The 288,358-nt window shown below is 41.6% G+C and overlaps 2 protein-coding genes across 4 annotated transcripts; one reads left to right on the forward strand and one right to left on the reverse strand.

Moving 5' to 3' along the window:
- The first annotated feature begins 46,741 nt into the window (after positions 1 to 46,741).
- Positions 46,742 to 228,341, forward strand: LOC148028458 (K(+) efflux antiporter 2, chloroplastic-like). 3 transcript variants are annotated; one of them, XM_087690262.1, is made up of 20 exons: positions 46,742 to 47,015; positions 47,099 to 49,111; positions 49,555 to 49,723; positions 63,152 to 63,242; positions 64,941 to 65,077; positions 65,395 to 65,454; positions 75,869 to 75,988; positions 96,655 to 96,723; positions 96,969 to 97,034; positions 97,709 to 97,975; positions 136,838 to 136,966; positions 138,493 to 138,702; positions 206,275 to 206,424; positions 206,500 to 206,553; positions 206,729 to 206,787; positions 206,894 to 206,960; positions 207,056 to 207,232; positions 227,266 to 227,322; positions 227,433 to 227,507; positions 227,673 to 228,341. In XM_087690262.1, the coding sequence occupies exons 2-20, from the start codon at positions 47,232 to 47,234 to the stop codon at positions 227,817 to 227,819; spliced, it is 3,984 nt and encodes a 1,327-aa protein (XP_087546388.1). In that variant the 5' UTR covers positions 46,742 to 47,015; positions 47,099 to 47,231; the 3' UTR covers positions 227,820 to 228,341. The 3 variants fall into 3 exon arrangements, with proteins under 3 accessions (XP_087546388.1, XP_087546387.1, XP_087546389.1); XM_087690263.1 differs by having other exon boundaries at positions 46,743 to 49,111; positions 97,709 to 97,798; positions 97,871 to 97,975; XM_087690261.1 differs by having other exon boundaries at positions 46,742 to 49,111.
- Positions 228,342 to 280,085: 51,744 nt separating this feature from the next.
- LPPGAMMA (Phosphatidic acid phosphatase (PAP2) family protein) lies at positions 280,086 to 281,548 on the reverse strand. Its single transcript, XM_087689057.1, has one exon. It carries the CDS (start codon positions 280,918 to 280,920, stop codon positions 280,243 to 280,245), a length of 678 nt encoding a protein of 225 aa, XP_087545183.1. The 5' UTR covers positions 280,921 to 281,548; the 3' UTR covers positions 280,086 to 280,242.
- Positions 281,549 to 288,358: the final 6,810 nt, after the last annotated feature.

Raw genomic sequence — 288,358 nt, forward strand, 5'->3', positions numbered from 1 at the left:
CACACATAAATAAAAACTATTGGCAATATTCACGCACAATTGATGATTTATTAACCCATTTGAAAAAGTTAATAGTGATAAGTATACTTACGCATTTGATGTATCCAATGCTAACAATAGTTCTCCTTCTTTCTTCTTCTCCACTTGAATGAATTGACATAGAACTCTAACATGTCGCGAAATATCTTCATTATAAACTACATACATCAAATAATAAAATAAATAATTAGTCAAAGAAGGAAGTATCATCACAATAAACAAGAGAAAGTGAGACAATGCATAGTTACCTTCCTTTATCCTCTTCATCCATGTCTTCAACCTATGATTACCGTCCCATACCAAAAACTTGCGCCCTCTTAAATCAGCCCACTCATTAGTCAATTCATCTTCAAACCTTTGGTTAACTTCTCTCCAAAGAGGGCCCCATTCTTCCAAATTTTGGGGAGATACATCCATTAGCTCACCAGTGGGCCTTCTCAAAGAAACCAAAAATTTCCCCATTGTTTCCATATACGAAGCATTATCGAAAGATGAAATCAACCATGTAGCAGAACTAGATGCAAGCCTTATAGCCTCATAGGGCACAAGTCTACACAAAGGGATAGGAGGAGGAGAAGTAGACCTCGTTACAAAAAATGAGGCCAACACATCTGACATAAGCCCAAACTTGACATTCTCTCCAATGTGTCTATCATGCTCACTGACCTCTTTCTTTTCTTCATTAGCAACATCCTCATTCACCTCTTCATTTTCCTCATGTACAGTTTGCAAATCTAAAGACTCCCCTGTGTTGTTTCACCACACTCCATGGTGGTAGTGTGGGTGCTCATAGGATCAGCATGAATGTCATTGCTTGCTTCATCCATGCTATCCTCAAGCGCTTCATCATCAATGAAATGACATTTTTTCCTTGGTTTTCCACCCTTGTTATTTGGAGATTCAGAGAATGCACGGGAGGATGGTTCTTGATCGATACTTACTAGTCTATTGCATAGACCGGATCTTAACCTTGTAATTGGAGTATCTACAAAAATAATTTGAAAATAAAATATGACATTTATATGGAACTTTATATGAGTTGCTTAACCATTTAGAATAGAATATGTAAATTTAAAAGAGTGATTGAATGACTTACTTGGACGGCCCCTTTTGCTTTGACCTCTCCTACCACCAAGCACTAAAACAAACCACAAATCATTTTAAAAATGAAGACAATTCAACTAAATCACATGTTCTATTAATTAATCTCCACCAAAATATGACCATTTGACGCAGACAACACACTTTAATATCATTTGTTATTTGGTTTTAATAAATGTATTAAATTTTCTTAATCATTTGAACCTCTTGACCACATTTTCACCCCGGCACGCCCAAAGGGGGGAATACTCCCAACCCCTTGTTCCTATCTGCGTGTTGACGCATACAATGCTGAGTGTTTGACAATTTCCAATCCAAAAAAATCAAATCATGTCACACTTATTTCTTTATGATGATTTGCGTACGATTTAAAAATGGTTTAATTTTTCATGCCTTGGACTCACACGGTTTACACCCACTCTATATGGAGGGGGTGTAGGGGGGGCATCAGCCCCCTTACTACTATCGCCGGGGGGTTTCAAGGGGGGCTGGCGACAGCCATGAGGCCCCCCTTGGCGGGGGTTCGGGGGTAGCGCCCCCAAAGCCAAAAGTTGTAGGTAACTTGGCTATAGAAGAGGTTTAAGGGGCGGTTTAGAGAGGAGCAGTGTTTTAAGGATGGGGGGCTGAGAGGGGAGTGGTTTAGGGAGCAGGGACTGAGAGGGAAGTGGTTTAAGGAGGAGGGGCTGAGAGGGGGGCGGCTGTGCACTACCCGCCCCATTTCATAAGGTACCCCGCCCCCCCACTAGGTCATCTACATTGACGTAGACAGCGGGCATGTATTGAGGGTTCCCCCTCCTCGCCTTCTCCCTCTCCTCTTCCTCCCTCCAAAGGGGGCTGCGCCCAACCCCCAAGAGTTGTCTGCGTTGACGTAGACAGCCCCGGGTGTCCCAAAGGTCTCCTCCTCTCCCATTTTTTCAGTTTACCGTCTCCTTCTCTACCTCCTCTTTCCTTTTCTCCCCTCCCATTGTTGTTCTCTCATTGTCTACCTCCTCTTCCATTTCTTTCAGCCATGGAGGAAAAATGAAACTTGAAATATAGATTTTCAGCCATAAGGATGGAGTGTGGAGCTTACCCAGTGAGTTTGATGGAGAATGTTGATCTTGTTTGAGCTTGTTGCATGGGCTGCTCTCCTTCTTGCTTCTTCTTTATGCCTTCCAACTTGCAATGGGAGAGAAGAAGAGGGAAACAAAAGAGAAAAGGAAGAAGAAGAAGAAGAAGAAGAAGAAGAAGAAGGACAAATAAGAAGATATGTTTAAACCGTTACACACAACTTTCAATGGCAAGCGGTACGTGCATATTGAATATCCATCATGAGAGAATGTTTCTCTCGAACACCAAAAAATTATTTACTGAAAAATGTAAATGCTGACGGCGCCTGACATCTGACAAAATAAAACGTGCTTATAAAAATATGTGTTACAACACGACATGATTTTCGAAAAGACATGATTTATTTCGAAAAGACATGTTTTTTTTAAAAAAAATTTATTTAACTAAATCTTGTGATTTTTCAATATGTAGACTTTTTTTAATGATTTGGTTCATTAATGGACTGATTCGCAACTTCAACCGTCACTAAGAACTTGCCCATGGAGTAAGAGCTTATTTAATCCATATTTGGTGGGGGTAACGGACTATTATTTCTACGTTCAAAGAAATTGATAAACAATAGGCATGCTATTAGATATAATATTTCGCCTTTATAGCTCCATTGTTTGCTGAGTTTCAAACCGGCTTTTGTGAGAGACGATGGCAGAAGTTACTCTTCAATGGTCAATCGGATCCGAATCACTGGAACGTGTTGTGCCCCTGAGGGATGGAAAGATTCTTGTGAGCTCTTATTTTCTTCAATCACTTCTACCCCTTGATTGGAAGCTGGTAGGTTTGTATGCTATTTTCCAACTTGATGCTTACAGTGAAGAGATCGCGGTTCATGGCCAACCAGATATCAATGGTGCGGAGCAATTTTTGCTCGATTCTTCTTTTTCATGTCAGTATGAAATAGTACATTGTGATACCACTTTCACCATGGACCAAGATGAAGGACTATACACTGTAGAAAATAGCAAACAAGCTCATTCACTTTCAGGACCTGTTGTAGACATTACATCTGATTCCTTCGCAGAGATGTCATCTCAAACTTCTTCGCCACTTATAACAAATGCTTTTTGTGCACCCGTCTCAACTCCGACTATTGACTTAGAGTCGGATGATGGACTTGATAGTCCTCATTTATTTCCACAAATAAAGAAAGAGATTTTACCTTAGATTGCTAATAGCCCCAGGGAAAGAAGTTGAAGGCTTTATTGCAGATGAGTGAAGGCCCTTTTTTTGTTAGTGAGATTCCAAGAGAGTATAATGGTTCTGTTGCTTTCGTTCTTCTACCGACATATGGCACATATTCAAACATGGATGGGATGCAGCAACAATATGATGGTCATGTCTGGACAAGACCCCATCCAACTAATATCTTCCCTGATACTACTTCGAGAATTAGCCATTGCCTTGGAGACTTACAATGTCATCGAGTCAATTGTCCTTACTATGAGAGCAACAATCAACATAATAAAATGTATTTTCATGGTTACCTCAATAGCACAGTGAGCAAGGGGCTACTTGCAAGTGAAGAAAAACATTCAATCACGTGTCACTATTGTAGTAAAGTTGTCACTTGTTATGCAACTTGTGATTGCAAAGTTTATTACATTTTGCCAAAGGACACAAGCATGGAGAGATTGATGCTTCATGTAGGCACTCACACACACAATGTGCAACCAGGGACTTCAATGGCTGCAATTAAAAAAATTAGATCTCTAGTTCACTCAGTTTTGCAAGTGAATCGACACTGTGGTGCTAGGAAGATTCAAATGATTGTAGCAAAACAAATTATCACTGAATCTTTGACAACTAATGGTTCAATGGTGGAGGGAGAACAAGAGCTTACAAACTTTTTGGAGGAGTTAATGCCATTGGTTCAAAATCAGAGGTTAGTTTCGGTTATTCAAGTCTGCAAACTATGGTTTGTAGCATTGTTATTAGTTTAACAAACTTTTGTTTGTTGAGGTTGCAGGTTCAATAGTATCGTGACATGCCAAAAAAAAAAAGAAACATGTGTTGTTGGAGATGGCTTTGATAACATTTTGGAGTTGAAAAAAAGATGCATGTTTCCTTTTTTTCATGGTAGTAGATTTCTAGGGCAAGGAGGGGTGGGTGAAAAAAGTTACATTTTCAAGATGTCTACTAAGGATCCGGCTCTGGAGTGGAATTGGTTAATCAAATGCGACGCTTAGGAAATGGAGACCTTTGCAAGTCTTGGGTTCACTTTGACTTTACACACAGAATAGATGACTGGGCAACAATGTCTTGTTCTGTGTACGATCCATGGTTTGTTCAGGAACCTTACTTGTTATCAATTTTTGTTGACATATTCTAGTTGCTAATCATTGCCTTTCTTATTGCAGCTTGAAGGGGATCATGGTGATTGCTATTTGTGATACAAAGGAAGAGGATACAGAAACACAAATTATTTTTTGGAGATGCCTTAATAATGTGATGCTTGAGTGTGGACACCCTCCTGCAGACTTTGCAAGTTTTATGGCAGATGAAGCCGGTGCAAATTGGATGGCGATCCGCACTATTTTCAATGTGGGACCTGACAATGTTTTGGAAGGAAGAGAGCGATCGTGTTTGTTTCATTGGGAACAAAGCTTACAAAAGCACACAACAAAATACGTGCCTTCAAACCTTCGGAAGCATCACTTGAATTTATGTGAGAGGTGGTGCCTTTAAAATCCATTGAAGAGGGCAAGAGGAATGCCACAGCTATACAAAATTGGTGGCAGCAACAAGTAGGACTACCTCGAGATAGTACTGTAGCATTGAAGAGATGGATCAAATGGTGGGAGAATAGGATAGACCATTGGGGTAGTACTACACATGTAAATGTTTTTTTTTGTTTCTATTTGTTACATACACATGTACTAATATCATTGGGGTGGGAATACCCAAGTATGAGAACAAAATAGACATGTAAGAGAAATTGCTGAGTTTTTTATTGGGTTGCAGGCTTCCTTGAGTCCTTGGGAGAGGGCTTGTATTCCCAACACAAATCTTTCTGAGAGCGTGCATGCAAGTTGGTTGGCAGGGGAGGATGGAAAGAAGAAAATTGGTTTGTATGATGCATGCGTCACTAACTTGATCAACTCATATATTCAATGTTCAAGGCAACTGGCCTTCACAACTGGAAGATACTCTGGAAGTGGTCCCGACATGGATGCTCTTATTAATAGGGTGGTTGCAAGAAATACCCCTTCACTTGCATTCATAGCTCGAACAGTTCAAGGAGCAGTTCTTGGCACCCCCATGTACAGAGAGCCTTTCATTTCTGGAAACAAAGAAACAGTTCAAAGGAAAAGAAGAATTCTAGATGGTTGTAGCTCTCATAAACCTGGCTACGTAATGGAGTCAAGGGATAGAAAACAAAAAGGACGACCACACAAGATAAATTTTCAAAATAGAAATGACCAACCTACAGAAATGGGCTTGGACCATGAGGTGCATGCAGTGCTGATTGAAATGGATCCCCCAATTAATATTGTCTCAGAGGAGGAAATGCATAGAAGTTTGTGGGCCATCCGGAGAATGCCTGTTCATTGCAAATGAAAATGTTTTGGAACTATAAATAGAAAGAAGTGCTGCAACGCGATAGAAAGTAGATCACCTGGGTTACTATGCCCTTCATTTTGGTTAGAGAGGGAATTTCAAGGTAAGCCTATTGCACAATGGTTCTAGTTTTGCAGTCATGATGTGGAGCATACATGGGATGTTGATAAAAAGTTAAGCATGTGCCCTTGCGACCAAGGATTTGGTCTATTGACAAGGGCACCAATGCTTCTGTAGAGGAGATTTCAATTCTTATAAAAGGAGGTTTGTATTCAAGCATGATGGCATTGCACCTACCCCCAAAAATACTACGACCTATGGGACAGAACCACTTACCTCTTCAAGTGGCAAGCGAAGAAAAAAATGGGGACATGGTATTTCTAAGGATGCAGAAAGAAAAATTGCATTGGCTGAGGCATTGGATGTAGTTTTCATGGAAGAGAAAGTAGTGGTGGCAAATGAGAAAGTCATATTTTATGTTATGTCAGAGCATTTGTATGAGGTGCATGTCAATCCCGAGCCCTTCTGCACGTGTCCTGACTTTCAAAAGAGAGAGTTGGAAAGTAAACCCTTCCTGGCCTGCAAGCACATGTATTATGTCTACATTCGTGTGCTTGGGATGGACAAAAATCAACATATGATGATGCATCAACCTTCCCTTAAGCAAACTGATTTAAATTTTATGCTTGCCCTTCCGCGACGCATAAAATGCAAATCAAAGACTTGAGAGTTTTATGTTGGCTATTTTTCAATGAGATGGGGACCATGCAGTACTGAATGAAAAATTTAAAGGGCATATGAAGAAGTGGAGGTGGACGTTCATTTTGGATACATGATGTGAAGGGACCACATATTTGGTATTTTTCTTTTTGAGCATAATGAAAACTCTAGTAAAAGTAGACATTATTAATCATGGACCAATTATCCATTTGTGGACATGATTGGACGAGGATCTAAAAGTGGAATTATTGATCATTCTTTTTTGATTCATTGAGGGGGCCATCTATTTATAGGTTAGAGATCTCTTTATAAACTATGCTTATTTAGTATGCAAAGTAATTTCATTTTTCCTGATTTGATGCTCCAACTTCATTTTTGTTGAGCCAATTTTTTTTCAAGGTAATCTAGATCTTGCTCCTGTTCTCCTATTATGAAAAGTATGCAAGTTTATTGTTTGCCTTTTGCTATGATGAATACATCCATAAAGCTTGGTATTCACTGGGGGATACCTATTTGTAGGTGATGGATCTCATGATAAATCATGCTTATTTTGTGTGCAAAGAAATTTCATTTTTCTTGATTTTAATGCTCCAAGTTCATTTTTGCTAGTTGTGACAATTTTTTTCTCAAGATAATCTCAATTTTGTTTCATAAAGCTTGTTGATCACTTCGTTTTAATTCCCCTCAGAGGATTGTCTATTTATATGTGAAATATCTCTTTATAAATCATTCTTGTTTTGTGTGCAAAGCATTTTCATTTTTCCTGGTATTGATGTTCCAAGTTCGTTTTTGTTGATTGTGATACTTTTTTCTTAAGGTAATCTTGATCTTTGTCCTTTACTCCTATTATGGAAAGCATGGTTACATAGAATCTAATCATGTATCATCTACTCTAGTCACATTTCTAATATATATTATGGTTGCTTCTCCTTCCCATGTTACACCTTCTCAATTGTTTGCTTCCCCTTATCACGTTATCAAGGTGTTTTTAATCTAAACCATGTTCTAATTTCTAATTTTCATTTGTTAATTGGGTATTTTTGATCTAAACCATGTTTTATCTAACCTTTGATTGGCAAGTCTGCTATTGATATAAACCATGGCCAAGTTTGATGTTGGACCAAACCATGATATGGTTGCTTCCTGTCCTTATGTAGCAACTCTACTCTTTGCTTCTCTTTTGCATATTTCTCTTCCTTCCACTTTCCATAGTCAATTCTACTAATTTTTATTTTTAGCACAAGGTTTTCTTTAAATTCTACATGAGTCAAATCATGCCTAAACCTACACAGGAGGAGCTAGACATGAGAAAGACCTTTAGAACCGCAAATGGTAAACTAGATTCGTTGTCAAAAGCTACAAACTATGATGAGAAGTGGTCAATAAATGATGCAGCCTTTGCCATTGGAAAGGTTGAACAAATACTTGGCCAAATTTTTCAACAAGAGGATGAAAATGATATATCCCTTGTAGATATATTAGAGTTAAAGCTCCCTACAACCATTGCATATATGAGAAGCTTTGGAGTGATTAGTAAAAAAGATGAGGAAGATATTGACATTTGTTGCTATCAAGTCCACATATCTATACTATATAATAGTTATATATAAGTGGCTTTCATAATTTGCCTAAATAGTTGCAAGAGAAATAATTATATTTTCTTATATTGAGTTCTTTTTGTGTTTTGTTTAGATTGACTCATAATTTTAGAGATTAGTCTGATTGATAAGGGTACTTTTTGAGATGTGTGGTAGAAACCCAATTTTGTTCATTTTTCTCTCTTCAGTATATTTTGAGAGTTTGAAAAAAATGGTCCCTTGAATAGCTTGTTTAATACAAATTTTCAATATGGGTAACAAGATTATCCCTCATAAAGTTACAAATTTTGTGAAAAAACTCCAAGTTTTGGCAAATACATTGAAAAACTCCAAGTTTTGGAAAATTTTGTGAAAAAACTTCAAAATTGGGGGCTTGCTTTTTTAAATCCCCCATACCCGAACAAACAGAGACCGTAGAACCTCAATGGGCCAATCTAGCCAACAAGGGCAAAAAGACCATACCACAAGGACATGTATAGGTGGCGTTCGGATTGCATCTAGTCAAAGCAGAATGCAACAACATCAAGCTACAACTACAATGATGACTAGACATGACAATCCTGATGATAGATGCACCTTGAATGGCACTGCACAAATGACCCAAGACATTAGTGGAGAATCCACATCTGGTTGTGTAGTTGGGGACTCAAAGGCATGTATCAGAAGGCTTGAATTTATAAGTCAAGACCCGAAAGATGAAGACATAATACGACATGCTTATCTTAGGGTCAAGCTCATTGCAAAAAGAGAGCATAGCATCAATGATCTCATTGATGAAGGAGCTAATTTTAATATCTTGACCTATAAAGCATGGACCCTACTAGGCCAACCAGAGGTCACACCGACTAATGCAACTCTTAGTCCTTACGAGGGACACTCCCAAGCACTTATGGGAAAGTGCAAAATCCTTGTAACCATTGAAATAGAAAGCTTGCCTATCCTATTCCATGTTCCTCCAAATAGTACAAATTGTGGAAAGGAAACCCTCCTTGGACGACCTTTCAAAAGGGCGACGAAGTGTGAGGCTAATTATGTAGCACAGAGGATACACTTGACACTACTGGGTGTGAGGATAATCACAATCTTTAGTAAGGGTGACCTCATCAAACCTTGAGGGAAAGACAAGGAACATTCTGATGTGTGAGGCAAGCCTAGTGATGAGAGCAAGGACTTGTTGAAAGAGTTGCTACAAGCGCATGTTGAATAGAGAGAAGGTGAACATGCTTTGGACTTACAAATATTGTAGAAGACCACAAAAGAAGCCCAAGCCTTATAGACGAAGGTATCAAAAGAGAGCCAGTACAATGGCGCGATGGATATCCAAAGCATTGCTACATGCTCAAGGGTATTATGCAGGTAATCGATGGATTTGGTCACCAAAACCCCCTGTTAAACCACCTCTATTAGCTAAAGGCTAGATTGCATCAAAAGCAAAGAAGCATAGGAGGAAATCTAAGAGAAACTCTAGGTCTCAGGGTAAGAAACCAAACATGAGTATTTGAAAGGAAGAGCCTCAGCCTAGCATGCTTAATAAGCAGATGTCAGATGTAGCCATTGAGCATGCACAAAGACCAGTAGTGCTCAAGGAGCTTTTGACTTCCCAAGAGGATAATGAGCACCACAGGCACAATGCTACTCATAAGAAGGTTGATTGCTCAACAAAGCAAATGGCACAATCGTCTAGCAGCCACGAGCAAATCTTTCAGCCACAGTGCCAAGTCCACCTAGGAGTCCTAGATCCCCTATATCCTCTTTTCATATAAACGGACACAGGAAGCACAACAACAATCGTCAAGTGTGGCTACTCAATACCAATCTCTACCTCCATCTAAGCTTCCAAATGTCCAAGAGGTGGAACATGACACCACCCATAGCTCTCGACCTAAGGATATGCCTGTGCAATCCACCGTGGCTAGCTCAACTGATGCTTGATCTACACAAGTGAATGCTCAAAGGGCAACAAAAGACATGACCACTTTCGATCGTGAATGCTCAAAGGGCAACAAAAGAAACGACCACTTACGATCGGCCTAAGGACTTGACATTGCAATCCACCAATAGTAGCCAGTCTACTGAACTAGCTGCTACTAATTCCAATCCGGGATCATAGTAGTCAAAGCCCGGGCCGCAGCCATGTCCCACAAGGACACACTAGAGAAAGAGAATTCTAAGGCCCAACCAAACACATCAACAATTGACCTAGTTCAAGGTCCTGAGTCCTTAAAGGAGACACTGCAATTGCCCAAGAAAAAAATGACAAAACAATGGAAGCAACGGTAGTTGCAAGTGGTGGTAGATGCTGGGAAGATCGAGACCAAGAGCACTGAAGAAGTGAGGAATAAAACATCAAGCCTATCCATCAATGAACCCATTTCCATCTCTTCTAACAATGGTGAAACCTCAGACACATCCGTGTGTTCTAAAAAATCAAAGCAACCATTACCATCAACGGTTGTGTGCAACACTCAATCCACCGACAACAAAACTTGCTTTGACCAACCAAGAGTGGATACAACACTGTCACAATAGGTTGACAAAACTATACCAATCACATCCAAGGAGAACCATGACACAATAATAGCAAATCCTCATGAGAAACACGAAAACCTCAAGGGCATAAGCAATCCTAGCATTGATCAATCTTGCTCATCTAGGCCCGACCCCCCAGCTAAGCCTAGAAAAACTTCCAGAACCTTGCAGGAGATAGCAACCGAGCAAGCTTTCATAGAACGTAGAAGTGTCACATAGTGTTTGACTGAGATGGACACTAAACTCAAGGTATTCGCATGTGTCTACGTCCTTGCAGACATGGGCGCATTCCCTAGGGAGCAGCTTGAAGAATACTTGCCATTTCCACTATCCTGGGAAGAGCAAGAATTTCTTGACGAGCACTATCACAAACTCCTACATGAATGCATGTGACTCATCTCTGATGAGGAAGCCAACGAACTACGCTTAACTGTGACATTCAATGACGTGCTCTGCCAACCAAATCTCTTAGAGATAGAGCAACTAAAGTGACAATCAAAGGGTCAAAGTCAATTTGAAAAACGTTGGTTTGAAAACCACGTTACAATGGCTGAATTGGGAGCCTAGATTATGATAGTCTCAGAGGAGTGATTGGCCAAATAGCAGTCTCAAAGAGACCCAACCTGTGAGGTGCCAACTTCCTTTCAAGTACTGACGACCATTCAGGGTATGGATTTAGTTGGAACTAGCCAAGAGATCTCTCTGACTGATAAGGTTCTCACTGAGGTGGAGCTACATGCTGCAAGTAGACTCGGAAAATGTATCATGCTACTCGATGTTGCAAAATATCTATTGTTATAGAGTAAGCTGCCACGAGTATTGGATGTGTGTGCCACACTCCAGTACAATCTTCAGTTCTACAATTGGTTTTTATCCTCACAAAGTACATGGATCCATAAATGTGTACATAAATAAACAATGAGTTTTGTGGCTCTGTATAGATAATACAAAAAAAAAGCCAGCATACACACAAGCAATGATAATCAAGAGCAGGTGATATGCATGGAAGTCAACACCATGGGATTCGGATAAGTGATGTCTCTTTGAGTTGCACCTGTTCATTATGGGGGTTGAAGCGTATGACTTGCACGTACTCTCACGAGTTGCCAAGTGAGTGTAGGACGACATAGGTCTTTATACGAAAGCGTTCAATATCCAAGTCATCACAAGACCACCAACCCCACAAAGAACCATTATGGAGAAAGCGACATAAATACTAAGAACAAAAGGGCCATGATGGAAGCCCTACTGCTGGAAGAGAAAATCACCCTTGTAGAAAGCACACCTTGCATTTGAGCATGGCCCAAAGCATTGTCATTGGCTACTCTCTCTTTCTTGGCCAGACTCTACATCCGGGGCAAGATTAAGGTGGCAAGCTCCTGTTCATGGTGAAGGAGCAAGCAAAGTACGGATTACTGGTGGAAACAAGGGGTTTCAGCTAGGTTGCATTCATGTTTACCCTAAACCTAAAAGACTCCATGATGGAGCAGCTAGTCATAAAACAACTCTTGGACCAATGCAGTCTACAAAAGTATGTAGAGAAGGTTGAGCAAGCTATCAATTACAGCAAGCGCATAGAATTTTCAAGGAGCTTCGATGCCAAATGAAACTGTTGCATGGTGATGGTAAGAATAGGATAATAAGCTCATCAAGTAGAGGTAGTGTTGAGCCCTACAATGGTGGAGAAGGCCCTGGGTTTATTAGCCAGCAGTAGGACTGAGAAACACCCAAGGAGGGATGTGTATAATATATTGAGGGTGAGCCGTCATCAATCGGAAAACAAGATGGAGACAAAGTTCACAAGGAACAACAAGACAACATGGAGAGAGCTACTAATAAAAAGGAGAATGACCAACCATCTCAATATCAAGAGAGCAAGAGGACAATCCATGAGCAGCAATGATAAAAAATTCTCAAGTTAAGCAGAAAGGAAAGATCATGCTCTCAAAATCCCCTTACGAAGAACTCGATCCACCTCCAAAGAAAATAGAGAGCTGCAAAGGGTGGAGGAGGAATTGAAGAGATTAAAAGAAGAGTGTAGGCAAACACCAGAAGATGAGGAATAACGACTAAGGCAAAAAGGAAGAGGAGATTACTCTAATGAAGATGGAATCAAAGATTTAACCTATAAGCTAGCACATCACTAAAATATGGACTCCATACCATGACACCTAAGCCTAACATTGGCTTAGGAGTAGAGGAGCAATGTGCTTCCCTAATCTCAACTAGCTAAACCTCACAGTAACTTTCCTTGCCAGGGGGTTTGGGGGAGCCAAAACAGCAAATGCAGCTGCCTCAATAGGAGCCGCTAGAGTTGATCCACGAAGAAGGATGTAACTCTGAATTGAATCGATGAAAGAAACAACAAGTGTAGAAACCAAGCCCCCTCTGTGGCCACAACAAGTACAGTCAAAAGAGAAAAGGGCTCGATGCCAAGCCATGCATTCCTTGGTAACTCTCTTAGGCCTCCTCGAAATGTAACCATTGTAGAGCATCGGGATGATGTCTAACATGCCTCCTCCCAATGCATCCCCAAAACATTTTAAAAAAAAGAAAAAGAAAAAAAAAAGAAAAAAAGAAGAAGAAGAAAAAGAAGAGAGAAAACAAACAAAGACCCACGCAAAGGAAAAAAAAACGAACAATGAGCTTTTCCATGTATATTAGAGTGCCATAGACATTGCACCTAGGGGTCCTCAGGTTAGGCATGTACGATGGCCTTGGTCGGTTGGCTCCGTGCCTAACCCCCTAGCCCTTCCTGTCCCTCCACTTCACACTTAGGGCACATCAAGGGCAAGACACATCTGGGGATTTTGTGCTCACCTACGGTTAGATATGTCTCCCTAAAGTGACACCCATAGCACCTTCCCTGTACACAAATTGGATCCTCAAGTATGGGACAATACCACAGGCTCCCCTGAGGTTCGATTCAACTCCCAGTTCCACTAGCATGGAAACCATGCAACACTACACAGTGAGGTAGACACCCCCAGGTAGTGCACTTCCTTTTTCTTTTTTTAGTAGACTCAACAATGGCGATCCACCACCGATATTGAAGGCCCCCACTACCCGATCAAATCTGATCTTGGCATCAATGAGCTCAATTATCCTACACCCTGTTGACAAAAGCACAAATAATGTCTCAAGAATCCTTTAAGTGTACTTCTCCTCAACATCGACAATCTTTTCCACTCCATTAAACCCTCACTTCATCCACACAATTCTACGAGGAACCTGACCAGCAATCTCCTAACTACGTACTATCTAAGTATGCACGTGCACTCACATAATATATGCACCACAATCTATACACAGTTTGGGTCCTCATGTGTAGGACAATACTCTTGACTTGCTTAGAGTTTGACCTGCCTTCCAAACTAATCAAACTACGTATTGTGCACAATGAGAAGACTAGCACTACCCCCAGGGAGAGACCACATATGAGAGGTTTTCAATTGCATGTATTGAAGACTCCAATGAAAGCACCGTCAGCTCTTCATCGACACTCAACTCTGAATTCTTATCCTTTATCATCTTGCAAGCCCACCAAAGAATCATCGCCTGTCAAATCCCTAGAACATCAACACCTGTGCCAGCCATGAGTGTAACTCCTAACAAAAACCAGTCTATCACCAACTTCAATAACCCTATCACTTGCCAATTAGGCCAACAATGTGTCCCCAACGACCTTCATCCACACCACCACCAAAAATCCTCCACAGCAAACCACAGCAGTCCCCTTCAACCACGTCTTTGGTACGTGCCAAAGCCTGCTACCTACGATGGAGAGTGCCATGGAATTGGCACTCGTCTAAGAGAGGGGTAATGCTAACCCTCAGACGAACAAGGTGGAAATTTCGAAAAATCTAAAGCAGAAGACAAGGCCAAGGCAAAAGTGAAACAGAAAACGAAGGCGTGCCAAGAAGAATTTGGAAACATAAGAAGTGTAGAAAAGTCCTAAATCAAGGAGAAAGGCACACGAGAAAAAGTACAAGTTAATACTTTTGTTAAAAAGGCATAGGGTGCACCATGATTTATTTTAAGAGTGCTGGGTGCAATTTGTAAAGGTAGATGGGCGGTAGGAAGGAAGCTAGGAAGATAGGAGGACAATGGAAAAAGGGGCCTAGGCCACGGCGGCCATGTAAAAAAGGGGATAAGGGGATGACCGCCCAAAAGGGATTTAGGATTTTGAATATAAAGTTGAAAAGTGAATCAGAATGTCATTCTTGTGTGTGGCCAAAAGTGGCTCTCCTCCTCTTCTTCTTCTTGCTTGCTTGAGCTTGTGCTTGAGAGAGGGAGTGTGAGAGTGTGAGGGAGTGAGTGTGTGAGGGTGAGGGACTGGGGTGGAGAAGCTCTCTATCTTCTCCTCTCTTATTCTCTTCTCTTGCTCGCAGCAATGGAGCTTGGAGTGTAGAGCTTGACGATGGAGCTCGCTTGAAGCTTGCACTTGCTCTGAGTCATTCTAGCTATCCTTAAGCTCTTCGGCCTATCATCTATGTAGATCACAATCTAAGCTTCGTAGTGAAAGGGCACGGGTGGAAGGAGCCATCTTTGTATTGGTTTATTTGAAATTAAAGAAATTTATATTCTTCTCATATTTTTTGTATGTTCTCTACTTCTTGCTCAAATTCTATTTATCGTGCTGTGTGAAATGACTTGTGAAGAATGCTTTACAAGCACAAAGCCCGATGTATCACACTTAAAAGTGTTTGGTTGTATCGAATATGTTCTTGTGTCATATGAGTTATGAAAGAAGCTCGATCCAAATGCTAAAAAATGTATTTTCATTGGATACTCTTTAGAGCAAAAAGGGTATCACTGTTGTGACCCTATCACAAGTAAGTTCAAAGTGAGGAGGGATGTTATTTTTTATGAGATGAGCAATTGGTATGCATCTAGTGGTAATACATTGGATGATGTTCATCATCATGGTAGTTATGTGCAAAAAGAAAAGGAAGAATCACAGAACCTTAGTGGACTAGAAACATCATTTAGTACTATATCTATAATTATCCCTTGGTCTAGGAGACTAGGGAGTAATCCCATATCTTGGGGTGCATTTGTTAGCCATTTAGGATTTGATGGAGATTCCAATGGTTTAGAGGGTTTGAATGATGAGCTTGGTATTCCTTCGGTCACAGGACACCAAGTATATAGAGAGCACATTGTAATGTAAAGGCTCCACTAAGTAATCTAGCAATTTTGGTGGATTGAGATACCCTATTAAAAGATTTGGTTTTGAAGGTTATGCAACTTACCATTATGTTTATATGATAAAGGTGGTTAAGGATGTTGAGCCCACATTTTTAGGATATTGTTGGTCATGCTCATTGGGATGTGACAATGGATGAGGAGATGGTTGCGTTAGAGGCCAATAAGACTTGGGATCTAGTACCATTGCCTAAGGCCACAAAAGCTATTGGCTATAAGTTGATGTACAAAATTAATTATAATGTAGACAATTTTGTTAGCATATATAAGGCAAGGCTGGTTGAGGTTAGAGTTTGCAATAATTTGATATAAAGAATACATTCTTACATAGTCAATTGCAAGAAGAGGTGTGTATAAAGCAGGCAATAGGTTATGAGGGTTTAGAGCATCTCACATATGTGTGCAAGTTAAAGAAGGTGCTCTTTAGGTTGAAGCAAGTACTAAGGGTAGGGTCTGATAAAATCAGAGAGTATCTTGCCAACATTGGCTTTTATGTTTTTGATGTTGATTACTCACTTTATGTGAGAAAGGGGGATGCAGTTTTGGTCCTCATAGTCAACTATGTGGATGACTTGATAATTATAGGTGACAATGACAATGGGATGCTAAAGTCAAGGATCTTTTGAGGAAGAAGTTTGAGATGAAGGATTTGGGGGAGTTGAGGTGCTTTCTTGGTATCAAGGTAAATAGATGTGATGATGCTATATGGTTGTCACAAAGGTAGTATGCCTTGGATATATTGTCCAAGTATATTATGACAATATGTAAGCCTCTTTCAGTGCCAATAGAGCAAAATGTGAAGCTAAGTGCTAATGTTTGGGATGATATAAAAGACCCTACTATATTTGGGAGGATAGTAGGGAGTTTGATTTACATGACTATCACAAGGCTAGACTTGAGCTATGTTGTTGGCCTTGTCAGTCAATTTTATGCAAATGCCTAAAAGCCTCATTTGGATGCAATTAAATGCATATTGAGATATGTGAAGTCTACTTTGCATTATGTACTTTTTCATAAGGCAAGTAAGGATATACATGTGTTTGGATACACAGATACAGATTGGGCTAGTAGCATGTCTAACGAAAGATCTACCAACAAATTTGTGTTTTCCCTTTATAGTGTAACAATTACGTGGAGTATCAAAAAAGCAGCCCATAGTTGTTTTATCGAGTATACAGGCTAAGTACATAGATATTTCTATGATAATATGTGAGGTGGTATGGATGTAAATGTTAATGGATGATTTGAATGTGTAGGGAGATGGTCCATCTATCATTCACTATGACAACATGAGCAACATATACTTAGTTAGGAACCCAGGGTTCCGTACTCAGACAAAATACATTGAGGTGCATTACCTTTTTGTGAGAGAGGAGATGCTTGTAAAAGAGCTTAATTTTGTATATATCAACACACAAGGTCAAATAGTTGCACAAAAGCTTCGAAAAATTTGAAGCCTAGTTGGAGTTGCAGAGATATAGCTAAGCTTAAGGAGAGTGTTGAGATGGCAAGCTCAACATGTGTGCAAATGTTGATGATGCATCGCCTACTTAGATGGATCCACATGTCTACACTTAGTACATCAGTGGTCATTATGATCCTCATATAGCTAGTGAATTATCACTTATGATATTTTATTTGTTACACTTGCCTACAACTGGCATAGTTATAGTGCTAGTTGATTAGTATAGTCAGTTATGCACTATTTGACTTAGTTAGCCACTTTTCTTTATGTTGTATCTTATATATTGTTTGTATACATTGTATTGTATGTGAAAAAAAAAAGAAGAAACCAGTAAGAAAACGTTTTGGGCTCCATCTCTCTTCTTTATTCTTGAGTGAGCTTTCTCTTATGTGTATAATATGTGTTTGGCACAATAGCTTAAGCGAGTCCCCTCACCACATGATTTGTGACATGCAAGCCTAGGGCAATCGATCTACGGAGACAACATATTTTAACATCACATTGGTCAATAGAACTAATGTAAAACCATATGGGGTATTGAAGGATTTGCCAATAAAAATTACAAGAGTCCAATTCTCCTTAAACTTCATTATCATAAAGGGCATGGACTACAATACCTTACTAAGCCATCCCTAGATGAGAAACACTTATATAATTGAGGAATGGGGCAACAATTTGATGTTCTTTGGCAATTGCTTCGAGGTGATGAAGATCAAGATGGACACCTAGATGACCTCACCCAATCAACTTGGATGCCATCTCGGCCTTGCTAAGAGGTGACACAAAAACCATGCCTAGTGATAGCCCTCTCACTAAATGCATCCTTTGTCCTATAATGATGAGTGAAATTTGGATGCATATCCTTGCTACCATCAACTTGCCCTTCTTGAATGATGATGATGATTATAAGTGAGCTGCCAATGTAGCCAATAACATGGAGAAACAAGGACAAATGAAGAATGACTTAGACAAAAACCCACCTTCAATTTTGATTTTCATGATGGCACAACATAGTAAGATAGCCCTTGTCATGTCCTACCAATTTCTGGACTTCTTAAAAGAGAAGTTGTATGATAACCCTCACATAAACCTAAAACCACTTAAAGAGATTTTGAAAGCTTATGACATTGGAAGTGGACCAATGTCCATTACTTGAATTCTCTATATAACTAGGATCTCCTTGAGAGAGACAAGGGCTGGGAGAAGAAGTTGTTATGGAGGATGATGAGTATTCTGATGCACAAGACACAAAAAGTACATACATAAATTGTGAATGAGAAAAAGAGGCCTCAACCATTGACCTTAAAACCATAGACTACGACACTGATGAGCATGCAATTGAGCAAATAATTGCCAATTCCAAACCTAGGGAAATGCACGTGTTGCTTGTTGATGGAGTAGTTAAGATGGATTGTGATTACACTTGGCTAGAATATACGGAATTATTAGATTATGCACAAGTGGGCCTTAGCCAAAGCCAATTCAATAACATTGTATGAAGTTAGAATTGCTTCTGCGTTGCGACCACGAAGAGAAACATCCTCGTCCAATAAAGGCTATGATTTTAACTTTCAATTAGAGATTAGCTCAAATAGCAACTCAAAATTTCCTTATTTTCCTAAAACTTGATGTACCAAGGGGGATCTTCCAGACCACTTACAATGCAAAAGGTTAAATAAGGAGAGGAGAAAGAAGGGAATAGACACTAATGCTAAAAAACAAAAAAAGCCACAAGATCTTCCTAAGCAATTTACTAAATTTATAAAAGGGGATCGAATAGCAGTATTGCTAGGAGTCAAATATCAAGGACAAGCTGGTGAACCAATCAAGGGATCAACCAAAGTTTAGAAAATTGATTTAGCTACTGAGGGTAATAAACCTAAACCAATTTACATTGATGTTGATGACCTCACCAAGGATGAGGAAACTAATCTCATGAATCTCCTAAAAGCATTCATGATGTGTTTACTTTGTCACTAGAGGAACTGAAAGGAATAGACCCCAACATTTCCACTCACAACATCCCCATGGTATCAATTACAGAAATTTCAATGCAGCAATGAAGAGAGACAATTACCCACTACCTCACCAAGCACATGCTAGAAAGGGTTATGAAAAAAGAGGCTTATAGTTCTCTTGGTGGATTCTCGAGTTATAATCACATACAAGTCCATCCAAATGATAGACACAAGACAACTATCATCAAAGAATGGGGTGCATTTGCATATATAGTGATGACATTTAGATTGACCAATGCTCCTACTACCTTTCAATGCCTAATGTGCATTATATTCAAAAGCATGCTCCACAAATGGTTGGAAGTGTTCATAGACAATCTCTGCATCCACATTGATTGGAATGAACATCTTGAAAGACTTAGAGCAGTCTTCAGACATTGTAAGTAGCAAGGTTTGTCTTTGAACCCCTTGAAATGCCAATTTTGGGTTAAACATGAACGCATCCTAGGACACATATGTGGCTTCTACTACTTCTCAAATTTGATTTCTAAGTACTACTACAAAAAGGGAAGCAACATTATTGAATGGATAAGCACAATATTCATAGCTCCAAAGAAAACAGGAGGTTGGTGAGTTTGTGCTGGCAATAAATACACATTTTGGACCATGCTTCCTCTCACATTTGGGTTAGTCATAGCTATCCCTTTACTTCCATTGCCATTGGTCAATGCCAAATTATTTCTCGAAACTAGATCCATATTAAGATTGGTCCCAAAGGCATAGGCCGCTTGTATTAGGGATTCTACTTATTGTGCTCGTCTAATGGTAGTGTCTATATCCGACAAAGTGACACTACTCAACTGCACCTGAATGTTGAAATCCAGACCATGCAAAAAATATTGCAATTGGGTAGCTTCTGGGATAGGGATATAGGCTTGCAATTTGGAAAAGACCTCTTTCAACTTCTTGGCATATGCTCGGATATCCTCCATTGTTCCTGACGTGTCACATTTAGTACACGTAGCTAATATTGATCACCCCTTCAGTTCCAAACTTCCTTTGAAAGGCTTTGAAAAATAAATCAATAGTGGTAATAGTTCTGGTCTTTAGGCCGTGATACCATATGGCTGATCTTCCTTTGAGAGTCATGTTAAAGAACATCATTAAATGTCCTTCATCTTGGATACGATAGTTGAACATCAACTTTTGAAACTCCTTATTTGGAGCTCTGCATCTTCCTCCACTAATCCATTAAAGATGGATAGGGGGAAGCTTTAAGCTGGCAAATCCATCATTCCAGCAGGTATAGCAATAGGTTGTGCAGCCATGGTAACAATCGAATTTGCTATAGGGGTTCAAACAACCAAAACTATAGCTCCACTCAAAGTGGAGGGACTAATTGGAAGGGGGAAAGTACTAGAGCTTCCTCCCCCTAATGGAATGTGCATCGAACTAGGGTTACCAAGAACCTGCACTTGTAAGGATATCAAGCCACTCCTTTGCGGAGAATATCTTCTATTTATCTCAGCTCGCCGTGTAGCTCGTTCAGCCCTTTCTTGCTTTTGGAGCTCTGCATGATGGTCTTGTGAGTCTAGCTCACTAATTTTTGGCATATATTTGTGAGCGTGAAATGTATGAAGTTTTAGTTCAAGGACACATAGGAATTGTAGAGGCCCATTTTGATGGAAACTCCATGGCTCACAAGGTTTTGTAGTCTCAGTTATGGCACCCTATTCCACAATGACATGAAATTTGTAAAGCACTGTGATGACAACCAACATATGAAAATTCTAATAAAAAAGGACAAAATGGAGCTCACTCCAATGATTACAAGACAACCATTTAAAACACATGGAATAAGTCTTGTCAGGCCTATAAGCCATGTGACACAATATTCGCAAACTAGATATATAATCGTTGCAATAGATTACTTGACTAAGTGGGTAGAGGCTAGGGCTACATGTAAAAACAATGCAAAAACAATGGACAAAATTTTATGCGAGTAAGTGATCTCTCAATTTGGCTATCTAATTGAGATTCTAAGCGACTAGGGCACATCCTTCATTAATGAGGTGATTGTGTATCTATTGACCACATTCATGATCATACATTAAAAAGCCTCACCCTACTATCCACAAGCCAACCGCTTGTGGAGCTAAAGCCACCATTGAAATCCTAACAATGTCATGACTAAGTTTGGGCTTCATGAAGCAATTGGGACAATAAGCTCATGGGAAATCTATGAGCATATTGAATAGCCTACAAGATTGCAACTAGTCAAACCCCACTCAAAATGACATATGGCACCAACAAAATTATGCTTGTTGAGTTTTCCATTCCAAGCTTGTGAGTAGCATGTAAGAAAGATGGGAAGGTCAAGAGGCTTGGACCAACCGCTTGATGGAATTGGAAAGATTGTCAGAGCTCGATTGCTAGCAACACATGCTTCATTTATGAAAAAGAACAATAGAAGGCTTGGTTTGATAAACATATTAAACAGTGAGATTTCAAAAATGGTGACCTTGTGCTATTATACTCCACTAAGGGGCACAAGCAAAAAAGTAGATTCAAAGGTCTAGGTCCATTTTACATGTATGCCATTAGCATAACCAGCAATGAATAACAAAGGCTTAGGCTTTTTTAATGGCAGTTGAATAAAAAAATATTATTTTCTAGTGCAGTCACTACATGAACCCTTGATGGTGCTACCACCAATTGCTATTTGTGCTGTCACTGACTAATGAGCGAGGGGGCTCTACCCCTCCGCACCTCCCCCACGTTGGCTAGAAAGAAAATGCGCACCGCGAGATAGGTTCTCCAAATTAGATCCTAGTGTAATAATGGCTCTGCACAATCATAGACTCTCACTTGCAAAACAATAACCAAAAGCCCATACCTGAACAAAGACAAACAGAGACCTTAGAACCTTCACCCTTGCAGATCGCCCACATTGCATGGCCCAAAGCATAGTCATTGGCTATGCTCTCTTTTTGGGTGTCGCAAAGAGGATTGCAAAATCTCTAGTGTATCTCCCCATCTCAACAACTATTTCTCTAGCAACGAGGCTAGGGCACAATCATTGTTGTAATATCCATTTCCTGAGCCTTCAAATCTTGACATTTCCCAACCCATTGAAAGATTGATAGCCTCAACATATTTCAATGGTTGTACTCAGGCAAGCAAAAAAAAAAAAAGAAAAAGAAAAAGAAAAAGAAAAGAAAAGAGAAAAAAAGAAAAAAAAAGCACCCACGATCACAGCACATCACCTAGGGGTTCTCAAATTAGGTACGTCAAGTGACCTTGGTTGGTTGGCTCCGTCCCTAGTCCCATAGCCCTTTAACATCACCCACAATTGTTCAGGGCACATCAAGGGTAGGGCATACCTAGGGAGCTTGCCTCGCCTATGGTTAGACCTATCACCCTGACACATTTGCACGATTCTCTCTTGCACTCTGCCTTAATACCATTGCAATCGATCATGGTAAGTACCACATGAATGGCCATGAAAAATACACCGTACTCATCGAGCAAGTCCAATATTGTAGTTTACCAAAAGTGCGGTGTCCCTGTGTTCAATTATACTGCATTGTGCTGTCACAACGCAAAGGATGTCTCATGCACCTTTCTATTTACTTCCCCTCAACATGGACAACTGTGCTTCATCACATGTTGTTACGAGGAACCAGACCCGAGGTCTTCTAACTACGTAATATCTAGGTATGCACGAGCACTCACATAATATCTGCACCAAAATATATACACATTTTGGGTCCTCAAGTGCAAGACATTACTCTCAGCATGCTTAGAGTTTGACCTGTCTCCCAAACTAATCAAACTATGTCTTGTACACGATAAGAAGATTAGCACTACCCCAGGGAGAGACCACATATGAGAGGTTTTCAATTGCAGGTATTGCAAACTACAAAAAAAGTACCGTCAGCTCTTCATCAACACTCAACTCTGAATTCTTATCCTTCATCATCGTGCGATCCCACCAACGAATCATCGCCCATCCGAGAATCCCCCAAACATCAACACCTGTGCTAACCCATGAGTGCAACTCCCAACAAAAGCTAGCCCTATCCCCCACTTCAACAACCCTATCACCAGCCACCCAGGCCAACAACGTGCCCCCAATGACCTTCCTCTGCAGCACCACCAAAACTCCTCCAAGGCCAACCACAGCCGTCTTTGCCACCCACGTCTTTGGTGCATGCTAAAGCTTGCTACCTACAATTGTGAGTGCCATGCGACTGGCACTTGTCTAGGAGGGGGGTAATGTTAACCCTTAGATGAACAAGGTGGAAAATCCAACAAATCTAAAGCAGAAGACAAAGGCCAAGGCAAAAGTGAAATGGAAGACGAAGGCGCACGAAGGAAAATATGGAAACATAAGAAGTGTAGAAAAGTCCTAAATAAAGGAAAAAGACACACAAGAAAAAGTGCAAGTCAATACATTTGTAAAAGAGCGCAAGCGCATCATGATTTAATTTAAAGAGCACCGGCCATGCAATTTGTAAAGGTAGATGGGCAGTAGGAAGGAAGCTAGGAAGATAGGAGGACAATGGGAAAAAGGGCCTAGGCCATGGCCAGCCATGTAAAGAAGGGGATAATGGGATGACCGCCCGAAAGGGATTTAGGGTTTTGTATATAAAGTTGAAAAGTGAATGAGAAGTTCTTGCGTGTTGCCAAAAGTGGCTCTTTTCTTCTTCTTCTTCTTCTTCTTGTTCTTGCTTCCTTGAGCTTGTGCTTGAGAGAGGGAGTGTGAGAGTGTGAGGGAGTGAGTGTGTGAGGGTGAGGGACCGTGGTGGAGAAGCTCTCCTTCTCCTCCTCTCTTCTTCTCTTCTCTTCTCTTGTCTTGCTTGCAGCAATGGAGCTTGGAGCGTGGAGCTTGAGGATTGAGCTTGCTTGAAGCTTGCACTTGGATCGTGGATCTACTGGAGTGCACGGGAGAGGAGGTAACTTGATCGGCATGGAGGTAAGCTCACTACACGCGTAGATATGGATGGTGCATTGGCTATGTGAGAGGTAGCCATTAGTGCTCGACTTGGAACACTTGAAGCAATAAGCGGTCCATGGGTCTTGGCGGTTGAGCGAGAGCTCCCAGACATGCTCATCCTTAGGGTAAGGAATATACTTAGTTAAGGGTCCATATTCACACTTTCCTTGTGAGTCACCCTTTAGTATTGTAGAGATAACATCAAGGTCAACTGGTGAGGTTTCCAAGTGTCCATCTCTACTCAAATAGCTTCTATTATGTTACCAAGAATATCAGGTAATTATCCCAGATCTCTATCACTCAAGTATTTCTCATCCATGGTCTACCTAACAAAATATTATAGTCCACTCCCTTCATGACTATGAAGTTGTGATCGAGAATTGGATTCCTACTTTCTTTAGAGGCTGATCTTTTAGCACTCTGGATGGTCTAACTTTCATTCTATTCACTATTGTAACATTAAATAGTACAGTTTCCACTCGTGGGTTTCCCCAAGCTTGTAGAACTATGTGGCTAAGCACACTAACTTTTGATCCTGTGTCCACAATTCCTTTTCGTGTTGCATTACCTAATGCAACATGTAAGACTGTGTGTATTTCTATGCCCTCCCAAAAGGCATTCACTTGTAGAGATTTGGACAATGAGTTCATGGTTAATCTTGGTATATGCATCTCTGCATTATGGCATGACAAATCAGTCACTCAATGTCTGTCAAGTCTTTCTACCCACTGCTTCAACACTTGCCATAGCATGGGGTTTTGCCTAAGCAATTCTCCTAATGGTAAGGTTACAAGAGTTTATATCAATGTCATGAGAAAACTGCCAACCTTTTCTTTTTCCTCTAACTCAAGGCATTTTTACCAACGTTCTTGGGGGCAATTTGTATGTCCGTGGCATCCACATTCTAATCTTGTGGTGCTACATGGGGTGTTGATGTGCCTCTTGATCTCAAATGCATTGGGCATACTAGTAGACTCATTCTAGAGAGCTCATTACTTTCATCCTCCATGGGCTTTGTGTCCTATAGGTGCGCTTGAGCTTCTTTCACCCACTCTTTGACTTTGTCCACAACTTCTAATTGGTGTTTTGGGTTAGGGTATTCTCCAAACTTGGCACTTCCCCTTTCCACTATCTTAGGAGCAGATGTTTCTACCTCCATTTTCGAAACCTTTTTTCCTTTGGTCAATGTGGTGGCACTATCAATTTTGAGTATTATCTTGGCATCTACCCTCTTCCTTCTCCTCCTTTGGCTCTTCTTTCCATTAGATATTGCATCTAACTTGCTAGGTCCAAGTAATGAGATACCAACCTGCTTTATTCGAGCTCACATCAAAATGTTTAGTGGGATTGGGGTGGCTTCATCATCAAGTGTTTTGACATTAAAAAGTCCAAGTGATACTAATGGCATAGTTGCCATACTAGTGGAGGGCTTTCGTCTAGGGCAATTGGCATAAAAATGTGTAACTCCACACTCTAGACATCTCAAGTTGGCCTTGTCCCTGTTTGCTTGCTTTTCTCAAGGCAATGAGACAAAATGTTCGTTGGATGTCCACAAGTCTAATATGCTAGTGGCTCTTGGTTCGGGGCCCCTTTTAGACCTCTACCTCTTCCCTTGCCTAAAGCCATAACCGACAATGGTCTAAAGTCCATCAATATAGGATTACCCTCCTCGTCATAGGAGACATAGGGGCTCACATAAATTTCATCCTCCTAGTGGCTCCTCTACAAAGTGTATCAAAGCATCGCTTAGTGGATGGGTCACTATGGGTCCAAGCGGCCTAAGGATTCCTGTGGGATTGATGTCAATCCTAGGGACAACTGGCTTTGAGTCATTGGGTGCTAGTAGAGCTAATGGAGATCCTCTTCCAAAGTTGGGCTGCCTATTCCCTGGATAGTAGGGATGAGTATAGGGTTGTGGGTATAGGAGCCTTCTTGGCAATTGGCAATGCATCGCATCATGTCCAAATCTACCGTAGTTAGCAAGTTCGTGATCTAGGGCCAGAACATTCAATTGGAAGATGGTTCCCACCATAATGCACATATTGCACATCGGGTCACACATGCCTTCTCGACATCTCTTGTAGCTTGGCCAACTCTAACTTCAAGTCAACTATCTCTTGGTTTTAGTTGATATTTTCTCCCTTATCTTGTGTGCTATGGCTTGATCACTCACTAAGGGTTGTGGTTATCTTAGTGTTCCTAGAGGTGGTGTTCTCTTGCGGTGTGGCTCTTGAGCTTTTCTCTCTCAGCAAGTCATCTAGTGTATTGCCTCTTCAAAGACCCTGGCTAATACGTCCCTTTGTAGGTTTGAGTTATTAGCTAAGGCCTTACATATTTCTTTGTTTCAAAATCCATTGATAAACACGATGGAGACTGCTCTCTTATTGGGTCACTCCATCACACTAGAATCCTCTTGTAGAGGCTTCTCACATGAGTGACATAGTCTTAGATTTCTTCCTTGTCTTTTTTTTTTCAAACATTCATCAACTTGAGGGAATGAGGTTGCCTAAGTATCCAGCTTTGAGAAATCTCTTAATGAAAAGATCCTTTAGGCTATTGAAGTTGTTGTGCTTAGCATTGTCTAGGATAGTAAATCAAGTTCGTACCTTGTCTCCTAGGTAGAGTTCAAAAGCTTGTGCACGCTGAAGGGGGTCCATGAGGTTGTTTGTCTCACAAACCTAATCAAACTACTTAATGAAGTTGTAAGGATAATTACATGCTTGATACTTCTCAGGTTGCTTTGCAACTATATGTATCTTGGTCTAGCTTCTAGCATTTAGGATGATTCCTAGTCCAACTCAGCAATGAAGTTGCTAGGGCTACCCTCCTTTTTTCTATGGCAGTATTATCTAACAATCATGTCGTGAGAAGCTCACTAGATGTAAGATCAACTTCTAACGCTCTCTTCCTATTGAAATTTTCTCCTGCTTTGTTTTTGCGTACGATGGCTAGGACTCATTGGACCTCGTTGAGCTCTCTCTTGGAGTAGCTCTGAGCACATTGCTCCTAGTTGTAGCTAGCTATGCATTGCTTCTTTCCTGTAACGTCATAGAGCCTTTCAAGTTCATCCCACTTCTCCTTCGCAGTGGAGAGTTGGTCAATATGATGAATTAAAGATTCATCTAAATGAAGCATGATGATGGCCTGAGCTCTTTCATCATCTTCTACATCAAGGGGATTGGATGGGTCAATCACTTTGGTCCATTTTATGAAGGGCCAATAGCCTCGTTCCATCATTTTATATTTTACTAGAACTTGCCAGGGATGGGAATCTTTTCCATTGAACTTGCAAATTTGAGGCCTTACATCTGCATAGGCCATGGCCATTATAGGAAGGTCTTACCTATTGCCTTAAGCAATGGCAGTGTCTAGTCCTTTACAGGTGGCCAAGTACAATCGAATAGCAGAATTGATAGCCTTACAAATTATAACCAACTTTTAAAGTTGTAGAGTTGAAAAAGGTTGGAAATCATACATATGCAATATCTCAAGATAGGATTTAGGAGGTCAGGTTCTTCGAACAACCCTTGATTTAAGCTTTATTGTTTTCCTAGGTTTCAATGAGGTGAGCTTTGATTGGACTTTCGGCTCCTCCTAATAATGTGGCCTATTAGAGGAATTCTTGGTGGAGCATGGCTTATCAATCAACTCTATGCTATGGGATGAATTAGAGGAGAGTACAATAATACTCATATCTCTGATTTACTAGCAGCAAGTAGTATGGAGCATCAGTTGAATGCATCAATAGTGCTAAGAAAAACTCTTACCAACATCCATTCTAGTACTCATAATGTAGGTTGATTAGACTCAACCTATTCTTGAGATCACCCATTTGAGTCCACCCATGCATAGCCAATGCTCATCACATTGAGTTGAATCAATCACTTGAAATTGAGTGCATTAGGGCATGTCTTGCAATGCTTAAATCATGCATTAGGGCTAGTGCAAGAGTGACTCAAGATTTGGTATATTAGACGAACCTCCAAGTTGGGTTGATCATCAAATCCTCAAGCACCCCAACTTCTAGAACTCTTGACTTGACTCGTGACCTAGATTTCCTTAAAAGCTAGAAAACAAGATCACCATAGCCAAGCTTCACAAGCCTATTTGCTTTAAATTAATTTCTTATCTAGACAATCAAACTACTTTTAGGCCTATGAAACCAAAACTAGATTTGGGCCAACAAGAAGCAACTTGCATGGTCAAATAGATTGAAAGTCTAATTCATAAAAAACCTGTCGTTGCAAATCATAGAAAGGAATTGGTTGAGCAATTGAACACTTCATTGTCAAAAAGCAAAAGTATTGATTGTGCATAAGGACACTAGTACACATACTCATAGTGCATTGAACATAAAAGAAAGAAGGATTAGTTGTGCCTGCATGTTGAATCATAATTGAGATTTTAAGTGAATCATGAAACCTAACTTATAAACTTGTGGGAAAAGACCAAGTAGACAAAGAACATACAAGTTTCATAAAACTAAAACAAAATCTCAAAAACATATTGAATAACAAAAGGGGAAAAACTACATCTAGAACAAAAAACAAAAAAATCCAGTTAATGGAACTAATAAGCCAATCAACATAAGCATTAAAAAACAAAAAAAATATCAAGAACAAAACCCATGTGTGAGGAATACATGAAAAAAGAACCTAGAGAAAACAAGGAATCAAAGCTTGCAAAGGATCGAGTTATCAAGCTAGTTAGGAGCCAGAAACATGGTTACATGCACTTGCACAATAGTTTAGAGATCTTAACTTTGATAAGAGGTAGGACTCCTAGCCTTGAGTGCACCTTAGAAGAGCCACCCTAGTTCCTTTAGTAATTGGTAGAATTATCCACGTCATAGGTCAAGAGGTATTTAGATACAAAGCTAGCACCATGGAGAAAGAAACATACATGGGAGATGTTCCACAAGACCTAACGGAGTCCTTGGACAACTTATATGCTACTCTAGACTTTGATCTTACTAAAATGTCCCAAGAAACCATAGAGAGTAGAAACTCTTGACCTTAAAGAATCAAAGCAAGAGCACTCTCAGCAAGTTGGTAGACGTCACAATAGTTGCATAACAAAGGAAACATTAGATGTAATGTGAAATTGAAGACATTAGGAGGTTGGGTCTTGAACACAATTCTAGTTGGATCCTCCAATGATTTCATGTTAGGCCTTGTTTAGAGAGAAGGTTACTTGATAACTCAAATGTGCTTTAAGAAAGCTCTTTACAATATTAATATTGTCCATGGATTGAGAAGCACTTTGCATTTAAGCTCCACGATAGGAACAAATCTTGACAAGTGATTTTCACTGATTAAAATCACTGTTGATAATGCCCAGGTTGAGAAAAGTTGAAAATGCCCAGGTTGAGAAAGATTGAAAATGAGTGCTTGAAGCTCCCTGGCTATGGCTGCCAGAAACCCACAGTTAGGGTTTGGCTCATAGTCACCATCATAGGAGGAATTTCTTCAAACCCTCTTAGAGGGAGATGACCCACTGGGGGGGCTTTGAAAGCCCTATGGTAGCCCCCATGATTGCGCCTTCTACAGGCCGTGCTTTAGCTCGTATCAGGCCACTTGCAAATTTGCACCAGATTTCACGATTTGTGCAATGTTGCCCTCCACGATGCCTTATGTCGGCCTCTAATGTGCCACGCCAAGTCGCCTTGAACTGAGGAGAATATCTCTAGAAGAAGTCAAGAGCTGAAATGCTCTCCTCTGCTCTCCCCAGGTCCTCCAATAGAGGTGGGTCAAGCTAGCTATGGTGGAAATGAAGACAAATGAGAAGACAAGATTTCTTCTTGTGCACTTAGGAGTGTAGAAAGGATGAGGGAAGCTGAGGGATCAGAGATGGCTTTGATACCATGTTGAAGATTAGAGTTGGAAGCATGAGAGAGTGCACACAAGAGGGAGCTCAAGTACAAGAATAAGATCTTACTTGGTTAGTTGTTCAAGGTACAACTAGTACACTCTCCTCATCATTGAGTGTGTACTTTAGGCTGTTTATATAGCCTTTGGAGGAGTTAGGGTTAGGGTTTCCCTTTGTTCCCTGTCCACCAGTCCATTTACACCTAGCTACTGTTATCCTCTCTAGTATAAGGAGAGTTCCCATGCTTACTTCTCAACAATAACAACATGCCATTTTGATACCACCACCAAAGCTCAAAAAGTGCTATGCTTGCAAACAACAAAGGTTACAATTAATCTTATTGAAGCACTTTATGAAACACACCAACAAGTGTCAACATACCAAGGTGCCAATCCAAAAAGATGTGATGGAACTCATTGAAGTGATAGCCCATCAACCCTTTGAAAAATGGAGCATTGATTTCCTAGGACCTATTAGCTTGGCTACTCATCAGTACTCTCAAGCACAATACACTAGCCTTTTATCAAGGACAAGAGCACTAGATCACCTTTATCAACGTATCCCTATTGCACATGTTTATCAAAGTAGCCTTGATGTTTGGCCTTTTTAGTGATTAAGACATGTGTTTGTAATAAGAGGCATGTCTTTGTCAAATGCTCAAGTTTAGTGAAGCAATTGGTCCAAGTTGCTTCGGTGCCCTCCCATCGCTCTTGTACCACTCTAAACAAACTAGGGATAAGGAAATCTACATGCATGATCTCATGGGTGCCATATATGTAAGCTTGAATGGGGTCCACCAAGTCATTGTCTTATATACTATTTGATAAGGCCATAAAGAAGCCATGAACTTGTTATCCTCATTTGTTTAAAAGAAAGACAAATTTGATAAGGAAATCTATCAATATTGTGTTCGTTGATTTCACTTGGCCATTCACTTGAGGATAAATGTAGATAGGAGATGTTCATTAACTTCATTCACAAAGTGAATCCCTTGGTCATTGATTATCTCAATGGTGCACCGAATCAAGAAATGTCTTACTTGCGCATAAGAAAGAGAGAGAGAAAAAAGAAATTTTTAGGTCTTGGACCTATTGTGTCCATGTCATTATTAGCAAAACTAGTATTGTGGAGCTACAAACCCTGGAAGGGGAGAGTATATGACATTAAGAAATACTATCCACTAGGAACTTACATGCATGAAGTCCCCCATGATTGAGCCCAATGTTTGTGTTATGATGGCTTGTTCATGTTGGATCCATCATCATAATAGAGAAAACTTGGGGGTATGAACACCCAAGTGACACATCCAATTCAACCATCTATCTCAACCGTCACTTGATTCATGAGCCTTGGACAAAAAACTTGTGATGTCATGTTAGGGCCATCACCATCACCAATTTTTGGACTCCAAGGAGCAACCTATCATCCCTTCCACATACCTCCATGTTTGATTGAGAGTAACTCAAGAAGTCAATATTGACACCCTTATCACAATGAAGGCTTTGACTTCCATATCTTACCTTATCAAATTTGGGACAAGTCCAATCAATCATAATTCAATTAAATTTGGGACAAGTCCAATCAATCATAATTCATTCCCACTAATAGAAAATTCAATCCCTATGGGGCCAAACCTACTCCTTGCCAGGGAAATGCAAGCTAATGGTTGCAATGGAAATTGAAATCATCCCTTCACTCTATTATGTTCTTCTAAACTAGGAAAATGTGGGGAGAGATATACTCCTAGGAGGCAACTTCAACTATCATGTCAAATGCAATGTTGACTATTTTGATAGATGCATCCATTTGATATTTCTTGGGACCAGACTAATCTCTACTTTTAGCTTAGGGAAACTAGTTAAAGGGCACAAAAGAACTAATAATTCGACCCCACCGTTTATGTCTTCAACTAATTGCTGAAGGGGGGGGGGGGGGGGTGATCTTGTTGCAAAAGCTACTAGGTGTGCAAACAAAAATATGCAACCACTTAGTAAATATAAACCAATTACACAAAGTAAGAAAATTTTATGTTATCATTTGAGACCAAAGATTGAATCCAAGGTGGTGCCACGTGGTTACCCACATATGGCTATCGAATGTTGCATAGAAGGCAAATTAGGTGAAACAAGAACATAGATGGTCAAGTGTCTCATTAAGATGGGTGCCCAAATCCATGCTCAAGGTTCAATGTTACTACCAAGGAAAATACAACCTCTAGGTTCCCAAGTGCACCCTTTTTACCCACCCACTTCAAGTACCAATGGTCAAACTTGTGTTTAAGAGCAACAAAATGAGCCATAATCATGCTTTCTAGTAATTTGTAGCTTCTTAGAAACCTAAACCTATGAAACCTATTATGGTGTAGGAATGTAAGGACTTGTCTTCTATCATTGCTCACCACTTGCCTCTAGAATCACACACCAATATTAGTGAGTGGCAGATCTCTCAAAAAAATTGTGACAACCCTTGCTTTTGGCTTCCTTCCCAAAAGTGGTGCTTGCCCACCATTGAAAGGAGAGTAATGAGCCAAAAACTATAGACTGCAAAAGGGCTTATACCATTCCTATTGCCTAAGACCCCCATCAAACAAAAGAGGACCACATGACAAAGCTCAACAAGTATCTCAAAATGTATTTAGATGTCAAGAACAAGAGCCAACACCATAGAAGTGCTAGAAAACCACTACCCTTAGCAAGTCTAGAACTATTACCACATGCATGCTAGAAAACCACTAGCCCTTACAAGCCTAAAGCGAAACTATATCTATTGATCAATCTGTAAGATGGTAGAAGAACTAGCAAAGAAAAAAAGTCTCACAATCAAGGAATGCTTTGCTCTTTTTGACACTACATTTGGAACCCTTACTAAGCATATGAAATGATTGATATGAGCATTACTAACAATGAGACTTTTGAAGTCATCTCTCATTGATACATCACATGAGAGAATCACGAGCACATTTTCCTAAAGGGCATTCCAATCCAAGAAGAGTTTTCAAAGACTTTTAATGGAAAAATATGCATAAACAATATGCCTCATTCTAGCTTACATGCCAATTACTAAATCAAGAATCATTTTGTGATCATCGAGCTCAAGTAGAAAAGTGACTAACATAGTCCCTTCTTGAGAAAGTGGTATCCACATTGGATTGAGATCATTTATGCTGGCAATTGTCTAATGTTGAATGCCAAACGGTGAGGTGCAATAATGACACTTCAATTCAACTACACATACTACAAAACTACTTCCTTTGACCAATCTTTCTCTTAAGAAACTTAGACTCTCCACTTGGACTTCAATATCACCCTCTCTTGGACAAAATTTTGCATGAAGAGGAATTACATATAGCTAGCCAATTAGAAGGACTCTCATTGCTTTGGGACATCATCACATATCTCTATGTTGTAAAGTGTAGATGCTTTGATGTGGATGCTTTAGCAAGCCTATAACATAATCATAACTTTATGATTGGTGGCTGTCCAAGGCATAAAATTATCAACCCTATACATAAATAACTATAACTATTTTCATGTACATAGAAGATTTCATTACTTCCAAACCATTATTGGTGTTTTATGTTTCAAAACTATTGAGTTTGTTTTTATCATTGTTTTAATACATCCAACTCTCTTTCTCTTCCTTCTTATCATTTTCACAACTTTATTGCCTAGTTGCACATGTTTCAAAACATGTAAGATGCAAACAAGATCATACAATTCCCTCGACCAATCCAAACCACACTTGACACCAAGCCTCCTAGCAATTTCAATGTCCTTAGTCTCGATTAATGGAGCCAAAGTGTTAAGCTAAACACACAATAGTCGAGACACTGGATGGACTTCTATACTTTCAAAAGTTGCAACTCACTTTGATGACAATCTCTCACTATGTCTTCTCAATACTACACTCTAGCTAATCATGCACTCTTCTCTCCAACCTAAGAAATCAAGAACACAAGTCTAGCTTCAAGGTGTAGTGAGCTCACCTATCATACACTTCCCATGTTGTAGTCCAAAAGCTTGAAGGATCAAAGGTGGTTCCATGACCCAATCAAGACAATCCAATAGAGTCATTCCTTTGAAACCCACCTAAGTGTATTGACATCAAGAGAAGAAGATATAAAAAAAGAAAAAAAGAAAGAAGATGGACAAGAGCTTCATCTCACCAGATTCCTCACTCTCTAGCAATCTCACAACCTCACATGCAACCTCAAGCTCAGCCCTCTTAGCTTGAATTGGAAGAAGAAGATGTAGAGATTCTCTATCGCAAGTTCCTCACTCCACACAACCCTCACAATCTCTCTCCCTCGCTCTGAACAATTGAGACAATATGATAGAATAACATAAGTGAATGAATGCTCACTAGTTGTAGTAAGAAAAGCATGGATGCTTCGACAAGGATGATTACAACTAAGAACTCCCACCTTGTATATACCAAAATTAGGGTTACAATTATGGTTAGACCCCTATAAATTAGGATTAGAGTTTGCATCCCACATTGCATTTTAGGTTTTTCACAACTATGAATTAGGGTTTGCATCCCCACTTGGGTGTCCTACTGATTTTGTGGACTCTAAGCTGGTCCTTACTTATTGCAAGCTTCTACCTTAACCTAATCAAACATGGCCTATGCTTTTGCAATTACATTCTTAGATGTGCACCTCACACAATAGTTATGACTGCATCAAATACAACTATATGTGTGATAATACATTGTGCATGAGAGTGAGCCCGCTCTCACAAAATAATATAACAATGCATATAATGTGTCCATGAAGTAATACATGTGCCCATAACTAGTATATTGAAAATCCAAAATTAGTATCCTTCCAAAAAATTAATGTAACTCTTATGCTTTCCTTTGATTTTTCATGTTTCCAATTAGCAGAGGGTGGAGGAATAGGTAGTGGGATTTGGTGAGAAGGTATGGCTAATGAGATAATTGCAAATCATTTATCAACATTATAAGGAAGTTCTTGGAAGGAATGGATAAAAGCAACCAATGAATCAATCCTTATTTATATCCTCCAATACCTTGATGTAGTATTGGGATAAAGGGAGTGCAAATAGATCAAGCCTACACTTTGTTAGATCCCAACATTGATGTAAAAGAAGAGGTGTGATAGGTGATCCTCTTGCAGGGTAGACATGGTCTAAAGAAAGAGAATTAGAGATTCATTAGTAAAGTCCTCTATAAAACCTCAAAAGGAAGGGACAAGATCTCTAGGCTAAAACATGTATCATAGGTAGTCAAAGCTAGGGGCATATGTGTTCATAACATATGGGAAGGTTATAACACCCAATCCACCCATGCATCAAAACTAAAATTAAACCTATAAGGATATGATAATGAGCCCAATTTGTCTTAAGGGTGGATCAAGTGGCACAATAGGCCCGTTGTAGTATGTTTTGGCTTTTGAGCTCTACAAAATGGAATCAATTGGAATACTTATGCATTCGAGCATTGTTTGCACCCATAGGTAAACCCATCTCTCACTAAGTTCACTCAAAATCCAACCTTCAAGATCTTAATAGCTACTCTCACTAACTTTCTCCCAAGAACATGAGAAAGAAAGAGAAATGTGAAATCACATAAGAAGGGTCATTGTTGCCTCCATCTTCTTTCATGTAGTCCAAGGAAATAGGGGAGAGGCTCCAATCCAAGTGTGTGTTCCAATAGGTAGGTACTCCACTTAGTAAGTTATCTTCAATCCTTCCCATATGCTCTTGTGAGTAAGAAGAGAAGACAAGAGGAAGACAAAACACTAAAGAATGGAAGGGAGATTCCTCACACAGATAGAAGAACATAATGTGTCTTCATAACACACATGAAAGCTTTTCAAATGAGGCTCACATGTATAGATATAAATGCTTGTTGGAGGATAAATTCTTGTTCATTTGTGAAAAAGGGCAATTGGATATCAACATGTCAAGAAAAACGTCATACAAGCAAATATTGTTGAATAAGTGCCATTCATATAATCATACTCGCTATTAGATTTATGCCTATAGCAAGATCTCTAAAAGTGACAACACACATAGGTATATTTGAATTTCTGCAATGGAGGTAGCTAATGTAATAAAGGTATGAGTATGTTTATTTACTTGGACTCTACTTTGCAAGGGACACAATTGGTGGAGTATCCTATTTTGAGGGGTACTCCACCAACTTAGAGAAGTCTATGACACGTGGTAGTGTAATATTGATGGCTTTGCATTGAATCATCCCTCTCTCCTCAATTTGGGCTAAATATGTAATTGCATCTCCTTGTGCCACAGTTATAGGTTAATTTTGGGGTGGGGGAGGGGGGGCATGACTTTTGCTCTTTGAGTGAAAATACCCTCCATTACAAGTCAATGGATTTACATTTGGAGGGTCTGTCAATCTTCAATCTTACATGACTCAACCCTAAAACAATATTCACTAGAAATATTGTCAATGGATTTACATGTGGAGGGTTTGTCAATCTTCAAAATTACATGACTCAACCCCAAAACAATATTCACTAGAAATATTTGTTTAAGCCAATACAAAAGCCTTCAACATTGGGGGAGGGGGGGTGTACATGCACAACTATTGCTCTTCAAGTGAAAATACCCTCCATTCCAAGTCAATGGACTTACATGTGAAGGGATTGTCAATCTTCAATCTTTCACAAGTCAACCCCAAAACAATGTTCACTATAAATATTTGTTAGGATTTTCTATTATATTTAACTAAGACCATGGCTTTTAAAAATTTTAAAAATTATTTCCAAGTATTTTAAGATACATTTTCAATCTAGACAATGTGGTAGACATCAAACCTCGATTATTTAGATGCAAAAAGATAGATTTAAATTATATTATATTTTAGAATTACAACATGGGTTTAGGGATATCTCAAAAATCGAGATAGTTTACATAGATCACTCCTTCTCATGTTACCTTACAAGGAATTTCCCAAAACCAGGTTGCCTCATTGGCTGTTTCAATGCTTATGACATCTTTCCTTCCTTCTTGAAAGGTCAAGATGATTCTAGCATCCTTGATTGACTGATAAGCAAAACATTTTACTTTGCTCCTAAAGTTGACAATTCTTAGGATCCAAAACATTAGTTGCTCTTGATCATTACTCATAGTACTACGGTATGTAGAGACTTAGGATCAAACATTTATTGCCACACTACCATCCCAAAAATGTGTAGCAATGTCTTCTGCAAAGATAGCCCCAATCATAATTCTCCATAAAAAACTTTATCATTCAAGGAGAAGTGCAATGACCAATTTCTCTCAAAGCATTCCTTGATCTAGTCCTCAGTCTAATTCTTTTTGTATTTAGTGTCATTACTAGCTTTTTCCAAGAATCTCCAAATATCACAAGCAATATGAATGGGCATTGTTGGGTACCATGGTGCACTTCACTAATATCAACTCCCAACTAGACTAAAGGGAGATATGCAAATTCTGAATTGTTCTCATCCTCTCAAAGCTAATAAGGTTTCCATCATTTTGCTAATTGATTTTTAAAAATTAGATTATGCCTTTCTTGGCCAAGCAAGACGCCCTATTTTTAACAATGTTAGCTAGGGTGGGTTGAAAGATCAAGGACTAGTAGACACTGTCATTTTCATGGACTTTAGAAGGCTTGGAGGTTTCTTTAGCCTTGCTTGAAAGTCTCAGCCATGAATTTAAGTGACTTATAAGAAATCTTATGGCATTTGCCCTTCAAATTTATTGAGATTGTAGTATCTCTTCTCCTTAAGTTCCATTCTATGCATAAATTCCTATTTTTCAATACAATCAAATCATTTTGCATGTGGAAACAAGTTGTATCTCCTTCCATGCACCTCTTGAGCAATTCAAGTCTTCAAGCATTTGAATAGTTGCTAAGGTTTGCCTCCGCTAGTGTAGGGGAGCTTCAACAATTTCACTATGATGGCAAAAGCACATATTTAGTTTCCTTGCTTTCCCCATAGGAAGAGTCCAACAATTTAGTTACTCTCATTTTGTGATTGTACATTCTAGCATTGAGGGGGAGATAGAAAGATATTGCCAAGATGATGAACACACTAAGGATCTCCAGTTTGTCATGGACTAGCTAGTTCATAAAGCTCCAATGTTCCATTTGTGTTCTAGTACCCATTGAGTTCTTCCCCCTCACATCTATCTCCACCAAGAGGGAACCCCAAATATTTGTAAAGGTTCCATATGGCTATGATTTTTCCATTTCCATTGCAGGAATCCTAGATCCTCTTCAATAAGACTTATTAAAGTTGACTTGCTATAAGTGATGGCAAACCCATTAGTGTCACCATACAATTCTAAAAATAGGTTTTGAGTGTGCTATTTTGGTGCATTGTTCTTGCTTTGGTAGTATAAGAGGCTTTGATATAAGATTTATTATGGTATTGGTCCAACACATACACAGTTTGTCTATTTCCTAATATTCAATCACAAGTCTGTTGCATGTGATTCACTAGAAGTACTTAAAAGGTTCAATTTCTATAAGGTCAAACCCAAGCCATTTACTTGAGCCAAGATTCCGAGTGTTTCATTTAGTTGAAAAATGGAGGAAGGCTTGATGAGCTCCTTATCTTCTTTGATATTAATTATCTTTTGAATAGGTCCAATAGTTTGTGTGTTGCCTGTTGCTTCTTGGAAGCTTGTTGCTATATATGTGGAAAATTAATATTTGACTATCCACCCCACTCTTTTTTTCTCAATGATCAAATTCCCATATCTAGCTACAAAGGAATCAAGCTTTCCTTATCCTTTTGAATGCAAATTTCTAATGAATTTGAGTGAGATACAATTAATACTAACAATCATTCTCTTGATGAACATTAAGCTAAGTTTTTCCAAGATAGATGTTATTGAAGCATTGGATGGGTCCACGACCATGTTAAAGGCTCCTTCAACAAGGCTATCCACCCAAGTAGTGTTACTAAGAGATAACTATTGACTTATTACTCAAGCTAATAGATAATGATTAAATTGTTCCTTCTATTCTCCCAACTAATCAAGACAATTTGCATGCCTGCATCAATAGACATGTGCCCACAAATTGCACTCCAAATTCTGTGGTAACCTCTCTCTCCTCTTATGGAATAGACATAGGCTCCTCTCAAATCACTTTTGCCTTGTAATCTCTCACCCCACACAGAACCCTCACCATGGTGTCTTTCTAACCTAGCCTGATTGAGGATGCTACTCTAAGATCAAGCTTCGCTATTGAAACAACAAAAAAAGAAGGTAGATGGGGCAATGAAAACTTATGTTGTTGTAGTTTAGAAGCCATTGATGAGCTTCGAAGCTCCAGCACTTTGTGGTCACTCCTCTTTGTGGCTCTACACTTCTCAAGTCCATGTTCCTTGTGTGCAAGAAGTTACTATCCTTCTCTCATTCTTCGAATCTCTCTCTCTCTCTCTCTCTCTCTCTCTCTCTCTCTCTCTCTCTCTCTCTCTCTCTCTCTCTCTCTCTCTCTCTCTCTCTCTCTCTCTCTCTCTCCCCCCCCCCAAGTACCTACCTACCTCCCTCCCTCCCTCCCTTCCCTTTCCTCTATTCTACCTCACTATTAACACCTCTCTTGCTCATGATTCATAGAAAACAATAGGTGGAAGCAAGAAAGGTGAATGAATAAACAAATGAATGGGTCAATGGCAACCATATTCTCTCTATGGTGAGCTCACAAGGAATGTAAATAGAAGGTAGGAGTAAGAGAAGGATACATTGCATTCAAGTTTGTAGCCACAACAATATTTTCATTTTCTTTTTTCCCACCTTAAATATAGTTGGGCTCTTTTCCATGTGGGTGTTCTCTTACTCTTGGGCATTGTGCCCGAGAATTCTATCAAATAGAACTTTGGGGTTTTGGCCCCTTGCATGCGTCTCTTTTAATCCATTAACTCACCCACGTGGGGTGCTTTTACATGCACACAATTTTTAAATTACAAATTGCACAGGAGGGAGCCTAGTGCTCAAGAACAATTTGATAAAAAATGGTTGGGGTTTCTATGTATCAAGTATAATTCCTCAATTTTGCATGGGACACTTGTTGACTCCTTCATGCTACATTTAGCTTTTTGCTTTTCGAGATATGCTTTCACTCTCAACTTTGATTTTTATTGCTCAGATGTGTTAGGTAGTTATGTTTTGATTTTTTACTTTTGCTTTTGTTTCTTTCCACATCCATATCTTTTGAAATTTGTTGCCCATTGCTTTTGCTTTTTACTATTTGTTGCACATGCCCTTTAAAAGTTTAACCTCCTAAAGGACTTCCAGTCCCTTGGCACTTGGCATCAAAGGTAGCTTGCTTTGGCTTATAATGTAGACATGGAATGCTACGAATGTTCATGATGGTATATGCTAGAGCAATGGTTGTTATGTTCGATGTTGCTACCTACATGGTAGATGGTGATGAGGCTAGTAGAGAATGGCATGGATGATGTTGGTACATTGTACTAATGTTCTCATCTATTGGATAGGACTTCAACGAGCATAGGCAGTGGGTTGGAGATTCTAGAAGATGGGAGATTTATCAGCATAAAAGTAATGGGGATAGTTCTTTGTGTGCTTCTCCTACAAATTAAAACTAGTATGCATTCACTTCCTACATGAGTGGTATTATTCTTTTGCATCCAAAATATATATGTTGTTGGACTGGGAGATGAGTCGAACTCCTAGCAACCCTAGAGCATTGTCCCGCACTTGATATCCAATTCGCGTATAGGTCATAGTGCTTATGTAAGTTATTACATAGTTAGAAGATAGCTATGCAGGTTGTAAGGCTGTAAATTCAATGAAGTAAGACACTTTGATAGGTGAATATGAGAAACATTGTCATTGCTAAAGAAATATGAATTTTTGGATAGGTTTATAAGGAGAACCGATTGGTAGAATTGAAATACTAGAGTTTGTCCAAGAAATCCTGGATAGATAAGGTTCTTTGATAGGTCAACAACTAGTAGAAGTTGGATAATTTGCAATTTTCTATTATATTGTATAGTTGATTGGGGTGGTTGGTGGTGATATGGAGATGTTTGGGTTGCTATTAAGGATTTCTTGATAACTCAAGAGGTGGTAGATGGACACTAGAGCTTGGGCAAAGAGATCCATTTATGTCTAGCTTGGTAGACCTAAGTATGCCATAAGACTTGGGGACCCATTGTGACTTAGTATCGGTTCCCTTATCTCAATAGCACAATGGTCTCAATTCATGGGAAGTAGATTTGTATGCTTGTTTTATAGGTGCAACAACTTCTTTGCTAGTGTTTTTTGCCTTCAGAATCCAACTCTTCGAGTTTTCCTTATGGTTGGTGGCCTTTTCATTGTTCTTTGTTTTGGCTCTTGTGCTTACTATATATATTTGAGTAGGGGTGTAGCTCCCTCATCTCAGAGGCATTGTTATCTTTTGTTGAAGACATTGGCAGTATGTTCTATCTAGGAGAGACAAGATTACCCTTAGTGAAAACTATGATAAGCTTCATATTGGGAAGGACTAAATGTATGTCCTTGCTATTGTAGTCAACATTGCACTTGGCGTGTTGTTTGAAAGTTATGCCTAATAGGGTGTGTTTCTCAACTGCCTCTTCATTTGGTAGTACATGAAAGATCATGGGAAGGCTTTTAGTCTCAATGTTTAACATTACATTACACATTCCTAGTAAAGTGTATACTCTACATTTAGATGGGTTGAATTTGGCATTAGCTAAGGTTGACCAATTTGCATGGAAGCATCATGCATTAAGTTATAGTAATTGACTCCCTTCTCGATGAAAGCATCAAGGGTGTGCTCACTTTTTGTGATAACCCTAAACCCAATATATAAAGGTCACATTGGTTCCTTGTCTTTGGGATCTACTTTTGTGATGATCACTTGATGAGTTTATGACATGCACCTTTGTCCTCTTCTACTTGTGAGCTTCCAAGAGTTGTTCTAAGGGCTTCAAGATTGTTGTTGGGTTGTGTTTCAAGGCTCCTCTGGGCATCTCAATAACTCTAATCAACTCCAACTTATTGGTTGGTACTTGGATATTCATGCTAGGGTGTCTCCCTTAACTATAGTGAGCATTCCTATGCCTTTGGCAATCACCGTTCAAGGCTTTGTTGTCTTGGTATCCTTGTCAACTACCCTATGTGCCAACTATGTTTGATTAATAGGCATCTTAACCTCTATAACTCTAGTATAAATAAGAGTCCTAGGGTACAAGCTCTTTAGTTTTGCTAACACACTTGTTGTGAGTCATGTCTCTCTAGTTCTAGTTCAAGCTAGTGTATCTCCAATTCTTGTCTTATCTTGTATCTAGAATAGTTTCGTATAAAGATATTGCCTTATCTTATTTCGTGAACCATTGTGAGGCACGCCTCTCTAGTTCTAGTTCAAGCTAGTGTATCACCAATTCTTGTCTTATCTTGTATCCAAAATAGTTTTGTATCCATATCTTGTCTTATCTTGTATCTAGAATAGTTTTGTATCAAGATCTTGACTTGTCTTGTTATCTTACAACATCCAAACTCTTAATCAAGTGGCTAGCTAACAAAACAATAGCAAAAAGAAATAGTGTCACTCTTGTAGCTTCAATCTCAATTGGATTAGGAGTAACACCAAGCTCAAGGGGCTAGTCGAAAATTCCAATCATCACAAAACAAGTTGGCAAGTGCAGAGCTAGAGATGACCTCATCAAACAAATTGAGTAGCTTTGTGAGGCTAGTAACCTCCAAGATTTTGACAATAGAGCACAAGCCATTAGGTTATGTTTAGTGGAAAAGGCCAGGACTTGGTTTACAAATCTTGACAATACCAAAAAGAACAAATTTGATTTGCTCAAACAAATTGAGTAGCTTTGTGAGGCTAGTAGCCTCCAAGATGTTGACAATAGAGCACAAGCCGTTAGGTTATGTTTAGTGGAAAAGGGCGGGACTTGGTTTACAAATCTTGACAATACCAAAAAGAACAATTTTGATTTGGTCAAAGACCTACCCACAAAGAGGTTCTCTGAAGTAGAATATGCAAACAACCTTATTATCAAACTCATGGATGTGAATCAAAAGGACTAATAGGAAATCTGAAACTAGATCACCCACATTTTTTATAGGAGAATTTCTATGATTGAATGACCCAGTCAAAAGGTTGTAGGAGAACCCCTATGATTGAAAGATCCAATCAAAAGGTTGTAGCTATGGTATTCATAAATAGGATCTGATATGAGAAACTATATACATTTTTGGTAAGCAACTCTAGCTTGAGATGTGACAAATTGGTAGACATCTATGAAGAGGACATAAGATTCGATGACTTATTGAAGGAATGAAACATTGAGGCCATTCAATAAGCAAGCATCATGACGATCCACAACAAAAGAGCCACTATCCATAGTGAGCGAACAAGCCCTAATGAAGGAGAGAAGGAAAAGGGGATATATATTTACTAGGAGGTGTCAAATCTTAAGATGGAGCTTGTTAAGCTCTAGAATGTCACGAAAGGATGGCCTATGAGGTCAACATCCATTATGTGCACTATGGAGGTAGCCATCTTTTGGAGGAATGGCTCATTCAATGACCAAGATCTTGCACCAACTATGGAAGATACAATCATGATACAACCAACTACAAACTACCATGGAAACTTTGGTACCCTCAACCTTATCAACAAAATCTCTCATTGACCTAATAGTTTCCCTACGACAAAGGAGCTCCTCAGGTTTCCCTACGACAAAGGAGCTCCTCCCCGATTCTTCTTCAGGTTTACATCCTCTTGCTAGGTCTAGGATTCATTGGATTTTTATTCTATGTCCATCTCCTTCCTAAGTGCATTGAACATCTATCTTTGCATAACCTCTAGGATTGGTTGGATTTATTCTATCTCCATCTCCTTCCGAAGTGAATCAAAACTTTGTCTTTGCATAAGCCTAGACAATTGCAGCAAGAGGTCCCTACATAGCCTTCTTTTTGTTCCCATGTCCACTAGTATTTATTTCACTCATTTCCCTATGTGCTCTATTCTCATATGCTAAGGATATAATGTGGAGGCATTTGATATCTAGTGAAAAATCTACGGAGTCAAACCCCATATTTCCAACATTTGAGCTGGTCTTAGCCATTGTGCTCGGGTCTTCTCTAGCTATCAAGGTCTTAACTAGATTTATTAGGTTAGGCAAGGGGATGGAAGTAGTGATTCACTCTCATGGAAGAAACTTGAAATTGAGTTATTGGTCAGGATGGTGAACACTCGAAGTGTTGAGATGTGTTGGCTTTTTGCCCACAATGATTTGTTAGCCATGTGTTGCTCTAGATTTTATTATGTATGAGCTTAGGGTGAGACATTTTCTCCTCCAACTCTACCATGGCATTTGCTTGTGGTGTCTTTTGTGTTGAGCTCTTGTCGCACTCAATTGCCCTTTGAAGATCCTTAGGAATGTGCAATCAAGAGAGTTGCTCAATGCTATCTCCAGGTCAAGTAGTCATGCTGGTTAAAGATAACTCACTTGACCAATTTTAGCTAAAAGAAGCAAGTGAAGCTCACTCGAGTGTAGCCCAATGAGACAAGATGTCTAATTCAATGCTTGATAAGTTGCTCAAATGCAGTTGTCAAGTCAATTCTAACACAAGCTTGCACATAATTCTAGTTCTTAGTTATGCTCTCTTGGAATTGTGGCTCAGATGTTAGTTGAAGTTTTTAGTTTTGATGTTGGCCTTTTGCTTACTCACTCAATATTGACATACACCCCTCAATGCGTCCTTTCACTGTTTTGAATTCTAGTCCAATGTTCATGGTAGAGCTCTCTCAATCATACCTCCCTCACAAATGCAATTGACCTATACCTTGTTGCTTGAGTGGTGTAGGATGTGATCCTAAGTGACCTAAGTCTAATTGTGTTGTGCTTTAAATGTATAAGAGGTTGTAAAGGTTGGATCGAAGCTATGATTCTAAGGGCTAGATGATCCTTAGTGGAGTGCACCTAATTGGAATCTATTCTAGGTGGTGTAATCAAGTGTGGCTAGGAGAATGGTTAATGTGAAAGGGTGGAAATTGAAACCTAGAAGGATATTTTGGCATTTGAGACTATGTGCAACTAAGGGTTAAGCCTTATTTTAGTGGATAGTTGTATGATCTAAGTGGTGCCACACACTTGTAGTTAAGGTTAGTAGTCCTAGACTACCCTATGTGTAATGCAAGAGGTGCTAGGTGTGCAAAGCGTGGGTGAAACTAATTTGTTAACTAACCTAACTAAGGGTGCTAGAGGCTGTGCACCACCCCAAGCTAGTGTGCATTTGCATATTAGTGTGTAATAGACCTAATCTATTTAAGGTGCTACAAGGCTATCCTAGGATTTAATGCCTATGTGCCTATGGGCAGGGTGGTATAGCTAATGGTTGGAATGAAGTGTCTATGGATGAGATGTGTGCCTAGGCAATGGTGTAGGTATGTTTAATCTACGACCACAAGATGTGTGGGTGTGGACCTTGAAATGGTTTTGAATGCATAAGGATGAGGTGTTATGGATTTCCTAAGACTTACTAGGATTGTAACTTAGGGGAAACATACCTATGTGGGAGACTAAGAAGGAACAATGCTCCTATCCTAAGGTATGGATGTGAATATTATGTCTTAGGGATGTGCAAGGTAGTACCTATGGATGGAATGCCTAGGAGGCGGGACAAGTTATGCGCCTAAAAACAAGTGTTGTAGGCATGTGGAACCAGTGTGTGTGTGGGTGGTCCTAGGCTAAGACCTGAGCTCAAAATGACTATGATGGATTATGCCTTTCCTAAGGTGAATGCGGTTGTGTGAGTACCTAATGTAAAATGCCTATCAACCATTAATTGGATGGTACCCCCATGGGGATGTGGTGCTATGGAGATGGGTATGTGCTTGAAGCGATGGATTCCTATATGCAAGGATGGAGGTGGTTGTGTATTAATCTTTATGTTCCTAAGCCATGAACACTTACTATCCCTAAACTAAGCCCTGAACACTTACTAGTGCCTTGGTGAGTCTATAGAGATATTGGAGGGTATCTAGTTGTTGTTAATCAAACTTAGGCTATGTCGGCCCAAAAAAACCAGTATTCATCTAGCCCAAGGACAGATGCATCATGATGACATAACTCCTCAATCAATATCGCTCTACCTTTTTCTTGTATATGCTCAGAATGATCTTAGCTAGACTCCTTGTGCTCATTTGCATGATGGTGATATGATGTGGTGTATGAGCATTAGTGTTGTGATAATGATGATAATAAGTGACACTTTAATTAGAGATAATGTGTGTTAGTGACTCTTATGCCTAAATTAGACTTGTTCCTCTCGTCAATTGCGAATTCAAATATTAAATGTCAAGTCCATGTGAACATTACCCTAAGCATGGCCAAGTTTGAAACGCTGTAGAAGAGAATATGGAGACGAGGGGGTTCGATAAGATAGTTGTTGGATTTGTAGATGCCTTGGGTGAAGGATTGAGAATGGAAAAACCTAGCGTTTACAATAAACAAATGATATTTGAAGACATGGGATGTTGAGAGTCTAAGGGCCTTTTTTTTTTTTGGGGGTCCATATTTATAATTGTGTTAACACAATTTCTCAACGAATAACGAAAATTGTAAGAAGAATCGGTGTGCCCTCGTCACGTGGAAGAGTATCAGGAAGGGATTATCTCTCTCGGCGCTGGAAACTACTTCTCTCTCTCTCTCTCTCTCTCTCTCTCGATAACAGCTCTGCGCTCGTCTGCCAGGCCTCGAAAATTTATTCATGGAGTATACTCTTTTAAATGATATATGCTAAATATCTCTGTAACAACAATCACAATTGTTTTACATATTCGGCCTTCCCTCCTCGCATCTGCAGCTTCCATGGTTGTTCTTCCTTTCTAGCAGAGAGTCAAAATTTACGGTAAGGTTTGGTCGTCATTATTACATATATAGACAGCCTCAGCCCTTACTACCCGCCTCATTTGGCCTTCCCTTTTTGCGAAGAGGCAAAGGCGGAGGTCTATGGCGACCTGCAATGACAGGGAAGAGGGATGATGACTCCACCACCAGCTCGGGAATATGATTACTGGAATGGCTAGCAGATCCCTCACGCTGTAGCTGGTTCACTATAGAAGACATGGCCGCCCTCCCGGATATCAGCGCCATCTACACCTCCTCTTGCCTCCGCGCACCGGTCGCCATTGCGCACGGGAAACAAGACCTGCATCGTCGAGCTTCTCCGGTATCACGATACAATGCAACAAGAGCTTTGCATTCGTACGAAGCAGGTTTGCCATTGCAGCGCACTTTTTACTGGAAGCACGCATTTCGTACAGCGGCAGGCTTGTGTACGTGCCGCTTTGGCCACTTGAAGATCTCTGCAATTGACCTCGACTTGCATAAACATCTAGCAAGACCACGATGGAGCGTTGGCACTCAGGACCAGTCAAGAAAACGTGGGATCCTTACCTTAGTTGGGTGTGAGGCTAGTGATAGCTCTGGCACAGAGGCTATCAAACCTACTGGATACATGTCAGATAATCATACCAAAAGCAATTCTAGTATGCGAGAGGTCATACATGGTTCCATGCCAGAGTCGAGCAATGGTGCTGAACTTGTTGTCAATGAAGGCAAAGACAGTAACACTAAGGAGGATGGCAAGGCTGTAGACAGGCAGGAGGACACCTCAATCGAGTATTTGAGGGGAGTGCTTCGAGCTGCCTTGGAAGAGTTAGAGACTGCACGAGTAAACAGCGCTCAAGTTGAAGAGCAAGCACAAACTGTTGCAGAAAGAGCAATTGCTCTGAGGGACGATGCTACTGGTGCTGAAGCGAAGGCTGATGATGCAAAGGCAATGGTGGAGAAGATTTTGTTGGAAGAGTCCACAGCAGAAGAGCTTCTCACGAAAGCAAAGCTTTTACTTGTCGAAGCAGAAGGGCGAGTGAAACAGGCCAAAGAAGCATTGCTGAAGGCACAAGAAAGATTAAAGGAACAAACAGAGGTTGAACTGCTTCCAACCGATGATGAGAAGGCTGAAGGGGAATCTAGGTTGGAGGGTGTCCCTAGTCTTCTCATTGGGATGGACGAAGTGCCCAGAGTTGGCCTCATTACAGAAGGTGGTGAGGACAATTTGTCAGAGGACGTTTCTGTCCTCCGTAAGGAAACTGAGGAGTTAACTGCTGCTGAGGCTGAGCTTCAGGCTCGCACTCTTGCCCTTGTCCAGTGTGAGGCTGATCTTGGACGTATTCAAAGTGCAAAGGTGGAGCTTGAGAGAGACGCGCAGCGAATGATGCTTGCGGCAAAAGAAGCTAGAGAAATTGCAATAGCAGCGGAAGATGACGTCGCAGCTGTGATGTCTTTGGCAGAGAAGGCCGTTGCCTTAGAACTTGAGGCTGCTCAGAGGGTATGTGATGCAGAGATTGAGCTTCAGAAGGCAGAAAAGGTTGCAGCCGATGCAGCTCAAGCTGCAGCGACTATCTTAGCATCACAGATGGTTGAAGCTACATTGTCTACAGAAGAAGAGCCGGAGGGGTTAACCAACACTCATTCTTCTGATATACCTGCAGAAGGTCCTCTTATTGAGAGGGTGGTCAGAAGAGATATTGATGAAAATAACACTCTGGATACTCTCAACAGGGTCACAACTCATTATGAGCAAAAGCTCGAGTCGGGCCAGAAAACTGTTCTCTCTATCCCTGGCGGAGCTGGGGAGACCAGCAGTGATGGTGACAAAAGGGGGAAGGAGGTCTCTACTGAAAATTTAAGATCTGAATTGGATGATGCAGAATTTGACAGGCTTAAGGTTGGACATCAGCAAAAGAAGTCAGAGCCCATAAAAGATACCCCTCCTGCAAAGTCTTCGACAAAAAAGTCATCTCGGTTCTTTTCTGCATCGTATTTCTCCTTTGAAGATGATGGGACAGAGTTTACTCCCGCCACTGTTTTCCAAGGTCTTGTGAGTGGGGTAAAACAGCACTTTCTAAAGCTAGCAGTTGGCCTATTGTTGTTGGGTGGGGGGTAAGTTGCCAATATGATTTGTTCTATCATAATTGCTGCGAAAAGCTGCCATTCAGATTTTCCTGAGAATGCTTAGTATAAGGACACCCTTGAAGCTGGCTGTTACTGCTATGCCTGACATTGCTTTTGCTATTGTGTAAATCCTATCATCATTCATCCTGCCCATATTTTGGAATAGTCAAGTATGCATATGAAAGCATCTTAAATATCCCTCCGTGCTCCAAAGCTATATCAGAGCCTGCTCTTTTGATGCTATCTGGATGCACCTGTTTATGGTTGCCCTTATAAAAATTTCAGTCTTTCTATTTCAATCCAAATAAGGATCCCTTTAGTGCTTTATGGTTGCCCTTATAAAGTTTTCGGTCTTTTTAATTCAATTTAAAGAAGGATCCCTTTACTGCTTTATGGTGAGCTTGCAACTGCTGTGTACCTTGTGTTTTCAGGGGTGTCTATTTGGCAAACAGAATGGAGAAGCAAGCACAAATTGGTGAACGCACAGAGCTTGTGACTAGCATTGAAGAGGCGGCAACAAGTGCCAAACCACTTATAAAGAAGGTGCGGAATTTATCCAAAAGAATGCAAACGATGCTGCAAAGGATTCCACAGCAGGAGGTGGGTTGGTTCAATTGCATGTTTATTTTTTCCCAATGTGTTCATCCACATCATAAGAGATCATTCCATAATAGAAAATGTGTGTCTCTGGTGAACAGTCTTAAATTTCTTCATTGTCAAAAGGCAATAACTGTTACTACATCATAATCCTTGAGGACCAATGTTGCTGCCCTAATCTATACAAAATGCATAATAGGACAGGCAGTGCCTCATATGGAAAATACCTAATCCTGTATCAGGTATCACATAGGAAACTCAAACATAACCAAATAGAAATATGAGAACTCATACTTCATCACTAATACTCAGAGAATAAAAAATAGAACATAAAGAATATATTGAAAATAGAGCAGAAACATAATGAATGATGGCGCCAACTGTCAGATTTGATATATCATAATAAGAATCCACTATACAGGTCGTGAACATCGGAGATGATCCGGAAAGCGAGAATGACACCAGTTGCCTCTTCATGTCACGTTTTGACAGCTGCCTATAAACTGCACTTCATGAGGCATACGACTTCATGAGGGATTTAAGGGCTGCCCCACTCATAGAACTAATATGACTAAGGTACTAACCATACGAAGGACAAACATAATGTGTGAAGTGTGAATCCATAGCTAACACTTGGCACAGCTTGGTGGATGGTTGGCACAACCATGACTCGAGCACTCGTATAATCTATGGTGTCAAATGCCTTATCGAAAAGTGACATACCAAATGAGAAAAATTATGCCTTACTCACAGCCTTGCCCCATAAAGTAAGCCACAGGGAAACGATAAGTAGAGCCTCTCTAGTAGGATACTTATAGCCCTTCACTGTAGTTGCATAATTTACTCAAAATATAGTTAAGACAAAATAAAGGCATACATAGTAAGTATGATGGAAAAAAGAAACAAAATCTGACAGTGGAACAAGAGAGTGTCTTATGAGTTGTGAGGCTCATGAGCATCATGAGAGTTAGTGATAGACTGTCCTTGTGCATGCTGCTCATGAGATACAAGAGGCAAAACATTCATGTCATGAATCTTGTCAATTGTAAGCTCCCTGAACTTTACCTGTTTATTGATATCATGTAGTACATCATTGAAACTAGCCTTGAAAACATCAATATTTGAAAATTGATTTTCAGCATGATCAATCTGCGTAACATTTTGCAACCTAGTAATCATGCCCAAAAGTTTATCATACTCAACTTGCATCCCATCAAGCTTCTCCTTGAGCATATCTTGTTCATGAATCAATGCTTCCACATTTTTTAAAACAAATGACCGTTGCAACACTACATAAGGCCAAGAAATAACGTGAGACATCCTCCCAACAATAGAAACCCATTGATTATGCATAACCCTAATTAAAGTAGTCCTCATAGTAGCTAAATCCTGGTGTGTAAACACAGAACCATCCAAATCAACTTCCACGTCATTCAATAGCTGCTTCTCAACCTTAAGCAAAGGTTCCGCTCGAGTATTTAGAAGAATCCTCTCAGCTTTGAGTTTGGCATTCTCTTGAGCCACTAAATCAAGCTCACCTTGAAATTTTGCTTGCATAGTGGCTGTCCATTCCTTGAAAGCGGCCGAGGATATCTTACACTTGGACGACATTTCATCACAATCATCAATTTGTCTCCTCAAAGCATCCACTTTACTAGCATGCAACTCCTTTATTTTATCCATCTCAATGAGCATAGTATCCCTCTCGGACTTCATACATGACAATTGTTCCTGCAGAGACAGAACAACATCCAATTTGATCGCACCACAAGCATTTATGTCAACCAGAAACCTATGCAATCCAAACACAAATGAACATATTTCCTCAAGGTTATGAGGAACATAATTTGCTGCCAATATTTTTGTGTCATGAGATATACTATTTCCTTGTTGTATATTGTTGGATTGCTTGGACATAATCTTGATTTTCACCTTAGAAAATCAAACTTTCTTTTGCGTGCCTGTTATGACCACATCATACTTAACATCATATTTCAACCATTCAGAAAAATCCAAAGGCATAGCATTGCCTACATCAGCATTAGATACATCATGTAAAGAATAACCCATATTCACTGGAGCAACAAATCCTTTGCCTTGACTATTTTCCACCATGCAATAAAGCATTAGAGTGAGTCAATTCCCTATCATAAAGATCCACAAGAATACCATATACTATCTTTTGCTTTTTGAATACATTAAGCTTATCCCCCTTTTGTGAGTCCCAAAGAGATGAATGAATAGTTGGACATACCACTTGTCAATGAGACAAAGTTGCCAACATTGATCCAATTCGATTCTTTTGTTGTTGCTTTCTAAGAGTGGGTACATGTACTTCTTGCACAAGCTTATCATGAAGAGTATGTGACCAACTAGGGATAGGTACATTTCGGGCTTACCAAAGGATTCCAAATGTATCTTTGGTAATTGTATCCGTCTTGATTAAGAGAAGAAGCCTTCCCATAAACCATTTAATGAAGAACCTTCTCTTGGAATTGGCATGCCTTAAAACATATCGATTCCTTGCATCTGTGGCATTCCCAAACTCCTATTGTATAACCTCATCTGTGCATCTCGAATGTTTAGGACAGTTATTAAGATCAAGAGAAAAAGCTTGAGACAAAAGAGAAGGGGTAATCTCCAACTTCCCCCCAATTTTACCACTTTCCCTAAGGATAGCAAGCTGCTCCTTTGCATGCAAATTATTACTCCATGGTTCCCAAGGTAATTCAGCAAAAGTTAATAAGCCAATTTGCATAAGCCAGGGTGTAGTGCTAGGCTCTGATGTATCCAAAAAAATAGTACAATCTATCATAGGTGTTGCCAACTCACCATCCTCATCACTGGATAGGGCAACCAATTCTTTCGGTGTGGTCTCCTTTGCCTTGGAAGGAGTAATTTCAAGAGAGTTGTCACTCCAATCCTCTTCTTCATCATGAACTTGTCTCGGCTGTTGTTGCCCCCTCTTGACAGGTAGTTTTTGTGCCTTCTTTTACCGAGTGTTTACCATGTTGGCTCTAGGAATGACTTGCTCACAATTAGGTTGCAAGAGAGACGGAGAATGAGAAGAAAGATGAAGATGTCGAATCGAGCTATGGCATTGTTGATTGTGTGTCTCTCCAAATGCATGGGCCAGGCATCGTGCCCTTTTTGCCATTTTCCCTTTTTCCAACTTCACATTGAGTAAAACTCCCAAAAAAGAGGAGGTATGTTACATATTGATTACAGAAAGTACTCTTGGTGACTTTGACACGTGTCTTTTGATCCCTTAGTTGGGCTTCATCCAATTGAAATTTGACGACTTCATACAGTTACAGTTGTAAAATAACTTTAGTTAAAATAAGTTGCTTCAATGTCCCATCATCCAAAAATTCATGATTAGTGGTTAAGATTTCTTTCAAAAAATACTCCACCAATGCTATGACCATATTCTCCCATGTCATGATAGTTTGTAAAAAACCATTAAATATATATCCACCATAAGCAAAGCTGCCATGACCAAGCCTTAGTTTTGGATAATACCACCGCTTCATGAAGTTCCATAATGCTTGCAATAGGACTGCATACAATTCCAAAATATCTTGCACCTCATACAACAAAGTTAAGATTAGAGTAGCTTTCTCATGAAAACAGAAATTAATTTGAAATGTAATAACATTAGCCACTATTTCAGAGTAATAGAGTGGTACTTTGTGTAATGAATGATGGCGCCAACAAACGTTAGATCTGATATATCATGATAAGAGCGTTGAGCTAAAATATGCATTACTTGCTGATTAGCCTCTTAAACAGCCCCAAAACACACTAAAAAATGCTCTTTTAGAGTAAAAAGGAAACCAACCTTCCTTCTTGGAATGGGTGGTGATAACCTGATTTAAGAGTTAATTACAACAATAAATAAATGCACATAAAATGAAATACACACTTTACCATAGCATTCTTGGACAATAGACACCTTGTTGGCCCCAAAATTGGCGCCCCTTGTGGTATTTCTTTAGCTTTCATTCAATTGGAAGGAGTACAACGTGAGATTCTTCAATCTCCTCCTACTAACCAATTGCTCTTGTTGTCATAAATGACCAACAAGCCTTTTGGGTCATTTGCCCCTTGATTCACCCAGGACTTTTTCTCCAATTTGACCCTTGGCTGGCCAAATGCTGCCCCAAATCATTTCGGGATAGGTTGGCTCCTGAAATCCCTTGATAATCTTCAATTATCAGCTGTTGATTTCAGTCCCTTGAGCCTTCAATCTCTGGCATGAATCCCAGGGTGGCTGCTAAACCCTAATTTCTGTTGTAAATTAGGGTTTACTGCAGAAATTACAGGTCAGCCCACCAAAAATTGCTGAGATCCCCTCCAAATGGCTAAGAATTGCTGAGAATGGTTGAGCATAGGCTGAAGGAGATGAGAGAATTCTGTAGAGGGAGAAAATTCTGAGATTTGTCGCGAAGAACTGATCAAAATCAGCTGCTACCGTGCTACCAGTTCCAAACGGATGCACCAATAACAGTAGGAGCATGAGAGACTGTGATCTTCAGGAGAAAGTGCATAACAGCAATTGCCAGCTTCCCAAGGTCAAGAATATGCAATCTCCATCACCAAAATGGTCTCCAATGGCTGGGAATTGGCCCCAAAAGCTGGCAGCGACAACCCAACATCTCTTTCCAACAGTTCCAAAATGAAAAAACGAGATTTCCCTCTCCCTTCAGCCCTATTTAGCCTTTCCCCCACTTGCATGGGAAAGTTTTGCCAAGTGGCAACTTTCTTAATCCATTTTCAGCAATTTCCAGCCATTTAATAAATTTTCAGAATTAATTAATTCTGAAAATTAATTCAGTCCTTAATCCATGCCCAGAAAATTGACCTTGCCCATCGAAAAATTAATTGGCTAGGCCATTTGCAACCCAAAGTGGTCCCATGCATTAATTTACCCTTGGACAAGCATTAATCCATTAATTAATGCCTAGTCCCTAGTGTCACCACTGACACTTAATGGCCAATTAATGGTCCTAGGGACAAACTAACACCAAAATTCACCTAGAATCTAACAAGTGTAACTTGTTACAACTTTTGTCTTTGACACCCATCTTTTTCACAGGGTCCTTCAGCCTTCAATTGTGAAAAAGTAGCTTGCACCCCACATGTGCAAATTTTAATTGCACATTTGATTAATCCTTTAATCAAATATCAATTAAACATAAGCAAAGCATTAAAATTTCACGTCCTCGTGACAAAAAACTCTACAACGGGGAGCGGTTCGAGAGAGTTCAGTGGAAACCCTAATTTTTGGGGCGCCCTTCCGCATCTATAAATAGATAGGCTGCGCCCATTCAGCCTTATTCCGTTTGTGCAGGTTTCTCACTCCATGTGCAGATTTCAGCCATCAGCCTCCTCTCACGTGGCTGTCCAGCCCTCCAGACTGCTGCTACTCCATCTGTGTTTGCTCTTGCTTTTGGCGCCTTTATCCATACTAACGTCAGTTGCTGACGATATCATCATCTGCTGCGATCTGATCATCCAGTCATCGCCAGCCCCATCAGACACTGTTTCAGCTTGCTGTTTACAAAAGATTGTGCGCAGTTTTCAGCCTTCGATCAGCTGTACATTGCTGCATTCACCAGTTTCCACCCTCCAGACTGCTGTGTTTTGGTGATCAGCTTGCTGCCATTCACTATTCAGTACTCCTACACTCCGACTGGTGGTCATAGACTTGGGATATGTCTCCGGTGGACGTTACACTCCGACATTGCTCTGCCCTTGAGCACACTGCACACTCTTACATTCATTTACATCATTCATTCACTTCAAAGTTGTGTTCTCTCTCTCCCTTCTTCTGTTTGTGTTTGAATTTTTGTGTTTGAGTTTTGAGTTTTGTGTTTAGGGTTTGAGTTTTACCCTCTATGTCTGTGTCTGTCTCTTTGTGTTTCTGTCGTGGTCGTACACTCAGTGTGTCCTCAGTGCAAACCCTAGCAGTTTTCTTCACAAAGAGTCCACTATACACAGAACCTGAACAACAAGGGTGATCCAAAAAACAAGAACGACACCAGCTGCCTCTTCAGGTCATGTTTTTACAACTACCTATAAATTGTACTTCATGAAGCATTTAAGGGCTGCCCCACACATAGAACTAATACGACTAAGGTATTGACCATACGAAGGACAAACATAATGTAGGAAGTGTGAATTCATAGCTAACAACTAGAGTCTCCTTTTGTACTTCTGTACTACAGAGATGTAAGGAGTTGTAAAGTGAAAGAGATCAAATTTAACACATTCGGTGAGCATTAGAAACCAAAGAGCACAAAAAATTTGTGCATATCTCCGAGGGACAGGCAGGTCAGAGGTTATTAATGCCATGAGGATATGTATTTTTGAAACCTCACTTAACATGTGGATTAATTTTTAATCACATGATTAAATAAATGAAGCACATGTGAGGTGCAACTGGGGTTAAAGTAAATTTACGAGCCCGGGACCCAAAGAAATCATGGGATGCCAAAGGCAAAGGTTGCTATAAGTTATGCCGCACAGGTACTTGGTGGTATTTGGTGCCAGTTGTTGGCCTAGGTCATTCATTTGGCCATAAGTGTCAGTTGGTGACACTAGAGAAGTGGCATTTAATGGTACCTAACGCCAATCTGATGGTCAAAGATGGTACAGAGACACTCGGGAATGGAAGTTGCTTAGCCAATTTAATTATTGGCCAGTCAGATTATTTTTCAGGGCACTGAAATAATTACTAGATTAATTTTCAGTATTTAAAGACTGAAAATTAATATTTAATTATGGAAAATATTGGAAAAAACCATTTGCGAAGGCTACCACTTGTGAAAAATGCCCATGCAAGATTGAAAAACTTCTTTAGAGGCTGGAGAGAGGCATTTCTATAAATTCAGCCTGCCAAAGAGAGGGAGGGGAGGCTGCTGGTCTAATTTGCAGCCATTGGAGGACCTTCTGAGGCAGCCAGGGGTAAAAGAAGACCAATCAACAGCAGGAGACAACATCTATAGGCTGTTGAGGCAGGGCAGCAATAGTAAGTAACTGATTTTCTTGAGTTCTTTGCATCTACATGCTATTGTGGTAGGACAATAGCTTGACTTGACTGATTTTCAGTCATTCTTCGGGACAAAACTCTGAATTTTCTCTCTCTATAGCTTTCCCTCTCATCTCCCAACCATTTCACAGTCTTGCTTCGAAGATCTTAGCTTTTGGATCCTTGGAGGTTGAGAAATTGTAAATTTCTTTGCTATAAACCCTAATTTACAACAGAAATTAGGGTTTAGCAGCAGCCTTGGGAAGGGTGCCAGAAATTGGAAGCTCCAAGACTTGGATTCAACAAGGTTGAAGGTGAATTTCAGCTAAATTCAGGTGGAGGACTAGAACAATTGAATTTGGGGCATTTCCATCGTCTATGAAGTGGACGAAGGCCAATTGAGTGCCCGAATCAAGGGACAAAAATAGATTGAAGACTTGCTTGTCACCTTGGATAGCAAGGGGAGTTGAAATACCGAAAGGGATTGGGAGAATCCCATTGTAAGTCAACTTTTTCTTCAGTAAAGCTAAAGAAATACTGAAAGGGGCGCCAATTTTGGGGCCAATTGGGTGTGCATTGTCCAAGATCAGTAGGTAAATTTGTATTTTCAGATTTGCATTTATTGTTTGCTGCTGTAATTAAGTTGTAATCAAGGATTTACCACCCTATCTGAGGAGAAAGGCTAGTTTCAATTAGTTGTTAATATACTTGGCTGAGATCAGGTGATCTGCCTCAAAAATGTCATTTGCTTTGTCTCTAATTTGTGCCACAGATCCAGTGGACAGTTGAGTCCTTAGAGTAGGACGTGTCTAGGATCCAAGGGCTGTTGGTGGGCGGGGAGTTGATTATGGCTTGTAAGCTGCCTAAGTTGATGAATTTTTTCAAGAGCAGCCCCCAACGGCAGGTGTCACTTGTTGAATGGTACGTCTGTCATGGTTGGAGTATCGACTCTTTGGTGCGTTTTGTAAATTGTTTGTTAACTTTTGATAGTCTTGGAGAAAAGTCACATTTTCAATGGTATAAGAGCACCACCCGTGAAGATATGCTAGGGTTTGCTTGGAGAAAACATAGAATGTAGGAACACAATTAAAACACAATAGCTTAAACAAAAACACAAAAACGTAAAATAGAGCAGAAGATAAGGTTGAAGAAACTGAATGGACTTGTAATGAATGACTGTTTGTATAGAATGCTCTAAGGCAGAGCTGTCCAACAGCGGATGGCTCTCATTGGAGCAGGCCGAGGGAGGTGTCAAAGTGTGACGTCCACCAGAGACAGATTCTGAGTGCTGTACTAGGAGTTGGAGCTGAGCAGAGTAGGCGAAAATGCAGCCTGTAGGAGTGTCGGAGTAGAAGGGGGTCTCCAGGAGCAGTATGGCAGCAGGGCGGCTGATCAGGCTTGAAAGACAGCTGTCTGCCAAGGCTTAGTGGGCAGGGTGGCCGCTGGGAACAGCCATTCAGGAGCGGCAGCAGTTGAGGAAGCTGTCCAATGCATGGGAATACGAACAGCAGAGTGTTGCCTGGCTGCAGACAGCAGAAATGCAGGCAGAACAGGTCGTGAAGATGAGCATGACGGTGACATCATCTGACATCAGCAAAACACAGCAGATGGCCTCCTCCATAAAGCTGGGTGACAGCTGGAAACAGGGCACCAGGCTATACATGAGAGGTGGCAATAGTCTGCAAAGGAGCTGGCAGCTGCTAGCAGGTGTAGACTGAGCGGGGGTGCTGGAACTGAATGACCAAGATGCCAAGTGACTGAGCATACCATTTATTTATAGATCAGGAACCAACCAAGCTGTGGGAATTTTCTCATGGAACATAGCAACTCTTTTTAAGCATCAAAGTTTGCGTTTTGGGGCTGTTTGAATGAGCAAATCAAGGTTTAATGTCAAATGCTCCTTTTTTAGTTTAATGCCCCCTGTCAGGCCCAAAATTGGAACTAGGAGGGACTACAAGAGTGGCTCACCTTGTGTGTACTGTGAGATATCCCACCCCAAAGCAGCCAAGATATGAGTCAATGGGTGTAGGTTGGCTCCCCGAGAACTACCAAGACTATAGAGGTCATGGCTATTTTCCCTCGGGAGTCCAAAGGGTCACCCTAAAGAGGCCAAGGAATTCGACAAATGGTGTTTGTCGGTTGCCAAGTGGCCTACCAAGACGTGCCCAAGCAATGCAAAACCACTTTGAACTTCTTTTTCTTTTGTTTTTTTTTTTGAAGAGTTTGTGTGTCAGAAGTGGGGCGGCAATGGAAGTGTAAATATATGCTGTAATAAATTGCTGAAACGCAAGACAAAAGAGAAAGGGAAAGAAAGAACATTGAAGAACACAATACAAATGAGAACTCAGATGTATGCTCGGAAAATGGAATCCATATATCCAACACGAGACAGTCACATACAATAGTGAGTCGTTGGCTGCATGGGCAGCGGCGCTGGCTCCTCTCTCCATGGAGTCTCCACACGTGTGATGGCAGTTGAGTGACTGAGTGAGGAGGAGGAGCTTGAATATATAGGACAAAAATGTCCTCAATATGATCAGGTCGGCCGGCATTTAATGCCGGTCGACCAGCAATAAAGGCTAAATATGACCAAAATAAAGACCATAAAAAATACCTAAAATATCCTAAATAATGTGCCCAGCCTTTGCATGCATAGACTCACACATAAGCTGACATATCTGCTAACATCCTCTCTCAGATCATGGGTGATGTGATACAATACAACAACATAGAACCGCCAAGTAGAACCATGGATATTGAAGCAGTGGGTGATCAAGCCACCACCAAGGTGCCTCGGAGAGAACATGATGTTGAGGTCAATTGTACGAGCTCTTGGAAAATAGAGAAGATCATAGCATATCTATGTGTTTGTCCCAATGTCTCTCAATAGCATACATGACCATCTTGTCAAAAATGCCTCTAGAGCATATGTGACCATGGATTCCTTGCCTTTGGCCAGCACACCGCCAAAGTGTCCCCTCATGCGAGCTCATGACTAGGAACCAATCCTGCTCTCTATCAAATAAACAACCCATCATGAACTTGGATGTCAGTCCTAGCTCTAGGATTTGAACCTGCGAGACTTCAATCGATGTGTCAGGGAAGTCCCTCTTTGGATCCTGTGCATCTGTATAGATATATAGATGAGGTGTGGCTGTCCCATCTCACCACCCTCTCACACTCCCTCTCTAGCACTGGAGATTCGTGAGGGATGCGATCATCATCACCACTAGAAAGCAGCAAAGGAAGGGGTCATTAATCCCTTCCCGTGATCCAAAAAAGTTGATCCTTTCCATGCCTTAAGACTTCTCCTTGGTCAGAGGATTGGAGTTTGAGTCTGAGACATGATGACTTGTTGGAGGAGTCCACATCCCACTTTGTCTTCTTCTCCAATTTCTTCCCGGAAGCCGCTAACTCTTTGTAGTCCTTCCGTACATGACCTTTCTTCTGGGTCTTTGACTTCTTCTTCGAACCCCTCTATGAAGCTGTAAGAGCCTCACTAGAACTTGACGAATGTCGTCCCTACTTGGTGCCCCTTTTGGTATTTCTATTACTTTGATTGCTAATGGACAATGTACAAGTTGAGATTCCACAATCTACTTTGTCGATCCAAAATCCCCGTGCTGTACATACAATCAGTGAGCAAATTGGGCTAGTTGCCCCTTGATTTTCACCCAAGACTTGCACAAATGGAACCACCAATTGGCCAAATGCTACCCCAATTTACAATGGATGCGTTGGCATATGAAATCCTTGTTAATTCCACGAATTTCAGGTGTTGATTTCAATATGCAATGCTTTCTCTTGTTGGCAAGGGTTCCAAGGTGGCTGTCAAATCCTAATTTTTGCAGAAATTTAGGGTTTACAGCAGAAATCCTCTTGTTGTCCACTAAATCTAGTTGAGATTTGTTGAGAATGGCCAAGAAGTGTTGAGATCTTTTGAGAAATTATTGGAGAAGATGAGAGAAAGCCAAGATGGGAACATGGTTTTCTTCGTGAGAAAATCCTAAAATCTGCCTGGTGCTTGCATTAGCCTGCATTTAATGTAGTAACCTACTGCCACGCACCTCCAAAATGCTGTTACCTAATCAACAATGTTGTTGCAGTCCTTGGAAGGTGTCTCCCTGTTGTCCCTTGCTTGCTAAGGTCCCCAGATGGCTCTCTTTTGTAGCAAATTATTGTTCTCTTATTAGAGTTCCCTCTCTCTCTCTCTCTCTCTCTCTCTCTCTCTCTCTCTCTCCCCCCTCCAAGGTTGTAAACTAATTGAATGGTTGAGACTCAGCCCCCAAAAGCTTTTTCTTAGTTTGCATGGGCATTTTTACCAAGTAGTAGCCTTCTAAATCCATTTTTAAGCACTATCCAGCCATTTAACTAATTTTAAAGATTAAATAATCCTAAAAATTAGTTTCAGCCCTTCAAACCCTGCCCAAAATTAAATGTGCCCAGCCGTAATTAAATTGGCTAGGGCATTTGTAACCTAGAGTTGCCCCCAACCTTTGTTGATCCTTAGAGTGGTATTAATTAATTAATTAATGCTAGTCCCTAGTGTTACCATTGACACTTATTAGCCAAATAACTTTCTTAGTGTCAAAATTGATACCAATTGACCCCCAAAGCCTAGGTAGTATAACTTATCATTACTTTTGCCTTTGCCACCCACACTGCGTCTTGGGGGTCTTTCTCGTGTTACCATGAAATGATAACTGCCATGTGCATGACATGTGCTAAACAACCTTGTACATTTGATTAATAACTTCATCAAATGTTATCGACAAGATTAAAGCATCTCAAAATTTCATGTCTCCATGACATGAGTGCAGAGAGTTGTATAGGCATCGCTGGATTCAAAAAGAATTAGGGACTATTATAGAGAGAGAAAGCCCATAGGTAGGTGAAGAACTTGACTTGTGGTAAATGACGAGCGTATGAGGAGACATAGTATTGGGATTTGTACCATTTATTCATGAGTAGAGGTGTAGCGATAGCATGGTGCAAATTGCGAGAGCCACGCTGCCGAGCACCATGAGCAGCTCAGAGACATGACACTTCTATGCAGAGGGAGTGTATGATGTACCACACTAGCCATTGATTCCCCACCCACCAGAGCCTTGCTCGTAGGTGATTGATGGATCACACAGGCATTCAGGATGAGCACTTCATTTATGCGGTGGACATTTTGGCTCAATAGGGCTCTAGCAGAGGGGTTCTCAGAGGAGTAGACCATGCATACCATCGTGACCATCCACAAGTCTGGAGACCCCCTAGATATAGGTAACTATAAAACCATCATGGTGGGCCACACATTGGCAAAGATATACAGAGCAGTGCTAGAGGCAGAACTCAATGCATATGCAGAGTTGGTGCTGTTGTTGGTCATCAACCTGATTCTGTGGCTTCATTGATGCCTTGGGCTGTGTGTAGGAACTGATTGGTCCATCATTGTATTCGGCAGTTTCTGCTATTTAATCAGAGTGATCTTGGCTGTGGGAGTTTTTCACTGGTTTTCTGCCGTGGATTGCTTCAGCACACTCAAACTTCAGCATGAAAATTCTAAATCTTTGGTTTTAAATTTTATATTTGATGAATTTCTTTTTGGGGATGTACCAGAGCTGAATAAACTGGCCAATAATTTGAAGATCAATTTAAGTGGAATTTTCTGTAGCTTAAGAGTTGGCATAGAGGGTTTAGAGGAGGATAAGCGGCAAAGTGCAATGGCAGTGGCAGGAGGCCTGGCAACAACTCAGCTGTATTTATGCTATGCTTGGGTTGTGAAAATCTGCATGTGGTGTGTGAGATTGACTTCAACAATGTACTCCTTTTGTGCAGCAGTGTGCTGCCTATGATGGGTATCAGCACTGACCAGTAAATGGCCAGGACAATGCCAGTTCTGTTCATGATTAACTCTCAACTTTATGGTTTTTTTTGTGCGCACACGTGTGTGTGTGTGTGTGTGGGGTTGTTTTTTGGTGGGATGGAGTCTGGGACTAAGCAGACAGCATGCAAATAAGCTCAAGAGACTAGACTAGCTTGTGGAAGCACGGTCTTTTTAGTTAATGCTTGCGTAAACTGTCTGATGAGTTTAGATAAACAAGTGTAAGCGATTTTGTTGAAGATAACACTGTGCAGTTTGAGAATTCAAACCGTTTACTATTGATGAATAAGTGCCATGGTAGCTATAGTGTATCTTTTTAGTTTTCTTCTTTCCATTTACACTCGCATAATTGTTGTTTTAGCTTTGGATTTGGTGAACTGCAAAAATTATGAGGTGCCATGCTCATTTGAAAGAGCCTTGAGCTACGACTTTGCATACCTTGAAGATTCTCACTATCATAATTGGAGATCAAGGCAATTTTAGGTGCTACTTTAGTTCCCTTTTACTAAGCTGGTGTTCTTGGCAGATGAACGAAGAAGAGACATCTCTTTTTGATGTATTATGGCTACTTTTGGCAAGCGTCGTTTTTGTTCCTATTTTCCAAAAACTGCCCGGCGGTGAGTTCAAGGTGCATTTTATGTCAAATTGTACTTCTGATGTAGCTTGTTACCGCCATCTTTAGAACAATCTGATCAGTGAAGTTCAAAAAGTAATGTGGCTTGAATGAACTTCCTCTGAAGCTCAATTTGTATCAAATCCTCTCTGAAAATGCCTGGGGCACCTTACATAGTTTGTCCTTTCATGTGTTGTTATCAATAGGTAGAGGTATTGGTACATGAATGATTTGCAGATTTGTAGATTTTGCCAACCACAAATTCATGGGGTCTTATAACTTGATAAAATAGTTTATTGAAGGGGAGTGACACGCACTGTTGGCTAACAAACTCTTTTTAGTAGTGACACACTTAAGGCCTCATAAACTGCTATATCATCTGCAACATCATGCAATCGACTACTGGTTCAGCAACTCATTAGAACTTGAACAAGTTAAGGATGACTGGATACTGATTCTGATGAGTTATCGCCACCAGGTTTCAAACTATCCAAACTGAAATGGATTGTCTACAGTTGGGGCTCTGACTTTAGGTCACTGTGAAAATCATTTGATAATGTTGTTGGAGGTTGATACTAAACAGTCCTATAGCATCATAAGTGATGATTTCTTCTTAGTTTGGTGTGTAGTGATAGATGAATCAGTGTCGATTGCCCTGAGTGATATGCTCTATTTGGTTTTGCTTGTATATGGGACCACGCATATATAAATTGGCTAGTCATGGCTGTGGAGATGTATTGAGGGCTGAGTTTCTGTGTAGAAACTTCTCTGACCTGCTTGCACCAAGGATTCTTTGGGCCTTGGAGTTCAAGGGAGTTTTGACATTTGTAGAGATGTCCTTGCTATCTGGGATTAGGTGGCTTCATATAAAAGTTGGTGAAGTTAACTGGTGAATATAGGCTTCTAGTCGTACTGGTCATGTTAATGGCATTAGTCTTGGATTAAAAGTGGTATCTCCAAAAATCAACTAGCTATTGGTGGGGTGGGTTTGAGCTGGCCTTAAAGGTTGTGGAGTATCTGGTTTGAACTTTGCATTCCTTTAGAATCAAGAGCTGCAAGCTATAAAACCTGCCTAGGGCTCTTAGCTTCTGCTGTGTATATTCACAAGAAATTGAGTTAAACATCATAGCTGTCTCCATATGCAGTGATGTTGAACATCACTATATGCACAACTTGAACAGCGATTGCCTCAAGATGTTGGTCCTAGTCGCTTAAAAATTGATGACTTGGACTTGATTGTGTTTGACAAGTTTAACACCACATGCACAGTTTGACTTGCTGCATGACTTCAGACTACTTAGAGATGCACAGGGCAGCATGTTGTTTTGGAGGCTGTTTCCCTTTGCAATTTGCAAGTCTTTACTGTAGACCATGGCTAGCGGCTGCATGCAGTTTAGCTGGATGGTTCTCAAATGTACATTATTATGTGTCTTTCTGGAGCAAGTTTTCAAATGTTCTATAATCAATCTGCATAGAGTTCCATTTTACAAAGTTAGGTTTAGGGTGGTATAACATACTTGAACATAATGTATGACACAGGTGCGCATAATCTAGTAGCAATACCTGAGGCCATAAACTCTTACATTACTTTTGGTTATGTCCATCGATGCAATTTTTGTACCAGTATCATTATTATGTTTCTGACACTTGACAGCACAGGCAGCTGGCTATGTAGGTTCTGATGCTTCTTATGCCTGTCCAGGTAGCCCAGTGTTAGGTTATCTTGCAGCTGGTGTATTGATTGGGCCATATTCTTTGTCAATTATACAGCATGTTCATGGCACCAAGACCATTGCTGAATTTGGAGTGGTCTTCTTACTATTTAACATTGGACTTGAGGTGAGTTTTTGATTGTAGCTGCTCCTCAACAGCTCAAAATAGATTTGTTAGAACATTTTCAGCTGAGCCTGCCCTGTTTTCTCCACAGCCTTTTGTTTGATTTTTGGCTAGTCTTGTGTTTGTGCTGGTACTAGTATGCATCTTTCATGTAGGAAGTACACATCTATGGCTGAATACAGTTAAGCTTAGCCCAAAATATTGTATTTATGTTGTTTTGAGTCAATTGGGTTTCATATTGCATGCTTTTGGACATTTTAAAGGTCGGGTGAAAGTGGAGTGTTCTATCTAATTATAGTTGTGTTGTCTATACTTTTCAGCTTTCTGTTGAGCGATTAAGCTCCATGAAGAAGTATGTGTTTGGTCTTGGGACATCGCAGGTATGGCTGAAGGTGGTAAAATTTTTGTAATTGCTATATGTACAGTTCTTTTTTCAGTTGTTAAAACTATGTAGATACCTTCTGCATGGGCACTTGGCTTTTGTGGTACCAAGAAGACAAGGGAAACCATGGCAAGACTGAATGTTTGGTGAATGAAAATCTGCAGTATACAAACCATCAGTGCTTCCCTCAAAGCAGACTCTGAAATTAAACATTCATTAACTTAAATGGTGTGGAATATAGCTCGAGCAGCAATCGATGTGCTTACAAGACCCACTATATGCAGAATGGTGATTAGAAGTTGGATAACATGGTGCACCCTGCTGCTGGCCATAATTCTATTAGAGCACAGAATTTGTATCTTTTTCTCAAAGCAGCCCTGTTTTATCTCCTCAGTTCTGGAGCCAACCAGTAGTTTAACCATCCTCTAGCTCAGTCAGGGATCAAATGTTTTCATCAAGATCTACCATGTGAAATTTTGGTTGTTGAGCCTTCGACAAACTTCTCCAAAGTCAAAAGGTTGCACATGCTGTAGGTGATTGCTAAAATCAGTAAATGCATCAGTAGATGTACTCTTGGAAGGTTGGTGTCAAATGGAAGACTGTAAACACAGACTCAAGATGTCTAGAGGGTTATAGACTGATTGCTAGGTGCTGATGAAGGCTGGTCATCACTACGAATTGAGGTATGTGCCAAGGAGGGCTTTCACTATACATTCCTTCTCTTACTTTTCTACATCTTTAGCGCACATATCTTATAGTAGTGGAACAATATCAAAACTGAACCCATTGCACTCGCAAGCACTTTTCATCAGAGTTGAGGTATGCATGTGTTATTATCTTATGTGGTTTTTTTTCCTTGTAACCTATCTTTTCGTATTGGCACTAACCCCTACAAGCTGTACTGACTAATCAAAGCAAAGACTTGAATCCTTTGGTACTCATTATCTTGGCAGCCCTTCCTTGATGGGGCTTCACACTCTGGACAAACAAGGAGTCTTTTCCTCTGAACTCCTCTTCTTTGGGTACTTCTTGTTTCCCTCATGGACATTGGCATCTTGGCAGAGGGGGTGATTTACTTTCCCTTCCATCCTCTCATGGTGAGAAGGGGAGGAGGGGGGAAGAGGGATTTTGATTACTTTATAGACATTGTTTTTGTACTTTGTATCATGAGGATGTGAAATTTTATACATGTAGCTAATGGAAGTGCAATATATAGGTGTGATAAAAGGTGTTTGAGCCAAAGATACTCAATTGTAGCTGCCGTAAAAGCTGCCATGTATTTAGCTTCACAACTCAAAGTGGCCACTGTAGGTTGCTTCTTGCTAAGCCAAGAGATACAACCATCGCTAACTGAAAAATAGTTTTCACTAGTGAACATGCTTGTGCCAAAACATCCTGCCCAATCACAATGTGTAAAAGCATGCAATGAAGTAGAGGTGTTGCAAGGTTAAAACAACCCCAAATCTTGTGTGCCTTTCAGGTATTAAAAGGCATGCTAACTACTTGCCAATGCCATGAGGCTGGGCCATGCATAAATTTACTCAACTCAGATATAGCATATTGAATGTCTGGCCATGTATTGCATAAATAAATAAAAAATTCAACTACGTAGTGATAAAGAGGAGTGTCAAAAGGATTACAAGTATCCTTAAGAGAAGAACAAAAACTTGACTCAACTAGAGTAGAGACAGGTTTGTAGTCCTCAAACTGAAAACATTGCGGTAACTATCCAATATACTTGGTCTGCCTCAAAACAAGACCCCATGGTATGTGCATTATCATGCACACGAGCTTGCCTTCTAGTACGATCAGCCATGGGAGCATCCAAATGACTATCTTTCATAGTATGTAAATACCATCTAGGCATTTGTCTTGCCTCCTGACTGTGCAAAAGCTCTTACTGAATTTCAGATTCAGCACTGTAGAGTTCCAAAGATATGAGAGATCTCTCCATTCACCACCCAGCCTTGCTTAGGAAGATGCCGGAAGGAACCAAACAATTCCAATCCAACACGTGTCTTTCCCTGCCAGCCGTCAATATCAAGTAAGTTATACTAAATTAACTCACTTTCTTCCTAAGCTCCCCTGAACACCGTATAGGCACCCAAGGCCCCCCCGGACGGTTATCTCTCGTGTTGTTTCCCTTAATGCTACATTCATTAACTTAACAAGCACTTTGCTGAATATTCAGATCAGCCATTGGCTGATTTTCTGCATTATCCAATGGAGCAGTTGACTGAACATTAAGTTCACTTGCTGAAACTCTAGCTGAATTGTAAAATATTGAGGATGCATGCTAAGGTGGGTCATTGATGAACAAATAGACAATCATAATGAGGCATAAATAATGACAAAGAAGGACAATTGATATTATCCAAGCATAATGCAAGTACAATTGAATGATAATGGCTGATAAAATGAGTGTGGGGATGAATGCCTTCTATAGGCTTGTAGTAGGTGGTATTGGTAGGTGGGAAAAGGTGGAAAGGGACCATTTTACCAAGATAGTAGTATAAGTGGCCAAGATCTTTCATAACACATGCTTATTGTAAATCAGCCTTAAACGCTGAACTTTTCTGCTCATCACTCCTAGTCAAGAGCATATCATCAACATACAAGATCACATCTCCCACAACTTTTGTCTCTTTTGAGACAGAACATGAGTGTAGGTAAGACATCGAAGAGTACATGTGTGTAACCACTAGCTTTCTTTCATTCCATGCCTCATAAGACATGACAGTCTTTAATGCTCGAGTAGGTGAACGATTCAACATATATCAAGCTATACGAATCGCATCCAACTGAAACTTACCTAGCAAAGACTTTCCTTAAAGCATACATTTGGCCATCTCCTTAGGAGATCTGTTCTTGCAATCGGCAAGACCATTGTATTGCGGTATGTAAGGCATAGTGCATTCATGAATAGTGCCCCTAGAAGAAAGAAATGCTGCAAATCCCTTTGACATGCAACCCCCTCCTCTGTTAGTGCGGAGAGCAACCAATTTGCAGCCACTAGAGTTTCTAGCCATGGCAATAAAATGCTAAAAGCATGAGAATAACTTTCACTTGGCCTTAAAAGCAACCACCCAAGTGTAACATGTATAGTTGTCTATGAAGTTAGCAAAGTAGACACATCCACTAACATGGGGAGTGCGCATAAGACCACATATATCACTATGCCCAAGCTGCAATTTTTGTGTGGCATCCCCACTCTTATCCTTGGGAAAACCGAATCTATGCATTTTGCCAAGCAAACACCCCTCACATAAGTGCTTACAAGGCACCCCTCCCATCCTTTGAAAAACGAAATCTATACATTTTGCCAAGCAAACATCCCTCACATATGTGCTTATGAGGCACACCCATTTTGGACAGATTATACACCATATCATCTCTATACAAGCGTGATAAGCCATGATTGCATATATAAAGGCATAGCTTTACACTACAATTGAGATGACCGACTTAGGTCCGTTATTCTATTTTTGGGACGTAGAGGCAGTGTGATCTAGGGATGATATATTCTATCTCAACATAAATACGCCCTTTAGTTAGTAAAACAATATTGCATTAATCAAACACAGCTAGTAGCTACACCTCTTGATTCCACAATGAAACTATCTAAGGATCCCCATAGTCAACCCTTCCGTAAGCATGCCTATCAGTCCATGGTAGGGAAGCTTCTTTGGTTGATTCACACTAGGCCAAATTTTGCTTTACTCTATTTCTTTGCTTAGTCAATATTTCAATGCACCTAAAATGTCACATTGAATTGCATATTTTCGTGTGTAAAGATTTGTTTAGTCTACTTATTCTTATGGTTCACTCTACGATCATCATTTGATTTTGCAAGGGTACATAGAGTCTCACTAGGGAGGAGATCTTGAAATCTGACATTCCCATGGTAGTTACATTTTCTCCCTAGATATAGCTTCCATTGTTTGGTCTAGCCATAAGCAAGAGACGATGACTGCCTCCATTGTTGAGGCGAGCACAAACTCTCTATGATAGCACCATAGAGACCATCTATTTGAGGAGCTTGTTGGCAGCACTTCAATTTTTATATTAATTTCCGACGGTGGTTTTCTACGACAATCAAAGAGCCATCACACAAGCTAATAATCTCATTCTTAATCCAAAGAGTGAAGTGAGCGATGCGAAGTGGTGATGCAATGTCCTGCGATGAAAATGTCAGGTAGAGAGCAAAACGTGAGCAAGAGTAGAGAGTGAAAGTCAGAGAGAGAGAGATGCACGATGTTCTTGGATACAATTTTTTTTTGTTGTGTACCTCTTTAGGTTTTAGATAGATATATACAAAAGTATAAAAGTGCTAAGGGTGTGTTCACACCCGTGCACATATAAAAGGCACGATGACCCTTTATTCCCAACAACCTCCCATATAAAGGCAATGTGCCTTAAGAGGAGAAAAGAATCAACTAAGTTTAGGTATGTGCAAAGCTGAAATACATATACCTATCCAACTCCCATCATGTGTCGGCAATGATTAAACCGCTTTGCTAGAAGACCCTTTGTGAGAAGATTTGCAAGATTATCATTTGTATACACTTTGACAAGCTCAATGCTCTTGCTGTCAGGTACATCTCTAATGAAGTGATATTACATCTGTATGTGCTTCGTCTTTACATGAAAGACGGGATTCCGTGCTAGCATGATAGCACTCTGACTATCACAATGGAGAATAGGTAACTCTATAATGCCAAGCTCTCCCACTAGACGTGAAAGCCATAAAGCCTCCTTATATGCCTCAGTGGCAGCCACATACTCTGCCTCCGTAGTAGACAATGCAACACACTTTTGTAGCGTGGAGATCCAAGAGACTGCTCCTCCTGTGAAGGTCAACACATACCCAGAAGTGGACCTTCTGTAGCTCGTATGACCAGCATAGTTTGTATTCGTAAAGCCAACGACAGATGTCTTTTCGGGATCCCACAATCTATACCCCATTTCACCCTCATCACCATATCCTAGGAAAATGCATTTACAGGACTTTGGCTCAAGTTTGGTGCGTTTTTCTTTACGAATGTGCACAAAAGCCTTGCACCCAAACACTTTTAGGTGAGTATATGAAGGTGGCTTGCCTGACTATGCTTCTTGAGGGATTCCCACCCCCTCGGGAGGAGGGGGAGGGGATCCCTCAAGAAGCGTGGTTAGGCAAGCACTTTCAGGTGAGCATATGAAGGTGGCTTGCTTGACCAAGCTTCTTGAGGGAAGAGGCAGATTCCCTCAAGAAGCGTGGTTAGGCAAGCACTTTTAGGTGAGCATATGAAGGTGGCTTGCCTAACCATGCTTCTCGAGGGGTGACATGAAAGGAAACACTCACGATGAGGGGTGACAAGAAGGCAGATTTCCTCAAGAAGCGTGGTTAGGCAAGCCACCTTCATGTGCTCACCAAAAAGTGCTTGCCTGACCACACTTCTTGAGGGAATCTGCCTATTCCTTCAAGAAGCTTGGTCAAGAAAGCCACCTTCATATGCTCACGCTTGCCTAACCGCACTTCTTGAGGGATCCCCCCCCGCGAGGGGGTGGGAATCCCTCAAGAAGCATGGTCAGGCAAGCCACCTTTATATGCTCACCTAAAAGTGTTTGAGTGCAAGGCTTTTGTGCATATTCGTAAAGAAAAACGCACCAAACTTGAGCCAAAGTCCTGTAAATGCATTTTCCTAGGATATGGTGATGAGGGTGAAATGGGGTATAGATTGTGGGATCCCGAGAAAAGGAAAGTGGTACGTAGCAATGACGTTATCTTCCAAGAAGATCGCATGCACAAACAGCCCGAAAAGACTGAGGAGGTCCGTAGGGTTGTATTCTGGGAAGAAATATCTTTTGGACAGCAAAATGTGCCCGCTGTACAGCAGCAAATACCTGCTGTAAACAAACCTGTAAATGCAGGAAACAATGCTGGAAATGATCAGCCAGCTATTGCCCTAAAAATGAGCCATTACATGTACAGGAACAATCAGGACAGCAAGCTGTTAATACTGATTTGCAGGCTGAAATGCCAAGATATCATGCTGAAAATGGAAATTTGCAGGAATAGCCAGCAAACAATGACCATTGGGTTAGGAGATCATCTAGGGCTACTAGACAACCTGACAGATTTGTTCCTGATGCAATTAATGTGGCTGATTATGTCATGTTGACAGACTGTGGTGGACCGTCTTGCTTCAAAGAAGCAATGGACAAACAGGACAGTAAGAAATGGTATAAAGCCATGCTATCAGAGACGGAATCTCTTGAAAAAAATGGCACTTGGGACTTGGTGCAGTTGCCTAAAGGGCAAAAAACCCTTCCATGCAAATGGGTTTACAAGATGAAGGTCACTTCTAGTTCCTTACCAAAGTACAAAGCAAGATTGGTTGCAAAGGGGTACAAGCAGGAGCATGGAATTGACTTTGATGAGATTTTCTCTCCTGTAGTCAAGATGACTACATTGAGAACCATTTTGGGCTTGGTTGCAGTTGAGGATATGGAGCTCATACAGATGGATGTAAAGACTGTATTCTTACATGGTGATCTGCATGAAGACATATATATGCAGAAGCTTGAAGGGTGTGTGGCAAAAGGGAAGAGAAGATGGTATGTAAACTCAAAAGGAGTTTGTATGGGTTGAAACAAGCACCAAGAGAATGGTATCATAAGTTTCATACATTTATGTAGTCTCAAGGTTTTCATAGAAGTCAAGTGGATCACTGCTTGTGCACCAAGAAGGCAGCAAATAGCAGTCTGATTATCTTGGCTCTATATGTTGATGACATGCTGATTGATGGCAGGGATACTCATGCCTTGGACTCACTAAAGCAAAGTCTTCATGGCAGCTTTGACATGAAGGATCTTGGTGATACAAATCACATTCTTGGCATGCGAATACTCAGAGATAGGTCAAAAGGACTACTCTATCTATCTCAGCAAGAGTATATCTCCAAGGTTTTGCAGCGTTTCAATATGGAGGGGGGGGGAAAACAATTGGGTTTCCATTGCCTCTATATGTGAAACTTAGTGCAGAGGACAGCCCTACATCTGATGATGAGAAGGCTAAAATGGCCAAGATGCCATATGCTTCAGCTGTTGGCAGTTTAATGTATATTATGGTTACTACACGTCCTGACATTGCCTTTGCAATGGGAGTGGTTAGCAGATACATGGCAAACCCTGGTAAAAAGCATTGGCAAGCAGTGAAAGATATTATGAGATACCTCAAAGGCACAAAGAATTTGTGCATCTGCTTTGGAATGCAAATGACATCTGTCGTTGGCTTTACGAATACAAACTATGCTGGTCATATGGACTACAGAAAGTCCACTTCTGGGTATGTGTTGACCTTCACAGGAGCAGCAGTCTCTTGGATCTCCACGCTACAAAAGTGTGTTAGAGTATGTGGCTGCCACTGAGGCATGTAAGGAGGCTTTATGGCTTTCACGTCTTGTGGGAGAGCAAGAGCATTGAGCTTGTCAAAGTGTATACAAATGATAATCTTGCAAATCTTCTCATGAAGAGTCTTCCAGCAAAGCGGTTTGATCATTGCCGACAGATGATGGGAGTTGGATAGATATATGTATTTCAGCTTTGCACATACCTAAACTTAGTTGATTCTTTTCTCCTCTTAAGGCACATTGCTTTTATGTGGGAGGTTGTTGGGAATAAAGGGTCATTGTGCCTTTTATATGTGCACGGGTGTGAACACACCCTTAGCACATTTGTACTTTTGTATATATGCCTAACCACACTTCTTGAGGGATCCCCCCCCCCCCCCCCCCCCAAAAGACCTATTCAGTCTGATTAATCAAGTGAACAGCCATCATAATAGCCTCTGCCCAAAAGGCAGGGGCTAATGCAGCATGAGAAAGCATAGTACGGATTTTATCCTGTATAGTCTGATTCACACGCTTTACAACTCCTTTTTGGGGGGGATTATGAGGGGCAGTGAGCTTTCTCTTTATCCTTTTGCTGTCACAAAATGCCTTAAAGGCCTTGGACACATATTCCTCACCATTGTCAGAGAGAAGACACTTAAGTGTCTTATCAGTCTGATTTTCAACCAATGCCAAGAATTTTTGAAACTTGTCAAGGACTTTGTCATTGTTACGAATAGGGTAAACCCATATCTTCCGTGTAGCATCATCGACAAACGTGACAAAGTATTTCTTTCCCCCTAAAGATAACCCTGGCATCTAACATACATCGGAATGTACTAACTCTAGAGGAGAAGATTTCAACGAAAGAGACTTCTTATGAGACGTGTATGCATGTTTACCATAAACACAATGATTACAATGCTTAAAATCAGCATAGCAAAGACAAGGCAAGTAACCCAAAGGAGAAAGCACTTTCATTCCAGTTTGACTCATGTGTCCCAACCGGCCATGCCACAAAGAAACACTTGGCTGCTCGGTCACGGCAACAATATGGTCACGGACACTAGATACATGGAGAGGATACAAGATATCACTTTTACAACCTCTTGCAAGTACTCTAGATCCCTTACAGATCTTCCATTTCCCATCACCAAAGGTGGTATGAAATCCATGGTCATCTAGCTACCTTGTGCTAATCAAGCTCTTCTTGAGCTAAGGTACATGCCATACATGCTGAAGTGTGAAGACAAAACCATGTTGAAATTGCAACTGCACATTGCCAATACCTGCAATGTCACGTGCATAGTTGTCCCCAAGATGGACAATAAGACCCCCCCTTATAGTCAGAAAATCACTCACGATGAGGGGTGACATGAAAGGAAACACTTGAATCTAGAATCCAAGTGTGCATGTCATCATTTGTATCTGCAAGTAAAGCATGTGTACGAAAGTGTGAAGAGACAAAGAGTATGTCATTCCCACTGTCACTGTCATGAGTGACTACATTTACCTCTTCAATTTTGACACTGCTCTTGTTAGGCTGACTCTCTTTCTTCTCTTCCTTGCTATTATTTGTCTTCTTGCCCTTTCCTTTCTCTTTCTTTCTTGTAGTAGTCACGTTTAAAGTGACCCTTCTTGCCAGAATGATGGCATTCAACATCCTTACCACATGATTTACTGTGTCCCTTGCTATCAGATTTGCCTTTTTGCTGTGATCTGCCCCTAGAATGCAAAGCACTAGAAGACTTACTGGATGCATTGTTCTGCCGATTCATTTTTTCCATGAGTAGAGCATTCTCTACATCAGCATACAAAGGCATCGCATTAGAATTGCTCATAGCAGTCCGGAGTGTATCCCAACTCTCTGGTAGAGTGCAAAGCAAGAATGTAGCCTTAAATTCTTCATCAATCATGAACTTCAAGGCAACCAGCTAGCTGAAAATGGAGTTAAACTCACTCAAGTGAGTAGACATTGCTGTACCCTCTTTCATTTGCAAATCCATAAGCTTTTTCAGGCAGTAAACTTTGCTTGCGGCACTCTTTTGGGCAAACAGTTCTTCAAGTCGAGTCCAAATAGCATAGGCAGAATCCAAATCTTTAATGTTAAACAGCAAGGCGTCAGAAATCGATAGCTCGATGGTTGAGCATGCAAGTTCATTTAATTCATCCCAGTCTTCCTTTTACAAGCTGTGTTTGCGTGACAAGCTGCTGTTGGGTGGCTGCAGCTGCAGGTTCAACTGGCAGCAGCTACAGGAAGCTAGGGTGGCAGGGTGATGGTGCTGTTCTGCTGAGTGGTTGAGTAGAAAGAGACCTTACTAGGCCAGCAGCTCAATGATGTTGCTGGACAGAGTAAGAGGAGGCCCAGCTTGAAGCTGAATGGCGTCGGTGGTGGCAGTGGCTCACAAGTGGGACGTATGCTATGATACCACTCTTGGGGCAATGCTCACTGGCACAGATAAGCACGCGTATGCACACATGCACACAGACGTGAATAGGGAACAGTAAGAGAGGAGAGGAGGTTGAAGGTCACATCCACTAATGTGAAAATGATAGAATGAAAGTATCCCTAAGATACTTAGTACCCGGTGGGCGTTCACAAGGGGAAAAACTGTTCTTTAGGTAGAAGATAAAGAGTGCCAGTGGATAAGGGAGTACTCACACCAGAACAATGGAGGAAATCGATAAGTGTAACAGGTTTGGAATTGATTTCAACCATGCACTTACTCCCATGCACAATTGTTTTAACCCATCAAAAGTCATTCAGTTCTGATTGTTGCTTAGTTCCCAAATGTTAACATTTTGATTGATTTCACCAGAAGTTATTTAGTCCATGTTCTTTTTAAGTCTCTGCACACCATATTGTCAGTTGTTTCTTTGGAAAACAGGTATGACAGGCGAGTTGTATAGCTTGAAACCTTTTGCTGACTGTTACTGATAACTGTGTAAAGAGTGTTTTGAGAACATGGTGCATTTGATATGCATAATGAACTCTAGAAGTGTGAAGCTAATCCAGTGAAAATCTTGTTGCTGCTTGTACAGGTTTTAGCTACAGCTCTGGTGGTTGGTGTAGTTTCCCACTATCTGTTTGGTTTTTCTGTACCAGCTGCACTAGTAGTCGGCAATGGGCTGGCACTTTCATCTACTGCGGTGGTCCTTCAGGTTATGCACCTTTTAGATTGTTTTTGGTTTTCTGTGAGCTTCTTCTGAGGATATTGATTTCTTTTTCAAGAATAATTTTACTTGAGGAATGAGTTTTATAGCATGTGTGTCTCCTTGGCTTATTACTGTCAAGAGGAAAAAAACTCATGAGCTGGATCTGCTCATGCCTGTAATATAACTGCATTTCTGCATGTCAAAGGTATGGGAAATAGTCACAAATTTAAAACTTTGAATAGCAATCCAGTGGAAACCATAGGTAAAAGAACACAAAATAACAATGGAACAGATACCACAAAGGATAACTAATGGATTCATGGATTCAATAAATCATGATAAACAGTCGATTTATAATTGGCTTACATGACCACGGATACCTAAGGCTGAATAAAAAATTAAGGCATTACGTGTCCTCAAGACAAGTTCAACACAAAATTTTGTGTGTGTGTGTGTGTGTTTGTGCATGCACATAATCAAGTAGTGTGTGAGCCACTTTTTTATCAACTTCCTGATCTGATCTCCCTTTTTTTAATTCCTATACTAAATGACCGTGGGGATGTAGTAATTGAACTCAAGACCATCTAGTCACCATGTGCTCAACTTAACCAACCGAGCTACATCCTTCATGTTCTTTTGGATGATGGTACATCACAGTCTAGAATTGCTATCGTACTTGTGCAGGCAAGTGACCCTTCATTGTGTCACCCATGTAGCAGCCATTGGAGACACTTGGTCACTATTTATAAGATATTTTGTATACTCCACACTTGTATACTCGACAGATCTAGCTTTGTTATAAGTAGTATTCTTTGTTATAGGGGGCATTGGAAAAACAATGTAGAGAAGAGAGGATGAGAGAAGAGGAGGCAAACCCCTAAACATGGAGAAGGAGAAGCTCATCTGAACTTGGCTCAAAGTTCAATACGATGAAGTAATGTTTGCCAAGCATCTTTATGTCCCAACTTTCCAATGTTGTGGGAGCTAATTAGTTTGTTGTGAAGGAGTTTCATTGTTAGTTATCATTCATGTTTGTGTTATAGGGGGCGTTGGAAAAACAATGTAGAGAAGAGAGGATGAGAGAAGAGGAGGCAAACCCCTAAACATGGAGAAGGAGAAGCTCATCTGAACTTGGCTCAAAGTTCAATACGATGAAGTAATGTTTGCCAAGCATCTTTATGTCCCAACTTTCCAATGTTGTGGGAGCTAATTAGTTTGTTGTGAAGGAGTTTCATTGTTAGTTATCATTCATGTTTGTGTTATCGTTTTTCTTCCACTGTAGCTTAGTGTAGCTCTTTATCCATGTGTTCCAACATGTTGCTAAAGGATCATGCAAGGAATTTTGTGTAAAGGGATTAGTTAATAAGTTACTTTATGTGTCACAACAATGTGGTAGCATAAACTGCTTAAATAACTAAAATTGGTGGAAAGTGGATAAGTATGGCCTTGATGATCGCATTGTGTGGACAGGTGGACTCCATAAGTTAGCTTTCCAATGTTCAAGCCAGCGATGATTAGATCAAAAAGTCCCGATCGTTCTAGAGCCCTAATCATTTCGTCTTAGGGGACTCATTTCGTCTTAGGGGACTGAAAAATTGGCCGGGTTTGCTTGTGAGGTAAAAAGTATTGTTCTCCTTGAACTAAGTGTAGAATTAGTTCATGCTACAGAACTCCCACTGGCTGCAAAGGATACAATGTTCATAGAGGCTAGATGATTGTAGGGTGACTTTTAAAGATTGCTATAACTCTCAAGCTTGATCCTTTTGGATTGGGGCCTTGACATTTCGCTATAAGGCGGCAGACTCAAAGATAACCTGACCAATTAAGTTTATGTATCCTATGGGGTTTGGATGATGCCGCTTGCGTAGAGGTGTCCGAATGATTACTAAAGATTACCCCCTTTGGTGTGGGTAACTTAGAAAACACAATAGCTTAGTTCATGGAATGTTTGACTCTGACTATTACTAATCTGATTGTTAGTCTCTACTACTAATTAGACATTGCCATCCAGCCTTCAATATTAATGTAGCTCACCACCTCTATTCTTACATCAAAACATCTGCTGCTTGCCACCAGGTGGAAGTGACCATGACCCTCACTAACCATTCCTTCAGCCACTCTGCAATTGCTGTAACAGAGAAAGCATAGTTCAAGGCATATCCTTACATCAAGAAGAGGAAAACAGAAACAAATGCTATATATCAAAGAAGACAAAGACATAGCTAAAGAAGGGAATCTCATTCCTACTGCTGTGTACACTGCTGCTGGATCTGCTGTTGCTAAGTGTCAAGTCCATTGACCCTTATAAGGAAAAGCATATAAGGTCAGTAGCTGTGCCCACTGCCAAGCCAAATGAGTTTGGAGCCGAGTCTCCAGTTTTTTCAGATTTGTGGTCAGCCTTCATCACACTTGCAGCATCCATCAGATTGAGAAATAAGGAGAAAAGTTAAAGGAGAAGAAGTAAAAGAGAAGAATTTGCTGGAGTGACTTCAGTAGGAATATTTTCTCTTACTGCTGCTTGTCCCTCTAAAAACTGATTTGTACTGGGTAAATCTACTACAAAATCCATACTCCATTCCCTATCAAGGATTTGTAAAGGATGCAACATCCTTGTCTTTTTGTGTCGTTCAGCTTTATTAATTGACATTGCGGGCACTCACGCACCTAAGTCTTAATATGTGGCCAATAAAAATAACGAGTAACCAAGGTCAAAGTTTGGTGTATGCTAGGGTGTCTTGTGCTCAATGCATCATGACACTTACACAAAATTTTCTTGCAGATACTTTGATCATGGGCACACACACCTTGCCTTTTTAAAAAAGTAATCCATTTCGAATGGAATACTTTTTCACAATCTTTCTCTCAGTAGCCAGTCTTCAGGCATCCAGACCACCTAAGTTTCCTAGGCTACTAGGTCTCTCTTGAATTAATTGCTAGATCTTATCAAAGTGAATATCATTTTGGCAACGCCCTTTGAGAGAAATATAGAAATTAGTTGAAATTTCAGAGAAGGACAAGATATTGACTTTAGGAAATCGACTAAGAGTATCAACAACCAAATTAGTTATGCCCTTTCTACAACGAATTTCAAAGTCAAAATCTTGTAGAAGCTTTGTCCATCTCGCCTTGTGGCCACAAAGGTCGGGCTAATCATATAGGTATTTCAATGAGTGGTGGTTCGTCCAAATAATAAAGCGGGTGCCGTACAAATAATGATGCCATACTTTAAGCGCATGGATGACTGCTAACAATTCCTTCTCTTGAGTCATATAATGTGTTTGGACATTGGCAAGCTTATGGCTCTTATATGCGATAGATTGGCCATGCTAATAAATGACAGTACGTAAAGTATAATCACTCTCATCCGTATAAATCTCAAAAGGTTTATTCAGATTGATAATCTATATTATCGGTGCAGTGGTAACAAGCAGTTTCAATGTTTGAAAGCATCGATTGAGCTCACTAGCTCAAATAATAGGCGGATCAACGTGATTTTTCTTGCTTCGAATATACTTAAGAAAATGTGTTAAGGGTTCAGGAATATGAGCATAGTTCTTAATGAATTTCCAAAAGAACCCCATAAAACCCAAAAAGATTTTACTTGTCTAATGGTGACATGAATAGGCCAATTGAGCACTTCTTCTATCTTTTTGGGATCAATTCGAATGCCATCAGTAGAGATGATATGACTAAGATATAAGGGCTCTGTGCAAAAGAATTCGCACTTGGATAGTTTAGTAAACAATTGTTATTGTCTTAAGGGATGTCAAACAATACGTAAGTATTTGATATGCTTTTCCAACGACTTACTATAAATAAGAATGTCGTCGAGGAAAACGATTATCCACTTTCCTATATACAGACGAAATAGATCATTCATTATTTGTTGGAAAGTTGCGGGAGCATTGGTCAATCCAAAAAGTAGGACTAAAAATTGTTAATGTCCATATTGCGTTTGAAATGCAGCTTGTGGGATATCCTTTGAAGCTATCCGTATCTAATGGTAGCTGGACCTTAGATCGATTTTGGTGAAATAACCTGTACCACAAAGTTGATTTATAAGATTATCCATCCTTGGCAATGGATATTTATTTGTGATGGTCACTTTACTGAGAGCTTTGCAATTGACATAGTAGTTTATTGCCTCATCCTTCTTTTTGACTAGAAGGACATATATGCTTCATGGGGATTTACTTGGCTTAATATAACCCTTAGCCAAGTAGTCCTGAAGTTGCCTAGCTATCTCGTCCTCCTCTTTGAGGCTAAATCTATAAGGTTGCAAAGACGAGATGGCTACTAAGCAAAGTTTTAAGACGATGGTCTAAGGTTTCACAAGACGACAGAAGTCTCTGAGGTAACTCATACGGAAAAACATCAGTATACTCATAGAATATCAGATCCAAGTACTCACTTACATTTAAACTTGTGTTAAGATTATTAATATAAGAAATCAAATTGCATGGATTATCAGATGATTGAACTTTTTTAACAAAACAAATGTAAGTAGTAACAGTTGGATCGAGAAAACATTGAGAAAACTTCATTGTTGAAATCCTATGTACATTATTTTTTGTGATTTAGAAGGGTAAATAGCCCATGATCACATGAAAACGACCATCAAACTATAATCAATATACAAGGAGGAATATTTTTCAAAGAACCATGGCATGCCAAGAATGAGGTCCAGATGGTCGAGTCTCATAAGTAAAAAATCTATGATTTGAGGATACTATTGGATCGAAAGATCCAAGTCCGGCACTACTTGATCCTAGCGATCTACCATAGGGCCCTCCGCATATCGGATACGATAAACTCGGTCAGCAGGTATTATATGGAGTTGTAGACTTTGCATCAAGCAAGAAGAAATAAAATTATGAGTAGAACCATTATGGAATAAAATTGTAACATCTTAGCCATTTATACGCCTTGTGACCGGTAAAAGCTCATATGGACCAAAAATAGTTTTATTAATGGAATTAGTATTGCTAGTGCTAGCATTAACAAAACATTTTTTGAGTAAAATTTTAGAAGAAATACTTGGACGCTCAAGAGTATCTATCAAAGTCTTGGAAGTATACTTCACATTTTTGGGACGCTCGTGATCACCGCGAAAATGACCCAAGATGAAACAACGGCACTTTGAGAGATTCTCGCTATGAGTAACTATACACTTGCCATCCTTTTTTTGGTACAACTCAGAAGTCGATCGACGAGTTGCTGTTGAGGTAGATAATTTTGTTGACTTGAAGATGTAGGTAGCTTGATTGGAATCCCTAGTCGACTCGCTGTCCCTACTTGTAGCCAAAGTATTATCAAAATTCTTTGCATACTTGTAGACGTCCTTGAGTGAGTGAAGACGATTGTGGAGCAACTCATTTTGGTAGTCCGACGACAATCCAAAAAGATATCGCATATAGAGGAGTGCTTGAGGATCTTGAAGTTCTTGTGAGTATGTATCCAAGCTTTTCTTACCCATATCAAGCTCAGATAAATTTCAAAAATTTTCAATCTGATCATTAGTCACTATAGTTGTTAGGTATGAAAGGTACGGTATGATAAAATACAATACTAAATGGTACCTTAAGATTTTATAAGGTAGAGTACGATATTGGTACGAAAAAAAATTTAACTTGATTATTTTGGACTAAAGATAATATAATAGATGTTTCAAGTCTAAATAGCAATGCCATTAGAGTATATAAGATGAATACTTGAGGGTAACATGCTAAAACTTGATGCTGCACGCGCTATTGCTACCGACAACTTACAACTACATAGATGGGAGTGGATACATCATACATGAATGATCATATAAATAAGAGAAGTGTGGGCTTGAGAGAGAGAAGGTTGAGAGAAATTGTTTGAATCTCAAATAACCTAATCTCATGGGAGAAACATATTAGTATAACGAGCATTTAGCTCATCCCAAAGTGTAGTGTGAATAGAAAAAGATGTGTTCATTAAGTTGCTACCTTATGGTACTAATATGTAAGGTACTGTACCTAAAGTATGGTATAGTATGAAACCTTTCGTAATTGTTACTAGTGCAACTATGTTGGTCACCAATGTTTTTGAAAAACAGATTGAAAATCAGCCCAAGTTGTCTACTTAGGATGTAAGCTTGCCCACCAAGCATATGCCTTACCCTCTAATATGTTTTGTATTTGCCCAATACGTAGAGTGTCATCGAATTGATAGAAATGAAAATACATCGTCCATTTGGCCAACCATGAGTCGATGTTCACATTTCTTCTTCTCTCTTTTAAAAGGATTGGGTTGGAATTTAAGAGGCAATGTCCTTATGGTTGTGGGTACAAATGGAAAATGGAGAGTGTGGAGCTTGGGTGATTGGCGCTTCATTTCCTTCACTTGAGCTTGGAGAATCACCACATGGACAAATCTCCTTCAAACTTGATAGAAGTAGGAGCTTTGACATGCTGCCCGTGTGTGGCTTCGGGTTTGGGAGAAGCCGGAGGGGCATCCTCCATGTGCTAAGATTCTGTAGGAATGGGCGCATCAAAGTGAGATATACCATGAGAAGACATGGTATTAGCAAAGAAAAATATTTCAAGAGAGATTGAAAGAAGAGTGGATTTGGAACTTCAATGAGTGCTAGAGAGAGGAATGGAAGAAGCAGAAATGAGCCTTGTTCAATCTCTCTTCATCTTTCGCTTTCTATAGGTTCGAACATGCAAGAGAAAGCGTGCGCTCCTCTTGCTTTCTCTCTTTTACATCGCCTACAATTTTCTTTTTCCCCATCATCTGTAGTTGATAGGTAGGGGGGAGTGTTTGCTCCTCTCACTTTTCCTCTTCCTCATCACCTGCAGTCCTTTCACCGTTGTATTTGGAGTTTCTCTCTCCCCAACATCACATGTTGGTGTTTCTCTCTCCGACACCACATGTTGGTGTTTCTCTCACCCCAACGCCACATGTTAGCGTTTCTCTCTCCTTGACACCCATAACAAAATGGATAGTAAAATTCACATTCAATTAAACAAAAAAGGTTTGCATTAAAATTAATAGCACGAACATTAAATGTTAGAATGACTCTAACATTTAATTTACACTAACATTAAAATCAATGGTAACATTAATATAAAATGTCAAATCACTATCAATAAATTTTTTTTGATGCTGATATGGGCTACAAGATTTTTTGTTTCCAACAATCGTGTGCCTTAGTCTCGGAGTGGTAGCTCCCTAGACTCTAATCATTGGAACAATTGAAAAATCTTGCGCACTTGCATCACCCCAACACAAAACGTGAGCATGGATATGAAACATGCCTTGCTCTTGCATCCACCACCCGCAACATGTGCCCCTCGTGTACACCTCTCTTGCCAGTAGTGTCCCATACCACCTTTAACGAGATAAAGGCGTAATTGTCACATGTGAACCATCATAGTTCCGTGATCAAAAGTGGTTTTATGCACGTCATCGAGTTTCGAGCCCAATTGAAGATTGATGGTTTGATACCAAAATGAAATGCCCCCCTAGAATCCAACCTGCACACGAGACACGACACAAGCCAAAGTCATCATAAAAGGGATTGGACATCACATTCACCTCCTAGCCATAGAGCCAAACGGACTCACCCCCTGAGTGTGGGAGCTAGTAGCACTCTGTGTCATGACCACATCCCAAAGGTTGGTGTTCCATACCACTAGGCCACACCATCATGGTGTATGAATGCATCGGCTATCGGGCCAAGAGTCCAAGAGTTGTGATCATAAAATGAAAGTGCACACTAGGGCCTTGAGTCCTATTTATAGGACTTAGCTGGCCTAACCCTGAATTGTCCTTACTACATTTACACAAAGTCACTTTGTAACCATCGTGACCAATGCTACTAGCACCCATTTCAATGTGTAGGGACATAACAACTAGGGAGTTTCAAATGAGTAATCCAAAAAAAGAAGAAAGAAGAAGAGGATAATATCACATACAATGAGTCGCGTGTGGATGTGATGATTGGGAGTGGTAGACGATGATGATGACAAAGGAAGATCACAAGGTGAGTGGTAGAGCTCTTAAGAAGATGATGATGCAGCTGGTAAATTTCTGATGTAGATGGGAAAGATATAGCATGACCAAAAGTAGAAAGGGTCTATATGACTGGTATGAGAGTTGAAGAAACTCTAGAGTGCCAAGAAAGCAAATCGTGTTGAGAGAGAATAGCTGCCAACTCAATCATGTTGAGCTGCCAATGAAGAAGATCTCTCAAGTGGACTATATAGCTCTGCACTCTTGAAGAAGAATAAAAAATAAATGCTTTCTGCATAGTCGATATATGCCAATAATCCAAGAAGCATAAAAAGTGAAAGAGCATTGTCATTTCGGGCTTCATAGGATGCCAAAAATGGGGATGTTAAAAGTCTCTCTCTCTCTCTCTCTCTCTCTCTCTCTCTCTCAGACGAGATTGTATACTACTCCAGAGTAGGAGAGATTCTCGTGGTAGGAGACGAGAATGCTAGGATGCAGAGCAAGTAGTGTGACACATGATTTTGAGGATCAAGGGCAGCTATAGGTGACAGAGTAGAGAAGCCAAACACAGAAAGGGTATCAGCTGATACTGGAGGCGATATACTTGTTATGGCCAATATCTACTAGTGCTAGGGTTGTGGCATCATCTCATTATCTACAACAGGTTGAAAAAGTGGCCGGGATCTAGAGGAATGAGTTGCTTCTAGCCCACTAGCTCTAGCACGGTGGATTATGTTCTAGGTTCCATTGAGAGCATGAAACCGATTAGATACTTCACCATCCCCCGTTGCTTGATCAGAGTAGATCATACCTCTATGTTCCTCACCATACCCGCCCCCTATGCCTGTAGGTTGTAGCTACCGACTGCTTCTCGTCCACCACTTTCTATTTCACACACGAGCCAACTGAAATATACAGCCATTACGTCTACGATGGGCTCACATAGTTCTATCATATCTCCTCCCTTGGCACATCACCTCCTAGCTCACCTCCATGCTACATTTAGCCGCTCTTTAGAGCTCACCACACACACACACACACACACACACACACACAAGTAGAGTCACAAGACTTGGGACCATTCCAGAACAAATTGTACGATGACAAGTGCAAAGAGATATATAGACCTCTTTGAATCTAGAGAGGATTGGAGTCTATTATAGATAGGGAGGTTTGCAAGCAAATGAGGACCTTGACTTGGTGTAAGCGACACGCATATGAAGAGGCACAATATTGGGATATGTACCATTTATTCTTGAGTAAAGATATTACCTCATCATGACGTAGATTGTAGGAGCCTCATTGTCTCACACTTATCAGTGTCCCAAAGGTATGGGACTTCTATGTAGGGGACTATATAATGTACCGCACCAGCCACGTATTCTTCACCCACCGGAACCTTGTTCCACCACTTCCACCTTTTTCACACATGATATGGTGAGAAGAGCGATAGTGCATCTACAACATGGACGGTCGATGGATCACTCAAGTTTACAAGGTGAGTACTTTATTTGTGAAATGGATATTTTGGCTACTCCCGTTGCTTTTATGTCCAACAAGGCTCTAATTGAAGGCTTTGCACACCATTGGACCATGCATATAATTGTGCCTCTCTAGAGATTCCCTAGATCGTGGCACTTAAAAGGACCATCATGTTGGACCACACATTGGCTAATATATATGGAGCAATCATGGAGGCTGAAACCAGCCTTCGGAAGCCCAAAGGACAGTAAACCACATTTTAGCAAACACTTAATTCAGCTTAACGGTAAATTCAGTAGGAAAACTTCACACACAATTGGAGCTTCAATGTTGTTGCAACACACATTGACACTTGTTGGCCCCAAAGCTTGGCGCCCCTTTCTTTATTTCTTTAGATTATTGAAATATGCTTGAAATTTGTTATAAATGGTTGTATTTCAGTGATTTCTCATGACATAATTGATCCACCGGTGCACAATGGCCTTGACACCTTCACTGTTGGCCTCCAACCAATTATAGAGTGTTCAAAACTATGAATGAACTCTTTAGTGCATCAAACCCTCAAAATGAGAGCAAGCATTTGAGCCCAATTTCGCATAGCATTTGTTAAGATAACTCTCCTGCGTAGTCCCTGTAAAGAAATACCCTAACAAAGAAACATAAACAGAAACCGTATGACAAACCACAGACTGATAAAATAACACAGTTAGGGTTAGGGTAACTCAGAGACAATGAACATAGTGAATAAATGAAGTGATATAACTATTGAATAATACGATGCTCATGGAGTAAACACACTATGTAGTGAATGAATATTGAACCTCGAACTCTTGTATCTCAAGGATCACGGCAGGGGTAATGAGCGGAAGAGTGTGTCGTACTCCGAATGGATCCCGAATTGCAGCAAGGCAACCTCCGGATGTCGAACACCAGCAAACGCAACGGTGAGAAGTTGGATCTGATGCAGACAGGAGTGAGGAGACTGTGATGATGTGGTAGGTTGTACTGCAGCAGGTCTGTACAAGAACAGCAGTCGCCTGATTGGAATCAGCTCTAAACTGCGTGAAGAGGGCTGAAAATCAGGCGCCAACTAATGGAGACAGCAATGGATAGCTTCGGCTGAGATGTCCTCCGCGAACGAGGTGTGGGCAGCAAGCTTAAACACCTGAAATCTGCAAAAACGAGATTGAACAAGAGTAGAGGGCTGGCTGCCTATTTATAGAAAATTAGGGTTCTAGATTCTCTCCCACTTAACTCTCTCGATCCGCTTCCTATTTTAGCATTTTGGCCAAAATAAGCCTAAAATAAGCATGTTTTGGGGTTGTTTAAGTGGCTAAGTACTTTTCTTAGCACAACACCCCCTCTCAGACCCAAAATAGGGCTAGGAAAGTAGGCGAGCTTAAATTTTAATTCACCCCAAGGCGTCCCACCCCAAAGGGGCCAGGGCATTGGACAAAAGGTGCACGTCGGCTGCCTAGTGGCCTACCAAGACTACAAAGGCGATGATTATCTTACCAAGGGAGCCCAAGTGATCGCCTCGGAGAGACTAGGGCATCAGACCAAGGGTGCTCGTCAGCTGCCCAAGGGCCTACCAAGTCCTACAAAGGTGGATGGAGACAACAATGAACTTGTTTGTTTTGTTTTTTTTTTGTTTGAAAAGTGTTTTGAAAATACATAAGTAATAGAGGGGCAGCGGCTGATTAAGTGACATATAGAAAAAGATAAAGAGAGTTTTAAACCCAAGTCATTCACAAAACTAGCAAGCCAATCCCTCACAGTGACTAGGATAAGTGCCTAAGGATGATAAAAGTGTGTGTGTGTGTGCCAATCATGTGGTGAATATGTGGAGAGGCAAAAAAGATGATGGTGGGCTTAGCAAGACAAGCAAAGCAAGCAAGCAAGCAAGGATAGGAAAACTGCCTTTAGGAAAACTGCCATGTATTATGCCACGAATATGGTGGATCCTAGAGTCGACCACTCCAAAAGACTGAAGAGGGATAAATGCGCACAAATGCATGTTTACATTAACAAAATGCCAATGCATGGGGTAATGCAAAAGGGAGATGCAAGATGTCATGCTCATGCAATATGCTATGCAACAGTGTTACTTGGACAGTGCTCTCGCAAGGGAATTATTCACTTGTCAAAGTGGCCTTTTATAATCATGTCATCCTGACAGTGCGGATGAAGTAACAAATGTCCATAATATAATACGAAAGAATAAATGAATGTAATGTCTAAAAACTGTAAGCATCATCACTATCACTATCAAGAGTAGAAGCGGCCTCCTCTCAAACTGGAAGGGAAAGCAAGAGAGAAGCACTCTCTCCCCGTCAAGCGGAAGAAGTAGGGGAGGGTGTATCCAAGCCGATCCTGGGTAGCAGGTATTGAAGAACCAATTGGTTGACCGCTTTGGTCAAAATACCTACAAAATTATCTGATGAAGGCACAAACTCTAGGCGAATAGTGCCTAGCTCAACCTGCTCTTTGGAAAAGTGAAAATGGACTCCCACATGCCGCGTCTGTGGTGTGATGATCGGATTGCCCGCAAGGGCAATGGCACTTTGGTTGTCGCAGTAGATAAGTGTGGGAGAGAGACAAGGAAAATGAAGTGTGGCCAGTAAACTCCTCAAATAGATGGCCTTAGTGGTGCCATCGAAGAGAGCTCGGTACTCAGCCCCGGCCGTGGAAGCTGCCACCATTTCTTGGTTATGGCTGGACTAGGAAATGCGAGCCGCACCCAAGGTAAAGAGGTAGCCGCCATGGGAATGCCGAGTGTTAGGGTCTCCTACCCAATCAAAATCACTGTACCCCTGTAAACATAAACTAGAACCATATGTCATGCCATAAGAATAAGTACACCGCAAATAACGCAACACATGAATACATGCAATCCAATGTGACATCCTAGGTGCTGTGAAATACTGATTGAGTATGCTAATTGAGTAAGCTAAATTTGGCCTAGTGTGAATTAACTAAAGAAGTTTTTCTACAATAAAGCGATAGGTATGGTCATCGAAGGGCTGTCCTAGGGTATCCTTCGACAACTGGACAGTAGGATCAAGAGGTATGGCCACTGGCCGTGTCTGATCCGTAGTGTACTCTTCCACGAGCTGAAGTGCGTACTTCTGCTGTGACACAAAAATACGGCCCCCAGAACGAACTACCTCCATCCCCAAAAAATAGGACAACAAACCAAGATTTGTCATTTAAAATGTAGCTTTAAGCTTAGCCTTAATTTCTGCTATGATAGCAGAATCGGAACTTGTGATGAGTAAGCCATCAATGTATAGCAGGATATAGCTAACCCCCTCTGCAGTAGATCGAATATATAAGTTCGGGTCATAAGGGGTAGAATGGTATCCATGAGTCTGTAAGAACTCATCCATCTTATGGAACCAAGACCACGGCACTCGCTTCAGCCCATAAAGAGCTTTATGCAAGTGGAATACCTTATGCCTCAGGTTTCCAGAAGGAAAGCCTGGTGGTTGCTCCACATAGACCTCCTCCTCGAGAAAACCATTTAGGAAGACACTCTTGATATCCATCTGATGTATCGGCCAACTATGGTGAGCGGCTAGCGCGAGTAGCAACTGAAAGGAAGTCAACCGTGTAGTAGGGGCAAAGGTCTCTTCATAATCAATGCCATGCTTCTGTCGAAACCCTTGCACTACAAGGTGAGCCTTGTACTTGTCTAAAGTCCCATCAACTTTTAGCTTAGTCCTAAAAATCCACTTTGTCCCTATGAATTTGTTGTGGGTCAGATGATCCTCCAATGTCTAAGTCTCATTTCTGTCAATACTCTTGAGCTTCTTCTCCAAGGCCGCTCGCCGTTGATGGTGCTGAAGAGGCTCTTGCCATGTATCCGGCTCAGAATGCGCTATGTAATCAGCTATAAACAACGACGCAAATGATGCCTGAGGAACAAGCCAGGCAGATCTTCTAGGTCCTCCGGAGTGGAATTTGGTGGTAGGATCCCCGAATCTTGCATGGTTTGCTAGTACCAGCGAGGTAACGGGTCTTGCGAAGGGGGCCTGGGAACTGAAGAATCTGGGGGAAGGTCAGGAGTGGAAAGTAGACAGGCTTAGTAGGCACGATCTCTGATGATGTGAAAGAAGGAACCGGATCGGAATCCGGTGCAGAAGATTGCACAATATCCCTCTCGTCAAAGATGACATCCCGCCTAACGATTACCTTCTTTGTTCGAGAATCGAACAAACGATAGGCTTTCGCCTCAAAGGAATATCCCACAAAAATAAGATTAGTTCGAGGAGTGAGCTTTTCTATCTTTTCATCAGGCGTGTGTGTGTACACACGACACTTGAAGACTTTGAAGTGAAAAATAACAAGCCGAGAGCCAAAGAATGCCTCATACGGGGTCTTCTGAGGAAGAGCCGCAGTTGGGGACTGGTTAAGGATGTACACCGAAGTGTTAACAAGCTCAACCCAAAGGTGCTCGGGAAGTTCTGTTGCAAACAGCATAGAGCATGCCATTTTTATGACTGTTCGGTTCCTACGCTCTACGACTCCATTCTGAGAAGCGGAGTTGGTAGAGGTGAGGCGGCGAGAAATGCCATGCTGTTGTAGAAACTTGGAGAACTCTTGGGAGAGAAACTCACCATCGGACTTATGCTTGAGAAAGTACGCCCACATGTATCTAGAATGATCATCCACTATAAAAAAGAAGTACAATGCACCATTCAAGGCAGCAGTGGATGTCGGCCCATAAAGATCAACATGAATCAATCTAAGAGACGACTCAGCTCTATGTGAGGTCTGCTGAGGAAATTGTGTATGGTGCTGCTTTCCGAACAGACAAGCTTTACAGACATCTCGAGTGAGCTTCAGGTGTGAAAAGCCCTCAACTAGCTCATGGTGTGACAACTGATAAAGCGAGTCATAACCAAGATGCCCTAAGTGAAAATGCCAAAGACGCTCATTGTTCGTAGGCTCGCGAGATATGGCTAAAGCCTGGAAGCTATGGAACACGGAGCCCTCGGCTGTCGGCTCGGTTAGAAAGTGTGTCATGTGGTATAGGCCATTAGGTTGTGCCTCACTATGAGCAATCACTAAACCAGTCAGAGGGTTAAGCATCTTGACTGTGGTCGCTGTAAAGAAAATCGGTCGCCCCAACCGGCAAAGCTGCTGAACAGATAACAAGTTCACCCTAAGCTGAGGGACATGATATACATTGTCCAGCATAGCCAGATCCGGACCCTTGTCAGTGGCAAAACTGATGTGCTTGAATCTTGACCAAGGAGTTGTTTTCTATGCGGACCCGCCTGGCTGTAGGGGCGCAGGTACGGAAGACGTCCTCTATAGGAGTCATGTGATGTGGAGCTCCACTTTCTACAATCCAAATAGGAGCTGAAGTGCTTGACTGTGTCGAGTGGGCCTCTGCGGTAACCTCGTCGGGAGGCAACTCACAGATATGGACGAGACTCGTATCTGATGTCTCTATGGAGACAATGTGGGCCTTTGCAAACCGGTCAGACAAGCCCTATGGAGTTGAGAACGTTGTCGACTGAGATGGTTGTGCGGTGGCAGTGCGAGTCTGACCTTTAAACTGCCCCTTGCCATCACCTTGCCTCACCTGTTGAAGGTTGCTCGATTGAGGGGCAGGGGTCTAAGACTTAGGTTTTGGTGTTGTGTCTCTAGTCTTTGATCGATACTCGTCGTCAAAATGGCTAGCCTTTTGACAATGCTGACAATCCCTATTCTTTGTAGATACATTCTGCTACCCAGGTTTGAGGAATTGGGATGTTTGTTGTGAATCCTTGGATTGATATTGCTTTTGAGTTTGATTTTGATTTTGAGTTGAGGTTTGGTTTTGTTTGCCCTTCCCTTGTTGCCCTTTCTAAGAATGATCAACAAGAGCCCCCTCTAAAGAGGAATTCAAATGAAACTGATTGAACAACCGTGCGTAAGGCAACAATTGACAGTCAAATTCATAGAATGTAGGCATGGTAGGTTTTAAAACTATGCCTTTCACAAAATTGAAGTAGTTCTTGAGGAGTTTGGTTGGGAATAATGTGATCTGATCATCAGAGGACTTATGAGTCCGCGTAGTGGAGAATTCAGTGAGGAGACGCGGATACTCAGCCAACTTGACTTTCAAGTCATCCCGGTCAGTGATTTTAAAAAGCTGAAGCTCATGGTCAAGATTAATACGATGGGTCCTATCCCGAGCCGCATAGCGGTCTGTCAAGTGTGCCCATCGCTCTGACGCTAAGTCAAAATGCTGAAGCTGAGAATGAAACTCAGGTATTAAGGGCTGTATTAACTCAACAATAGTAGAGGCATTCCTAGCCTTCCATGAGCGGACAACCTCGTATGTAACAAGTGCGGGATCGGGTTGGGGTTTCAACCCCTGCACAAGATTCCATAGGTTGTGGGAGTCAAGGAGATGTCTCATCAAGTTGGACCAAGTAGTAAAGTTTGACCTGTGAAAACGAGTCTTGTCATTAAATGCATGCTTGGCAGAAGATGAGCTAGATCCATGAGGTGTCAGGTAGGTAGGGTAAGATGGATGTGGGGATAAGATTGTGGAGGGTAAATGGTGGAGGTGGATGTGTCTGATAAGAAGAAGGAGGAGGGGGAAAAGATGGGTAGGTAGAAGTAGGCTGTGAGTGTCCAATGAGTGTCAATTGAGGCAGAGACACTAGAACATGAATGTTTCCATAAGGTGCCGGTGTAGATAGAGACACTGGGAAACGAAAGCCCGTCCAAAGTGGGGCTGAGGTACAACAGTATGACTAGAAGGTCCACTAGGTAAAGCCATGGAGGCAAATTGTGGAGTCAACTGATCCACACTCGGGAGAGATTGGGGGGGATACCCAGGTTGCAATGATCCCGAAAGTGTGTGTGAAGTAGGTGAAATACCACCCGACAGAGGGAAGGATGAGGTCCTAAAGTCTGTGCCTATGTTTCCATAACCCCTCGGTGTGATGTGTGGTGCGACATGAGGTGTTTGAAATGGAAATGTAAATGGTGTGAATGGAAGCAGCGGAAGAATGTGGTGAGATGGGTGGGTTCTCAAAATGTGGTGTGTGAGGTGCAGATGCATTTTGTTCATTTTTAACACAATGATTGGAAATGAAAGTGTGAAGATGATGATGCACCATGCAATGAAGAAAAAGAAACACCAAATTTATTCTAATCTTGTGAAGTAGAGTGAAAAGAAGGAAAGTTAGAAGAAGAGGTCTCTGGCTTTTTCTTATAACCCCTATGATGTATGTTAACATACAAGAATTGGTCCTTAAGAGGACCTTTTCCGTAGTCAACAGGCTGGACTCTTTCTTCCACAAGATCTCTACCAGAATATTGCAAAGCATAAGAGGTAAAAGAAGAAGGAACAAAAGACGAATCTAAAGTACCTTGCACTGGAGTGGACGGAAGAGGATGAAAGAAAGGAACATACTTCGGGTCTTGTTCTCCAAGAGGGGGGCCCGTCCGTGATGGACGTCTCGGCGGCCTTGCAACATCATCAGATTTATTTGCGATATCTGAAGAGAGAAATTCATGCACACCTTCATTTAGAAGCTTTTCTTGAAGGGCAATCCTTCGATCGAGCTCCTCAATCTTCTTTCATCGATAAGCTATGATCAGTTTGTATTCTTCAGAGGTCAACTTGCCTAGCTTTTCTTCCATGTAATCAGAACTGTCTTCCACCATGTCGAAACTTTGTGGAGCAAGCTGATTGGCCCACTCTCGCTCGATTCTCAGCATAGTTGATTTTGGAGACTGAATCGGTGTTATTGTGTTTGAAGTCATTTGAACCTACTGTTGTTCTTGCTTCTTGCATAGAGCTTTCAGATCAAAGGCTTAGGTTTCTCAGAGAGTACTAGGCTTTGATACCATGTAAAGAAATACCCTAACATAAAAACATAAACAGAAACCGTACAACAAAGCACACACTGATAAAAGAACACTGTTAGGGTTAGGGTAACTCAGAGACAATGAACACAATGAATAAATGAAGTGATATAACTATTGAATAATACGATGCTCATGCAGTAAACACACTATGCAGTGAATGAATATTGAGCCTCAAACTCCTGTATCTCAAGGATTAGGGAAAGGGTAATGAGCTGGAGAGAGTGTCGTACTCCAAATGGATCCCGAATCACAGCAAGGCAGGCTTCGGATGTCGAATACCAGCAAACGCAGCAGTGAGACGTTGGATTTGATGCAGACAATAGTGAGGAGAGAGAAAGACTAAAAAACTCAGGTAGTAGGTGAGAGAAAGACTAAAACGCAAGCAAGACAGCCCGCAAGAGAGAGAAAGACTAAAAACATAGGCAGCAGGTGAGAGAAAGACTAAAAACGCAGGCAAGATAGCTTGCAGGAGAGAGAGAGACTTAAAACGTAGGCAGGAGGATTGTGATGACATGGCAGACTGCACGGCAGTAGGTCTGCACAGGAACAGTAGTCGGCTGACTGGAATGAGCTCCAAACTGTGTGAAGAGGGCTGGAAATCAGGCGCCAATTGATGGAGACAGCAATGGACAACTTCGGCTAAGATGTCCTCTCTGAACCGGGTGTGGGCAGCAAGTTGAAATGCTTGAAATCTGCAAAAACGAGATTGAACAAGAGTGGAGGGCTGGCTGCCTATTTATAGAAAATTAGGGTTCTAGATCCTCTCCCACTTAACTCTCTCGATCTGCTTCCCATTTTAGGGTTTTGGCTAAAATAAGCATAAAATAAGCATGTTTTGGGGTTGTTTAAGTGGCTAAGTGCATTTCTTAGCACAACAGTGCCCATGCAATCCTACGCCGTTTCTCTCATAAACAAGGGGGGTTTCTCGCAATAAAAGTGTGAGATGTCGCTTTCTTATTGATAGAATTGCCCAGAAAGTGCACTAGGCTTGAGATCTCAAAGAAGAAGAAAGGATCTAAGCCCATAGTGTTGTCATAACCTATTTTTTTGATATTTAGCTTAAGAGCAATAGCATACTTTGTTGTATATGGAGTTACAAGGTTGCCCAATGTAATTACCATGACAAGAGGAGAAAAATTGGTTGCTGTCCACACAATACGAAATTTTCTGCAGCAAGAAAGAGAAGAGTACATGTCTTCAAAGTTGGGTTGCTCCAAATAAGAGAGAAGAAGCCCCAAATAGCCAAGATAAGTTTTCCAAATGAATCACCGGCTACTCCTTAATCATATCACGTTTTTGATCAATGGCTAATTAATGAATGTCATTGATTAAGGGCTAATTAAGGTGTGTTGCATGTGAATGTCATGTGATGTCATTGATTATATAGGCATGTTTGTGCTTGGTTTATGCTTTACTACTTTGATGGTGAGAACATTGTGATTTTGTGGATAATGGAACAATAAGAAGTCTTTTCAAAAGCAGTGGCTTTGGCCAGGGTCCCGGTCTTTATCTTGTGACCGGTTAACTCAGTATCCGGAATGTAAGATGATTTGCCTTGCCTAGCTTTCCTATCACATTTTGTTTTGTTTGCTATCATACAGAATAGGCTCAATACAATATTAGTGTGAATATTTAAGTTTTTGGCCTTCATAATAGTGATGTTGTCTATGGAACCATTTACTCTTAACATGACATGGGCTTGTAACTTACTAAACCAAAACATATGGTTACAAGCACCTAATCTGATCAGATTATGGATATAACAACAATTACAGTTCAGTTTGGTGAATTATGACTTAGTCTTGTTGGCTGGAAATTTTAGCATATTTGTATAGCACGAGCATGGTTAACTACTAGTGGCTGATGTTGTTTGATTATGATGCCTTATGCTTTGTAGTTGAGTACTTTTGCTTTTGTCGCATTGCGATGCAATTGGGGAGAATTGTAAGGATTTAAGGGGGAGGTTTGTCGTGCAGACGTGTATTTTTATTGCTTTGCTTTGGCACAATTAAGTTGTGCGCATGTTAAGTGCAGGTTAAATCGGGGCATGTTGATGGTCCAAAACTCAAGTTGGGCAGTGAGGGACATTGGCAAAAGTTGTTACAAGTTATGCTGGACAAGTACTAGTGGGTGCATGGTTGCAATCTTAATCTTGGACATTACTGAAATGGGCCCTTACTAATGACTTATGGTGTCATTTGGGCTAGGAAAAATTAAACATTTAATGCCTAGATGAAGGTTAATGAAAGTTAGAATAACTTTCAAGGTCAAAGGGCTTAGTGCATAGAATGTGGATGCAGCAGCTCTAAAGGGGATTGTACATGCACTTTGCAGTTGGCCTGCATGCACTAAGTGTTGTCAGTTCAATTTGTGTCCAATGAGTGTGAGAATCAAGGGGAAAATTGAATCCTTATGCTGCTGGTCGTTTGCGGCAGCCCAAGGAGCCCAAAGTTGTAGAGAGATGAGCCCACATCTCATGTGCTTCATATTTGTGTAATAGAAGGTAAATAAATACTGCAAAGGGTGCCAATTTTTGAGCCAAGCAGGTGTTAACTGTCCAATATTAAAGTGCTAATGTATTTGTTTCAGATTTTTCTTGCTGTGATTATCGTCAAATTAGGTCATCTACCACCCTATCTGAGAAGAAAGGGTGGTTTCAATGACCATTTCAAACTTGCATGAGGAGGTGCGTGGGTTCAAATCCATTAGTGCAATCAGAAGCTCATCAGAGCTTTGGGTCACTAGATGGGTGCACATGCACAAAGTGTGAGTAGAATATTTTCATGTCTATATCTCGGATTGCTGCCTATGTGAACGACTATCCAGTTGCAAGCTCATAGATAGTGGGTGGGCACCTTTCTTGGATTCCTACCTGTGCGAATGACTATCCATTTGCAGGTTCATAGATAGTGGGTGGGCACCTCTTAAGGTAGCTGGGGCTTGATGATGGTTTGTAATGTAATACCAGGCCAGTTGGCGCTCTGTATTGTTCTGGATGGGAATAATCTTTGTGATGGAAGGGAGTGATGGTTTCATGGCAGTGTGCTGTTCTAATTCTTGGTTCTATTAGGATGATGTTTTTTCTTTCTTTTTTGAAGTAAAATTCACAATTCATAGAGAGATTATAAGGGTGATGATCTTGGGTTGGCTCGTCATATGTTGGGCTGAGTTATAGAAACAAACAAAGATCACAGTTTTTGAATCTCTATGTTTCACTGATTGGCTTTTGAGGTTTGCTGTAGAAGTGCATTAAATATCTGAATAAATTTAGGGAATAGATCTGGAGAAAAATGTGTGTTTTGAAGCTGAAAAAGCTTTTGAATGTTCAGGTTCTTCAAGAACGTGGAGAAAGTACTTCTCGACATGGACGAGCTACATTTTCTGTCTTGTTATTTCAGGTAAGGTGCAATGTGTTGCGTACTTCAAAGTTCATGATGTCTTAATAAAAATATGTTATGTGCTCCATCCTAAATCACTAAAATCTGTAATTCTTAAATCACTCAAATCTATGATTTTTCTCAGTGCAGATTGTGTCATGTGCTCTATCCTAAATCACTAAAATCTGTAATTCTTCACCACGCACTCTTGGGTTAGGCTTATTGGATACAGGTGTTGACCTCTCTGGAACTCTGTTCTTTTTCAGGACCTTGCCGTAGTTGTTTTACTGATATTAATTCCTCTGGTCTCTCCAAATTCGTCAAAAGGAGGGGTATGTGCAAAACCTTTTATGCTTTCTTCCTGTCTGATTTTGCAAGTTCTGGTATGTGGCATGCACAGCTCTCCTGTATCAAAGAAAACACTTTCAGTCCAGTATTAAAAGGTGGGATCATAGGAAAATGGTTATAGAATAATGTGTGAGATATTCAATGTGCATATACAAGATGCTACTCTGCATATTGTCTTGATGAGGGAGTTTCTTATGGCAAGCTTTTCTACAGACGACAACTGTAGGAAATATTGATGTTAGTGTGCAGCTGTGCTTGAAAAAATCAACCTATAGGTCTGAGTTGGATATGGAATGTTTCAGAAGCAGGTTTGGTATGGAAACATTGGTATGACTATGTTCTGGTAAGGAGCAAGCCTGTGCTGATGTAATTTTAGAGAAGTGTCGATAGTCCTTTAGAAATTCCACTGAAAATTGGTTGCTTTGAATTGTTGAGACCCGTATAAAGAAATGACTGTTTTAACATTGGTGTGCATTCTCTACAAATAGACCTGCCATGTCTAAGCCTATGCAACTTGTAAATTGTGATTCCTTTGTATTATATTTTTGGATAATGCATTGCCCTTTGAAAGAACTGTTGGGAGTCTAATGTATTGCAGTTGAATGGTAAGAAACCCCAGTTCTTTTTAACCCTGTGGATGTGGGAACTGATTCTGCAGGTTGGTTTTCAAGCAATTGCCGAAGCTCTAGGAGTTGCTGCTGTTAAGGGTATTGTTGCAATAGCGGGGATAATAGCGGGTGGTCGACTAGTAAGGCACTTGCTGAATTTTTTACTAGCATTGTCAGCTATGCCTGTCTCATCAATTTATGTTTTTGTTCAGCTTCTTCGGCCTATATACAAACGCATGGCAGAAAATCACAATGCAGAAATATTTGCTGCCAACACTCTCTTTGTGGTACTAGGAACTAGTGTGCTGACTGCAAGGGTAAGCTAAATAGGATCTCTCTCAGCAAGTCTTTTAACTGTATTCTGAATATCTTTCTCGTTGGACTCACTTGCAAATATGCGTGTAAAAAAATAAATAAGTTGATAAATGAATGAACACACACACACACATACACGCACGCACATGTGTGGAATGAAGTACAACCTGCATTTGTTGAAATGCTAGAACCATATCTTGATTTTTATGAGCAATTTCACCAGAAGTTCTTGAGAATTTATTAACAAACTGAGAAATAGTCTTGGGAGAGTGAATTTGTTCTAACTTGCCGGGCACAAACAAATTTGCCTTCTGCATGGTTTCTGGACTGAGGACTCCTTGCTTAGGAAGATCATGAGGATTATGGAAGATCCGTGCTTTTTTTTCTTCTTTTGTTATGTGAGGAATCCGTCTCTGAACTTGAGCTTGTTTTGCTTGTAGATTGACCTACCAGATCTTTATCTGAACTGTCCTTTTTGCTCTACCTTTGCCTCTCCTAGATGAATATTTTGAAGGAGGAGGGAATGGTATGGGCATATATTTTTTCTTTCTTTTAGAAGAGAAATGACTAGGAAGAATGAGCATTGATTGGATTAAAAGGTAAGAGATCATCTTCTTGAGGGATGTTGTGTGTGGCGAAGGAAGAAATTCCACTTCATCATCTTCAAAAAAGCTTTCCTCATCAAAAGTATTAGATTCCACTGAGCTGCATTAGAGAACATGTATTTTTAAAACTTCACTTAACATGTGGATTAATTTTTAATCACATGGTTAAGTAATGTTGCACATGTGAGGTGTAACTGGGGTTAGAGTAAATTTATGAGTCTGGGACCCGAGGAAATCATAGGATGTTAAAGAAAAAAGTTACAATATGTTATGTCGCACAGATAGTTGATGGTATCTAGTGTCCATTGTTGACCTAGGTCATTTATTTGGCCATAAGTGTCAATTGGTGACACTAGAGAAGTGGCATTTAATGGTACCTAATACCAATGTGATGGTCAAAGATGGTGCAAAGACACGTGGGAATGGAAGTTGCCTAGCCAATTTAGTCATTGGCCAGTCAGTTTATTTTTTGGGCACTTAAATAATTATTAGATTAATTTTTAGTGTTAAAAAATTAAAATTAATATTTAATTATGGATAATGTTAGAAAAACCGTTTGGAAAGTCTGCCACTTGTCAAAAATGCCCATGCAAGACTAAAAAACGTCTTTAGAGGTTGACAAGGGGCTTTTTTAGTGTATTCTACTTGCAAGAGAGAGGTAGGAGATGCTGTTAGTCTGATTTGCAGCCATTGAAGGACCTTTTGAGGCAGCCAGGGGCAGGAGAAGACCAATCAATGGCAGGTGACAGCATGTACAAGTTGTTGAGACAGGGTAGCAGCAGTAAATGATTGATTTTCTTCAGTTCTTCATGAAGAGAGTATGAAATTTCTCTCTTCTCAGCATTCTCACTTATCTCCCAGTCTTTCCACAACCTTGCTCTGAAGATTAAAGCATTGAGATCACTAGAGGTTAAGAAATTTCAGATTTCTTTGTTGTAGATCTTAATCTACAGCAAAAATCAGGGTCTAGTAGCAACCTCAGGAAGTGTGCCAAAAATTGGAAGCTCCAAGACTTGGATTCAACAGGTTGAAGTTGTTTTCAGTCAAATTCAAGTGGAGGGACTAGAAAATCAAGGAATGTGGGGCATTTGCCATCTCCATCAAAGCGGGTGAAGGTCAATTGATTGCCTGAATCAAGGGGCAATTAGATTAAAGACTTGTTGGTACTTTTGGACAGCACTAGGAGTTGAAATATGGAAAGGGATTAGGAGAATTCCATTGTACATCAATCTTTTCTTCAATTAAGTTAAGGAAATACCGAAAGGGCCGCCAATTGTGGGGTCAACAGGGTGTCCATTGTCCAAGATTGTAAGTCAATTTGCATTTCTCAATTTGTAATAAATGTTACTGTTGTGACTAAGTTGTAATTATGGAATTACCACCCATCTACGGGAGAAAGGCTTGTTTCACATGCTTTGAAGAACTATAAGAATTAGAATCATAGGAACTCTCTGTTTTGAATTCTGAGAAGTTAATGACTCACTATCATCATCATCATCAGAAAGCACACAATGAGCATTTGTTTTTGACTATTCATTTTCTTTAGTCTTCTGTTGATTGTGTTTAGTTTTTTTTTGTATTTGTTGGCTAAATGTGCACAAATACCACAAATGTAGCATTTTAGATTCTTTTCTTTGTAAGTAGATTGTTTACAATTTCTATTTGCAGCTTAAAATATGTTGGATCTGTGATTTCTCCTTCTGTTTCTGTAGTTTCTGTGATACCTCTTGCGTTCTTTAGGCTAGTATCTAGAGGAATATCTAGAAGATTTATGCTTGTTTCATCTAGAACCATTATACCAACTAGAGCAGTGATAATTTTCACAACTAAAAGATTTTTCATGTTTGTTAGTAGACTTGCAAATCTCACTAGTAAAATTTTGTTGTAAAGTTGTCAGCTTCTGTTGTTGGCATACCTCCTTGACTAATTGTTCGATCGTCTAGACGATCTGTCCTACACTATCAGTAAAGTCTCTTTGTTCTTGTTTCATTTTTTGCTTGCAGAAAAAAGGAATAGGCTTTGGGAAAGAACAAACCAAATGTTTTTTCATGCTGTTATCATGAGCATCCATACCTTCATACAAAAGGTGGCACATATCCATCAAGTATTCCTTATAGTGATGAGGATCACAAAGCTTGGATTGGAAAGAAGCTTCACGAGCTCTAACCACATCATCTAACTTATTGCCCACTAACTCAACAAGGAACAATTCAAAAAACAATTGTACTGGGTTTGGTTGTTGAGCAATAGCCAATTTGACTTGAGGATGAACAGAAGTCCACTATTGGCAAGAACCATTGACAAATCCATGTGTCATTGCATTTAACACATCTAAGAGGTTAGTTGTGGGTTTTTCAAGTAGCTTTTGACCAACATAAGCATACATCATGTATATCAAGAACTTGATTTCTTTTGGGGATTTTCCATCAATGGACCATATAGGGAAACTGCTAACCTTTTCAGGCACTCCAATTTTGCTATAGGCCTTCGAATTAGAGCTTTTCCCTTTGCTAGAATGAGCATTATGAAATTCATCACTAGACTGATGTGGAACTGTGTGGATTTATAGGAACAAAAGTATCATCCACCACACTGTCACCATCTTCATTTGAAGAAAAAATACTATAAATTAATTGCTGTTGAGCTTAGGTATCCATAATGTACCATGCAAGGATGTAATTAGTTGTGTCCTGTTCTAGGACGTCGCCCATCATGTGTGAATCATACTTATTTTGGATGTAGCGTCCAATGTCATCTTTATGAGCACGCTCGGGAGTAATACACAAACACATATTTTTTAACACAATATTTTCTTTCTTTTGTTTTTGAACCTTTTTGAATGCCAATTTATCAAGCTCATCAAAAGCACACTGGTCACCTTCCATTGTCCATTAAGGAAAGAGAAGATCAATATATTTAGTCAATTTGGGTGATAGTTTAGTACCTTATGAAGAACTAGCTTTTGTTTTCTCCTAAGTCGTATGAGATGGACCGACTTCATGGTCATGTGATGCAGCAGCATTAGCATTTGATACTATCTTTTCATCATCATTTTCAGCAATCATTTGTGGGACATAAATGTTTTGGATTTCACACAAGAGTGAATCCATTTCCTGTTTTTTTCATACCTTTACCTTTGAGGTTATTTTGGAGGACAGAATGCACATTCAAAAAACCTTGGGTTGGAGAAGAAAACATGGGTGACTATCCTTTTTTAAGTCTTTTATCAAAAAAAGCTTTCCAATCAATTGTAGGTGGAGAATACAAAGGAGGATTGGAAGAAGAAAGGGTAGAAGATGCACTAGGAGTAGGATTAGGCTTCAATAACAAAGTATCAAGCTTTTGTAACATTTGTTGAAGACCTTTACACAAATCATACAAATTTTCTATATTTTCAAGTAAACATGTAAGGGCCAAATGTGTCCAATTTACAGTTTCTAATTCAAGAGACCAACTTGCAAAATCTTGGGGACACAGATAAGGAGCAACTTTGTATGTATGACTTTCATATTCAAATTCTTGAACCTCATTAACAACCTTGGCTGAAGTGTGTTCAATTAACTTCTTACAATGAGCACAAATACCCTTGGAGATATGTGGATGTGTAGAAGCCCGAGAGAGGAATTTCATGGTGCTTGCTCATTGGGAAGGAGAAACCTTAAGTTGCGGGTAATTTGTAGGAGCAGTATGGATTGTTGTAGCAATAGAAGTAGACTCCATATGTATTGGACTAGAAGTATGATTTTGTGGAAAGACCAATGTTTTCCCCTTGATGTTTCTCATTGTTAGGACCTGTGGAGGTAAAAGTTCCTTCATCTGTAGAGATTGGATGTTGAGCTGCCATTCTTATGGAAGTTGAATGTCTAACCAGTCAATTCATTCGGGTAAATATCTTTGAGTACTTTCATCTACCTTCATGATAATAGTTTGCCCTTTGTCTTTGTCTGAATTAGTGCCTTCTAGGACTCTAGGTATAGCTAGGGACATACATCTGAAAACCATATGATATTGGATAGCTAGATGTACAGAGGTAGACTTCATATGCAAACCAAAGGTTCTAATATGCAGCAGTAGCAACTTTGAGAGATATGGATCATTTACTGAAATGACATAATTTGGATGTAACTCGAAGAAGATTGGACCTTTTGAGCGTGGATAGATAGTAGCACCGACTATCATATCCATCAACTCTAAATGATGGGTTTCTAAAACAACAGTCTTACATGAAACATTCTGACCTTTTCTAAACAAGAGAATGATTCCTATAGCAAGGTAACCTAAATGAAGATTGGGATAATTTTCTGGGATCTTTGTTTCTAAATCTTATGCATAACTAAGGATAAGAGATTAACATCTTGGGCTAAGCTATCACCAATGGTCAAGATGCCTTGATCTTCTACATATATCGTTGAAGTACGAAACTTAAAATATTATTATCACCATAGATATGAGCAGCACCAATCGGAGATAAAATCCATTTTGCACTGGGATTGGCTTCATCTACAATGATTGTCGAGTTTCCAAGCGATTTGCAATGTTCGAACATGGATTTAAGTGCAATACTATAGCTTTCTTATGATGCCATAGGTTTTTTTTGGACTTAGCGAGGAATTATATGCTCTTTCAAACAGCTCACAATGCCTCAACCCTCACACACGGGATAGGGCAACAACAGTGTCTACTAGAGCAAAGCCTCTCATCACTTATGACCTTACGTAGTTCTCGCAGGATACATACATGTGTATAGATATATACATATATATACATGTGTGTGTGTGTGTGTTGAGCTCCGAGGCGTGAGGATCGAGACACGTAGTGCTTGTTAGGAGCAGAGAGAGTGAGAGAGAGAGAGAATGCAGAGTAGTGAGGTGAGTGAACATGATTTGTGGGTAGAATGACGAGTGTGTATCTCTTTAGGTTTTTAGATATATATATATATATATATATATATATATATATATATATATATATATATATATATATATATATATATATATATATATATATATATGAAAGTACAATGTGCTAAGGGTTTGTTCACACCCGTGTACATATAAAAGACATGAGGGCCCTTTATTCCCGAAAACCTCCCACCTAAAGGCAATGTACCTTAAGAGGAGAAAAGAATCAGCTAAGTCTAGGTATATACAAAGCTGAAATACATATATCTATCCAACTCCCATCATCTGTCGGCAATGAGCAAACCACCCTGCTAGAAGACCTTCGTGAGAAGGTTTATAGGATTATCATCTGTCTGCACTTTGACAAGCTCAATGCTCTTGCTGTCAAGTATATCTCTAATGAAGTGGTACTTCACTTGTATGTGCTTCGTCTTTGCATGAAAGACAAGATTCCGTGCTAGCATGATAGCACTCTGACTATCACAATGGAGAACGGGTAACTTTGTAATGCCAAGCTCTCCCACCAGACGTGAAAGTCATAAAGCCTCCTTGCATGTCTGAGTGGCAGCCATATACTCTGCCTTTGTAGTAGACAATGCAACACACTTTTATAGCCTGGAGATCCAAGAGACTGCTCCTCTTGTGAAGGTGAACACATACCCAGAAGTGGACTTTCTACAGTCCGCATGACTAGCATAGTTTGCATTTGAAAGCCAACGACAAAGGCCTTCTGCTTTCCAAAGCAAATGCATAAATCCTTTGTTCCTTTGAGGTATCTCATAATACCTTTCACTACTTGCCAATGCTTTTTACCAGGGTTTGCCATGTATTTGCTAACCACTCCCATTGCAAAGGCAATGTTAGAACGTGTAGTAACCATAGCATACATCAAACTGCCAACAACTGAAGCATATGGTATCTTGGCCATTTCAGTCTTCTCATCATCAGGCGTAGAGCTGCCCTCTGCACCGAGTTTCACATATGGAGACAATGGAACCCCAATTGTTTTCCCCCCCTCCATATTGAAATGCTGCAAAACCTTAGAGATATACTCTTGCTAAGATAGATAGAGTAATCCTTTTGACCTATCTTTCATGTGAAAGTTGCCATGAAGACTTTGCTTCAGTGAGTCCAAGGCATGAGTATCCCTGCCAGTAATCACCATGTCATCAATATATAGAACCAAGATAATCAAGCTGCCATTTGATGTCTTCTTGGTGCCTTCTTGGTGACTTCTATGAAAATCTTGAGACTGCATAAATGTATCAAACTTATGATACCATTCTCTTGGTGCTTGTTTCAACCCATACAAACTCCTTTTGAGTTTACATACCATCTTCTCTTTCCCTTTTGCCACAAACTGTGGGAGCTTTCGCTCAATCACCAAGACCCACGGACCGCTTATTGCTTCAAGCGTTTCAAGTGAGCTCTAATGGCTATCTCTCACCTGGCCGACGCGCCGTCGATCCTACGAGTGTAATGAGCTTATCTTGATGCCAATGTGAGTAGCCTCCTCTCTTGCACAATTCGGTAGCTCCACGATTCTCGATGCTAGCTCAAGCATCCTCAAGCCTCCTCCATCTCCAAGCTCCATCCTCCATAGCCGTGCGCGCAAGAGAAGAGAAGAGAAGAAGAGAAGAGCAGATGGTAAAGAGCTTCACCCTCTTGATCCCTCACTCCCACACGCTCACTCCCTCACACTCTCACACTCCCTCTCTCAAGAGCACACACAAGCAAGAAGGAGAGAAGAAGAGAAGAAGATGAAGACTCCTTTTGCCACACACCAAAAGAATGAGCTTCCATTCATTTTTTTGAACTTTATATACAAGCCCTAAAATCCCATGGGCACGCATCCCCTTTTTACATGACCGGCCATTGTGGCAAGGTCCTTTTTCCATTTTACTCTTCTAGCATTATGCCTTTAGCCTACACCCGTCTAATATTTTACAATTGGCACAGGAGGGAGCCTGGTGCTCTTTTACAAGAGTTTTCCAAGTTTTTGAGGCGCCTTTTATTTAAAATTGCGCTTTTTGTCCCGACTTAGCTTTAGCAGTCGCCTGCGTGTCTTTGCTCTTTTTCTGTGCTTTTTCTGCTTTTTCCTTCATTTTCCGCCATCTTGACTCGGGGTTAACATTACCCCCCTCCTAGACGGGTGCCAGTCCCATGGCACTTTTGTGTTGTTTACAGAGTGGTAGGCAGTTGGACAAATGATGATGTAAAGGGGAGGGCTACCTGGAGATTCAGGTGCTCGTGGAAGCTGATGAAGGATGGTTGTCGGAGAAGTTAAATGGATAGCGAGTGGTTGACGAGGCCTCCGAAGTTGGTGGTTTATTGCTTTCTGTGATGTTTGACAGGGGAAGGTACTGTGCTCTACCTAAGGGGAGTGTCTACCATACCGTGTTAGTGTACTGTGCTCGTGCTAGTGGAATGGGGAGGTGGGTCTAACCGCAGGCAAGCCTGGATGATGTCCCACACTTGAGGACCCCGGTTGTGCCAAGGGAGGTGCGGTGCAAGTGGCTTAGGGTGACAGGTCTAACCATAGGCGAGTGTTACCTCCCTAGGTATGTCCTGCCCTTGATGTGCGTAAGGGTGAAGTGGGGGAGCAAAAGGGGCTAGGGGGTTAGGAGTGGAGCCGGCTGACCGAAGCCACCGGGCACGCCTAACTTGAGAACCCCTAGGTGCAGTGATAGTGCTTATGTGGTGATTGAGTGCTTCTACAAGTGAGTGCTTGTGTTGTCATGCTTTCTGCTTTGCCTTTCTTTCTTAGCTTTTCTCTTTTTGTACGTTCTTTTAAAAAAATAAAAATAAAAATTTAGTTGTTAATAAGGGAAGAAGTTACAGAGGGGGATATGGCTATTGTTGCTCACTCTGATCATGTTGGGAAGGAGGTTGGGATTTGCGGGATCTATTAAGAAAGGGTCGGCTTTGCAGATACCTACGTAGATCGAGGCGGGTTTGGAGTGTGGTAGTGGAGAGGAAGGGATGACTACAAGTCGAAAATCGGCTGTTGCTCATATCCTCTAAAAGGGCTAGGCAAAACAAGGGTAGGAGTGTGGCTCGCATCATGAGACGGGCCATGGCACAGCTATCAATCATGTTAGGATCGAAGAAGAAAGGGGGTAAGTTGCGCTCTTGCGGAGTGGGATCTATCCTAAGGAGAATTCTAAGTAGGCGAAGGTAATTACAAGTGGTGATAAATGCTGGGTCAGGGCAAGAGGAGAATGTGTCTAGGAAGTGTACAATAGCATTACATAGATCGCTAGAGGTGAAGGTAAGAGCATCCTTGTAATTTGTACAATTAGGGTTGTAGATGATTGGGAAATCATATCTTCCATGGGCACTTGGGTCAAAATCGACTCCAATCCTCCGAGGGTACGGCATGTGAGTGGGATCATTACGCTCGGAGGGGAGTGCGTTGCAAAAGGTCATCCAAGTGTCCATATTCATCAAACATAGCCTTCTCCTCCACAGAGGCTGGCTTTCGAATCCTGGCACAGATCTTGGCGGTCTGAATACCTTGTTCTGCCAATATTCGCTGTCTACATTGCTCCATGCAGTCGGATGCTGCTCTCTTTTCAGCAACCACCTGTCTCTAAGCCTTCCAGCGACACCTATGACTTCGTCCACCACTTTAATGGGTAAAACTCTTCTTAAGTTCGTGGGGAAGCTGAAAGCGAAGTCATAGGGTTGTCTATTCAGCTCCTGCTGCTCCCAGGCGGTGATGTTTGCTTGGAAGCGCGCAGGGCGCTCTTCTAGGGTGGGCGGAATTGGCACTGCGGCCGCTATCACTGGCCGAGCCCTCTGTCTAGCCCTGACCTCTTCAATAAGCTTCCTTTGCCTCTTTTCTTGAGCGGCTGCTCTCTTTGCGGATGGGTTAGTGGGCGGCTGGTCTTCTAGTGGTGGCGAAGGGGGTGGATGGACCAACTCCTCCTCTTGAGGCCCCATTTCGAAATTGAAGTCGGTCTCATCTCCCTCTTGTGGTTGCTCTTGCTGCACTGCCTCTGCTGTGAAGCCCAATTAGTCTATCTCGTGGGGAGATAGCCCTGCCTCTAGTAGTGAATTACATTGTTCTTCCAAGCTTGGGCTGGCTTTTGTCATTCGAGCCGGCAGTTGTAGTCTTGCTTTTAGTGCTCTGTGTGCCATGCCTAGTTTCTTGCAAGCTGTTTCCACGGTCTCGTTGTCTTCTGGCACTGCTACGTCCAGCAGGGTGGTCATGAAAGCACGTTGTTGAGCATTGAAGCTCATGAAGACGGCACCTGCCCTGTTTTCCGCCATCAGTTTACCTTTCTCCAGCCGTCCTAGGCGTTGGGCGAGAGTCTTCACCCGCCTTTCATTGTGAGCGACCCACTCCTCGGCCCTCTTCCTCATATCCTTCAGACTCTCGCCTTGCCTTTGAGCCAACACTGTCAGTCACTGCTCTTGGTCTTGCATGTCCTTCTTCAGCTGTACCTGTTTCTCTTGCTTCGCACTCAGATCCTGTTTTAACTTTTCTATCTCTTGCTCATACCTACGAGCTCTCTCTTCTCGTACCACTTCCAGGTCATTCGCAGCCTTCTGGATCTTCTCTCCCTGGGCTTGCAGATCCTCGCAAAATCCTACAAGTTCATCATTTCGCTGTCTTAAAGATGCCATGACCTCGGTGTCTTCACTGGCCTTCGTCTCATACTCGGCTTCCGCATCCTCCTTTTCCTGGAGCTGCCCTTTCAGCTCATGTAGTTCTCTCTGAGCTGTGGCTAGCTGCCTCGTTGTTTCCAGCTGGAAGGCGGCTCTAGCCTCTTTCTCAGCTTCCAGCTCAGCAGCCGCTGCTTTCTTCTCTTTCTTCGCCTTTCCAGCTGAGCTAGCAGCTGCTTCACATATTCATCATATTCTTGTGATGGCATGCCTGTTGTGGGGACGGAGGTGGTGGAAGTTTCTGTTTTTGGCCTCTTTGGGTCCCTTTGCGACTCTGCATCAGCAGCTATAGGTCTTTTAGTTCCGGGTGTAGAGGGCGTGACCTCTCCTCCTCCTTGGCCCATTTGCTTGTCAACCAAAAACTGCACCCACTCCAAGACATTGGTGAGATCGACCTTGGGAGTGGAGCCTTGGGTGGCAGTGGTAGTGGGCGTTGTCGTGATGAGAGTGGCTGGTGTGGTAGGTACAAAGAGAGGGGGAATTGGCGCCATTGGTTCTTTGCCTTTTCCTTTTGCTGGGGGCGGGGGTGTGATTTCCGGCACACTGGTACTGGGACCAGGTGCTTCTGTTCTGCGTGGGCTTTTTGCGCCCTCCTCATCTCTTTTGTGCTGCTCCCCAATGGAGCGACGGGTGGCCAACGCTATTTCTTCTTCTTCCTTTCTTCTCAACTCCTCTTCAGTCTTCTTCCTCTCCTCCTTTGCCTTCTTTGATTCCATCTTAGCTAATCTTGCCTCCTCTTGCTCCTTTTTTCTCTCCTCCTCATCCCTTAGCGACTCTCTCGGAGCCCTCTCCAGATCTTCTTTTTCTTTTTTCTTGCGCTCTTCTTCCCTCTTTCCATGCAGGGCTTTCGTTCTTTGTTCTGTGTGCCTCTGTGGGCTGCCCTGGGACTCTCCCTCTTCGTCTTTGTCAGTCTCTGTTTCATCTGAAGACCTGTGCTGTTCTTCTATGTGAGGTGGGGTTGTGACGGTGACTCGTCACTTCCTTCTTCGTCTCCCTTCTTATCTTCTTCTTCCCGTCCTTGCCCTAGTGCTTCTTGGATTATGGCAGTAAGGACGCCTCCAAACTCTATGGTTGAGGCCTTGGAGAACGATGCCTTGTGTTTTGATCTGGACGATGGGGATTCTCCTCGAGCGGCTCTTCCTCCCGTTGCTAGAGCCTTAGCTGAAGCCTCTATGGTTCTCCTCACAAACCCGTTCAGGTTTACCTCGTCAAGTGATTGTGCCGCAATGCTGTCGAGCAGAGGCACATTGATCCGGCTCATTATGCTGTTGTATCTCTGGCTCGAGAACAAAGTGTGGACCATTTTTGCTTGCAGCTGGATATCTGGGTTTGGGATGTCTGCCAAGCTAATCCCATCATTGGTATGGACCTTCACCTTGTCCATTCCCAACATGGTGTAGACGTCCCTTTTCGGCTTTCTTTCCAATTTATTTGGCAGCCCCAGTGCCTTCTCCACCAATTCCGGGGTCAGCTCAATCTGTACTTGCCGGATGGCTTCATTCTCGTGCACTGTGATGGTGCCTCTGATTCTGTTAAAGGTGCGTAAAAAGTCGGCACACTGGGTGTAGTCCACTCTCTGGCCCACTGCTTCTAGGTATTTCTGCAGATGGCACTGGTCTATAATCTGGCGCACTGCCGGCTCTTCGATGGCCACATCTTCAAGGTTGAAGATGTGACGGAACTTCAATTGGCTAAAGGCTCTAGTCTCCATCGTGAGCCTGTACTTTGCTTGCTCCTCCTCCGAGAAGGGGAGCTTGCCGGCCTTGTCCTGGCTTGCCATGATAGATGCCTGCAAGTTCAGCCATTTCCACTATTAGTGCTTTTTGACAAGTAACTTTCTGAAAGAAGAAAAGCATAGCAGATTTTATTGATATGAAATATTTTGAGTATAGCCTTAACTTTTCTTTTCAGACTTTTACGATTACATTTTACCATTGCATTTCAACTTTTATTGACATTTCATACTTGGTTCACTTTTTAAATTCCACCTTATCCCCTTCCCCTTTGGAATGACAAGAATCCGTCCCAGGATTGGAGCTTGAGAGGACAAGGGTATTCAGCATACAGAGCGTCGGTCTATTTGCGCAGGAGCCAAGCATAGAAGTTGGGGTTGTACTCTAGCTGAGGTTCACGGTCTAATTCGGATGGACGGATATCCACGTGCGTGATGTATGTCAGAACATTGGTTAGGAGATCGCCAGAATCGACGCGACTAGCAATGTGGAGTTCTTCCTCTGTTAAGAGGCGGACAAGGTAGGGATGTCCCTTGATGTGCTCTTCCATGGGTCGGCCATGAAGAGTGGTTAATACTCGATACGAGGTTGGCGCGACGTAAGTGGGATCGTACTTTGTTGTTTTGATTGCACGTCGTTGCTCAGTGTTGGTCATTAGGCGGCACCCCTCAACTTCCCATTGCAGCCTAAGAGTGTACCAATGCTTCAAAAACATGGAGTCAGTATCAGCGAGCTTGGATCACTCTGTGATTTCCTGATCAGTGATAGCAAAAGTGGTTCGCTGATCGTAGGATGTGATGAGACGTTATTTAATGGCTTGCTCTTTGGAGATCTCCTTGTTGAGCAGAGCGGGAAGCTTTTGCAAATGCGAATTCAAAGGTCTCCCAAGAGCGAGGCATATTGCGCACTTCCGTTGCAAAGGGTTCTTCTAATAGACCTAAGTCCAAGTGGTTGTAGCTGAGGGCTAGCGACACAAAGGTGGCATCGAGTCGTTTAATGCATTCCACCACGTCATCCCTGGTGTCCTCAGCGAGGTTGGCAGCTAGTGCTAAAAAGGACTTGCATTCATAGGAGGGCGTAAGGCCGACAGGTGGTTGAGGTCTGACGGAACAAGAACTTTTGACAACGAAGATGGGCGGTTGGGAGGGTTCGTGAGTTTGTGGTTGGGCCGCTTGGATGTTGAGTGGATTGGGAGCAGCCGTGACGGAGGGCCTGCTGCATTCAGGTTGGAGTTGGGGAGGCGGATTGACTTCGGCGGGTGATGACTCTTGTGACGGAGCCTGCGGTTTGGGCCGGTAGACTTGTGGGACTCCCTTGGGTCTAGGCGTGGATGAGACGGATGGTTGTGGTTCAGGAGAGCACTGCGGCTTGCGGTGTTGCGGGTTTATGGAACGCGGTTTGATCAAGCTTGAGGGCGGTGTATGAATGGTGCCTTTGGGCGTGTGGGCCTTAGGGATCCACAGCCAGGTATTTTCCTCGTAGTAGCCTTGCGCACGTAAGAGGGCTTTAGGGACCCATCTTTACTTGATCATGCGGTGCTTTCTGTTACTGCGTCTTGGCCTCCTAGGGCTAGAGTTTTTGGTCCTACGAGGATAGGAGTGTCGACTCCTAGGCGGCGGTTGCGGCTGTTTAGGCTTCCATTGAAATCTAGACTGTTGAGCCTGATGTTTTGCTACTGTGGGCTGTGATCCCTGAATTCTGGAAGGTGGCGGCCGCGCACTATCCCCCTCCGTAGATTTGGTCATGGAGAATTCTATCGGTGGCTTTGCAGACGGTGATGAAGTCACGCCGCTCTTGCTAAAAGCTGTGACAATGCGAACGTTGCCTATTGCGAGGTGGATGTGCTGCAACTCATAATCAACATTGCAGTGAGTCTGCTTTTTGAAAGTGCGTCCTAGCAGCGATTCCGTGCCTGCGTCTTTAGCATTTGGCAACACGTAAAAAACCATTGCGACAGTCTCTGACTCGATAGAAACGGCTACTTTGCACTTGCCGAGGAGTGCGTAGGAATGGGTCCCATTTGGGCTTAATTTAGCATTCGTGGGCTGAAGTGGTGGGCTGCCAAGTTTGGTCCAATGATCCTGAGTTAGGACATTGCAGTTTGCTCCGTCATCGATCAGAGCGTTGAAAGCGCAGGTTTGTTTTGCAGTGACCGTTATATGGAGGTATGCGGGCTCTACGGCTTCCTCATCCTCGTCATCAATCTTAGTGATTGTGGCCACTCGTACTTTGACAGGCGGTTTTAACATCGGGGGCTCGTGCAAAGGATGGGTGGGAGGGTAGTACTTCTTGACACGACTGCCATTGAAGAAGCCTATTCCCTCACCGTCTAAGGTTTCGAGTTCGACATTGCTTGTGCGGCTGATCGCACGAACTTTGAAGGGTCCAAGGCCTCGAAATTTCATTTTTTGTTTATGTCTCTTAACAGAGTAGAGGAGCACTAAGTCGCATTGTTCGAACTCGTGCTGCTTGACATGCTTGTCAAACCAACTCTTGCGTCGGGCTTTCTCACAGATAAGTGCGTGGGTGGCTAGAAGACGAGTCTCTAATAGGCGTTCAAGCTCGACCAGGCGTTGCGTCCTTGCCTCCTTCCCTTCCCATCGTTCTTGAAGTGCTATTCTCAGGCTAGGAACGAAGAATTCTAATGGTAGAATTGCCTCAGTTCCATAGGTCAGCCTAAAGGGGTTTTGGCCAACAGTTGTTTTATAAGCTGTGCGGTAGGCCCACAAAGCTGCCATCAGCTTGTTGTCCCAGTCACTGCGTGAGGCTGAGACTACTTTAGTCAGGACATTTACAAGAATCTTATTAGTTGATTCTGCCTGGCCATTCGCCTGAGGGTAGTATGGTGAGGATTTGCGATGGATAATGAGAAAGGTGGACAGGAGGTGCGCTATCACTTCATTGATGAAGTGCGTGCCTTGGTCACTGACCAGTTCTATGGGGCAGCCGAATCGCGAGATCACTTGCTCCCATAAGAACTTGGCAGTCGTCCTAGCGTCGTTCTTAGGTGTCGCTCTTGCCTCTACCCATTTTGTGAGGTAGTCCGTGGCCACAATGATATATTTGTCTTGTGAATATTGTGCCGCAGGACTGATGGGTCCTATGAAGTCGATGCCTCATTTTTCGAATGGTTATCAACCCGTAACTGGGGTCAACTCCATTTGATCCTTGCGAATCGGGACTTTTGTCCGTTGGCACTCGTCACAATGCTTGACGAATTGTGCTGCGTCGCGGAAAAGCATGGGCCACCACAGTTGAGACTGCAACACATTTCGTGCTGTCGTGTCCCGGCTAAAGTGTCCTCCCGTAATGCTGCTGTGTGCGTTTGAGAGCACATCGTGTATCTCGTGCTCACATATGCATCTACGCAGTAATCCATCTTGCCCCAGCCCATAGAGTTAGCCTGCAATCAGCTGATAGGGCTGGATCTTAAGGATTAATCACCTAAGTCAGGCTTTTCTATTGGTTGCTCAGGCAGTCCGTACTCAAGCACTTGGACTATGTCATCCGCCCAATATGGCGTTAGATCAGCCTTGAATAACTCTCTCTCGCTAGACAGGTTAAATAGATGGGTATCGGGTAATTCATCGACACCTTGTCCAGCGGCTTCTTACGTGGGGATGCGTGACATGTGATCAGCCATGTAATGCTGTTTTCCCTTTCGTACTACCACGGAGAAATCAAACTCTAGAAGCAGGAGCCATCGAGCTATGCGTCCTGTAGCGCAAGGTTTGTTTACGAGATAGAGCAAGGCTTGATGGTTCACGAAGAAGGTAAAGGGTGTGGCCAAAAGATAATGCCGGAATTTCTTCACAGCGAACACCATGGCTAATCCCTCTCCTTCTGTTGTCGAGTAGTTCATTTCTGTCTCAGTGAGTTCTCTGCTAGCAAAGCTCACTGGATAATCTAAGTTGTGTTCGCCAGGTTGGCATAACACTGCCTCCACGGCAAACTTAGAAGCGTCGATGTGCACGTGGAAGGTAATGGTCCAATCTGGGGCTCGTAGAATTGGTGCTGTTGTTAGAGCCTTTTTCAATTCTTCGTACGCTTGTTGGCATGCCTCGGTCCATTCGAAGACGATCAGCAGCTTGTATAATGGTCTGGTGATCAACGCATATTAGTACAAACCGCCGATAGTACCCTGTATGGCCTAAGAAGCATTGAACTCCCTTGTAGTTAATTAGGGGTGGAAGGTCAACAATAACCCTGACCTTCGAGAAGTCAGTGGCAATGCCGTTCTTCGACACCACGTGCCCTAAGATGCATCCGTGCTTAGTCCAAAACTTGCAGTTTAAGGGGTTCAAGGAGAGACGATACAAGCGACACCGTTCAAAGACTGCTCGGAGTTTATCTAAGTGTCCGATCCAGGTCGAGTGGACACAGAGATCGTCAACAAAGACTTCTAACTCCTTGCGAAGCATGTCCTTAAAGATGGTGCACATGAGAGGTTGGAAAGTGGCAGGGGCATTGGTCAACCCGAAGGGCATGACTATGTATGCAAAGACGCCCCACTCAGTGGCAAAGGCGGTCTTGTGCCTGTCCGCAGGATGCACTTGCACCTAGTTTTACTGTAGGCTTCCTTGCTTGCTACCCTCTCAAGTATGTGCTCGGTGTACGGCAATGGATAGTTGTCCCTCTTCGTAGCAGCGTTCACCTTCTTGTAATTGACGCACACTTGGATTTTTTCATTATTCTTCATCACAATGACTATGGGCGGTACCCAGTCTGTGTGCTCAATTTCGTAAATGAATCCAGCTCTCATCAGTTTGTCAATTTCCTCTTTGAGAGCATGAGCGTGTTTTGGATTCATAGGGTACGGTCGCTGCTTGACCGGTGTTGCGTTTGGCGTCATGGATATGTTGTGAGTCACGACACTCGGATCTACCCCCTTAAGCTCCTCTAAGGACCAGACAAATACGTGTATATACTCTCGCAAGAGAGCGACAAGACTCGTTTCTTCTTCATCAATCAAGTCATCGGCAATGAATACTGGTCGGGGTGTTTCCCCTTCCTGGGCTAAGTCTACCTCCTTGACTTTGGCTGGTCCCTCGATTGGTTCACTCGTCTGCCCTTGACGTTTGGCACCTAACAGAACTACTATCCTATCCCCTTTTTTGAATTTTGTGAAGCGTTTAGGGAGGTCCTGCAGCTTTCGCTGTTCTTCTGTTCGTGTATCCCTGGGTCGCTTTGCCTTTTCCTGCCTTAACCGTTTGCACCTCAGGTGGACGGGTAGGTTCCCCTTGGTACGTCTGGTCGTGGGCGGCCTAGGGATCTCTCGATCACTATCCGAACTAACTTCCGATTCAGAGTCAAACCCTCTGTCTTCGCTAGAAGAGGCAGTCTCCCCTGGTGGCCGCAATTCAGATGGTGATTCAATCCTAAGTACTAATGTCGTTCCTGGTTGGGCTAGGCTTGCTTGCTCAAGGTCTATGGCTCCTACGTGTTCCAACCAAGCGCAATCACATTCCATGTGTATGACTCCTCGCTCTACCCTAAAGGTCTGCCTTTTTTGCGGCTTGGACTCTGCTCGTATCTGCTCAATTTCTTGTCCTTCAGTGTCGTATTCTACGGTATCTACTTCACTCTCGCTCTCATCACTGAAGGATTGGCAGTCTTCGTATTCGTCGCTAGAATCTTTGTCATCCGACTGCTCGCCGTCTCCTAGGGTTTGGTATCTCTCGTGTCGTTGGTCAGGAACTAGGGCCCAGCTATACATGAGGTTTAAATCATGCACCCTGGTCCATTGCCACTTGGATTCCTCTAAGAGATCCTGGAGTGGTTTGAAGTTTGCAGCTGGATTGCCAGCTAGCTTGTCCGTTAGGTATTCTAGTATCCCCTGGAGTTCCCTTTTGTTGGATGGTACTTGGAAGGTGACAGGCTTAGGCTTTCCACGGAGGCTTCCTGCCATCATGCAGATTGGTATAGAGAGTGCTTCGTTAGACTTGCCGATCGTTTTGATGGCTTGCTCATACGCCTCATGATCTAAGAATGGCAGGTCAATTGTAGCGAGAACGTGCATCCAATCGCGCTCATCCTCTGGGCATGGGATATACTTGGTCAAGGGCCCATAAGACTTCTTGACCTGAGTGTTACCCTTGAGCATAGCAGAGATGGCGTCTAGGTCGACTGGTGAGGCCTTCCAAGTGTCCATCTCTATCCTTATGGCATCCGTTTTATTGCCAAGGAAGATCAAGCCGTTACCCCAATCTTCGATGACTCTAGCGTTGTGCATCCAGGGTCGGCCTAATAGGATGTCGTAGTCCACTCCCTTCATGACTATAAAGTCAACAGAGAACTGGACACTTGCGATCTTCACTGGCCAATTCTTAAGTACCTTGAATGGCTTCACTCTCATATTGTTTGCTAACGTGACATTAAACCTAGCAGTTTTTTTTGGCGGGTTTCCCCAAGTCTGAAGCACTGCGTGGCTAAGCATACTAACCCCAGTTGCCGTGTCTACAATTCCCTTTCTTGTTGTGTCACCTAGGGCTAAAACCGGCAAGACCGCATGCATCTCAGAACCTTCCCAGAAGGCATTGACGTGTAAGGATTTAGGCATAGAGTGCAGCGTCAAGCTCGGTATTTGCGTTTCTGCGTCATTGTCTTGAGGGTTTGCCGTGACCTGCTCTCGCGACCCTTCAACCCACTGCTTAAGATCTTGCCATAGGGTAGGATGCTGCCTAAGCAGATCTCCTAGGCTAAGATTTACACGGGTAGTCACTAGCATTGGTGATTTCCCCACCGGTTAGGATAGAAGAACCCTGTTTCAGGTTTTAGTTCCCTCTATTTATGGAAACGTGAAAAGGATTGAAAAAGAGAGGGCTTTTACACCTTGGTCAAGAGATCGTTGGATACTCGTCTTTCCCCTAACTAGATTGTCTTGGCCAATGGCTGCGACTGATCTGTGGCTCTGTAGCATTAAGGCTTGGTCTTAGCGGCACTGCTTGCGGCATGCTTGCTTCTGCCGGCTTAGATTGGGGCGGCGCTATTGGCGTGCTTACGCTGGAGAGATCATCGATCTCATTCTCTATGATGGGCTCAGCGTCCTTGAGATGCTCTTGAGCCTCCTTCACCCAATCCTTCACCTTTTCTATGGCCTCTAATTGTCGCTTCGGATGCGAGTATTCCCCTACCTTAGCGCTTCCCTTTTCGGCCGTCTTAGGGGTTGAAGTCTCTGCCTTTGCGTCTGAAACCTTCTTTCCAGTAGGTAGAGTCGTAGCACTCTCGGTTTTTAGTGCGACTTTAGCTTTCGATCTTTTCTTCTTACGCCTGCGGCTTTTCTTCTCTATCGAGGTTGCGTCAAGATTGCTAGGTCCTGGCAGAGAGATGCCGGCCTGCTTCGTTTGGACTCGGGTCATGACCCGCAATGGGATAGGTGTGGCCTCCCCATCGAGGTTTTCGACACCAAACAGCCCCAATGGGACAGATGGTACGTTGGCTGAGCTAGAAGATGGATTTTGCTTTGGGCAATCTACAAAGAGATGGGTGATTCCGCACTCTGCGCACCTTTGGTCAGCCTTGTCTCTGTTTTGCTGCTCTCTTTCAGGGCAGCGTGATGAGACATGACCGGGGTGACCACAAATCCAACAGGTGACTGGATCCTGTGTCTGCCCTCCTAGGCCTCTACCTTGTCCTCTTCCTAACACCATCACCGGCACGGGTCGATAGTCCATGAGGACAGCGTTGCCCTCGTCGTCATGCGAGACGTAAGGGTATATATAGGTTTTTTCCTCACTGGGCTCTTTCACGTAGTGGACTGGAGCATCGCTCGGTGGATGGGTCACGTAAGGACCAGGCGGTCTAGGAATGTATGTAGGGTTTATGTCTATTCTAGGGACGGCTGGTTTCATATCGTTAGGTGCGGGAAGAGCCAATGGGGCTCCTCTTCCGAAGAATGGTTGCGGCCTGTTCGCTACGTAAGGCTGGCCGTAGGGTTGCGAGTACAGAAGTCTTCTTGGTAATCTACAATGCGCGACATCATGGCCGAACCTACCGCAGTTAGCACAAGGTCTTAACCTAGGGTCTTGACACTCGGCCGGCAAGTGGTTTCCGCCACAGTACACGCATTGGATGTGCGGGCGCGTTGGTCGTCTCAACATGTCTTGCAACTTGGCTAATTCCATCTTGACATCAGGCAAGCCTTGGTCTATCTCAGTGGCTTTCTCCTTATCTTGGGATGATGGGATTGATCGCTCACTAGAGGCTGACGCTCTCTCTGAGCTTCGCGAGTTGGTCTCCTTTAGATTCGAGCTCCTGGAGTTCCGCTCCTTCAACTGATCATGGACTCTGATGGCTTCCTCAAACACTCTAGCTATCGCGTCTCGCTGCAAGCTCGAATTGCCTGCCAAAGCCTTATATAACTTCTCGTCCCGAATGCCGCTGATGAACGTAGTCGAAACTGCTCTTTCAGTCGATCGCTCGCCCATAGGGATTCTCTTGAAGAGGCTTCTCACATGCGTTACGTAGTCGCGGATGTCCTCCTTCTCTTTTTGCTTGACGTTCATCAAGCGTACTAGTAGATTATCGGAGTATCCAGGCTCGGCAAATCTCTTAATGAAGAGATCCTTGAGGCTATTGAAATTGGCACGCTCTGCAGCATCTAAGCTCGTATACCACATCCTACCCTTGTCGCCTAGGCAAAGCCCGAACGCTTGCGAGCGTTGAGTTTGGTCGTTGAGGCCATTGGCTTCGCAGACTTGCTCAAACTGCTCAACAAAGCTGTATGGGTCGTCATGAGGTTGGTACTTATCGAGTTGCTTGGTAACAAATGGTATTTTGGCCTGGCTCTTTGAGCCTTGGCTTGCCCCTAATCCTACGAGCAGCGACGTCGCTAGTGCGGTGGCACTCTGCTCTGCTACTGTATTATCGAGCAGCCGCTTCACGAGAAGCTCGCTCAACGTGAAGTCTCCCTTCAGTGCTCTCTCATGGTCCGTTCGGTTTCGGCCAGCTAAGTTCAGCACTCGCTGCACCTCATGCAGCTCCATGCTTTGCCTTTGGCTCCTAGCCTGCTGATTCCTATTGTACTCGGCTATACTCTGCAATGCTTTGCGGGCTAGCCTTCTCTCCTCTTCTAGATCTGCGATGATTGCGTCTGCTGTCTTACCGCGGTGCTCGTACCGGGCGTGTGCGTCGTAACTGCTCACCAGCTGCTGAATAGCATCTGGGAATACGTTCAAATCGAGCTCCTCATTAGACCGATGGTCTGAGCTCTCTTCCACCATGGTGGAGTTCTTGCGCTCCACTAAACTGTCGATTAGGTTGAATAGACTTGACAAATCCACGTCGTTGGCGCTCCTTGCTTGTTCCTACTCTGCGCTTTGATGGGTTGTTTATGTCTTGGTTCTCTCCTACTGGTGGGTTCCTTGAGTGGTTTTATCCGAGTGAATTCCTTGACTTATTGAATACAATCCTCAATTTATGATCACTCAGTGTGTGTCGTTTCTCGTGCACTTGTGGTCAATCAAGCTTTCAGCTTTCTTATGTGTACTTCAAGTGCGGAATTCAATGTGAGTGCGGCAAACAATCTCTATATGCCTTACGCCCTCTTGTCTCGTCTCGGGCCTGATAAGCTTCGTCGCTCAAGTCCTGGCCGTTCTAGCGGATTCTAGGGTCTGCACTGCTTCTTACTGTTCACTCGGGGGTTGATCATAGGTCCTACGATTGGATTTCTGTTCTCAACGCGTCAGGTCGCTGGGGAGTGCTCCAGCACTGTCCCCCTGTCCCTTGGTCGTGACTCCTACGTCGGGAACTGCCTACAAGGTGTTTGCTATGTTGTCCTGGAGCGGGTTGCGCTTCCAGTTGGTCGCAAGGGTCAATTTTTGATGTTTTCTTTTTTCTGTCTAAGGGTGTGTCCGATTTTGAGAATTGGACGTCCGATTTACCAGTGGTTCGATTTTGAGAATCGGACCAGGTGGGTCCGTTTTTAAGCTGTCCGATTCTTAGAATCGGACAGGGTCAAGTGTTTGATTTTCGAAAATCGGACAAGTGGTCCGATCGGACCATGTGGGTGGTCCGATTGTTGACGTATCCTAATCCGTGGGTCCGATTCTACGAATCGGACAGGGTTGGGTCCGATTGCCTCGATCGGACGAGGCGCCCGATCAGACAGGTGGTCTGATTTCCTATGGTTCGATTTCCAAAATCAGACGGGTTGGTCCAAGTGGTCCGATCGGACGGTTGTCCGAGAGTCCGATTCTCAGAATCGAACGTCCGATTCTGAGAATCGGACACTGGATCTGATGTCCGATCTCGCCGACCCGAACGCACTTTCGATCATGAAATCGTAAAAAATCTTAAGGTATTGATTATTACAAGCTACAAGATTCAACAGGAATGATGTTGGAGTGATGGGGAAGAGATCTATATACGTGGGGATCGCCGATAACAACGTAACTCCTCGCACTGATCGATCGAAACGGGTCACCGAAGCTCTTTCTCTCTCTCTCACTCTCAACTAGTTGCAAATGAGGATTTCCTTGCCCTTCAAGAACTTATACCCCTGCCGGACATTACCCGGATGTTACCGATCACTCTCCTTGCGATTCCTACACATTTAAATGAGCATTTCTCCATTTTCCACTTGTTTTCCCCGATTTTCTCCCTGTTTTACAGCAGCAAACCCTATGCCTCTCGGGTGTGATTTCCTAATGTTAGCCTACTCTAAACGCAACAAGAATCGAAAGCAAAAAACTGAAATAATTTCTCCATGTTTTCCAATCATCAAACACCCAAACTTTCTACCAATCTCAAGCTCCATTTCAGGGATGAATCCCCTACGTCGATGCTCAATATGAGGCGCGCAAGTGCTCAAGCTTGAATCCGTTGGTCCCGGCAATGGAACCAAAATGTGGGAGCTTTCGCTCAACTGCCAAGATCCACGGACTGCTTATTGCTTCAAGCGTTTCAAGCGAGCTCTAATGGCTATCTCTCACTTAGCCGACGCGCCGTCGATCCTACGAGTGTAGTGAGCTTACCTTGATGCCAATGTGAGTAGCCTTCTCTCTTGCACACCTCGGTAGATCCACGATTCTGGATGCTAGCTCAAGCATCCTCAAGCCTCCTCCATCTCCAAGCTCCATCCTCCATAGCCGTGCGCGCAAGAGAAGAGAAGAGAAGAAGAGAAGAGGAGATGGTGAAGAGCTTCACCCTCTTGATCCCTCACTCCCACACACTCACTCCCTCACACTCTCACACTCCCTCTCTCAAGAGCACACACAAGCAAGAAGGAGAGAAGAAGATGAAGACTCCTTTTGCCACACACCAAAAGAATGAGCTTCCATTCATTTTTTTGAACTTTATATACAAGCCCTAAAATCCCATGGGTACCCATCCCCTTTTTTACATGACCGGCCATTGTGGCAAGGTCATTTTTCCATTTTACTCTTCTAGCATTATGTCTTTAGCCTACACCCGTCTAATATTTTACAATTGGCACAGGAGGGAGCCTGGCGCTCTTTTACAAGAGTTTTTCAAGTTTTTGAGGCGCCTTTAATTTAAAATTGCATTTTTTGTCCCGGCTTAGCTTTAGCGGTCGCCTGCGTGTCTTTGCTCTTTTTCCGTGCTTTTTCTGCTTTTTCCTTCATTTTCCGCCATCTTGACTCGGGGTTAACATAAACCCTTTAGGCTGCTGTATATATATGTCTATATGCAGATCACCATGTAAAAATGCAGTCTTTACATCCATTTGTATGAGCTCCATATCTTCAACTGCAACCAAGCCCAAAATGGTTCTCAATTTAGTCATCTTGACTATAGGAGAGAAGATCTCATCAAAGTCAACTCCATGTTCCTGCTTGTACCCCTTTGCGACCAATCTTGCTTTGTACTTTGGTGAGGAACTAGAAGTGACCTTCATCTTGTAAACCCATTTACATTGAAGGGTTTTTCTGTCCTTTAGGCAATTGCACCAAGACCCAAGTGCCATTTTCCTCAAGAGATTCCATCTCTGACAACATGGCTTTATACCATTTATTGCTGTCCTGTCTGTCCATTGCTTCTTTGAAGCAAGGCGATTCACCACAGTCTGTCAACATGACATAATCAGCCACATTGTTTGCACGAGGAATGAATCTATGAGGTTGTCTAGTAGCCCTAGATGATCTCCTAACCGAATGATTTCCCAAAGACTTGTTTGTTGACCGATTAGTCGAGTGTACGGCTCTCATAGCAGCCTCTGCCTAAAAACCATTGGGTAATTGAGCATGAGACAACATCGTATGGTCCTTATCCTGTATGGTCCAATTCATACACTCTGTAACTCCATTTCGGGGTGGATGATGAGGGGTAGTGAGCTCCCTCTTTATCCCTTTGCTGTCACAAAATGCTTGAAAGGCCTTGGACACGTATTCCCTATTATTGTCAAAGCGAAGACACTCAAGTGTCTTATCAGTCTAATTTTCAACCAATGCTAGTAATTTTTTAAACTTATAAAGCACTTCATCCTTGCTATGAATAGGATAAACCCATATCTTCTGTGTAGCATCATTGACAAAGGTAACAAAATATTTCTTTCCCCCTAAAGATAATCTTGGCATTTGATATACATCGGAGTGTACTAACTCTAGAGGAGAAGATTTCAGCGAAAGAGACTTTTTATGAGACATCTGTGCATGTTGACCATAAATACAATGATCACAATGCTCAAAATCAGCATAACGAAGACAAGGCAAGTAATCCAAACAAGAGGGCACTTTCATTCGAGTTTGACTCATGTGTCCCAACGGGCCATGCCACAAAGAAACACTTGGCTGCTCGGTCACGGCAACAACATGGTCATGGACACTAGATACATGAAGAGGATACAAGGTATCACTTTTACAACCTCTGGCAATCACTTTAGATCCCTTACAGATCTTCCATTTCCCATCACCAAAGGTGGTATGAAATCCATGGTCATCTAGCTGCCTTGTGCTAATCAAGCTCTTCTTGAGTTGAGCTACATGCCGTACATACTGAAGTGTGAAGAGAGAACCATGCTGAAATTGCAACTGCACTCTGGCGATACCTGCAATGTCACATGCATAGTTGTCCCCAAGATGAACAACACGATGTCGACTCCCTGTATAGTCAGAGAACCACTCACGATGAGGGGTGACATGAAAGGAAGCACCTGAATCGAGAATCCAAGTGTGTATGCCCTTATCCATATCTGCAAGTAAAGCATGTGGACTAAAGTGTGAAGAGACCAAGAGTATGTCATTCCCACTGTCACTGTCATGAGTGACTACGTTTACTTCTTCAATTTTGACATTGCTCTTGTTAGGCTGACTCTCTTTATTCTCCTCCTTGCTATCATCTATCTTCTTGCCCTTTCCTTTTTCTTTCTTCCATTTGTAGTAGTCACGTTTAAAGTGACCCTTCTTGCCACAATGATGGCATTTAACATCCTTACCATGTGATTTACTGTGTCCCTTGCTATCAGATTTGCCTTTTTGCTGTGATCTGCCCCTAGAATGCAAAGCACTGGAAGACTTACTGGATGCATTGTTCTGCCGATTCATTTTTTCCATGAGTAGAGCACTCTCTACATCAGCATACAAAGGCATCACATTAGAATTGCTCATATCTGTCCGTAATGTATCCCAACTCTCTGGCAGAGTGCAAAGGAAGAACGTAGCCTTGAATTCTTCATCGATCAAGAACTTTAAGGCAACTAGCTAGCTGAAAATGGAGTTAAACTTACTTAAGTGAGTAGACATTGTAGTACTCTCTTTCATACGCAAATCCATAAGCTTTTTCAGCCAATACACTTTACTTTCGGCACTCTTCTGTGCATAGAGTTCTTTCAGTCGAGTCCGAATAGCATATGCAGAGTCCAAACCTTCAATGTTAAACAGCAAGGCATCAGAAAACGATAGCTTGATGGTTAAGCATGCAAGCTCATTTAACTCATCCTAGTCTTCTTGTTCCATGTCTGCGGGCTTTTCCCCTTTGGTCTTAATCGGCTTTGGTTGCATCTTCTGCAACAGAATGTTGTAGCACTGTTTTTGCTAGACTGCAAAGTTATGTGCTCCTTTAAGCTTCTTAATGTGCATGAGATTACTGCTGTCACCGCTGTCAGCCATGATTTTCAGCCCAAATGTGACCAAAAAATTCAGCAAATGCAAGCCCGAACTGTCACACAAGTGACCAAGGTATAAACAAGTACCAACCAGCAATAAATGACCACGTAGAAGCAGAAATTTCAGATCTGCAAGTAAACTTTCAGAAGCAGCAAATCATATGCTACAGCACTCCACAACTGATTATAGCTGTTTTGAGGGCAAATACATCACATTACATGAGAAGTCCCAAATTTTAGCTGCAATTTCTGTTGTACATGTACCCACGGGCCCAAAATTTGACACGCACGGTCAAAAGCCCCAAAATTTTTGTGCTCAAAGTATCAACCACACATTTGCACTGTCTTTGACATGCATAGAACAAGCCAATTTTGCCAAAATAGAGCAATTTCAGCAAAGCCCCCAAATTTCACTGACTGATTTGCCCTGATCGCATTAATACATGCTCCCGAAAGCATAAAACGATTAAAACTAGCAAAATTTCACAAAATTTTGCAAAAGCCCCAAATTTCTCGAGTCCAAATGTGCACCAATGTCAGCTAATCTGACTTAGCTGAACAAAATTTCACCAATACAGTAAAAGGCCCAAATTTTGTGGGTCCAATGTTGTGAAATTTCACTCAAATGAGCAAAATTTTAATAAATTGGCAAAATCCCCAATTCAAACATGCATAATGTTTGCAATTTCTAACGTAGATGCCTCAATTTTGCATGAACAACACTCAATCTGGAAAAGCCCCAAATTTTTGGGCCAGGATTGCACAAATCTGACCTTTTGTGCTTGTGCATGCGAAATGCCATCAAGTAAGAGGGCTAGAAGTTTTTTTTTTGTTTGAAAAAAGGAATTTGTGCGTGTTCGAACGTGCCGTTGACCTGTCAAGTTCGATGATCCGCTGAAGCATCCCATCTGTCACGCGCTGTGGTCCCGTCCTTAGCGCTCGTGAAGTTGCCTTACAATCGCATGGTCGTCGTGTGGTCGCCTGTAGCGACTGGTCGTCTACAGCCTGTCAAGCTTAAGTACTGTCACCGGCCTGTTTGTTGAACATCCTGCTTGGGCTACGACTTGCCGATAGCTGCCTGATCACCGCGTTGGTCCTATTTGACTGGACGTTGACCCGTCAGATCTGGTCGCATGCTAGCAGGCGCTCGTTGGTCTTTCGCTCGACTGCTCGCTGGTCTTCTGCACGACCTATGCTACACATGTTGTTTGCACGTGACTTGTTCTGCCTCACTTCTGAAGTGCTGTGACCTGACACTTCTTGGAAATGCGGATGCTGTAACTAATGCTCTGATACTAGTTTGTTAAGCTCTGAGGCGTGAGGATCGAGACATGCAGTGCTTGCTAGCAGGGGGGGAGAGAGAGAGAGAGAGAGAGAGAGAGAGAGAGAGAGAGAGAGAGAGAGAGAGAGAGAGAGAGAGAGAGAGAGAGAGAGAGAGAGAGTAGTGAGGAGAGTGAATAGGATTTGTGGGTACAATGACAAGTGTGTAATTTTTTTTGGTTTTTAGACAGATATTATATATATATGATTGTACAATGTGCCAAGGGTGTTATCACACCCGTGCACATATAAAAGGCACGTGGGCCCTTTATTTCCAAATGTGTATGTTTGTACACACACACACACACACACACACACACACACACACACACACACACACAGAGAGAGAGATTTACGAAAGAGAGAGAGAGAGAGAGAGAGAGAGAGAGAGAGAGAGAGAGAGAGAGAGAGAGAGAGAGAGAGAGAGAGAGAGAGCCAAAACAGAACCATGGCGCGTTGGAACTGACGGGATGCGGCGCGACCTGCGCTCTGTCGTTTGGCCCGTCTGTCCTGTCGTCTCCGTCGCCTGACTCGTCCCGCTATCGTTGGTGGACTCTGCGAGACCGTCCGCCCTGCTCCGCGCCCGTGCGCCCAAGTTCGCGCCCGTCTGCCCTGATTGACGCCCGTTCCGCTGTCGTCTACGGGCTCTGCGCCCGTCCGCCCTGTTTCCCGCCTGTTTGCGGCAATCTTGCATGTGCGCTGACCAGGCACAGACTTCGATCCAACGTGTTGCTTCGCTGCAGTGCCCTCAGTCTCTTGCTCCGGTCCGTCGCCTGCCCCTTGCGCCCTGTCCACGGCCGCTGAGTCCCCCGCCCTGCGTTCGGACGGCCCATCGCCTGCGCGCCTCACTTGTCTGAGCTGTGACCTTTGCGCCTGCTTCTCGCCCCCTTCGCCTTGTCAGTTAGGGTTTCGCTGCCGACGAATTCCTGCCTTGCACCCCAACCTGTCCTGCTCTGCCGTTGAGACCGCCAGGCCCTTGTTTCGCCATTCTGCCCCTGTACGGTGATAGGTAAAGCTCTGCTTTCATTAGCTGTCCTTGCAGAGTACACCCCTGGACAGCGCCTCTGTACAGAAAAGAGGGAGAGAGCGAGAGTGGGCGAGAGAGAGGGTCAGTCCTCCTTCGTGATCAGATCGTGATACACGATGGCTGGTTTGGATTTGGATTTCATAGACCAAACGGTGGCAGCACTTGGCCCGGATTCTGATACTGAGGAACCTGAGGATATGGTTCCGTGCACCGAAGAGATGCCCCCTGGTCTTGACATCCAGCCTGTGGGTAAACGTACCAAGCATACTTCAGAAGAGATAGGTGTTCATCAAGATCGTTCCTATGCTCAGGTTGCTTCGGATTCTGTGGACTCTCAGGATGTTGACTAGGAGCATTTGCTGGAATTTGCCAACACTTTGCTTGGCGATTATGTTCAACATAATCAGGAAGTCTTTTCTGACTCTGCACCTGACGATGTTCTGGAAGCCATCGTGGACCCAAAAAATGTCCTACGCTCCTTTTCGGTGTTTTATGATCGCGCTGTGATACTCTTCTTCACTGGTCAAATCCCGCTGCTTTCTCGTATTCGCTAGTGGCTGCACAGTCTGCTACAAGGGGAATGTGTTGAAGAGATTTTTGTTGGGTTCCGAGGTTTTTTTGAGGTCCTATTGAAATCGGAGACGCACCGTGCTGCTCTCCTGTCTAAACTGCCTTTGTTTTTTGATCGCAGGTTGGTTCATGTGGTTCCATGGCACCCAATGGCAGATTTTCAGCGTCTGCTGCAACGTGAATGCCCTGTGTGGGTAGAAGTGGAAAATTGTCCGGCTGTTTATTGGCCACTATTGAAGGATGCTATGGCCGCTATGGGCACTGTTCTGGTCCCTCCTAGTCTCAGGGCTGTGAATCGCAACCGCTTGTGTATGTTATGGGACACTGCAAGAAAAAGGCCTGCTTGGTTACGCCTGAATTGCTCTGGCATGCATCCGTTACACTTTCGTTTGAAATGGGGCAATTTTGCAGGACATTGCTTTTCCTGTGGACAGTTGGGGCATTTTATGGCCGAATGCCCGGAACAGCAACACACTTCAGATATTGGCCATGTTGTGCCGCCCATGGAAGATATGGTGTGTGATGCTCCGTTGCTAGATACTATCCACCAGTCCGAAGTTCTGGCCAAAGGTAAACAACAGGTTTCGGGTGTGGATTCCCGTGCCACTGATTGGGTTGAAGTACGTGCAAAAAAAGGCAACAGGGTTGTTGCTGGCATGGAGGATACTGTGCCTACTACCTCACAAGATTCCATGCGTACATATGTGCGCAGGAAGGAAATGTTGTCTCCCGAGCGCTCTGCTCCTGCTATGGTTTCCTCAGCCCCCCGTCCTCAGCCCGCCAGGAAAATGTATCTGGATCGTCCAAAGGGTCCACCTGCTAAGCTGGCTTTTGATACCAGAGGCAACGTCATTACTCCGTGGGACCGTCGTTATCCCCGTTCCAACCCCAAGCCAGCAGATATGCCGTCTACTTCCAAATCTGGTCCTCAGAACTCTTTTGCGGTGTTGGCAGATTTCTTGGACGAGGGAGTCCTGGACATTCTCGCCGACAAAGTCAAATCGAGGCAAGCTGTGCCTTGTACCTGATTTTGTTTTGAATACACATGAAAATAGCCACGTGGAATGTGCGAGGAATTTGTTCTCGACACAAGCAACATGCCATGTGGACAGTATTGTATGAGAATCAGTGGGATGTCCTGTGCGCTGTTGAGCACAAGAGTCACGGTGAAGCCGGAAAAGTTGTGGATTGCCATGGCTTTCGTTTGTTTTATGCAGGGACACATGCCATGCATTATTCGGGTGTGGTCATGATTGTACATGACAAATATCAGCCTGTTCTTATTAAGAATGATGTTCATGGCCGCTTTTTGGTGATTGAAATTTTATTCGAAGGGGAAATCTTATGATTACTTGGCCTCTATGCTCCGAATGATTCATTATCTCATCGGGAACTTTGGCAGACTTTGCAGACCTCTTTGTCACTTGGCAGACGGGGCTTCTTCATGGGGGATTTCAATATGTGTGTTGATTCTTCCCAGTCCACATCGGAGCATTCGGTAATGGATGCGCCGGAAAGTCGTATGTGGCATAAGTTGGCTCTTGCTGTTCTTAAGCAAGATCTCTAGTCCTGGCTACACCCGTCTTCTACAAGGTTTACTTTCCATTCTGCCCAGTACGCAACAACATGGTCGCGATTGGACCGTATATATATCATGCAGAATGATGATTTTCTTCCCGAGATGCTCGAAATAAAAGTGTTGCAGCAATATGCCTTGTCGGACCATTTCCCTCTGCAGCTCGAGCTACTTGCACAACCCATTGCACCTTTCAAGCAATTTCTGGAGAGACTCCCTTTGTGTTTCAACTCGTCTTACTTGAAGCATGCAATCTTTCAGGGCTATATGCAGCAATTGATTGACAGATTTTTCTTGGACTTCTCCTCTTAGGGCACTGCGTCATTTGACAGATTGCTCTCTAATGTGCAGCGGGTTGCTCGGCAGTATGGGATCTATCATGCCTCTCTTTGTCGGCGGCGTCGCCAGGCAGCGGAGGACCTGCTGGTTTTGGTTCGTTCTCTGTTGGTGGACACTCCGGATGATGCATTTCTGCTCGCACTGGCCATGCGGGTGGCTGATCTTATTAAAGAGTTCCAGTTGAAATCATATCAGCAGGCCAAACTGCAACATCTGACGGAGACTTTGCAAGATAGTGCATGTCAGACCCATAAGTTCTTTCGAGCTCTCCACGCCTCTCCTGCTCGAGAGAATATGACCAGACTCGAGGTTGCAGAAGGCCACCTTATCCTGGATCCGCAGACTATTGTGCATATGTGCAGGAATTATTTCCGTGACCTTCTCGGTTCCAATTCTCCACCTTCAGCCCAAATTACTCAGGCCCGTTCGGTTTTTTATGACTTGGTCCGCAATCAGCTTCCGCAGGACATGCAAGCTACTATGGAGTCAGATATTTGTGAGGCAGAGGTTATGGATGTCTTGTTGCACTTGCCCAAGGATAAAAGTCCGGGTTGGGATGGTCTCACCAATGAGTTCTTTGAAGCTTTTGCTACCCAACTGGCGAAACCATTGCAGGCTTTGTTTCAGCAGGTGTGGGAAACGGGGATCATGCCTTCCTCATGGAAAGAAGGACTTATTAAACTGCTTCCAAAAGTTCCTTCGCCATCTAAGTTGACACAGTGGCGCCCAATTTCTTTGATGGGTTCAATGTACAAAATCTTTTCCAAAGTAATGGCGAATCGGCTCCATAAGCATCTCCCTGCCATTGTGTACCCTCTACAGTATGGTTTCATTAAGGGCCGAAATATTCTGCACAATGTATTGAATGCTCAACTGGCAATTGATTATGCAAGGCATTCTAATCAGGAGGTAGTACTGATTCAACTGGACCTGGAAAAGGCTTTTGACTATCTGGACTGGTCTTTGGTTGCTGAACTTATGTCTGCTATGGGCTTTGGTGCTCGGATGTCTCGTCTAATCTACACCATTAGCGCTGCGGCGTCTTCGCGAGTCGTGCTGAACGGAGGTGTTACTGAGCCATTTGTCCTTGCTTGCTCTGTCAGACAAGGGTGCCGAGCCCTCTATTCTTTGCCCTTGCGACACATCTAGTTCTTTCGATGTTATCTCATATGGCAGCCTCTTCTCAGTTGGCCGGACTGTCGCTTCCTACAGGACAGCACTTCATTAGCCAATCCCTGGCGGATGATAGTTTTATGATTTTGCGTGCGGACAAGGATAACCTTCGAAAAGCATTGGATATTTGGGGTCTCTTTGGTCAGGCGTCCGGCCTTCGTATCAATGCGCTCAAATCCGCCATTCTCAGCTGCACGGAGTCAGATTTGCAGTCCTTGGACTGGCAGGGTCTGGTTGTTCCTCGTGGCTCCATTGTCAGGCACCTTGGGTACCCTTTGGGTGTTGATGTTCCCGCAAAGTAGCTTCTGCAGTGGATTTCTCAGAAAATGGTGACTAAGTTTATGTATTGGAAGTCTCAAGGGTGGCCCTTCCATGTTCGCCTCAAAGTAGCCCAGACAATTATCTTGCCAATGCTCACATATTTCTTGCCATTGTTGCCCTGGACTACTATGACTCTGAATGCTCTTACTCAGTCTATTCGTTTCATGCTATGGAAGGACTCATTGCATGCAGGTATTTCTTGGATCTCTTGGTCGCATGCGTGCACCCCCAAACACATGGGTGGCGGAGCTATTTTAGATGCCCAAACTTACATGCAGGCACTCCGTTGGTCTCTTTTCCGCGCCATGTGCTCGGATCATCATCCATGGGTCGATATAGCCCGTTATTTCCTTGAGGGCCATGGGCTTCTGCATGGCAATACCCAAATCCGGAGTTCTTGGTGGCATGTTCTTAATGCTGATTCGCGGTTCTCCAGTTCTTCTTCGTCGCTGCTTACTTATTTGGTATGTTCCTGGAAACAGGTCCTCCAGAAGGCTCAGTGGCATCCAGCGGAGGATCGCTTAGCTACTAACTCTTTTCAATTGGAATTGCTGGCAGTCTCGCGTTTACTTTCATGGGAAGGTAAACATGAGCTTAGACCACAATTCAACCGGATGGCATGTTTGGGCTTGTCTTCAGTTGCGGATGCCACCCTTGCCAATCGCAATGTGCTCATATCGTTTCGTACAGCTAGGAGGCTTTTCAGGATCCCTCGTGGATATAGGCCTTTATGGGAACAGCTTTTGAGGGTGCTCCAGAGCAGACAACCCTTTCCTGCCCTTGCTTCGGATCATCCCTAGCAGGATTGGGACCTACGAGGCCGGCTGAATTTAAGCAAAGCTTTTGCTAACCAAGTGTATCATCTTCTGATTAAAGATCATCAATGGCTAGTTACTAAAGCGAATGCTTTATGGGGATTGCGTAAATCCCGGTCATGGTGGAGGGCAACTGTGATGGAGGGCTGGTTGAACAAGACACCCTTCAAATATAAATTCTTTTTTTGGAGAGTGATGATTGGTGGTCTTCCGCTTGCTTCAGCTCTTTCCAAGCGACGAATCTCCAATGGCAACTGTTTCTTTTGCACCACTACTGTGGAATCCGCCCGCCACCGATTTATTTCTTGCCCCATCGCTAAGAAAGTCTGGTTATTTTTGTCGGCTGTTTGGCAAGGGGTGGTTGGTTTCACCCTGCGCCCCTTTGATTGGGTTTTTGGGCAGCCCAAATACCCCACTCCGGCACAGCCACATATGAAGCTCATGTATCATTTTCTTCGATATTGGGGCTGTTGGCATAACTGGACCATTCGGAATGCTTTTCTTTTTGACTCCGCCTATAATGTTCAGTGGCATATTGCGAGGCTTAAGGGCCTCTTGTATTGGCAGTTAGATCTTCTTCAGCATTCTGATTTGCTCTCTAGGGAGGACTGTGGAATCCGCCCGCCACCGATTTATTTCTTGCTTTCTTTTGCACCACTACTGTGGAATCCGCCCGCCACCGATTTATTTCTTGCCCCATCGCTAAGAAAGTCTGGTTATTTTTGTCGGCTATTTGGCAAGGGGTGGTTGGTTTCACCCTGCGCCCCTTTGATTGGGTTTTTGGGCAGCCCAAATACCCCACTCCGGCACAGCCACATATGAAGCTCATGTATCATTTTCTTCGATATTGGGGCTGTTGGCATAACTGGACCATTCGGATTGCTTTTCTTTTTGACTCCGCCTATAATATTCAGTGGCATATTGCGAGGCTTAAGGGCCTCTTGTATTGGCAGTTAGATCTTCTTCAGCATTCTGATTTGCTCTCTAGGGAGGACTTACGTCCCTGGCATATGGCAATTTCCTCTGCGTCTTTGCCATGACGTTGTAACTTGTAGTACTTAGAACCTCTTCACATGATGGCTTAGTCTGTCGTCATGTATCTTGTAATCAAGTAATCTTGTATTTTTTTCCTAATTAATACAATTACCTTTTACGAAAAAAGAAAAAAGAGAGAACCAAAACATCAATCATCATTTGAGCATTCTACTTGGGGTGCCAAAAAGGTGTAATCAACTAGAAATTAAAAGAAAAATAAAAGTAAGCTCTAAGGTCAACCTATCGTTATAAGAGAGGGGTTTAATATGTCAGAAGGTCCACCTAAACATTTTAAGATGGTCACTTTTCTTTGGCCTTGGGTGCCTGGAACTCTGTAGTAATTGCTCTATTGAGTCTTGTAGACCACCCATTTCACTTGTCTTTAGGCTTCATATAATTTAGGACATTCTTGCTTCTCTTTCTTGAGTTAGGTGGGTGTGAACTCAAGCTACCCATATCTTAGTTCCTTGCAAGGATTTAGTTTGCTGTATTATTTCTATTTTTTTCTTGCATGGTTGTGTATCTTAGAACCGGATGTTTTCTTTGACGACGACGAGTGAAGATACCCAATGTTAATGAAAGGGAGGGTTCTACATACTTTTCTTTGTATGATTTTGTGTTTTGGAATAGAAAATATCTTTCTTGACCTCTTCATCTTCCAAGACTTCGACCTTGTCCCATTCCTTATCCAAGCCTCTACCTTGATTTCCTTGGCGACCCAAGTTTCAAGTTGTTTTTCTTCAATTTGTGTTATGACTTTTCTAGAGTCTTTTTTTGTTGAGAGAGAGAGAGAGAGAGAGAGAGAGAGAGAGAGAGAGAGAGAGAGAGAGTGTGTGTGTGTGTGTGTGTGTGTGTGTGCAAGAGGGCAAATCACCCTTTGCGAAAAGAATAGGTACGTCTAAAAACTAGGGAAATTATTATGTTTTCCATATATAGTGAAGAAAACATAGATAAGCAACAGGCTCATGGAGATACACCATTAGATTGGGAAGGAGGATGAAGATGAGTAGGATCAGAGCAATGCTATATGCTAGTCAGTGTTGGATTGGATAGAGTATTTTAGAAGCTCTCTTGGCGGGCTGTAGAGGAGAGTTGATGATAGCTTTACAGCTAGAAAGATTTCACTCATTCTATGATTACTAGTGGATAGAAGGTCAGTAGTTGGTAGTCGGCTTACTCATGGTCTCTCCTTTGGATGGTTTTTCATGGCATAATAGAGACTATGATAGTGACGTGTTTGGATGTCATGGAGACGTGAGATTTTTAGATGCTTCAATCTTGCCGATAATATTTGATCGAGTTATTAATCAAATGTACAAGGTTGTTTAGTACATGTGATGCACATGGTAGTTATTTTATGATAACCAACCAAGGACCCCAAGGATGCAATGGGTGTGAAAGGTAAAAGTTGTGATAAGTTATGCCAGTTGGGCTTTGGGGGTCTGTTGGTGTTAGTTTTGACCTAGGACAATTGTTTAGCCAATAAGTGTGATTGGTAACACTAGGTACTGACATTTATTAGTTAATCAATGCCAATCTAAGGGTCAACAGAGGTTGGGGACCACTCTAGGTTGCAAATGGCCTAGCTAATTTAATTATGAATTGGTGCATTTAGTTTTGGGTAGGATCTGAAGGTCTGATATTAATTTTCAGAATTATTTAGTTTTGAAAATTAATTAAATGGTTGGATAATGCTGGAAAATGGGTTTAGAAGGTTGTCATTTAGCAAAAATTTCCATGCAAGACTGAAAAACGTTTTGGGAGGCTGAAGAGATGAATTTAGTCTATAGAGGTTGAGGGGGAGAGAGAGAATAGGCTGTTGGTTTGATTTTCCTGCAGTGGCCGACCTTTTGGAGGCTGGAAGAGCAGCAATCAACCTATTTGATGCAAGCAACAACAATTTTGGGGTCTACAGGAGCTAGCGATAGCGTCTGATGGCTGGGGATAACAATTTCTGGCAACTTTGGCAGTAGGCGACAACTGTTGGGGGAGTTTTTGGCAGGAAGCCACCAATCTGAAGGGTTTTTCTATGAAAAATGCTTGAATTTGCTCTCCCTTGGCATTCTCTCACGTTCTCCAATCTTTGCTTAGTCATTCTCAGCATTTCTCAGCCATTTGGATTAGATCTTAGGCAAATTTGGTGGACAACAGAGAGAGGTCTACTATGAACCCTAAATTTCTCCAAAAATTAGGGTTTGACAGCCACCTTGGGACACATGCCAACAAGAGAAGACATTGTACACTGAATTCAGCACCTGAAATTTGAGTAGTAGTTCGGGAATTTAGATGTCAGTCCACTCATTGTAAATTTGGGCAGCATTGGGCTAGTTGGTGGTTCCATTCGTGCAAGTCCTAGGTGAAAATCAAGGGGCAATTTGCCCGAATTGCTTGTTGATTGTTATTATAGCAAGGGGATTTTTGAACAACAAAGTAGATTGTGGAATCTCAGCTTATACTCATTCCATTAGCAATTAAAGTTAAAGAAATATTGAATGGGGCGCCAATTTTGGGGTCAAGAGGGTGTCGAATGTCTGAGATTATTAAGGTAAATTATGCATTTAAATTTATTATTTTTTTCTTTTTTCTGTAATTAAGAGCTTAATCAGGGATTTACCACGCTCTCTAGGAAGGAAGGCTGGTTTCATTGGATCATGGACAAAGGCCCAACTTGTGGTGGTGATTCTCTTTTGTTTGGAAAAAATAATAACCCAAGGCAAAATACAAAATTAGCCCTATGAGGGATTTCCAAAAAAATAACACATATAAAACAAAAAAGGTCGTCTATTACAACACACGAATGAGTGACCAATCAAGAGGCCCATAATGCCAAACCATGGGTGGCTGAAAACAAAAGGAAGTGCTGAATTTCACATCCTGAAAGAAGCACCTTTGCTGCTCTTAGTCGCTTGAGTCACCCTGTAGCCTCATGGAGAGTGTGGGCTCTACAATGGATATGTTCACTAAGTTGAACACATGTGCATATATAGTGGTCCAAACAAACCAAGCAATGATGCAAGGTATCAGCTCCAATATGTCACAAGCCCCATCCAAATCCTAGAGTGTCTTTAGAGGGGATATGTCCAATAAATCTATAGCATGACTCCATCTCATGGTCCAAAGAAACCAAGCAATGATGCTCCCTTCTATACAAGCTTGGACCCCCTCGGCCCACTCAGACTGCAAAAAATCTAATGTGGCAATCTTGATCAAGAACTAACGAGAGAAAAGGCACGAACGACTCTCCTAGACATCTAGAATTCTCTTTCAGGCTTTTAATTTGATGCCTAATGTTGGGCTTCACCAAAAAATCCATGACACTTGGGACATGCTTTAAGGGTATGAAGATAAGACCTTTCAGGTAATTCTCGGTTACAAAACTCATACATATATGTATATGCATAAAGACATACATATGGACAAACATATATGTACAATTTATGAAGGTATTTAATATTCATTAATTAGACTTTGTCTTCTTTGAAAAGAAAATAGATAGGCTGCGGTTATGGTGCGATAGGGTTGGTCTGGCCTCCAATATATGTCTCCTGGGTCATAACAAGATGTGCTCAATCCTTTTGGGGATAAGGTGCTTTGTGGGTGCCTTTGGTGAGAGGTAATAGGGTTGGTCTGGCCTCCAATATATGTCTCCTGGGTCGTAACAAGATGTGCTCAATCCTTTTGGGGATAAGGTGGTTTGTGGGTGCCTTTGGTGAGAGGTAATGATGGCTTGGATTGTCGGATGGTAGGGGTAGTGGGGTCATCTCCCAGGGGGTCTTGGGCACCTGGCTTTCCCTAGGGTCATACCTCCCTGCAAGATGCTCCTGATGATGTCTGGCCTGGCCTAAAGAAGCCGCCTCTTAGGAAGGAGTGCAGAGAGCACTGGTACAGGCGATTGTCTCGAGGAAGAAGTCAGTCAAAGCCCTCTGTCTAGGTGAATTGGAGGGTGTTGTTCCTATGTCTCCTAAGAGAGTCTGCCTGTGTTATCAGAGCTTTGAACCCTAAGCACCTTTGATCCTTGAATTTCATGATCTGCTGTAGAGGTCCAAATCCCTCTCGAAAGAGGCAGTTACACCTCCCCCTGATGTCTCATAGTACACTTTATATAATGTAGTTCTCCTTAGGCTCAGTTGTCAGGTTTAGCTTCTTATATATTAGAGAAAATATTAGCTGTTTCAACCTAGTCAACAATAAGAAGAACAACCTTTCCGGTGGATTCACAACTTTTCAGCCTGTTCACCTGTAATGGGTTTCAGGGTCACTCAGATGCATTTCACTGTTCTTTTTGTTACCCACACCATTACAGTACACACATGTAACACAAGGAGATGCTTACAAATGTGTGCATGATGTGCTTGTACATATGAAAATAGACACATATTTGTGTGGGCTTGGTCACTATTTCAACAGGTATTCATAGCCTTGAAGAATCTAGACAGAAAACTTTATAATGTGCATGTTTATCAAGCTACATAGCTGAAATGTGAAAGTTAAGGAATGGAGCAATAATAAACCGTTATAGATGGAAGTTTGTGTTCTGTTTAATATGGGTTGGTCATTGGACATTCTTAACCATGTGATGTGTTTTCTTTAAGATTTATATTTATTTACAAGAGCAGGTTGTTGCACATCCTTGAATATGTGATGCGGTTATACTGAAGCTATTTTGAAAACTGATACATAAATATTTTCATGTTGGGGTCAATTAAACTGCTTCATTAGGCCGGTCTTTCTATGGCTCTAGGAGCTTTTTTGGCTGGATTGCTGCTAGCGGAGACAGAATTTGCTTTACAGGTGGAGTCGGACATTGCACCATATCGTGGCTTGCTTTTAGGCCTATTTTTCATGACTGTAAGTGATTTACCTTTCCTGCCAGTTTTAATTGTGTATTCAGGAGACCTGAAGCCTTCTAATGGGAGGGATTCATGCTTTCAGTTCAGTTTTGCTACTACATTTTGCCAAGAATTGTACTATTTTTGAACCAAGTGAAATATACTAGGGTTTGAAATAAGGCTTTCTGTTCATTCTGACATGCTTGCTTTGTCTACAAATGCAATCATTGGATGAGCTTCTGTATTTTTTTAAATACAGAATGATTCAATAGTATTATAGTGACTTTCATCAATTCAATGTTTTCAAGTGATACTTTCTTGAAGACTTCTTATACCTACATAACTGTCATTGCCATTTGATTGTTAAATACAAAATTGTCTTGCTAATACTTGTGATATACAAGCTCACATGCATATTTCTGGATACTTTACATTCACTCAATATGCAGAACATGGAGAGATCCAATGTTTGAAATCCTCATTTATGTCATTTGCAAAACCTGTGAAAGATGGTAACTGCATGAAGATTAATAACATGAATGGTAATGATGTATATTTATACTTGTCATTGTGACTTTTCAAATGCAGTTCGTAATCATATCATATGTTAGAAGCATTGCATTCCTGTTGTAGTAAGGAGATATGCTGCTCGGATGGTCCAAAAAAAGTTACCTGAATGGACTAGGAAAAGGGTGGCCGTGTTGGTAGTGCACTTAGAAGGTCATACATTTACTTGGGGTCACTATGAGGCTACTGTATGACAACATGGTTGCTGCACAAAAAATCTATAAACTGAAAGTCTGAGGGAAAGTGATGACAGATTAAGCTCATTCAGAGAGATGATTCTAGTTCTTGTATCCTCTGAGAGAGAGGGGGAAGTGAGTTTGAGCTGAGTTGTAAGGGATGGAGAGAAGCAGCTTAGCTTATCCCTTGGTGCTGAGAAATATCATGTTTTCAGAGAGTTGATTCTAGTTCTTGTATTCTCTGAGAGAGAGGGGGAAGTGAGTTTGAGCTGAGTTGTAAGTGATGGAGAAGAGCAGCTTAGTTTATTCCTTGGTGCTGAGAAAGATCATGTTTTCATCTCTGTCAACCTCCTACAGGGTTGCCAGCCACAGAGTGAATTGATAGTACCTTTCTAGGAGCACCTAAGCACTGTTCTTGTTGTACCTGTTCTCGTTTACTCTTGCATGATGATAGCTCAACCAAGAAACTTGTTCTGCTTGAGAAAAGTAAAGCCGATCAGCTTAAGCTGTACTGCATTTGAGACTCCTGGGCAGTTGTTTTGTGATTTTAGTTGAAATTTAAACTTAGCGTCTAAACAGGACGAGCAGGATACATTTCTTGTGCTTCATAGGAACAACTAATGTATTTGTGCTTCTTAGAAAGAACTACGTCACTATAGAAGACCTTTCAATTTCCTGTTTTCAGAACGAACCATTTGATGCACTTTGTCCAGTTCCTGAGTCCTTAAAAAAAAAAATTTTCCATCTCAATAAGTTGTTTTCTGAAAGTTGGGATTTGATGGTGCTTTCCAACCTGATGCAGGTGGGCATGTCAATAGATCCCAAGCTGTTTGTTGCTAAGTTTCCAGCCATAATGGGTGCACTAAGTTTGCTCCTTATTGGGAAAACCTTCTTGGTGGCTTCAGTTGGCCGAGCTTTTGGCCTTTCCACAGTGGCTGCTGTCCGTGCTGGGCTCCTGCTTGCCCCTGGTGGTGAATTTGCATTTGTAGCTTTTGGGGAAGCTGTTAACCAGGCAGGTTTTAAGACTCTGTATTGTGCATGTACTGTGCTGTTTGTGCATTATATCTTTAGATACTGTTATTGCGTGTTGTCTATTTTGAGTCACAATGATAAGTTTGAGGAAAAATCAAGGAGCTTGCACCATCAGAGCAAAGCATATAAAGCTCGTACCATCACAAGGTCTAAAGCTTAATGAGATCTACTAGTTGACATCTTCTGAGTACTTGTGAAGTATTTTGCCTTAGCTATGTATATTTGTGGTAAACTTGTCTTTCCTAGATAAAATAAGAATCTTAATCTAGGCTTGATAACTCAAAGAAGTGATAATCAAGTCAAACCAAACTGAACAATCAAAAACCATAGCCATTAGCGTGCCTCATACAGAAAATGAGGTTTAATGTACTGGAGCCGACGCGGTGCAAAATAAGGATTTGAAAGGAGGGGAGACTAAGAATGATAGAAGAGGAAGATAAGGCTACTGGAGCCTGTGTGGGCACAGCCCAGGCTGATGGGGGAGAGATGTCAATGGAGTGGATGGTGGAAGAAATAACTGCAGGGATTATTTGGTAAGTTCCCATTAGAGCACCCACCCAAAAGGCAATACTCACCCTGTATGAGGATTTCAAAAAAGCCCTGGCACCCTTGATACTGTGCCCGACAGCTTAGTTCTAAGGCACTTCCTTTTATATTGGAAGGGATTTTTGCACACAGTTGGGTCATACAGGAGGACATGCCATAACTTCAGCAAGACAAGTAGGAAAACTCCTAATCTAGCAAATGAAGAATACTGTCACGTGATGCGAGCAAGGTCAGGGAAGGGTGGCAAGCACAAAGAAAACAGCCAAGGCTAGTAAGGCTGTGAATCATTGCATCTTGATGAGTGATAGTGAGGGCTTGAAATGAGAATGGGGATTGGTCACATGCAGCATACTTAAGGATGCCTAGGGTAGGAAAAGTTGAGATATCAGAGCACAATATCTAAGACCACCACAAGTTACACACACACACGTAGAGAAATGAAATGAAATAAATAAATAAATAAATAAATAAATAAATAAATAAATAAATAAATAAATAAATAAATAAATAAATATATATATATATAGAGAGAGAGAGAGAGAGAGAGAGAGAGAGAGAGAGAGAGAGAGAGAGAATGTTGAAGCTACCTTCTCCTTATCCTCTTCCTTCTTGGTCGCTTAGCTCGTCCACTTGTGGAAGTTGCTTGTTCAAAAGGCCGAGTAGCACTTTGTGGAGCATCATTTGGTTGCTAGCTCTTTTTAGATGGAATTGTTGACAGTGTCTAAATTGATTGTGTGGGATGGGAAGCAAGATGTTCGTCCCAAATTTAATCGAATGGCATGATTGGGCTTATCTTCAGTTTTTGATGCCACTCTGGTTAGTTGCAAGGGGGTTGATGTCTTTTTGTTCCATCGGGAGGCTTTTTCTCATCCCTTGAGGTTATAGGGATATATGGGACCATTTTTTCACGACACTGCAGTGGACATAGCCCTTTCTTGCCCATGATTATGATCGACTTTGGTAGGTTTGGGACCTTGTAGGTTGAGTGTATCTAGAAAGGCTTCCGCTAATCACATGTATCACCTTATGATTAAGAACCACCAATGGCTGGTCACTCAGACCAATATATTATGGGGCGTGTATAAATCTTGGAATTGGTGGAAAATGAATGTCATGGAGGGTTGGTTCAATAAAACTCCCCACAAAAGCAAAGTCTTTCTTTGGCGTGTTTTGGTTGGTGGGATGCCTCTTGCCGCAGCACTTGCAAAATGCTGCATTTCCAATGGCTCCTGTGTTTTTCTGCCTCGCTAGTGTGGAATCTGCTCACCACCATTTTCTTTTGTGCGCTTTGGCATGGAAAATCAGGTCTTTGTTGTTTGGTATTTGGAGGTTTGTGGTTGGCATGTCACTGGGCCCTTTCAATTGGGTCTTTGCTTGGCCCAAAAGCCCTACTCCGACACAACCACATTTAAAGATCTTGTTTCCATTCCTTTGTTTTTTGGGCTGCTAGCACAATTGGACAACTCAGAATGCTTTTTTCTTCATTCCATGTGTGGGGTGGAGACACACTTTACTAAGTTGAAAGGTCTTCTACATTGGCAGCTGAACCTTATTTAGCACATTGATCTCCTTTCCATGGTGGACTTGGTTTGGTATACGATAATCTTTGTTGCTTCTTTGCTATGACTTTTGTACTATTTTAGTCATTCGACCTTCTATAAAAGAGATTTGAGGCTATACACGATGGCCTTGAGCCATCATGCATGGCGTAATCTTGTAATTTTGTACTTTTTTCTTAATTAATACAATTGTGATACACTTAGCCTCAATGAAAACGTGGAAATAGGTAAAAGCTAACTCTCCCAGAGTTGATTTGATCTTGGACAATTAATGGCACGAGTCCCATTTCACCTCCCAGCCTTGCCTAGATAGTTGCTGGCAACTCCCTCGTAATCCGACTGCCAGCGGTCAACCTTTAGTGAGTCCTACTATTCTTAGACTCTAGTTTATTCTAGGCTCCCCTTAACCCCGTTCGGGCGCCCAAGACCCCCGGACGGTCGTCCCTCGCGCCTGTTTCCCGTAATTTACCTTATTAATATAACATTTCCTTCCCCTTAAGAATCGGTTTCATCCTCGAAAACGATACTTGGAAGGTCTAACTGTAAATTGGGAAAACTTTTTCTTAGGGTACTTACTCGCTCCCATGTTGAGCTTTCTTCTGAACAATCTTTCCACTTGACCAAACATTCTTGATAAATAGTATTTCTTGTTCATCTGTTACAAACTTTTATTTTCTTTTTGGTTCATGTGGATTAGATTGGTCATCTAATAGCTCCTCAATGTTATCATTTAAGATTAAATTATCCAAATCGCCCAGCTTCTTCCTTAACTTACTCACATGAAAAACTTGATGTATTTTACTACGAGTAGGTAGTTGGAGCTTGTAAGCCCGTTCTCCCACCTTTTTAAGTATTGTGAAAGGACCACAATACCTGGGTGAAAGCTTTGGACATTGTCCCGTTTTCATGGTTTTAGTTTATTTAGACACTTTTAGATAGACCAATTCTCCTTCTTCAAAGGAGACGTCTCTTCGGTGAGGATCTGCATAAGCTCTAGCTGGATTTTGAGCTTTCTTAATATTTTCTTGAGCAAATTTTAACATACTGTTCATATCCTCCAAAAAATACTTGGCTGCTTGAACCTTTTTCTTATGCAGTCCTATTGCATGAGGAGCTCTGGGCTGAAACCCATACATTAACATAAATGGACTATATCCAGTGGAAGAGTGCTTGGCACTATTATATGCAAACTCTGCTATTGATAGATACTCTTCCCAATTAGTTTGCCTTTTACTTACATATGCCCTGAGCATATCTTCAAGGATTTGGTTAACCCTTTCAGTTTGCCCATTAGTTTGCGGGTGGTCCGCAGTACTCATGCTAAGTTTAGTATCCAACTTTCTAAATACCGCACGCCAAAATTGACTATCAAATTTTCTATCCCAATGAGAAACAATATAAGGCCATACAATCGGTATATGTTCTCTACAAATAATCTAGCCAATTCTGGTGTTTTCACATCAGTTGAAGTTGGAATGAATCTAGCCATTTTGGTTAACCTATCCACAATCACCCACACAGAGTCGTGCCCCCTCCGTGTTAGAAAGAGAGTCTAAGAATAGTAGGACTCACCAAGGTTTGACGGCTGGCAATCGGATCACGATGGGTCTGGCCAGCAAGGCTGGGAGGTGAAACGATCGCTCGTGCTCATTAGAATTGAAGGACTTTTTCTCTGTACTAGATCGTCTTCTCAAGAGCCTCCTGTCAAGGTTGTGGCCTGCGAGGTCTTACATATATACTCAAAATTGGTTACCAATGGTTGTATTTTCATGATTTCTTGCAACACAACTCATCCACAAGTACACAATAACCTTGTCAACTTCAATACTAGCATACAACCAATTGGAGAGTGTTCAAAAATGTGAATGCATACTCCATCTTGCCAAACCCTAAAAATTAGGCTCAACATTTGAACCGAATTTCACGAGCATCCACCTAGACAACTGTCCTATATAGTTCCCATGCAATCTCATGTTGTTCCCCTCACAAATATAGGGATTCTTCATAATAAAACTATGAGAATGTCACTAGGCTTAAGATCTCAAAGGAAAAGAAAGAAAAAGAAAGGATCTTCATAATAACCTATTTTTCTAATATTTGGTTTTAAAAATAGCAACATACCTTGCTATAAACGGAGTTACAAAGTTACCCAATGGATTCCCCATGCTAAGAGAAGATCATCGATGCTGTCAGCTCTATTCCATGGCTGAAACCTACAATTTTTGCAACAAAGAGGAGAAGAATGGCTGTCTCTAAACTTCAACTACTCGAAATGAGAGAGGAGGAGGCCCAAATAGTGAAGATAAGCTTTTCAAAAAAGTAACCAGCTACTCATTAATTAGATCTCACTTTTTATTAATAACTAATTAATGACAGAGTCATTAATCATAAGTGATCTTCTCACTGGACCAAACTTAAGCTAAGGGTTTGCTTTATAATTCAAGTGTCCTAAGTAAGCTACTTACATGGTGAAACTTCCAATGTAACTCAATTTTGAGATGGAGAGTTTCAATTTCACAAAAGTTTCACATTGCACCTCATTACTTTTGCCTTGCACTTGCACCACATAGCCTATACACTTGTCCACTACATGCCCATAATAAAATCCTTTACTATGTAGGCAATGGTCCCATCCCAAGAGTTAGGGGTATCGGATTTGAAGTTGATTTTAATTCAGAATCTTCTTGAAGTTTCATTAAATCATAAAGTTCATTTCTCATTTTGGTGATAATGCCCTTTCCCCCGTCCCCCCCCCCCCCCCCCCCCCCCCCCCCCAACCAAAAAAAAAAAATAAAAAAAATCCCAAGCAATCCCAATTGCACATGGTTAAGATCCAACACGACGTACAAAATGACGAATACATATTCTCCAACAACTAGGCATACTATTGTTACTCCATGTATTGCCAATGTATAGTTGTTCATATATGTTTCAAAGTAACCAAGCACGCTATTGTTACTCCATGTATTGCCAATATACAATTATCCATACATCTTTGTGTAACCAAGCACATTGTTGTTACTCCATTTTCTAGCAATGTACCTTTTTCTGAGATGATAGTTACTGCACTGGTAGACAACCAATCATAGTTGTAAATCCAAAGCTATATCAAAATGCTGCTCAGTGCACTAGTAAATAACCAAGCATAACTGTAGAAACCCAAATGTCTAGTAGGCTACTCATAGAAGTACATGTATGGAATCTTAAAGATCTTCAAACAGTCTCTAGATATGTGAGTAAATCTGTATCAAGGAAGTAAAAGCACCACCCCTCTCTTGAGCATCGTACAATGCTCCAAAAATGTGCTTTATCGAGCTTGACTAGACTTGAGGTAAAGTTATAATAAATGAGGTTATTCTACCATATCATCCTTCCCCATGCATTTTGCATGCATAGTTATGAAACTTCACCAAATAACAATGGAAGACTTATCTTCCTTTTCTTATGTGCCAATGTTTGCTTAAGAACCAAGATTTCATCAAGTTCCTCAACCTCTGGCTGCATCTCATTATCGATATCCCTAGGCATATCACCTTAGAAACGCCTGAGAACACTCACATGAAAAGCATTATGAATCTTCCAATGATCAAGTAGCTACAACCTGTAAGCCACCTCATTGATCCTTTGCAACACTTAGAAAGGCCTATAATACCTTATGCTAAGTAGACGGAAAAGATGCTCTTTACCCTTCATCTTCTTTTACCTAGCCTTTTCAAAGCACAACAAGACCCAGTCATGCTTTCCAAATGCCAAAGCTCTACAGTGATGCTTAGCTATTTTGTTTTTCTTCTATTGAGTCTTTTATCTGCAGAGCACATGAATGTGATTGTTCATGCAAAATGTCTTTAACTATCATAGCATGCCACATCTATTGGAAGTGACAGAGATCCTTACATGGCAAGTCTCTTTTGGAGAGAGATTTTAGAGAATACGGGTACTATTTGAGATTGTGGAAGGGGGGAAGAAAGTCCCATCCATTTTGCATATAAAGGATAAGATCCTTGAGGCTAACAAATATGCCAAGAGTACGAATAATGCTTATACTAAAGTAAAGATGCTAAGTCTAATGTTTCGATGTTGAACAATCAACAGACCGAATTCTTAAATGAATATCAAGACTATATTTCCAACTCCTTACCTAGAGAATCACCACCTGAAAGCCTAGAGGTTCATATTCTATTGACCTAGTGCATGGTAGTATGCCTCAAAACAGGCCACCCTATAGAGTGAGTACTACCCAATAAGAGGAAATACTACGTCAAGTTAATGGGTTGTTGGAAAAAAGGATTAATTGAGCCCATTTTAGAACCCTTTTGCTTGTCTGTACTCCTCGCGCAGAAAAAGGATGAGTCATGATGAATGTGTATTAATTATTGCCCCTTGGACAAGAACACCATAAAAAATAGGTTTCCTATACAAGGATTGATGATATCCAAATTTTTCTATCTCATAGGTTTTTACTGTTGGCACATTCTTAGATGACATCATAGTCTATTTAAAGAATGAGGCATATCATCAAATGCATTTGATTACTTTGCTTGAGTAACTCGAAAAATATAAGCTCATTATTAATGTAAAAAAGAGTGAATACTTCATGTCTAAGATTCACTTCGTAGGGTATATTGTCTCAAAACATGGTGCTAGAATGGATCTTGCAAAGCTGGAAGCAATACATAGTTGGCCTCATTTGAAAATCTTGCATAATGCACACAACTTATTGGGGTTGTGTTTGTACTCTAGAAGATTTATAAACCAATTTGTTGAAATACCTTCACCCCTTTAAATAGAACTTTTTGGGGATGTGTTTGTACTATAGAACATTCGTATACCACTTTGCCGAAATTGTCTCACCCCTTCATGCGTTGGAGAAGAAAGGAGTTCCATTCACATGTACTAATAAGGAAATTGCAGCATTAATTAAAGTGAAAGAAAGGCTTACTTCAGATCCAACAATGATCTTGCCATATCTTCAAAAAACTTTCCTTTGTTCAACATGATGCAAACAATGTTGGTGGAGTTCTTATGCAAGAAGGCCATGTTGTGGCATATGAGAGCAGAATTTTACAAGGTGCTAAGAAAAACTTGCATGTTAATGAGAAAGAGTTGCATGCTGTAATTCATGCTGTTTCTACTTGGAAACACTATCTGCTAGGGGCTGATTTTGTTCTACAAACAGATCACTAAACTCTGTAAAATTTTCTTAGGAGACTAACCTGTCTAAGAAGCATATGCGATGGGCTAACTTTTTATCAATGTTTCACTTTCAAATAGTGCATATGGAGGATACAAAAAATGTTGTGGCTAATGCATTGTCTAGAAAACCATATAGGTTCAACAGTGCCTATAGTATATCATCATGAGTTAGATGAGATAGTATACACACCATGAAGACTTTTCTACAGTCCATGATCTATTATTAGTTGGTCAATGCCACAAGCACTATCCTCTTATAGAGGGCTTCTTATGATGCATGGTCGATTATGTGTTACAAAGCAGTTAAGGGCCAAGGTTATGGTTGCAGGTCATACACCTCGATATGTAGGGCATAATGACATTGATGCCATAGCAAAAGCAATTGAAACTTTCTTTTATTGGCCGACTTTGAGACATGATGTGGATCGCTTTGATGTAGCCCTTGCCTATCCGTGACAGACCGCAAGATAGCATAGCCATAAATTTTATATTTGATCTTCCTAGGACACCTACACGGAATGATGGCATATGGACCATTATTTGCAGGTTTAGCAATCAAGCTCATTTCATTCCAGTGCATCGATGCATAAGCTCTAATTGCATTTTCAGTCAATTGGGTGATGTTGGTCACTTTTGTCTTGGTGCAATAGTCACAGTTTTCTTTGGGTAGACCACAACAATAAGTCTCTATTTGCTCAATCATTGTGGCATCACAAAAAGAGTGATGCAACCGCTCAAATGCACACTTTACCTTCAAAATCCTAGACAGTGCACACCTATTGGTCCCAAAATTGCTACCCCTTTTCATATTTCTTTATCTCCAATTGCTAATGGATTTATTACAACCCAAGATTCCACAATCTCCTTGTCGATAAAAAAGCCCTTTGATGTTCCAACAATCATCAAATAGATTGGAAAAATTGTTCCAAAATAGAACCCCAATTGGCCAAATGTTGCCCCAAATTTTACAATGCATTACAATGCATCTAAACTCCCTAATAAATCCATTGTTTTCAAGAGCTGATTTTAGTATACGATGCCTTCTATTGATGGCACCAGCACCAAGGTGACTGCTAAACCCTAATTTTTGTAGAAATTTAGGCTTTACAAAAGAATTCACATTGCTATCCACCAAGTCTGGCTTAGATCTGCTCCAAATGGTTAACATAAGCTGAGATCTTCTAAGAATGCGTTGGAGAAGGTGAGAGAATGCCAGAGAGAGAGAGAGAGAGAGAGAGAGAGAGAGAGAGAGAGAGAGAGAGAGAGAGAGAGAGAGAGAGAGAGAGAGAGAGAGAGAGAGAGAGAGAGAGAGAGAGAGAGAGAGAGAGAGAGAGAGAGAGAGAGAGAGAGAGAGAGAGAGAGAGAGAGAGAGAGAGAGAGAGAGAGAGAGAGAGATTTGACGCGACGGACCTGTTCGCCATCGCCCGTGCCTGCAGGCCCCGCCGCCCTCGCCTGCAGGCCCCGTCGCCTGCGCCTGCAGGCCCCGCCGCCGTCGCAGGCGCCTGCAGGCCCCGCCGCCGTCGCCTGCGCCTGCAGGCCCCGCCGCCGTCGCCTTCGCCTGCAGGTCCCGCCGCCGTCGCCTGCAGGCCCCGCCGTTGCCGCCTGAAGGCTCCGCCGAAACCACCTCGCCCGTGTGCCCCCCCCTGCTCCAGCTCCGCCCGCACATCCTGCAGAGGTGCGTCTTGCCAGTTTTCCGCCCCTTTACAAGTCGCCTCTGTCCACCATCGTCGAGGGCTGCATCGACGTCTGTTGCTGACTGTCGCGCCTGCTCCCGGAGCTGTCCAGACGCCCTGTTTCCCAGCTCCTGTGAAACCCTAAACCTGACCTTCGTCAGCGAAGCAGCGTCTGAAATCGCGTGCCCTGTGCTCTGTACACAGGAAAAGAGAGAGAGCGAGAGAGTGTGTCGGTCAGTCCTTCTGTGAGATCAGTTCATCACACACGATGGCTGGTTTGGATCTGGATTTCCTAGACCAAACGGTGGCAGCACTTGGCCCGGACTCTGATGCTGAGGAACTCGAGGATATGGTTCCGTGCACTGAAGAATTGCCCCTGGGTCCTGACATCCAGCCTGCGGGCAAACGTTCCAAGCTCACCCCGGAAGAGATAGGCGTTACTCCCGATCGTTCCTATGCGCAGGTTGCTTCGGATCCGGCGGACTCTCAGGAGGTGGACTGGGAGCATCTGTTGGAATTTGCTAACACGCTGCTTGGTGAATATGTTCAACACAACCAGGAAGCCTTCTCTGCCTCTGCTCCAGACGATGTTCTGGACGCTACCGTCGAGCCAAAAACTGTCCTACGCTCCTTTTCGGAATTTTATGATCGCGCGGTGATACTTTTCTTCACCGGTCGCATCGCGCTGCTTTCCCGTATTCGCCAATGGCTGCAGAGTCTGCTACAAGGGGACTGTGTTGAAGAGATTTTTGTTGGATCCCGGGGTTTTTTTGAGGTCCTCTTAAAAACAGAGACGCACCGTGCTACTCTTCTGTCTAAACTGCCTTTGTTTTTTGATCGTTGCTTGGTTTATGTGGTTCCATGGCGCCCGATGGCAGATTTCCAGCGCCTCTTGCAACGTGAATGCCCTGTGTGGGTAGAAGTGGAAAATTGTCCGGCTGTTTATTGGCCGCTATTAAAGGATGCTATGGCCGCTGTGGGCACGGTTCTAGTCCCTCCTAGTCTCAGGGCTGTGAATCGCAACCGCTTGTGCATGTTATGGGATACTGCACGGAAACGGCCTGCATGGTTACGCCTCAATTGCTCTGGCATGCATCCGTTACACTTTCGTTTGAAATGGGGCAATTTTGCTGGCCATTGCTTTTCCTGTGGACAGTTGGGGCACTTTATGGCTGAATGCCCCGAGCAACAACACGTTTCAGATACAGCCCATGTTGCTCCGCCCATGGAAGATATGGTGTGTGATGCTCAGCATCTGGATCCTACCCACCCGCCCCAAGTTCTGGCCAAAGGTAAACAACAGGTTTCGGGTCTGGATTCCCGTGCTACTGATTGGGTTGAAGTACGCGCCAAAAAAGGCAACAGGATTGGTGCTGGCATGGAGAGTACTGGGCCTTCTACCTCACACGATTCCATGCGAACATATGTGCGCAGGAAGGAAATGATGTCGTCAGAGCGCTCTGCTCCTGCTATGGTTTCTTCAGCTCCCCGCCACCAGCCCGCCAGGAAAATGTATTCGGATCGTCTCAAGGGTCCACCAGCACAGCTGGCTTTTGATACAAGAGGCAACGTCATTACTCCGTGGGACCGTCGTTACCCACGTTCCAACCCCAAGCAAGCCGATATGCCCTCGACCTCCAAATCTGGTCCTCAGAACTCTTTTGCGGTGTTGGCAGATTTCTCGGACGAGGGAGTCCTGGACATTCTCGCCGACAAAGTCAAATCGAGGCAAGTTGTGCCTCGTACCTGATTGTGTTTTGTATACACATGAAGATAGCCACGTGGAATGTGCGAGGAATTTGTTCTCGCCACAAGCAACATGCCATGTGGACTGCATTGTATGAGAATCAGTGGGATGTCCTGTGTGCTGTTGAGCACAAGAGTCACAGTGACGCCGGTAAAGTTGTGGATTGCCATGGCTTTCGTTTGTTCTATGCAGGAACACAGGCCATGCATTATTCGGGTGTGCTCATGATTGTACATGCCAAATATCAGCCGGTTCTTATTAAAAATGATGTTCATGGCCGCTTTTTGGTGGTCGAAATCTTATTTGAAGGGGAAATCCTATGGTTACTTGGCCTCTATTCTCCGAATGATTCATTATCTCGCCGGGAGCTTTGGCAGACTTTGCAGACTTCCTTGTCACTTGGCAGACGCGGCTTCTTCATGGGGGATTTCAATATGTGTGTTAATTCTTCCCAGTTGACATTGGAGCACTCGGTCATGGATGCGCCAGAAAGTCGTATGTGGCACGACTTGACTCTTGTTGTTCTTAAGCAAGATCTTTGGTCCTGGCTACACCCGTCTTCTCCAGGCTTTACTTTCCATTCGGCCCAGTATGCCACAACATGGTCGCGGTTGGACCGCATATATATCATGCAGAATGATGATTTTCTGCCTGAGATGCTTGAAATAAAAGTGTTGCAGCAATATGTCCTGTCGGACCACTTCCCTCTGCAGTTCGAGTTGCTTGCACAACCCATTGCCCCCTTCAAGCAATTTCTGGAGAGACTCCCTTTGCGTTTCAACTCCTCCTACTTAAAGCATACAATTTTTCAGGGCTATATGCAGCAAATGCTTGACAGATTCTGCTTGGACTTTTCCTCTCAGGGCACTGCCTCCTTTGACCGATTGCTCTCTAATGTGCAGCGGGTTGCTCGGCAATATGGGATCTATCATGCCTCTCTTTGTCGGCGCCGTCGACAGGCAGCGGAGGACCTGCTGCTTTTAGTTCGCTCCCTGCTGATGGACACTCCGGATGATGCATTTCTGCTTGCACTGGCCCTGCGAGTGGCCGATCTTGTTAAAGAATTCCAGTTAAAATCGTATCAGCAGGCCAAATTGCAACATCTAACAGAGACTTTGCAAGACAGTGCATGTCAGACCCACAAGTTCTTTCGAGCCCTCCATGCCTCTCCTGCTCGAGAGAATTTGACCAGACTCGAGGATACACAAGGCCACCTTATCCTGGATCCTCAGACTATTGTGCATATGTGTAGGAATTATTTCCGTGACCTTCTCGGTTCCGCTTCTCCTCCTTCAGCCCAAATTACTCAGGCCCGTTCGGTCTTTTATGACCTGGTCCGCAATCAGTTACCCCAGGACATGCAAGCTACTCTGGAGTCAGATATTGGTGAAGCAGAGGTTATGGATGTCTTGTTACACTTGCCCAAAGATAAAAGTCCGGGTTGGGATGGTCTCACCAATGAGTTCTTTGAAGCTTTCGCTACCCAATTGGCGAAACCATTGCAGGCTCTGTTTCAGCAGGTGTGGGAAACGGGGATCATGCCTCCCTCATGGAAACAAGGCCTTATTAAAGTACTTCCAAAAGTTCCTTCGCCATCCAAGTTGACACACTGGCGCCCCATTTCTTTGATGGGTTCCATGTACAAAATCTTTTCCAAAGGAATGGCGAATCGGCTCCATCAGCATCTCCCTGCCCTTGTGCACCCTCTCCAGTACGGTTTCATTAAGGGCCGAAATATTCTACACAATGTTTTGAATGCCCAATTGGGCATTGATTATGCCCGGCATTCTAATCAGGAGGTGGTGTTGATTCAACTGGACCTGGAAAAGGCTTTTGACTATCTGGATTGGTCTTTTGTTGCTGACCTTATGTCTGCTATGGGCTTTGGTGCTCGGATGTCTCACCTGATCTACACCATTAGTGCTGCGGCGTCTTCGCGAGTCATGCTGAACGGAGGTGTTACTGAGCCATTTGTCCTTGCCCGTTCTGTCAGGCAGGGGTGCCCTTTGAGCCCTTTATTCTTTGCCCTTGCGACACATCCAGTTCTTTCCATGTTATCACATATGGCCGCCTCTTCCCAGTTGACCGGACTGTCGCTTCCTACAGGGCAACATTTCATTAGCCAATCCCTGGCAGATGATACTTTTATGATTTTGCGTGCGGACAAGGATAACCTTCGAAAAGCATTGGATGTTTGGGGTCTCTTTGGCCAGGTGTCAGGCCTTCGTATCAATCCGCTCAAATCAGCCATTCTAAGTTGCACGGAGTCGGACTTGCAGTCCTTGGACTGGCAAGGTCTGGTTGTTCCTCGAGGTTCTATTGTCAGGCATCTTGGATACCCATTGGGGGTTGATGTTCCCCCAAAGCAGCTTCTGCAGTGGATTTCTCAGAAGATGATGGCCAGGTTTATGTACTGGAAGTCTCAGGCCTGGCCTTTTCATGTCCGCCTCAAAGTAGCCCAGATAATTATGTTGCCAATGATCACATATTTCTTGCCATTGTTGCCCTGGACTCCTACGACCCTGAATGCTCTCACTCAGGCTATTCGCTTCATGCTCTGGAAAAAGGACTCATTGCAGGCAAGTATTTCCTGGATCTCGTGGTCGCATGCGTGCACTTCCAAAAGCATGGGTGGCGGAGCTATTTTAGATGCCCAAACTCACATGCAGGCACTCCGTTGGTCCCTTTTCCGCGCCATGTGCTCGGATGATCATCATCCGTGGGTCGCTATCGCCCGTTCTTTCCTTGAGGATCATGGGCTTCGGCATGGCAATACCCGACTCCGGAGTTCTTGGTGGCACGTTCTTAATGCGGATTCGCGGTTTTCCAGTTCTTCTTCATCGCTGCTTACTCATTTGGTGTGTTCCTGGAAACACGTCCTTCGAAAGGCTCAGTGGCACCCAACGGAGGATCGCCTGGCTACTAACTCTTTTCAATTGGAATTACTGGCGGTCTCGCGTCTACTTTCGTGGGAAGGTAAACATGAGCTTAGACCACAATTCAACCGGATGGCACGGTTGGGCTTGTCTTGAGTTGCGGATGCCACCCTTGCCAGTCGCAATGTGCTTATCTCCTTTCGTACTGCTAGGAGGATTTTCCGGATCCCTCGTGGATATAGGCCTTTATGGGAATAGCTCGTCACGGTGCTCCAGAACAGACAACCCTTTCCTGCTCTTGCTTTGGATCATCCCTGGCAGGATTGGGACCTACAAGGCCGGCTGCCTTTGAGCAAAGCCTCTGCTAATCAAGTGTATCATCTCCTGATTAAAGATAATCAATGGCTGGTTACTAAAGCGAATGCTTTATGGGGATTGCGTAAATCCCGCTCCTGGTGGAGGGTCACGGTGATGGAGGGCTGGGTCAACAAGACACCCTTTAAATATAAAGTCTTTCTTTGGAGAGTGATCATTGGGGGTCTTCCGCTTGCTTCGGCTCTTTCCAAGCGACGAATCTCCAATGGCACCTGTTTCTTTTGCACCACTACTATGGAAACCGCTCGCCACCGATTTATTTCCTGCCCCGTTGCTAAGAAGGTCTGGTTGTTTTTGTCGGCTGTGTGGCGGGGGGTGGTTGGTATCACACTGCGCCCCTTTGATTGGGTTTTGGGCCAGCCCAAATACCCTTCTCCCGCACAGCCACATATGAAGCTCATGTATCACTTTCTTCGATACTGGGGCTGTTGGCATAACTGGACCATTAGGAATGCTTTTCTGTTTGACTCAGCCCATAATGTTCAGCGACATATTGTGAGGCTTAAGGGCCTCTTGTATTGGCAGTTAGCTCTTCTCCATCGTTCTGATTTGCTCTCTACGGAGGACTTCCGTCCTTGGCATATGGCAATTTCCTCCGCATCCTTGCCATGAAATTGTAACTTGTAGTACTTAGCACCTCGTCGCATGACGACTTGCATTGTCGTCATGTATCTTGTAATCAAGTAATCTTGTATTTTTTTTCGTAATTAATACAATTACCTTTTACGAAAAAGAGAGAGAGAGAGAGAGAGAGAGAGAGAGAGAGAGAGAGAGAGAGAGAGAGAGAGAGAGAGAGAGAGAGATTCAAAGTTTCTTCATGAAGAGACTCTCTAGAATGGTTGTTGCCCGTCAAAATTGCCCAAAATGCAATCCCCCACTACCAAAGTTGCCTTGAATGTTGTTCGCCAACCTCTAGATACTGTCATGAGCCTGTGATGGGCCTTCTGCTACTGTCACCCACCTGTAGATGGCTCCAAATGGCCATCGCTTGCAAAAATTGGTTGTTCCATGCTCAAAAAGGACCACCAGCTTTCCCTCTCTTCTCCTCTAGCTAAAAACTAATTTGAATGGCTGAAACCAAAACCAAAAACGTTTTCTCAATTTGCACAGGTATTTTTGCCAAGTGGTAGCCTTCTAAACCCAGTTTTTGTGAGGAGGTGAGAGGATCGAGATGCAGCTGAGAGTGCAGTAGACAGTGTGAGAGTGAGAGAGACAGAGTGAAGCATGGCACCCAAAACGAATAGACTGAAAGAGTGTAGAATGAAAGTACAAAGTACAACCCTTAAACCTTAGGGTTGTAGGGGGTGTTCACACCCGAACACGGTAAGTGCCCATAAGTGTGTAACATAAGCACATACGAAAATAAGATTATAAATCTGGGGGAAAAAACCTCTCCTATCGAAAGTAAAAAGTGCCCAGTGTCCTACTGATCACCGACACTCCCATATGAGCGTAGGCGTAAGTGAGGCGTGAGTCAAATACCCAATAAACCCCCCTGGAGTGAAGAGTGATCAAGAGTACAAGGATCATCTGCCACCAAAGGATATCAAATTTAAAGCATCGCGAAATGCTACAAATTTGTCACGAGGAAGAGCTTTGGTGAAGATGTCTGCCACATTACTGGTGGTAGGACAATAGACAAGGCTGATATCACCTGCATGTAGCCTCTCTCTGACAAAGTGATAATGGATCTCAATGTGTTTCGTGTGGGCATGAAACACTGGGTTCCGTGCCACTGCAATGGCACGCTGACTGTCAGTGAACAAAGGAGTAGGCTCCGTAACAGATACATCCAGATCAGCTAGCAAGCGTCTAAGCCATACGCATTCAACTGTGGTAGTGAAAGCTGCCTTTTATTCAGCTTCACATGACAATGTGGCAACAATGGATTGTTTCTTGCTAAGCCAAGAAATGCAAGAAGAGCCAAGAAAGAAACAATTGCCACTAGTGGAGTGACGTGTATCATAATCACCAGCCCAATCAGAATAAGTGTAAGCATGTAACTGCAGTGGTCCCCCCTTGGCATAAAGCAACCCAAGAGATCGAGTACCCTGCAAGTAACGAAAAACACGCTTGACAGCCTGCCAATGTGACATACGTGGCTGATCCATAGACCTGCTCAAAGCTGAAATTGCAAACTGTATGTCCGGCTTAGTGTTGCATAGGTAGATAAGACATCCAACTGCAGGAGCATATGTAAAACTTCTCAAAAAGCTTCCCAATATACCTTGACTGTGATAGCCCAATACCTCGAGCATCATGTATGAACTGGATGCCCAAGTAGTAATGCAAAATTCCCAAGTCAGACATGTCAAAAGTTTGCTGCAAATTTTGTTTGAATGCTGAAATCTGATCAGCATGTGTTCCAGTGAGCAAAAGGTCATCAACATAAAGACATATAATCAGCATAGATCCCCCTTCTTTACATACGTAAAGGGTAGACTCAGATGAGCTGTTTAGAAACCCCTGACCAAGCAAGAAAGCATCTATTTTTGCATACCAAGCTCTAGGAGCTTGTTTCAAACCATAAAGTGCCTTTTTGAGCTTGCATACTAAATGTTTTGAGCCTTCAACTGCAAAACCAATGGGCTGCTGTACATAAACTTCCTCTTGAAGTTCCCCATGTAAAAATGCAATCTTGATATCCAGCTGATGCACTGTTCAACCATAATGTGCAGCCAAAGCAATCATAGACCCAATGGTCGTCATACGGGAAGTAGGAGCAAATGTCTCCTCATAGTCAATGCCCTTTTTCTGTGCGTAGCCTTTAGCTACAAGTTGTGCCTTGTATTTATCAATGGATCCATCTGCTTTCCTTTTCAGTTTGTAGACCCATTTCGTTCCAATGGCTTTCTTCCCAAATGGCAAAGACACCAAATCCCAAGTTTGATTCTTAGTGATAGAATCTAATTCAGTTTGCATTGCTGCCATCCAATGCACACTGTGTTGTGCATTCTCAAAACATTCAGGCTCTTCATTATCAAAAGTACTTGCTGCCATAACAAACTCCATGGTATGTGTTGAATCATGCAAATGAGTTTGCCTTCTATTACGACCAGCCATGGGTGCATCCAAAGGACTATCTTGCATAGTCTGCAAATACCATCTAGGTAACTGTCTAGCTTCCTGAGTGTGTGCAAGCTCTTGCTGAATTTCAGTTTCAGCATTATGCTGAATATTCCGATCAGCCAATGGTTGAATTTCTGCACTTTCCATAGGAGCAGCTGGTTGAACATTAGGTTCATTTTCTGAAGCTCCAGCTGAATCACCAAAAGTAATGGGCAGCAGCCCTTCAAAAACATCACGGGCAGCCTGATATGTGTCCAAACCAGCCAAGGATAATTCTGATTTTTCATCAAAAACAACATCCCTGCTGACAAAAACCTTCTTTGTAACGGGATCATAGAGTCTGTAGCCTTTGTTCTCACTGCTATATCCCATAAAAATGCACTTAACAGCCTTGTTGTCCAACTTTTTTCTAAGTATCTCTGGAATATGGGCATAGGCAAGACACCCAAAGGTACGGAAGTGGCCAACAGAAGGTTTACGACTGTTCCAAGCCTCAAAAGGTGTGATGGTCTTCAAGGCTTTGGTAGGGCATCTGTTCAAAATATGGCAAGTACACATGACTACTTCCATCCAAAAACTATGAGGCAAGCTCTTTGCCTTCCTTAGCATACATCTGACCATCTCCATGAGTAACCGATTCTTCCTCTCTGCTACCCCATTCTGTTGTGGAGTATAGGCAGTAGTGTACTGATGGACTATGCCTTTCTGCTTCAAAAAAGAATTCAGCATAGAGGACATGTATTCCCCACCTTGGTCCGAACGGAGAGTCTTAATTTTACATCCAGATTGATTTTCAACAAGTGCACTGAAAGGAAAAAATGCATCATACACTTTTGACTTTTTTTTCAAACAGTAGACCCAACAAAAACGTGTAAAGTCATCAATGAATGTCACAAAATAGTAACAACCGCCCAATGACATTGTTTGCATAGGTCCACAAACATCTGAATGCACCAACTGCAATCTGGTTGTTGCTCTGAAAGCAACATTACGGGAAAATGAGAAACGATGCATTTTCCCCAAAATGCATGCCTCGCATAAGTGCTCAGGAGGTCTCTCCAAGAGAGGTAAGCCATCCAGCATCTGAGTATGCTGCAAAAGCATCAAGCTGCCAAGGTTTACATGCCCCAAACCAGCATGCCATAACTTCGCCTGTATCATAGCAGGAGTAAGAGTGAATGTCAAGTATGCCGACTGATCTACTGAAAGAGCATCCAACTCATATAAACCATGACACAAAGATCCTGTCAAGACCAAAGTCATGTGTTCTTTATCTCTAACCATGCAACGGTCATCATCAAATGTGACCTGCAAACCACAATGTGCCAAAGAGGAAATAGATAGCAAATTCTTCTTGATCCTAGGCACAAACAAAGTATCCTACAGGCGGAGAATAGAGCCATCAATCGCTGTGAGCTAAATTTCCCCAATACCACGAACAGGGTATGATGCATTATTGGCACACTGTACAGATTTCCCAACGGGAGGTGCACTAACTAAGGCAAACAAATCTCTGCGAGATGTAATAGGCCTAGAAGCACCACTGTCAAAGAACCAAGTGTCACCATCCTCTGTAGAGCTAAGTGCTCTATCAGCCCAAGAGATGTCATAACTGCAAGTGTAAAAACAATAGTCCCTGTCTACAACAAAGGACGCGGACTCACTAGCAGTGGAAGGAGTAGTAGAAACAGACATTCTTGACTCCTTCTTCTTCTCTTTGGCAATGCGCTTCCTGCACTCAGTGATATAGTGGCCTGGCTTCTTACAATAATGACATTTTCCCTTTTTAGCTTGCGTGCCCCCTTGCGTCTGATTCTGTGATGTGCCAGAAGTACCAGAACTCTGTGGAGCATTTTTTACCTTGCTGTTTTTGCCTTTTTGTCTTGCCACAAAATCCTACTCAGAGACTATAGCATCCACACCACTATTTTTCCTTGTTTGCTCCTCCTCTAGAAGCAAACTAACCAGCTGAATAAAAGTGAGTGGATGCTCGGCAATCCTCATGGTGAGATTCAAGGCAGTATGAAAAGACAAGTACGAAGGAGGTAAGGAATTCAAGGTGGTGGATATCAATTGTGCATCCGAAAAGTACTCATCTACATTCATGAGGTGCTCCCGCAAGTCCTGAATCTTATTCAAGTGATCCTGCATAGAATCACCCTCATTCATCTTCAAAGTCTCGAACTCTTTCTTCAAGAAAGAGATTCGAGTCTCATTCTTTCCTGCAAACATATGCTCCAAAGTCAGCCATGCATCTCATGAAGAAGATGCTGAACGAATGTGAGGGATGATGGACCGCTGAACTGCCAAAGCAATCAGCGACAAAGCCTGTGCATCTCGTGTATCCCAAGCTTTTTGGGCTGCAGTTCTTGGAGGAAGTGGTTGAGGTGGAGTGGGCTGAGGTCCCCGTTGTTCACGTGCCCCTTGAGGAGGAGGAGTAACGAGAGCTACAACTCCCGGTCTAGTTTCCTCTCCACTGACATAATCCCATAAATTCTTAGCCACTAATACATTCTTCATCATGAATGACCATAGCGAATAATTGTTTCCATCCAATCTGTCTTAGTTGGATACATAGGTAAATACATCACCTCCCTGATTTGCCATGATGACAAATTTCCATAGACAAATGAGCAATGTCAAAGCAGTAAGGGCTGGAGATCTGCAAATTTCCAGAAATTGCAGCAAGCACACTTCTGCAATTAATGTGCAAGGGTGTACTCTGTCAAGAACTGTCTTTAATGCACGCTTCCCAAGGTGCAAACAATGCTCAGCAACATTGTAATGTCAAAATCCCCAAAATTTATGCCAAAATTTATGTTACCAATACCCCAGAATGTGCATTTAATGTGTCTCTGTCACAGACACAAGCACGTGTCCCAATGCAGAAAACTGATCCTGCTGTTGCACGAACTCCTGTGTTGAAATAAAAAATGCAAAATGTTACCTCTGCAGAATGATTGCAGTTGCACGGATCCCGAGGCAATGTCTGCGCACAGGAAAAGGCTGGCGAACCTGGTGGCGGGCTGCTGCAGGTTCAGGAGGCGGTGCCTGTAGGAGCAGCGTCAGCACGCGCAGGGACTGGCGGGGCCTGAGGAGGCGACAGTTGCAGCTGGCGGCGCCTGCAGGAGGCACACTGGGCAAAGGGCACGCTGGGTAGAGGAGGCGGCGCCTGCAGCTGGCGGCACTGACAGGTGGTGTGTTGGCGGCGGCTGGAGCTGACTGGTGGCGACTGCAGACTAGTCGACTGGAGCTGGCGGCTGGGGCAGAGCTGGCGGCTGGAGGGACAGAAGGTACAGTCGGGGGCTGCAGACTGCAAACAGGTGGCTGAGCTCGGAGCTGAGCTCTGATACCAAATGTGAGGAGGTGAGAGGATCAAGGTGCAGCTGAGAGTGCAGTAGACAGTGTGAGAGTGAGAGAGACAGAGTGAAGCACGACACCCAAAACGAATAGACTGAAAGAGTATAGAATGAAAGTACAAAGTACAATCGTTAAACCTTAGGGTTGTAGGGGGTGTTCACACCCGAACACGGTAAGTGCCCATAAGTGTGTAACATAAGCACATAAGCACATACGAAAATAAGACTATAAGTCTGGGGGAAAAAACCTCTCCTACCGAGAGTAAAAAGTGCCCCAGTGTCCTACTGATCACCGACACTCCCATATGAGCGTAGGCGTAAGTGAGGCGTGAGTCAAATACCCAACAGTTTTCAGTATTATCCAATCATTAGTCTAATTTTCAAAATTAAATAATTTTGAAAATTACTTTCACCCCTTTTGACCCTGTCCAAAAATAAATGTGTTCATCAATAATTAAATAGGCTAGGCCATTTGCAATCTCGAGTGATCCCTAACCTCTATTGACCCTTAGACTGACATTAATTAATTCATAAATGGTTAGTCCCTAGTGTCATCACTAACAATTAGTGGCCAAACAATTCTCTTAGGGTCCAAACTAGCACCAACTGACCATCAAAGCCCAACTGGCATAACTTATGATAAATTTTGAGTTTCACACCCACTAACAATTCTCTTAGGGTCCAAACTAGCACCAACTGACCATCAAAGCCCAACTGGCATAACTTATGATAAATTTTGAGTTTCACACCCACTACATCCTCAGGGTCCTCGACCTATTACCATGAAATAACTATCATGTGCATCACGTGCTAAACAACCTTGCACATTTGATTAGTAACTTAATCAAATGTTATCACAATCTCAAAATTTCACGTCCTCATGATAGTGAACTGAAAACAAATTTGCCCAAATTTTATTTGCTTACTCTTTCAAATCAGCACAATGAATTGCATCCTATTTAACCAAGCCATTGTCACATCCACTTCAAAAGTGTTGTGAGCCGTCGGGAAGAGAGACCTCTTCAAAATGCACCCGAGCTGCTAGTGCCTTGACTTGCATAAAAAGATTTGTCCATCATTGAAGTACATTCCCTTTTAAGCAAGTCGTTGCCTTGTGTACTTTTGAATGCTCGGAAAAATTGTACCTGAAAGTAGGTTACATTAAATTGTTAAATCAAGATCAAAGCCTTCAATCTCTTGCATTCCATTAAAGGTTTCATATTTGACTACTACACCACCTCTTTGTAGTCTTCAACAATACCCAAAGCTATCAAGTTATCATACATTGGTAGCTTCAAAAATGGTGGCTTCAATTATGCCATTGCTGCATTTGCATTTAACAAATGCCCAACAATGCCTCCCAATCGACTAAACATTCCAAATTGCATTTCTAATTACATACAAATGTTATCATACATGCAAGTGTGCATTTCGGTCTACAATGCCCCATGATAATTCCCTTGAACACCTTAACATAGGTGTCCAAAAACTAACTGCATTTTTCCCACCAACATTGGTGGGCAAAGTGGTATCCATGGCCTAAAGCATTGATCCAGCCCCAAAAGAACCTCGATGCATAGCTGGTCAAGAAATTATTTGCTATCAATGAGGAACATGCTATGCATTACTCCCTAATGGATGAACATGGTATTGAACAACACTGTGTTTGCTTCCTAAGCACCTTGGACTTGTAGAGTTGCAGCTCACCAATCACATTTGTTGCTTGTTGTCCTGAAGCAATTTTAGCATTCAACGACTCAAAACCATGTGTATGAGTGCCTTTCACAAGGGGAGTCATGTTCCTCACTTCTATTAGCACTGTTATGCGACATCTTTTATTGTTTGCCCCTTGTTGTACACTAAACCTTGTTGTAATCAAATTCCAATGCCAAAATGCATGTGTTTGCACCATCAAATGACCACAAGCTCAGCTCATTCTAAAAGATGGTGATATCCTAACAATGGACCCATGAAACCGGCCTTCAAAAGCCCACAGGGCAGTGGATCGCATTTTAGCAAACACTTAATTCAGCTTAATAGTAAATTCATGAAGAAAATTCCACACACAACACAAGCTAGAGTACTCCTACACCACACATGACACTTGTTGGCCCTAAACCTTGATGCCTGTTTCAATATTTCTTTAGATTACTTATGTGTGCTTGAACTTCGTTAAATGGCTGCATTTCAGCGACTTCTCACAACACAATTTGTCACGAGGATATGAAAATTTGATGCTTTGCTTATGTTTAATTGATATTTGATTAAAGCATTAATCAAATGTGCAATTAAAAGATGCACATGTGTTGCACATGTGAGGTGCAAGCTACTTTCTCACAGTTGAAGACCGAAGGACCCTATGAAAAAGATGGGTGTCAAAGGCAAAACTTGTAACAAGTTACACTTCTTAGAATCTAGGTGAATTTTGGTGTTAGTTTGCCCCTAGGACCATTAATTGGCCATTAAGTGTCAGTGGTGACACTAGGGACTAGGCATTAATTAATGGATTAATGCTTGTCCAAGGGTCAATTAATGCATGGCACCACTTTGGGTTGCAAATGGCCTAGTCAATTAATTTTTGGATGGGCAAGGTCAAATTTTTTGGGCATGGATTAAGGGTTGAATTAATTTGAAAATGAATTAAATGGCTGGAAATTGCTGAAAATGGATTAAGAAAGTTGCCACTTGGCAAAACTTTTCCATGCAAGAGGGGGAAAGGCTAAATAGGGCTGAAGGGAGAGGGAAATCTCGTTTTTTCATTTTGGAGCTCTTGGAAAGAGGTGTTGGACTGTGGTTACCAGCTTTTGGGGCCAATTCCCAGCCATTGGAGACCATTTTGGTGATGGAGATTGCATATTCTTGACCTTGGGAAGCTGACAATTGCTACTGATGCACTTTCTCCTGAAGATCACAGTCTCTGATGCTCCTATTGTTGTTGGTGCATCCGTTTGGGGCTGGTACAGCAGGGCAGCAACTGATTTTGATCAGTTCTTCGCGACAAATCTCAAAATTTTCTCTCTCTACAACATTCTCTCATCTCCTTCAGTCTATGCTCAGCCATTCTTAGCAATTCTCAGCCATTTGGAGGAGATCTCAGCCATTTTTGGTGGGCTGATCTGTAATTCTACAATAAACCCTAATTTACGGCAGAAATTAGGGTTTAGAACCCACCGTGGGATCCGTGCCAAAGATTGAAGGCTCAAGGGACTGAAATCAGCAGCTGATAATTGAAGATTATTAAGGGATTTCAGGAGCCAACCCATCCCGAATTGATTTGAGGCAGCATTTGGCTAGCCAAGGGCCAAATTGGAGAAAAAGTCCTAGGTGAAACAAGGGGCAAATGACCCAAAAGGCTTGCTGGACATTTATGACAGCAAGAGCAATTGGTTAGCAGGAGGAGATTGAAGAATCTCAAGTTGTACTCCTTTCAACTGAATGAAAGCTAAAGAAATACCGCAAGGGGCGTCAATTTTGGTGCCAACTGGTTGTCTACTGTCCAAGAATGTTATGGTAAAGTGTGTATTTCATTTTATATGCATTTATTTATTGCTGTAATTAACTCTTAAATCAGGTTATCACCACCCATTCCAAGAAGGAAGGCTGGTTTCACAATCAATCCATGGATGCACAATCATCTTGTATGGCCACTTTATAACTCAAGTGCCCTAAGTGAGCTATTTACTAGGTGAAGCTGTAACATAACTCAATTCTAAGGTGAAAACTTTCAATTTAATGAAAGTTTCACATTGCACCTCGTTACTTTTGCCTTACTCTTGTACCACATAGCCTATACACTTGTACATTGCATGCCCAGTGTCAAAACATTCATTGCATGTGCAATGGTCACCATGCCAAGAGCTAGAGGTAGCAAAAATGAAGTCCATAGTCTTATGACAATTAGTTAAATCATTAAGTTCATTTCTCATTTTGGTGATACAATCCATAACGATGATAACATATAAATCCTCAAGAATCACCATCATGTCCTATACCACACAACAACAATGACACCAAAAGTATCATGATTAGTGTAGTACTAGGCAAATGTTACATGCTTCTTGGTAGAAGCACCAACATTAATGCCACTCATAATTAAATCCTAATCATAGAAAGTAGGAATAGCCAAATCTCATTGTCTCTCCCACAATCTTGCATAAGCACATCATGACCATGGATTTCTTGCCTTGAATATCCGGCCAAGGGGATTCCCAACCTAAAAAGTTAGAACCAACTAAGATCAAAGCAATGGGCTAAAATATAAACAATCATGGACTTGAGACACACAAGCTTAAGGATTTGTCAGCCACTTTAAAAGTGATGCCTATACAATGCCATGCTCAAGGTCCATGTCACATAGATGTATTGTTAGGCATAAGCATGCCTAACATAGATGTATTGTTGGGCAACCTCCACTCTCTCATGGTCCTTCTGTAATTAAGAGACATGAAAAGTGCTACACCACTACTATAGAACAAAAGCATCCTTACTCCGTGTCAAAGCATCAACTAAAGGAGAAGCAAAGTCAATGCACAAGAGTCAAAGATTGATGTAGCCATCTATCCACCATCCAAATAAAACTAGCCATGCACCAAAAGACCTTGATGACTCTCTCTACGTCAATCATTATCATTGATCAATTTGCATTACCACCACCTAGAAAACATGACACAATCTCATCTATGGAGCACAAGGAGATCACCAACAATGCCATTGGAAAGCAGTCACCAAGGAACCTCAATAACTGAGGAAACCATCTTCCTCTGGGGATGCCTCTAGAAGCACCAAAGACAAGGATTATGTTTGCAAAGCCAAGAATATGGTCCAAGCATAAGGTAAAGAACAAAAGTATCCTTATTTCGTGCCAAAGGATGAACTAAACAAGAATCAAAGTCGATGTTTAAGAGTCAATGCTTGATGTAGCATCTATCCACCATCCAAATAAAAAGAGCCATGCAACTAAAGAACCTAACGACCCTCTCTACTTCGATCACCATCCTTGATTGATTTGCATCACCACTACCTAGAAAACATGACATCATCTCATCTTTGAAGCACAAGGAGATCGGCACCAATATCGTTGCAAAGCTATCACCAAGGAACCTCGATAACCAAAGAAACCATCATCCTGTGCGGATGCCTCTAGACATACCAAAGACACAGATTGTGTTTGCAAAGCTAAGAATGTGGTCCAAGCATAAGGTGAAGAGCTTGCAGCCCAAGAGAGCCATATATCAAACATAGTCTCAACTTCAAGAGTAAGCCTCCTACAAACAAGCTTTAAACATGGTGAGAGAATCAAAAGCCCATTAGATAGAGATGACAAAATAAAATAGTGGTCATCAATAGATAACACAACACCATAGAGATAGAGATACATATGGCACTTGAGGTCAAATACCCCCAAAAAGACGAGTCCTACAACACAATTTGAACACGCACAAGGAAAAATGGAAGGAAGAGATTGAAAGGATTGAAAAAAGATTGATAACAAACACCCTTCTTACAAAAGTATGGAGCTTGGGCAATGCTCCAAGTCTATTGGTAAATCCAATAGCTAGTTAGCTAGGACCTGTAACTATTGAATGACAACCACGAGAAGACTTCGCAAGAAGCCTCTATTGAGCTAAAAATGCATTAGCTTTACTTAAACAGCCCCAAAACTTGCTTAATTAAGAAGAAGCTTAGTTTATTTAAAAGAAACATGATCCTAGAGAGCTCCCGTGTTCCATAAGCACAAACCCACTTGGGAAGGCCCAAATTTTCTATAAATACGAATGCTGCTCTCCATTCAGTCTACAATCTCATTTTGGCAGATTTCACGTATTTCAGCTTGCTGCCCACACCTTGTTTACGGAGGACATCTCAGCCAAAGCTGTCCATTGCTGTCTACATCAATTGTCACCTGACTTCCAGCCCTCTTCTTGCAGTTTGGAGCTGATCCCAGCCAGGCAATTGCTGTTCCTGCAGAGACCTGCTGCCGTACTGCCTACCACGTCATCTACAGCCTGCGTTTGGCAATCTTCTCTCTCTTCCAGCTGTCACCCAACTTCTGCAGGCTGTCGCCAGGCTATCCAGCCTGCATTTGGCAGTTCTCTCTCTCTTGCAAGCTCTTCGGAAGGCTGTCGCCAAGCTGTCCAGCCTGTGTTTGGCAGTTTTCTCTTTCCTACAAGCTGTCCTACTTGTGTTTTAAATCTCTCTCCTGCAGCCTGCGTTTTTAGTCTTTCTCTCTCCTCCCTGCCGTCTCCATCAGATCCAGCTTCTCACTGTTGTTTTTGCTGGTGTTCGACATCCGAAGGCTGCCTTGCTGCGATTCAGCATCTGTTCAGAGTATGACACACTCTCCAGCTCATTACCCTTGCCCTAATCCTTGAGATACAAGAGTTTAAGGTTGAGTATTCATTCACTGCATAGTGTGTTTGCTGCATGAGCATTGTACATTCAGCACTTATATCACTTCAATTATTTTATGTGTTCATTGTCTCTAAGTTACCCTAACTGAGTTCTTTCTTAGTCTGTGCTTTGTCCTACGATTGTTATTTGTGTTTCTGTGTCAGAGTATTTCTTTACATGGTATCAAAGCCCGGTACTCGCTGAGAAACCTAGGCCTTTGATCAAAAAGCTCTCCGCAAGAAGCAATAACAACAGTAGATTGAAATGACTTCGAACACATCAACACCAATTCAATATCCAAAACAACCTATGCCGAGAACAGAGCGAGAGTGGGTAGAACAACTTGCTCCACAAAGATCCAACATGGTGGAAGACACTTTTGATAACACGGAAGAAAGGCTATACAAGCTTTCCACTAAAGAATATCATGTGATCATGGACTTTAGACGAAAGAAGATTGAGGAGCTTGATGGAAGGATTGCCCTTCTGGAGAAGCTACTCAATGAAGGTATGCATGGATTTCTCTCTTCAGATGTTGTGCATAAATCTAATGATATTGCAGGACCGTCGAGACCTCCCTCAAGGATGGGTCCCCTTGTTGGAGAAAGTGATCCGGAGTATGTTTCATTCTTTCATCCTCTTCTCTCCACTCTGGTACAAGGTACTTTAGATTCGTATTTTTTTCCTTCGTCTTTTACCTCTTCAACTTTGCAATATACTGGTAGAAATCATGAGGAATATAAGAGTACAATCAGTTGACTACAGAAAAGCTTCTCTTGAGGACCAATTCTTGTATGTTAACACACATCATGGGGATTATGAAAAAAAGCCATGTATCTCTTCTTATACCCTTCCTTCTTTTCAATTTACTTTTGAAAATCAGAATGAATTTGGTGTTCCTATTTCTACATTGCATAGTGCATTCATCATCATCATCATTTCATTTTCAATCATTAAATGGTAAAAATGAGCAAAATGCATATGCACCTTTCACACCACAAATTCAAAACCCACCCATCCCACCACATTCTTTCGCTGCTTCTCCACTTTCCTTTACACCATTTACATTTCCATATCAAACACCTCCTATTGCACATCACACCGCACGAAGGGGTTGTGGAAACATAGACACCGTCTTTAGGACCTTATCCTTTCATCCATCGGGTGGTATTCCACCTACTTCTCACACACTTTCGGAATTATTGCAGCCTGGGTATCCCCCCCAATCTCTCCCAAGTGTGGATCAGTTGATACCATAGCTTGCCTCTATAGCATTACCTAGTGGATCTTCTGGTCATGCTGTTGTGTCCCAGCCAAGCTTTGGACAGGGCTTTCATGTCCTAGTGCCTCCACCTCCATTGGCACCTTATAGAAACATATATGTTCTAGTGCCTCCACATCAATTGGCACTCACTGGACACTCCTAACCTATTTCTTGCCTACTCATCTTTTTCCCCCCATTCTTCCTATCAAACACTCGCACCACCACTATCTTACCCTCCACCTCCCTCTTATCCCTTGTGTACACTGTGCATGTTAATTCACATAGAGGTGCATGGTACTTTATCACTTTTATTGATATTTTCAGTAGAAATTCATGGATCTCTGTGTTAAAGAGAAAAAAGGAAGTGTTAAATGCCTTTAAAAGGTTTCATGTTTTTGTTACCACATAGAAAGGGCTTAAGTTAAAAGCTATAAGAACGGATAATGAGGGCAAGTATGTTTCTAATGAGTTCAAAAGGTTTTGTGAGATGCATGGCATTAAGAGGGAGTTGACAACCCCTTAGAATCCTACAACAAATGACATGACTGAAAGATCTAATCACACAATTTGTGAGACAGTTAGATGCATGCTATCCATAGCTAATCTCCTCTAGCAGTACTCGAGAGCTCTTAAAACTGCAGTTCATGTGTGCAATCGCTCTCCCAATCATGTATTGGAAATTGGAATTCCTGAAGAGGTTTGGTCTAGCAAACTTGCTTCATATGACCATTTGCATGTCTTTGGTTGTGATGCCTTCATGCATATTCCTGTAAATCAGAGGACTAAACTAGACATGAAATACATCAAGGATATCTTCATAGGATATGGAGAGGAGGGGGATATGGAGATTAGGGAGCGATGGATTATAGAGTTTGGCTTTCACAGGACAGGAACATAGTACGCAGCCGAGATGTTGTATTTCAAGAGGCAAAGTTGCTGAAAAATGCTACACGTAGTGATCTTGACGAAAAGGTCACATTTCAGCATGAATAACCAGCCATTCAGCGACCATTAGTTGAAGATTCTGTCCCTTTTAATGTTGAAAAAGAGCAACAACCTACTGTACAACTAGAAGACAATGGACAGCAAATAGATGCATATGATGGAATAGAATAGCAAGAAGAACATGCTCAGTCATCAAAGTGATGGTGTGCCTATCAATAGGCAATGTCAGAAGAACATGCCCATTGCCTATCAATACAGATCATTGGGTAAGAAAGTCTAATGTATCAAAAGGTAGCCACAGAGGTTTGAGCCATCTTTGGATTGCATTTTATTGACTAATGAAGGTGAGCCTCTGACATTTAGAGAGGCACAATCATGTGAAAACGAGAAAGTGGGAGCTTGCTATACAGTAAGAGATGAAGTCTCTGTAGGTGAATAAAACATTGGAGCTTATACCTTTGCCCAAGGATAAAAATGCTATTCTTAATAAATGGGTTTATAAGGTGAAATGTATTGATCGGAAGTCCAAATACAAGGCATGTTTGGTGCTAAGGGCTATACATAGAAGGAAGGCATAGACTTCAAGTGTTGGAAAATGGCAGCCAGCTATGGAGAGAGAGAGGAGAGACAATGACAGCAAGAGAGTGAGCTGAAGCAAAAAGAGAAGAGTGTACTTGCTAGGTTGAAAGATAAGAGTGAAAGTACAACTTATGCTTAGGTCAAGGGTTGACATAACCAGCCTTCCACCAACTAACTAGAGTTAGGTTTATTTTTCTCTAAAGCCTAGTGTCACTACTTTAAGTTTCCAAGACACTAGATGTACACACCTTACACTGGCACTTTAATAAGTGTCCACACCACACAAATTACATTGGGCGCTGCCCATAGAATCGGCAAATTTTAGCATTCTCCTGCAGTGCCAATGTGATGAAGTAGAAGGACGATCAATCACCAAAGGGTAACAAGTTTAAGGACTTTCGAAAAGCCTCAAACTTCTCGTGTGGTAGTGCCTTGGTAAAAATGTTTGCAACATTTTTCTGTGTGGATACATACATCAAGCTGATCTCTCCTGCATAGCATCTCTCTCTTATAAAATGGTAATGCACATCTATGTGTTTCGTGCGAGCATGAAACACAGGATTTTGTGCTACTGCAATAGCACTCTGACTATCCAAAGAATGGGTGTAGGACCCTCCAATGGTAGATGCAGATCAGCCAACAATCTGTGTAACCTTACACATTACATTGTTGACGTGAAGTCTGCCCTGTACTCAGCCTCACAGGACAAGATAGCCACCGTAGGATGTTTCTTGCTTAGCCATGAAATACATGAGCGGCCTAGAAAGAAACAATGCCCACTAGTAGATCGCCTAGTGTCTGCATCGCCTGCTCAATCTGAATCACTGTAAGCTTGTAAGTGCAAGTCTCTCCCCCCTAGGAAATAATAATGCATGTGACTGAGTACCTTGCAAATATCTAAAGATCCGCTTAACAGCTTGCCACTATATGGTCTGTGCACTATGCATATACCCGCTCACCTAAGATACTGCATACTGAATGTCAGGGAGTGTGTTGCAAAGATAAATAAGATAGCCAACAACCTGGCTGTAAATTGCAACATCAGACATCTCTTCACCATCATGCATAGACAGCTTTAAGCCTGGCTCCATAGGAGTATACATAGGTTTGCAATCTTGCATACTAAACCTATGTAATAGCTATCCACATATTGTGACTGTAACATGATGATACCATACTGATTTTGGGAGAATTGAATCCCCAAATAATAGTATAGGCAGCCCATATCTCACATAGCAAATGCATGTTTTAATTCAGCCTTAAAATTTGCAATTTTTTCTTCTGTACGTCCAATGAGCAGCATGTCATTTACATAAAGAATGATAATCAGCAAGTCCCCCCTCCCCTTAATGTATAAAGTGGGAGCTGTTGGACTATTTTTGAACCCTTTGCTAGCCAAATAAGCATCAATTTTAAAGTACCATGCATAAGGAGCCAGTTTGAGACCATAAAGAGCTTTATGCAACTTGCATACCATGTGCTCTTTCCCTTTAACCACAAACCTTGGAGGTTGTGACACATAAACATCCCCATGCAAATCCCCATTCAAGAATGCTGTCTTAATATCTAAATGATGTACTTTCCCGCCATAATTTGCAGCCATAGCAATCACACATCTCACCATACACATACGGGATGTAGGAGCAAAAGTTTCTTCATAATCTATGTTCTTCCTCTATGTATAGCCTTTTGCTACCAACCGTGCTTTGTACCTATTAATTGTACCATCAGCCTTACGTTTGAGTTTAAAAACCCATTTTGTGCCAATGGCCTTCTTGCCAGGTGGTAAATCCACAAGATCCCATGTAGAGTTAGTGGCAATAGAGTCTAACTCATCCTGCATGGCGTGCATCCAATGTACATCTTGTTGAGCTTCGTCCAAAGAAGTAGGCTCATCATCATAGTCTGTCCTGCCATTTACAGCAGGCACAAACTCCAAAGTAAGTGACAAAAGACCCTCAAAGACATCACCCATATCATGGGTGGCTGGTATTGAAACTGATCATGTGAAAATGCAGCCTTTTCAGCAAATAGGACATCCCTACTGACAAAGACTTTCTTCGAGCGTGGGTCATACAAGCGATAGCCCTTGCTCTCTGAACTATAGCCACTAAATATGCATTTTACAGCCTTGTCATCAAGCTTCCCATGAAGCTCTTTCGGAACATGTGCATAGGCTATGCAACCAAACACCCGAAAGTAGTTTACTTTGGGTATCTTGCCATGCCAAGCTTCGAACGGTGTGATCATCTTCAGTGCCTTAGTGGGTGCACGATTCAACACATCATTTGCACACTGAAGGCCTTCTAGCCAAAATTTAGGAGGTAGCCCCTTGCTTTTTAGCATACAACGAGTCATCTCCATAAGAGTCCGATTCTTCCTTTTAGCAACACCATTTTGCTAATGAGTCATTCTAATAGTGGCTTGATGCGTAATGCCATGATTAAGCAAATATGTCTCAAAAGCATGAGACATGTACTCCACCCTCTATCTATGCGAAGTGTCTACACTTTTAAGTCAGTTTCAGCTTTCAGCTTTGCAACAAGATGTTTGGATTTTGCCTTCAGCCCATACACCCATGTATACCGAGAGTAGCCATCAATAAATGTAACAAAGTACTGATGACCTCCAAGTGCACGTGTCCTCATGGGACCACAAACATTAGAGTTAATAAGCTGCATTTTTTGGACAGCACGCACTGCACCATCCTTTTTTAAGACAAACCTATGCATCTTGCCCAAAATACATCCCGCACATGCATGATGAGGTGGAGTCTCCACTGGAGGCAATGCATCTACCATATAACACCTCTGAAGGGTCATCAAACTCCCAAAGCTCATGTGTCCATAGCGGGCATGCCATAGCTCCGCATTTTGCATAGCGGGTGAAAGAGTAATGGCTGCTAAAGCATCACGAGACTATTTGTCATATGTATCCAACAAAAATAGACCCTTATACAAGGTGCCGAACAACCTAAGTGCATAATCCATCTCTCTATCTCTAACAATGCATTTGTCATCCTCAAAGATTACTTGAAAGCCATGCTTATTAAAAGCAGAGATAGACAATAAGTTCTTTGTAATGCCAGGTACAAACAAGACATCTAGAAGTATGAAATCACAACCATCTGCAGCAGTAATAGTGAGTGTCCCAATGCCACATACATCATAACTGTTGTTGTTCGTACATGTAACACGCTTCCCAGCAGGGGCTGAATGCAAAGAGGTAAACAAACACTTCCTGGAAGTGATGCGCTTTGACGCCCCACTATCAAAATACCATGTTTGCTGTATTTCAGCAGCATTAAATGCTGAATCAGCCATTGAAGAATCATAACTGCATGTGAGAAATGCATAGTTCTCCTCTACAAAGTTGCCAGAAGTATGATCAACAGTAGATTTGTTGGCTGATGTTTCTTCGACAGCCAAACCGGAGTTCTTTTTCTTCTCTTTGGCCAATCTCTTTCTGCATTCATCGATACAGTGACCGGGCTTCTTGCAATAATGGCATTTTGCCTTCTTTTTTGTCTTTTTTGTGTCTTGGGCAACCTTATTTGCTGGCTGTCCAGCATCACCTTTTTGCTCATTTTTTACATTTTGCTTGACTTTTCCTTTGCCTTTGAACTTGGAAAGCATACCCACACACCTGGACACAATGCCACATTCTTCTAAGTCTCTTCCTCTTGCAGCAAGAGGCCTTCCAACTCCACAAATGTAAGGGGTTGCTGGGCCGCCCCCCCCCCCCCTTCCCTCCCTCCCTCAAAGACAACATCAAAGAGGTGTGGAAACCAAGATATGACTTTGGAAGAGAGTTCAATGCGATGTTTATCAGTTCAGCATCCTGAATGACCTCATCAACATTGAGTAGCTGCTCATGCAAATCTTGTATGTGAGTAAGGTGCTTTGTCATACTATCACCTTCATCCATGGTCACATTGGCCAACTCTCTGCGGAGGTAGGATATCCCGGCCTCATTGTGTGTTGCAAACATACGCTCAAGTACATCCCATGTTGATTTTGAGGCCTTACAAGACGGAATGTGCGCAACGATTGCCCTTTTCACTGACAAGGCAATCAAAGAAAATGCATGTGCATCTTTTGAGTCCCATTTCCTCTAATCCTCGGTAGGAGGAAGAGGAGAGGCACCAGCAGTAGCAACACCAATACCACCACCAGTAGTACAAGCAACTTGTTCTCGAGTGTTACGCTGAGGTGTCTGAGGTGCAAGACCTCCTGGTCACTGCAAATCACCTGTAACATAGTCCCACAAGTCCTTCGCCACAATAAGCTTACGGACCATAAAACTCCACAGTGGGTAGTTAGAGCCATCAAGTTTGTCCTCCTAAGTGAGAACACCAAGGATGTTGCTCTGATCATTATTCTCCTTGTGTGCCATACTGTCAATGATAGACAAAAATCTGCAGTCAAATACTTCAATCTGAAGCATATACTTCTCATAGTACCAAAATCCCCCACGCGATTGAGAAACAAGTATCAAATTGTCACTCAAATGCCAAAGTGTGCACAATGCCACCCAAATCAGCACTTAGCCAGTAAATTACAGCACTATACTATTGTACCACACTCGTCTCGAAATGTGTATCTACAAAAGTACAAAATACAACAACTTAATGCTGATTCTTATCAAAATTTACTGAATTTCCCCAAAATTCTTTGCCGAATCTGACTGTAACAGCAATTAAATGCTGTTGTACCGCTTGTTGCTTGCCTTGGAGTGCGTGTTGGGAAAAAGCCCCAAATTTCTTTCTAAAATTTCAAAGAAATTGAAGAAATTTGTACCTTATAACTAGAATTTCTACAAAAATGTCAATTCGGAATGCATGTTAACAGTGAACAGCAGCTGAAATCTGCCTCATGATGCGTGCTGAATCCAAAAACCTGAAAAGCCCCGAATTTTATTGAGCTAATGTGGAAGAAATTGCGCACTGTCTATGAGTTTGGTAACAATTTGCGCAAAGGGCCTCCAATTGGGCAAAAGCCCCAAGTTTTTGGTGGAAATGTCCAAGAAATTGAGAAATTTCTTCAAATAGGTTGTCAATTCGAACTCCGGGAGCAAAAATTAGCAAAAGTCCCAAATTTTTGGGTAGCACGAGCTGAGATTCAAGAAGAGATGTCTGAAATAGACTAGAAATTCCAAGAATTTCGAGAAAACCCTAAATCTGAAGATTAGGGCTTCTGCACTTTTAAGGGTTTGCAGAAATTGCCGGGCAGGACTGAGAAAATGGCAGGCAGAGTTGAAAATAGCAGCAACTCTTCCAAAACAGCAGCTCGTCAGGCTGTATGCAGGGCTGCGCGCACGCTGAAAACAGCAGATCTGGAGAAAATGGCTAAGTTGGACAGATCTGGAGCAAATGGACAGATTTGAAGCTGATGGCTGAACTGAACAAATCTGGAGCAGATGGAAAGATCTGGAGTAAACAAGAGACGGCTCAGCTACAACTCCTCCTCCACTTCAATAGCACCTCATAGCAGCTGAAAACTCTTCCTCAAGCTAAAAACCAAGCTCGCAATAGTAGGACCTTGGGCAGGATGGCACCGGTTGACGGTGGCTGAACAAAATCCGCGCGTACGACCTGCTCTGATACCAAATGTTGGAAAATGGCAACCAACTATGGAGAGAGAGAGAGAGAGAGAGAGAAGAGACAATGACAACAAGAGAGTGAGCTGAAGCAAAAAGAGAAGAGTGTACTTGCTAGATGAAAGATAGAGTGAAAGTACAACTTATGTTTAGATCAAGGGTTGACCTAACCAGCCTTCCACCATGTCACAACTCTATAGAAACAGAATTTGTATCATTTTTCATTAATTTGTCTATATAATGATTTATTAAATTTGTTTCCTTTGCACTAATTAGTTATAAAAAAAAGTGCATTGGAGCTGGCCACTGATGAGTGGTCACATGTTATGGTGGACCGACGCGGTGGGTTAGAGAAAAGATAGTTCACACTTCCACCTATATGGACCGATTGGGCGCGTGTGACTAGAACTCACGTATATCAGGGTTAGACTCGCACATAAAAAGGATTGATGCCTTGAAGCGTGGGGTAGATCCGCCAGAACAGACAATTACAATCAACAAGATGGCATGATCATGAAATGCTTGTACAAAGTGCATGTGTGGGCTGAAAGCTTGAAATGCACATTTCTTTGCATAGGAAAGTCACATGAAGATTCTGATACCGTTTTTGCGATGTACACAGAAAAAGCTTTCATATGACACCCATATTGGGGGGGTCCCTAAATTTTAGGAGCCTCGAATTAGCCTAAAAATGCTAGTGCTAAAAAATAGGGTTGTCATTCTAAAAATAGTAAATTATGTACTCTGACTGTGCTTACTAAATTTGGTTGTTTCTATTCTTGACAGTATTCAGCCCAAAAAGGAATTTGGTTGTTTCTATTCTTGACAGTATTCAGCCCAAAAAGGAAGGCCATAGAGAAGAGACAAGTGTGAAGACACTTGTCACATAAGTTTCCAAGTGTCCCACCACTTGTCACATCTCATGACATATGGCTGGACACTTGTCTTGTGCTACTTCACTTTCCCCTTTTATACTAGCTTTTCCCTCTCCTATAAGTAAGAGCTCGTTTTTCTTCATTCAGCATCATTTTTCTCTGCTGTAAACTCATGTACAGCACCCAGAGATAGCCAGAAATTGGCCCCATCCATCCCCATCATCATCCCCCACTTCTCCATTATCAAATTCCTCCATATTCCCTCTTCTATCACTGCTGTTTTACAGGACAACAAGCCTGTAAATTCATTACAGCACCTCCTTCTCGAGCTCTTTCTTTCATTTTAGCAACAAGAAGCAAGCCCTATCCATGTACTGCTGATCAACGATGGAGAAAGACTGATTTCCCCTCTTTCTTTTCTCATACTGTAAAGAAATCAGTTATTATCATTGCATAATAGATAATGCATGTGTGTTTGTACATCTTTGCATGAAATTGTGAGAGTGAGAATTACTTATCCTCACTCTCAGGTTGATTGTAACTGAGCTCTTCCCTAAGGGACTTGGATTGAGCAGAAATACATTCCTTCCGGGGGGGGGGGGGGGGGGGAGGTTTGCCCATCTTCAACCCTCAATCTTGTCTCCATTACTTTTACATTTTCATGGCTGTAATTTTGTGAGTAATTTTCATTTTCAGCTTTAAGTGTTCATTCTCTTTTATATTAAATCTTGAAAACAAACGAATATCATAATTGTTAAGCATACTACGTTGTTTCGGGGCGTTTACACACCAACTAACTAGAGTAAGGTTTATTTTACTCTAGAGCCTAGTGTCACTACTTTAAGTTTCTAAGACACTAGGTGTACACACCTTACATTGACACTTTAATAAGTGTCCACACCACACAAATTACATTGGGCACTGCCCATAGAATCAGCAAATTCTAACAACTAGGAGTCTTTTTCACCGGTGGTGAAGATAACTATACTCTGGGTTTTGTTTGCTCTCGCTGCATGCTTGGATTTAGAGTTGGATCAAATGGATGTGAAGATTGCTTTTCTTCATGCTGACCTCGATGAAGAGTTGTACATGAAATGGCCCAAAGGTTTTGCTATTCCAAGGAAAGAGCATTTAGTTTGTAGGCTGAAACGCAACTTGTATGGGCTGAAACAAGCCCCTAGACAGTAGTATAAAAAGTTTGATACTTTATGCCCAGCCATGGATTGAAACACAATCATGTAGATCACTGCTCATACACCAAAAAGGCTGATGATAGAAGCCTTTTTGTGCTGGTCTTATATGTGGATGACATGCTGATTGCAAGAAAGCATAAGAGTACTCTACATGCTCTTAAAAGGCAGCTGAGTTCAGCCTTCACAATGAAAGATTTGGGAGCAGTTAAACACATTTTGGGCATGCACGTTAAAAGAGACAAAGGACAGCACTTGTTGTTTCTCTCACAAGACAAGTACATCAGCAAAGCACTTGACAGATTCAACATGGCTTATGCTAAGCCTCTTGGTGTATCTTTACCGCCATATACAAAGCTAAGTAAAATTGATTGCCGAAAAGATGATGCAGCTGCTACTCCTATGAAGGGCATATCTTATGCATCACCTTGTGGTTCTTTAATGTACGCCATGGTTGCAACTCGTCCTAGCATTGCTTATGCAGTGGGAGTTGTTAGTAGATTCATGTCTAACCCTGGCAAACGACATTAGGAAGCAGTGAAATGTATCTTTAGATACTTGAAAAGGTACAAAAGACAATTGTATATCCTATGGAAAGGATACACTAGAGTTGCAAGGGTTCTGTGATTCAGAGATGGCAGGAGATCTTGACACTAGAAAATCTACCAATGAGTATGTCTTCACTTTGGCTGGTGGGGCTATTTCTTGGTATTCAAGGTGGTAGAAAATTGTAGCACTGAGTACTACACAGGCTGAATATATTTCAGTCACAGAAGCTTCTAACTAAGCTATTTGGCTTGGCCGTTTGGTCAAGGATTTTGGTCTTTCTTCATGAACTCCAATGCATGGTTGTGATAGCCAAAGTGCAATATGTCTAGCTAAGAATGCCATGTTTCATGCATGTACCAAACACAGATGTTTGATATCACTCCATTCGACAAGTCTTGAATGATGGTCTTGTCACACTCACTAAGGTCAAAACCCAAGATAAACCTATAGATGTTCTCACTAAAAGTCTTGCAAAGGCTCAGCATGAGCATTGCATTCGATTAGTGGAAGTTAGCTAGTTTAAAGGTACCACTTCGGGCCTTTAAGTGGGAGATTGTTGGTGTAAAGTTCCATTAATCTATATGTATATAAACTTACGAGTGTGAACACGCCCTTATTTGTACCCTAAGATATAAATACATTTTCATTCTATGTGTACCATAACACTTACTGGTACACTCATCTTGGGATTCTCTCACTCTCACTCACTCTCAGCTCTGCTCGTGCTCCATTCATGTCTCGCACTCCATTGCACTCTGACACAACAAGAAAATGGCACATTGTGCCTAAACAGTGAATCGATGTTAGAGGAAGAGACAGATTATGATACATAGCCAAATCCTGATCAAAACCAGCAACATGATGCTGTCCTAGGGGTCATGATGCTGCCTCCGCTGATCATGATCATGTCCTCATTGTTCAATTGCTGCTCCAGCCAGCCTTGATGCTTATACTCAGCTCAACAAAGCCAGGATCGACCTTGTGCAAGATGGCGACTGAACATGCCTCGAATATTTATTAGACTCCCTTTGATTTGTGATTTGCATGTGTGATCATGTGAAGATGATGGCTTACTTTCACTCTCCTAAACGTGGGTATTGTCATATACCAGAAGATATGGAGGTTTTCTTACCTTACTGTTATATATATAGGTTAATGATTCTATATACAGCACACTTTGCCTTTCTTTTCTTAAAATTTAGTTTCAAATTGTTTAGTGACATTGAAATAATCTCTCATATCAAGATTTATCATCTCTAGGAGGTGCAAGTGAGCATCTTCACTTCTCTCACAATGAGATATTCCTTGCAAAGGGATAAGGCTGCTGCATGTGGAGTTGCTACTTCCTGGGGACCGGTTGAAACTAGCATTCCCTGTTTGCATGCGAAATTCCCCCACTGATTTCTTGATATTTTAATAAGTGTGGCTGATTCGCAGAGTAGTCATCTTCACTTCAGGAGAAAAGATCTCATAATAACCAATCCCAACTTCCTGCTTGTACCCTTTTGCAACAAGTCGTGCTTTGTACTTTGGCGAGGAACCAAAAGTGACCTTCATCTTGTAGACCCATTTGTATAGTAGGACTTTCTACCCCTTGGGTAAATGCACCAAATCCCAAGTACCATTCTTCTTTAGATATTCCATCTCTAACAAGACAGCTTTATGCCATTTATTGCTATCCTCTCTCTCCATTGCTTTCTTGAAGCATGGCGGTTCACCACAATCTATCAACATGACATAATCAACAACATAATTTGCACCAAGAACAAACCTATCTCGCTGTTTGGTAATTTTGGCCTATCTATGGACCCGATGATCTGTGTTTGTTGGTTGTTCAACTTGCAAATCTGCATTAACTGGTTCAGCATACTATCCTTCATGTTCCGGCTGTTCTCATGGCACATTTTCTTGCTGAGACTGTGGTATATTATGGGCAACTTCTTGCTTATGAATTTCAGTATCATTCCCTACATTAATAGAGTCATTTATTGAAGGTATTTGCTGATGTACTGCGGCACTCTTTGCTGTCCTACAAGTATCTCTTCTCGGAACACAATCCTTCTAACTTCCTCAATCTTTTTGGGCTGTTTATGCATGGGATCTTCCCAAAAGATAACATCATTGCTACATACAATTTTCCTTTTCTCAAGATCCCATTATCTATACCCCATTTCACCCTCATTCCATATCCTAGGAAAATGCATTTACACAACTTTGGCTCAAATTTGCTGAGTTTTTATTTTGGTATATGCACAAAAGCCTCACAATCAAACACTAGTGTGCATACAAAGGTGACTTGCCAACCACACTTCTTGAGGGACTCTCCCCCACAATACCATGTCTACCACCACTATAGTTAGAACACCACTCACGGTGTGATCTTACATGGAATAAAGTACCTGAATCAAGAATCCAAGTATGCATGTCATCATTAGAATTTGCAATCAATAACTATGCACTAAAAGAAGAGACAAAGAATACATCACTATCACTGTCACTCTCGAAACTAACTAAATTGACTTCCTCTATTTTCACACTGCTCTTTTTTGCATGTTGGCTATCATTTTTCTCATCTTTGCTATGAACGATGCCTTTGCCTTTGCCCTTGCCCTTCTCTTTCTTCCACTTAAAGCAATCTTACTTGAAATGCCCTTTCCTACCACAATAACAGCACTCTACATTTTTTCCACAAGACTTGCTACATGCTTTGTTTTCAAAATTACCCCTCTACTAGGATCTAACTCTAGTATGCAATGCATTGGAAGACTTGTTTGCTGAATTATTTTGTCTATTTAGCTCTTCCATGAGTAAAGAGCTCTCCACATCTGAAATGAACAGCATGGTATTGAAGTTACTCATTGTTGTCCTAAAAGTGTCCCAACTTTGAGATAAAGTGCATAGCAAAAATGTTGCCTTAAACTCCTCATCAATGTAGACTCCAAAGCAATCAACTGGCTGAAAATAGAGTTGAACTCATTCAAATGTACAAATATAGCTATACCTTCCATCACTACAAGGTCCATCAATTTCTTTAACCAATAAACCTTACTTGATGTACTTTTCTGACCATATAATTCCTCAAGTCTTTGCCACATATCATAGGCACATTTCGATTTCCCTATGTTGAAGACCAAAGTGTCTAACACTCATAGCTCTGACTTCTTTTCTGCGCAAATGGTATGCTCTTTGCCTCTAATGGGAACAAGAGGGTTGCCAAATTATGACTAATATAGAGTAGAGATGGGCAATCAAAACCCCTAAGTATGACCCAACATATGTAGCCCCTACCTTTTTTAGATGTTGGATATCAATCGTAATCAACCATTAGAAGACCACATCATGGCCCACCCCTATTTTAATTGAATCCTGGAGGAATTGCATATCACTAGTAGGATGAACCCCGGTGACCTCCTCATTGATGTCATGACCTACATTACAGAGTCCCTACACAATTATCGCATTTCACATCCCACTATACTCACTTGAAGGTGTTAGATCAGTATGGTACCGTTGTATCTCACATGCATATAAAAAAACATACCAATAAGCATTGAGGGTCTGCCCAATTAATGATGCCTATACTTATTCCATGTTTGGATAGGATTTTTTATTTTTCATTTCTCACTTTCATGATATTGTGATAATATTTCTTTCTACATGGATGTGCCTCATAGGCTGATTTGGTCTTTAGTGGACCTCAATATATTCTCTTCTCTCTTCTTTTTTTCCATGAAGAAATTTAAATTAATGTATGGAAATATTCACATCAGGCCTCCAAGCCAACCAAGCAACAACACACATCTCTGAAAGGTTGTCAAGCAGCGTTCCATAGGAACCAATTAAGGGCACCATCAAGAAGACACAACTAGTGTTGAGTAGGCGACATCCATGCATGGAGCGGCCCCCTCTCCAATTCTAAGGCCAGCTGAAATCATACTAGAAATCTGCCATAAAATTAAACCTTGCACTCATCCGATTGGCTGCAGATACCTAAGGCGGAATCAAAGATAAAAGCATTGCAAGTTCGCCAAATGCCCCAAAGACCAGTCCATCGCATGAACTAAAAGAGGTAAGGATGGTGAGACTATGAGCTAGCCATGGAAGGGGTCTTGCATAGGACCCAAGAACAAACCAGCATTCTTTGACCTATCATTAAGATCCATACTCTAGAGATGAAATCCCAAACCTATTTGGCAACCATGTAAGAAATGTAAACATAAATAGGTGCCTCATCAAAACTAGTACAAAACATACATTTGCCTCTCAATATCTTTATGGCCCGCAACACAGTGCCAATAGGGGCAAACCCCCAATGAGAAGCTTCCATAGAAAAACACTTGATAGGCAGCTTTACACTTGATAGAAAGCTTTGACTTCAATAAGTGAATCAGCTAATCACACCACTTAGCTGCACTATCATGAACAGACCAAACTTTGTTAGCTTTCTCAATGATCCATCTCTTATCCTCTACCATTTTGTGCTAGATGTGATTAGCCGAGTGCTTTAGAAAATCCTAGCGTTTCACAAAGGCCCAATCTAGCAGTGGCAATAAGGGCAGAGATGCACATAAGGGAGAATGCCTCGATAGTAGGTCCTCCAAGGTCGACCTGTAACCCCTTGGTATTCAGAGGTATTGTCAAATGCGGTGAAAAGAATAAACCCTTGCCCTAACCGCAATAACACAAATCTCAAATAGTCTTCAAGCCCAATCGTGCCATCCTATTAAATTTCAATCATGCCATGCTATCAAATTTTACCATTTGCAGTTTTTTCTCATGCCAGTCAAGCAACCTGGATATAGCCAATCTCTCTCTCTCTCTCTCTCTTCGTAAAAGGTAATTGTATTAATTACAAAAAAAAGATACAAGTTTACATGATTACAAGATACACGATGGCTGTAAGCCATCGTGTGTAAAGTCTCAGTACGAAACCACAAAAGAGTTACACAAGTCGTGGCAAAGACGCAGAGGAAATTGCCATATGCCAAGGAAGTAAGTCCTCCTGAGGGAGCAAGTCAGAGTGCCGAATGAGATCTATCTACCAATGCAAGAGACCTTTAAGCCTTGCAATGTGTCCCGGAACATTAGAGGCCGAATAAAAAAGAAAGGCATTCCGAGTGGTCCAATTGTGCCAGTATCCCTAGTATCTAAGAAAGTGAAACAAGATCTTCATTTGCAACTATGCTGGTGTGGGGTATTTTGGTTGTACAAAAACCCAATCGAAAGGGATTAGCGAGAAACCAACCACAGCTCGCCAAACCGTTGACAAGAGCGACCATATATTCTTAGCGAGAGGGCAAGAAATTAATTGATGATAGGCCGATTCCACAGTAGTGGTGCAGAAGAAACAATTGCCGTTAGAGATTCGATGCTTGGAAAGGGCCGAGGCAAGAGGAAGACCACCAATCATCACCCTCCAAAGAAAGACCTTGCATTTGAAAGGTGTCCTATTCAACCAGGCCTCCATCATAGTTGTCTTTCACTATGACTGGGATTTCCGTAATCCCCATACAGTATTACCTTTAGTAACCAGCCATTGATGATATTTAATCAGAAGATGGTACACCCGGTTAGCTGAGGCCTCTTCCAAATTCAACCGACCTGCAAGGTCCCAGTCGTGCCAAGGACGATCCAAAGCAAGGGCAGGAAAGGGTTGCTTGCTCTGGAGCACTAACAAAAGCTATTCCCATAAAGCACGGTATCCACGAGAGATTCTGAAACGCCTCCTGGCTGTACAAAACGATATCAAGACATTACGATTGGCAAGGGTGGCATCTGCAACTGAAGTCAAGCCCAAACGGGCCATGTGGTTAAATTTTGGTCCGAGCTCATGTTTGCCTTCCCACGAAAGTAATCTCAAGGCTGCCAACAATTCCAGTTGAAAAGAGTTAGTATGTAAGCGGTTCTCTGTTGGATGCCAACCCGCCTTCTAGAGAACCAATTTCCACGAGCCGACCAAATTAACAAGCAGGGATGAGGACCGAGAGTCTGCATTAAGAACATGCCACCAAGAGCTCCGAATTTGTGTATTACCATGCAGGAACCCGCGGTCCTCAAGAAAATAACGGACTATAACAGCCCGCGGGTGATGATCCACACACATGGCACGAAAAAGAGACCAACAAAGTGCCAGCATATGAGTTTCGACATCCAAAATAGCCCCACCACCCACGCGTTTGGACGTACATGTATGCGACCAAGAAATCCATGTAATGCCTGCCTGTAATGAATCCTTTTTCCATAACATGAAACGAATGGGCCGAGTTAGAGCATTTAAAGTAGTATTAGTCCAAGTCAGCAATGGCAAGAAATATGTGAGCATTGGTAGCATAATTGTCTGAGCCACTTTGAGGCAAACATGGAAGGGCCAAGCTTGCGACTTCCAATACAGAAACTTAGCTGCCAGTTTGTGTGAAATCCACTCTAGTAGTTGCTTCAGGCAAACATCAACACCCAAAGGGTACCCAAGATACCTGACAATGGAACCACGAGGAACAACCTGTCCTTGCCAGCCCAATGACTGTAAATTGGACTCCGTGCAACTGAAAAAGGCTGATTTGAAAGCATTGATACGAAGACCAAAAGCATGACCAAAGAGCGTCCAAACATCTAATACCTTGCGAATATTGTCCTTGTCCACATGCAAAATCATAAAGCTGTCATCAGCTAAAGATTGACTAATGAAGTGCCGTCCAAAAGAAAGAGACAATCCAGCCAACTGAGTAGAAGCTGCCATAGAAGATAACATCGAAAGAACCGGATGAGTCGCAAGGGCAAAGAAGAGAGGACTCAAAGGGCAACCCTGTCACATAGAGCGTGCAAGGAAAAATGGCTCAGTAACACCACTATTTAGCATAACTCGCGAAGAAGCTGCAGCACTAATGGTGCAGATCAAGCAGGACATCCGAGTACCAAAGCCCATAGTAGACATAAGTTCTGCAATGAAAGACCAATCTAAATAATCAAAAGCCTTTTCCAAATCCAATTGAATCAATACCACTTCCTTACTAGAGTGCCTTGCCTAGTCAATAGCCAGTTGCACATTTAAGATATTATGCAGAATGTTTCGGCCCTTAATGAAACCATATTAAAGAGGATGCACAATGGCCGGAAGATGCTTGTGGAGCCGATTCGCCAACACTTTGAAAAAGATTTTATATATCGAACCCATCAAAGAAATTGGTCTCCAATGTTGCAACATTGACGGCGAAGGAACTTTTGGAAGCAATTTGATAAGACCTTCTTTTCATGAGGAAGGCATAATCCCTGTTTCCCAAACCTACTGAAACATAGTCGTCAATGGTTTCACCAGTTGGGTAGTAGAACTCTCAAAGAATTCATTGGTGAGACCATCCCAACCGGAACTTTTATCCTTAGGCAGACGTAACAAAACATCCATAACCTCCTCCTCACAAATATCTGCCTCCAAAGTAGTTTGCATATCAAGTGAAACCTGATGGTGGACCAGATCATAGAAGACTGAGCGTGCATGCGCAACCTGGTCAGAAGGTGAATGCGAAGAACCAAGAAGATCTAGAAAATAATTCCTGCACATATTGACAATAGTCTGAGGATCAGTGACCATTCGACCTTCATAATCCTGGAGTCAAGTCATATTTTCTGGAGCAGGAGATGCATGCAGAGCGCGGAAGAATTTATGAGACTGACAAGCACTATCTTGCAAATTCTCAATCAAATTTTGCAATTTGGCATGCTGATAGGATTTCAACTGGAACTCTCTAATAAGATCAGCCAAACGCATCGCCAGTGACAGCAGAAATACATCATCTGAAGTGTCCACGAGCAGAGAACGAACCAAAGCCAGTAAGTCCTCCGCTGCTTTTTGAGGCCGCTGACAAAGAGAGGCATGATGGATCCCATACTGCTGAGCAACTGGCTGCACATTAGAGAGCAATCGTTCAAAAGAAGTAGTGCCCTTAGAGGCGAAGTCCAATAAGAATCTATCAATCAATTGCTGCATATAGCCCTGAAAGATTGAATGCTTCAAATAAGACGAGTTGAAACGCAAAGGGAGTCTATCCAGCAATTGCATAAAAGGTGCAATGGGTTGTGCAAGTATCTCAAGCTGGAGAGGGAAATGGTCTGACAAGGCATATTGCTACAACACCTGCATTTCCAATATCTCAGGAAGGAAATCATCATCCTGCATGATGTACATGCGGTCCAACCGCGACCATGTAGTTGCATACTGCGCCGAATGGAAAGTAAACCGTGTAGAAGAAGGGTGTAGCCAAGACCAGAGATCTTGCTTAAGTACAGCAAGAGCAAACGCATTCCACACCCGACTTTCCAGAGCGTCCATCACCGAATGCCTTGATGTGGACTGTGAAGAATCAACACACATATTAAAATCCCCCATCAAAAAACCCCGTCTGCCAAGTGACAAGGAGGTTTGCAAAGTATTTCAAAGATCCTGGCAGGATAAAGGGTCATTCGAAGCATAGAAGCCCAACAACCATAAGATCTCTCCTTCAAATAAAACTTCAATTACCACAAAGCGGCCATGTACATCATTTTTAATAAGAACATGCTGATATTTCTCGTGTACAATCATAAGCACACCAGAATAATGCATGGCATGTGTCCCTGCATAAAACAAGTGAAACCCATGGCAATCCACAACTTTTCCTGCTTCCTCGTGACTCTTGTGCTCAACAGTACACAAGACATCCCACTGATTCTCATGCAATACCGTCCACATGGCATGTTGCTTATGGTGAGAACAAATGCCTCGCACATTCCACGTGGCTATCTTCATATGTATTCAAAAAAGAAAATTAGGGACGAGACACCGCTTGCCTCGATTTAATCTTTTCTGCTAGAATGTCAAGGACACCCTCATCCAAAAAATCAGCTAACACGGCAAAAGAGTTCTGACGGTCAGCTTTAGAGGTAGACGGCATATCCACGGTTTTGGGGGTGGAACGGGGATAACAACGATCCCATGGTTTAATCACATTACCTCTTGTATCAAAAGCCAACTTAGCGGGTGGGCTCTTTGGACCGTTTGTATATACTTTCCTTGTAGGCTGATTACGGGGAGCAGAAGAAACCATAGTACGCGTAGTGTGCTCTGAAGACGGCCTTTCTTTCATGCGCATATACGTGCGCATGAAATCTTGTGAAGTATTAGGCCCAGTATCCGCCACGCCAGCATTAAACTTTTTACCTTTTTCTGGACGTGCCTCTACCCAGTCATTGCCACGGGAATCCAAACCCAAAACATGTTGCTTGCCTTTATCCAAAACTTTAGGTGGCTGGGTTGCATCCTGTGACGGAGCATCAAGCACCATGTCTTCCATAGGAAGCACAACATACTCATCATCTGCAAACAATTGCTTCTCTGGGCATTCAGCCATAAAATGCCCCAATTTTCCACACGAAAAGCAGTGTCCTACAAAGTTTCCGCATTACTTACACAAACGGTTACGATTCATGGCCCTTAGGCTCGGGGGAACCAGAACAGTGCCCACAACAGCCATGGCATCCTTTAGCAATGGCCAATAGACAGCTGGGCAATTTTCCACTTCAACCCACACCAGGCATTCACGTTGAAGCAAGCGTTGAAAGTCTGCCATAGGGCGCCATGGCACAACATGGACCAAACGGCGATCAAAGAAGAATGGCAGTTTAGACAGGAGATCAACACGATGCTTCTCAGATTTCAACAACACCTCATAGAAGCCTCGGGGCCCCACAAAAATCTCCTCAACACACTCCCCTTGTAGCAGATTGTGCAGCCACTGGCGAATATGGGAAAGCATCGGGATCCTGCCTGTGAAGAAGAGTATAACCCCACGGTCATAAAACACTGGAAATGAGCGCAAGACATTTTTCGGGTCCACCATGGCTTCCACAACATCTTCGGTGCCAGAGTCAAAAAAAGCTTCATGATTATGTTGGACATAATCGCCAAGTAGAGTGTTCGCAAACTCCAGCAAATGCTCCCAGTCAATATCTTGAGAATCCATAGAATCAAAGGCAACCAGAGCATAAGAACGTTCCTGATGACCCATTGTCTCTTCTAAAGTATGCTTGGAGCGTTTGCCCACAGGCTGAAAGTCAGGACCAAGAGGCATCTCCTCTGTGCAAGGAACCATATCCTCTAGTTCCTCTTTATTAGAATCCAGACCAAGGGCTGCCACCGTTTGGTTGATAAAAGCCTGATCCAGACCAGCCATGCTTCTCTCTTCTCTCTCTCTCTCTCTCTCTCTCTCTCTCGCTCTCTCGCTTTCTCAATCTCTCGCGCTCGCTGTACAGGGGCAGATCAGCTCTATGAGTTGTGCCTCTCTCTCTCTCTCTCTCTCTCTCTCATTTGAAGTAATGAATTGAGGGGTAAACACGCTTCAAATGAAATTATGGGACCACAAGCACCATCTTATGTACCAGTTACTTCTACTTCTCATGAATCTCAAGATTTAGACTAGAAGCAGCTATTAGAATTCGCTAATACATTGCTCAATGAGTATGCCCAGCATAATCAAGAAGCTTTTTTTATCAAAACAAAAATGATGTCTTGAATGCTACTATGGATACAAAGATTGTCTTGCATTCTTTTTCGGTGCTCTATGAAAGAGGAGTTATCCTCTTCTTCACAAGCAAGATCCCAATGCTTTCTTAGATTCCTCAATGGGACCTTCCTTGTTGTAAGGGGATTGTATGGATAAAATCTTTGTGGGACCGCGGGTTTTATGAGGTGCTCCTAAAATCAATAAGGCATCGTGATGATCTCCTGGCATGACTGCCCTTGTTCTTTGATTGATGTTTCATCCATGTTGTGCAATGGAGACCAATGGCAAAATTCCAACATTTGCTTCCACGGGAATGCCTTGTGTGGGTTCAAGTGGAGGTCTGTCTCACTATGTATTGGCCGGTGCTCAAAGATGCAATGGCAATTGTTGGCACTATCTTCATTCCCCCTCAGTTTGAGAGCCACAAATCACAACCATGTGTGCATGTTTCAAAGAATACATTACTTGCATTTTCCCTTGAAATGGGGCGCTTTTGGGGCCATTGCTTCTCCTATGGGAAGTTGGGGCATTTTGTGGCTAAGTGCCACAAGAGCAATGCAGCCTTGGCAAAAGGGAAATAGTCTGTGCAGCCTTTGGATCAGCATGAACAATTTGGGTTGATGTTCATCCTAGAAGAGGCAAAAAGACAGCTGTTGACATGGCAGTGGCAATGCCTACTACTTCACAACTTTGCACACCTGTGTGAGGTAGAAAGAAAAGCTGTCTTCTACATGTGATGCTCAGGACATGATTTCTTTTTCTTCTCGAAAGCTGGCCCTTAGAAAGATATATCAATTGATCACTCAATGGATCCACCTACTAGACTTGCTTTTGATACAAGAGGCAAGGTGATTATGCCCTAGGATCATCGTTATTCACAATCTCCTCCAAAGATGGGGCGTACTCCTTCCACCTCCAACTCTGAATGCCAAGATCTGAATTCATTTGCGCTACTGGGTAATTTCCTTGATGAGGAAGTCCTTGAGATTTTAGTAGAAAAAGTACCATCGCAGCAAATCAGCCTAGAACCTGATTTTGACTCTCCTAGTGCATACAAAGATCGCCACTTGAAATGTGCTTAGAGTTTGCTCTCCTAGAAAGCAACATGACATGTGGCATATTTTGCATGACAATCGATCAGATGTATTATGCGTTATTGAGCATAAAAGTTATGGTGATGCAAGGAAAATTGAGATTTTAGCTAAAAAGGGTAAATCAATAAGATGTACTATGTGCATTGAGAATTTAGCAAAAATACCGCGAACCTAATTTTTATTCTCTTAGTGCACACAGAGATCACCACTTGGAATGTGTGTGGAATTTGCTCTCGTAGTAAGTAGCTTGACATGTGGCATATTTTGCATAATAATTGATGGGATGAACTACATGCTCTTGAGCATAAGAGTCATGGTAAAGCAAGAAAATCTGTGGATCGCCATGGGTTTTGTTTGTTATATGCTCGAGGTTCTACAATGCATTACTCCAACATACCGATGATTGTTCATGTGAAATTTCAGCTGGTGCTGCTTGAGAATGATGTACATGGTTGTTTTCTGGTGATTGAAATTTTGTTTGAAGGGGAGGTTTTATGGCTGATTGGACTCTATGCACCAAATGATCCTTTGTCTCAATGCAATTTGTGGAATAGACTAAAAGCATGCTTGTCACTTGGCAAGAGATTCTAATTGATCAATTGATTTATTATGTGCAGAGTTACTGGCTGTTGTTCATTCCTAGCTGCTTAATTCTTCAAATAATGCTTGTTTGCTTTCATTTACAAAGAGGTTGGGTAATCTTATTAAGCAGTTTCAACTGAGATCTTACCACCAAGCTAAATTGCAAGCCTTGATTGAGAACTTGCAACCAAATTCTTGGCAATCTCATAAATTCTTTCAAGGCTTGCATCCATCCCCTACCTAAGAAAACATATTTAGGCTTCAACAAACCCACAAACCATTGTAGATATCTGCAGAAGCTATTTTCAAGAACTTCTTAGTTCCATACAAGCACCTTCTAAGAAAATTCCCCATGCTTTTTCTGGTTTTTTATGTCTTGCCCTAGAGGCTGATATTCGTGAGGGTGAGGTTATAGATATCTTATTACACTTTCCCATGGATAAAAGTTCCACTCAAGATGCCCGCAGTAATAAGTTCTTTCAAGCTTACATATGCTACCTATTTGCTAAAACCCCTCACGGCCATGTGCCAGCATGTTTGGGAGATGGGAATCGTGCCTATGTCTTGGAGGGAAGGGGTTATCAAATTAATCCAGAAAGTCCCTTCTCCATCAAATTAATCCAGAAAGTCCCTTCTCCATAAATATTGAAGCATAAGAAACCACTCTCGTTGATAGAGTCCATGTATAAAATCTTCTCGAAGATACTATCTAATCAACAGTATAAGCATCTCCCTCGTATTGTGCATCCCCATCAATATGGATTCATGGAAGGCAAAAAAAAATTGCATAATGTGTTGAATGTGCACAAGGGTATTGACTATGCAAAGCATTCCAATCAAGAGGAGGTCTTGGTTCAATTAGATTTGAAAAAAGCTTTTGATTACTTGGACTGGAAGCTAATTCTACACAACATGCAATGGCATCCAAGGGATGATCATTTGGCTACTCTCTTTCCAGATGGAATTGTTGGCTGTGACAAGGGTGCTTTCTTCGGATGGGAAACATAGGGACTGATCCAAATGTAATTGCATGACACATCTAGGTTTAACTTCTCTTGTCAATGCCACACAACTAGGAGGGTTTCTAGGATCCCTTGGGGATATTGTGACTTATGGGGGCATATTTTGATGTTGTTGCAACATGGGCAGTACTTCCTTGCCCTTGATTCAAATCATCCTTGGCAGGATTGGGATCTTGCGGAACAACTAAATCTTGTAAAGACTTCAGCTAATCAGATGCATCATCTCATGACCACCATTGGCTGGTCAACAAAGCTAATGTTGTTTGGGACCTCGATAAATCCAAGGCTTGGTGGAAAATGATCATGATGGAAGGCCGGCTAAATAAGACTCCATTCAAATGTAAAGCCTTTCTTTGGATAGAGATGATTGGTGGACTTCTCCTTGCCTCGACCCCTTTCAAGCACCAAATCTCAAATGGCAATTGTTTCTTTTGCACTACTGTTGTGGAATCCTCTCTTCACAAATTTGTTTCCTGCCCGGTGGGCAAAAAAATCTTGCCTTCTTGTCTGATATCTAGGGAGTTGTAGTTGGGTCATCTATGTATCCCGCTAACTATGTATTTGCTAAGGCTCAAATTCCCACTCCTGCGCAACCACATATGAAGAATTTGATGCATTTTCTCAAATTCTGGGATTGCTGCCATCACTCGGTCATCCAGAATGAAGTTATTATTTATTCAACCTCCGATGTCCAGGGACATAAGGTCTTGTACATTGCCAATTAGATCTCATTCAGCCTGCTGACATTCTCCCTAGGGAGGACTCAATTCCTTGGCATACCGCCATCTCTTTTATTTCTTTACTATGACTTTCGTATTCCACATGTGATTAGATATAGTGAAACTACCGATTATGGAAAAAATAAAGAGAGAGAGATTTTTATACTCATCAAGGTAGAATCCCACATGTCCTCGAAAGATCAAGGCATCATTTTGTACATGATGGTACCCTATACTTGTAATTTTCATCTTCATTTGCATTTTCGTTGTCGTTCTCGAGTCAAGACAACATGATCAGATGTACTCATTTCTTTATCTCATAGGCCATTTTGGCTTTTTAGAGACATAAAAACCTCTTGAGCAAGTGATAGTGCATCCACAACATGGAAAATCAATGGATCACACATGTATAGAAGGAGAGCACTTCATTTATGCAGTGAACTCAATTGAGGGATAACTCTGGATGCCACCCTGGTACTATTTCATCAAAGATGTATGACATATTATACTCGCCAACCTTCACTGGGTGGAACTAGATATTTGTATATCATTCAGCCATGCAGCTAGACAGATCCCTATAGCACTAACCATCTTTTAACACATCACACTTGGATGTCTAGTGATAATCAGCATTGCACATGGTTTTGTCTCATGGGCTGATTTCCACCTCAAAAGACATGAATATAGAGAGAGAGAGAGAGAGAGAGAGAGAGAGAGAGAGTGTGTGTGTACATATATACATGTACATAATTCTTTTTTTTTTCGTGAAGAAAATTGAATTAGATAGTGAATATTTACATCAGACCATCAAGTCAACATTCTCTCTGTAACTCTTACTTTCTATTACAACAGACCATCAGGTTAGCATACTCTATCTCTCTCACTCTCTGTGTAACTACTATGTACATGAGGCTTGCAGGCTCTCACAACAACCAAAACAACCTATTACATTATCAGTACTAATAGATTAGACAGAAGGAACAATTGGAATAGAGCGAACAATTGCCAGCCAGAGAGCAGCAATATTCGGAAGAACCAGGTCCGCTAACATCGTAGAGGAGATTTGCCATAACACTATTCCACGCACACGGGCCACATGCCCATGGATGCCCGATGGTGCATCAAAAACAAAGGCATTGCGAACAGTCCATCTAAGGAAATGAAATAGGCAAGAACAATCTGAACTCAAAGAGGGCATAGAGGACATATTTCCCATAATCCAAGAACGAACCGATAGGCGGTGCTAAGTCACCGAGAACCACACACGGGAAATGAAATTCCAGATCTATCACGTCACAGGGCAAGAGACAAAGAGGTGAAGCAATGTCTCATCACACGTAGTGCAAAAAACACAACACCCAGCAAAGATCTGCATGGAGCACTTCACCCATTGAAAGACCCCCAATGAGCAGCCACCACATGAACACTTTTCCCTGATACAGGACCTTAGGCTTCCAAAGCTGGATAAATCTTTCCCGCCACTTCATTTTATTGTCCCTGCGATGCCATAACCTGTTCACTTTCCCCATGACCCATTTCTTGGCTTCCACCATCTAATCATATATCTAATTAGCTAACCTTTTCCCAAAATCATCGGGAAGCAAAAACATCCAGTCACGCCAAGGATCCAATGGTTGTAACGCAGGCAAAGGAAAGAACCTCTGAAGACTGTCCTGGATGGACGACCAAATGTCCCTGTATCCATGAGGCACCCTAAAGTACTGACAAATACGCCTAAAGGAATAAAGACGGGGCTGCCTAGGAATAACACCATCACGGACTGTCTTCAACCCCAACCTAGCCATTCGATTGAACTTGTCTCGCTGCAAATCTTTTAGTGGCCAATCCAATAACCTCAAAGAAGCCACTATTTCTTCTTGCAGCGAATTTTCCTCTTTTCAAATATCCGGGGGATGCCAAACTGCAAAAGAAAGCATCTCCTGCCAAGAAGCTATCAAATGAGAAAGAAGAAAAGACTAGGAGACCTTTAAAGGCCTTGTAGAATTAAGCGCATGCCACCGGGAAGCATGAATAACCGTGCTACCATGAGAAATGCCAATCTTTTCTATGAAGAATTTGGCAATGTCTGACCAAGAATGACACTGAGTACATAGACTCTTCAACAGGGATAGCCTCAAAGCGGCCATATGCAAATTGACATCTAGCAAAGCTGCACCCCCCATCCTTTTCGGAGTGGTCACATGCTGCCAGGAGATCCATACCTGCCCCAAACTATACATGTACATAATTCTCTCTCTCTCTCTCTCTCTCTCTCTCTCTCTCTCTCTCTCTCTCTCTCTCTCTCTCTCTCTCTCGTGTAAAAGGTAATTGTATTAATTACGAAAAAAAGGTACAAGTTTACATGGCTCTAAGCCATCACGTGTAATCTCTCTGGCTCTCTAAAGCACTAAATTCCAACAGAATTACAAAAAATCATGGCAGCGATGCAGAGGAAATGGCCATATGCCAGGGAAGTAAGTCCTCTCGAGGAAGTAAGTCAGAGTGCCGAATGAGCTCAACCTGCCAATGCAATAGGCCTTTAAGCCTAGCAATATGTCCCTGAACATTGTAGACTGAATCAAAAAGAAAAGCATTGCAAATGATCCAATTGTGCCAACAGCCCCAGCATCTAAGAAAGTGAAACAAGATCTTCATATGTGACTGAGCCGGTGTGGGGTATTTGGGCCGCGCAAAAACCCAGTCAAGAGGGCTTAAAAACCAACCACTGCTCTCCAAACTGCCGACAAGAGTGACTAGATTTTCTTGGCAAGAGGGCAAGAAATAAATCGATGACGGGCCGATTCCAGACTCGTGGTGCAAAAGAAACAATTGCCATTGGAGATTTGACGCTTGGAAAGGGCTGAAGCAAGAGGAAGACCACCGATCATCACCCGCCAAAGAAAGACCTTGCATTTGAAAGGAGTCTTGTTCATCCAGCCCTCCATCACAGTTGCCTTCCACAATGACTGAGATTTACGCAATCGCCATACAGTATTGGCTTTAGTAACCAACCATTAATGATCGTTAATCAGAAGATGATACACCTAGTTAGCTGAGGCCTTTTCCAAATTCAGGCGACCTTTAAGGTCCCAATCCTACCAGGGATGATCTGAAGCAAGGGCACGAAAGGGTTGTTTGCTCTGGAGCACCCTCAAAAGCTGTCCCCATAAATCACGGTATCCACGAGGAATCCTGAAGCGCCTTCTGGCTGTGCGAAACGATATCAACACATTGTGACTAGCAAGAGTGGCATCTACAACTGAAGTTAAGCCCAAACGTGCCATACGATTAAATTTTGGTATGAGCTCATGTTTGCATTCCCACGAAAGTAATCGCGAGGCTGCCAACAGTTCCTGTTGAAAAGAGTTAGTAGCTAATCGATCCTCGCCTGGATGCCATTGAGCCTTCTGGAGAATCAATTTCCAGGAACATACCAAATGAGCAAGCAGGGATGATGAAGGACTAGAAAATCAAGAGTCTGCATTAAGAACATGCCACCACGAGCTCCGAATTTGAGTATTAACATGCACAAGCCCATGATTCTCAAGAAAATAATGGGCTATCAAGACCCATGGGTGATGATCCAGGCACATGGCACGAAAAAGAGACCAACGGAGTGCCAGCATATGAGTTTAGGCATTCAAAATAGCCCCACCACCCATGCTTTTGGGGGAGCATGCATACGACCAAGAGATCCATGAAATACCTGCATGTAAGAAGTCCTTCCATAACATGAAACGAATGCACTCAGTAAGAGCATTCAATTTAGTAGTAGTCCAAGGCAGCAATGGCAAGAAATATGTGAGTATTGGCAACATAATTGTCTGAGCCACTTTGAGGTGAACATGGAAAGGCCAAGCCTGTGACTTCCAATACAGAAACTTAGTTGTCAGCTTCTGTGAAATCCACTCTAGTAGTTGCTTCGGCCGAACATCTACACCCAAAGGGTACCCAAGATGCCTGACAATGGAACCACGGGGAACAACCATTCCCTGCCAGTCTAGTGACTGCAAATCTGACTCCGTGCAACTAAGAATGGCTGATTTCAAAGCATTGATATGAAGACCAGAAGCATGCCCAAAGAGAGTCTATACATCCAATGCTTTGCGAAGATTATCCTTATCCGCATGCAAGATCATAAAGCTGTCATCAGCCAAGGATTGACTAATGAAGTGCTGGCCAAAAGGAAGAGATAATCCAACCGAGTAGAAGCTGCCATATGAGATAACATCGAAAGCACCAGATGAGTTGCAAGGGCAAAAAAGAGAGGACTCAAAGGGCAACCCTGTATCACAGAGCGTGCAAGAACAAAAGGCTCGGTAACACCACCATTCAGCATAACACGCGAAGAAGCCGCAACACTTATGGTGTAAATCAAACGAGCCATCCGAGTACCAAAGCCCATAGTAGACATAAGGTCTGCAATGAAGGACCAATCCAAATAATCAAACGCCTTTTCCAGGTCCAATTGAATCAATATCACCTCCTGATTAGAGTGCCTCGCATAGTCAATAGCCAGTTGCACATTCAAGACATTATGCAAGATGTTTCGGCCCTTAATAAACCCATATTGAAGAGGATGTACAATGGTAGGAAGATGCTTATGGAGCCGATTCGCCATTACTTTGGAAAAGATTTTATACATCGAACCCATCAAGGAAATTGGTCGGCAATGTGTCAACATAGACGGCGAAGAAAGTTTTGGAAGCAATTTGATAAGTCCTTCTTTCCATGATGAAGGCATGAAACCTGTTTCCCAAACCTGCTGAAACATAGCCGTCAATGGTTTCACCAGACTGGTAGCAAAAACCTCAAAGAATTCATTGGTGAGACCATCCCAACCGGGATTTTTATCCTTGGGCAAGTGTAACAAAACATCCATAACCTCTGTCTCAGAAATATCTGTCTCCAAAGTAGTTTGTATGTCCTATGGAACCTGATTGCAGACCAAAGCATAGAAAACTGAGCGAGCATGAGTAGTTTGGTCCGAAGGTCAAGGAGTAGAACCAAGAAGGTCGAGAAAATAATTCCTACACATATTCACGATAGTCTGAGGATCAGTGACCATTTGACCTTCTGCATCCTGGAGTCTAGTCATATTCTCTCGAGCAGGAGATGCATGAAGAGCACGAAAGAACTTATGAGTTTGACAAGCACTATCTTGCAAATTCTCTGTCAAATTTTGCAGTTTGGCGTGTTAATAAGATTTCAGCTGAAACTCTTTAAGAAGATCAGCCAAATGCATAGCCAATGGCAGCAGAAATACATCATCTAGAGTCTCCACCAACAGAGAACGAACCAAAACCAGTAATTTCTCCGCGTCGTGTCCACGCCGCCGACAAAGAGAGGCATGATGGATCCCATACTGCCATGCAACCCGCTGTACATTAGCGAGCAATCGTTCAAAAAAGCATTGCCCTCAGAAGGGAAGTCCAATAAAAATCTGTCAATCAATTGCTGCATATAACCCTGAAAGATGGAATGCTTCAAATAAGATGAGTTGAAACGCAAAGGGAGTCTATCCAGAAAATGCTTAAAAGGTGCAATGGGTTGTGCAAGCATTTCAAGCTGTAGAGGAAAATGGTCCGACAGGGCATATTGCTGCAACACTTTCATTTCCAGCATCTCAGGAAGAAAAGCATCATCCTGCATGATGTACGTGCGGTCCAATCGCGACCATGTAGATGTATACTGTGCAGAATGAAAAGTAAATCCTATAGAAGAAGGGTGTAGCCATGACCAGAGATCTTGCTTTAGTACTGCAAGAGCAAACGCATTCCAGACACGGCTTTCCGGAGTATCCATCACCGAATGCTCTAATGTGGTTTGCAAAGGATCAACACACATATTAAAATCCCCCATCAAGAAACCATGTCTGCCAAGTGTGAAGGAGGTCTTCAAAGTATTCCAAAGATCCCGGCGGGATAAAGGGTCATTTGGAGCATAAAGCCCAAGTAGCCATAAGATCTCTCCTTCAAATAAAACTTCAATCACCACAAAACGACCATGTCATCATTTTTTATAAGAACTGGATGATATTTCTCATGGACAATCATAAGCACACCTGAATAATGCATGGCATAAGTCCCTGCATAAAACAAGCGAAAGCCATGGCAATCCACAACTTTTCCTGCTTCACTGTGACTCTTGTGCTCAACAGCACACAAGACATCCCACTAATTCTCATGCAAAATAAAGTCCACATGGCATGCTGCTTATTACGAGAACAAATGCCTCTCACGTTCCACGTGGCTATCTTCATGTATATTCAAAAAGAAGATCAGGAACGAGGCAACACTTGCCTTGATTTAACCTTCTCTGCAAGAACGTCAAGGACTCCCTCGTCCAAGAAATCAGCCAACACGGCAAAAGAGTTCCGACGGGCAGATTTAGAGGTAGATGGTGTATCCACTGACTTTGGGATGGAACGGGAATAACGCCGATCCCATGGGGTAATCACATTACCTCTAGCATCGAAAGCCAACTTAGCAGGTGGACCCTTTGGACCATCCGAATATACTTTCCTCGTGGGCAGATTGCGAGGAACAGAAGAAACTCTAGCATGCGAAGGGTGCTCTGACGCCAACATGTCTTTCCTGCGTGCATAAGTATGCAAGGAATCTTGTGAAGCATTAGGCATGGTATCCACCATGCCAACATCAAACCTTTTATCTTTTTTGGCACGGACATCCACCAATCATTATCACGGGAATCCAAGCCCGAAACATGTTGTTTGCCTTTATCCAAATCTTTAGGGGGCTAGGTCGCATCCTGCGACGGAGCGTCAAGCACCATGTCTTCCCTGGGAGGCAAAACATGCTCCGCCTCTAACGTCAGTTGCTTTTCTGGACATTCAGCCATAAAATGCCCCAATTTACCACATGAAAAACAATGGCCTGCAAAGTTACCCCATTTCAGTCGAAAGTGCAAAGGATGCATACCCGAGCAGTTAAGACATAACCAAGCAGGCCTTTTCCGAGCAGTGTCCCATAACATACACAAATGGTTACGATTCGTAGCCCTTAGGCTTGGGGGGACCAAAACAGTGCCCACAACAGCCATGGCATCCTTTAAAAGTGGCCAATAGACAGCCGGACAGTTTTCCACCTCAATCTACACCGGGCATTCATGTTGAAGCAAGCGCTGAAAATCTGCCATTGGGCGCCATGGCACAACATGGACCAAACGGCGATCAAAGAATAGTGGCAGTTTAGATAGCAGATCAGCACCATGCTTCTTGGATTTCAACAACACCTCATAAAAGCCTCAAGGCCCAACAAAAATCTCTTCAACACACTCTCCTTGTAGAAGATTTTGCAGCCACTGGCGAATATGAGCAAGCTTTGGAATTCTGCTAGTGAAGAAGAGTATAACAGCACGTTCATAAAACACGGAGAAGGAGTGCAGGACATTTTTTGGGTCCACAATAGCTTCCAGAACATCTTCAATTCCACAATAGCTGGAAATCAAAACCAAGGGGTATCTCCTCCGTACAAGGAACCATATTCTCTGGTTCCTCTGCATCCGAATCCGGACCAAGGGCTGCCACTGTTTGGTCGAGAAAGGCCATATCCAAACCAGCCATATTGTATCGCCACTTGTGCAGGCCAATTGGCACAAATAAGGATACACACCCTATTTCTAAACCACCGTATAAATTAAGTGAAACACAGCACCAAGAAGTTGAAAGACAAATTAAGGATTACCTTGATAAAGGGTTTATACAACCCAACAATTTACCTCGGGCTTCGCCAATTTTATTGGTAAAGAAAAAAGATGGTTCTATGCGACTTTGTGTTGATTATAGAGCACTTAATAAAATAACAGTGAAGAATAAATTTCCTATGTCCAGAATGGAAGATCTTTTTAATCAATTACAAGGGGCAAAATTCTTCACAAAAATAGATTTAAGATCAGGCTATCACCAAGTAAGAATTAAGGCACAATATGTTCCTAAGACAGCATTTCGTACTACAGACGGGCATTATGACTTTTTGGTGATGCCTTTTGGCCTCACTAATGCACCAACTACCTTTATGAAGCTGATAAATAGTGTGTTACGGCCCTATCTAGAACATTTTGTAGTATTCTTGGATGATATCTTGATCTTTAGTAAATCAAGAGAAAAACATTTGGAACACTTACAATTGGTATTCCAATTGTTAAGAACACATTCCCTTTATGCGAAGAAAACTAAGAGTGAATTCTTCGCACAAGAGGTCAAATATTTGGGGCATATTATCTCGAAAGAGGGCATCAAGATGGATCCAGAAAAAGTAAGGGCAATTATTAAATGGCCATCTCCAAGGAACATAGAAGAGCTGCAGATCTTCTTAGGTTTATCTGGATTTTATCGTAGATTCATTCGAGATTATGCCAAAATAGATGTTCCAATGATAGACCAACTTAAAGGGAAAGGAAAGAGCTTTAATTGGGGAACAGACCAAAATGAAAGTTTTCAAAAACTTAAGGTAGCTATTGCTACAACTCCAATACTATTAATTGTGGATCCCAATAAACCATTTGTGGTTGAAGCCGATGCCAGTGATAAGGTGATAGGCGCGGTCTTATTACATGAAGGTCGACTAGTTGCTTTTGAAAGCAAAAAATTAGACCGTGCAAAACAGAATTATTCTGTTTATGAGAGGGAGTTGTATGCAATAGTACATGCAATGAAGAAATGGAGGCACTATCTGTATTGTGCCAAACTTTTGATCTTGTCGGATCATGAAAGCATTAAGTGGCTTAATGACCAACCAGATCTACAAGGGTGTAAAGCCAGATGGGCCGAACTCCTTCAAGAGTTCGACTATGAGATAAGATATAGAAAAGGAAAGCATAATATAGTAGCTGATGCACTCAGCAGAATGCCCATCATAAATGAATTGAGTTTTACTCAGTTCACTTCCGACTTGCTTGAATCTTTAAAAGGGAAATGCTAGGTTGATCCAGCATATTCCAACATATGGGAAGCAATAAAAAATGGGGATCCAAATGAAAGAGCCTCCACTGAGGAAGGAATATCTGAGGATGTTCAAGAAGGAAATGGAGCATCAAGGGTTATTTAAACTGGATTCAAGTGGAAGAATTTTACCATTGATAATGGTTATTTACTCTACAAGGGTAGGGTATGTGTCCCGAAAGATAAAGAAATAAGGCGCCAGATACTCTTTGAGTGTCATGATACCCGTAGCGTGGGACATAAAAAAGCAATTCTATTGGCCTGGAATGAATAAGGACGTCCTTGACTATGTGATCAAATGTTATAAATGCCAAGTTAATAAAGCTGAAAGATTGAAAATGGGAGGACTTCTCCATCCATTAGAGATTCCTTCCGGAAAATGGGAAAGTATCTCCATGGATTTTATTGTTGCATTACCCAACTGCTTCTTTAAAGGAGACGTCCCTTTGGTGAGGATCTGCATATGCTCTAGCTCGATTTTGAGCTTTTTTAATATTTTCTTGAGCAAATTTTAACATACTATTCATATTCTCCAAAAAATCTTTAGCTGCCTAAACCTTTTCCTTATGCAGTCCTAGTGCAAAAGGAGCTCTGGGCTGAAACCCATACATTAACATAAATGGACTATATCCAGTGGAAGAGTGCTTGGCACTATTATATGCAAAATATGCAAACTCTGCTATCGGTAAATACTCTTCCCAATTAGTTTGCCTTTTATTTACATATGCCCTAAGCATATCTTCAAGGATTTGGTTAACTCTTTCAGTTTGCCCATCAGTTTGCGGGTGATCCGCCGTACTTATGCTAAGTTTAGTATCCAATTTCCTAAATACTGCACGCCAGAATTGACTATCAAATTTTCTATCCCGATTAGAAACTATATTTGCCGGAAGGCCATACAATCGGTATATGTTCTCTACGAACAATCTAGCCAATTCTGGTGTTTTAACATCAATTGAAGTTGGAATGAACCTAGCCATTTTGGTTAACCTATCCACAATCACCCACACAGAGTCGTGCCCCTTCTGTGTTCTGGGTAAAGCAACAATAAAATCCATGGAGATACTCTCCCATTTTCCCGAAGGAATCTCTAGTGGATGGAGAAGTCCTCCCATTTTCAATCTTTCAGCTTTATTAACCTGGCATTTATTACATTTGACCACATAGTCAAGGACGTCCTTATTCATTCTAGGCCAATAGAACTGCCTTTTAATAAGACTATAAGTCTTATGAACTCCTGGATGTCCCGCGCTAGGGGTATCATTACACTCAAAGAGTATCTGGCGCCTTATTTCTATATCTTTCGGGACACATACCCTACCCTTGTAGAGTAAATAACCATTATCAATGGTAAAATTCTTCCACTTGAATCCAGTTTGAGCAACCTGTGATGCTCCATTTCTTTGTTGAACATCCTCAGATATTCCTTCCTCAATAGAAGCACTTTCATTTGGATCTCCATTTTTTATTGCTTCCCATATGTTGGAATATGCCGGATCAACCTGGCATTTCCCTTTTAAAGATTCAAGCAAGTTGGAAGTGAACTGAGTAAAACTCAATTCATTAATAATGGGCATTCTGCTGAGTGCATCAGCTACTATATTATACTTTCCTTTTCTATATCTTATCTCATAGTCGAACTCTTGGAGGAGTTCGACCCATCTGGCTTTACGCCCGTGTAAATCCGGTTGATCATTAAGCCACTTAATGCTTTCATGATCCGATAAAATCAAAAGTTTGGCACCGTACAGATAGTGCCTCCATTTCTTCATTGCATGTACTATTGCACATAGCTCCCTCTCATAAAGAGAATAATTCTGTTTTGTACGGTCTAATTTCTTGCTTTCAAAAGCAACTGGTCGACCTTCTTGTAATAAGACCGTGCCTATCGCCTTATCACTGGCATCAGCTTCAACCACAAATGGTTTATTGGGATCCACAATTAATAGTACTGGAGCTATAGCAATAGCTACCTTAAGTTTTTGAAAACTTTCATTTTGGTCTGTTCCCCAATTAAAATTCTTTCCTTTCCCTTTAAGTTGGTCTGTCATTGGAACATCTATTTTGTCATAATCTCGAATGAATCTACGATAAAATCGAGATAAACCTAGGAAGATCTGCAGCTCTTCCTGGTTCCTTGGAGATGGCCATTCAATAATTGCCCTTACTTTTTCTGGATCCATGTTGATTCCCTCTTTCGAGATAATATGCCTCAAATATTTGACCTCTTGTGCGAAGAATTCACTCTTAGTTTTCTTCGCATAAAGGGAATGTGTTCTTAACAGTTGGAATACTAATTGTAAGTGTTCCAAATGTTCTTCTTTTGATTTAGTAAAGATCAAGATATCATCTAGGAAGACTACCACAAAATGTCCTAGATAGGGCCGTAAAATACTATTCATCAGCTTCATAAAGGTTGCTGGTGCATTAATGAGGCCAAAAGGCATCACCAAAAAATCATAATGCCTGTATCTAGTGCGAAATGCTGTCTTGGGAATATCTTGTGCCTTAATTCTTACTTGGTGATAGCCTGATCTTAAATCTTTGTGAAGAATTTTGCCCCTTGTAATTGATAAAAAAGATCTTCCATTCCAGGCATAGGAAATTTATTATTCACCGTTATTTTATTAAGTGCTCTATAGTCAACACAAAGTCGCATAGAACCATCTTTTTTCTTTACTAATAAAATTGGTGAAGCCCAAGGTGAATTACTGGGTTGTATAAACCCTTTATCAAGGTAATCCTTAATTTGTCTTTCAACTTCTTGGTGCTGTGTTTCACTTAACCTATACGGTGGTTTAGAAATAGGGTGTGTATCCTTATTTGTGTCAATTGGGTGATTTATATCACCCCTATCTGGTGGAAGGCCACTTGGTAAATCAGAAGGAAATACATCTTTAAAATCATCTAACAAACTACTTAATTTATTATTTACATTCAACTCACATCATAAGAAAATTATTACTTTATATTACAAAAAGTAAAAGTGTTTTGTATAGGAAGAGACCATAACATGTATACCTCACAAACTTCCTTCTTTATCAGCTTCTGAACTTCAGTAGAACACAGCAAAGGATTATCAGATACTTCATGTTCACCCTGAATGACAAAAGTCTTACCATCCCTTTCAAATTCCAGTGTATTATGGTGATAACTTCATTTTAAGGATGGTTCCAATCCCCATAGCCACTCCCTCCCTAGAGCAATATCCGCTCTTTCTATGTTCATAATTTGGAAATCAAGTTTATCTTTATATCCTTGAATCTCAATTTCCAAATTGGATACCATTGTATCCCATCTTGACCTTGCATCATACGAACAACATATTGATGCCCACTTTTTTGTTGGGAAAGTTTCAATTTTTTGACAAGTGCATAATTTATAAAATTATGTGTAGTAGAGTCATTAATCATGACTCTAACCCTTTTTCCAGCTATCAATCCATGTACTCTAACTAAATCATGTGGCCCAAAAGTAGGCTGCCACATAGAAGTTGACATACAACACTTGTGTTGTACATCCATGTGCAAGACCTCTAAAGATTTATACCTTTCTTGCCCCTTGAATTCTAAGGTCTGCACTACATGGATTTGTTTTTCTTTTCCCTTGCCCTTGTCCTTATCCTTTCCTTTGTCTTCCCCCTTTTTCTTTTGAGGGCAATTCCAAGCAGTATGGTTAGGGGACAGACAATTGAAACACAACTTTTCTTTTTTGGCCTTATCAAAGTCATCAGGACTTAACTTTGGCCTCACATATTGTTTCTTTTCAAAAGGTTGTTTTTTATCCTTTAAAAATGGCATTTTTCTTTTAAATTTGCCCACAAATTTTGAGGTTTCCAATTCCTTAGACTTGGGCTCCGTATCAGTGAGACTAGTGAGTGTACCTGGACGCATACTATCTTCATTGATTAATGCAAATTTAATTGCCTCTTCCAGCGTCTTAGGTAAACTCCTTTTTACTTCCTTTTTACAGGCTTTATCTAGTCCCCTAATGAATCCTCTTGTTTTTTGAAATTCATCTATTCCTTCCAATTTGAGGATTATCTCACGATATTCCTCCAGATATGTCAGCACGGGTCTTCCCTTTTGTCTGACATAATCCGAATCTTCCCAATTTCTTTCCATTTCATTTTCAGCAAGGAATTCTTTTAAAAAAACGGATTCAAATTGAGCCCAAGTTTCAGGTATTTTATTTGCCTCCTTTAAAGTTCACCACCATTTATATGCTTTGGGCCCCAAAGTTAAACTAGCCTCCAGTGCTTGGAGATGTGGTGGAGTATTTTTAAGTTTATGTAGATCTTCCCATTTTTGGAGGAAATTAAAGATTGTATCTTTATTTCTATCTTTTTCCTCCCCGTGAAACTGAGGGGGTTTCATATCCTTTAGAATTGGATTATCCCTCAACTTGTGGTGGGGTTCCTTAGGATCTTGCATAGTCACATCTAAATCTTTCGATGAAGATGGAACATCCGAGGTTTCTATCTTATTTTTATCTCTTTCTAACAATAAAGTTACTTGAGATTTTATTTCAGTGAGTGTTTGAGTTTAAAATTCCATTTGAACCCCCTGAGCCTGTACACGAGCAGTAAGATCATCAAATTGTTCTCGTGTAGCAAAAAATTCTTCCCACTGTTCTTCTTGTATCTCTGATTCATGGGGATCTACCATAGGGTGGTCCCCATAACTAGAACCTTCCATTACTTCCTCTTTCCCTTTTTCTGCCATTAATATACTGGAATTGGAAAGCAAAGATAAGAAATTTGCATACAAAGTAAAGTACTTCCCTGGTTTTAATGACAGGGCAGCTGTCTGCTGGATTTATTAGTAAGCCCGAAGAGTGAGGAACAATCCTTATCTTCCCAGACTAGACCAATCACGCTGAAAATGAAGTTCTTCGGCAGAAAACGGGACAATCACTTGGACCACAAATATGTCTTTTATATGTATAACAAATCTGACTGATTTCAGTCAGCTGGTGGCGATTTAAATGCTGGCTCAGTCGGGAGGAAACAATGTTACTGCAAAACTGCTCCTTGAAGACAGCTGTGTGACGTGTATGGCCTGAATGCTATCTGGTACTTTTCATCACGACTACAGCAGTCGTCTTCATGTTTCGCCTCACAGCTTCTGACGCCTTTTTCACATTTCGCCTCAGCTGACCACCGTCTAATGCTCCGCCTTACGCCTTTCCTCTGCCCGCTACGTGTCACTTACGTGACGTGGCACGTCTCACGCCTTTCACTTTTCCCTTACGACCTGTCACGCTTTCACGGCGTCTCTCTTTTCGGCCAGTACTCACATATGACGGGTGACGTATCCGTCATTTCACCTAGCCTCAGACGTATCCGTCGATTCACCTGGCCTTGGTTGAAAGGAACTTCACGAATGGCTCTAATACCAATGTAAGACCTCGCAGGCCACGACCTTGACAGGAGGCTCTTGAGAAGACGATCTAGCATAGAGAAAAAGTCCTTCGATTCTAATGAGCACGAGCGATCATTTCACCTCCCAGCCTTGCCTAGTTCATTGCTGGCCAGACCCATCATGATCCGATTGCCAGCCGTCAAACCTTGGTGAGTCCTACTATTCTTGGACTCTCTTTGGTTCTAGGCTCCCCTAAACCCCGTTCGGGCGCCCAAGACCCCGGACGGTCATCCTCGTGCATGTTTCCCTTAATTTACCTTAATGTCACATTAATGTCACAATACATCTCGATTTTAAAAGAAATATTGAAAGGAGCGCCAAGCTGTGGGGCCAGTAGGTGTCATGTGTGGTGCCGGAGCACTCTAGTTCAATTTGTGTGTCGATTTTTCTTGCTGAAATTACTATTAAGCTGAATTAAGTGTTTGCTAAAATGTGGTCTAGTGACCTTTGGGCTTCCAAATGCCAGCATCAAATTCCATGCCCATTCATGGTTCATTGTGGAGTTCTTGTGTTCTTCTTTGTCAGGGTTCATTGTGTCAATGTTGTGCCTTTTGTTTTCTTGCTTCCACTTCATTTGTACATTCTCAAGCAAAGGGCTCTTTGCCCGTACCCAAGTATAACTTTTTTGGGCATAATTGACAAAGTAAAAAATTTTCTCCCGCAACTTATTCCAATGCTGAGATTATGGAGAACATGAGTTCTAAGTTTCTACTTTCAACTACTTAAGCATTGCAAACATATATTCTTGCCTTCTTCACAAGTGGGAGCACAAAATTCAACAAACTTGAAGATGACTATTACATGCAGATTCATGGCTGTCTGTGGCAATTTTTGCTTCATTCATGGTAGCTTCAGACCATATACGAAAAACTCTGAAGTTTCAACTTTCAACTACTCAAGTTCTGCAATTGTATATCCTAAAGTTTTCTTCACAAAATAATGGGCAGCACAAAATTGACCAAACTTTGAGATTGCTAGTTGATGCAGTTTCATGGCTGTTCGTGGCAGTTTTTGTTTCACTTGTGGCTATGTTTTGCCTCATTTTCTGCGTGACAGCCTCTAGAAACAGTGCATAGATGTTTCATGAGGACAGCTACATGTAAAACGTTATTTCTTAAAACACTGGACTTCAAAAGTTATTTTTGCTATGGTGAAGTACGCTTTTTTTTTCAGACATCCTTTTTTTCAAACTGTTTGCAACTGTTTGGGTTATGAGCCATATGGGTAAGGAACAACCTATAATTTGATGCATTGTTTTCAATAATTGTATGAATATAGATATGTTATTCATAGAACTGTGGATGATAGGTTATAGCTGATAGATGGATCATGTAGACTTAGAACCCTGAAGAAGACCCTTTCATGTGTATGCAGAGAGCTATAAGCGTTTCCCAAAAAAAGTCTTATGCCATGTTATTTTGATGAATGCAGAGGATCATGACACCGCAAATGTCATCTCTACTGTTTCTAGTTGTTGGCTTATCCATGGGATTGACACCTTGGTTAGGAGCTTTGGGTCAATTTATTGCATCTCGATTTGAGCAACAGGACGTGCGAAGCTTGCTACCTGCAGAAAATGAGGTAATTGGTCTGTTTACTGGTTATTGTATCTCAAGAGCCAACGTGTCTGCCAAAGTAACTTAGTTGTAATTGCAGACTGATGACTTGCAAGATCACATTATCATTTGTGGATTTGGACGGGTGGGACAGGTAGGAATTCAGTTCTTTTCAGTAAAATGATGGATATTGGAAAGTGTTGGTGCCAGCTTTAGTTAGGAAAAATTTGGTGCCAGGTTTACTTAACATGCATCCTTACAATTGTCTGCTGTATTTGTGGTGCTTACTCTTGTTGAAAGAACTAATGCATCTCTTATTTGTTGTGCAGATTATTGCACAGCTTTTGTCTGATCGTTTGATACCATTTGTTGCTTTAGATGTGAGAAGGTGAGAGAGACTGAAAATTTACAAGCATTGTCTATGCAAGAACTTGTTTCTTTTTCTGTGATTCAGAACATTAACTTGTCATATGTTGACCTGAATCATCGTGTAGTGAACGTGTTAGTGCTGGGCGTGCTCTTGATCTCCCTGTTTACTTTGGGGATGCAGGTAGCAGAGAGGTAATAATAATATTTGGATAACTGAATGAACCAATACAGAAGCTGGTCAGTATTATTGAAACACTAGTCATGGTTGGTATTTGCTTGTAATTCAGGTGCTGCACAAGGTGGGTGCGGAGAGGGCATCTTGTGCAGTGATAACATTGGATACTCCAGGTGCTAATTACCGGACAGTATGGGCACTGAGCAAACATTTTCCAAATGTGAAGACTTTTGTGCGCGCTCACGATGTTGAACATGGAATCAACCTAGAGAAAGCTGGAGCTACAGCTGTATGCACTTCCATCTGCAACTTTTTAAGTTCAATCTCTCTCTCTCTCTCTCTCTCTCTCACACACACACACACACACACACACACACACATACACGCACACACACACGCACGCACTCACAGCCTCACCCACTCACCCACTGAGCATTGTTGAATAGCTGAGTTATGTGCCAGGTGGACTCATGACAGTCTATCCAAAAAGGTAAGAAGCAGTGGTAAAAGTATCCATATGAGAAGTGTCTAGATCCCACAACCACACATCAATACAAAACACACATCACAACACACACACACACACCTCCCCCCCCCCCCCCCCCGCCCCCCAAACAAACACAAAAGAAGAAGAAGAAGAAGAAAAGAAAAGGAACACACTCATTTTCTTTTTGTGATATAAGATCCTTACTCAAAAGAAAAAAAAAAAGAGAAAACTAAGAGAGTAGACTCCATCTAATAATTAGGAATAGTGATAAAACACATCCAAAAGAGAAGCATTTGTATCACCAAGCTGACAACTTATCATATAGAGATTGTTTTAGCAAGTGACGAGAGTAGCTGTAGGGTTGAAAAGGCTGAATTTCCAAATATGCATGGTGTCTTTGATTCCAAATTGTCTAGAGAGAAAGAAAGCATATAATTTTCACATAGTTGATCCAAAAAAGGTGTAGTGGTCCAGATTGAGATGAGGCAATGCTGTGTTATGTAGCTCATTTGTAAATACTATTATACATGTCTCAAGGTTGACATCTCTTACAATCAATGGCAATAGTAAAACAATCCGAGCTGATTTTGAGGAACATCTTTAAGATCAAATGTGTCTTGAGGAGATGGTAAGAGAGAATGTAGACAGCCCAATAAGCTTGAAACTGAGTCAACACAATTGAGAGTTTGACATCCAACTATGGAACGGTCAAATGTTTTTGGCAATGTAGAAAGTCCATCTAGTCCATGTAATCAACAATTTCAAATTCAATGATGGACGGGAATGCTACCGAGAACTTACTAATGTAAATACTCAATCAATGCCATGACAATATTCTCCCATGTCATTATAGGTTGTGAAAAAACTTTAAATATATATCCACCAACACCTAATTTTTCATGACCAAGCCTTAGTTGTAAATAATGCCAACACTTCATGAAGTCCCATAAGGCTTGCAACAGAACTGTAGACAATTCCAAAATATCCCATACCTTATACAGTAAAGTCAACGCTTGAGTAGCTTTCACCATAAGAACCAAAATAATTTGCAAGATAATAACATCAGCCACAATTTCACAGCAATAGAGTGGTACTCTATTTAGAGAATCAGTCCATGCAAACCTACAAATGACCATAAGAGTCAAAAAATCATAGATTGCCATATTAGGTAGAAAATCATAGCTTGTTATATCAAGCAAAGCTACTAAAAGCTGAACCAAATTGATTGCAACTGTCGGCTTTTCTTGTGCCCCTTAATATGAATCATCATAATCAAGTTGTACTAATCTCCACAATCTGAATCCATTAATTGCCAGTTTATCTCACCATGTAGTGTAGCCAAAACAAAAGTTCCTTGGCCCACATCCTTGACGACTTCATATGGACCTGTATACTGCAACTTCAACTTTCCTGGGTGCTTGCCTAGCTTCGAGTTATATACCATGACAAGATCTCCTTCCTTAAATATCTTCTTCTTAATGTGCCAATTGACCCATAACGCATTGACACCTTATATGCTGTGCAAAAAGACCAAGTGATCAATCTAATTTAGTGTCCCAATCCATACGGTTATCAATAACTATCTTCTTAAGAATTCGCAACAAGATCTTGTGAGAGCTCTTAGCTTGCCTTTAGAAAGGATTTCGTAATTGGACATCACCATAGCATAAATTGTCTCTTGATTGTTGGAACATCCTCCACAACAAGCTAATGCAATACTTATTTTTGCCAATAAATGTTTCACTAAGGGTACTACCATTAATCTTTATAAAAGTTCTCTTTGATTATAAAGACAATGTCTAAATTCATGACATGTCAAGAAATAGGTATTTCTTGGATGCAAAATTTGCTGAATCGTGAGCAGAAGCTTTGCTCAAAGAAAGACTCTCTGAAGATTATTATTAAAATTTGAATCTTATATCAGGCTTGTAGTTAATAGGAAGCCAAGATTATGGAAAAAATGTACACATGCTCACATGCATCGCATGCACATATGTTTAAACATCAAAACAACTTATTTCTTTACAAACTGAGAGTAGAAAAAGAGAGAAAATCAATGTGCTTCATGGGCATCTAGCAATAAATTGGCATGGCTTCCATCATGATCCCAAAGTGGAATAAAAACTTGAAAGGAGGTGCTCTACAGTAAAGCACTAGCTCTGATACCATGCCAAGATATGCTAGGGTTTGCATAGAGCAACACAGAATGCAGAAACATGAGTAAAACACAACAAACTTAGAAAGAATCACAAATCGTAGAAAGGAGGTATGAATGAGTGAAGAATGTGATACAGAGATGTAGATGCTCAAGGAGCTGCGATGTCCAACTACTGTAAACTCTGGTGGGAGCAGGTTGAGGGAGAGTGCTGAAGAGTGAGGTGCTCCGAGTATGGATTGTGAGTGCAGCAATACCACTTATGCTGAGACAGATGGAGTAGATGGAGCAGCCGACGGCTAGTTGTGAATGCTAATGACTGAAAATCTGATGTAGGGGATGCAGAGTGTGATAAGGAAGTGTAGCTCTAACTAGTAACACGGCTGTATGTGATGTTGTGGCAAATCTAGAAAAAATTTCACCTGTACTTGATGTCGTGGCAGCTCTAACTAGTAGCACAGGTGGGAGACCCCAAATGGCAGCAACAAATGAAAACAAAGAGCTGGCAACTGAAAACGCAGAAGGAATTGCCACATGGAGGCTGGTGACAGCAGGAGCAGGCTAGGAACAGAGGCTGGCAGCAGCCTCTCAAGCTGATGGTTATGAAGAAAGGGTATGACAAACATAGCAAACACAAAAATGGAGGACAACACAAAAACCTTAATCTGTAGAACGCTGGATAGTAATCAATGAATGAGAATATAGATGATACAATGATGGTGCCTCAAACTTGTGTGTTCTAGAATAGGGGCTGAGATGTCTGAAGATGATGCCAGAGTGTGCCGTAATTGTGACACATCTTGAAAAGCAGCTGCAGCAGCTCATTAGTGTTGGATGATGATGACTGCAAAATGCAGGACCAGCAGCAGTAAATGCAGTTCTGATGATGGCAATGATGATGTCAGCACTAATGGTAGTCGGATGATGTCAGATGATGATGACAGCAAAATGCATGACCAGCATCAGTAAAGGCAGTTCTGATGATGGCAATGATGATGTCAGCACTCATGGTAGTATTGGAAGGTTTGGCGGCTGTTGGGCAGCTCGTCAGAGCAGAAAACACAAATGCAAACAAAGTGAACAGCTGGCAAAGAACTCCGTAACGGCAAAGTGTAGATGTTGACAGGTTGTAGGAGGTTAGAATGTTATGCATAATGTCCGCACATGAGATGTAGCAGCAAAGAAATGCATTTCTTTGGGTTTAAATTTTCTGAAAAGTTTCTACAAGTAAGAAACATTTCTATGAGTAAAAATGTGAGGTGATTTTGACAAAAAAATAGTGAAGCTGGACTAGTAAAATGTCGCGCGATGCTATGAAACCTTAATAGAGGCCTTTTTCCCCTTCTTCCACGTGCCTTCTATCACTCTCATTTCTCTGTTGTGTGTAGATAGCAACCTATATATCTCACCTTGCCCAAGTTGATTTTGGATGAGAGACTTGCTTTTTTGACTTTTTGTTTAGTTATCGGACTCTATCTACTATAGTATCTATATTCATCTCGAGAGTTGATTATATGATTCTAGTCTCATTTAGGAGTTATATATAATATATCATGATTCATTTTGGATTTTGACATTATGCATGGATTATGTAACATGTTAATTCTGATTTTCTTTGTGTGATATATATGAATCATGTTGTTTGAGGTTTGAATCATGGTATAGCTTCTCTAAAGACTAAACTTTGACATGAGTCAATAATGGATGTGTAACTTGTTATTCTCATTGATTCTCATGTACTATCACTGATGCTCAATTGGCCTTTGTTTGTTGAACAAAAAGCTTTGTAGAGGTTTAAAACCTCTTTCCCTAGTTTTAGACTTTTAAAAATCCCTTCATTAAAAAAATTGTGGTTTTATGTTTACCTTTCTTGAAGGAAACTTGTGAAACACATTTTTGATGTTTGATTCTAAACATCTTTGACGTTTCTAGTTGCATAAGCAAGAGTGGATTAGTACAATGACCAAGATCATGTAAGCACCAATAGAATGAATGATATTGCCCCTCTCACCATGGAAGAATAGAGAGAGAAGTAAGCACCCCCTCTCATCACATCATGGCAATGCTAAGGTGGAGGAGTAGTATTAAATGGAGAGGAGTGAAGGATGCATCTAGTTGAAAATGTTTGAGATGAATGGCCTCATTGGTAGCCTCAAGGAAAGCTATTATGCAGCCTTGGGAGGAAGGGAGGCCTCCATGTTGCTCTGGAAGTATAAAGCTCAACCAAAGAGGAGCAACTAATATAGAAGAGGCAACCTATCCATGTTTTTTCTTTGATCAAAATCGCAGGCCCATGTAGTTGTTAGTTTCTAATTGAATTCTTAATTGAAGTGCAAGCAATAAGCATTAGTACCACATAAGACCATACAGTGCACATACCTCTACTTCATTAAGAGTTATGCAAGTGGGAATAAGAGTAAGGTCTCAATCACTGTCATAGACATTTGAACCGAGTGAGGCACAATCCCCCACAATCCTCTCAACTAGAGGGTCTCTTAGGAAAGGGGGCTTGACCACATCTAGCTGCACCAATAGAAGTAGAAGGCAATGGAGAAGGAGAAGTTAAAGTCACATCTTGTCTATCCTCAAGGAAGGGACGTAGAACTTGAGGATTAAAGTCCACAAGAGGGGTAGTAGGCTAGTGACACAACCCCTTGGGTGTTGTTGGGGTTGGTTGAGGGGTAGGTCTATTTGCCATGTGACCAGCGAGTCTCCACTAATTAGTCATGCACCTTGCTCGCATGGTGGATGAGACACAAATGTTGGAGCATGACTCCCCCTTAGTTGTGAAGGGGCACAATTACTCTCTCTTGATGTGCTGGGGTTCCTAGGTGGAGTGGAAGGTTTGGAGTGGGGCGGACTAACCTTGGCCTTTGAATAACATTTGTCATCAGTGCGTGGACTTTTGGCAATTCTAACAATGCCTATTTTTCTTGGGGACATTTTGGTGACCCGGCTTCAATCCTTGGGGGAGTTACTTTACTCCTCTAGCTAATTGGTCTTATTGTTGTTCTTTCCCACCCCTTACTCCCCTCTTTGAGAGTGGAAATAAGGTTCCCCTTTGAACATGGCAAAGGGGATTTTTTATGAACGTGATTGAACAACATTGGAAAACTCAAAAGTTAACATTAAATTCATAGGAGAGCAATTGTGGTTGTTAGATGATTTGGTTGATAAAGTTGAAGTATTTGAGTCTATAACTTGTTCATGATCAAAGTTAATTGTTTGGTATTTGACTTTGGTGAACCGATGGTGGTGAATTTGGCAAGTAAACATAGGTATTATTCCCTCTTGAGGATTTTGAAATCTTGGAGTTCATGGTTGAAATCATGTGGGATACGATTCGGAGATGCATAGCAGTCCACTAATGTGGTCAATGCTTAGATGCAAGGTTAAAATGTTGTAATTGTGAGTGAAACCCAAGCATGAGACCTTGCATTTACTCGACCATAGCTTTGTTTTTTAAACCTCTTCCAAGAGCAGATTGCCTCATATGCTGACTAGTGGCAGTTGGGGTTAGGCTCTCGGCCCTTGAATGAAATCCCACATGTCCTAGGACTCTAGGACATACCACATTAAGTTTAACCAAGTTGTGAATTTTGACTTGTTGAAATGGGTCTTGTCAATAAATGCATACTTGGCCATAGTGGATGCATGGAAGGTTGTGTGACGAGTCTATTAAGCAGGTGGCATGGAATAAACAAGTGGTTGACTAGGTGCTAGAGGTAGCACCGAAGTGTGTGACATGGTGACTCCAATTGTTTGCCCCAAAGAAGGTGACTAACTAGTGTGTGGTACATGTGCCAAAAAGGTATAGGATTTGCAATATTTGTGGCCACTTGAGAGATTGGAGGGATGGTAGAGGCTTGATTTGCATGGGTTGGATACCTTTGTATGTAGGTCCCCATTGGGTTTACGAGTGGTAGTCCCACCACAATCGCACCACCACCACCTCATTGAGGGATAGGATTTAGACCTAAGGGATACATGTTTGATGGAATGGTATCCCTATGTGTTGTGAATTGTGGAATAGATTGATGAGTGTATGCACCAAAAGATGGAATTTGTGAAGTGGATGCGTTAGTGGGAATTGAAATTTTGAGCATTGATTTTGATTAAGTGATGATGAAGCACTATAAAGCAAAATTATTGGAATGAGTATGTGACATAGAGGCATTACCTGACCTGCTTCTATAATCACCTTTTGTTGTTCTCGCTTACTAATATGGGTTTGGGTTTTCATGTTTACTTATACCTAACACCTTCATTTCAGGAGGATAAAGGAAAGGAGGACTTGCACAATTTATATCAGACATACATTGAACTGTATTTGTTGGGAAAGATGATATTGAATAGCTCATATTTTCCAAACTGATGTGTCCTCTTTTAATTTAGGGTTCTTGTTTTGAACCAACATGGATCTTTCATTGACATGCGTGCTTCCTATGGATTGTGGACTAGGTCTATGGAATGATATGCTGAATTTGATGTGAGATAGGGGTTCAACCCATGTCAGTATCTATCTAATCTTTGCCTAAGGACAGCTCTGTATTCTGGTTTAGGATCTTTAGCTGTTAGAGCATCATTGCTCTAATACCATGTGAAAATATGGTATGGCAAACAGAGAAAATGCAAAAATGTACGACAACTTGGAAAACACCCTCTATGGAATGCTGAATGATAATGAATGAATGAGAATGAGATGATACAATCAGGGGGCATTGAACCTCCATGTTTTTAGGATGAGGGCAGAGGTGTCTGAGGATGCTGATCCCAAAACACAGCAGCAGCAGTCCACTAGTGTCTGCTGACGATGGGGGATGATGATGGCAGCAAGATACAGGTCCAGAAGCAGTAAATGCATATCTGATGATGGCAATGATGATGTCAACACTCCTAACCCTCAAAAAAAATGTGAATCAACACTCAAAACAATGCAGGCTTGCTTGATGACGCAACATGATGGAGGAGAGGATGTTGCTGTGAAGTTGATGGTCAGTTCAAAGAGGTCGGCCCTTGTTGGCTGTTCCAACGCTTCTTCACAAGGCTTGAAAAACTAGCATGCTTGCCTATTTATGGCCATGCCCCTAGCTTTTGTTTGTTTTCATACTAAGGCAGTGTGCATTTGTTTCCATGCAATGGTTTCTCTTGCCCTTTTAGAAGGCCAAACCAAGGGACAAAGGGCATCAATAGGTAGCCAATGAGATGGCCAACAACCTAGTGCTTTCCTAATCAAAGATGATCATCAGCTTTGCACACCATATAAATAGTGCCACCATTTTCTTAAAACATGTACTATTGTATAGAACACCCCCTCAAAAACAGAATAATCCTAATGTGCATAGCCAAGTTTCACTGGTCAACCCTCTTGTAACAAAACTTCACCTATTACAAAATTACATGCATTTGTTTCAACCACAAAGGATTTGTAGGGATCCATTATATTATAAATTGGGGATGTAGCAATAACTATCATAAACTTTTTAAGCCTTTCTCTTTCTGTTCAAGTTAATATCTTGGTATAATCTTGAATGAATTATGATAAACTCCAAATAAACCAAGGAAGATCTATAACTCTTCTAGGTTCCTTGAAGATGCCCACTCCATATGGCCCTAACTTTTCTAGATTCATCTTGATCCCCTCTTTCGAGACAATATACCCTAATACTTGAGGTCCAACAAGCAATTCACGCTTGGATTCTTTGGCAAACAAGGAATGGGCTCTTAACAATTGGAACGCTTACAACAAACATTCTTCCTTGGTTTGACTTTAGATTATTGGGATATCATCGCGAAAGACTACAACAACATTGCCTCGATAGGGCCATAAGACTATTAATGAGCCCTAGTTGTCCATGTTCGATAGACGGACCAACTTGTCCAATGTGTCTTGTGCACCATGACATGTTTGATCATGTCCAGTGGTGTCCAATGGAAATTGACTGACTGTTTTGAAGTGCTTATTTACTCTCTCTCTCTCTCTCTCTCTCTCTCTCTCTCTCTCTCTTCTGGCTATATATTCTCTCTGTGTGTCTCTAACTCCAAATTCAAATTTTAATCTCAACTCTCAAACTCTCTCTCTTGAAGCTCTATACCCCCACTCTCTCAAGCTCTCCTTTGGCCTATCTTCACTTACTTGCACTCTCAAGCTCTCCATCCTCTCTATCCTCAAGCTCTTAATATGTAAACTCTTGGTATAAAATCTCTAAATGTTTGAAGTATATTATTTTAAGCTCCAACATTAAGTATAGGCATTACAATTGTATGTACAATTTTTTTTTCATCCTGCATAGTATCGGACGTAGGTCCCAAGATTTATTAGTCCAATTAGTACCATATTAGTATTGGATGGTACTAATCTAACACCATCAGACGTGACAACCATGGTTAGTGCATTGGTAAGACCAAATGACATTACTAAAAACTCATAGTATCCAGCTCTAGTCCTAAATGCCATTTGGGAACATAATTCTAACATGATTGTATCCTAATCTTAAGTAAATTTTCATCATGAATTGTGTGCTTTGCAATTGATAAAAAATATCATTAATCTTGTTATAGGACATTTACTCTCCTTTGCTATCTTATGTAATGCTATGTAATTGACACAAAGTCACATAGAGCCACCCTCCTTTTTCATTGATAGAATTTGTAAAGCCTATGGTGACTTACAGGGTTAAATAAACCCTTTATTAAAATATTCTTCAGTTTGGCCTTCCACTTCTTGATGTTGGGTTTGGCTAAATGAATCCAGCCTTCCTTCTTGGCAAGGGTGGTAGATGACCTGATGTACCACAAATTGCAGCAAGCAATAAAATATAACTGAAAGTACACTTTACTACACCAATCTTGGTTAGCTAACACCCAATTGGCCCCGACAATTGGCGGCCCTTGCAATATTTATTTATCTTGTATTGCTTTATGTTGTAGTACATTGAGATATGGTTTGATTGTCTTCAATCTTCAATACAAATGGCTGTCATAAATGACCAGCAGTTCTAGGAATCAATTTGGCCCTTGATTAGATTACAATTTGGGCACAAATTGGTGTTCAAGCTCTTGCATGTGGGCTAAATCAAATGGGAACAGGCTCATCCCTTGGATTAGCCGTAAACTCTCAATTCCCAGCCACTATTCTGAGTACAGGGTCTTCAAGTAGTGGGCATGGATCCCAAAGTGGTTGACAAACCTTAATGGCTGCTATAAAGTAGGATTTCAGCAGCAATTTCTTCAATTGGAATATGCTGAGAATTTCCGAGGTATTGTTAGAGGAAGAGAGAGAAAATCAGCTGAAAGAAATATCTTTTCAACAATAGCTTTGATGGCAATTTTGGTGATGCTAGTACCCTCGAAAGCGGGGTGAAACCTGAGTGGGATTGACCAGCTCTCCTATCACCTCTCATTAAGTTAAAGGAAACTTTTTGTCCTTGTCTTGCCGGATTGCATGATCAGTTGTGGCATATCAACGAGCTAATCCAATGGCTCCTCACTCTGCCAACCTTTGAATGGCCACCTCCACAATCAACCAGCCGAAACAGCCTTCTTTTAGCTTGCATCAGCAAGTTTGCTTAATAGCAACCTTCAAAAAGCAAATTTCAGCATTAATTAGTAGATTTTTAGAATTAAATTTCTGAAAATTAAATAATAATAAGTTTGCCTCCAACCTTATCATTATGATTGGCCTAGGACTAGCATTAATTAATTAATGCCTAGTTTCAATGTCACTACTTCACATTTCAATGGCCCAATTAATGGCTTAGACCCAAATTGGCACTAGGCACCTACAAGTACCTATCCAACACAACTTTACACAACTTGTGCCAATGTCACCCATTGCTCACTTGGATTACTTAGGGGATCACTATGGCCTAATTGATGTGTATCTCACATTTGCATAAATTAATAATGCCAAAACTAAGCACTAAAAATACAAGTCCGGGTGACAAACCTCCCCCTTGAAATCCTTTCAATTGTTCTTAATTGCATTGCAAGGTGACACAAGAATAGTTCTAAATGGGAAAAAGCATAGGCATCATGGTCGATGAACATCGGCCACTATTTTTCAACTATACTATTGGCAAGCACATACTGAAATTTCGAGCCAACATCATGGAGTCATAGCTGACCAAAAATAAATCATTGTTGCTAGAACCACATGGGATACATCCATTAACTTTAAACCAAAATCGTTTAGAGCAGGCAACCATAGTAAAGTATAAATTGATCATAAATGATAGTTAAACCGTCAGTGGCATTACATAACATTGTTTTCTGATAAAATTCTATTGAAAACTACTAATCATTGATGCATGCCTCTAGGTAAAGCTGCAACAATTTAGAGTGGTTTGCCAAGTCACCCTCTTCCATCCATTAGGCATCCATCGGTGAGTAATTTGGAAACTTCTTCAAGTACCCCTTGGGAACTGTACATCTAATCTTCCCTTCCTCTTATACCAAAATCTGCATAGGTATCAAAATCTTATCCAACTCCTCAAGCTCAAGCTACATTTCAGCAAACATATCCTTACACATATTAGCATGAAAAGATAGCAACAAGCTCACATAAAAAGCATTATGTATCTACCAATGTGGAGGTGATTTCAGCCTATACGCTACATTACTAATCTTTTTCAATACCTAGAAGGCCTCATAATAATGCACATTCAACTATTTTCTACTTCTTTTGTGACCTTTGAAGTGCTTGCTTAACCTTCTAATAGGCAACATCCATACTTTCGAAATACCTATCATTAAAAATCTCGTCTTTTGCATGCAAGATCGATGGAGCTTTCTTCCCACTGTTAATAACCTCAAAAGGAGCCTTGCAAGTGATACTATACATTGTGTTGTTCTATGCAAACTCAACCAAGGGTAAAAATTGTTCTCACTTTGCTCGATGTCTGAAAATATAACACCTCAAAAGATAAAAAATTGTAAAGTTTGCCTCTTCAAACTAACTTTGTGTCTATGGATTGAAGGATGAAGAAAATTTCAGAATAGAATTCATATTCTCAAATAGTCCCTTCTGAAACAAACAGGTCATCCGTGAGTCTCAATCACTCATGGTCAACTCATGCATGCCATGCACGACAAGTGTGTCATGGTTAGCCTTGATCTTGTTCCTTGTAGGAATGAAATGGGCTTGCTTACTTAACCTATAAGTATTAGTCCAAATGCTAGCATTTTCTGGTAGGGGTTCTTGGAAGATTAAAATGAAGTCTATAGCAATACTCTACCAAGCCCTATTAGGTATAGGCAAAGGATGCAACAAGCCCAAAACGTTTTGCCTATCATACTTGACCTTTTGACACACAATGCATGTAAGAACAAATTACTCTATATTATGTCTCAAAGCTGACTAATAGAAAATGTGCTCCAGTTTGGGACACTTGAGTTGGGCCCATGTGAGGTTCAAATCTGAGATTAAGCTAGATGTGAGTCAAAGTGGCAAGATTAAGCTAGGTGGAGTTATAGGGGACATTGGGAGAAGTTGTGGATAGGTGCTAGCAAGGTATGTAGAACATATCGTAGTTAGGGACATTGAATTCCCCTTGGAAACTACTTACGATGTCATGGGGATTAGAGTATTTAATTAATTAATCTCCTAAACTAAGGTTTGTGAAAAGTTTCAACACTTTCAAGTTCAAAGAGGTTAGGAATATGAAATTGAGGATGGGCAACATTTAATGTTATTTTAATGAGGGCAGGGCCAAAGAGCTAGGCAGTTCGTTTTTGCACATGGAGTTCCCAATGAAACTGAAAACTTGTCAAATGTTAAGTTTGGATCAGTTTTGGGCTGCATGGAAGTGCATCTTCAAATGTTTTACTCCCATTCTAGGCTGTTGGGGCAGATTGGAGGGCGTAGAACTCAGTTAAGAGTAGGAAGACAGCTGCTAAAGCTTCAATATGGTAGGGCAACCTGATCTAGAGCAGATTCAGGGGCTGTGAACAGCAGGAATTCCTAAAAACAAGGCCTTTGACTGTTGCTAGTGCAAAAATCAGGGTTTTAGAAAGCAGCTAAACCCTTAAAACCAGCATCTGACCTGAATTTTCCCTCTCTTTTAGAGAGATTTGTTGTTACAGCACTTTCTTGGAGTCAAATTGAAGGTTTCTCTCCTTTGCTGTCCCTCATCTGAACATATTCAGCACTGTTTTGCTGAATTCAGACCCAATCACTGTTGTTACTAGGGTTCTCAGCCACCTCAAAGTGCAGGCCCATTTCACAGAAGCCCATAGATGAGAGTAGCTGCTAGAATTGAGGCAATTACAACAGATTTGACCGAGATTGTACATCCACATTGAAGTTGACCTGCATGCAAGTGTTCTCAATTCAATTTGTTGCCGACATAGTTGTCAGATACGAAAGGTACGATATGGTACGGTACGATAAAATACGATACTAAATGGTACCTTATAATTTTATAAGGTGTGGTATGATATTAGTACGAAAAAAAAATTAAGATGATTTTTTTAAATAACAAAAACCATAAATCATTAAATGATAGAATACATGTTTAAAGTGGAAATAGCCTTTTCATTACAAAATAAGATGAATACATGAGGGTGACCATCATTGTCGCATGGGCTGCGCAAAACAAGCGATACAACTACAGTCTAGTGTATCATAGTTGCATCATGCATATGGATACAATGATAGTAGATATCTGATATAAAAAAGAGAGAGATCTATGAATCTATGATGAGGGATTACTATCATCATCATCATCATCATCAGAACCATTTGAGTGCTCATCAAGAGAGTTTGAAGATGACTCCTCGGCATCAAATGATGAAACACACTCATACTCATCCTCAGTGATGAGGTTACCATCATCATGAAATGATGGCTCCCTAGGTGGCGGCTATGTAGGCAAGGGGGGGATGTCGTCATGAGGCACAGGATGTGAGCTACTAGAGTCTTGCCTTACATATGTCTGCAAGCCACTTGAACCACCCCCCCCTCTCCCCCCCTCGATGTTGGAGTGCGTTAAATGACCATACCCCTACTACCACTTACTTGGACTCCTTACCCATGAGCATGCTACTTGCGATTAGGATTGTCTCCGTACGTAGTACGGACTGATTCATATGGTATAATACGTATGGTACGGTACCCTACGTATTCGTATGATTTAGTATGAAAAAATTGGCACTTTTTTGCCACTCTTCCCCAAGGCTATAACTTTCTTTCTCCTTTCTTTTTTTTTCTTTTCTCTTTCTTCTTTCTCTATTCCCCAAGCCTTTCTCAAGTCTCTCACATTCTCTCTCTCTCTCTCTCTCTCTCTCTCTCTCTCTCTCTCTCTCACACACACACACACACACAACCTTCTGTCTCTCTGTCACAAGACTGTGACAACTATTACCTTTTTGCTGATTTCTTTATTACTACTTTTTTTGGTTTTTCTTTTTGGAAGGATCCCTCTTGAAATCTAAACGCCTGAGTTGCATGGCCAGTATGTGAAACGGACAGGAATGTCTAGTAAGTCAAGACTAGACAGTTAAGGTCCAGTACAAGTCTGGAAGAGACTGATGGCACTGTAGATTGACAAGCCTGGAAGAGACTTGGGAAAGTGTATATGGTCAAGTGTGTTGAAGAACTAGCCTGGAAGAGACTAGTTCAAAGTGAAGATGGACAAATCTGCAAGAGATTAGTTTATGTGGGATCATCAGTGGAAATTCACTTTCAGTTGAGCTACATTACAAATTTGGATATAGCCATAGTCTACAAAGATGGTCAGAAGACTAGTGAGATGCAATGGAAGTAACTCCTAAAATTTAGGGAGTTACTATTTTTGGACCTCAGAATCTGTTCGCTTCATTATCTTCGTTTTTGCACGAGGATTAATCCTCTGGTTGTGCTGAGGTCAAATTTTGATCAGAGGATGGAGAATTTTAGACCGGAAGGCTAGAACGGGAAACACCTTCTAGTGCTGCCATTTGGCACAAATTTGTGCACTTACCTCTTTAAAGAGGGGCTGGCATGTAGTTTTTGGGCTGGAAGGAGCTCATTTGTGAAGGAGAAGATGAATAGCTGCAGATGGAGAGCTATGGAGAGCTGGCCTACCTTGTCTATGATGCACAGAGGGTTGAGCTTGCTCCCTACTCTCTCTCTCTTTCTCCCTGACAGTTATGATTATGCCTCAGTTGAGGGTTTTTTTGCTGATTCATGTACAATTGTGTGGGAATATGCTGTTTTTGCATGAGGCAAGAGCCTCTTTTCTCCAGGAACAGGAGCAGTTGTTTGCTGCCATCAAGCAGGAACAGATGAGGGTGGTAACCTCACCAAGCAAGTGCTCAAAACAGCACTAAACCAGTACTGATTTTGGACTGTTCAGAGGTTATTTCAGAGCCTAATTGATGTCAGAATCAAGGGGCATTTGGCATAGATGTTGGAGAACAGTGCAGGGAACAAAATGAGCTGAAAATAGGTTTCAAAACAGGTCTGAACCAGTAATTACAGCAGGCTGAAATGGTCAATTCTGCACTCCAACCAGAAGTTTCAGACTTGGGCAGAGTTTCCCCTCCTAGTCAGCTTGTTTTGGGTCAGTAATTGTACATATTTCTTTTTGGTATGAAAGAATTAGCTCTTTTTGGCCACTCTTCTCCAAGCCTACATATTTCTTTCTTTCTTTCTCCTCTCTCTCTCTCTCAAGCCTCTCTCTCTCTCTCTCTCTCTCTCTCTCTCTCTCTCTCTCAAGCCTACTCCTATTTGTATGATCCTTTATGTATGATGTATGCCCTCTCATCTATGTACTTATAATTTGTAGATAATAGTAGTACACGTTGAGTATGCGGCATGAGGTTTTGACATATTACCCTTAAATATTCATCTTATATACTCTCATAGCATTGCTATTTAGACTTAATACATCTATTCTATTATCTTTAGTCCAAATAATAAAGTTAAATTTTTTACGTACTAATATCGTAACGTACCTTATAAAATCTTAAGGAACTATTTAGTACCGTATTTTATTGTACCGGATCGTATCGTATCTTCGTACCTAACAACTATGACTGCGAGTATTACGAGTATCTATTGCTATAAGCTCTCTATAGAGCTCTGCAAAAATTGGATTCGCGGAGTCTTCGCCCTTTACAGATCAGCCACCAGCAGGGTTCTCATAGACGGAAGGCGAGGGGAGCAGTTTCGGCTAGAGAGATCGATTTGATAGGGCTGCCCCCTAGCCCCTTACTTGTTTCTACTCTTTGCAGAGGCGATGTCTCACTTCCTCAAGTCACGTGTGAGTGGATTACGTAGCCTCCGACTTCCAGTAAGCGAGGAGATTGAGTTGTTAGACTCAAAGTATGCAGATGACACAGCACTCTACATAGAGTTGATGAGTTGATGTTGGAGAGAGTGAGGCTGGCTCTTGACGTGTTCTGTTCAGTAGTAGGAGTGAAAATCGAATGGCAAAAGTCGGTTGGTTTCCTCACAGACTTGGACTCTAGCATGGAGTGGGGCGTCCACCTGGGATTTAGATGGGTGAGCAGAGGGCAGACCGTCCGATACCTAGGGTTTCAGGTGGGACTCGCATCACTCCTGCCTAGCAGTTTATTCTTGTCCTTGATTCTATTCGGTGGAAACTGACCTACTAGAGCACAGCTCACCTTTCACTAGCCGGCCGAGCCCTAGTGGTTAACCAGGTCCTCCTAGCGATGGCCTGGTACATTGCCTCGTGTTGGTGCTTCTCCTCATCATGCATAGTGCAACTTTGCCGTCTAGTCCAGAATTTCCTTTGGTCAGGATCAGATGGTTCCAGGGATTCTAGGGCCAAGGTGGTGTGGGCGACCATCATACGGCATCGGTCAGAGGGAGAGCTCAGAATCATAGACCCAAAGTATCAGAGTATGGTCCTCTTGGGCAAGCTAGTTGTCCACATCCTCACACGAGATGGACAGACCTGGAAAGTCTTATTGCAGGAGGGCCTTCAGGACTATAGACTGAGGCTTGGCGGTGAGTGGAGGCTGTCTCTGAGATGGATCTTCACATCAGCCTAGATCACCTTTCCTACACAGCTTACTCTGCGTGTGGTAGGGCCTCCGTAGGGCCCTAATTTAGAGCCTCCCAAGCTGCTAGGAGGAGGTAGACCATCTGCGAGTGATCTGGAACCCCCAGGTCGAAGATCGGAAAGGGGCACAAATCAGCGAGGAGCGCCCCCACATCCAATGGGCTGGTTGGGAGGCCGGCCCGACTCGTATCATCATGACATGGCGGGAGGTGTACAGGATGGCGGACGAGGAGATGCTGCAGCGAGTATCAAGCTGCCAGAGAGGAGTGGAGTTTAGGAGAAGAGAGATAAACGCAGCAATATCTCTGGAGTGGCTTGCTCCCCCAATATGAGAGCCGATAGAGCCCGGGGAGGTATGGGCAGCTAGGTTTTCACCAGTAGGCATCCCCCTACAGGTGGCAGGTAGAGTGGGCGGCGCCCCGCAGGGGACTTTCTTTGCCGTTCAGGAGGGGGGATGTCTGGCCATTGACAGAGGGCAGCAAGATGAGGAGATAGCCACCCTTTCGTGGAGGAGGATTCGGATGGTGGGCCTTCAGGGGAAGACATGGTGACTGGACCCCTATGCTTTCTGGAAGGAGCTCAGGGAGTGGCACCTTTGGATTTGGGAGGGCAGGCCACTTAATGAGTTGGAGTGGGATCCAAGAGAGTGGCTATGGCCGGCCACTGCGGTTGCCAAGAAGCTACCCAGGTTCCTAGAGTGCACTCCCAGGATTGTCAGACACGTACTGATGCAGGAGGATATGGATTGGGCGCCGTCACGTAGCAGGCATTGTGCGGAGCACAACATCACGGAGCCTTTCTGACGGACCTTTTGGCACTGCCTATGGGATAGCTAGAGGCTCAAGAGGGTGTTGTATTTCTTATGGGGGGCTGGTGACACATGGAGGCTTGGCGGTGGAAAGTTAGCTTGCCCAAATACAAAAGGAGGGAGGTTGTAAGCGCTGCACACAGCAGCTTGTGGAAACCCCAAAGCACTGCCTTTAGTCCTGTGAGGAGACACAGCTCGTGTGCAGAGGAGCATGCCGCATCCTTCGCCGTATAGCACCCAGCCTTGGATGTATCTCATGGGGAGCTTTCTGTTGGCAAGCAGTCAACTAGGGCCATCACCTTCTGTATGAGGTCGGGATGCAGGACACGATATTCATTATTGAGGTAGGGTTGTGCACAGTGGTCGGTTTGGAGGCTCTGCCCATCCGCCAGGTGCTGGAGCCTACAATAGACTGTTCGGAGGTATGGGAGATCATAGGGAGTCTTACTAAATGGCATATCTGGAATGCGCGGTGTTAGAAGGCTTTCGGCGGAGAGAGACTTTCAGTACAGATGACCTTAGCAGAGCTCTAGACCTCCATCATCCACTCCCTCCGCGGCCGATGAAATCAGGTGCAGGGCTCGTCAGGAGCTCTGTTGTCATTTCATGCGCACTTGGGGCGGCCAGGACTTGTTTTTCGTGATGCAAGCAGGCAGCTCCATTTGGCGATATACCCTCCCCGCACCCCCCCCCCCCTTCCCCCCCCCCCCCGCGCGCCCCCCCATGGCTTCTTGTCCCCATCTCCCCCAGACCGCCTTGAGAGGCTTGTATACATGATGTATTTGTGACTTTGTGACTCGGTTGTAATCAGTTCTTTTTTAGTAATATAATCAGCCACATTTTAGAGGAAAGAAAAAAAAAAAGAGCTCTGCAAAAATCATCTCCTTCTTGTCCACCTCTTGATGTACTATCGGAAGAGTGTCGCCCGTCAACTTGAATGTATCAACATTCACCTACACAATGTAGTGATGCATGTAAGATTGTAAATGCTAAAGTCTAAATTGTAAAGTATAAACTTCAGAGTTCAAAGTTTAAAACAACAAATTTTAAATTTTATGGTTAAGTATTTAAACTTTACCTGCTTCAGACTATCCATGGTTATCATAGTCCGCATCATGCGTAAGTTAGTGCGGCAATAGACTAGCTGCTCTAACTGTCATATGCTAAGCCGATTTCGAATCTTTGTGTGAATGAGAGAATAGACACTTCAGTTTCTCTCACATGCATCTGAAGAGCAATCCTTGGCAAGCCAGTTTTCTGGATGGCAGTGCTCAGGTGGCAGAGACAGAACCCGGGTGGAACTGGGTGGAGCTGACAGGTGGCGGGTATGCAGGCAGAGCTGATGCTGCAAGTGGTGGGCCTGCAGGCGGAGCAAGCACAGGTGACTTCTGCGTTGGCGGACTAGGAGGCAGGGTACTTGGAGCTGGCTGTTGGTGACTAGGTGACCGAGCTGCTTCAAGCTGAGGCAGTGCTGGTGACTGCTGGAAGGCACCTGGCGCTAGACTGGTGGCAACACTAGTGGCGGAAGCTGCAGGTCTAAATGGCCAGCAACTGACTGGCAGGATGATCTGGGCCTGGTGGTGAGAAGTGAAGCTGGAGCTGACCCACAGCTCTGACACCAAATGTGAGGAGGTGAGGATCAAAACTCAGCTGAGAGTACACAGTTGACAGTGGAGAGTAGAGAGTGAGAGTGAAGACACAGCACGATTCCCAATACTATTACTAAGAGTGTAATGAAAGTACAAAGTACCATCCTTAAACCTTAGGGTTGTTAATGTGCGTTCACACCCGAAAAGTGTAAAACATGATAAGAGACCGAACTGTGATATAAGCACATAAAATGGAAGATATGTAATTGGGGGAAAAAACCTCTCATAAGGAGAGTAAAAAGTGCCTGAGTGTCCTACTGCAGATCACCAACACTCTGAGTGTAGGCGTGAGTCAAACCCAACATACTTGAGATTCAAAGGCTCTGCACATCACTGCTACAAGCAGGCACTCTGCAGAAAGGGGGGCGATAGTCACAGCTCATTGATTTCTTCCAGGCAATGACTACACACATTGCACCTATTCAGAGAGAGGTGACAGTGCAGAGATCCAAGGAGATTGGAGCATAACACCAACTGCGAGTGCAAGGGTACCAGGCACAGGCCACACCAGAGAGAGATGAGGGAGATCTGCCAATGACACAAGCAATACTTGACAGAGCTGAGGGATCAATCCAGATGCTATCTGGATACCATCTTGTCAGGGATGTATGACATAGTCTACCCACTGATCCTAACTGGGTGGAGCTAGTCATCAGTGTATCATTATTCAGCCACATTGTAGCCATGTACTGCTCCATATATCCAACTCATCCTCTTCTTGTTGTATCCTACATGCCAATTGTATTGTACATCACTTTAGCTTATTTGCACAGCATATCATTTAGCACATCACACTTCAATGTCTAGTGATGATCATCATTCTACATGGTTTTGTCTCATATGCTGTTTTTCGACCTCAGCAAACCTTAATATCTCTCTCTCTCTCTCTCTCTCTCTCTCTCTCTCAAGCACACATAATAGTTGGTCTCGCGTATTCTCTTTCAGCAGTGGTCAGTCCCATTGTATTCCTGGGTGTGAATAAGTGTTCATATTGTCTTTGTCATTTGTATTTTTTGTAATTAACACTTCAATTTATGCATTAGTGTGGGGACTATTCTACACAAGTGATGTTAGATAGCTGTTACCTGCTGCACTAGAGTAATATGTGAAATATTTGTCACCTGTTGTATAAAATAATTGACATTTTAAGAGAGATGGGGCTTGATAGTTGTATTCTTGAGAACTGACTGGCTGGAATTGTCCTTGAACAGGTTGTACCAGAAACATTGGAGCCTAGCTTGCAACTGGCAGCAGCTGTCCTTGCTCAGGTAAATATCCTCTATAATTTCTGGTTGAATGCCTCTCAAATCATTGAAGCTAATAATAGACAAGGAATGATTTTCTTGCACTTAATCCTGGATAATTTGTTTCTTTTTAGGCCAAACTCCCAGCCTCTGAAATTGCTGCAACTGTTGATGAGTTCAGATCCAGGCATCTGTCAGAACTAACAGAGGTCTTTCTTTGCTCTAACCTTGTATAGTCTTTGGAACATGAAAATGTGTTTCAAATGTTTTCTGTGTCATTATACAATAGAATGGAGGCTTGGTTGATGGAAATTTAAGTCATAACTGCGTCACATAGAAAATCCTAACTTTCCTTCCTTTGTTTCTTTTGGCAGCTATCTGAGCTGAGTGGAGCCTCCCTTGGGTATGGGTTTTCAAGAATAATGGGTAAACCAAAGTTGCAGACAGATTCATCAACAAAAGCAAAGGCAGATGAGGACTTGTCAGGTGAACTGCATCAGGAGGCCCTTGTGATCCCCTGACCCAGTGAAAAACTTCTCAAATTTGTACAGCTTGGTACCAGTTGGCACACAGCACCATGCAGAGTACTAGTGATACCTTGTAAAACATGGGGTAAGTCTATGGGACACACGGCTATCTAGAGACAACTTGAGCCCTTGGCTGCCGTAATGGGTTGATTACGTCTCCAGAGAGGATGGGTGTTTTACCTGGATTCGGCTCAGGCAAAGTAGTGGAGGGAGCTCCTGTCTCTCGTTGTATAGAATGTTGTCACACATGTAATTATCATGGGTTTGGATATGGTAAAAAAAGTCCAGACCCAAAGCCTAATTTACTGCTGGGGTATCTGGTGTAGCCCCAGGCCAATCTTTATTTACTTCAGTGTTGGGATATCTTGTTAACCCCAGCTATTTCATGTAATCAGCTCAAATCTTGTAAATGCTCTGTGAGAGGCATATTATCAAAAAATAACAGTTGGATCCCAGAAAATAAGTGTTCAGCAATTTGATTGGCATAATGCAAGAATCATAAATCACTTTCCTGGATGTTGCACCCCTTTAATTTTGTGTACTACGAATGCATTCTTTGCTGTTTTATCATATTTATTTATCGGTGTAATGGGCTCAGTTTTCCTTATCCTCCTCAGTCTATCTTTACCAAACCATCTCGTACCCTTGTCCATTTTATCCCCTTGCGTGCCACCCCAAATGAACACATTCTTTTGGGTGGACCTCATTGAACACAGAATTGAGGGTTTGCATCCCCAAGAGAACTGTGAATAAATCCTTCTTTGTTTTGTCATGTTTAGTAATCAGGGTATTGTGCTGCCAATCAGTAGCCTTCAGTTTTCCTTAATTCTCTGCTTAGCAGTCCACCCCATGTGTGAGAGCCAGTAGGTACAATTTCTGTAGAGGTTGCAGTTGTTGGGAGTGATGACCCAGTCAGCTATTCTATTTCATCAATTGTGGGACCCAGTCATACTAGCTGTAGTAGGTTTGTAACTTTGAATCTCTGATGCATTTGCAACTGCAACGTCCTACATGTCTGTGGAAAGATGACATTCCTCCAAATTACAAGCCATAAGCGTATCAATCTAAATCAAGGTGTACCTAGATACCCTAACCCACTGAACTTCTTTTTAGATGGCATGGAATTAGCTTATGATACTTAAAGAATAGAATGCAAGAACCTCCTAGTCTTATACAAATTGTCTAGTGCACAATCAGCAATGGCTAATACATTGCCATAATTTGCCATCCAATTACCATGTGCACATGTTATGAGCACTTGGCTCAACCAATAATTCCTGCTGCACGATTTTATTTGTCTCTATTTGATCATGGTTCTGAGAATACCATCAATGCCGAGTGGATGTCATCTGCAGCCACAAACAGTCAAGCTTTATCGTCCTTACAATTTGCTAGGGGTTAACCCATCCACTTTTGGCATGCTGCATGGAATTGGGGACGAGATGCCCTTGCACAGTTATTCAAACTTGGCCCACCATCTAGGCTGATCTCACCTCAGAAATATGCCAAGTAGCTACGAGGCAATGGCATTCCTCGAGCCATAGTAATGGTAGTTCCTCAAGATGTCACTTACCAAGCTTTAACATCTCATGCTTTTAAATACTATGTGTATTCTAAGAAACCCAAAGCCCACCATTAAAGAAGCAAAGGTTTAGAAGTAAAAGGGAAATGCAAGACGTCTTTACTAAAGCAAGAGATAGAGAAGGGCGATAACGATTCTACAACCATAGTTTATGCTCACATTGGGTGGATTCGTCAAACAAGCTTTGTGAGAGAGAATCGATCGAGTTCATTGCAGCTTTCACTTTTGCTAACTTCTCTACTTGAGAGGGTGTTCGACGACATGGCCTCACAGTTACACACCATGTTGCTACTTGAACATTCTCCTTGTAGTTGAATTGTAGGGGCAACTTGCAGTTTGATGCTTTGTTGAGGATTTGTGGAAATTATTGAGACATGAAAGGGGCTAGACATATCTACACTTTAGCATCATCCATTACTACCTTGCCTTTCCTATCAACAATTATGCATTCCTTTCTATGAGGTTTCATGGGTTGGGTGGAGGCAAATCAAAGTGAACACTAGAGTAGAGGTGATTGTTCAAGCCACGTGTATATCTTTTTGAACCTTCATGATAAAACTCAAACTCATGAACATTGTTTAGAAGATAACCCAATTGGTGTGCATTTAGAAATGATGTGAAGTGTAATTGTAGGTAATTGATTAGCAATATTCCACATTATTCCTTGTCTTGTATAGCAAGACTTTGACATTTCCATTCATTGAGCTACAACAATTTCTAGATCGTCAATGGCATTGGAGGAATGATTGTTGTAGTGACTAATCCAAGAACACAAGGGAAGATGGGGGAGGGTTAGATCAGACATGAAACATTGCATGTCTTTGCTTGTGTGCATCTATAGATCCTCCATGCCCTAAAGCCCTAACCCCACACACAAAGGTCTTTTATACTCTTAAGGGCTAGTTAACTATTTCTTTAGCCAATAAGAAAGTTTTCCTTACCTTCTTTCAAATGTAGACCTTTATGGTAGGGATCTTTTGTCTTCCTCTATAACATGAGCTCTCCATGGTCTACCACCCGTGGAAAAAAAACCATAAATTAATCCAAAGATCCCATTGTCAGTTTTCCTATGGAAAACAGTATAATTTCCTTTGAGCCAAAAATTCCAAAGATAGAGGCTTCTAATGTTGTTCCACAGTGTGGGTGGGGTATTGATAACTTTTTCTAATATAACTTCTTTTTAGATAAATTTATAGCAATGGAGAGGAAACATGATTTCATAAAGAATGGCAAGCATTTTCTTATTAGCAAGGCAACTTATAAACAAATGATAAGTACTTTCAATTTCTTAAGAGCAGTTAGTGAGAGGAAAGCAATGGTCAGATGTGTGGTACAAGTTATGGAGTGCAATAGGGTTAATAGAGAGAAGCACACAAGAGTTTAGTTGGTACAATGAATGGTACCCTTATTTCTGTGACTACAATGTGACCTTATACAAGGGTTGCCTACTTAGCTATTGGCCATTGGCCCTTACCCCAACAACCTCATGCTAACGCTAATGCTAGAAAATGAATATACTAGAAAAATGCTCATCAGCACTCTACAGTATGCAAAGCTCTTAGAATAAGATCTAGAGGGTTATATTTGTATGGAGCTTAACAAGCTCAATGCACTTTCCTCAAGCATCTCTCTAATGAAATGGTACTTTACCTCAAATGTGCTTCATCTTTGCATGAAAGACGACGTTTTGTGCCAACTAAATGGCACTCTAACTATCACAATGCAATGTAGGTACCTCTCCAGTAATGGCCAAGTCTCCCACTAGATGAGTAATCCACATAGCTTTCTTGCTAGCCTTAATGGCTACAACATACTCAACCAAAGTGGTAGATAAGGATGTACATTGTTCCAATTGATAGGCCTAAGAGATTGCACTACTTATAAAAGTAAAGGTAGACCTTCTAGAGTCTACACTCCTTGCAAAAGCAACATCTACATATCCAAGAACATGTGCATCTTTCCTTTCGAAGCATATGCATGTAGATTTAGTGCCATTCAAGTATCCCACAAGATTCTTTACTACCTCCAATGCTTCTTCCTAGGGTTTGCCATATACCTACTAACCACTCCAACGGCATAGGCAATGTCACCTATAGCAACCATGGCGTACATCAAGCTATCAACTTTGCATCCATAAAGAACCTTGGCCATTTCGACCTTTTACTCATCTAACTTGGGGCCTTCCTCTTTGATAATTTCTAGATATTGAGGCAGTGGAATACCAATTGCTCTCATCCTCTCCATATACAAACACTCTAAAACTTTTCTAATGTATTCCTTGTAAGATAAATAGAGCATCTTTTTCTCTTTCTAGTTTGTATGATGATGATGAGCCTATGTCTTTTGAAAGACAAAATCCAAAAGATTAGATGGCTATTGTGCATTCAAGTATGATACTATTATCAAAAATGGTACTTGGTTCTTAAATTTGCCTCTTGGCATGAAGGCCATTGTACCAAGTGGGTTTTCAAGTTAAAGCACAAGCTAGATAAATGTGTTGATCACTATACAAAGCTAGACTTGTGGCAAAGGGTTATGCTCGACAAAAGGGCATTTATTTTGATGAGACCTTTACCTCCACTTATCATATGATAACTATTCATAGCAATTATGCATTAATAGATCATAATGGTTGGAATGCACATTAGTTGGATATCAAAATTGCATTTCTAAATGGTGATTTAAATGAGGAAGTATATGTTTTTCAACCTCATGGTTTTGTGCAAAAAAGGAAAGAAAACTGTGTATAGGTTGAAAAAGGCTTTGTATGGTCTAAAGCAAGCACCTTAGGCTTGGTATCAGAAGATACATGCATAGTTGACTACAAGTGGTTTTCAAAATAGCTCCACTAAGAGCACATTATATGTCAAACATGAGGGTGATGTGCCTCTAATCATTGTGATTTACCTTAATGACATGGAGGTATTGTTTTGTGTCAAACAAAGTATGTTGAGACATTATTACAAAGATTTGGTTTTAAAGACTACATGCCTATTGCTACTCCTATGGAGACATGTTTGAGCTTGAGCCTTCATGATACAGGAGATTGCTTTGATAACTTCTGCTATCAACAAGCTATTGGATGCTTGTTTTATGTATACATTATGAGGCTCGATGCTCAATTTATAGTCTCAGAGATAAGTAGGTTTATGCATAGCCCAAGTACTCAATATTGACAGGCAGTGAAGTGGATCTTTCGCTACTTGAGGGGTACTTGATACCTTGGGTTGTTTTATCCCAACATGAGATCATTACTACCAAATTTATGTGCTTTTTTGGATTCTATCTTATCTTGTTGGTTATGATATTGTATTCACAAGTGGTTTTTGCTTCATGCTTGGTAGCTCATGTATATCATGGTTGAGCAAGAAGCAACCCCATGTAGCCACTTCTGGTAATAAAAAGATGAGTATAGGGCATCTTTCACAGCTACATTTGAGTGTGTTTGACTTAAACGCCTCTTAGCTAATTTGAATGTTGGACTGTCATCTACCACCACCTTTTTTCTAACAATCAAAGTGCATTGGCAGTTGCATAAAACACATTGTTCCATGCACATACTAAGCACATTGAGATGTATTGTCATTATGTCAAGGAGAGACTCTCTCCAAATCAGATTGCTCTATACGCCTACACATGATAAACTTCGAGGTTTTCACAAAGGCTTTTTGTCATGTGAAGTTTGACTCTTTCCACAAAGCTTTGGGCTTACTCCCCTTTGTGGATCAATCTAGCAAATATGTCATTCTAATAGCTGACATCTGCGCTGATGGCGATGCCATAAAGAAACTTATGGTTTCTTGGTGGTGGTGACAACTACAACATCGTCTTTAATCCCAAAAGCATGTGAAGGATACAAAGTACAAAATTTATGCCCTTTGGTAGCGATGAGAGCTCTCAACTTTGCTAAATTTTCCATACATGATCTCCAAAGGGTAAAATATCTATAAATTTATTACTGCTGGAAGAACAAAAATAAGGACCAAAGGCTACAACCTGTCCAAGTTTGGAGTCATTTTCTACCTATACACCCCAATAATCATAGTCATCAAGCTATAGAGTGTGCTAACCTAGCCCTTTCTCAAGTCAAAACATATCATATATTCCACAAGATAAAATATGTTCCGTTAGGTAATGAGAAAGGTATGTTCCCTATACCAACAATGCCACATGCATAGTTATTATCGAGGCAAGACGTCCTCGTTTTCCAACATTATGAGTGGTGAATCACACTCTATATGTGGAGTGACATGGAAAAATGGTCCTGAGTCCAAAAGCCGATTCTATGACATGTTGTTATCAATGGTAACTAGGAATGCATCACCAAAAGAGAAAACATACAAGACATCTCCATCATCACTACTACATGCATTCATCTTTTCTAGATTTCCCTTGCCCTGCTCTTCCTTTTTGCCATCATCCTCATTATGTTTTTTTCCCTTTTGCTTTTTCTTCCATTTGTAGCAATCCTTCTTTATATGTCCCTTCTTATTATAAAATAGCATTCGACATTCTTCTTACTACGAGACTTACTCCTTGACTTGTCTCTCTCATGAGGGTAACCTTGGCATTTGACATTCCTCTCACGCTGATTGCACTAGATATCTTTGATGAGTGATCTTGCATTGTTCTTTCTATTCACGTCCTCAATGAGCAAACTACTCTCAACATTAGAACTCGTAAGACCACTTGTTGCAAATTTAGAGTTGTTAATGGCCAACATGAAAGTATCCCAACTCTTGAGCAATGTTGGATTTAGGATTGCAAGATTAAGAGTACATGACTTGGAGAAGAAGAAGCTCCACAAAACATAGCTCAAAAGGTATTAAGAAGTATCAATACAGAAGACTTACAAGACTAAATATGCCCTAAAAGTGAATAGGCATATATAAAAGGCTTGGGGGGGGGGGGGGGGGAGACCTCCTTAAGAAGAAAACAAGTGTCTCGATGGTCCTAAGTGTATTTACACACACAACTACCAAAATATGGTAACAAATACCCCTTGGGAGTGATATAGTGAACAAGAGCTAGTACTCATGTATAGAAAAGTGTTTGAGAATTATCTTTCGTATTCAAACTTTTTAACTTGGTCCTTGTGAGCATGGTTTTTTTTGTTAAACAAACTAAATTGTTTTATCTTGGTCTTTATGAGCATGGTCTTTTTGGTTAAACAAACTAAACTATAGTATAAAAAAAGCGATGATACTAGAGATTAGAGTGTTTAGATTTGGTTCATAGCAACTTTTGAATACCAATGTCCATGGTCTCATTGGATGGAGCTTTATATTTTGTCACTTCCATAGATGATACCACTAGTAAGGTTTGGACTTATTCTCTTTAAAAGAAAAGTGATGTGCTAGATGCATTTCAAAAGTTCTTGGAGTTTGTAGAGAATCAATCAAGCAAAAAGCTTAAGTGCTTAAGAGCTAACAATGGTGGTAAATATACTTCTTATGCTTTTGCAAGCTTTTGTGCAAGTCATTTTAATGGTTCTTGAAAATCCTGCTCGAATTGGTGTGGCTAAGAATATGAATAAGACTATTAAGGAAAGGTTTGGTAGTATGCTCCCTAATATTGGTCTCATTAATGGACTTTAGATTGAAGCTATAAAGACAATAGTACATTTACTCAACATGTCTCCCAGTAAGCCATTAGATAGTAGAATTTTAGAGAAGTTGCGGTTTGGAAAGTGGCGTAGTTATGATCACTTACATATCATTGCTATGAAGCATCTATGCATGTACCTAAGGATAAGTAGACGAAGCTTCAAGAAGTGTATCTTTCTTGGATATGGAGATTCATGAGAGACATGCTATCACTTATGGGATCTTAATTCTAAGAAGGTAGCGCACAGCCATAATGTCATTTTGAAGAAGATCAGATGCATAGGCAACCTATTAAAAACTTGAAGTTTGCATTGTAGTGCTCTAGGAGGATGCATCACATGAGGCAACATGTACAGCTTGTTCCACATGATCGAGGGCTTGAACAACTAGCTACTACTAAGGTGGGAGTCCATAGGCAAGTGGATAGCCTCATCCTTTTACAAGATAGATAGGTGGGATAGCAAAAGACGCCTATTGCGCTAGTTTTACATTGGTCTACGAGGGTCTCTAGACTACTAGATAGATACACTCTGCCTCTAGACTATGTCATAGTTATGGATTGTGGTGAGCCTTCTTCTTATGCTAATGCTATGATTAGGAATGACAATTATAAGTGGAAGAATGTTATGCAACCAAAAATGGAGACTTTGGTAAAAATGCTGTAAGAGTAAGTTCCTTTACACGTAAGGGTAAGTATGCACTGCCATGCAAAAGGTTCTACAAGTTAAAGGTATCCCCATCTTATGTATTGCCTAGGTACAAGGAAAGACTGATGGCCAATGGATTCAAGCAAGAGAAGAGAATTGAATTTGATGAGGTATTCTCACTAGTAGTCAAGATTACCACTCTTCATATAATACTTGCATTGGTTGCAAAGGAAGACATGGGGCTTCTAAATGAATGTAAAAATTACTTTCTTACGTGGATATTTTCATGAGGGCATTTATATGAAATATCCATAAGGATTTGTTATGGAAGGCAAGAAACAATTGGTCTTTTAGCTACATAAGAGCTTATAGGTCTTAAAATAGTCTCCCATGGAATGTTATCATAAGATCAATGCCGTTATCAAGTCCTAGGATTAATGTAGAAGTGCAACTAATTACTACATATGCATTAGAAAGGCCATGGATGACACCTAATGATGTAGATTCTCTATGTGGATGCTGGAAATTCAATTATGGATGTGTATGCACTAAAGAAAAGAATGCATGACATCTTTGACATGAAGGACTTGGAAAATATGGCTACATTCTTCCTATGCACATTATGCGGGATTCTAATGCATAAGAGGCACTATGAGATCCCAAATAAGTATGACTAGCTAAGGATATATCCAACTTACTATCACACAATGTTTACACCATCCATTTTTGCATAGTTGTCAACTCCTCAATCTCTACCCTCTCATATTCAAGAAGTGCATCATTCACATTTGTATCACAAATAGGTCAATTTAAGTTATCATGAGGAACTTATATAGGCTAAAAAATGCCTCATTTTGCATTGCATGTGACTACATATACCACTGAAAAGAGGCAAAAAGTGTCACACATGTCGTGAGAATAAACCTATCTCTTTCATATATGAAACTCAATGTTGAACACCCATCTTCCACAAAGACCATCACAATTGACCAATATACTCTTAGTTTATGGATGGTATAGCTTATAACCTTTGTTTTCATTGTACCCAATAAAAATGCATTTTATAGCCTTGTTATCCAACTTCTTGCATTATTGCATGGAGAGCATCCACTTTATATCCTAACAAAATTTTAGCCATGCTAACAAACCACTTGAAGAAAAAAGACACTTTGAACTTAACTTTAAGCCATATACCCATACATTCCTACAGTAGTCATCAATGAATATCACAAAAAGATCAAGTATTTGCCAAAAAGTGTTTACATTGCACCATAAACATATGTATACAAGTTGTAGTTTGTGAAGAGCCCTCACTAAACCGTCTTTTGGAAATGAAGCGTGCTACATTTTACTCAATATATAGCCTTCGCAAATGTGTTTTATAGGTACCTCAAGAGTAGACAATGAAGATACCATATGAGATTTCTACAAATGTAACAAACTAGCAAAATTTAAATGATCAAAATATACATGCCAAAGTTTTGCATCTAAAACTACATGTGAATCTACAATTACACATACCATGTCTTCCAAACATTTCTCATGGTTATTGAGCTTATGGCATAGTGAATCGAATGCAATAATTGTATGATTGCAAGAGAGATCATGAACTACACATTTGTCATCAATGAATTTTACAATCAAGCCAAAATTGGCAAGTGCAAAATTTAAAAGTATTTTTTTACAATCTTTAGTAAAGCATCCATAAGTGTGAAAGTAGTACTATTAACAAAATTTAACACAAAATTTCCAACTCTTTTGACAAGATAAGAGGAGGTATTAGCACATGTCACAATGTTGTCCTTAGCAGTAGGCTCAAAAGAAGTAAACACACTACATAGAGAAGCATATGCTTCATGGCACCACTATCAAAGTATCATATGTTTGAATCCACAATAGCCATGTCAAAATCATGTAAAGAAGTGTCTAAGAAGAATGTAAGGGCTCTTATCTATAGAATTAATTGATGTAAAAAATTATGCATAAAAGGACGAAATAACCTACATAGCAGTAGCAATAGTACAAATAGAGACCGAAATTAATCTAAATAAAAATATGATGATGCCTAGCTCTTACTAGGCTTTTGTAGTATTTCTCAACCTATGAATGCTCATCAAATCTCATGTATTGACAACTCTATCCAAGAGATGGAAGCTTGCTCTGATGCCAATTGTTGGATTTAGGTTTGTAGAAATGCAAGCACACAACTTGAAGAAGAAGATTAAGAGAGCACAACTCAAAAAGTATTGTGAAGTATCAATAGAGAATATTTACAAGAGTAGGGATGCCCTAAAACTGAATAGGCATATATACAAAGTGGGGAAAAATATGACTTTCTAAAGAGGATAAAAAGTGCATCAATGGTCCTCACACACATCACTACCAAAATGTGGTAATGGGCAAGGTGACCAACATGACCAAAGTCTTAATTGAATTATGAAAAGTGTTCTATGATGTCAACTATCTAAAAATGGTATTGAACTCATTGAGATGGTATGACATAGAAGTCTTCTCCTCCATCTAGAGGTCAACTAGTTTCTTCAACCAATATACATGTGAAGCAACACTTTCTTTCTCATACAAATCACATAGCTTCTTTCATGTAGCATATGCACCACATTCCATGTCCTTTACATTAAAGTAAATGGACTTTGAGAGCATCAACATGATAGGGGAACATGCCAGCTTATCCATTTCTTCCCATACATCTACATCCATATCATCTAGCTTAAGACCATTGCATTTGATTGTCTTTATCTACTTTTTTAAAACCATACATTAAAGATTTGCTATTTTCAATACGAAAATTTGGCACCATCTAAGTTTTCAATATTAAATAATGCATTTTTAGAAGTAGATAAAGAAGCCATAATAGTTGTAATATGTCACGCACACCAAAATACTAAGATGATATGTCCAACTACAAGTCCAACAGAGACAAAAAAATTATTCCAATCTGAGTGTCTCACAATGCCAAATAATGGCTAAAATACAATCAACATCCCAAAACTAAGACAAATGCACACAAGAAGATTGTAATACCAAAAACTATAAAACTAAGTGCTCACCACAATGGCAAAAACAAGATCAAAATAGCCTGAGCAATGCTCACCAATACAATATTTTTGCAATTCTTTTTTGGGATTTCTCAGCTATTAATCTCAAGCAAAACAACGTCCAAGATACATGTATCTCATTTTTACAGTGTGAAATGAGTTCTACCTCAATTAACCTTAATCCAATGGTTGCAAAAATGGATTTTTGTGATAAAATAGATGCCTATAGCTTCCAAAAGACCAAAAAACATGACAAGAATGGAAGAATAGTCTGATGTCTCAAAATTGATCAATGTAGGTTATTTTCATCATAAAGAACCTCTTGAGCATCCGAATAAGTAGCACAGCCTATAGATAGCACTATGTCAGCAAAACATTACACACACACACGCAAAACATTACACACACACACACACACACACACACACACACACACACACACACACACACACACACACACACACACACACACACACACACACACACACACACACACACACACACACACACACACACACACACACACACACACACACACACACACACACACACACACACACACACACACACACACATCTTTGTTATATAGATTCTAACAACCCCCTGCTTAAAGGCACTACTTCAACCCCCCCTGCTTAAGCAATGCGTTTTTGGAAAGCTGGACCCTACATCTAAATGACAAGTTATCCCTTGCTTAAGCAAGCCCTCTACATGCATACATCAAAAGCATGTACAAAACCTATGTTCAAGAATCCAAAACCAATATATTCTGCTTCAATTCTAACTACTAATGGTTACCCAAATGCAACCAAATCAAGCTATTACAACCCCCAAATTAAGCCTCAATGGCTCCTCAATCCCAAGTACTTGTTTTCCTTAGTTGTGTGAAGCTCTCTAATGAGAATTATACATCTATCAAGATGTGGAAAGCAAGCTCCAATCCTCAATCTTCATGATGAAGCTTCACTCCTCCCACTCTATGCTCCAATAATGAGCTCCCAAAAATGCCTCTCTAACACTAATTGAGACAAAAGTAATGGTGAGATATGCAGTAGAAGCTACAAAGTGTAAGAGGGTTGAGAGAGAGAGAGAGAGAGAGAGAGAAGCACATAAGAGAGTTTGGTGGGTAAAATAAATGGTATTCTTATTATTTGTTATCTTCATTTATACATGAATGTACAATGTGTACTTATACAAGGTGCCCCCTTAGCTATTGGCCATTGGCCTTTACCCCAACATTTAGGGCACATACCACAACCTATTGCAATTTGCATGGTTCATCATTTTTCCTAAGACTTTTGTGGACAATTAACCCTAAGAACCATGAAAATTTTGGGGGGATACAAGCAAACCATGTTTGCTACAACGTGTAGGATCATTATTGCTTATTGTTGCAATGGAGCTTCCTTCTTTTGTTGAGTTTACTAATGAGATCATGGTTGTCCCTTGCAAGTCAATAGCATACAAAATTTCCATTTGGTTCTCCCAAAAGTCAATCTAAATAAATAGAGTGTTAGAATCATGCCATACATTTTTTCTCATTGTGATGAAAGAGAGAATTCTAAAGTTGAGTCTACAGTCTAGCACGAGTCATTCTTCTTACTTCCAGTTGTAATTGTTGAAGTTCCATAGGTCTTTCCAAATTTTAGTGACCTCCCTTCTCAAACTAGCTCCTACTTTTTAATATTATTTCCCAATATCTTGAATAATGATGGTCAACTAGTGGACCACTTCATCCTACTATTAAGATTTCTTTTCTTCCTTACGAATGGCTTGGACTTTTTCCACACCTCCTAAATCGCTTAATAAGGGGAAAGGCTTTCTTACCTTGTGATTGCAAGTCTTCCTCACATATGGCACTAAAAAGCAAGCTATCCTAGTTAATGCTTGACTTTTCCCTCTACTTTCTTAAGATGGCTAGGGCCTTCTTATTTTTGTCACACTTTTCTTATTTCTACATTATTCCCAAGCTATGATCTAGTAGCTATGGTGTGAGGGCGACACAACATGCTTTTTTTTTATTATGAACATTGAGCCAAAATTTTCTAGTCTTAAGAGTCTAGAGTGTAGGTTTTGACAGAATATGTGCAAGCTCTATTCTAAATTAGTCCACATATTGCTTTATTGAATGTATTGAGGCCATACTGGCCTATCAAGCTTCTTGTCATGTCCTTACTTTTGATTGCCTTACCTAGGGTGCTCAACAATTATCTATGGTGAAGACAAATGGTGAAGACAAACAATCCTATTCTCATTCCTTGTGTACCTAATGGAAGCTTCTCTTTGTCTATAGCTTTTTTCTTCAAAGACCTCTCTTTGGGAGTTGATCATTATTTGGCAACAAGGTCCTCAACTTGAGAGGTACCTTATCACATATTACTATATACTTTTCCAAGGATGTCTATGGATATCCATACTTCTTCTCTATTAAAATAGTGATTTTAGGCAATCAAAACTCAATGTTGATGCCAATATTTTTAATATAAGGTGACAATAATGATTTTGGGGGCTCCAAAATGGCCCTACTTTTTGCTTGATTTATCCGAGGGCCCATTTTTTAAGCCTAAAAAGTGAAAAAAACACTTACAAGAAAAACATTGCCCTTTGTTCTCCCACTATCTACACATGAAAATAGCATTCCCCCCCCTACATGAGAATGTTGTGTCATTCATTTCTCCCCCTATAGGAGAAGGAATGCAATACTTCCTAGCATTGCAGGGTTTGGCAAGATGGTTTGTCCTAGTGTGTGTGTGTTACACACAAAAAACTCATAAGACTAGAGAATACATAAGAACATGAAATCTTCTCTCCATGGATAGGTTTGAAAAGGGTAAGGTGGGAGGATAAGAAGGTGAAAAGAAGAAGGGGTAGAAGACCAAAAGGTTATTGCAAAGGGATAGTCCTTCAAGCTTGGTGAAGAGGAAGGAGGAAAGACATTAGGCAAGAGAGGAAGTTAGAAGTGCAAAGGGAAAATTGGAGGAGACTAATTTGAGATGGAGAGAGTGAAGGGGTAGAGAAAAAATTATTAAGAAGGAGGGGGGCTGAAATAAAGTAACATAAATATTGCCTATTATATGTGCCTTGTTGACTTTGGGGCTCAATTTTGCTTATTATAATGAGGAGCATTGTCTTGCTGAGTAGAAGCACGACCAATATGCACAAGTTGTTCTCAACATTGGTCTCATCAATGAATCTATTGATCATCAAGGTAAGCGTCTTCTTTATCCATTGAGGCATCACTATCTTTTTTATGCACCTTTATGTGTCATTGAATTGTCTTACTTTGTGCAAAAATAAAAGAAAAATAATAACTTAGAATGTGCACTCTTTGATTGGATGTGCATGGTTAAGCATTCCACTATTATTTTGGAACCAAGAAACATTGAATTGTGCTTTTTAGTGAGTTGCATAATCTTGAGTGGCTCGATTCCTCATTTTGTGTGATGTGACTTGGTTGGCATTGATTCTAGTGCTTGCTTGAATGATGTGCTTGACATTTTATGTGCCAAAAGTTGGCTGGTAGATCGCTTGCATTATCAAGTTGTTGTGTTGTTCTCGAGTCTGCATCCTTTAACTATCCATCAAGTGGTCCTCATCATGTTGAATTCCATCTCACTGGCCATTGTTGAGTCTATCTCCTTGCCTACTATCAAGTGAACCACATTACTCTTGTCAAGGCATCACTTCTATTGGAAGTCATTCAGGCTATTGCCATGTGATACATACTTGTCGACGAGTAGGTCAACCTCACACATGCCCTTTGGGTAATTGGGCAAGAGGCACTCTTGCACTAGAGACTTGATGACGAGAAGCACAAACGAGGATGAGCATTACTCACCTAAACACATACAATAGGGCATGTGACATGAGTCATTAGGCATCTAGTACTTAAGGTCCAAGGTCCCTTTTATGCATCAAGGCATCTTAGTTATTTGGCCTTACACTTTAGAAAACCATTGGGTTGATAATTTTAGGCATTTGTATCATAGGAGTTTAATTAGGAAAATTTTCTTCACAAATGCCATTAGGCACACATTATTCCTAGGATTCCTCATTGAGAGTTTGCCTACTTCTCTCTAGGATTCAAAATGAGCTCATGCACTTGTTGTCCTTTCACACCATCAAGAATTCACCATTTTATCCTAGCAACTTGTGCTCGTTGCTACCTTTTGCACTTGGTCCTTTTGACCCAAGTGAGTGTGTCAATTGCTCCTTCCTTTGTGTTGGAAAAACCCCATTTATGAAAACATTTGCACTTACATTCTAATTGCATCTAGGTATATAGTCCTCACATTGCATTGGGCATGACTTGACATAGTGACTTCTGGTGAGTGTGGTACATTGAGGAACTACTTGCACACATGTGCATTCATTTGAAAAGGAAGAAAGCATAATTTTGCACATCTTACACTTGCATATCTTGGATTCAGCAAGTATTGAAAGTACCACTACAATGCTTAGAGAACTCAACAAGAAGATGGCACATAACAAGTAAACATTCAATCACATCACAAAGAGTTGAAACATAGATGAATCTTAAACTTCCAAGGCCTAGGCTGAAGCTCAGGGTAGTTCTTGTTGTATATGTTTGCAAAATAGGAAGGTGATCCTTACTCCCAATAGGGAGTGGAGCCCTAGCCCCAAACTAACCAGAACGATATCACCCTCCTAGTCCACTTTAGCCATGGACTTAATCCTTGAGACCACACCACTTAAGGTTCTCATTGACCAAATAATTAATTTATTCAATCAAGAAACATCCGACCACAAGTTTAGCACAACAAGTGAGACAACATTTCTAGACTCTCTCCTAAGATATGCTTAAAAGCCCTTGGAAAGCTATGAGAGGACCACACACTTTGACTGTGTGTAAGGCTCTCAAATGAGAAACTAGAAATGAAGCTCTTGCTCTTTAAGGACTAGGGTATTAGGATCAAGAACATATTGTTGGATGCAAACATTATGACTGCCCACAAACACGTTAGTAAACCTCATCCAACATAGGCTCTTTAGTCACACTAATTTGCTCATTATAGGAGCTCATATGGGCCAAACTCTATGGATTGGAATGGGAAATACACCACCCCAACGAGACCAACCCAAAGTGGCTCTATTAGCTAAAAAACTTGACAAGTGTCATACTAGAGATGATTCGTACAACTTCATAGAGCATTTTGATTGGAATGGGAAATACACCACCCCAACGAGACCAACCCAAAGTGGCTCTATTAGCTAAAAAACTTGACAAGTGTCATACAAGAGATGATTCGTACAACTTCATAGAGAATTTTGACCAAGTTTGTCAGGTCAACAACCTCAACACAAAGATGCCAAGTAGCTTTAAGCTTTTGGGTTGTGAATGAGCAAGAAAGATCACCCTTGATTTACAAGTCTCAATGTGGTAGAAATTTTTCTTTATAGTCCTTAAAACTCCCTTCATCAAGAGATTCACAAAATTAGATTATGGGGACAAACTCATTGTCTAGGTAATGAGCATTGAGTTATAGGAGGAAGAGAGCATGCAACATTACATGTCCAAACTGATAAGGTTGTAGAAGAAAACACTGCTTGTAGAATAACCAATCATCATCAAAGGAGTCATGAAGGCTTTCATTAAGGGAATTCATGATGAAAATATCTATTACATGTTGGTTGGTAGCTTAGTCCTTGATTGCACAAAATTTAATGGAGACTTGGATGAAGTGATTAGAATTGAGGATTTAAATTGGAGAGAACTCGAGACAAGAAAGAAAAAGGCACATAGTTTGAATCCCAATCTAGTAGAGGCAAGCTTGAGTAAGGAAGCATTCAAACCTAAAACCTTATGACAGACGTGATGAAACAACAACAAGAGCTATTGGAAATGATTTGATCATCCAGTAAAACTAGTAGTATTGAGAAAATGTGTAGTACATTACATTGTGGTGGAGATCAATTACACTTTGAATGCTCTCTCTGATATTGAGAAAATGTGTAGTACATTACATTGTGGTGGAGATCAGTTACACTTTGAATGCTCTCTCTGATAGAGTAGGACCTGCACAAATTGTGGGTGGTTTGGGCATGAAAGATCTACATGTAGAGCCCCTAGGAAACTCCTAACTTTGCACCCATGCAAATAGAGGACTCACATATTCGTCAGGACCATAGCAAGTGGTTTTATTTGCTCCCCCAAATCATAAACTATCAACTACTAGAGTTGACATCAACCCATCAAACCCATAGCCATTGGATCCATAATTCACCTGTGAAATGATGCTCCATTTTGTTATGTTGAAGAACCCATCAAATAAGAGGATTACAACAATCCCATCTATTGTCCCATATGATTAGGAAGGAAATGATGTGCTCATGGATTCTCGACCAATATTGATTAGGATGTTAGAAAAAGGTAGAGGGGGAGGCATGACTAGACTCAAGAGACTATTTCCTATTGGTCTTGTGGCCAATCTTAGACCATCTCCACTAGATGTCCTCAAAAATATGATCAGTTAAGGAGAATGATGCTGACCAAGGGTGCCTTGGATGTGCAATTAGTCACATGTATCTAGAGTGCCCATAGGGAAAAGCTAGCACTAATAAATATATAGTACCCATAGTATCCTTGAGTCTCTTCATGGTAGAAATATTGAAGGATGAAGATGTGATTTCAATTCCCATTAGCGCCACCATGAGAGTATAAGCTAAGCTAGGTGGAGTGATTATCCTTGGATCATTTTTAGCAACTGGCCTCATCATTATAACTTTAGTCCCCAAAGTTGCTTCTTAGGTTAAAAAGTGAAGGAGTAACTTCAATCCTTGAAGTCACTTTTAGTGCCAAATAAGTGACCTCTACTCCACACACTGAGTGTTGCCTCAACCAAAGTAGGTGAGTAAAAGGCAAGGTCAAAGACTAGATTGTAGAAACATAAGCTAAAATCAGCATTGAGGAGGCCAAGGAAAAACTAAAAAAGCATGGTGGGGCTAGTACAACTCCCTTGTCTTCCTCGATTGGCCCTCACACCTTTGGAAGACTTCCTACAAAACTGGAAGCACATCTATCACTATTGTATGCTTACAAATATCCAAGAAAGTTTTATTGCTAGAAAGTAAAATTGAAACTTTTACATGCATTGGCCTCCACTAATGTCTCAATACCATTGGGTATGTTAGTTCAATGGAAACCCGGCCATTTGGAAAACATTTAAGACCTCGATTGATGGAAGTGATGAGACCTTGACAACCAAGGATATCTAACAATATCCTATGCATAACTCCCCACCTACCTTGGTACTTGATGTTCTAGGAGTTGCCATGTTCTAGGAAGGTACCAAATAACACATAAATTTGCATATGGATCCCCTTGTTGACTCCATGAGAAGAGGCATTATAAATACACGAGTTGGTGTCATTGTTGTGAACTAAGAGGTGCTTAAGAAATGGGGAAACCTTTTGATTAAGATTGTACGTTTTGATCTCACCATTGTTAATGGTTCCAAAGTATGCCTTTTGGGAGTGTTGAAGGACTCACCAATGGAAATCACTAGCATCAAGTTCTCCATCAATTTGATGGTCATGAAGGGAGTTGACTACACTATTGCTTGGCCAACCATTGATGCATAATACTTGAGTCAGAGAAGATAGGGGCAATGGTCTAGTATTTTTGGGAAATTGTACAAAGGTTGTACAAATTGAGATGAATAGCTAGAAGACTACATTAGTCAATCTAGATGCTATTTCTAGCTTATTGCAAGGAGAGACTACCTATCCTCCTACATAGAAACCATTGAGCATATACATTCCATGGCTCAAGGATGAGCAATATTGGATGCATATCCTTGCCACCTTAGAGATCGCATTCACAAAGAAAGGAGAGTACAAAGGATCCAATCAACAATTGAGTCAATAAGGCATAAAGGAAGCCCATGTCAACATGCTAGACATCCCAAAAGAACTTCCTTCTATACCACTATTGATGATGAATCCTAGTCCATTAAGAACATCCAATCCAAAAGGCTTTTTGCACCCATAGATAGACTTGAGCTTTTAAAACTCCTTTCTTTTGGAAGTAATCTTTTCAAGCTCTTCAAATCTGAGCTGAAGAGAATGCCAGGCAAGCTCCAATGCCTTTGCTCTGATACCAGTTAAAAGGGAACTGGAACCCAGGAGGAAGAAGCTTGGCAGTGAGAGCTATGGCGGATGTAGAGTAAGAGCAAGAGAGAGAGTGAAAAACAAAGTGGGAACTCCAACAACCACAATGTGTGGCCGGGCCTTCCTTTATTCAAACTGTCACTAAAAGAATAAAGAATAAGTGACTGTGACAGGCGCCCACCACCTACAGTGTACAGTGGCTAGGCGGAGGTGCCTTTACCCCAACAGAGTCTATCCTAAATACTATATAAGCTACCTTCCCAAATTCCACTTTCAAATATGGATCAAGATTTAGCCATGTCGTCAAATATTTATCACTTATTTGAAATTGGGACTTGGGAAATTCCCAAATGCTCTAATATGGTGTTCCAAGAAGTGCGTGAAAATTTTTAAAATCAGGAACATGACACACAAGAGATAAAGCACATTTTAATTCTTTGTAAAAGAGTGCAAAGCTCCCTCCTATGCAAGTTGTAAATAAAAAGGTGCATGTAAAGGAGCCATGAGAATAGGAAAGAATAGGAAAATAGTGGAAAAGAGGACCAAGATCACGACTGGTCATGGAAATGGGTTGGGTAGCCAAGGGGAGAAGGACATGCATAAAATCCAAAAAGTTAATGGATAAGCTCATTTTTAATATATGTGCAAACTAGCTCTCTTCTTGTTCTTGTTCTTGCTTCCTTCTTGTGCATGAGAGAGGGAGTGTGAGAGAGGAAGAGTGCGAGTATGTGAGAGTGAGGGACTGTGGAGAAGCTCTTCTTCTCCTCTTCTCATCTTCTACTTATTCTCTTCTCTTTTCTTGCATTTGCAGCTATGGAGGTTGGAGCTTGAAGCATGGAGATGGAGCTTGCTTGAGCACCTTGAATCTTGGAGCCATCAAAGGATTCGAGGAAGAGGACTACAACAATTGAATTCAATGGTAAGCTCACTACATCCTTCTGTGAGAGTGTGAATGGCTATGTGAGAGGTAGCCATTGCCACTTGATTGAAATGCTTGACTTGATAAGCGGTCCATAGGGTCTTAGCACTTGCTAGTGATAGTGATGACATCAATCTAGTGTGTCTACACTTTGGTGTTCCAGTCTTCTTCTTTTGTCTGGACACTTATGACAATTTTTGAGAGAAATTGAAAGACCCATTGAGAAGAAGCTCTTCTCTTTCCTCTTTTTTACTTTTTTCTCACTTACCTTCCTCTCTTGTAGTGGAGTTTCTTGAGTGGACACAAAGGGGAAAGAGTGACAACTTGAGGAGTGTGCAACTTGAATCACGAGATTACCTATGGCTTCCATTTGTTAGAATACAATGTGGAAAGGTGTAAGTAAGTCTAGTGCAACTTGAATCCTCCATGCACTATTGCTTTCATGGAATAGGGAGAGAGAAGCTTAGTTGATTTGGAGCTAGGGTACAAGCCAACTAGGTGAGAGGTAGTTAAGCTCAACTCTTGAAAGAATAAGAGTGGCATCCAATGTCCCAACATTGAGTACTCATTGAGATCGACATTCTAGTTTTGTTGATAAGACCTTGGCTGAATCAACTTGCTAAGGATCTTATAATCTCACCATGTAGCAAAACACGACACAAGGCTTGTGCACTTTAATGGGATGGAATGGCGAGGAACTGATCTCTTGCTTTTGTCCCTTCCTCACTTTGAAACACAGATGGTTAGGATTAGGTAATTATAATGGTTGCTTGGATGATTTGAGGTTTGAACAAAGATGCATATGATATGTTAATAACATAGAATTGGAATCATTGAACAAAAGAAAAAAAGTTTATTTTGAACTCATCAATATATTGTGGCATAGTTGTGCTTGAAGATTCCTTTGTTGTCACGCTTGATTAGTTGTGCTTCATAAATCAATTAATTATGTAGGTTTGCAAAGAGGGTGTTAACAAAAAGATTAAGTCTTTATACAGGAGTGTTGAGTCTATATGTACTGAGTTAAGTTTATTTCTGTGAGCTTAAGTGCGAGTCTCCATATATTCAATGTAGCCTACAAAAGCTTGATTTTGAATCCACTTGTGGACAAACTAGTTTACTTATCAAAAAGCTCAATGCAATTGAGTTTGTCCACTCTCAAGTAGGTCCATGATCAAAAGGCCTCAAGCTCACCCATTCAATTGGTTAAATGATTGAATAGGCTTATTGGAATATATGGTCTACGAGCCCATCCACCTTGACATGGCCTATGAGCCATTTATGAGTGGTAGACCATTAGTGCCTTGACCCTAGCCATGATTTTGCACCCAACCCTATCCTACAACTAACCAAAAGTGATTGTGATGATTGATGGCCACTTAGCATGACACATGGCTTATGACCATGAGAGCACCCACTACTGACTAGCCACAAATGGAGCTCTAATTACACCCCACCATGAGAGGTCTTCTTGCCATGGAGCCACAACCTCCTTGCCATGAGGCTACAAGTGCCTTTACCCTTACAAGTTGGTAGACCACAAGTGCCAATGACAAGTATTTGGCCATGTCCTTAATCACAATCAACTATGCTTTTTAAAAAGTAGCTCATGCATGCAAGCCATATCACTAGCCTCTAAAAAAAGATAAGAAACACCACCCAAAAAAGCACACTTATACCCTATATTGTGCCCTAGCCATATCATCCTCCCTTTCGTTGTGGTACTCTTTGCTATGATTGAGCAATCACTTGACCTTGCAACCACCGCCTCATCATGTCCTACATCCATATCACAATCAACTATAGACTTTTGGACAAGTGTCTCATGCATGTGAGCCATATCACTAGCCTCTAAAAAAAGATAAGAAACACCACCCAAAAAATCACACTTATACCCTGTATTGTGCACTAGCCATATCATCCTCCCTTGCCTTGTGGTACTCTTTGCTATGATTGAGCAATCACTTGACCTTGCAACCACCACCTCATCATGGCCTACAACCATTGCATGGCCTTAATCAATGTTCCCACTACTACTTGCATGCTACCATCTAATAGCCACTATTATACCCTCGGCCCAATAGCTTTGTAACTTGCACCACCTTCATAATTGACATAGCCCTTTGGTAACCCTACCATCATAATTAAGCATCCTATATGGCCATCGTCAAGCACACGTATCAACCTCAACCACCTAAGATATGTATGATGGGTGAAGGAACAAAGGAGAAGAAGACACACATACCTGTGGGAGTAGTCATGGGGCTAGAAAGAAGTAAGAGGGAGATCGAGGCACACAAAATGTAGATAAAGAAAGGGAGATTAGATTCAAGACCAAGAAAGCCAACATCAAAATCACTGAGCACCCTCATTATTAGGGTCTAGAGTACAAATTGTTATTCTCCTTCCTTGTGACCAAGTGCTTGATTGGTTGTGAGTATTACAAGATAGGGACATTGAATTGCCTTCACCACAATTGCATTAAGTGACACCTACCACAAGGAATCCATTTAAGGCTCACCTAATCTATTCACTTGTGTGATCATCACCATTTACACCACTTGTGGGCTCATCACACACTTACCACTCTTGTACCCACTTGTGTGCTAGCCCCATCACCCACTTGTTCGAAGCTTAGAAAAGTACAAAGCTAGAAAAGTTTCATAGGGATTTTCACAGGTTTATGGATTTTATTTTCAAGAATCATGTGCTCCAAATTCCAAAAATGACCCCTATCTACACAATACTTGTAATGGTCACTCACGAGAAGTGGCTAGCTCCTTGTATGCAAGACACGGTCACCCACTTGTAAGCTCAAGATGTAGTACACCACTTGTATGCTCACACCCTCATATGCCAACTTGGGCTAGGCTCACTTAAATCACTCACGTGCTAGTACACTTAACTACTCATGCACCCAATCCAACCTACTCACTCATGAGATTAATCTCTAGTGCTACACTTGTGTGCTCAATCCACTTAGTCTCCTCTGCACCCACTTGTGTAGAAGACACATCCACCCACTCATGTGCTAGTACACTCAACTACTCATGCACCCAGTCCAACCTACTCACTCATGAGATTAATCTCTAGTGCTACACTTGTGTGCTCAATCCACTCAATCTCCTCTGCACCCACTTGTGTAGAAGATACGTCCACCCACTCATGTACAACATACTAGTCATGTGCTCATTATCTTCATACCATGCTCATGTCCTAGGCTCAAACCACTCACTCATGAGGTCAAACCAGCATCCACCTTAGATTTAATCATTATCTATTCTTGTACACATCACCCACTCACACATTCATCCACCTGACCACACCTCATATAGACTCAACACACTCATTCAGACTTGACACCCTTGACCACTGAGTCATTACACTTGGACAACACTTAAGTTCACTCATAGACTTACGTCTCTTGGATACCTCTTGAAGATTTAAACTGATTGTCTCCACTTAGACTCAATGACAAAAAACTAACCACCTTGACTCAATCAATTCCACTCACCCATTAGGGAGTAATCACACACACACACACACACACACACACACATACACAGAGGTGCGAAGCGGAACACGTGGCAAATCTAGCAAATCAAATCTCAATCATAAACAACTTTATATCACACATAATAGAACTTAGTGGAAAAATCTAACAAATCAAATATCTCAACTATTAAATACAAACAACATTATAATGCATAAGAGAATTTGAATAACTCAATAGATTGAGAAAGACAAGAGAAAGACATACGATTGGGCTCAACCTTCCTCATGGAAAAAGCCATGGTTTGCCATTCTTAATTATATATCATAGTTTTACATGGATATTTGTATCTATATCTTATATATAATTACAAAGAAAGTATGAATATCAATTGAAATATAGAGTTTTAAGAGTCAAAAATTTTGTGCTCTGAATCTTGACATTTTGATATCACCATCGCATTCGGAGCATGCCAAAACCCCCAAAACGACTCTTGAAGCTTTGAATTCCGATTCTGAACGAGGGAGAAACAAAAAAAACTCAAATTTCACCCTCTTCTCCCGTTTTGTGTGCAATTCTGTTGCTTTTATAAAGAAAGCTAGAAAAATCTTCTAAACTTAACCACATTAAGAAAATAGCAATGTATTCCATAAAGAAAGCTTATTTCAATAAAAGCATATCTTAAATCCCATATTTTAAAATAATCTATATTAAAAATAAATAAATTAATAGTACTAGGGATAATGATCTACCTTTCCCCCTCAAGGGATCGAGATGTCCTCATCTCGAACGGAATTGGGGGTATTTTTGGTTGAGAGTACTCTCATCAATCCATGTGGCATATTCTTCTAGATAGTCCAATAACTCATGATAATTCCAATAACTCGCAAATGTCCATGATTCTATCATGCCAAAGCTCAAGGACTCCTTGGCTTGGCATTACAACTTGTTGATCATTGAGTACATGGCTAGGATTGGATACATATTTCTTTAGGAGGCTAATATGATATTTCTTTAGGAGGGTAATATGAAATACATTGTGAACCTTTACATTCTCGGGGAGTTGGAGTTTGTAGGCATTGGGCCCTAGGCACTTAAGGATCTTATAGGACCCTCAATACCTTGGACTTAGCTTTTTAAACTCTCCCAATGATAAGAAGCTCTTCTTAGGTCGTACACGAATAAAAACCATATCTCCTTCTTTGAAGAGACGCTCTTGCATGTTCATATCTGTGTAGGCTTTCTGCCTATCCTTGGCGGCTCTAATGTCTTGTCTGATGGTATTAACCTACTCATCCATTTCCTCTAGAAATTTCTTGGAAGCCTCTACCCTTAAGTTAGGATCTAAAAAATTCAATGGAGTATGGCAATCATGCCCATACAATGCTTGAAAATGTGTCATTTGAATGCTTTGCTAGTAAGAAGCATTATAGGTGAACTCTACCAATGGTAGATATTGGATCCATTTCTTGGGTTTGCGAGAGTAATGTGCTCTAAGAATATATTCAATGACTTGGTTGACTATTGTACTGGAGTATGCCAATGTAAATGATCTTTGAATCATTTTACACATCTCCACTTCTTGGAGCTTGAAGGTATTTCCTTCCCCACCATTGTAAGGGGTGAGTTCCTTGCAACAACCTTCATCAATTGATTCTCAAGCTTCCATGGTTTCAACATTTCTTGTAGTTCTTGGTTGTGAGACATCTTGAATTAAGAAATGGCAAGCTATGGTTTTCAGCATTTCTTGTTAATTCAGCATTTCCTATTAGTTTTGTGTTAATTTCCATTTAAGTGGCATCCTTCATTTCATTGGTATCAGAGCATGGACTTTGATCCATGGGAAGGGTCATTTTCATGGTGGATCTATCACGGGATTGATACATGGTAACTGGGAGGATAAATTTTGGTCACAAGACTAGTTACAATTCAAATCGTGACTAGCCATGGCTATCTGTATCAAGTCGTCACTATTTTGGAGGTTCTTGGAGGTTCTATGGTGAAAATAGTAGCTCGTGACCAATTCATAGGTCATTTTGGAGGGAGATTGGACTAACTGGAGTTAAATAGGGATTATGGAAGACTAAATAGGGTTACTTTTTGTTAAGCAAGGGTTTCTTCTTCTTCTTTTTTCTCTTTCTCTCAAGCTTTCCTACAAACTTCCGTGGAGATCTTTGCTCATATCTTCCTCCCATGGACTCGATCCATCAAATGGCCTGGTAGGCATCTTCTATGGTTCATAAGCTTTGTGTAGAGTACCTATATGGTACACTTCACAACCATTTTGATCACGTGGTATAAGAGTATGTCCTTCAGCAGTTTGCACCAATTTCTTGCACACTCATTCATCATATCGTGAAGATTTTGAGGCTGTAGCTCTTCTAGATCTTATGTGATGCTTATCCTACCTTTAAAGCACTCTACATAAGGCCCATACAAGCTTTCTTTCATCTTCTTTTGAGTTCTTGAAGCATACATGAAACCCTAGCTATGGAGGATCTTGGACATCATGAAGATTCTTTCAATTTCTTGAAGAATTGGTTTCTTGATGATGCCTTTTAGCTTCCAAAGTCAAAGGCAAGCATCTACAACTGACATTGAAGCATTTTGAAGAGATTTGAACCATTCTTCTTCTCTTTATGAAGGGGAAAACAGGGCAGCCATGTAGTTCATGAAATTTTTGGTCAAATGAAACTTGATTCATGGGGCTTTTGATATTTCTTGCTTCTTGAAGCTTTCTTACACATCAAGGACCCGACATTGAAGGCTTTTGTCAAGATTGGAGCAACTCTTCTTCTCAAATTTGGGGGAAAATAGGGTAGCCACTCAATTCTTCAAAAATTTTGGTCTTACAGGGGTCAAATCATGGGGCTTTGTATTCTTCAGCTTCAAGAAGGTCTCATTGAAGCTACTACATCAAAGGAAGGCCAACATTGGAGCAACCGGTCAAGAATTGAAGGCTTGTTCTCTTCATGAAGGCAAGAAGGTCCCAAATTCTCATAAATTCTTGATTCTAATCAAGAATTGAGGCTTCTTCAAGATTCTTGGATTATCTACAGCCCTTTCTTGAAGACATTCAATCAATGATGGTATTCCCATAATCAATTGGAGCTCCTTGATTTCTTGGACTTGGAGCAAGCATTATGGGGATTGAAGCTGAGCTTATACCCTTTAACTTGGATCAATTTGATGGTGGATTTTATAGAGTATTGGTTGATTGTGATTCATCTACCATTCTTCAACACTAATCAAGAGGTAATTCTTGTTTCCTACTCTTAATTTCCCTATTAACCCACTTGTTCAAGCTCTCCAATTGCTGAAAGGGAAGAAATTAAGAGTAAATCATTGATGTCATGATCATGTAGTACCTTACCTAGGGATTGATTGATGTTGTTTACTGATTTCCAGCTTAGCCTATTCATAAATTGATGCCCAAATGATTGCATAGGTTGATTCATTACTCCTTGCTTTGTTGTCTAATCATCCCATATTACAAACTCATGCAATTTCCTTTCATTGATGCTTAAGAATTGCTTAACCTCTAACTTTGGGGTTTTTGTGATTCAATCCATTGAGAATATCCAATAAATTGTAAAAGGCGAGCATAGTAAATTAGTGAGTCACTGATTACATTTGGTAAGCCTTTCTCATCCTCAGTTTTCATACATTTTACACTTCAATTCTTGCATACCATGAAATGAAAAAATCGTGATTTAGCCATGCATTGCATTCCTTGATTGTTAGAACACTAGCTTTGCCATGCATATTCTGACCGAGGAAAAAGTTCGAAGTTGGACGAGATAGCAAGACAAAAGAGAGGTGACCCTCCCTTGCTATTTAAGACTCAGTAGGGGTGCACAAAAACCTGGCCCGAAAGGAACTTTACACACCTTCCGGAGTTTCAAAGCCCATGTAGGTGCCCATCCTATCGTTTTATCCCTCACCACAGGTGGTGGACCACGAAAAGGGTAATATTTCCAGATATAATGCTGATCCAAAAGGAGATTTCAAAAGGGCTAAAGGTGCAAATAGGCAATATCCTAATAATAACAGTAACAAGCTACTTCCTAATGATAAATCCAAGGGTTTATGTTACAAATGTGGGGAGAAATGGTCTCTTGAGCACAAGCAGAAATGCAAGGGCATATAGCAAAGTCTAATATGTTGAATATTGAAGACTTTGATGAAGAGGAGACACATGAAGGACATATTTTGCAAGTAGAGGCAGTTCCTACTTGTGATGAGATACATAAGGACATACAGGAGGAATTAGAGCCGCTTAGTAATTTTCCTTATGATCCAGGTGGTCCATTTGATCTTGGTGGATCAAAGATTGATGATCCTTCTATGGTTACTTGTCTGCCCATGTTATGTTCTATATCTCAGGATGCATGGTTGGGTTGTAAAGGTGAAAGTACACTTTGGCTTAAGGGCACTATAAATTCAAAGGTTGGTTGCCCATATTCTCATTGATACGGGCAGCACACATAGTTTTATCAATGCCAAATCATTATATGAGCTGAAGTTATTACCTCAAGAGATTGAAGTTCCACTGAAGGTACAAGTAGCTAATGGTGCCCAAGACTTGAGTAAAGAGATATGCCGGCAGACTCCTATTGAATTATCACAGACTTGCACTATTATGATGGACTTGATTGTTCTAGAAATGGGTCCCATTGACATCATCATTGGCTGTGATTTGCTTAAACAGCTTGGAAAATTTTCTTTGGATCTAAATTAGATGTTCATAGAGTTTACTTGGAATGGGCAGCAAAAAAACTAAATGGCATGGAGAAAAAGCAAGTGGAAATAATAAGTAAGAAGAAGATGAAGAAGGAAATTACTGCTATGTCTTGCATTTTTACACTTCTTCTATCAAAGGCAGATGAAAATAAGCAATCTACTTCATCTAAGGAGCAAGATCTATGTCTATGTAAACTCTTGGAAGAGTTTAAGGATATATTTCAGCCACCTACATCATTATCTCCTCAACGTGAAGTGGATCACCCTATTGATTTAATGCTTGACACTAAACCCATCAACAAACCTCCTTACCGATTATCCAAGTTTGAGAGATAAGAAGTAGAGAAACATGTTAAAGACTTACTAGAAATGGGGTTTATTCAGCCTAGTCAGTCCCCTTTTGCTTCTCCCATACTACTTGTCAAAAAGAAAGATGGGTCATTCAAGATGCGTATTGACTATAGAGACTTAAACAATAGCACTATAAAGAACAGGTACCCAATTCCCCGCATTGATGATTTGTTGGATGAACTCAAAGATGCAAGAATTTTCACAAAGATTGACTTAAGGTCATGATATCACCAAATCAGGATGAAAGCAGGGGATGAGTACAAGACAGCTTTTAGAATAGAAAGAGGTCTCTACCACTTTTTAGTTTTGCCATTTGGACTTTCAAATGCACCTGCAACTTTCTAGGCTCTTATGAACAAGATTTTGCAGCCATTCTTGTATAAATCAGTCTTAGTATTCTTTGATGACCTTCTCATCTATAGCAAGAGTAGAGATGAACATCTGAAGCATGTTAGAGAAGTCCTTGTTACCTTGAGAAGACACAAGCTTTTTGCAAAGGAAAGCAAGTGTACTTTTATGACTAATGAAGTAGAATACTTGGGTCATATAGTTGGTGAGAAAGGAATTATGGTTGATCCAAAGAAGGTTCAGTGCATCAAGGATTGGCCCATACCACAGAATTCTACTTCACACCTAGGATTTCTTGGACTATCTTCTTTGTATAGAAGATTCATCAAGAATTATGTCCATGTATCAGCTCCTCTTACTGATAGATTAAAAAAAGAAGCTTTCTTTTGGGATGCTAGAGCCACTAATAGTTTCAATGAGCTGAAAATCTACTCATTTCAGCACCTATTTTAGTGTGTCTAGACTTTTCCAAGGAGTTCTCTATATTTGCTGATGCTAGTGGCAGAGGTATTGGGGCTGTTTTATGCCAAGACCATGGTGTTATTACTTATGAAAGTAGGAAGTTGGACGATAAAGAAAGAGAGCTCCATGTCTATAAGCAGGAAATGTTAGCCATTCTTCATGCGATCAAGAAGTGGCATCACTACATTTATGGCAGCCATTTTAAGGTGAAGAGCGACCATCGTGTGCTGAAATATTTCCTCTCTTAGTCAAATCTTTCTCCCAAACAAAGACGATGGTTAGCTACACTTCAGGGATATGATTTCAAGATTTCTTATATGGAAGGCAAGGATAATGTAGTGGCTGATGCTTTATCCAGGATGTGGGCATGTTCTGTTTTTAGCATTTCTACCCTACATAAGGATTGGATCCAGGAGATTCAAGAAGAATATCTTTTAGATGAGCACACTACCAATATTATGAAGAAATTACAGCAAGATGATGGATCTAAATTTCCCAATTTCAAATGGCAAAATGGACTTCTTTGGTTTAAAGGGAGAGTATATTTGACCCCTCAGTCATCATTTAGATTCCGAATCTTACGGGAGATGCATTCTTCTCCTTTGGCAGGCTATATTGGATTATTTAAAATCTTTGACAAGATCCATAAATGTTTCTATTGGAAGGGACTTTGGAAAGATGTCAAGGAATATGTGATGCAGTGCTTACCATGCCAATAGAATAAAGATACAAGTCGATTGCCTAGTGGTTTACTTCAGTTTTGCCTATCCCACATGGTAAATGGACTGATATCAGCATGGATTTTATTACATGACTTCCTACCACTAAGCAGGGCTGGAATAGCATTTTTGTTGTGGTTGATCGTCTTAAGAAATCAACCCACTTCACACCTACCAAAGTCCAATATTCAGCCAAACAAGTGGTAGATCAATTCATGGAAGAGATTTTCAGACTTCATGGATTACCTATGAAGATTTTTTTTGATAGGGATTCCAAGTTCATGGAAAATTTTTGGAAAACTCTTTTTATTTCCATGGGTACAAAACTAACTCCAAGTGCTACCTATCTTCCACAAACAGATGGCCAAACTGAAAGGGTCAATAAATGGTTAGAAATCTACCTCAGACACTTTTCTCATGATACACAGAATGCATGGGATCATTGGATTCATCTGGTGGAGTTCTGTAATAATAATACTCATCACATAAGTATTGGTATGTCACCATTTGAGGCATTATATGGATATAAAGTACAAGTACCTTCAGCATTGTTTCATGATGAAGTGAATCCTCTTGTGCTTCTTGCATTTATGCTTTCGTCAAATATGGATGCCACTTGGTTTGGCCATGCTTGATAGTTACTTGGAGCTTTGTCTTCAAATGTATTTGAGCATTTTGGACCTACTAGCATTACATTTGGTTGACAGTTACATGCTCTTTGAATGCTTTGAGGCTTATGCTTTACAGGTCTGAGATAGCTTGGGATTTATGCTCCGGATGTACCCTACTAGGATTTGGCATGTCTGATACTATGTATTCGATGTATTAGAGTGTTTCTTGCTCTCTTTGCATCTGACTTTACTTCCAATGGGAGCCTCTTGGTATATTTAGATGTACACAGAGTCTTACTTACACTTGAGCTTGAGCTTGTGGGACAGTTACATGCATTTGCTCTCTTGAGAGCTTTATGTCTGCAATTAGTCTATAGTGGGCTGATTTGATACGCCTATTGGGGCAGGCACCTATCTCTGTCACAGGTTTGTAAGTTTTGTATGCATCTTGGATGGTTATGCATTGAGCTTCTTGCTCTATCAATTGTGCTTGTGCTTGGTCTCTTCTCTTACCCCGAGACCCATTACGTGCATGACTTCTAGCCTATGAGATGTCTCTTGCTTGATAGGTTATTGGTTTGACAGTTTTTGGTACCTTCTTGCCCCTTGACACTCATTGTTGGATGTATCTTGCTACTTGGCAGTTGTAGTGACATATGTATCAGTGATTGCTTCATTTTGGGATTGTTTTACATATTACTATCATTTATTACAACAAGCCGAAATCTGTAGATTTTGAGCACTTCTATGAGGGTAATGCTTACTATTTGATGTTATCTTGGTCATATTTGGTGGACAGGTGCTTCTCTTGGTGATATCCACTCTTTCAGCCAGTTTTGGCAGTGGTTTTAGTGCATTTTTTGCTAATTACAGCAACCTGCAATTTTACTTTTTTACTTTGATTTGGGACAGTATGGCTGGTCATCTAAAAGACACATCTCTCTTTAACATTGCCAAGTTGGATGGTACCAACTATGGGTATTGGAAGTCCCAAATATGGCAAGTTTTGCTGCAGAAGTTGTAGATTAAACCCTTGCATTTCAAGGGTGTTAAACCTGAGGATATGGATGATGATGTTTGGATGGAAGTTGATGAGCTATGCAAGTCTACCATTATTTTGTCACTCTCAGAAAAGGTCCATCATAATGTTGTTGAAGATGAGAATCAGAGTGCATGGGATTTATGGGAGAAGATTCAGGAGCTCTATGCGCAACAGAGTCCTCCGTCACAGATGTATTGGTCGAAGTAGTTAATGGACCTTTGCATGAAGGAGGGGACAGCCCTATCATCTCATTTTAGTAAGTTTCATACTATCATAAAGAATCTGTTGTCACAGGGTATTGAGTTCAAAGACAACTTGTTTTTGCTTGGCACCTTGCCTGAATCATGGGATGTCTTTTGTACTGCCATATGCACGAACAAGCTTGATGGGCTAAAAATCAAAGAGGTTGAGAGTGCTTTATTGACTAAGGAAATCAATAGGAGAAACAATGATGCTTCCCGCTCTTTACATGCATTAACCGTTAGAGGTGGCGGACATGGCATGTATGATAATGATCATAAGGGCAGGGACTCTCAGAAGTCCAGGTCCAAGTCACATGGTCATAGTAAGTCCCGTGGACAGAAATCTGATCTTACCTGTCATTATTGTGGAAAAGCAGGACATATTAGGCTGCAGTTCCATAAGATGCACGATAATAAGCGCAAGGAAAAGGGAAAAGAGAAAGTGCAGGAAAAGTCTTCTGAGCGTAGTATTGTACTTGCAAAGTCTAGTGTGAAGATAGAAGAGGTTAATGTCATGCAGGCCACTGATTCAGATGATGATTATATACTTGCAGCTTCTTCATGCGATGCCTTACAGGCTTCTAAGATACATTCTATATATGCACAGTGGTGGCTTTTGGATTCGGGTGCGTCATTTCATGTGACACACTGTAGAGATTGGTTTCATACCTATTGTACCATCTCTGGTTCTGTGCGTCTTGGTGATGATAGGTCTCTTGACATTGTGGGCATTGGAGATGTTAGGCTGCAGTTTCCTTCTAGAATTTCTATTGTTTTTCATGATATACGCTATGTACCTGCGTTGACTTGCAGCCTTATGTCAACTGGAAAGCTTGATGATGCACTGTATTTTGTGTGTCTTTTGGAGACTCTCCATGGAAGATTACTCATGGTAGGCTTGTGCTTGCAAGAGGTGCCAAGTCTGACAGCCTCTATCCCTTACTTGTATCTGGAGCTACATTGGATCATGTTTTATTTGTGGGTTCTATCCCCCATGTATCTCTCTGGCATGCTCGTTTGGGGTATATGTCCCTTAAAGGAATGAAAATGCTCCGTGCTTTGCAATATCTTCCGCCTTTTGACTCTTCGCATTTTGATTCTTGTGATCATTGTTTGTATGGCAGGCAAAGTAGAAATATGGATAAAAAGTCTAGTAAGAAACGCATGGGTGAGCCCTTGGCTCTTGTGCACTCAGATGTATGTGGGCCCATGCCCTATTAGTCACTCGGTGGGGCAAAGTACTTTGTTACTTTCATAGATGATTACTCACGTAAGGTTTGGGCTTATCCCATAAAGAGAAAATCCAATGTCTTAGACACGTTTCAGTATTGGCTTGCATTGGTAGAGAACCAGTTTGGAAAAATGCTAAAATGCCTACGATCAGATAATGGGGGTGAGTATGTATCATATACTTTTGAGCAGTTTTGTGATGAGCGGGGTATTAAGCATCAGTTGACCGCCCCTTATACCCCTCCCCAGAATGGTATGGCTGAACGCATAAATAGGACCATTGAGGAAAGGGTTCATAGCATGCTTAGCCAGGATGGCTTACCCCAGCACTTTTGGGCTGAGGTACTTACTACTGCAGTGCATCTCATTAACAGGTCGCCTAGCAGTGGCATTGACTTTCAGGTTGCAGAGGAGGTATGGGTAGGCAAGCCCCCCTCTTACGATCATTTGCGTGTCTTTGGATGTGAGGCATTTTGCCATGTGCCCAAGGACAAATGCAATAAGCTAGATCCTAAAAGTGTTAAATGCAGGGGAGATGGGCTACCGTCTATGGGATCCGTAGGTGCAAAAAGTGATCCGCAGCCATGATGTCATCCTTCATGAGGACAAAATGCATATGCAGCTTGAGAAAGTGGTTGAGGTACACAGAGTTATCTTTTAGGAGGAGCCACCTGCTCCCGTTCAACCCGCTCGCACGGCCAGCTAGACAGCGTGCAACATCACTTGATGCTCATGGCCCAGATGTTAAACATGTTGATGTTAGACAGGATGCCGATTAGGCAGCAAAGACTGGGTTGAGGCATTCTACTAGAGATAGATGACCTCTTGACCGTTTTGCACCCTCTATGGACTATGTATTGGTTACAGATGCAAATGCAAAGTCTACATTACTCACATACTAACAAACGGAGTAATGCACACACTTGCTACATCGAAACTTAGCAAACATATATCCCATCTTATATCCCCATGCATACAATTTTGCATACTAAAAGAGTACATCGACAAACTTGCTACATCAACACTTGTCAAATGGTGGTCCACCTCATGTAGTCAAGCAATTTCATACCATTTTGCACACTAAGACTAGGCAATTTCGCATTTCCATGAACTCGAACAAAGTGGATTAAACCTAATTTTCTCCATGTCAATGTATATATTTGAATCTAAAGCTATGTTGCTTGCATAACCATACAACAGAAGGGACAAAAGGACACACATTTTACACACTAACGCTAGGCAATTGTGCATTTGTAGAAAAAAAATGAATTGCACATAAATTTTTAGCATGCCAACATACTTTTTTGAATCAAAAGTGAAATTTCTCATGCAATTGGAATAAAACAAGGTAAGAGGGACACAAATAGAGAATGCTCAATCTATTGCACATGTGGCAAAGGTATGAAGCTTCTAAGAGCCTCAAGGTTTTGCACACCAAGGCTAGACAATTGTGCAATTTGCATGAAGGGAATTGTTAGTCGAACCTACTTTTTAGCATGCCAATGCACATATTTGAATCTAAGGTGCAATTGCACAAGCACCTTGTATCACCATAGGGCAAGAGGGATAAAAAATAGAGATGCCCATGACATACATGATAAAATAGATGAGTGAAATTCTCAATATGAGTACATCACTTGTGGTTTACCAAGTTGGCCTAGTCTTATGGATGCCCTAACCAAGTTGGATCTCAATGACTAGGTCGACAAGTTAAAATGCCAAAACATTGGGAACTATAAAAATACAAAGAAAAACAAGAAAACCACGCTAAGACCATGGTCCTACTTGAGCTAATTGTAATATTGATCAAGAACCGAGGCTTGAACTATTGCTCAATTGATTTGTTAACTGCTAGTGAATACTCACTAAGTTGTTTGAATTGCTAATACTAAAACTAGAAGATAAATCTCCATCTAAACTTCTTGAGGTTGTACATAAGTGGCTCATAGTAATTGGCCATCTATAGCCCTTGAAACCAGTGGAGGCTTGCTACAACTTAACATTTAGTGGAATTGAGTCTCTAAAAAACTCCTAAAGTCTTGAAAACTCCTACACTAAGCCAAAGTCTAGTTGCTAGCTCTCTACTAAACTTTCTACTAACAACTCCCTTACTTTGTTGAAGAGGCTAGGTTGTGGAGGGTCCAAAAACTAAATGCTCAAAACTACTAAACTTGGGGTTTTTGAAACAATATACTATTGACCATTGGGAATGTGCTTAGTGATATTGATGTACCTCTATTATATTAGTTACTTTTAATCCACTAAGTAATACACTTGGATCTAGAAGAATATTGGAAATGTAATATTGGTCCCAACTAGCTTGAGTCTTATTGAAGAGGTACAAACTGCATATCCTTGAAAGATGAGATCATCAAGGCCCCATAACTCGAAAGAGAAATTTCCCATTAGCATAGAAGAATGAAATCATGGATATATTGTTGCTGCTAAATTGTACTTCACCATGGAAGTGTGAATTTCAAGAAATGGCCAACCTTGGTAGGTGAAGACACCTGCATCATTTGCTATTTGGACTCTAGGACCTCTAAGACAATTGTGGAATGGATTTTCTTGGGAGCATCACGGTAAGAAAAGAAAGGTTCCAAAGCTAATGTTGGAAAAATCCAAACAATAGCAATGGAAAGGTAATCCAAGAAAACTTATGTTTGACCTCTTATAAGGCCTAACTAAAAGGTAGAGCCTGAGTGGAAGTAGACAAGTGAAGCAGGAGCTATAGCGGATGGAGCAGAGAAAAGGAGACACCGTATGTGGAAACTCCAATACTCACAATGTGTGACTTGCCTTCCTTGATTCAACAATCACTAAAAGAATAAAGAATGAAGTGGCAAGGTAGAGCCCGAGTGGAAGCACAAAAGCAAAAGAAGAGTAAAGCAAGAGCTATGGTGGATGGAGCAAGAGAGCAAGAGAGAGACATGTGGAACTCCAATAGTCACAACATGTGACCGGCCTTTCCTTATTCAATAGTCATTGAAAAAATAAAGAATGAAGTAACAATGATATGTAGCTATCACCTGTAGTATATATGTGTACGAGTACAATGTACAATGAGTAAATATGAGTGGCTAGGCGCATGTGCCTTTACTCCCAATAACCTCCTACTTAAAGGTGAATGTGCTTAGTGAGGAGTAAATGAAAAAAAGAGAAAAGTACATGTACATAGAGTCAACATGATGAAGAAAGATGTCATCTCATCCTACGACCATCAACCTCCTAAGGAAGGTATATTGTTCCACCAAGAGACTTTTAGTGAGCAAATCTACAAGATTTGTATCTATAGGTATCTTGATAAGCTCAATTGACTTATCCTCTACCAACTCCCTGATGAAGTGATAGTACACTACAATATGCTTTATCTTTGCATGGAAGATCTGATTACGAGTGACTAAATGATACTTACTGAACCTGAATGTAGTGTATATGTTAACCCCAATACGAAGAAAGCAAAAGGAAATAAAAAAGACGCAGGTCAAAGGCGAAAAAAAGGTAGCCCGACTGAAGAAAGAAGAGGAGAAAATGCCAAAAGTGCAAGGGCAACCTTAAAAGTCCAAGGGAAATGCAAAAGGGGAAAAGTGCATTTTAAAATACAAAGGCGCACCCTGAAATCTTGTAAAAGAGTGCTAGGCAGTGGAAAATCCGGAAAGCTAAAACAGAATATAAAGACAAAGGCCAAGGCAAAGAGAAACGAAAGACAAAGGCGCACGAGGAAAAGCGCAAGTCAAACTGTTGTAAAATAGCGCAAGTCTATCATGGTTTAATTCAAGGAGCGCCGGGCTCTCACCTGTGCAATTTGTAAATGTAGACGGGCAGTGGAAAGGAAGCTAGGAAGATAGAAGGACAATGGGAAAAAGGGCCTAGGCTACGGCCGGCCATGTAAAAAAGGGGATGACCGCCCAAAAGGGATTTAGGGTTTTGTATATAAAGTTGAAAAGTGAATGAGAAGCTCATTCTTGTGTATGGCCAAAAGTAGCTCTCTTCCTCTTCTTCTTCTTCTCTTTCTTGCTTGCTTGAGCTTGTGCTCGAGAGAGGGAGTGTGAGAGTGAGAGTGAGAGGGAGTGAGTGTGTGAGGGTGAGGGACCGAGGAGGAGAAGCTCTCCATCTTCTCCCCTCTTCTTCTCTTCTCTCGTCTTGCTTGCGGCAATGGAGCTTGGAGCTTGGAGCGGGAGGATCGAGCTTGCTTGAAGCTTGCACTTGGATCGTGGAGCTATCGGAGTGCGCGGGAGAGGACGTAACTCGAGCGGCACGGAGGTAAGCTCACTACACCCGTAGGTATGGATGGCGCGTTGGTTATGTGAGAGGTAGCCATTAGTGCTCGGCTTGAAAAGCTTGAAATAATAAGCGGTCCGTGGGTCTTGGTGGTTGAGCGAAAGCTCCCACATTTTGGTTCTGTTTGCCGGGACAAACGGATTCAAGCCTTGAGCGCTTGCGCGCTTCGAATCGAGCATCAAAGTAAGGGTTTCCCCGAACCGGTGCTTGAGATAGGTAGGAAGTGAGGGGGTTGAAGATGGTATTTGATCTCCTTGGCAAGTAGGTTTTTTGTTTTGTTTGAGGTTTATGTTGTGAGATGGAGTAGTGTAGGTATTTACTTTGTGATTTGGATGTATTAGAGTAGGAGAAAACAAAGAAAAACAAAGAAAATCAGTATTAGGGTTTTTGTTGTCAAAACAGGGAAAGAGGGTTTGATTTGCTTGCCGATTTGCATTTTGGAGTTTATTGGTTGTTCCAGGTATATACAACTCTTCCCCTTCATCCACAGCTTTGATTTGGAGATATGTATGACAGGCCGTGACCTGAATCGTGTGATTCGGGCGATTTATCATCGCGCCGGCAAAAAACGCGCCGTGCTTGGCGTGTTCGAGTGACGGCGATTCTGGGCCAAGTCCCAGAATCGGCCCTCGGCCCACTACCACTCAGACCACTTGACTCGGCCCGGCCTACTCGGCCCATTCGGCCCACTAGGCCCACTCGGCCCTCGGCCTGGACAATTCGGCCCTAACATCGACTCGTCCCGTCTGAGCAATTTACTCGACCTGGCCGACTCGGCCCATTCGGCCCACTCGGCCCACTTGGCCCTCGGCCCTCGGACAACCAGGCTCAGACTGGCCGAATTTGACATTCGGACCAGTCACATTCGACCCTTCCTACTTGGCCCTTGGACGGTCCGAATTGGGTATTCGGCCCCTGTAATTCGGACCTGTTGGGCCGAATTTAGATTTTCTCACATTTTAACCTGAAGACAGTGAAATTAACCAAGAAACCATACAGAGCCGAAACCATATCATAGATCAATCACTGGGCTGAAACATAGAGCAAGTAGCTCAAAATTTGGCTATAAACGGTCCTCCAATTTGCACATGGTGTTTACCGTAACGGCCCTACGGGCCGGGGGGGACTGCCCCCCCCCTGCCGGACCCCCGCAGAGAGGGCTCTGCCCACTCCGCACCTCCCCCAAGTAGGTTGGAGAGAAAACGCGCGCCGTGACAGGTCTTCCAATTTGGACCCTAGTGAAGTAATGGCTCTACACGAGCATGGATTCTCACTTGCAAAAGAGCAGCCAAAAGCCCATACCCAAATAGAGACAAACAGAGACCCTAGAACCTCAATGGGCCCATCTAGCCAACAAGGGCAAAAAGGCCACACTGCAAAAACACATAGGTGTTGCATTCGGACTACATCTAGTCAAAGCGGAAAGCAACAACATCAAGCTACAATAGCGAGAATGACTAGATATGACAGTCCTGACGATAGATGCTCCTTGAATAGCACTACACTGACGATCCAAGGCACGAGTGGAGAATCCACATCTGGTCGTACAATTGGGGACTCAAGGGCATTTGTCAGAAGGCTTAAATTTACAAGCCAAGACCCGGAAGATGAAGACATAGTGCCACCTGCTTATCTTAGGGTCAAACTCACCGCAGAAAGAGAGCATAGTGTTGATGCTCTCATTGATGCAGATTACAATATCTTGACTTACGAAGCATGGACTCTACTAGGTCAACCAGAGCTCAAACCGACTGATGCAACTATCAACCCTTACGGGGAACACCCACAAGCACTTCTAGGGAAGCGCAGAATCCTTGTAACTATTGAAACAGAAAGCTTGCCAGTCCTGTTCTATGTTCCTCCAAATAGCGAGAATTGTGGAAAGGAAATCCTCCTAGGAAGGCCCTTCAAAAAGGCAATGAAGTGTGAAGCCGACTATATAGCACAGAGGATACACCTAACACTACCAGGTGTGAGGATAATCACGACTTTTAGCAAGGGTGACCTCACCAAACCTCGAGAGAAGGGAAAGGAGCATTCTGACATACCAAGCAAGCCTAGTAATGAGAGCAAGGAGTTGTTGAAAGAGTTGATACAAGCGCAGGTTGAACGAAGAGAACCAGTGAGTGAGGCCATACTTGAAACAAAAAGGTCAGGAGACAAGGCCAAGGATATGGTTTGGACTTACAAATATCGTAGAAGACCACGAAAGAAGCTCAAGCCTTATAGACGCATGCATCGATGGAGAGTCAATGCAACGCCGCGATGGATATCCAAAGCGTTGCTACGTGCTCAAGGGTATTATGCAGGTAACCGATGGATTTGGGTACCAAAACCAACTGTTAAACCTCCTTTGTCGACTGAAGGCCAGATCATATCAAGAGCAAAGAAGCGTAGGAGGAGATCTAAATGAACAACCAAGGCTCAAGTCAAAAATAGTGGAGTGACCAAGCCCCTCATGGTCGAAATCAAGAAACCCAACGGGGCCAATTGGAGGGTAGATCCTCAGCCTAGCGTGCTTGACAAGTAGACATCAGGTGTAATCGTTGAGGATATGCAAAAGTCATTGGTGCCCAAAGAGCCTTTGACTTCCCAAGAGGATAACGGGCATCATAGGCACAACATTGCTCATGGCAAGGCTGATCACTCAACAAAGAAAATGGCACAATCGTCTAATAGCCTTGAGCAAATCATTCAGCCAGTGCCAAGTCCACCCAAGAGTCCTAGATCTCCTACATCCCCTTTTTCCAAACGAACACAGGAAGCACAACAGGGGTCGTCAATGGCGGCTGCTCACTCCCAATCTCTATCTCCATCGAGGCTTCCAAATATCCAAGAGGGGGGACATGACACTAGCCGTAGCTCTCGGCCCAAGAATATGCCTGTGCAACCCAATGTGACCAGATCAACTCATGCTCGATCTACACAGATGAATGCTCAAAGGGCAACAGAGGATGCGACCACTTCCGATCGCCCTAGGGACCTGACGCAATCCACCAAGGGTAGCCAGCCCACTAAACTAACTACTACTACTTCCAATCAGGGATCACAGCAGTCATAGCCCTTGGCCGTGACAATGCCCCTTGTGGAAAGTGTCCTTGGAAGTTTACCTGTGGAGGAGGTGTCACAACCAACTTCCTCGACAACTCCAGCACTTTCAAAGTGCCTAAACCCTAGGCTGGAGGAGTTACACACAAGGGAGTTGGCTGAAGAGCTAGACTCTCCGAAAAGGGAGGCAGTTGTGCTCTCACAACCTAGTGAGGCTATTCAGCAGGCCATGGCCATGTCCCATAAGGACACACTAGAGAAAGAGATTGCTGAGGCCCAGCCAAGCACATCAATGGTTGACCTAGTCCAGGGTCCTGAGTCATTGAGAGATGCACCTTCACTGACCAAGAAAAAGAGGAGAAAACAACGAAGACAACAACAATCACAGGTGGTTGGGGATCCCAAGAACATTTACACATAGCGCGCTGGAGAGCTAGGGAATAAAGCATCAAGTCCACCCACCAGTGAATCCATTGATATCTCTCCTAATAGCGGTGAAACCGCAGACACATCCGTGTGCTCTGACAAATCAAAGCAGTCTTTACCATCAATGGCTGCTTGCAACACTCTATCCACTGACAATAGAACTCGCAATGACAAATCAAGAGTGGATACAACACTGTCGCAACAAGGTGACGAACTCACACCAGTCACATCCAAGGAGAACCATAGCGCAATAACGAAGCCTCTAGAGAAACATGGAAACCCCAAGAGCATGAGCAATCCTAGCATTGACCAAGCTTGCTCATCTAGGCATGAGCCCCCGGCTACACTAAAACCCAGGCAAAATCCTAGAACCTTGCGTGAGATGACAACCGAGCAAGCCCTCGTTGAACATAGAAGTATCGCAGAATGTTTAACTGAGTTGGATGCTAAGCTCAAGGTGTTCGCACGAGTTTAGGTCCTTGTGGACGTGGGCACAATCCCCAAGGAGCAGCTTGGAGATTACTTGCCCTTTCCTCTATCCTGGGAAGAGCAAGAACATCTTAACGAGCACTATGAGAGGCTCTTGCATGAATGCATGCGACTCATCTCTGACGAGGAGGCTGACGAACTGCGCTTAACCGTCATGTTCAATGAAGTGTGCTGCCGACCGAATCTCGTAGACATAGAGCAACTAAAGCGACTGTCAGCAGGCTAGAGTCAATTTGAGCAGCGTTGGTGCGAACGCCGCGTTGCAATGGCCGAACTAGGGGCTCAAATCATGACAGTCTTTGAGGAGCGATTGGCCAAATGGCGATCCCAAAGGGACCCAACCTATGTGGCACCAACTTCCCTTCGAGTGCTGACTGCCATTCGGGGTACGGACTTGGCTGAACCTAGCCAAGAAAACTCTCTGGTTGATAAGGTTCTCACTAAGAAGGAGTTACATGTTACCAGTAGACTCGGACAAGGGTCCATGCTGCTCGATGTGGCAAAATATCTATCGGTACTAAGTAAGCTGCCACGAATGCTGGATGCGTGTGCCACACTCCAGTACAACCCCGAGTTCTTCACTTGGTTCTTATCCTCGTGAAGTGACATGGATTCATAAATATGTATATAAATAAACACTGATTTTTGTGTCACCGTGTATAAACAATGTCAACACACACAAGCAATGATAGTCAAGCACAGGGAGAAGAGTTGGGTCTGACAAATTAAGCTCCTCAAGTCCTCCTCTCATCACGCATTTAAAAGCCGTGTGACCATCCCCACCTCCAAGTGAAGGGCATGCAACCCACATTACCACCATAGGAAGCCTTGACCAACAACTATGATGGTGTAGACAGGGTGTAGTCCCTTTCTATACACCTTCTTCCCTTTTTGGTCTATCCTTTCGAGGATGTGCCCTGTCCCACTCCATGACAACCAATCCACACAACTTAGCATAAGCCAATATCTGCTAATGGCTGGAGGCAAAACGAACATCATCATGGGAGCCATCCCTCTACAACAAACACTGCATGCCTCACCCCTCCCCTTCTTGTCATATGCGCTTGATAAACCACACTAAAATCCCTTCCATGCGAACAATTGTATCCTGTATCAATGTCTAACCCTTGGTTCGCACCTTGCAGGTCCCCCAACGAGAAAAACATGGAGAACCTAGGGCAACTGGCTTGCAAAGACACTCTCCGCTGCCGAGGAAACATGCAGCACAAGCCCCTCCGCCAATGCGCTACGTGCCCACCCTCAAGAGGTATGCGAAGAAGCGAGGCCCTAAGCGACACTGTCCCGGATGAAGGCCGAAGAACCCCTAGGCCAAGAAAGTCGAGACTCGAAGAAACGCGCAGCATGTGGCAACGCCAGTACACAAACCCCCACCATATGCTCGGGCACCAGATGCTCAAGGGCAGAAAAGGCGGCCCGAGACAGGGAAGAATTTAATGAACTGTTTAAAGACATTTTGGAAACGGTCGTGACCCGAGACTTCACCATTCATGTCCCGGCCGACATGTTTCCTGCCCAACCTCACGGGAGCCCCCCACTAGCATCGGCCCAGTCGCCTAGCCAACCGGACTCACCCTGCCTAGTACCTATCGACTAAGCCACTATGATGTACAAGAAGCTTGACAAGTCATCATGCCGTAACTTTTTGTTCTTGATGAGTAAAGGGGCAAGATCCCCACTTCTACACACTTCCTTCACCTACCGTTAATGTATGCGATCTTAACAAGTAATGAGATAGGCATCATAGCATTCTGAAAAATTATGTCTTAACAGGATTGCATTGGTTCGATGTAGTTAATGCAAGTGAGTATATACTCTCACGAAGTGACAAGTGGATGCAGAATGACACAGGTCAAGGTCTAGAAGTGTTTAATATCCAAGTCACCACAAGACCACCAACCCCACAAAGAACCATTATGGAGAAAGTGACAAGAATACCAAGAAACAAAAGTCATGACAGAAATGCCATTGGATGAGAACCCAAGGACACCTTTGCAGAAAAAGCACATATGGCAACTGAGCATGGCCAAAGCATAATCATCGATTACCTCCTCCTTCTTGGCTAAAATCTATGTTCGGGCAGGAGCCACGCTCTCAACAAGGGCGAACATCTCTTCATCATCCATGATTCAATTCGCAAGATGCTCTGCCCTTGTCCATGCACAGCTCACTCCAAGTGCTACCTCAATTGTTCGATATCTCACATGTTACGAAGAGGTTTGCAAAATCTCAAGTGTATCTCTTCATCTCAACAACAGTTCCTCTAGCATCAAGGCTGGTGACACAATCATCTCTGTAATATCAATTCTTCATAGCCTTTGGATCCCAACGTTTCTCAATCCAAATGAAAGGCTAATAGCCTCAATGTATGGCATTGATTGTATTCATTTTTCCAACAAAAAAAGAAGAGAGAAAGAAAGAAAGAAAGAAAGAAAGAAAGAAAGAAAAAAGCACACACGATCACAGCACCACACCTAGGGGTCCTCAAATTAGGTACATCCAGTGACCTTGGTTGGCTGGCTCCGTCCCTAATCCCCTGGCCCTTTGTGCATCCCCCACAATTGTTCAGGGCACATTAAGGGCAGGACATACCTAGGGAGCTCGCCTCGCCTATGGTTAGACCTGTCACCCTGAACCACTTGCACAATTCTTTTGCACTCCATCTCAATGCCATTACAATCAACAGTGGTAAGCAAGGTATGAAAGACAATGGAAAAGTACAACATACTTTTCAAGCACTACAAGTAGCCACTAGCTACCAAAAGCTAAGACATCAAGCAGCTCAATTATGCTACATTGCCTTGACAAGACCATAATGATGTCTCAAGCAATCTTCAAGTGTACTCCCCGTCTTCATCGACAAATTTTTCCATCAACTTAGCCCCTTGCTTCACTCACCCATTGCTATACAAGGAACTAGGCTGACAGTCTTCTAACTAAGTAATACCTAAATACGCACGTGTACTCACTTAATATTCACACTATAACCTATACACGGTTTGGGTCCTCAAGTGCAGGAGAATACTCCAGGCTTGCTTAGAGTTCGACCTGTCTCCCAAACTAATCAAAATATGTCTTGTGCACAATAAAGAAGACTAGCACTTCCCCTTAGGGAGAGACCACATGAGCAGTTTTTCAATTGCATGTATTGCAGATCCAACGAAGGTGTCGTTCACTCTTCATCCACACTCAACTCTGAATTCCTATCCTTATCACCCGGTAAGCCTGCCACAAATCATCATGTACAGAATCCTCACCAAACCGCCACTTGTATCCCATTGGTGCAACCCCCCCAAAGAACAGACCTACCACCAACTCCCATTGCCCTCCCACCTACCACTTAACCCACCAACGTGCCCCGAATGACCTCCCTCCCCACCACTACCAACACTCCGCCATGGCAACCACCGACGTCCTTGCCACCCACGTCTTCGGTGCATACTAACGCCTGCTACCTACGATGGTGAGTGCCATGGGACTGGCACTCGTCTAGGAGGGGGGTAATGTTAACCCCAACACGAAGAAGGCAAAAGGAAATAAAAAAGACGCAGGTCAAAGGCGGAAAAAAGGTAGCCCGACTGAAGAAAGAAGAGGAGAAAAGGCCAAAAGTGCAAGGGCAACCTTAAAAGTCCAAGGGAAATGCAAAAGGGGAAAGGCGCATTTTAAAATACAAAGGCGCACCCTGAAATCTTGTAAAAGAGTGCCAGGCGGTGGAAAATCCGGAAAGCTAAAACAGAAGATAAAGACAAAGGCCAAGGCAAAGAGAAACGGAAGACAAAGGCACACGAGGAAAAGTGCAAGTCAAACTGTTATAAAAGAGCACAAGGGCATCATGGTTTAATTCAAGAAGTGACGGGCTCTCACCCGTGCAATTTGTAAATGTAGACGGGCGGTGGAAAGGAAGCTAGGAAGATAGAAGGACAATGGGAAAAAGGGCCTAGGCTACGGCCGGCCATGTAAAAAAGGGGATGACCGCCCAAAAGGGATTTAGGGTTTTGTATATAAAGTTAAAAGTGAATGAGAAGCTCATTCTTGTGTGTGGCCAAAAGTAGCTCTCCTCCTCTTCTTCTTCTTCTCGTTCTTGCTTGCTTGAGCTTGTGCTTGAGAGAGGGAGTATGAGAGTGAGAGGGAAGTGAGTGTGTGAGGGTGAGGGACCGAGGAGGAGAAGCTCTCCATCTTCTCCCCTCTTCTTCTCTTCTCTTCTCTTCTCTTCTCTTCTCTTCTCTTCTCTTCTCTTCTCTTGCTCGTGGCAATGGAGCTTGGAGCTTGGAGTGGGAGGATCGAGCTTGCTTGAAGCTTGCACTTGGATCGTGGAGCTATCGGAGTGCGCAGGAGAGGATGTAACTCAAGTGGCACGGAGGTAAGCTCACTACACCCGTAGGTATGGATGGCGCGTTGGTTATGTGAGAGGTAGCCATTAGTGCTCGGCTTGGAACACTTGAAATAATAAGCGGTCCGTGGGTCTTGGCGGTTGAGCGAAAGCTCCCACAGTAGAAGTCATAGTAAAACCAAGAAGTGCAACCCAACAACCTAACCATAGAGCCTCCTTGCAACCCTTCGTGACTGCAATATACTCAGCCTTGCTAGTAGACAAGGTCGTGTATTTTTGCAAGCTAGACATCTAAGAGACAGTACATCTAGTGTAAGTAAAGACATACCAAGAGGTGGACTTCCTACTGTCTACGTCCTACATAATTTGAGTCACTGTAACTCACGACTCATGTATCCTGGCTATCATAGTAAATATACATATCAGCTATGTCTTTCAAGTATCACATGATATCTTTCATGGCGTCTTGATGTCACCTACCACGTGTAGCCATATAACATGACACAACTCTCATTATACAAATGTTGTGTCATGACGAGTTGCTATCATGGCATGCCCACTCCGAATGCATATAGAACCTTGGCCATCTCAGCTCTCTCTCACTAGGAACAATCAACCTGATTAACATTCACATTGGAAGGTAAAGGATAGCAAATAGACTTACCATCGTGTATTTGAAATCACTCAAGTACTCTATGCATATAGTCTGTCTGGGACAAGTAGAGAAGTGTCTTAAAATGATTGCATATAATGAGCATTTCAACTATGTGTGAGACATGTTCCATGTCCTTCATCTCAAAGTTCTTAAGTTGAGTCTTTAAAGCATCCAACTCAGTATGAGCACTCCCATCTATAAGCATATCATCAACATAAAGTACCAAGATAATAAGGCTACCATCAAGGGCCTTCTTCATGTATAAATGCGAGTCCATCTCACTGCGAGAATACCCCTATGAATGCATGAAAGCATCAAAGTTATGGTATCATTCCCTAGGTCTTACTTAAATCCATAAAGACTCTTATTCAATTTGCATACTAGGTATTCCCTTCCTTTTTATCCAAAGCTCTTAGATTGATGCACATAAATCTCATCATATAGGTCCCCATGTAAGAAAATCGTCTTAACATCCATATAATAAAGCTCCAAATCCAACCGAGTAACCAAGCCAAGATTAAGCATAGGGTAGTCATCTTGACTATATGAGAAGAGATTTCATTGAAGTCAATGCCATGCTCTTGCTTAAAGCCCTCTGCAACCAATCTAGTCTTATATGCTAGCTTAGAGTGACCAAGAGTACTCTAACTTGTACATCCACTTGCATAGTAATGCATGTTTCCTATCAGACAAGGAAACTAAGTCTTATGTACAATTCTTTTGTAGGGAATCAAACTTAGACTGCATAGCTCTCTTATAAGAATAAGAATCGTCTCAATGCATAGCATCCTCATAAGTAAGTGGGTCAACAAAGTTTGTTGCCATGACATAATCCATGGAAGGCTCATAGCAATCAGAAGGATAGAAAGCTCTAGTAGAGCACCTCAAAGCTAGCTATAGGGCTTGTATAGCATATTCTCTATGTCTAGCAGTATGACTCTAAACAACATCCAGTTTGTGGGTCACTATATCATCAACTGTAGCAGGCTGTCTCACTGGGGTTGGTTGTATGGTAACAAAGGGCTTCTTCTGAAAGACCACCTTATACACCTCAACTACTTGCTCAAGTTGCTTATGCATCTTCTCTTCATGAAACATAACATCATGGCCACGAATAATATTTTGAGACTATGGATCCTAAGGGCGATAGTCTATCTCACTCGCATCACCATATCCAAAAAAGATGCATTTAACAAACTTTGGATCCAACTTGCTACACTTGTCCTTTAAGAACATGGTAGAAAGCTTCACATCCAAAGATCCTCAAATAAGCATACGATGAAGGATTTTTAGACTAAACCTCCTTTGCAACTTGACAGCTAAGAGCAGTGTATGGGAATCTATTAATGAGATACATGGCAATAGTAAGTGCCTCAACCCAAAAGTACTATGGTAAGCTTTCTTGACTAAGAATACTACAAACTTTTTCTTGAATAGTCCAATTCATACACTCTGCAATACCTTTCTAGGGTGGGATATATGGGACAATCAACTAATTCTTAATACCTCATTTATCGCAAAACTGCTCAAATGCCTTAGAGACATATTCATCCCCATTGTCAAACCTTAGATATTTCAACCTATATCCACATTGTTTCTTAAGAAGAGCAACAAAGCTCTGAAATGTAGCCAAACATCGGTTTTTTCCTTAATAGGATAAACCCAAACCTTATACGAATAATCATTAATAGAATAGATATCAAAAAGTAATTCACGCCACCCAATGAATTACATGGCATGTGACCACATACATCGAAATGTACAAGAGCTAGAGGCTCACCCATGCACATACAACTAAACTTTTTATGAGCAGAACATGTCTGCTTACTATAAAGACAATGATCACATGAGTCAAAATACGAGTAATCAATAGATAGAAGGTACTACAAATGAGTAATTACTTCCATTTCTTTCAAAGATATATACCCAAGGTGACAATGCCATAAACATACATGTGATCGATCACATCTAATACATGGTCAACAAATCCAGATATAAATAAATAATAGAGACTACCAACCTCGCCACCTCAAACAAAAACAAGGCAACTACGGGTAATCTTTCATGTAAAATTACCAAAAGAGTCATGATATCCTGCATCATCTAGCTATCCAATAGGTTTTTGGGCAAAGCTGGTATATGATGGATATTATGCAAAACAAGAGAGCTACATGAAACAAACTATAGTCTAACATTTCCAATGCCAATGATATTTGATGCAATGTAATTTCCTAGTCTCAGAGAATCTATAATGTTACGATATGTACTAATCTTGATGTGAAGTAACATTGAAAGAAGCTCCCGAATCAAGCAATCAATACTGGCAATAAGTGGATGAAGCATCGACCAACTGAGTAACATCAAGAGATGAAGAAGCTAAGATATAATCATCATTAGACTCAAGTTGCACCATATTTATCTCTCCAATCTTCACGCTGGACTTACCAACGACAATGCTATGATCACCAAACTTTGCATTATCTTACATTTTTTCCTTACGTTTCTCATTGCACCTATCATTACGTATTTTATGACATTGCAGCCTAATATGACCCTATTGCCGACAAACATAATATATCAAAGAGGACTTACATCCATGGGACTTACTGTAAGATTACCCACGAGACTAAGACTTGTCTCTATTGAATTGTGAGTCTCTACCATGGTTGTTATTATTACCATTACCACTATTTCTATCGATGACATTAATACACCTACTTTGATAGTGATAGAATGATAATGGACGTACATAGCTCATCAAGTTCTATCTAATCCTCTGTACATAAAGCTCGAGTTTTATGCCCTCTAACTTCAATGGTTTAACCTGCTCTTTTGCACTAAGGCATGCCATATTTGTCCCTTCCAATGTTTGACATTATTACTATCAAACTTTTCAATATTGAAAATAGAACTATCAGCCGATAAATCTTCCATGATGACTACAAATGTTAGCAAACGACAAGGATATAGACTTCTGTAAATTCAACAAAACAATTCAAAGATTAATCTAGAGGGCAAGAAAAAGAGCGAGAACAAAGGAGAATATAGCTATCAACCAATTGCAATCAAAAGAGTGCCAAAACAAATTATCAACTTTCCAAAAGAATGTTGAAAATCATAATTATAGCAATGTTGAAATAAAGACAACAGTATATGTCAATCCAACAGTGAGCAAATAGCCAAGAAAGCAAGCTCCCAATGCCAAGGATATCCGACTAGCAATTGGGATGCAAAGAATATAACTATAAGTGATGTCTAAGTATAGACTATCAATACCAAAGACTGTCACACGAACTCAATAACAGTGAACCATACATTCTATAAGCATAAACATCATGCATATAGAAGATCTCAAGACTAACTACAAAGATCGGCTAAATGCACAATTAACTGAGCAAAGAGCAATGACGCTCAATAATAACCAATATGCATATATATATCATTGACAAACTATTGACAAAGGTCAGTATCGATGCCCAAAGTATATGAAATCAAATCACCCCATAAGCTAAGGTAATTGTGTCCAATAGCATACAAGAACATATACATGAACCAAGAGTCCCAATATCTCAAAGAACCAAGCTCTACCAAGGAAATACAAGCGTCTCTGACTAGAAGTAAATCTAGAATACAAAGTGAGCAAGCAAAGCTCAAGACATATACATTAAAGCATTCAAGGAACCCAAGTGCATCGCAGATACATTCGAGAGGACAAGTGTCCAATGAAGCTTCAAGACCTGTAAATGAGTAAACATAGAAGCACGTGGCAAGTACTCAAATACATTCAATGTAGCTCAAAGCTAAGCCTTAAATGTCACCCTAAACATATCTGAGTATATACATTAGTGCTAAGCATTCACATACGCATATGATATACCCGAGAAGCATATAAACTTCAATACATAAGAGTTTTCCCAATTAACTACTTGCTGCCCAAACAGTGTGCAACAGTGAATACCCTTTCAAAACTGAGCTAATGCAAGCTCAAATGTATCCGAAAAGCACCTCAAGACATCCACAAATGATCGAGGTTAAATGAAACTCTCCCAGACCTATATACAGCAGGTCTGTTGTAAATAACAGCAATAACAGAGATTGAAAAGCTCCAAAATGATGCTCAAGTACAAGCACCAATTCTGAAAAGCAAGCCAAAGTGTTTGTTAAGTGCTGGGGAGGAGTAGGAAGTCATTGATGTGTTCTGCAGATCAGGGCCTCAAAATCAGGCACAATTCACATTGCTGGTGCTGGTCTTGCTAGCTACTACTGAGCCTCAAGCAATGGTCAATGAACTCCGTAGAAGCCCTGGAACAAGTCTCAACAACTGGGACAAGCCGAGAGGAAGTGGAAGCACAATGCATACCTTGAAGCAAGAGAGTAAGAGAGAGAGAGCCTCCACTTACTCAATAGTCACAGAAAGAATAAGGAATGAAGTGACAATGATGGGCGTCCACCAATTGCAGTATACAAGTGTGCGAGTACAATTTACAATGAGTAAATGTGGGCAGCTAGGCACAGGCGCCTTTACCCCCAACATTAACTGTAACCGTCTAGAAATTCTCTGACTATGCCTTTTGGCTGCAACTGAAGGTGGTCAATCTGACTGGACTTGTCTAAACTGAGATGTTCTAGGTAATCATTTGAAGCTGGGATACCACACACACCATCTGTGCCACCATCTCAGATGTCTAATAGTGAAGCTGGCGAAACTCCAGCAGAATCCCCTACCAGATATCCATGTCTATTGTGGACAGGAGAGAATTACAAAAGGAGGTTGAGGCCTGATCCAGTAAAAAGGAACAAGAGGAGACCTGCATGGTCGCTGTCCTCGAAACAAAACTGTCATACGGCAGGACTAGTCAAAGGGAGAAAACTGTGAGAACTGCCTGGCAACCATCCATGAGGAAATGCAGTAACACAGGTCTGAACTGAGGTTTTGCAGCCTTGTCCTGATGCAAAACACAGGGCTGGAAATTCTATAGCACACCTGTTGCTTTACTGGTGAATGCTGTGGTGTTTTAAAAATGCAGCTCTTCTGAGACTGAAGAATGTGAAATTTGCATACCTGCAGACATTGAATCATGATTGGAAGGAATTTGGCCACTAAGACACAGCTCTCCACGGCCTGAAAATCTGAAAATGCAACCTGAGTCAGGTCAACCATGGCCCTAGGTTGCTACAAGGTCTTCTCATGAGGCTGGGAGGGCTGGATTCACAGGAAAGCGACCAAATCTGATTCTAGAAACCACTCTTATACCAAATATTAACTCACTGGCCATGTACCAGGGGGGTGCCAGCTTGCTGAGTATATGAATTCAAGACGGGGACACCACACCTATAAGCCAACTTGGTCATGCTGACAATAATGAGGAATGAATGTGGTACTTATGTCAGAACACAAATGGCATGAATGCTTTCTAGAACGTGACTTCTCAACAGTAAATGTCTAGGTCATTACCCAGCTACCTTACCACAAAACTAATACCAACTATCACTTCAAGTACCTAGTACAGACACAACACAACTATATAACCGTAGGACCAAAAAACTAGAGGTGAAACCTCATAAGCCCAAATCCACGGTTGCTTTATACAATAACAATTCTGGAGTCCAGTTGATGTTCTGGAAAACAAATATTATGCCATCTCTGTATAACATGCATTCACAAAACTTGTTCTTAGTTCACTGAAGCCTCATACAGATGAGTCTAATTCCAGTTTGAAGTATGAGACATAGACTTCAAATGGCACATCCATGGAACAAGTTCCACTTGATTCCACACGAGTGTCATGTGCAAAACTGATCATACTGCAACTTGTATAAGCGACTGATGCATAAAACAAGAAATAATAAACGAATAAATAGAGAATAAAACTACACAAGTGGTTTCCTGAACTGATAATTGTGACTTCTTCAAGAACGTCAGAGCACACCATGATCCAGAGGCTATGGTGCAGTCATAACCATAAAGAGAAGATGCCAAGTGAATGTATTAGTCAGTTGAAAGTTTTGAGCCACTCTTGGACTCTGCCAGTATTCGAGCTGCTCTACAGTTCTCATACTCGAAAAGAATCACATTGGGGATATGGGTGCTGTCTCTGATATAGAAGAATCTACATATAGGCAAGTCTTCTAGCAAAGGGAACGTGTGCACCAGCACAACATTCACAATCAGAAACCATACTGTTCCCAAGATCAATCCCAGGCAACCCCCCGCCATCACTTGTGCAGGAGAGTGATATCCCAAGTAAATTCTAGAGTACATCACAAGAATGGCAAAGGGCCAGGGCAGTGCCATGGTGAGTAGCTTTCCCCAAAGAGTTGAGAATGTTAGCCTCCTAGCTGCAAGGAGAGTGATATAAATGGAAAAGAAAGCCATATACACAGAGTGGCTGGACGGCCATCCATGTGAGTCACACATCTCCAATGCCTCACATGTCAATGGCCGGGCCTCCTTTACAGCCTTCTTCACAAACTCGCTGAAGAATTGAGCTATAAACAATCCCAGTGCAAAGAACATTGCCTGCAGCTCTCTTCTAAAAATGAAATGACTGAGGAACCCTCCAAGGCTGATGAAGACAGGCAATAGGGAGGCCCAGGCCATGAGCAAGCCAACGGAATCACCAGCTTCGTAGCGCACATGGGTGAGAGTCACAGCTTTGAGGGTCATGATGATGAAGGCCCCAGGAATGATGATTACAACAACTGCAACAATGGCGGTAGCAGCTAATTTTTACTGCTTTCAGACGATGCGCTGCTGAAATGGTGGCCGCACCCCGCACCTCTGTCTCTGCTGTGATGATGAAGGACAATTGCAAGGATGGCAAAAACAGATAATCTGTACAGCTATGTCTCTAAAAGACACGCCTAGTGTCCCTCTCAGCTCTGATAAAAGCTTCACGCAGACACACCGAGTGCAACTGTCTGATCTGATAAAATCTTCCGTAAGCTCTGCAATCCTCTCCCACTTGAGGCGAGTGTATCAGACAAAGAACAGCAGATGAATCTGCAGAGATCTGCTCCTCGGACTGCCTGTTAGGGATGGTGGAGTCTGTGTACACCTGAGTTAGTTCAGGGATGTGACAGAGATTAAGATCGGACCGACGAGCATGAGATCCATCCCACTACGAAAGCCAATGGAAGCATAACAGATTCACGATTCTAGCAGGGTCATGGCCCATTCGTTGTCGTTAGCAGTTGATCTTCATGTCGATCGAGACTTAAGAGCGTGGCCAAATTCTCCTCTTTGGCCTGCTGGCCCCCGGGACCATTAGTGGCTTTTGGGGGAGGGGGGATTTACCATTAGTGGCTTTCCCCCCCTTATCTTTTGGTGGGGGGCGGGAAGGGGGGCTTTTGCTTTTATCATTAAAATTTAAAAAAAATATAAGAAAATACATTTTTCGTAAGAATAAAGACTTATTGTTATAACACTTTGGATGAGTCACATGTATCTTCTTGTTTCATACCTAATCAGGGTTCGAAAGAGAGCCACTCCACATTCAAAATAGACCTTATCTTTTCCCTCTTTCTCCGTTTTCTTTGCATCTTTTGATGCTATCACTTGCTCCTTCTTAGGGCCAGGATACACACACATCAATTGACTTGCATAAGTGGAGAAAGTTACTGATTACCTACATGTGTCATGTACTTCTCATCTTTAAACCCATACAAATAGAAATGTAGTGTGGTTCATGAAGTTGCTCTAAATTGGTGGTATTTCATGAGCTCAAACAAGCTAATGTGATGTGGCTCAAAATAATTTGTCGCAATCCTCTCTCTTAGAGATCGAGACTAGTTTCTCTCTCTCTCTCTCTCTCTCTCTCTCTCTCTCTCTCTCTCTCTCTCTCTCTCTCTCTCATCTGCACAAGTCGTCAAAGTAGGCTCCATTTGGTTATGTACTTGCACATGGAGGTAACACTAGGCAATGAGTTGAGTCCCTCATCCAAGTCAATTTACGTGCCTGGGGAGGGGCTCTTAACAATCTATGAAAAGAGGCCATGGCCCATGGTTGGATGCAAAGTCATTGCATGGCTTCATTGTTTTTGTTCATAATTTTTTTTGTTAGGTTCCTTGTCTTAGGTATGTGGATCACATGTGTGTCTTGTGGTAGTTGGTACAAAAGGCAATTCTTGACTCTATCTCTTTAATTTGCCAATTGTATTCCTACATCTTCACCATGAAGGTAAACTTCCTTTTAGCAACATGTTTCTTCTATTCCTTTTTGTTTTGTCCTTTTCCTAGAATTAGAGCAAGCATGCAATTTCTTCAAGTGCTGTTAAACCTACAAAGATTTGATGTATTTCTCCATCTCTTGCAAGACAAGGCCAATGCTCCCATTGTTGAATCTTCCTTTGCTTTCTTGCATTCACAAGCTTGAGCAAAGATAGCACATTCTATTAGGAGCTTGAGTACAATCAAGCTATGTTGAGAGGTAGCTTGTGCTAAAGGGAGTGGAAGGTCTTGAAAGATGAATCTAGAGTTTCATCTAATTCCACCATTGGGTTGAGCTCTTTCAGGAGCCAACATTGTGGCTCCATTATTGATAGCATGCTCATAGTGTGACAAAATCTACTTTCCTTAGTTGCTTGCATTCCTCCCCTTATATAGGAATAGTTGTGACCTCGACACCCCTAGCTAGGCTAGAAGGGATAATGTTCAATAGTTGCTCAAATACCTCTTTTTAAGCAACACCATTTGGATGCCAATACGATGCACACACTTAGCTAGTCTAATAATCTTCAAGACTACCTTGCAACAATACATTCGGGCCTCAGCCCAAAAGGATTGAATTTGAGGGTTGCTAAACTTCTAAGGTCTTCCTAAAGCAACAATCTAAGTCCCATCATAAGGAGATCACTTTGTACCCTCTCAAGGATATGATGAACACTAATCACACTTGGCTGATAGAGAGTAGGGTGATCTTTAAAACTTCTAGAGCCTCGAATCAATAGTCTAGCATGCACCATTCCCCTAAAAGAATGTTGGTTTAGGTTCTATCCTACTACTTAGACAATCATTATTTTTCAACTTTGATCCTAAACGATAGTGTGGAAAGTCACTTGGCTATTTGGTTCCACCTCTCCACATAATGGAGTTTTCATGACCTCCATTATTTCACATTTCACCCACTCACCCTCCCGAGTAACATCTAGTTGATTTAAATAGTTCATGCTATCATACCATTTTAACTTATGCAAACTTCCTTTTATTATCCCACTAGACAAGGATGATCCTTAGGAACAATACATTAGTAATCAAATATCAGAGAACAAATCCATTTGATTAGGGTTTGATTTCTTTATTATGACCCATGTAATATCCCAATTTCTATGAAGTTGTTCTATTAGATTCCTTGCAAGGATTCTCGAGTCTCAACTCCTCAAAGTCATTCCACCCCTTATCTAGAATTTGAGGTCTTTCATCCCTATCTATGAAAGAGGATCATGAAGTTCTAGATCCCTATCATAATGTAGTGAGGGATTTACTTGCTCAAAGCCCCTCTAAGCTCTTCCACCTAAGGTGATGAAGCAACAATGTCCTTGTCCTTTTTCATCACTTGGCTCATGACCCTAACACACACATCAATGCTTTAGAGGGCCTAGACGTGTGAGCTTGACAATGGAAGATTAATTACTCCCTTGTTGTTGGTTCCCATAATAGAGATTGTTATGGCTTCGTTAGCTTTGACATTACCTCTAACACACATGGACTTCTTCTCCGCATTTATTTCTCTCTTAGGTCTCACATTGGTTTGCAATTATTGCTTTTGATAAGAACCTTAGATAGAATCAACAAATGAAGCAAGGGATAGGGAGAATAGTTGAGAAGGGAGGGAGGTGGCATTCTTTCCTCTTTATTTTCTCTCTCTGCCACTTAAAAGAGCTATTTTCGATGCTCAAGGAGTGCACTTAGAAAATGTATATGTATTATGTGCAATTAATGAAAGGGCTAGTTTATTTGACAAAATTAGGGTAAATTTATAAGATTATTTACAAAATGAGATTTTTTAAGTTTAAATTGGAAAGATGGCTACAAGTTTCTTTATTTTATTACCTTATAACATGTAAATAAAATGGAGGTTTCATTACTATTTAGATACACATGATCTGGATAGTTTCTTATAGGTGTACCCTCATGTCCTTTCTCTCTCACCCCTTCCTCTCCTTCCTCTTACTATTCTCTCTTCCACTATCCCTCATCGCCTCTCTTACTCTCACTACCCACCCATGTCTATTTAAAGGTGCACAACCATCATCTACACCCACATTGTTTTAGCATGAGTACTTTACCACTATTCTCCTACTATTCCTCTAATGCACTCTTTCCTATGTCAAGATCAGCCTTGCCCTTTTACTGCTTCAAAAAGTTTTGCATTAGCGGTGGTATAACATCCTTTGCTTTCTTTATGGATCAAAGCAAGGTAGCATAAGCTTGTCTAAGTGACAAGGATAACACTTGGGGGCTGTTGCTAATGCCAGTGAAGCCCGTTAGATTTTTTAGTCACTAATTGTCCACCTATTAGGTTTGCAACTATCCAATGGTCCCTCTCTCTTACATGCTATTGTTATACTTGTAATGATTCTAGTATCATTCTAGCAAGTGTTAGTAATCATGTAACCTTTCCTTATCTATCAATGATGTGACTTCTAGTATTAATGAAACATCTTGTTTTAAGTCTTACAAAAAGTTATTGCTTCGTAGTAACAATAACATACACACACACACACACACACACACTCTCTCTCTCTCTCTCTCTCTCTCTCTCTCTCTCTCTCTCTCTCTCTCTCTCTCTCTCTCTCTCTCTCTCTCTCTCTCTCTCTCTCTCTCTCTCTCTCTCTCTCTCTCTCTCTCTCTCTCTCTCTCTCCCAAAAGGGTAGCCTCAAAAGGGTTGCACCTTCCAATGTGTACTATGTTTGCGAGGGGGGTTATGGTTTGTTTATATAGATCTTAGGAGGCAATTTTACATGCATGGAGGGTTTTAACGTATCACTTTTTATTGTTGCTCGTTAATAGGATGGGTTGAGGAACCATTGAATTGGGAGGGAGGGAACTTCGATTTCAGCTGCCAACCATTCATGGAGAAAGAGGGCTATTTCATCCTACTACCCTTGTGTTCATCATCTTCATCCACTCGTCATCATTGACCTCATCTGAATTGAGATCCTCTCCAACACATCTTCAATGCTTTTCGATTTAGGGTGGCGGGTAGATCATCAATCCTTCCTCTTTTGGAAAAATAATATCATTTTAAAATCTCTATTAAGGTTTTTTACATTTGAACTTAAAGAGGGAGATTCACATATGGTATTAGGAACAATGCACCCTTCCTCCTTTGATGAACTCGAGAGGTCCTCATCATGACAAAAATTGGAGGTACATTTTCAAAAGTGGTTCAATAAAATTTATACTTTTATTGCTAAGGTAATTACAATTATCTTTCCTTTATAATATTCTAGTAGATAATGTCTAGGAAATAGAATTAGCTCATCATTGGTGAGATGGTTAGGGTCTAGACTCGAGAGTGGCCAAATTGTTCTTTTTGGCCTAGCCCCTTAGTGTTGGGGGACTATTAATGCTTTCTTTTTTTTGGGGGGGGGGGGGGATATGCTTTTTCTTATTAGAAAAATTTAAAATGAGGAAAAAACACTTCTTTTGCAAGAAAAGATATTTTAGTTTGTGTGTCTTCTTGTTTGGTACCTAAATTAGGGTTTGAAAGAGGGCTACTCTACTATGAAAATAACCCTTATCTTTTCCTCTTTACTTGTTTGCTTTGCGTCTTGTGATGCTATCACCTAGTCCTTCTTAGGGCCAAAACACGCATAGGTAAATTGACTTGCATAAGTGCACAGAGGTATCGATTACCTGCATGTGTCATGTACTTCTTATCTTAGACTCCATAAAAAAAGAAACTTAGTGTGGTTTATGAAGTTTCTCTAAAATTGGTGGTACTTCATAAACTAAAACAAGGTAATGTGACATGACTTGAAATAATTTGTCACAATCCTCCCTCTTATAGATTGAGACTAGTTGATCTCCTCCTTTTGTCACTTACATCACTTTCTCTCTCATATGCACAAGTCATCAAAGTAGGATCCACTTGGTTGTGTAGTTGCACATGGAGGTAACATTGGATAATGGGTTGAGTCCCTTGTCCAGGTCAATTTATGTGTGAGGAGCAACTCATAGCAAGCTATGCAACAAGGCCATGGCCCAGGGTTGGATGCAAAGTCATTACATGGCATTATTACTTTTATTCATAAATTTTTTTTTTAGGTTCCTTGCCTTAGGTTTGTGGATCGTATGTGTGTCTTTTAGTGGTAATTGGTACAAAAGGTGGTTCTTGAATCTATCTCTATAATTTTCCAATTGTATTCCTGCATCCTCACCATGAAGGTAAACTTTCTTTTAGCAACATGTTTATTTTATTCCTTTTTGCTTTGTTCTTTTCCCAAAATTAGAGCAAGGCATGTAGTTTTTACAAGTGTTGTTTAACCTATAGGGATTTGATGCATTTCTCCATCTCCTGCATTTACATATGTGGACCATATCCATAATGAAAGATAATTATTATGTGATGCATTTTTTAAAGCACTTTAAAATTTGATGTAGTTCACAAGACAAGGTCAATGCACCCACTATTGAATCTTCCTTTGCTTTCTTGCATTCATAAGCTTGAGGAGAGATAGCAAAGTCTATTAGGAACTTTAGTACAAACAAGCTATGTTGAGAGGTAGCTTGTGCCAAAGGTAGCTTCATCCAATTCCACAATTGGGTTGAGCTCTTTCAAGGCTCAACGTTTTGGCTCCATTATTGACAAAGTGCTCATAGTGTGACAAAATCTACCCTCCTTGGTTTCTCATATTCTTCCCCTTACATAGAAACAGTTGTGGCCTAGCCACCCCTAGCTAGGCTAGAGGAGGTAGTGTTCAATAGTTGCACAAACACCTCTTTCTATCCCAATAAGCTGCACAAACTTAGTGAGTTTGATGATCTTCCAAATTATCTTGCAGCAATACATCAAGGCCTCAACCCAAAAGGATTGAATTTGAGGGTTCTAAACTTCTAAGGTCTTCCTGTAACAACAATCTAAGACCCATCATAAGGAGATTACTTTGCACCCTCTCAAGGATGAGAGTAACTAACATCACACTTGGTTCATAGCAGAGAGTGGGGAGATATTTTAAACTTCCATAGCGTCAAGTATCAATACTCTAGCACACACCATTCCCCCTAAAACAATGTTGGTTTAGGTTCTTTCCTACTACGTAGACAATCATTATTATTCAACTTTGATCCTAAATGATAGCATAGAAAGCCACTTGGCTAATTGGGTCCACCCATCCATATAATAGAGTTGTCACATGACCTCCATTCTTTTGCTTTTCACCCATTCATCTGCCAGGAACATCTAGTTGTCTTAAACAATTCATGCTATCATACAGTTTTAACATACACAAACAACTTCCTTTTGTAATCCCATTAGGTAAGGACAATCTTTAGGAGCAATACATTTCCTTTTGATTATCTATGCAAGATCCCAACTTCTATGAAGTTGTTCTATTAGATTCCTTGCAAGGATTCTCGAGTCTCAACTCCTCAAAGTCATGCCACCCCTTATCTAGAATTTGAGGTCTTTCATCCCTATCTAGGAAAGAGGATCATGAAGTTCTACATACCTATCATAGTGTACTGAGGGATTTACTTGCTTAAAGCCCCTCTAAGCTCCTCCACCTAAGGTGATGAAGCAACAATGTCCTTGTCCTTTTTCATCACTTGGCTTATGACCCTAACACACACATCAATGCTATAAAAGGCCTAGACGTGTTAGCTTGACAATGGAAGGTTAATTACTCCCTTGTTGTTGGTTCTCATAATAGAGATTATTGTGGCCTCGTTAGCTTTGACATTACCTCTAACACACATGGACTTCTTCTCCACATTTGTTTCTCTCTTAGGTCTCACATTGGTTTGCAGTTATTGCTTTTGATAAGAACCTTAGATAGAATCAACAAATGAAGCAAGGGATAGGGAGAATAGTTGAGAAGGGATGGAGGTGGCATTCTTTCCTCTTTATTTTCTCTCTCTGCCACCTAAAAGAGCTATTTTCA

Source organism: Lygodium microphyllum, chromosome 12, assembly GCF_053477565.2.
Source record: "Lygodium microphyllum isolate KBCC chromosome 12, Lygodium_microphyllum_v1.1.10, whole genome shotgun sequence".
NCBI lineage: Eukaryota > Viridiplantae > Streptophyta > Polypodiopsida > Schizaeales > Lygodiaceae > Lygodium > Lygodium microphyllum.

Coding starts and splice junctions, on each gene's coding strand:
- LOC148028458 (XM_087690261.1), top strand. CDS start 47,232: ATGGCCGCCCTCCCGGATATCAGCGCCATCTACACCTCCTCTTGCCTC. Junction 136,967..138,492: donor TAGGCCTATTTTTCATGACT/GTAAGTGATTTA, acceptor AACCTGATGCAG/GTGGGCATGTCAATAGATCC. Junction 206,788..206,893: donor GTTGCTTTAGATGTGAGAAG/GTGAGAGAGACT, acceptor ATCATCGTGTAG/TGAACGTGTTAGTGCTGGGC.
- LPPGAMMA (XM_087689057.1), bottom strand. CDS start 280,920: ATGACCCTCAAAGCTGTGACTCTCACCCATGTGCGCTACGAAGCTGGT.